General features: G+C 42.4%; 4 protein-coding genes and 1 long non-coding RNA gene across 7 annotated transcripts; 4 read left to right on the top strand and 1 right to left on the bottom strand.

The window, feature by feature from the left end:
* Positions 1-9,556: 9,556 nt before the first annotated feature.
* Positions 9,557-50,455, top strand: sh2b1 (SH2B adaptor protein 1). Its single transcript, XM_047037546.1, has 10 exons — positions 9,557-9,853; positions 10,756-12,928; positions 13,821-13,922; positions 36,971-37,062; positions 37,250-37,326; positions 37,477-37,623; positions 37,812-38,023; positions 42,171-42,345; positions 49,367-49,457; positions 50,332-50,455. The coding sequence occupies exons 2-10, from the start codon at positions 11,198-11,200 to the stop codon at positions 50,351-50,353; spliced, it is 2,649 nt and encodes an 882-aa protein (XP_046893502.1). The 5' UTR covers positions 9,557-9,853; positions 10,756-11,197; the 3' UTR covers positions 50,354-50,455.
* Positions 50,456-66,643: 16,188 nt separating this feature from the next.
* Positions 66,644-137,056, top strand: LOC124480054 (major vault protein). The gene is made up of 17 exons (XM_047039098.1): positions 66,644-66,743; positions 82,333-82,499; positions 82,844-83,039; positions 83,730-83,853; positions 84,025-84,156; positions 91,996-92,090; positions 92,559-92,795; positions 92,916-93,041; positions 102,307-102,525; positions 102,713-102,948; positions 121,535-121,732; positions 123,758-123,902; positions 130,925-131,136; positions 133,226-133,342; positions 133,639-133,765; positions 133,914-134,102; positions 134,984-137,056. The coding sequence occupies exons 2-17, from the start codon at positions 82,333-82,335 to the stop codon at positions 135,101-135,103; spliced, it is 2,640 nt and encodes an 879-aa protein (XP_046895054.1). The 5' UTR covers positions 66,644-66,743; the 3' UTR covers positions 135,104-137,056.
* A 30,603-nt stretch (positions 137,057-167,659) lies between these two features.
* LOC124479781 lies at positions 167,660-168,358 on the bottom strand. 2 transcript variants are annotated; one of them, XR_006957463.1, is made up of 3 exons: positions 168,180-168,358; positions 167,896-167,962; positions 167,660-167,688 (listed from the first exon to the last, which is right to left on the bottom strand). It is a non-coding gene; the product is annotated as an uncharacterized LOC124479781 (long non-coding RNA). The 2 variants fall into 2 exon arrangements; XR_006957462.1 differs by having other exon boundaries at positions 167,660-167,962.
* Positions 168,359-210,223: 41,865 nt separating this feature from the next.
* On the top strand, positions 210,224-213,597 carry si:ch211-198p11.6. 2 transcript variants are annotated; one of them, XM_047038607.1, is made up of 4 exons: positions 210,224-210,305; positions 212,303-212,413; positions 212,611-212,748; positions 213,003-213,597. In XM_047038607.1, the coding sequence occupies exons 1-4, from the start codon at positions 210,294-210,296 to the stop codon at positions 213,096-213,098; spliced, it is 357 nt and encodes a 118-aa protein (XP_046894563.1). In that variant the 5' UTR covers positions 210,224-210,293; the 3' UTR covers positions 213,099-213,597. The 2 variants fall into 2 exon arrangements, with proteins under 2 accessions (XP_046894563.1, XP_046894562.1); XM_047038606.1 differs by lacking the exon at positions 210,224-210,305 and adding an exon at positions 211,225-211,824.
* Positions 213,598-215,150: 1,553 nt separating this feature from the next.
* Positions 215,151-219,119, top strand: aldoaa (aldolase a, fructose-bisphosphate, a). The gene is made up of 8 exons (XM_047038924.1): positions 215,151-215,275; positions 215,948-216,066; positions 216,521-216,787; positions 216,905-217,065; positions 217,436-217,519; positions 217,734-217,908; positions 218,066-218,265; positions 218,563-219,119. The coding sequence occupies exons 2-8, from the start codon at positions 215,955-215,957 to the stop codon at positions 218,656-218,658; spliced, it is 1,095 nt and encodes a 364-aa protein (XP_046894880.1). The 5' UTR covers positions 215,151-215,275; positions 215,948-215,954; the 3' UTR covers positions 218,659-219,119.
* The last annotated feature ends 64,593 nt before the right edge of the window (positions 219,120-283,712 follow it).

A 283,712-nucleotide genomic window follows, 5' to 3' on the forward strand; every position in this document is an offset into this window, starting at 1 on the left:
TCAGTCGTTGTTGCCCATAACACGCTAGCATTCTGCTAACGAATGCTGATTGTTTAGTGAAGGGCTGACTACGACCAGAGATCCCGCTTGATGGCATCCGAAGCAGAACCAGAATGTCAGAGCATTAGCAACATTAGCAACAACATTAGCAAGCCAAAACTCTTTCTAGCGTGTATTGACTAACCTGTCAGCTGTATTGTCGATGCCTCGAGAGAAAAGTGGAAGTAACCAGAGCTTGCCGTCAAGCAGTAGCTCTGGTCATACAATGTGTATGACGTCAATTACATTTTCAAAGGCTTTTTAGAACGGAAAGGCGACATATCTAACACCCAGCGGTGTGTAATTTTTTGCCTCCCCTTTTGAATTCAGAATTAAAATTACTAGACAAAAAATGATATCCTGAGAAAATTGGATTTTGAGGGTTACCGCTCCATAGACCTCCATTCATTCTGCATTCGACCGTTAGCGCCTTCATATGGAACTTGAGTGGAACTGCAACCAGTTCAGAACCCGGAAGTTTCCCGAGAGTGGGAGTTCTCCCTTTATTAGACATTCTCTGGCGTGACCACTAACGCTAGTCCAAAGAAATGCTAACGCAGCAGGACTAGCTAGCTAGCACAGACTGCAGATCACTAAGGTTTACATCAGTTACACTTAATGCCTATTGAACAAGTCAAACCCCACAACTAAATGAATCTTGCCACACCCTTGCACCTAGCATTGTTGTATATAAACTAATTATTATTATATTAGCATTTAGCAGACTATAGGTTGACAGACAATGACTGTCCCACTTTCTCAGACAAGCTGTCCCACATTACCTGAAAATGCTGCCTGAGTGAGAGAGGGGATCATGTTATGTTTGAAATTGTGTAGCTTTTATAATATTGTGTACTCCCATTTCATTCCAACATGAAAATGTTCCTAAGCCCTAAAACGATTTACAAAAACACCACTGGGGCGAGTTAAGAGTTATTTTGTAAGTCTACTGGAGCCTATACCAAAAAGTGTCCCACATTACCTGAAATCACCCTACGTAAAATTGAAAGCTAATTCGTTTGGAATTTCTAGGCTATACTTGATGTTATGTTGATGTTCAGCCTACTCAATTGAACAACTTCAGAAGGACAAGACAGGCACCATGTTATCCTTATTTATGTGGCTTGTCACTGCCTGAAGTGCCTACATATCTATCTATTCTTCTTATGAACCCGGTTGAACTTTAAACAAGTACCGGTTGGCTACACACCTCATGCCGGGCTTATACAGATGTGTGTATTGGTACTTTGAAAGGTTTGAATTATTATATCCACATATCAACGTGTAATTATTAAATCCACTGCAACAATAGGACAAAGGAACACCAACAAAATGTTAATAGCCTACAAACAGTAAGCATACTACTGTAGTATAACTGTAACAGGCTAGTGGCAATTCTAGAGGCGATTCTAGGTTTTAAAACTGGTCGTAGCACTCTCTATCTAACCACTCGTTCAGGTGCTTTCTCGAGTGTTTGAAACCAATTACCGCACACGTTGTTCTCGAACCACTTTTCTTCATGTTGTACATTTTATATATCCTCTTTGTCACTGCGATATCAGTGCTTTGTCAGCACAAGGGAGCTAGCTAGCAAGACAAACCCAAAACACTGAACCTCTGGTCTTTAGTTAGCATGTGGTGCAATATTTTCTGTCTCACTTTCTTTGCTGTGTGATCAATTATACCTTTTGCACTAAATCTGGAATGGAGAGTGGTGCCCATGTTAAGACAATTTTCTTGCTGGAGCACCACCAGATCCTGATAGTCTGTGTATGGCCTGTTGTTCTTTGCTAGGATGTATGCTGTTTGAAACAGTGAGGCTGTCTTCTCTGCTTCATCCTCCACCTGTTTTTGTGAGGTAACATCAATTGTGTTTTTTGTTTTCACTGTATTTTCTGCTCCATTGGTGATTGCCATTGCGGCTGTACAAAACTTTAGTCTGCAACCATTCGTGTGAGAGAGACATGCCCGTCTCTTTAAACACTCAAAGGGATTTGACAGTTTGGCACGTACGACACCCAAGAAAATCACCTTTGACAACTAGCCAAGGGTTAGCTTTTTAAAACTGACTGTGTTGCTTTTCTGTCCAAATGTGTGGGTGGCATCTGCTCGCTGTCTCTCCTCTCTCTGTTCCTTCATCCTCAGCTTCTCCTCTTTCTGTCTCTCCTCTCTCTGTTCATTCATCCTCAGCTTCTCCTCTCTCTGTCTCTCCTCTCTCTGTTCCTTCATCCTCAGCCTGTCTTCTCTCGGTCTCTCCTTCTCTGTTCCTTCATCCTCAGCTTCTCCTCTCTCGGTCTCTCCTCTCTCTATCTCCCTCCTCTCTATATCCCCTAAGATAACCATTTTGACACAGCAAGCTATGTAAGGGGGATGAGTTCATTACTGTATCGGTCCTTTCAGGGCAAAGGAAGACCCGTCCACTTTGCCTCGGGGTGCTGTTTGCCATGTCGGGTCTTATTTTCCCGATAACCGGCATTCTTTTCATTATCCCGCCTATTACACGGCTACTTGCCAAAACGAAAAAATTATTTAACACAGTATGTCTTTTACAAATTATTTGTTACCATTCGTAGTGTTGATCAGCAGAGAAATAGTTTGCCAAAGACTTTGAACTTCAGATCAGCTGACGTCGCTAAGCAACGGAATACGCTGTGGTTGAAAAGTTAGCAGACTACTTGTGGAGTGCTACGAAAGACGTGAATCCGAGGCAAAAAGGCCACTTCCCTTGACAGCGGTCAATTATGCATAGCAACGGTCAAATATAGAAAAATAGTTGACCACATTGGAAGCTCCATTCAAGTGAATGGATAAACGCTATTTAGAGGTGGATAAACGCCATTTAGAGGTGGATAAAAGCAATTTCGGCAATATTGAGGTGGATAAACGCTATTTCTGATTTTTGGGAGGTGCGTAAACGGCATTTACGTGCGTTTAGCCCCAACTACATCCCTGAATGTAATGCATTGCAGATGCGCACACCGCAAGATGGGTATCTCGGTCAGCAGGGAGCTGAAGAAGAGCGGATACTGACGTCACTGCTGCGCCGCTCAGATTGCTTTTTCGTTTTCAAATTATGGGCAGTACCAGAGAATGGCTGTTTATCAATCCGAAGAACGCTGAGAACGCAAGTACAATCTTTTGGTCTTGCAAGTCCACAAGGACTTCTGGGAAATCAGAAGCGTTCTCACTGGCCAAGTCACCATTCGATGCATCCTCGATAAAAGGGGTGGATCAGGAACATTTCCGGGTATTTTTGGCGTTCTTGGTGACTTGTGTCAGAGCCTGTTTAAGGAGAGCCTTGCCACTCCCTATTAAGCCCCATTGTACCGAATTTGGCTGCAGTTCCACCAGAGTTCCACTGGGATTGATCGCGAGCGAGTGCATGTTGAATGGGAGTCTATGGAGCTAAACAGCTCAATTTGTCTCTTTCGTCTGGTTGTCGTTGAGAAATCTTCGATTTGATTGTAGTTTTTGCATGTTCAACATGGATTATAGGTCGAAAGTTGAATGAACTAGTACTTATGTCCTTTTGATTTCTTATAGGGTGAGTCGTTGTTGCCCATAACACGCTAGCATTCTGTTAATGAATGCTGATTGGTTGGTGAAGGACCGATACGACCAGAGCTCCCGCTTGATGGCATCCGAAGCGGAATCAGAATGTCAGAGCATTAGCAACATAAGCAACAACATTAGCAATCCAAAAATCTTTCTAACTTGTGGATGTGACAGGGAGAACCTGTCAGCTGTGTTGTCGATGCCCTGAGAGAAAAAAGTAAGTGACCAGAGCTTGCCGTAAAGCAGTAGCTCTGGTCGTACGATGTGTATGACTTCAATGACATTTTCAAAGGCTTTTTAGAACAGACAGGCGACTTTAAAACAATCTAACAGCCAGCAGTGTGTATTTTTTTTTACCTCCCCTTTTGAATTCAGAATTCAAATTACTAGTCTCATTTTATCCTAAGAAAAGTGGATTTTGAGGGGTACTGCTCCATAGACCTCCATTCATTCTGCACTCGCTTGTTAGCGCCCTCACATGGAACTTCAATCTGTTCAGAACCTGGAAGTTTCCCGAGAGTGGCAGTTCTCTCTATACTAGACATTCTCTGCTTGCAAAGGACAGCTGACAGGTGATGATCCCGGTCTGCAATTTAACTAGCAAACCATCAGCCCGCGCCCACTGAATCAGTCAAGTTCTTATTATGTCTGCATTAGTTTTTTTCTTTAGTCCCTTAGTGCCGATTCAAATTATAATCCATCAACACAGCGACCTTAGCGAACTAAGGACACAGCTTTGACTTTGACCTCAGTAAACAGATACTTAGAAGTCCATGTCTTGTTAAAAACTCTACATTCTGTATCAACCTTTCGTCTTTCATTTTCGAGGGCTAACCAACAGCTAACTCTCCTGTCGGTGAGGTTGCGCAAGCCACATCTGTAAATCGCCTGATCACTAGTCTTTCAGGACTACATATTTACTAGCTCTCAGCACATTAATTATTTTTAATTTTTGATTTACCTCACGCGGGCCGGGTTGGGACAGCCTGTTGGCCGGTTGTGGCCCGCGGGCCGTACAATGTTCAGGTCTGCCATAACTGATTCTCTGGTGCTCAGGTCGTAATTTCAATTACACTGCACTGAGCAGTTAGCCTGATGTTGTCATACTCATAATTCTAGTCAGAATATGAGTCTGAAAACTCTCCGTTGGGCTGTGACTATGGGGCGTGTGTCAACCTAGCTCGTAAAACAAATGCCTCTTTGCTCAATTGGATAGACCTACAACGAATCAGAGCAACGTAATATGTTGTTTGTTGAAAACGAATTCAACCCAAGCGCTCTTTGGTGACGTTGTTGATTACGATACTGTTGATCGTCTGTCCATCATCGTATAAAGCCCGCCCTGACAATTTAATTGGTCCGCCCTGACAATTTAATTGGTCCGCCCAGATCCTGGTTTTCTGTAGTTGTCCCCAATACGAGACCCTACAGACCCAACTTTCCGACCAAATTTTTTGTGGGCGGGACGAAGTTGGGCTGGCAGCCAGGCTACTGAGCAGTGTAGGCCTACAGGAATATCTGGACCACAGCCAATCAAACACAAAGACCCGCCCCATCTCTGATTATTTTAGACCACGATATGATCCAACCATGAGTGTGAGTTCCGTCAAAGAAGAAACAAACGCTTCGTTCCTGGAAAGGTAGCGGATGCGAGGTTAGGTGCACCGTTGCGACCTAGGAACATTTTTTGTCGCACCCTTTCAAATTTTGGTCGCACTCTAGAGCCCTGTAAATGCTTTTTTTTTTTACTGAAACGTTGGTTTGATAATGGCATTGTATTGGTAGATCAGTTATTTAATGAAGATGGTTTACTTTACACTTATGAAGAGTTTCTGGCACATTATAAGATTCCTGTAACACCAGGGGACTATGCTACAGTTTTTGGTGCAATATCTTCGAAAGTTTGTATGCTGTTTAGACAGGGGAAAATAATAGACATTCAACACTGGTCCCCACCTACTATAGTTAACTCTTATGTAGGTCATATTTGTTTCTCTTTTAACTCACGTAATAAATTTATAAGAGAGTTACTTAAAGGGACTCTGTATCTTTGCCTTATATTTATTCGTATTGGAATCGTTTAACAAACAATATTATTTGGAAACATTTTACACTAAAGATTTACCCAGTGAAACATTATTTTCTTAAATTTAAAAGTGACATTGATTATAGATGTACCTTTTGTGACAGTCACCCTGAAACTGTGGTTCATTTGTTTTGGCACTGCCCGTTTCTGAAAACATTTTGGCAGAATGTTTGTGATTTTATTTCAGTAAATATTGATGACCAATTTCTTTTGACGTGGAAACACTTAGTATTCTGTCTTTTAGAAGACTGTAGAGACAATCGTGATCAGGTTTATTTGATAAATGTTATTATATTAATGGCAAAATTCTATATTCACAAATGTAAGTTTTCATGTAAAAAGCCTTGTTTTAAGACAGAAATTGAGCATTATTTTGTTTCAATAAGATTCTCAATGAAGCAAAAAGCTGTGATAACCATGAGGACCTGTAAACTTTTCAATATATTTTTTTAAAATTCTACATCAAGCACCCCCTAGTGTACGTTTGTTGTCATACCTCTGTAATATGTGTATTCGAAGATATGTAATAATTGTGTTAATAATAATAAATACAGAAATAAAAATAATAATAAAAAACACTATACCATAAAAAAACAAAAACAAAAAGCAAGCTCTGGTTACTTCCACTTTTCTCTCGAGGCATCGACAACACAGCTGACAGGTTAGGCTCTTCCTATCACATGCTAGAAAGAGGTTTGGCTTGCTAATGTTGTTGCTAATGTTGCTAATGCTCTGACATTCTGGTTCTGCTTCGGATGCCATCAAGCGGGATCTCTGGTCGTAGTCAGTCCTTCACTAACCAATCAGCATTCGTTAGCAGAATGCTAGCGTGTTATGGGCAACAACGACTTACCCTGTGAGAAATCGAAAGGACATAAGTACTCGTTCATTCAACGTTTGACCTGTAATCCATGTTGAACATGCAAAAACTACAGTCAAATCTGAGATTTATCAACGACAATCAGGCGAAAGAGACACATTTAGTCGTTTAGCTCTATTGACTCCCATTCATTTTGCACTCGACCGCGATCACTCCCAGTGGAACTCTGGTGGAACTGCAACAGAATTCGGTACAATGGGGCTTGGAGCAAGCCCCCATCCCTCGCCCCTCGGCTTGAAGCAACGGCCCCGGTGGATGTAGGTGGTATTGCATGTACGTTTAGGTTTCCGACTCTTCCGGTCGTTTTTATTCTATTAACTCCATTCAACATTTACAAAACCATCTCCCCCAATAATTTTTGTTTGATTCTCGAACCTGGATCATAGTACTAGTTTTTTCATAGAATAATTTTTCCAGATTTTTGCTAAATTTGAAACCAATCCGAAACGGGGTAAACTAGCAACCCATTTATTTGCTTAGTCAATGAAAGTTGCCTGCAAATGTGCTCGCGAATACTAACAGGGCACAAGCACAAAAGTTCACATTGGCCGATAGCCGATTGATGAGCTCTCGGAGCTAGGGAAAAAAAGAGCCACTGTTTAAAGCTAGACAGGAAGACACGGAAGTGGAAAGATGGCCACGTCCAGTCTCGCGCTCTCGCTTGCCTCACTGCGCCACTGAGCACTTTTCATAGAAATGAATGGGGACGCCATCTTGGAAGACAAAAGTAGCTTACTCTAGTTATATTAACTCTATGTCTTGGAGTGGCAAGGCTCTCCTTAAACAGGATCTAGCAGTAGCCTACTTTGCTTGCAGACCACGAAAAAGCAATGTCCGCTCTGTTTTCTCTTTGATTATGGCATAAAATATGTAGTCTTGAAGAAGAAAATGCAAATGAAAATAGAATGATTGATTACTAATTTTATTTATGAGTCCAACAATGCACCCACATTCTTAAAATGAAAAAGCATTTCTGCAAATGCATTTTAATTGTCTAATTTTACATTTCAAATTGAATTTTGGTATCTATTTGCTGGGGCGTTTTCTGAAAATTAAATCTCAAATGCCTATTTATTTTTCATTTCAATTAAGTGGGAGTCAGGTGGCTGAGCGGTGAGGGAGTCGGGCTAGTAATCTAAAGGTCGCCAGTTCGATTCCTGGCCACACCATGACGTTGTGTCCTTGGGCAAGGCACTTCACCCTACTTGCCTCGGGGGGAATGTCCCTGTACTTACTGTAAGTCGCTCTGGATAAGAGCGTCTGCTAAATGACTAAATGTAAATGTAAGTGAAAGATTGAGCACTCTTGAAGAAGAAAATTAAAATGCAAATAGGATGATTGATTACTAATTTAATTTATGAGTCAAATAATGCAGCCACATTCTTAAAATGAAAAAGCATTTCTGCAAATGCATGTAAATTTTGGTAAAAAAAAAAATCCATAGCCCCCCCCCCCCCCCCCCCCCCCCCCTCTTTTTCACAAACTCAAATTTGGTCACTCTATATGAACAGCACGCAAAATAGGACTTTGACGTATGTATGGCACACGAAATACAAGTGTACACCCAGGGCCGTAACTACCATTGAGGACACCGAGGTCGTGTCCTCGGTATTTTTTTTCGTATTTCTGTTTTTTTTTTTTGCTTAAATCGTGGTATATAAACTCAAAATAAAGTACACGTGAAACTGACTGCAGGACGATGATCTTGGTATCCCACAAACCGTAACGTGATTTTATACTTGAAGAGCCGAGTAGCTCAAGAGTTTGGACATATGTGCTGCGCGTCATCAACAAAACGTACTGTCGTTATGGTAACCACCAAACACAAGTCGGACGCTGATGTTACCGCCATAGACATACCGCTACTGTTAGTGAATAGCCTATGTTAGTTACAGTCACTGGAAGAGGAGCGCAGCAAACTAAACATGTAGGTTAAGAGAAGTTTAAGTGGCAGATGGCTGTGAGAAGAAAGATTCATTTTCATGTGGAAATATTGTATTGCAGCAGCGTACTACTCAGATAAGGAAACATCAAATCAAAGTTTGGTTAACTCCGTCAGTACCGGTTGTCAATCAATTTCCACCGGTTGAATCAACATTCATTTTGCGATTGATATGATATGTCATTGATGTGATTGATTGAAAATGAAATTCAGTGGCAATTGGGAAATATCAAACTGACTCGCTATCGCTCGGTCGATACGTTCCAGCCTCAGTTTGATATTTCCCGGCATGACCGAACGGTCGAGGTTAGTAAGTAGTTTATTATATGGCAATTTTAGATTCTTTTCATTTTGTAAACGAAAATAAATGGTACCTTTAGGCTAATTGTAGCTAGCTCTTAAGTCTTCTCACGGTGTGTTTCATGTGTTGCCAAGCAACTCATTACTTTTGATAGAAAGCGGACAACATGGTTCTGCTAAAATGGCTTTAATTTCATCACAAAATAACGACACAAGTGATTCAAAGAGTCTGGTCTTCATCCTCACTTTCGATGACAAAGCTTTTCAGCATCATCTGGATAGTAAAACTCAGCAGCTGACTCGTCGATATCGCTCATTTTGAAGCTGACGTCAGAGGGCAATACGGATCCGTATTGACCGGCGAGGAGGGCAACACGCTGGGGTGACTACCCGTTATCCAATCAAAACGCTCGTACCGTCGTTGCCATATAATAATAATTTAAAAAAAATTATGGTAACTTGCCCTTACTTCATGAGTCCCATAAAGGTCCTTCAAAAAGCCTCAGAATGCCCCATGTTTACCTCAAAATTTCAAAAGCTCCACACCGCCCCATATTCAAATGTCATAATGATGATGTTTTTGCTCCTTAAGACTCAATAAGAGAAAATGGCCATATTTAAATAATGTAATTTAAAAAAATTCCGGGGGAGCATGCCCCCGAACCCGCCTAGAAGTTCTGACTCATGACCTCAGTATTTTTTGGGGCCTGCGTACGGCCCTGTGTACACCTGTCTCATAGATACGCAGAAGTATGAGACTGGTTACAACTGACATTTCGAGACCCAAAGAATGGCCACACGGGTACGCCGTAGACCCGGTCAGCAATTCCAAGTCTTTATCCTGGTCTATTGGGGCTAGCTGAGGAGACCGGAGACACATTCCGATTTTATCGCGAGAAAAAATGGGAACGAAGGACTAGGACAGGAGGCAGCAATATTCATATTTCAGGAACAACAACAACCGTTATAAAATGATGATTATAATGTAACTAAATGATAATCCAGTTATAACGCAATCGATGGATTGAAAATACTGGATTCTGAAATACAGGTAAAACATTCAAAATTACACATTGTCAATGCAACATTGCCAGTACGCTGTTTTATTAATAGCTGGTTACACAGGCTAGCTAACGTTAGCTAGCGAACAAACTATGGGTTGCTTGCAAATTATGGTAATTAGCAATGTATTGATCCTAAATCGTTAGCTAGCCAATGTACCGCTAGTTAGGTTTTTAGCTGGCTGTTTATAGTGCAGCCGATAACTCTGAATTATGATTATACCTGAGTAAAATGATGAAAGCTATTAATGCAGTTTATTAGTTGTACTGGTTAGCTAGTTTTTCTAGCTAATGTTAGCCTCTAGATTACGATATTATAAGGAAGGCGAGTGTTTTGGTAACGTCTAAGGTAAGGGCATCAGCGTACTGTAGAGCAACGTTAGCAATAAAGCTTGTAATATCACACACTCTCCGGTCAGTTATCAAGCTTTTTTAACTAACCAACTAGCTAGCTATCAAACTGCTTGATAGCTAGCATTCCCCTATGACTATGCGTAGTGCTAGTGCCTGAGTTGGCTATCGAGATACGCAGATAACCTGGCCTAGATTAAGCCTTCAAAATATGCATCGACAATATAGTTAGCTAGCACTAGAGAGCGTCCCACTTTCCTAACAAGCCAACTCAGCAATGATCAGCCTCTTTTCAATTAGCTTTAGCATTCATACTAACTAGCTTGCTGCGTGATACAATTATACAGATGCTATGATAACATTATAGGTAACTGACAAGAAAAGTGTCAGGTTTGCCAAAAATGTAGTACTGGTTGAATTGTAGACTGCCATTTAACTGCTATTTAATTAACGACACCGAACTGATTAGTGTGCCACATTTTCTGCTCCTATTTCTAACTGTAGTTGTAATGTGTGGTAATTATTTTGATTTGCTTTACAGGCTGTGATCATGTCATCTCTTGGATGTTAATGAAGAGGAGGCGCACCTTTTCTGTTATACATATTTACCCTTGTCCTCCCTTTCTCCTTCCCACTTGCATTTTCTAATGTTCAAGACATAAGATTTTGTGACTGTATGAAAATATGTAGCTCAGAGTTTAGTACTACTTTTATATTTGTAGTCCCTTTTTTCCACCAGCACTCATGGGTGTTTGGTGCACAAGCCTTTATTTCTGTAGATTTTAAATGCGTCAGAGGTTACTCTGTGCCAAGCCTACTGGATTTCAGGAGTTCACTCCTATTTTTTAATTAGTTGACCGATGTGTTTATCCCTGTTTTCCCTTACCCAGGCGTGCAATTACTCCTGGTTCCCTTTCTAACCCCTCCGTGGTCAATCATCAGCCTCTTAGCTAGCTAAACACAGGTACTATCTATCTAGGAGAATGAACGGCTCTCTTTTGACCCCACCTAGCCCACGGCCAGCAAACTCATCTCCCTTGCCCCCCTACCCCTCTCCTCCATCTCCCTCCTTGCTGCCTCTCTCTCTACGGCCACCGCAACTACCTCTTCTTGTCACCTCCCCAACCCAGCCTCATCCCTCCTCCCTGTCGGACACACCCACACCATCCCCCTCACCCTGTTTAAGCTGGACAGAGTTCTGTGAACTGCACGCCCGTGTTGCAGCCGGGGACTTTGCCCGCCACTTCCGGGCTTTTCTGTTGGAGAACCCACACTACTCCCCAGATTCTGCTGCAGCCTTCTGCCGCCGATTCACTGACCGCTTCATCCGCCACTTCCAGAGTGAGCTTGAGGGAATGGTGCCTCCAAGTACTGCCACTGACAGAGAAGATACAGGGAGCTGGGCCCCCCAGTCTGATGCCACTTCATTGGAAGAGGATGCTGCCTCGCCACCACCGGTGTCTGAGGGAGTAATTCTCCCCACTGCTCCCATCAACCCAGTGCAAGCCCCGCCCAAGCACACGCCCACCCGTCTGGTGTTGGAGTACCGAGAAGGGGACAGGTTTCAAGACTCTTACGCTCACACACAGATCCTCCCCCCTTCCTCCTCCTCCTCCTGCTCCTCCTCAGTGGGAGGGCATAATGGAAGGCTGAATGACAGGGGCGCCACAGTCAGGTCCTTCCCTGCCGTAGTCCCAGGCAACGGAGAGGCAAGGGCTGAGGAGGAGGGAGACAGCTGGGTGGGGGTAGTGGCTGTTGGGGAAGAGGCAGAGATAGTGGATGGTGAGTTGGAGCCAACAGAGGCTTGCTTGGACAATACAGACCATCCTCTCCAAACTGCCACATCCACCACCATGGCTCCTCCTCAAGGCTCGGGTTCCAGGAGCACCTGCGCACCCTCGTCAGGGGGAGGCAACCCCTCCAAAACCAAACTCAAGAAGCGCTTCTCATTACGGAGTGTGGGGCGCAGTGTGCGAGGCAGTGTTAGGGGTATCCTGCACTGGCGTAGCTCATCTAGTGACTCACCTCAAAGTCAGTCTCCACTGCCATCAAGCTACAGCTACACTATGGGCGTGCAGGATGCTGCCAAGAGGAACTCTGGTACTCAGCCCCCAATGCCAACCTCATCCATGCCTGTGTCTCTGTCGTTACCACTCTCCCTCCCCCACTCCTCATCCTCCTCCCTTCCTCCCTCATCCTCCAGCAGCGCCACCTCCCTTTCTCTGTCCGAAGCAGCACGTGACCGGCGCAGGAGCAATGGTGAGGGAGGTGGGGATAAAGAGAAGTGGAGCCTCCGGCTGGACAAGCTGCGACTGTCGCGCTCGCCGCCCCCAGTCCTATCGTCCGCCCCAGCATCTGCTGTGGTTTCACCCACGTCCTCCCTGCCTCCCAGTAGTGCTGTCGCCTCTGCCGGACATCCAAGGAAAGCTGGCCGCCTGGTACGGGAAGGCGGTGTGACTGTCTGCTCATCTATGGATGAGTTCGCTGGGAGCCACACCTTCTCAGGGTTCTCCTTCGGCTTGCTCCACCACAGCACGGACAGTAACAACGCTGTCTCCACCGTTGGGCCTCCACAGCAGACGCTTGCCACCGGGGGCACTATGAGCTGGAGGGGCGGCCGCTGGCACAAGTGTCGGCTGGTCCTCAGAGAAAGAGACAAAGATGGTGGGGAGCGGGGAGAGGAGTACTACCTGGAGTTCTTCATTCCACCAAAAGTAAGTTGAACCTGTTCCTACTCATCGATTTTCGTTAGGACCAGACAGTTTTGGTGTTGCATTCATCTGCCTTGCTATCCTCTATATATATATATATATGTCTCTCAATATTGTGAAAAGAAAAAGAACATTGTCTATGCTTAGACTCACCTAATGCCTTTCAATGCAGGGTAAGTACAGTCCAGGAGAGTATTGAACGTTACGGAGTAACTGAAGTATGAGAAGTATAAGTCTCTGAAATTAAAGGCTGGGTTGTTTTTACTCAGTCCCATTCACGTTTCTGAATCCAGATAAGCAAGCCAACACACTTTAGTCTGTTCTGTCTGGCTTAAGTTTATGAGTAGGGTGGGATTTAAAAACGAATATATATTTAAATGCCAGATGAACAAGATTGGTGTAGTGGCATACTCGACACTGTATGATTTGTATTTGAATTGTCAGTGAAGATCTGTTAATATAAATGTGAAAAAATAGATAGCACTACTTTCCTGGAGTCAAGATGAGTTGATGCCTGTTTGGGACACAAAATTAAGTAAAACTGATAATGGACATTTTTTAAGGAAACTCTTTTTGCCAAATGGATGTGCAAAAAAGTAAATAAATCATGGTGTCTCACATTTATTAGTATTACACTGGCTGCTAAGTGGTGTTAGATGGAGAAGATCATACCATGTAATTTTATTTCATTAATTTTGTTAGAGCTAGAGAGTTTGTCTGACCTACAACTTTTTCTTAAGCTATCAACTGCAATGTGTGAATTTGAACAAAGTGGTTAGTGCATAGAATGTGTTGATAGTAGAGTGTTTACAGATGATCTTATGAAGACATTCTAAATATACATTTGACCGGTGTCTGGTGGTCATTCTTGACCTTTTTTGTGCCCACTTCCTAGTCCTCCAAGCCCAGGCTGACAGTCCAATGCTGCTCCATGGTAGACGTGAGAAGCACCACTGCTCTGGAGGTGCCTGACAAGGAGAACACCTTTCTCCTACAGGTCAGGCATCATGCTTTTCTACCCTTATCTTTCGTCTGCCACTCCCTCCTACTCTCTTTCTTTTTAAAATTTGTGTTCTTCTAAACAAAATGTCTTTAGTCCTCCCAAGTAAAAAAAACAAACAAAAAAAGGACAACCAAGTAGATTGCTGAAATTACACTTAAATTGTGTTAAATTGAAACCGCTTAATTTATACTTACTGTACTGACTGAGTTATATCTGAGATGTGCTTGAATACATTATAAATATATTTTACATGTATTTTTGATTACTTTTGTCTCCCTGTAGCAGCCACCGTTAATGTAATAACTGCCAATAATGTAATACATTTTCCATTCGTAATGTAATAAAGGTTGATCATGTAATAACTTATCAATAATGTAATAACATTTCTGAACCAATAACGTAATAACTTTTTGCCCATTAGGTAATAAGTTCTTACACTATTGGCTGGCTATTACATTATTGGCCGTGATAATAAAAAAGTATAGAAATTGTAATAATTGGAGCCGGTAATGTAAAACTACACATATCACTGCATGTTTACATTTGATCAAGTGTCAGACTTCCATAACACTTATCGTTACTGTTGCTTCTTTAAAATAGCTGCTAAAAACCTGACCAATTCTGACTCCTGAATCTTAGTCCTAACTCTGAGAAAACACACCCACTCTCTCTCTCCCTCTCTCTCTTTTTCTCTCTCTTGCTCTCTCTTTGAATTAAGACTGTGTATTTGTTTGTAGACTTAACACCAGCCTTGCCTTTTACTCCTTAACCATTTGAGTACTAAATTAAATATGAGCACACATGTTTGTAAACACAGACAATTACTCTTATGTTGTGTAATATGAAATCTATGCCTCTTTGAAAAGGCTCTTCTCAAATAAAAAACACAACGTTTCTTTCCATGAAAGTGTATTTAAATAACTAATTGATCAATGTAAGCAAATTGAATTGTCATCCTCACTGAGGGCGTAAAGTTGCCTATTCCACCACAGTCGAACAAGAGCAGCAGACTGGATCCTTGATCTCTGTGCTACAGGGACATTCAATTCCCCCTTCAGTGCCTTGAGTATCACATCATAGGTTTCATCTGACATAGCTCTCTGTCAATGTCCTGCACATACCCAAATGATACAGGACAGGATTAAGATTCTTTGCAAAATTCTCATTGTTACAGCTCTGACATATGAAGTGGGGTTAAATAGTAAGCCACATCCTTTATCACTACTGAAGTGCTGCAGTGTCAAACCCTGGTCCTGAAAAACTACAGAAGGTACATGCACCCTTGTCAAATCAGACGTGAGTTTTATGGATTTAAAGAGATATCACGTTTGTATGGAATTGATGTGTACTGATTGGAAAGTGGCACCAAGCATTCTACAACCACATTATTTCCTTCTATAAACTCTAAACTGAGGACATTACATAATGGAAAGGTAATTAGTGATCAATTTTAATGTGTGATAAGGACGACATAAGTTTGCAAACAACTGACGAAAGCCTATGGTCATAGTCACAGGATAACCTGTCAATCAATTGCCTAGTGGTCAGTTATGAGTACTGCAAAATTAAATAGACATTTTCAAGAATGAACTGTGTTTGCAAATGTGTGCTCATACTTCATTTGGTACTCAAATGTTAAGAAGTAGAAGGCCAGGTTGGAGATAAGTCTACAAACAAAGTCTTAATTTAAAGAGAGAAAGAAAGAGAGTGTGTCTGTGTTGTGTGTGTTTTCTCAGAGTTAGGACTATGGTTCAGGAGTCAGGATTGGTCAGGTTTTTGAGCAGCTATTTGGAAGAAGCAACAGTAAGGGTAAGTGTTATGGAAGTCTGACACTTAATATAACTTTAATACAGTGATATAAGTATATTGTTACATTACCAGCTCCAATCATAACAATAAAAACAGCCAATAATGTAATAGCCAGCCAATAATGTAAGGACATATTACATCATGGGCAAAAAGTAATTACGTTATTGGTTCAGACATTTTATTAAATTATTGGTTCAGACATTTTATTAAATTGTTGGTAAGTTATTACGTTATCGAACTTTATTACATTAAGATAGGAAAATGTATTACATTATTGGCAGTCATTAATTTAATGGTAGTTATTACAATATTGGCTGCAACAGTCCCAAAATGGTAAAAACAAAATAGGGTTCCTGTGGTAGGAAGGTTCCTCCGGTATAAATAAACAAAACATCATTTGACACAGTAGTTAGAGTGGTGTAGTGGATACGGCTGGTTGTATACCAGTGAGAGGGTTGTGTGTTTTGTCTCAGGTTCCTCCAATTCTGGGTTTTTCCTGCATTTAGGAATTTTTGGCGCCCCCAAAAGAGGTTTTAGCGACCGCCAAGATAAATCACCAACACCAAAATTATAAGAACAAATTTAAGAGCATTCACAAATCCTCCCCAAATGTGTTTTTAATAGCAACTGTACAACAAGCAGAACTTGAACTTAAATACGTTTTTGACTTCCAGCAGTCAACTCCCCTCCCATCCACAGCCGCTATATTTTACACATGCAACTACATTTTTAACCAAGCTGCAATGTTTTGACTGTGCCTGAACGATTCACTCCCCTATGAAGCTAGCTCCCAAAAAGCCCATTCTGAGCACCTGCCAACTGTTCTTTTTTATTATAATAATAATAATTTAAAAAAGAGCAATATAATATTATTAATACAACTTACACCTTGAAACATGCATACAAGAGCAATTGACAATTGTTTTGACAAGAAAATTAATGCAACTTTAACCTTATGTACTTAGTATGTGCCACACAAAAGGAACATGCTGAATGAATGCCAAAGTTTGTTCTCTGGGATCTCAGAATGTATCATGCTGCCAATAAACCATCGAGTGTTTTCCGATTTCATGCTTTTTCTTCCACACTGTTGACTGCATTGTAAGGTAGTGTGTGCAAGAGTGACATCAGATCACATACTTTGAGATGACTTCTCTCTGTATTACCAGAGAATGTCTAATAGGGGAGAACTCTAGTTCAATATGAGGGCGCTAACAGGCAAGTGCAGAATGAATGGAGGTCTATGGAGCCATACCCCTCAAAATCCACTTTTCTCAGGATATAATTTTTTGTCTAGTAATTTGAATGTTGAATTCAAAAGGGGAGGAACAAATACACACTGCTAGGTGTTAGCCTTTTTTTAATCTTAAAAAGCCTTTTAAAATGTCAATGACGTCATACACATCGTACGACCAGAGATACTGCTTTACGGCAAGCTCTGGTCACTTCCTTTTTTCTCTCGAGGCATCGACAACACAGCTGATAGGTTAGGCTCTCCCTGTCAATACACATGCAAGAAAGAGTTTTGGCTTGCTAATGTGCAAGCATGTAATGCTCTGACATTCTGGTTCCGCTTCGGATGCCATCAAGTGGGATCTCTGGTCGTAGTCAGTCCTTCACTAACCAATCAGGTGCTTGTTCATTGCAGTTGTGTTCCCCCCTTACAAGAAATTGCTTTAGAACATATATTGCACATTGCACATCGTAGCTATTGCAACAAAAGGTTAAATGAAGCGAAGTAGCGTGTGAAGCAATTACATTCTTCTTTGTTTAGTTTAAAGGGGGTTGGCATGCCATTCAACTGAATATAGTCATTTTATTCGTCAAACGTTGTATGTTTGTGCACCAGTGATTTGATTTAAGTAACATTACTTATTTCTCAAGACTTAAGTCAACGTTACATTATATTACTTAGTCTCAATAGCGGTATCGATAAGCTTGGACCTTATTGATATTCGGGTTTTGAGAAATTTGGAACCGGGTCCTTACAGAACCGGTTCTCGATACCCATCCCTAGTTCTGGAGGAACTTTAAATATCGGTGAAATTCTATACTTCAAGTAAGCGATGTTAACGATTAATGACTAATCAATGAATTGCTGTTAAGAATTTAACCAGTAAAAAATGTATCAACCGACAAAGTCTGCCTTGTTAGACTAGAAATGGCAGTCATTGCGCCCCAGTGTTTCCAATATATTCATCATCGCCGCTGCTTCAGAATTGTATGACATGCCATGAAGTTGCGACTACACTCCATGGAACTCAAATGAACGGGCTTCTGCTCTATCTCCACTTGAGAGGATGAGCAACTGGAACCTTGACAAGACATCAAATATGACAACCAAATAAATAACAGCGCAAGTACTGTAAAGCACTTTGTACTCGCTCCGTCAGGCAGTGACAAACAGGGCAGAGGATAGCTATGGCTAGTAATAAGCTACATTACCGAAGAACTATAAAAAACGTAGATTTAACTAGCTAACGTTGAGTTAGATACATTTAACAATTTAAATTAACTTTTGCTATGTATTATTTATTGATGTTCATGGCCAACTAATTATTCTTATTTCTTATATAGTAAAATAATGTTCCAGCTAGCACTTACTCTAGCAAGCTACAGTGGTACTACTACTACTACTACTACTACAAAAAATGGGAATCAGATGGCTGAGCGGTGAGGGAGTCGGGCTAGTAATCAGAAGGTTGCCGGATCGATTCCCCGCCGTGCCAAATGACATTGTGTCCTTGGCAAGGCACTTCACCCTACTTGCCTCGGGGGGAATGTCCCTGTACTAACTGTAAGTCGCTCTGGATAAGAGCTTCTGCTAAATGACTAAATGTAAATGTAGTTAGCAAACTTTTATACTGTTAGTTTAAATGTTTGTACTTCATTGTTTGAATCAAGGTTTATCATAATGCAGGGCTCAACGTTAAACTGTTTTGCCACTGGCCCCACTGAGCCAGTGGGTTTGAAACGTACTGGCCCCAAGACCATTTTTCCTGGCCCCCCCTCCAAAAGTTGTAATTTTTCATTTTTACAACAAAACCAAAGACTTATTCGTTATGTTATTATTTTAACATGTTTAACCATTTATTAAACACATCCTGGATATAAAAAGAACAAAAACTAAATCACATTTCTAGTGATAAAAAGTTAATAGTCAGCAAAACAATTGAGTTTTAACCTCAAACATGACGTGCTCTCTCCCCTGCTGACAGCCATCTCTGCACAACTCTGGCTGAAACTGTGAAACCTCTAGTCCCTCAATGCTATATATAAAAGCTTTCATAGCATTTCATCAGTATGATACTGAGTATGCAAGTCGACACCATTCTTCTGCTGCAGTTCAATAGCCCAGGGGAACGAGGCGAAAGGCTGTCCCGTCTTAATTATGTGATATGCCGTTGTTATAAGTCGTGCAATAACACGATGGGCTTGGATTGTCAACCAGCCGCTTAGCTGTCACGCAAACCAGGTGCTGTCTGCTATCAGCATGACTGGTCAGGGATTTTTTTTGAAAATTGTCGGTGCCTGTGTAAAAAAATCCACTTTTGTCTGCTTTAGACGGGAACCTACCACAGACGACATAGTTCATCTTAGTTACATAAAAAAAGTTGCTTCCGTTTGAGCTCGTAGCTCTCCTTCACTTCAGTGTCTCGCACCAGTTGTCAAAATGTATTGAGATTAGAGAATTACAATTTGACAACCACTCGTCACTCACTACTCAACTCTTGATTGGCCAACTTTGCGCCCACAAACTGCGAAGTTATTTATGCATTTAGCAGATAGCAAAACATGCAGGAAGTTTTACAATGCAATTTTTTTTCAATCATTGCTTTGCAGTGGCCCGATCGGGACAGTGAGTTGCTAGTTTAATTGTCCCGACGTTACTTTTTACTGGCCCCGGACCATCGTTATTGTCGAGCCCTGTAATGAATGTGCTGCAATATGTTGTACAACTGAGAAAATTAGTACATTTTCTATTGTTGTCCTTAATGATGAGTCAATTATTGATTGTTAAAATGTTCATCTTTCGGTGAAGGAAAATGCACAACATTTGCAATCCTACTTAAAGTATATTAATATGTGGTCACTAATACTTTTAGTGAATTATTAATATTAATACATGAAACTACAGAGTACACTGTAATCTGATTTTTGTAAAAGTTGTATATATTTACCGATGATACACTTAAAATATGTTAAGCAGAAAAGAACAAACAGCAAATCCAGATACTTAACTTGAAGCCAGAAGAAACTTGGTTTGAAATAGTGAAAATGTATATATGATATCAAACTTGAAAGTGTCTTATTAAGCATCCACAACAATCTGAGTAAAAACAAACATTCTAAACTATTAAAAAACCTAGTTCAAAACCAGCTCATTTTTCAGTTTAGACCATTTCTCAAGACTGTGTAGGCATGTCTGATAATGCTTTGATTGGCATCTCGACAGCTCCACCTATGTCAAACAATCTCTCATAGCAACAGTCACACCCATAATGTCTATATTACTCCTGAGTAAAATAGATAGATAGTGCAATGGAGATAGATGCCACTCTCAAAGCTAGCACAATGAATACAATGCAAAATGATGGTTAGCTAGTGCCATATTGTTATTATAATTATCTTTGACTTGAGGTTTTGTTGCAGTTGCGCTTGTTGGAGGTGTGACAACTGACATGGATTGTTTCATTATTGGTTTGCAATAATAATAATAATAATAAAAAAAAAAAAAATAATAATAAATACCCTAGCATAACCCCGCCCAATTCAAACCCACTATCAGGAACCATAAACAACGTCCGTGTAGGAGTTTTCATCATTACACTTCTATTATTAGCTTTTTTTCCTGATTCCTTTTCAGTGGTGAACAATACCTCCACAGTTTCTGTAAGAAAATAATTGATATAAGGATGTGCCCTTGATAGACGAAACTGACACTTTCTACTAGGGCTGTCCCCATTTAGTCGACTAGTCGATTTTCTGGTCGATATGCTTTTGGTCGACTACGATTCTTTTAGTCGAGCGGCCATATGGCAGTGTGAGATCTCATTCCCCCTTGTGTCATAATTGTTGAATTAACAAAATGTTCAACAGAAATTGTAGATTATATTATTTAAAACAAATAAACCAACTCTAAAAATATATAATTTAAAAGAAAAGGTGTTACTGTTTTCCCTTTCGTTAATCTGTGCTTTGTTTTGGTTTTGGTATTTTGCACACGGCACGAGCACAATTGGTTGCAGAACAACAAACTGCCATAGCCTACTTTGTCGGTGTTATTAGTCAAAATGGCAAAGAAATCTGTGGTAGGCTATGGCAGCATTTAATTAAAGTACATTTACAAAGTACCGGGTGACTCGAAAAACGTTGAATGCAAACTCTGCTAACAACGGTTAATTTTTCATAATTCGACGTCGAATAGGATGTAGCCTACCACCTGAAAAACATAAGTTGGTCTAGCCCTACTTCGCTCATGCTAACGCAATGGGTTGAAGAATGAAAATGCCTATTATAAGAATCACATCAAAATCAAATGACATTATCTTCTCCGGCCAAGACAACAAAATCTTTCTCTGTTCGCATGCAGCAAGTTTTCAGGCAGTGATATACACTCTGATGATTTGCATGTTAAACAAACACATTTTTTATTTGTAGTACATTGTAAGACATACTAAATACCATCGGCATTCGGTTACAACAGGACTGGTGATACGAGTCTTATTATTAATAGGCTATTAGCGGCTGAATCTGCCATGTCCAGCAGCCATTGAGTCAGATCGCAAAAATGTTTGTACGTTTTACATTTTTTTAATTTTTTGCGTTTCAAAGTTCGATTAGTCGATTTTCAGACGTTTTAGTCGAGTTTTGGTCAACCAAAGAAAATCTTAGTCGGGGACAGCCCTATGTCATACGCATCCATTGTCCTAGCAACGCGTCATGGTTACGGTTAACAAGTTAGCTAAATAGCAAGAGCTAACCTAGAGAGCCATCCTATCAACCAACGTAGAATAAACCCAGATTCTAACCTACCTAAACATTTATTCAATAGAAACTCAAAGGTAGCAGGCAGACGACTTTATAGCTTTAATAATGCGTGTGTTTAGCAGCTACAGTGACAACATATATTAAAAAGGCTCTCCCTAATAAACATGAATAGACAACACCAGACAACTGTGGTTTTGCTTTTTCTGGCAGTCAATCATCAGTATAGCGCCTGTTAGGGATGCACGATAATATCTGCACGTCATCGGTATCGGCAGATAAAAGCTTCAAAACTTAATTATCGGCATCTGCAGATATGAAACTTTCTGCCGATGTACCTGGCCGATACGGTGACGTGCAAATTATGCGCACGCGAAGCAAATGTTTAATTAAGCAATAAGCCCGTCGCGTTGTGCCCAACAACTCCCCTTACCTGTTCTAAAATCAGCGCAAAACATGGACTTGCAGGCCTTAATTCTTTTCTAAAACTGTTACTACAAATATTTGATATGGTTTCATAAATAAAAAAAATCAAATTTGAGAAGTAAAATAGTTTAACAATAAACCATCATTCTTCCGCCACTACAAAGTATAGTTCCTACATAAATCGTTGCCACGAAACAAATTGAAAACAGTGGACGCCCCATATCGTCTTTATAGTGCCGGCTTCATTCCTTGCCTTTGCTAACGCTTCGATTTCAGTCTCTGTCTTCTCTGCATGCCTGGTCTTTTTAAACTCTTTCTCCTCCATTCTGTCAATAGTCTCCCACCACTCGTCAAACGTCAGCACACCCAGCGAATCAAAATACACAACAAATGTTGCCATTCTCTTTACTCTTTACGACTAGGTTCGCCTGCTACCGTGTAACTTTGTAACGTCTTTTTTTTTATTTATTTTTTTATATTCGATGCGCAGTATTATGGATTTTTATGTTATGAGGACAACTTGAAAGGTTATGCTGGATTTTACAACGGCATGGAACGCGATATAGCCAATCAGAATCAAGGATTGGAACAATCAGTTTTAGAAGTTACTATGAGCGCCAACAACATGATTCAACATGTCGGCTGTGTGGCAGGACTTCACAGTATCAAAGGATGATGACAAAAAGGCTATTTGCGGAGTTTGTAAAGTGTCAGTGATGCGATATATTTTAAGTTTACAGAGTTACAGCTGCATTTCTGTGCTTATGTGTCAAGAATGTGTCATTGTCAACAACACAGTTTTAAGGAAACTGTAGTTGTTCAAGTTCATGGAGGTACTGTTCAAGTATGAAAATTGTGAAGTGAAAATATAAATAAATCTGCCATATTTGAAATCATTTCAATAGTTTTCATGAGTGAATGTCTATTTTCTAAAATGATACAAATCAAGTTTTTAATGTCCCGTATCTACAGCAAGTACCCCATCATAATAACAGATTAATTCTAGTACAGGAGACACTTTTCAATAATTAAAAAGCAGAGCTGTATATATCGGCATATCGAATATCGGCTAAAATTCAATATCTTGCATCCCTAGCGCCTGTATGTTTTCTTTTCAGGCGCTCGTGCATAGCGCAAGTGCTGCTTTGGTATGCCATTGCAACTTTGCACAGTGTACAAACCACCTTATTGTTTGATGATAGCGTTAAGTCGAAGTATTCCCATACTTTTGAAGCCTCAGGTATTTGGGGACTCGGGTTTCGGAACCAAGTCAGACTCTGCTGCAGCTGCCATGATATTTGAGCGTTGACTGGAGCCGACCAATGACTTGAGCCAACAACGACTGACGTCATGCAAGCACCAACTACGACCAACGAGTCGAAGAGCAGACGAGGAACCGGGTGGCGACGGGGAGGTGGAGGGTCGCGCACTTGATAGCATGGGCAAACTACACAGGGAGAGATTCGTATTTAAAAGGCACGGGATCATGTGACAGCGTTAATTGATAGACGGGAGCGCAACTCGAAGTGAACCCAAATGAAAGCCCGACATAGGAACAGAGGAAGGAGAGTGCTCTTAGCGGGAGGAGTGAGTAGTTGACATCATCGAGTATGCCCGAGTGCAGGGATCGGTCTTGCCTGACTGAACTTGCGCTATGCTTCATCAGAAATAGGGCTGTACAAAATTTTGGGCCGTCTATCAGCAGTGATTGTTAGAAAAGATATCGGGACGATAGCACGGACATGCACTTCACAGCTGAAGTAGTTCTAATTAATAAATAGTGGGTATGTTGAATGCTTAGCCTATCAAGATCAAATGAAGCAGACAATGTACATGCTTCCGAGAGGCCCCTTAATCAATAGGCTAAGGCTACTGACCATTTACAATAAATTGTTACGTAAATTATTAATTGGCAGCATTTATGCCATTTAGAACATACTTTATGACTGTAAGGTGTCATTAAGTAGCCTAACTTTATATTTTTTAGGGGAAATAGGACAAAAATACGTGCAATATTACATTAGCTCTTCGGGGGGGGGGGGGGGGGGGGGGGGGGGGGGGGGGGGGGGGGGGGGGGGGGGGGGGGTTCGGACAGACCTGCCCCCACTGCTAAAAAAAATCCTAGAGGAAAAACTGGACTTCTGTTATGAACTGAATGTTTAGATGTTTGAAATTTAAACCGACGCACAGACCTAGTTGGCTTTAGAAGGCTGTCACAAACAAGGTGTCAATCGATAGGGCAGAGTGTAGCAGCCATCTTGACACTCCAATGAGCGATAATGCGTGAGACACTGCAAAAATTGAATTGGCAAAGGCAGAATGACAAAACAAGATCGTGGCTATGTGCGGAAGTAATACATTGTTTTGGACAAACTACTTGACATGGTTAGATAGTTTGGACCTTTGGGAATGTAACCAGTCCATTTTTGTTGGGATGTTGTGCATACCTGGACCACGCTGATCCTTTTAGGGTGAGTAAAATTGTTTGCATTGTTGTTTACAGATTTATGACTGGACAAAGACGTTAGTAAAACTTGCTGTTGCGACTTGATCTTGAAATGGTTTTCTCAAGCACAAGAATCGTAGCTTTCCAGCGATGTATGGCATGTGTAGCGGTCTAAAAAATATATTTGTTAGAATTTAGAGCGTAGTAACTGGGGGAGGAGGGGGCAGGCGGGCCCGGACCATAAAAAGGAATTTGTTCACTTCAGTTTCCGATTCCATTTTTGTTCATTTTTTGCAGGAGCTAATATCGGAAACTACTAATGCTTCTACCAGCAGAACCAGATGGAACACCATTAATAAAAAATGGTCAATGCTTACTCACAGCACCATGGTTTGAGCCACCGGTTTCCCAAACTGTAACTGAATTGCTCATAACATCACATAGTCGGGGTCACCAAAACTGTAGGGGATTTAATATTGGCCAGCAACCAAAACTATTCCGCTATGGTTTAAAGGAAGAGGGGAAACTTAACAGTGTATTAACATAATTCAGTCAAGACAATCACGTATTAGATTTGAGCATTTATTGTTACATGACATGGACATGTAGATTTACTTTGGCGGAGTGGATGATCTAAGGGAAGCACTCCCTGCCTCCTTGATGCAACACATACATGACAGATGAGGCAGGGAACAATAGAGATATAATCCCCCAAACACACGCCACCACTCCGCCATGCAGACTATGTGTAGAGCGGAGCGCCACTGCTCCTGAGCCACAGGAGGACCCCCTGACATCCCACTACGTACGTACTAGTGGCAAAAACAAGCGTTTTCTGGATGCGGGGGTCATGCTAACATTAACGATGACTAAGACTATGTGTGCATATCCATCGCGTTACATACCATCTGATGTGCGGTTTACCGAGCCGTCCCACGCGCACATCCCGTCCAGACCCGGTGCTGGACGGAAGGTGAACCTGCGACAAGCCAAATACACCGACCATCTCCCCGGTACCCTTCTCATCCGACATCGGGTAGATAGCTACCTCCAGAGAGCTGCCCCTCTTTGCGCCCGTCAGCGAACCCATCAGGATGTACACAAAGACAGCATGTACGCCGGAACACGAAGATATGCTTCTCTAGTGAGAATGACTAGTGTCAGCAGAGCACCTGCTGTTCCCTGGCCGGTATTCAGGGTGTCTCCGCAGATATCTTGACTCGGACGCTGGATTCTGATCGATTGCTACCAAATCAGAGCACGTCTGCGGATCACCAGTGCTGAGCCAAGATCTACAGAGACATTCTACAATGCTTGTGATCCGGTAACCTCTCATCCATACAGGGCAGAGTTACAGCTGTCTATAGAGACCCATTCCTCTAGCGCCCGTCGGCAACCCCAAAGATGTACGTGAGGCGCATGTTGTACCATCAGTGTTCCTATGTGAGAATGAGATAAACAAATGTGTCGGCAGAGCACCCGCCATTCCCTGGAGTCCAGGGCATCTCTAGAGATATCTCGATTCAGACACTATGGATTATGATTGATAGCTACCAGATCAGAGCACGTCTGCGGATCACCACGCCTAAACCGAGATCTAAAGAGATATTCTACTGTTGTGGGTTAACAAGCCGACCCAGTCGCCATCTGTAATGCAGGCTCGTGTATTGACACACTGCGATTAGTCCTTTGACCACATGGCCGCAAGCTCGTTCACGTCAAGCTCATAGATCTCTGGACTCCTACGATGTCCAGGGCATTGGGGCGTACATGGCGCTCGTAAGCCGAGGACGACCAGTCCCCATCATTCCAGCGTGGCTAGGCACTTGAAGATGCCCAGGTGGCAGCCCCAATCCGGAAGCTTTGCGATGTATACCAATCCTGGGACAGCCCACAGCGAATCGTTGAGCGAACCAGGATTTCGTCATGGCCTTGCCGGCATCAGTGACAACAGGGACTCGGAAGGCGGGACTCGGAAGGCGTCACCCCGGGCGACACGGCGTGACATAGGAGAGTGGACAAAACGCAGTTAGATCGAGAAATCACAATAGAGGCACCTTGCAAAGTATCAGGTTGGAATGTTCAGGACACTAAACGTTCACTGCACAATAGTGGTGAATTCCCCACACCGTGAAACATTAAAAGGTTGTGAAAACACTGACTCGAGTGTTATCGCGGTATAGGGCCCCAGTACCCTTGATCAGTCGGACACCAGTAATTTGAAGAGCATAGCCCTATGACAAGCAATGTCACGGAAGGCTCACATAAGTGGCCCTCGACCAACATAACCCTCAGTGGCCTATGTGCAAGATGGGTAGATGATAGTAGACGTAATCTTGATCCGAATTCTGCTCTCTTGGCCCGTTCAGCAGCTTGCTGTGGGCTCCAAACACCTTAATTGAACACCCCAACCAGTGTGTAACACGTCTGCGCTGTGCGCTCATTGCCCCTGCTTAGACCACAAAGTTGCATCCTTCATCCATCAGTGTGGATTGAAAAACGTCCTCATGTATTCGCCGGCAGACAACATAGGCCTACATGTGCACCGCGCACTCACCCCGGCCTAAGGTCTAGCACCGTCCGAGAAATGGCGGCATGCTTGCCTATCGGAACTCCTGAAATGAACAAGACAGTGCGCCACACCGTCTCTATAGCCTGAAAGAATGCGGTGCGCAATGAGATTCCCACACTCTGGTCTGCAAGTGAGCAGTCTGACTAGATTGATATGCACAGACCTCCTTATGATGTGGACCTTGCTTCGATATTATAACAGTAAACTTTTTCCTAAGCAATAACAAGCATCACGATGGAATGCAATTCATGTAAAGCCGTGAGATATGTCTCAAGAGCCAGGAAGTAACCCCGTGGCCACAAGGCCTTGTCCGGAGAGCTCGATAACCCCCACCAACCTAAAGAGGCGCAGGACGACTCCATGGAATCGTGATAAAATACCCGAAGCCGCGCCAAAGGCCGCACAGCCCACCCAGAACGTATATCCGACCGCACCAGTCGTGTACACCATCATGAAAACTAGCACGGGTTGAGAAGTCCAACAGACGGGACACGAACTCTGGGGCACGATGCATGCATAGAAGCGGTGCCCGAGCGGCCACCACGACGCAGAGGACACGCTCCGAGGGTAACGACGCCCGCATGAAACGCTATCAGGAAATGCCGAGACACCTAGAGGCAGCGCGGGTGGAGATCACGGAACATCTTGACAATCGTCCAGCAGGTGCACGATGCCGACTGGTGCTCATTACCAGGATCCAACATGGAGCCACCGACAGCATGTCGATGTGTGCGGGCCGCTGCGGCGGCCGATACCACCGAGAGTAGGCTACAGCTGCCGCCCACTGACGCCAATTAGGTGCCACTGAGAGGCATGCAGCAGAATGCGCGGACCACCGGTCGTTGACCTGCAGGCAGCCTGAGAAATAGCTGTCTACTTGAGATGTGAATGCCAGAGTTAAATCCAGTCCCTCAGAACAGAGACGGGAGGGACCGTTGCAATCGTTTGGTTTCTCGTAACTGATAACCTATGTACTCGCGGTGAATCTAAATATTGGCACTCGGAATAAAGCGTCTGCTAAATGACCAATGTACCGCAGTCACATTAACACTGATGATGTCAGTCATCCCAACCTGCAGAGACCCATTTCCGGGTGGCGGCTTCTCCCACCGGGAACTCCCGGGAGACGTGGAATGTCTGTATCGGAGTATATTGAGTACTATTGGATTCAGACACCTAAAATGATGGTTCGACTACAGTTTGTAAATTGAAATGTACAGTATATATGTTTTACCTCCCAAAAAATCCCAGACCTTATACAATGTATTTATGTATTATTTTCAGCACTACCACTAGTAACACTAAATCAACACTTGGTCCAAGGGTTCTTCCCAAACTACCTCAGAAAGGTGGGGTTAATCTCATTCAGTTTTTATATCAAATACAATTCAATATAGTAGTGCATTTGTACACGCGGTGAATCTGAATATTGGCTTCTCCCGCCCGGAACTCCCGGGAGACTTGGAATGTCTGTCTTGACAGTTTCAAAGCATGTATGCAGATAGACGTACCTTCATGCGATGGTGCAACAGTACCCATCGACCCACTAGCCTATAGCCACAGCGTAGGGGCACTCTGACGGCCCATCACACGTCAAATACACCCGCAACGATTTGCATAGCCACACTCCGCAAACTTAGATGCGTGAGTCCAATTATCCCCACGCTCCCACAGCATGAGTACGGTGGGGCCCACAGCTTGCTAGCTTGTTCCTTCCGGCAAGTACCTAGCATGACACTCGTAGCTAGCAACGCTAGACGCTGGTGTTTACCGTTACGGTACCCTCTTGCCAGAGGCCCATATGTTTTGCCACACCAGCGTAGTGCATAGAGCTTGATAACCGTATGTCTATTGGACGTTCATTTGAAATGTCCGAAGTCACTCATCCGAGATGGTAGTCTACGCTGTGGGCCCACACACGACGATAGACAGATACTGTGACGCTACTCAACTGGTTAACCGATAATATAGGGATACCATATTTCACCTTAGTATGTATTTGACGTTTGAAGTAATTTGGCTGCCTTAACATCTGCCCGGAGACAGCAGACGAATTTAGCGTCTCTGGCTAACTGCTCAATACACTTTCTATTGATCAGTGCGCACCCCTGAAATAAAGAAAATTACAATGAACAATATTGGCAAGCTGTTACGTAAGCACCGGCTAATACATTCCCGAAATCCGAGTATTCCGTTGCACAGCGTATACTACTGAATGCCATGGCAATCAAGCAATACAATCGATTTAAAGAGCCGCAGATACACAACCCTCTCATTCGGGTTCGCCATTCCTGATTACCAGCCGGTGGTGTCCTAAGACACGGTACCACGTCATTCCTCCCCTGAAGTCAATGCGAAGTCGAAGGCCACGGGAGCGCCTCCGAAGCAGTAACGGGGATCGGCGGATCCACCACTGTCGTCGACCCCTCCTCCAGCGCAACGACCCGAGCACTCGTTTCCGCCAGAGACCTCGACGTCCAGAGGGGCCAACAGCACCGGGTATTCCTCCCTGGACCAGAGCATTCTCAGCGGGCACCGTTCGGGAAGAGAAGGAAGAAGAAAGGAGCGGCCTTGCAGCACTCCACAAACGTGCAGTTCATCATGATTACACTCAAGGAAAGAGACACGACCAAGACATAGTAGAGTCCAGGATGCGTTGAACCGCCAATCCTGGTAGTAGGCGATCTTTGAGCCGACGCGAGTTACGCCGGGCCTGGCTACCTGCATCGTCGCAACCGCTGTCGGGGTGGTTGTCAGAGGCTGCGAATCCAGGCGAATGCCCGAAACCTCCCGCAAACACCCCCAACAACAACAGGCCACCCCCGGATCGCAAGAGCCGGACACAGCAACACAGGCGAAAGCAACAACCGACAACGCAGGAATACAAACACATTGGCATGGGTGTGGTAGTGGGAGGAGTAAGGAAGGTGGAGTAAGACGCCTTACGTCCCCGATCACTGACTGACGCGCGCTGCCCGATTGCCCTGCCAGAACTAGCTGCACTTATTTAAGACAATACAATGGAAATTGCAGGTAAATCATAGCAAAAATTTTCAAAATAAGGTTAAATGAAATAGATATTATTTGAACATTGCAAATGAATGCAATCAATAACAAGGCACAAAATGAAGGTTGACTTGTACCTACTCTACCTTGATTATTGTTAACCAGAGAGAGAAAGCAAGAAGTGAGGAAGGAGTAGGACAAGCCAGAGCTGATGTGATGCCCTCAAGAGATGAAGAATCCAAAGAACAATGCTTTACAATTCCCTTTATACACAAGAACAACCAAATTAGACCACATCTTGACCCTTGATTATCAACATATGACTAGCAATGCCACAGTAAGTTACGCAATGAGGTTTGAAACCTATCAAGCAGAGACTCCGTCCAGAAACTACAGATTTGAGAATATGAGAGGTGGGAGTAGGGTGACACCCAGCCTTACAGTTCTAAAAAACATTAGCCCTTGATAGCAGTCTGTCGCTGGTCTGGCCTCCAATTCTTGCCTCCAACTCGATGTTGTGACTAGATCAAAAATAATTAATTAATGTTGGTCACATATTTCTTTCACCAAGACAATTATGAATGCTTGTGTCAGTGAATTTTTCATATATGCTATATCTTCACCATCTTGTACGTTCAGAAGAGTCCACGTTGCCAGGTTGCTAGGCTTGAGCTGAACTATGGCAGCTGTTGGAGGTTGTTGGTCGGGCCTGTGAATACTCTGTTATGATTTTAATAAAATATTTAAAACCATCAATCAGCATGTCTTTATCAGTGTAATATTAACCTGTTTTTGGTCCTGTCGCGCCCGCAAGTCAGAAACGCTGCCCCTCCCTCCCTCAGTTACGACGCACTAAATTCTAACAAATATTTGTCTTAGACTGCTACACATGATACATAATTGGAAAGCTACGATTCTTGTGCCTCCATTGAAATAAACCATTTCAATATCAAGTCGCAACAGCAAATACAGTCAATGTCTTTGTCCGGTGACCAATATATAAACAAAGCCAAGGCAAAAAGTTGTACTCACCCTAAAAGGTTCATTTTGGTCCAGGTATGCAAACAACCCATCGAAACTTGATCTGCTTACATTCCCATGAGGTAAAATGGAATTTAAATATTATACAAGGCCGGAATTCCACACCGACACAAAAAAATGCCATCTGGACCGAAATTACAAATTCCAGTAAGTGTAACATTGCATGGCTGCTTAATCTAATGATTTTGTGTTCACTCAACTGAAAAAGTGAGATCCTTCTCTCAAAAATACTTTCTGCTCATCTCCTTGGCCTATGTCTTCGTCTTGCTCGGATTACTGCTGCCATTTCACCAAGAGGCATATGCGAGGATACCCGTATCCTGGTTTACACATGCTTTTAAGACACGCAGAATTTAAAGGAAGTACAGGAGTAGCCTCATGACACCCAGGCAGACAAAGGTGCATGTAGTTCAAAGCTGTGTTTCTCAACTTGTGGGTCCTGACTAGGGATGGGGATAAATATTTTTTTATCAATATCAATACAATTTTCGAGACTGCCTAACGATCCGAGTCTTTATCGATACCACTATCGATACTTTTCTGGGGTAAGCTTGAGCTAACCACCATCTAAATGAATGATTTTGGCAAATGTTAAACATATAGCAGCACCCACACAACCCACGCCACACTTTATGTAAACAAGATTACTGAACAACATTTACAACAATAACTTAAGTAAAACAGATGTCAAATAGAAGAAGGGGAACGTGTTGCTCTCAGGAGGAGGCTGGATAAAAGGATGGATCCTGGCTCTGGCTTAATCTACAATTGTCCACTACAGATGTACTATCCACAACCTGGATGAGTAACTAGTATAAATGACTGTGATTGGTTGGTTGACAAAAAGTGACATTGACAAGCCGTCATTGTTCAAGACTTTATGAAAACAAAAGGCACCTGATATAGCTAAATGACCAACTAACCACCCCCCAAACCTTCCTTTTCCCATCCCTATTTTGTTCTGTCTGTGTTATTGTTTAACAAGATGTCTAAGCAGCCCACAGAGCCATGCTCCTGGTGACTATGTTTTGAATGATCAGCAGCGGGGCGGGGGAGGCTAGTCTTAACTCACACAATGACTGTGCTTGTAAAAATCTGGTTCCCTCACACATCAAATTTTAGGGGCATATGTGAGTGAAATAGTTGCACTGTAGAACCCTGGCTCTTTTTATTGAGGCTTATTATTGTCAACGATGGATACTTGCTACGAAGTTGGGGCGCGCTGACTGCGCTCATCATGCATATCTTGGGTGGAGGAGGAGGATTGGCCGGCAGCTGGAGTTGGCACCTTTGCTTCTCAAAGACAGTCGAATGTATTTTACTTTTAGCTGACGCACAACGTTGAGGAGTAGTGTTCCCCCCCTTACAAGAAATGATCTTCGAACGTATATTACACGTCGCTTCGTCCTTATCTTTGGCTTTATTAAAATGTAGCCAAGCCTTTGATCGCTTAGTACAGGGGTGGCTAACCAATCCAGCATAAACAGCCCACACAAACGCACCATAGCAAAGAGCCGCACATGCACGCCTGCACTACAATAGCGGCTTACAGATCTAATGACAGTCATAATACAAAGCATAACAGTTTTTCTACGACCGCACAGTGCCTTGCGCCATTGGGGGCCTCGCGCCTGCCTGGTTTGCAATCACCAAAAAAAAATCTACTTTCAATATTTTTTTATTCCTGTTCTTGACTCGATGTGCTTTAAAATGAAATTCCTGTTTGTCTAAAAATCTAATGTATTTTTTTCGTTCATGATTTACGTTACACCACAGGACGTTGGTGCACGCCTACGGGCGTTAGAGCAGCTGAATATTGGTTTTAAAAGCAAATTTGCTTCTAAATAACTAAACAGAATTTTCGTATTTTCCGTACTATGCTTATGTAACAGACGTGGTATTGCAAGTTCCGTCAGAGGTATATGGGCCACTGTCCGCTCCGAACGGGAGTCGAACTCACCACCTCTGACTTCCCAAGCGCCACCACTACCAACTACGCCAACGAAAAGCTAGCAATTTGTTGACGCGGGTGGCCTGTTACATACTAGAGGTGGTGAGTTTGACTCCCGTTCGGAGCGGACAGTGGCCCGTATACCTCTGACGGAACTTGCAATACCACGTCTGTTACACTGGTGCCGTGACCCGGATCACTAGGTTAGCATCAGCTAGCTGGCCGGAGTAAGTTTGAGGGGTAAATGTAGCCGGTGTGTGGTGAAACTCACTCCTCAAGTATGTAACAGGCCACCCGCGTCAATGAATTGCTAGCTTTTCGTTGGCGTAGTTGGTAGTGGTGGCGCTTGGGAAGTCAGAGGTGGTGAGTTCGACTCCCATTCGGAGCGGACAGTGGCCCGTATTCCTCTGACGGAACTTGCAATACCATGTCTGTTACACTTAGTTTCATTTCAATTCGCTGCAAACCAGAGGACCAATCAGAGTGAGGGGGCTGGGACGCGAAGAGAGCAAGCAAAACCTGCGGTGTCATTTTGTATTTGTAACATATTGGCTGACATGCATTGCACGCGTTTTTCTCTCCTTCATTGCTGACTTTTTTTTTGCCTTAGGCGCTAGGGATTTGTCATAGGCGCTTGGGAAAACGACTTTGGCGCACGCCAAAATTTTCTCTATGCAGGAAAAACCCTGCCTTCTAAACACCAAGAGCTCTGGATTTTCTTGGTGGTTGGTGACAATTTGAAGAGAGCGTGTCTCTTGAGTGCTGGTTGTGGTTGCAAGCGAGCAACTGGTGAGAGTGTTTATAATTTACGTTTCCAAACTTAGTTGTGAAGTTTTTAGCACAGACCTTACCTTACTCTGCCTTTGCATTGTTTGCAAAATGATATGGGGTCATGCCAAGGCAAAAGGCATTAACCTCCATTTCATCGCTCACTTGGTTGTTGATCAATGGGGTTAAATGCTGCTAAATACAATGTTTGGGACTATAGGTCGCAAATGACACGCTTTACCTTCTTCGATTAGACTACAATGGAAGTCTATGGAAGTGTCCCAACTCTCTTTTTATATGGCTCTGTGTCTACCTAGCTTTGACTACCAAGCCTTTTAATCCGTGGCATGCATACATAGTCTATAATGTCCCAGAATTTTTTGAAAATATTAACTATAACTAGATACATGTTTCTAAACTATTTGTTCTAGTTCTATCAGAGTGAAAGTTGCTAGTTGTCTAATATTAACTGTTTAGTCAGTGGCGTTTTTAGACATAAAACTGTACTGGGGCACAGGCCCCTATATTATATTGCGCACAATGCACTATTAGGCTATAGAAACTCCCCTCGCTTAACCCACTATGTAACAGTAAGCAAGATTGATAATAAAAATTAAAGATTAAAAATAAAAATTAATTGATAATTTAATATCAGCCTAAACTGTACAACAGAACGTTATATCGAATTCAACCAACACAATCGCTACCAAGACGAACACAGTCTAGTACTGTACTGAAGTAGTACAATTTACCGGGGCAGCTTCTCCATACAGGGCTATATCGCATTTTGCCTTGTTACTGACAATGATCGCTACCACTGAGATTTTCATGAATGAGGGATTTTCCCCTATATAAATGTCAAGCTTATTTAAGTTTTTGGGGGCATATTTTCAGTTAGCAGATGGTACTATTTGAATCGCGATTCCATCTGAGATAGCTACTGCTGGTAACGTTGTTGTTAAAATAAGATTCAAAGGGGGTTCTTTATTAATGAATGAATGCAATATGATTAGGCTATATGCCTGAAAATATCACGAGAAGGGAAAAACTTAAAATGACGTGTAAGTCATAGAGATTAGGTCTATTTTTACACCGGTCTGCCAAATGTATTCCTTTTGATTCAATTGAGGCTGCTGATCACCATTCCCTCTTGCAGGGGAAATGAGAAAACAACTATTCCATTCTAGCCTACTCTTCACTCTTGAGTTGTAAATGACCAGAAAAAAATCTACTTTTAAATCTATGTCATCTTTATAAATAACAAGTAGGCTATGCATTTTTTATGTAAAATATACAGAAATATCAGTTGTAAAAATGTCATTTAAATACGGATCCCTCTGGAACCGAAGCAAGCAAGCACACCCTACAATTTCCCCAGAAATTGTACCCTCTCTAGTTATTATTATTATACATCTTCTTCTGCCATGGGAGTCTATGGCAGCCCCTAGAACCGTAGTTTCAGAAGTTGTGAAATTTGGCACACTCTTTGGGGCCAGTCCCCTCATCAATGTCACCAAGTTTTTTGTCTCCACTTCAAACCGTCTAGCGCCACCAATGGGTCAAAGTTGGAGATGTGTTTACACATGTTACTTTTGACCCACTTGTCTCATTTTCGAAAATGAGGTATTGTTGTATTCCCTGAATCAAGACGAGTCCAAGACTATGACGTCATACCCAGTTATATAGATTTTCCTCCATTTCGAATGTTGAGGAAAAGCATTTTTTTAACTACTCCTACAATTTCTGTCGAATCTTCTTCAAAATTGCCACAGGATTGCCACACTATGGATTTCTGATTTTCGAAATCGTTTGTTAGTTACAGCCAATCAAATTGATGTGGCCGCCATTTTGATAAAGGGAATATTAAGTATTTTTCGCTACCCCTCCTATAAAGTTGGCACAGGCACTCTTCAGACCAAGCCTCACAAAAGACATCACATGTTTTTTTGATTTTCTAAACCTTTTGACTGGAACAGCCAATCAAAGTTGTCAACCAAACCACCATAAAAGAAGTGAGGTCATATCTCAGCACCTCTTTACTGCATTGACACCAAACTTTGTATAAGGACGAGGGACCCTGTTCTAAAGAGGTCCAATAGGTCATGCCATTTCACCTCTAGGTGGCAAAAATTTGCAGACTGCTATGACTTTTCAGCTTTCTATCTCCTATGTCTGAAACTGCAGAATTTTTTGATAGTTGAATGGTTTTAATAGCTGAAGTATTGAAGGCGCTTAAGGGTGTCACGGAAGAAATAGAAGAAGTTGAATAAAGATTCAAAGAATAATACTTAGAATGCTGAAGCAGTATTCCAACAATAAACCAGTTTTTTGTATTTTTTCCTCCCCTTGCCCAATAAGAATCGATAAGACAATCAATAAGGAATCAAATTGATAAGCAGAAATTGATAAGAAATCGGAATTGTTAAACTCTTATCTCATCCCTAATCCTCACACAAACTATCAAAATTATCTTAGATTTTCAAAACGGTTTGATCGGTAAAGCCAATCAAAATCCGGCAAACAGGAAGTTGGGTCGTATCTCAGCAAATCTTTGGTGAATCAAAGCTGCATTTACTCAGAACCCTGTTCTGAGGATGTCTAAAATGTTTTTCGTTCATGTTACCTGCTTTACTGGCTTGGACACCTCATTGCTGCTTGCAACTATATTTGACCATGATTTATTTTTTATGTTAGGGGAAGCTGAGCTTACCTTACAGTCTTAAAGAAATTGCCACTGGTTGATAATATCAAACTATGTATTTATAGACCAACTGCAGTCTAAACACAATATGTGTGACATACTATAGGCTATAAAAAAGTTACATTTTGCTGAATGATTGAAGGGCTAGACAACAAACATTCTAATGAAATAATTACAGACTAACAACACAGAAATGAAAGACGCCATCTAATGATCTTGACGTGTCAGGAACAATGTCCCTGTCTGAAGACTTGGAGGTAATTTGACCCCCTGTCGACGAGTAGGGTAAACCAGTTTAGCACTTCTAGTGTTGATCATGTTTTCTGTTTGTCAGTTGGAAGGGCCGGCGCAGTACGTGATTGAGACGCGAGATGCTGTTCAGATGAGGGCATGGCTGAGTGACATCAGGAACGGCATCTGCCTGAGGTGAGCATGGAGACTAGACCCAGTCTGGGCACTAGACCCAGTCTGGAGATTAGACCCAGCCTGGAGACTAGACCAAACCTGCTGACCAGACCCAGCCTCACTGCCCATGCTGTGACATCCGAAAGGACTAGATCCAAATCAGACAGACTAGGACCATCTTGCTAAAATCCCTTTCTTTTCTCTACAGTGAACAGGATGAAGGTGTATGGGGGGGGCAGATGGACATCAGTGCAACGCCTGAGTTTGGGGACCGCCTCTCCCAAGGTGTGTATTGACACTAGAATCCCAGTAATGCTGTAGGATTGACAACTGCCCACCAAACACAACAAATCTCCCATGAAGGGCCTCTACTCACATTGACAGAATCTAATACTTGTCATGTATTTCCTCTCATCTGCTTGCGTCACGGTGCAGTGTGTTACGGAGGTGTCGGTGGCTCCTCCCCCTTGAAGGACCCTCTCCCACCAGAGTTACCGCCCCGAGCCCCTCTCGATGAATCAGAGAGCCGCGGTGGCGGGGCAAGTCTAGGTACACCTTTTGCAGAGACACCAGATGCCACAGGTGAGTACTACTGCTCGTTTTTTGTGTGGAGGGGTGGGTTAGGGTTTGATTTTCTATTTTCAAAAGAGGGCCTGACATAAAGAACTTTGAGTTTGAGAGCCACTGACAAAACCATTGAGCTGGCCAAAGAGCTAGGATGAGTTAGCATGAAGAGCAAAGGGGTTAATCAGCAGCTTCCTCCTCCTCAGGCTCCTTCCTGTTCTCCGACGAGGCTGTGGCCGAGGCCGTGGAGCACCCTCTGAGTGAGTGCCAGTGGTTCCACGGTACACTGTCTCGCCTCAAGGCAGCGCAGCTGGTGCTGGCAGGGGGCACGGCTAGCCACGGTGTGTTCCTGGTGCGACAGAGCGAGACACGGCGCGGTGAATACGTGCTCACCTTCAACTTCCAGGGCAAAGCCAAGGTGAGTGCAATAAAGAGTGCATGCATGGAAGGCATTTTTGTGGCGGAAAAACCTCCTCAGGTGTGTGTCGGCTTGACATCCAGCTTGCTTTTGGAAAACTATGTAGTAGATGATCAATTCTTCATACGAGTGGCAATTTCAACCCAGTGAAACCAAACATATACTATCACACATATCGCAGACAATTTAAAGAGAGGTGGGAGTACTTCTTTACTGAGTGTAAAGAGAAGCCTGTGAGTCTTTGCCATGAGACCATCTCCGTTTTCAAAGAATAGGAACTAGAGAGAGGCATGAAAATATGTTGATTTGAGCCAAATCTCAAAGTGATGGAGCTTTTAAGGCAGATGAAAAAGGCCCAAAAACTGTATGCCAAATGTTTGCAACATTGAATGCACTGACAATTGACAAGCATTTGCAAGTATCTTGCTAGAAATACCATGGCCAGTTTTTTAGGGTAGGATGTGGACCAAATTGTATATGAAAAGGTTGTATGGGACATGCGACAAAATAATCATAAATATATATATATACATACACCGTGTTCCAAATTATTATGCAAATTGGATTTCAGTGTCATAAACATGTCATAAACATTTATTTTGTTTTTCAATTACACTCATGGATGGTATTGTGTCTCGGGGCTCTTTGGAGCACTGAAATCAATCTCAGACACCTGTGCTAATTAGTTTGCCAGGTGAGTCCAATTTAAAGGTCACATGACAGGCTGTTTTTGGATGCTTTTATATAAGCCTTAGTGGTCCCCTAATACTGTATCTGAAGTCTCTTTCCCAAAATTCAACCTGGTGCATAATTACAGCCACTACGAGCAGTCCCACAATGAGCTTTCCTCAAGACGTTCTGTTTCTGTGTCTGTAGCTTTAAATGCTCATGAGGAGGAGAGAGGCGGCACCATGCGCTAAGGTTTACAGTGGATGTATCGCATGGCTCATAGCCCTGTTGCTGTAAGATGCCTAAAATTTGCAGTTTCTCATCTGATCACCCTGGTTTGCAGAGGTGCACACTCATAGTAATTTCAATGAGGGGAAAGGCGGATATCGCGCGCGCCATAACACCAACTGCAGAATGGTTATCCAAATAACAAAGAAGTGTACAACACTCGCCGTTACAGCATGTGTATTCACACAAATACTTGATGCTAGCTACCTTTACATGAGCGACAGTAACTCAGCTGTTAGCTGCAGAGCTAATGTTGCAGCCACATTCTAAGAGTAGGAAGCTCGGTAACCATAAAGCAACACAATTATATAGCGTTAGTTAATTTACTTGTCCGAGGTTTGTAGCTGGACCAAGGAAAGTTAGTACTGATCCAGAATTTTTTTTCAGCTAGGGCAACTTTGTGTTAGCTCAAGTTGAGGAAACAGTCGTGGCTGAAATGTTTGGCGCAGACATACAAAACTTTGGGAAGTTGTGTCGGCGCATTTCCAGAGAAAATAAAATTGAGACACTGGGTCTTCAGAGGCTCGGATGAAGGAACTGTAAAATACTTTTGTTTTCCTTTGTACATCCAAACTGAGCAAATGTAATGCTTTGTTCGTTTGCAAACCATGATGTCTCTCAAGGATAAAAACACTTGCATGGTCGTAGCTCAGTTTCTGTCAAAGCAGAGAGAGGGGAGGTGACGTCACAATAGGGGATACGTTACAATAGGGGATTTTCAAAACCGAGTTTTTGAGCTTTCATTTTCTCAAAGGCGGAGAAAATACCCAGGACTTGGTTTACACCTATGCAAATTTCTAGCCACTGGGGGACCAAAGGCAGGCTAGGGGAACTCATTTGAATGTTAAATAACCTGCTAAAGTGAAGTTTTCATGTTATGTGACCTTAAAAGAAAACTACTAAAGATGGACGTTCCACATTATTAAGCAGGCCACAAGTTTCAAGCAATATGGGAAAGAAAAAAGATCCCTCTGCTGCCGAAAGTGTCAAATGCATTGGACAAGGTATGAAAACATTCAATTTAATTTAGGGACATGATTTAGTGTACATTTATGAACATTAAATGTAAATGCACCCAATTATAGCCAAAAGGCTAGTTTCCGTTGGCAGTCCCCCTGCCAGAGTGAAACAAAGGCTATTCAAACCAAAAAAAGGCGTTAAGTTAAAATATATCAAACATAAAGTCCCGATACACAAGCCCCACTTGGTCCTTAACCATGGGTAGAAGGGAAAGAACAATGGGTATACAAACAAGTGGTAAAAAAGAATTCTACTGCAAAAAAATAATTCTACTGTTTACCCACTAATGATCAAATGTTTTGTTAATTATCAACCATGTTTTGAGATTTCTTTTAAAGCAGTTGAATGAAGTTGATTCTGTAATGTTTTGTGGGAGATGGTTTCATTCCCGGGCTGACCTAACTGAGAAAACTGACTGTCCAAATACACTTAAAAAAAGGGTTGCCTCTTGAGTAGCACTGGTTTATGCTGTTCTAAACTTGACTAGGCTGCATGGTGGTGGGGGGGGGCAGGTTAAACTGGATTTTGAACATTAAACAGCAGTTCTTAAATGTGATCAGGTTGTCCCAACTTAAAAGTCACAAACAAAAAAGTAACAAAAAATTAAGGGTGATCATCTTACTGTGAAGAGATTTGTGGTTGATTCAGAGGACAGACAGGTATGTGCAGATAAAGGCATAAAGAGGAATGTTTCTGCTAGACAAATTCATCGGATTAAGAGAGCAGCGGCTAAAATGCCATAACAAAGCAGCAAACAGGTATTTGAAGTCCCGCGAACTTCAAGGTGTAGGATTCTACAGAGGCTTGCAGTTGTGCATAAACCTACTATTCGGCCACCGCTAACCAATGTTCACAAGCAGAAACGGTTGCAGTGGGCCCAGAAATACATGAAGACTAACAGTCTTGTTTACTGATGAGTGCCTTGCAACCCTGGATGGTCCAGATGGATGGAGTAGTGGATGGTTCATGGATGGCCACCATGTCCCATAAGGCTGCAACGTCAGCAAGGAGGTGGTGGAGTTATGTTTTGGGCCAGAATCATGGGGAGAGAGCTGATAGGCCCCTTTAGGGTCCCTTAAGGTGTGAAAATGACCTTGGCAAAGTATACATAGTTTCTGACTGACCACTTTCTTCCATGGTACAAAAGGAAGAACTGTGCCTCTTCATGCATGACAATGCACCATGTCATGCTGCAAAGAATACCTCTGTGTCATTGGCTGCTATGGGCATGAAAGAAGAGAAGGAGAAGGTGTGGCCACCATCCTCCCCTGACATCAACCCTATTGAGAACCTCAACTGACCTCAACCCTATTGAGAACCTCAACTGACCTCAACCCTATTGAGAACCTTTGGAGCATCCTCAAGCAAAAGATCTATGAGGGTGGGAGGCAGTTCGCATCAAAACAGGAGCTCTGGGAGGCTATTCTGACATCCCGCAAAGAAATTCAACAGAAACTCTCCAAAAACTCACAAGTTCAATGGATGCGTTCAATGGGTCCTATGTTAACGTGTAACTTGCCCTATTAAGATGTTTTTTGATTGAAATAGCTTTTGATTTCCCTAAGTATGACCTCCTAATGCTGCCAATTCAACAAATGACCATTTTCAGTTCCTTACAACCTATGTTCTGAAACTCTGTTGTGCATAATAATTTGGAACAGTTCATTTTTAGTTTTTCTATTTTTGAAAAAAATACTGTTATCATTGGGAGTTTTGTTCAATAAAATTTGAATTATACCCGGCCTAATGGATGATGACTTAATACTCACTGTCTTTTGCATCGACTATTTAGGAAAATCAGAGAAATGTATCATATATCAGTCGCTCTGGATAAGAGTGTCTGCTAAATGACTAAATGTAAATTTGCATAATAATTTGGAATGTGGTGTATATAACCCCTTGACATGATTATCATTTCCCAGTGTGGCCTTTGGTGAACTAGAGTTTGACATCCCTGCTTTAAGTCCTTTTGCAATGTTAACAAGTAGGGGTGGGGGAAAAAATCTATTCGAATTGAATCGCGATTCACAAATGAGAATCGAAATTCGTGAATCGAAAAATCGTGAATCTATTTTTAAACAAATAGTGACCCCAAGAATCAAATCGTGAGGTACCAAAAGATTCCCATCCCTATTAACAAGCATTTGACCGTTCCTCTGCTTCTTTACAGCACCTGCGACTGTCCCTGAATGAGGACGGCCAGTGTCGTGTGCAGCACCTGTGGTTCCAGTCCATTTTTGACATGCTGGAGCACTTCCGCGTACACCCCATCCCCCTGGAGTCTGGGGGTGCCTCCGACGTCACACTCATCAGCTTTGTGGGTGCCACCGCTGTCAGGCAACCAGGTACCCCCCCCCGCACTAGATTCCATATTCTTCATATTGTTTTATGAAGACAGGATGAAAGCGGAGTCACACGATCGCATGCCTGTATCACCCCCCCCTCCCCAACCCCATGAAGAAAATCACATTTAGCCTTCTGTCCAACCCCTGACTGGCCTGTCCCTATACTGAGTCTTTAGTTTTGTCCCACAGACTGTATATATCAGTGGTGGCTGTTGACTTAAAAAAACTGACCCACTGCGTCATATTATTTTACAGTAGTTGGCTACTTATCTCTACTTTCTTATATTTAAGGCATGTTAAGGTATTATGTTCAAATGTTGCACTAATCCAACTAGCAACCTAATGCAAATGTAATATACAACTCAGGTAAGGTAATGCACACAAATTTAATCCCCATCTTCTATAAGGAAAAAACATATAATTAGGGCTGCAACACGCGATTATTTTGATAGTCGACTAATCTAACGTTTATTAGAACGATTAATCGAATAATCGTCGAGACATTGTCATTCACCATTTAATTAATTGTATAAACAAGTAATTGACTGACTGATGTAGCATTCTGCCTAATATCTCCTTTTGTATGTAATGAAAATGGAACATTGATTCCCACACAGAAGAAGTGTAGTAGTAGCCTGGTCCTAACCAGACTCTCGTACATTGCATTTGTGCATTTGGATCGAGTCTGGGCTCGATCCATTGACAAGCGTTAACTTCCTTGAAGGCGGGTACTCTGTTGACGTTTAAAACTATTGGATCTGCCCTGAGCCACTCTGGATCTGGCATTACCGATCGCTAGCGTTCGCCTTAGCCAACTCCTTCCCCACTAATGGAGCTAGCTGGAAAATCAAACAAACCCCGTGGGGATGAAAGATTGTTCTTGCTCCGGTTTTAACTTCTGGACATTCGGCAGCGTTGCCACATTGGACTGAAAGGGTTCGCTCACATCTTTCTCCGTCGCCATTATGTAACTACAACTCAAACTAGCGCACGACATCAACGTCGTTCTCAGCCACTCCCTCTGTTCACTGATTGGACAGGTAAAAAGTTTACCGGAGACATCTGACCAATATACCTCATGCCCAGACGCAGTACAGTAGCACAATGAAAATTGAGCGGAAGTACTTGCAGAACCAGGCTTGTGTAGTAGTTAGCTAGCCCTACGATTTACCGGGGCTAGGTCTGAATGTTGGGAAGAGGCCCCGGGGAAGACCCAGCACACGCTGGAGGGACTATGTCTCTTGGCTGGCCTGGGAACACCTCGGGGTCCCCCAGGAAGAACTGGTGGAAGTGGCCGGGGAGAGGTAAGTCTGAGCCTCCCTGCTTTGGTTGCTGCCCCTGCGACCCGACCCCCGGATAAGCGATAGATAACGACGAGGTCTGAATGTAGGAGTTAAACGGAACACAGCTGCCAGCTGTAGGTATATGCAGGTAGCAACGCTAGTGCTAAACAAGTATTTAGCTGGTCAGCTCGATGTTGCCGGGTGAGTAGGGCTTGTGAAACTGCTCACCAAAAGAATGAATGGGAACCAAGTAGCCTCCACTTTCCCAGACTTTTAGTTACGGTACTAATGCTGAGGGCTAGCTGAAATCGCTGTCTTACTAGAACCCGTATCTATGCATCGTTGCTAACGTGTGATGACATTGTAACGTTAGCACTGAGTTCCCTTTGTGCACACAAGGCACTTTTTGCCAAACTTAATTCAAGCCTAAACCATCAAATGTAACGTTTGCGCGAATACAAGCAACTCAATCGGTACCACGTTTTTTTAGGGGTGGGAAAATAAATAATTATAATTATATATGAGAGAGAACAATAGTTGTACTCACCTTATATGATGCATGTTAAGATAACCAAAAGTCCCGACTCCTATGATTTGTCCTAACTTTTCCCCCCTATACGGCGCCCCTGCACACAGTACTGTATAATCGCTGTCTTTGGACATATAGGCCTATGCAAGAGGAAAATACGAGAGGACACATACAACTAGCCCGTTTTTATCAACTGGTGTCGCTAATGGCTATCCTGGCTAGTTGTATGTGTCCTCTTGTGTCGGGATGTTTCCGCTTTAAATGCTCCAACATGCATGTTGAACTCCCATGAAAGGCGAGTTCCGCCCTGCATGTAAACACACGACAGCATTTTTTTACATCAATTTTTTATTTATTTTATAAATCCCAAATGATCAAATATCATAGGCCTATTACAAAGGATATAAATACGTAATATTTGTGGAGTTGGTCATCCAGTGTTGATCCTTTCCTTTGCTTCCTAATCTTAACTGTGGAATGGCTGTGTCAACAAGTGATTCCCTCCCACCCCATAGTCTCTTGCTGCTGAAATTGATTAAGCTTGATAAAACTATATTTCGGAGCAGGTTAATGTAATTAGACAGTCTACTGTCTAATAGCGAATGTAATATGCACATATTTTTGTCCTATTTCCCCTAAATAAGGTAAGCCTACTTTAAGACACCCCTTCCACTCATAAAGTATGTTCTAAATGGCATAAATGCTGCACGTGTACACTGTCTGCTTAATTTGATGTTGACATATAGGCTAAGCATTCTGTAACAAATAATAACAATAAACCCACTATTAATTACATGATCTTAATGCAGTGTAACTACTTGCATAATAATGCACCTAAAATACAAACGTGAGCAAGGGCGTTCAGTAATCGCTATCGAATCAACAGCCACGTGCAATTTAGCTAGCAGGTGAAGAATACAAACAACGAAAATCACCAGTTAACTTGTTATTAGTTATACGAATTCTCAAGGACGCACAGTGGCGCGCGTGCCTGCTCGCGGTGTGAACCACGTGTCCGTGCTATTCTCCATCATGCACTCTAACAATCACCGCTTTTCGGCCTTTTGTACAGCCATATTTCTGATACCGTGGCAGCAGAAATGTTCCCTCTGCAAAACAAAAAAAATCTACATTGAGGAAACACTGGACACTTACCCCTTAATGCTATGAAATGTTGGCTGCAATACACATTGAGAAAGTTGTGGTTGCTGTTTTGCTACCTTGCATAGAAGGTTTGCTGTAAGTGGCGCAAGACCGCATCTTCAAGTTCAAGTCTTTTATTTGTCAGGTACACAGAACAACACAAGGTTAGACTGGGCACAAAAATTATTAAGACAAGACAACGCAAGCACCTGGCATAACATAACATTAGTGCTGTCAGTTAAACGCTTATTAACGGCGTTAACGCAAACCTAAATTAACGGCGTCAATTTTTTTATCGCGCGATTAACGCTCTTTTTGACCTAGCAAACTTTGTAGTTTTTTCACATTCTGTTGCAACAACCACTGACGTTAGAAAAACTACAATACCGCACTGGATCTAGCTAGACCGGAAACAAAACAACAGGCACGCCACACACACTTGTTTGGGCTTGCGAGCCGGCTAAAGAGTAGTAGCAAAGCCCATTTACGGATATTAGACATTCTCTGGTAGTAGGCTAACGTTACGTTTTGAGTTGATTGCCAGCACCAGACGCCGAAATGGCTGCCAATAAGATTCTGAATGGAAAGTTTACTTTTAAAAGGTTGCCAAATGGTTCCATTGACGAGACCAAAGTGATCAGTGTGTTCTGTCGTTGTGAACTGAGCTATTATCGCAGCACGTCGTGGAGTCTAAAATACCATTTTGATGGCCAAGCACACAGCTGATGCAAATTCTCCGCCCGCTTGTCAAAGCCAGGCGATTGCAATGTTGTTTTCAATTTAAAAAAAACATTTGCACGAAGCAATCCGAACTACTTTTCCATGTTGATAAGAGCATTAACATTTGAAAAAATAATGGATGAAAAATAAATCAAGGGACATTTAGAATAGATAAAAATGTGTGATTAATTGCGATTAATCGCAAGTTAACTATTACATTAATGCGATTAATCGCGATTAAATATTTTAATCGTTTGACAGCTCTACATAACATATAAGTACACGGAACATAATTTACATCTATGCTGAGCTTAAATAAGTGAAACTTCCTAAATATACAGATAGCAATAAATAATCGACTATACTAACCCTAATACTACAACTTCCTAAATTAGAGATAACAATAAATAGTACACTATACTAACCCTAAATGCACATAAAACCTGTTTCAACCCTATGTCTTCGGGGTGAATGAGCGTTCGTAACATCGGTACAGTTCTGACAACTCTTCGCGCTTAAAAGATATATTTTCTAACTACCTTACTGTCAGTAAAATCATATCAAAATTACATGTGTCATTTAACACTGGGCAACCATTACCCTGAGGGCATATGAATGTTGAAGGTATCTTCGCTGACAGTCTTTGCTGACTGTGGCTAGCTAGTTAAAACACACGCGTTGTTGCATTGTGTGACATCCTGACGCCCTGACGTTTCTGACTGTGGCTAGCTAGTTAGCTACCGTAAGCTTCATTTTTTGCCACAAAAACGTAAATTATGGCTAAACAGTAAGAACGGAACGATTGCGCAAATACAAGCAACGCAATTGTGACCAAGACTTACATTTTGGCACCGAAATGGAGCAAACATTTAGTGAAGAGTTAGGGTGGGAAAATAAATAATAAATACAAATATATATGACAGAGAATATAGGTTAAGCCTTGCCAAAGACAAGCACACCCAATTAAACATAGCGTAACTATCACAACTTGGTTGACAGTCAAATCATCGTTTTACGTTTTTCAGGTGGTAGGCTACATCATATTCGACGTCGAACTATGAAAAATAAACCGTTATTGGCATAGTTTGCATTCAACGTTTTTCGAGTCACCCGGTACTATCTTTAGCTAGACTATGCTTTAGCTAGGTTAGCGCCACAGTCTATGGTTAGCACATGCATTCATTATGTTAGCAACTGGTAGCAATGTAACACACAGTCCGCAGACGCAGGTACCCCCGCGACTACTTCACTCAGAGCAGCTGTCAATCATGAAGTCTCACCCCCTTTTTATATCGTCAAATTAGGGCTGTTCCCACTCAGTCGGCTAGTCGATTTTCTGGTCGATATGCTCTTGGTCAACTAAGATTTTTTAGTCGAGCTGCCATATGGCAGTGTGAGATCTGATTCCCGCTTGTGTCATCATTGCTGAATTAACGAAATGTTCTACAGAAACTGTAGATTATATTATTTAAGACAAATAAAGCAACTGTAAAAATATGTATTTAAAAGAAAAGGTGTTACTGTTTTCCCTTTCGTTAATCTGCGCTTTGTTTTGGTTTGGTATTTTGCACACGGCACATTGGCTGCCGAACGACAAACTCTGCCATAGCCTACTTTGTCGGTGTTATTAGTCAAAATGGCAAAGAAATCTGTGGTATGGCAGCATTTCATTACATAAACATAGTACCGGGTGACTCGAAAAACATTAAATGCAAACTCTGCCAACAACGGTTTATTTTTCATAGTTTGACGTCGAATATGATGTAGCCTACCACCTGAAAAACTTAAGTTGGCCTAGCCCTACTTTGCTCATGCTAACGCGCTGGGTTGAAAAATGAAAATGCCTATTTAAAGAATCACATCCAAATCGAATGACATTATCTTGTCCGGCCAAGACAACAAAATCTTTCTCTGTTGCACCGTTCCCCACTCAGCTTCTACGTAAGTTTGCATGCTGCAAGTTTTCATCAGGCAGTGATAAGTCCACTCTGATGATTTGCATGTTAAACAAACAATATTTTTTATTTGTAGTACATTGTAAGAGATACTAAATACCATCGGCATTCAGTTACAACAGGACTGGTGATATGAGTCTTATTATTAGTAGGCTATTAGCGGCTGAATCTGCGATGTCCAGCAGCCATTGAGTCAGATCGGGAAAATATTTGTACTTTTTGTAAAAAAATATAAAAATAAATTTGATTAGTCGAGTTTCAGACGTTTTAGTCGAGTCTTGGTCGAGCAAAGAAAATCTTAGTCGGGGACAGCCCTACATCAAATAACTACCGTATTTTTCGGAAATAAAGCCGCGGCTTGTACCCTAATTTTACTGTTTTCTAGCGGTTAAACGGCTTATATTTCGAAGTGGTTTATAGCCTGGCTTTAGAACAACAAAGTGGCTTTGTCCCATGATCTCTACAGACCGTGCAGCTAAGTTAATGCTCAACACTTGAACAGGGGTTTATTAACTGAAAGAGGAATTATTTCTACTGTGTCGTCTCAGTTACACTATCAGGGCTTGGAAATACAGTGACTTGCTAAAGTAGGCAAATGGCTAGTAGAACATAACATTTCATAATAATTTCAGTAAATCAAACAGCTGCAAGACCCAGTGAAATATTATGTACAGCTAGCAAACTAACGTCACATTCTTGTGGGGTGCGGCTTATAGAAAACGCGGCTTATTTTCAGAACAATACAGTAATTTAAAACAAAATTTGCAGAAACATTTGCACTTGAACAGACATCAGCGTGATAAGAACAACCTAAAATGAAATCTGTGTAAAAACAATATTTTGACGTGCACTTTTGTTTGGTTCATGTCCCATCCAGTAACATGGAGGGGGCGGAACTTGTGGCCTATATTGTAGCCAGCCACCATAGGGTGATAGAGATGCTTTGGCTTCACTTTTGGGGAGCTGTCATGCCATCCATCTATATATACAGTCTATGGTTTGTCATTAGAAATGCCAGACTGGCCAAATCTGATAAGGCTAAGTGAAATGGAATGTGAGCCAAGCTACCAATTCTTCCTCACCATCCTTCTAACATGTCCCCCTATTATATTTTCCTTCCTGTCATATATTAATATTCCTTCTTCGATTTCTGTATTCCTGCCACCAGTTCTCTACATCATTATGTTCCCATCTCCCTCAATCCCTCCTTCCCTACACACCCTTCACCAATTTATCATAAAGGATATTTATTTTACAAACATCATGCAAACCTGCACCTGACCTCTCCTTTTGTTTGTTTGCATTGCCCCTCCCAGACCGTGCGCTGTCGAGAACTCTGACTAGCTGTTGTTGTTATTGTGTTGTTGTTTTCCTCGGGTCATTCTTTGCAGGCCGGGACAGGGCAGGCAGCCGGCCCACAGTCTGTGATGTCATCACCACGCGCCACCCTGACTCTCCATCAACCCCCATCTCTGACTGTGTGTAAGTGAGACCGGACATTGCGGTGACCAAAAGAGAAAGAGAGAGTGAGAGAGCAGGAGTATGTGTGAGAGATTTGATAGAAACAGGTTGTGAGATGTTGGCAAAAGGAAGAGGATGAAAAAGGACATGGGAGGGGGGGGGGGGGGGGGCTACAAATTTTGCAAAAGTGCGGAGCATGCTGTGTAGTTAGTCAAAAGGAAATGCATAGAGAATCCACTTCTGCCAGGTAGGACATAGTAAAGCATGAGAGGCTGGAGGCTGCTAGCTGCAGAGGGCATGTGAATCAGTGTAGAAAGAGGCAGTAGTAGGATCAGGCGTTAGAAAGCTTAGGAAGATGTCGACTATTCACTGTTGGCACTTCCACAAAAGGTTATACTCAGGACTGCTTATACTGTACATCGTAATTTATGATCTGTATATGTATGTCTTTAACGATTAGTCAGAGAGCTATAGACTGAACATGTGGCGTTTTTAATTGATGTCACCCTCCAGTAAATGTACAACTGGCATGTTTTAATTAATTATTGAATAATTGAATTGTGAATTCATATTGAACAAGACATCCTGACTTCATTGGTCTGTCCTTGGTATTAAAGCCCAGGGGGTGTGTGTGTTTGAGGGAACAGTGTTTTGAGTTGTGTGTGTGAGTGAGCGTGCATGCTCTGACCGATTCCATGACTCACATGGACCTGTCACATTGGACGTTTCAGCCGAATGACAGCACTCACACTCCCTCTCTCCCTCTTCACCTCTAACTTATTGGCAACTCCTTCCATCCTTACCTCCTTCCCTCTTCCCCACCCTTTTATTCACATCTTCTTTTTTATCATTTTCCCTCTTTTCTTTCTCTCTTGCTGAACTCTACTCCCTGCAGACTTGACCAGCAGACCCCGTAGCCCTCCTCAGCTTCCTCCTCCACCCCTGCCTCCCGGTCGGCCCCCACCCCCCACACCACCTCAGGAGCGAGGGAGTGACACAGAGCTAGGAGCTGGTGGAGCAGGTGTGACAACAACAGCAGTAGGAGGTGCAGGAGTAGAGGACTGGGAAGAGAGAGAGTCATCCCTCCGCCAACTGGAAGGTGTGGAGAGTGAAGAGAGGGAAGGTGGGAGGGCAAGAGCCATTGATAACCAGTACTCTTTCTTCTGAAAAAGGAGAAAAGGAGAGAAAGCGATGGGGGTGAGATGTGATTTGCAAAAGGGAGGGTGAAGGAAATGGAGGTCATAGCCATTCATAGGCATAGATCATAGCCATTCATAACCAATATTTGTGTTTTGTTGAGAAGAGGGAAATGAGGTACTAATACTATTAAAGGCAGGTTAGGCAATGTTGTTGAGAAGCACTTTTTGTCATATTTGCTAAAATAAACTCATCAACTCAACATACCAATAGATCTAAAGGTTTGACAGTAAAATTAAATCAATCCGATATCTGTGGGCGTCGCAGGACTGTAATAAACATGACCAATCATTAAGGTCTGACCGGCACTAATTATTGGACGGCATTGGTACATGTGTTTTGGAGAAGTGGCTTTGAAAGAAGGGATGGGACATTTTAGTTTGAATCCTTCCAAGCTCGAGCTAAAATGACTAGGTTCGCGAAACCTGCCTATCCTTTCTTTAAAACAAGCATTCTGGGAGATACAGAAAGCTGGAGAGCAGGCGTGAGAAAAAGAGAGGGAGAGCGGAGCGAGGGGGCACCTTAGAACACTAAAAAAGGTACACTAATCTTAAGCGAGAGACGCTTCTTGTCGGTACATTTCATGGTACGCTCTTTTGTAGACTTTTAAATACATTTACGGATGATGGTAGACGGGGCTAGGCCTAAGCCAGCAGTGCATTACCTCATCTCAGTTGTGCAGAGACTGACAGTTTATTGGCCAAGAGCAGATTTCAAGTAGTGGCCAACCATATACTTTCAGAGTGGCAAAGACTAGACTAGAACAGGCAGGAAATATATACCTCAATCACACTTGTGTCAATCTTTTTCTGTCTCTTTCTCTCTCTCCACTTTCTGTTTTTCTTATATGGTTGAAAAAAGGTTGGATGGAGAGCCTATGTGTTTGAGAGAGAAAAATAGTTTATTACTGATGATGATATTGTTATGAATAAGAATGATTATGGAAATAGTAATGGTGGTCAAAATAATAGTATTTTTTTTTTATATATATACTTTTTATTTTTATGTTTACTCCATGTATGCCTAACACTTGATCCCCTCCCATCCATGTTATTCAGTTTAAATTTCTTTGTGCCTTTTTTATAAAGCTAAAGCCTCACTCTCAAATCTATCCTTGACCTCATGCTGTCTTTTTATCCTGGACATTTCATTTTAAAAGTGCAGAAAAAGAAGAAAAAATTATCTTAAACGTAAAAATACCCTTTTCTATTTGTGCCTTTCTGTGTCTGTCATTACCTCCTGTCAAATTCCTTCTACCTGTGCCTCGGTTTGTCGCCACAGTTGTCTTTTGTCATGTTTGCCATTCAGTCCAGTGCCTGTCCTTCTTCTGTGCATCCGCCCTTCTTAATGTCTCCCCACTCCTCCTTGCTCAGAGCCATGCATTTCACTTTTACGCACCTTTCCCTAGAAATACATGTTGGTCCATTTCTTATTTTTGAACTATCTTTGTGTGCCTTTCTCTGTCTCTTTCTCTCGTTGCTGGGACCGTGTGTTCAGGGTGGGCAGTGTTGTCCACCCTGTGTGGTTAGTTTCAGGTACTACATTGAATTTAATGATGATAATGATATAATATAATATACTGAAACACGTTGGACTCCTGTGCACTTTCTTTCATTGTGATACTGTTGAAATTGTTTCTGCATGCACCGGGGATGCAAAAAATTATGAAAATTATTAGTCAAAAACGAACATCATGATTAATGCATTTATGCACATTTGATTTTGCGATTTGCCTTTTTCTTCAGGAGCTAACCGTTTTTTACACGTTGCCATAATCTTGCAAAGTAGCACATATAATATCATTTTGTATAGCCTATCGATCATATTACAATACAAAGGATGAATATTCAAAATGGGCCAGATGAACGAGAGGGAAAGACGCATCTAATTGCTGTAGGCATGGGAATGATGTGAACAACACCTCTGTCAAAAAAAAGTAAAAACAAGACACAGATAAGGACTCTTTATTAGGGGTGTAACAATAAATTGTGGTACGATACATTGCGGTGCAGAAATGTAGCAATATGTTGTTCACGGATGTATATAGCAAGGGATAGGATGTAGCAATATGTTGTTGCACGGATCCACCTTACGATACAACGCAAGTATTCCTGCTGAAGACGTCTCCAAGAAGCACTGAACTAAAGAGGCTGCCATAACTAACAAGGGCCAAACCCACTAACACTACCACTCCAGCAATCCCTACTGCACTGAACACAGCTGTGTGCCCTCCACTCGCGGCCACAATCCCAACCTTGGAACACAGTTTCTGTTGTAACAGTGGTTTTGGAAATAGATCCTGGACGAGCCCCCATTTGTTACGAATCCCTGGAGGGCAGTAGCGGACTGGCCATCGGGAGCACCGGGAGAATTCCCGATGGGCCGGAGGGCCGCTTGCCTTATAATTTTTTTTACTACTAATAAAAATTTCAGCAACACGGTTGGCCGGCCCCCCTTTTCCCCAGGACGGTTGGTCTAGACTATTCCAAATGAACGTCTATGCAGCCCTTAGTGCCGCTTATACAGCGACACTGACAGATCGAAAGCTAGCTAGTAGAGACAATATAAAGATGGAAAACCAGGCTAAGAAACCTAAACGTAATTACCTTATGCGACAAACGCTTTAGTATGGCTTCAAAATGTACAGTGCCCTCCACAATTATTGGCACCCCTTTAAGATGTGGTCGTGGATTTCTAAAAATTCTCCTTAAAAAAACACACTACATAGAACCCAAATGCAAAAAAAGAGAAAAATCCAACCTTTCATTTAAGTACATTATTGGTGGTAAAAAAATAATCACACATTTAGAAAGAAAAAAAAACTTGAAATCATGTGTCCCACAATTATTGGCACCCCTGATGTTAATACTTTGTACAACCCCCTTTTGCCAAGAAGACAGCACTTAATCTCCTCCTAAAACATTTCACAATATTGGAGAACACAGAGAGAGGGCTCTTTGACCATTCTTCTTTGCACAATCTTTCTAGATCATCCAGTGTCCTGGGACCTCTCTTATACACTCTCTACTTTAGCTCGCCCAACAGGTTTTCGATTGGGTTGAGGTCTGGGGACTGAGATGGCCATGGGAGGACCTTGAGTTTGTTACTGCTGAACCATTTTTGTGTAGATTTTACCACGTTTTGGATCATTATCCTGCTGAAAGACCCAATGACAACCCATCTTCAGCTTTCTGGCAGAGGCCATCAGGTTTTTATTTAAAATGTCCTGGTAGTTCAAAGCGTTTAAAAATGCCATGCACAGGTACTTTGATGCAATTCTGTGACAGTGAGCTTAGGACCTTTTTATTCTTCTCTTACCATCCTCCTCATTGTGCGTTGTGGCAAGATAAACTTGGGACCTTTTCCAGGCATGTTTGTCACTGTTCCAGTTGTTTTTAACTTCTGAATGATTCCTCTGACTGTAGTACGGGCAAGTTAAGGCGAGTGGCTATTTTCTTGTAGCCATTGCCTGACTTATGAAGGTCGACACACATCTGCCTTACTTGAATGGTATGTTCTGCTGTATACCAACACGCACCAGGTTGAGCTTCAACAACGACAAGCCCTGGTTCTCAGCAGAGCTCAGAAGGTTGAGGTCAGAGAAGGAGGAAGCTTTAAGGAGTGGGGATAGAAACAGATTCAAGGAGTCGAAGAACAGGTTTAGCAAGGCGGTGAGAGATGCTAAACGACTGTACTCTGAGAAACTGAAGCGTCAGTTCTCTGCTAACGACTCTGCTTCTGTCTGGAGAGGGCTCAGGCAGATCACCAACTACAAGCCCAGAGCCCCCCACTCCACCAACGACTCCCGTCTGGCCAATAACCTGAACAAGTTCTACAGCAGATTTGAAAGACAGTTGGACAGTCCTGAACTACCCCTTCCCATCCATGAGGCCTCACCCCTCCCCCCCTCTACAGTGACGACTCTCTCCATTCAAGAGGGTGAAGTTAACATACTTTTCGAGAGGCAGAACCCCCGCAAAGCAGCTGGGCCGGACTCTGCCTCTCCTGCCACCATCAAGCACTGCGCTGACCAGCTGTCTCCTGTGTTTACCAACATCTTTAACACCTCCCTGGAGACATGCCATGTGCCAGCCTGTCTCAAGTCCTTCACCATCATCCCTGTGCCCAAAAAGCCAAGGCCAACAGGACTTAATGACTACAGACCCGTCGCCCTGACCTCTGTGGAAGCTAACTTAAGCTAGGTACCGTTTCGGAAAAATAACTTGTGTTGTGGGGACCGTTGGAAATATTTAGAACTCACGCAGCTAAATGTTGAAGTTCTGTCTTCTAATGTCATGTAAAACATCATTTTTGTTGTTCAGTGACACACAAATTAACACACAAACATAGGTACTTAACATCCAGAAGTTGAAATAAAATCCTGAAATATTGCACATTCTTAAAGTTGTTAAATATCAGAATTTTGGGGGGGTGGGGGGTTCAAAATATCTAGATACTTATCAGGCCGGGGTTTTCAGGCACAGACGCGGACAGCAGGTCAGGTGTAACAAAAATTGTTTATTCCAATTAACAAAGGGGTACTCCACGGTAGGATGGTTTAGTCCAACAAAAGGTAATCCACAAACAAAAGTACAATCCAAAACGAAATAAGCATCCCCTTCGGAGTAGAGGCACACAACTAATAAATGCACGGAAAGCGTACTTACAACAAACTTCATGACAGAGTGAAGAGGGAAGGACACCCAGTGCTTAAATAGGAAGTGTTGACCGCAGGTGGAGCCCAGTGTAGAAGAAGGTTAGTGCTAGGTGCTCTAGGGTGAGTGTCGCCCTCTAGAGGGCTGGCGCCCGTGCGCAGATGTGATAGGTGCTCTAGGGTGAGTGTCGCCCTCTAGAGGGCTGGCGCCCGTGCGCGGACATGACAGTACTAGGGCTGTCCCCGACTAAGAACACTTCTGAAAATTGAAAAATCTAAATTTGAAACTTTTTTCTTTTATAAAGCCCCTTGCACATTTGTGAAATTTTCGTATGTGTTTTTTGTAATAGTCAGCCTCAAAATTCGGTGGATCTGAATTGTCAAAAAACTCTCAAAATGCTGGCTATGGATGTGAAAACGCAGAAAATCGAACCCGATCCAAACTTTTTTTTGACGGACGAAAGTTTCTGAGGCAGTGTGAAAGCGTGATTGACATAACGTGAGGTCGTATTATTTTTTTTTACGTGTGAACATTTCTGACATGAATTTCGGACTCAGTGTACAAAGGCCTGAAATATCACAATGTTTTTCATCAAGCCATTTTGTGTGATGTTTTACCTCACTGTTTTAAGAGATAATCTGAAATAAATACATACGTAAGAAGGGAGATTGACAATAGACAAACATAAATGTATGTACATTTTCCTGATCTGACTCAATGTAGCTGATGGACATTCCAGATTCGGCCACTCTAAAATTTGCTATTACTAATATTTGTGTCACCAGTTGTTACCAAATGCCGATATAAAAAAAAAAAAGCCTGATTGGTTATTATTTATTATCTCTTACAATGTAGCCTACTACAAATTACAAATATTAACATGCAAATCGTCAGGGCGCGCTGATCACTGCCTGAAAAAGTGCAGCATGCGAAATTAGGTAGAAGAGTGGGGAACGGTGCAACAGAGAAAGATTTTGTTGTTTTGGCCGGACAAGATAATGTCATTCGATTTGGATGTGATATCTTTAACCTAGATTATTCAAATTGTAAACTTCTATTTAGGGAATAAACCTGCAATCTTGCTTCATGTCTTTGATTATACACACGTAACCAGGACCGCGTTTGTGCAATGGGCAGGAGGGGCTGCTGACCCGGGCCCCGGCCACTAGGGGGCCCCGGCATGGGAGAAAGATTTTTTTTTTTTACATATACATTTACCCACCCGTAGTGAAGTCCACGTTCTCTTAGCGTCACGTGTCGTTGCCGGTATCAAAAGGTGCGTTCGACATGACCCGACTTCATGCGGCGCCGCAGGCGGCTGACTTGAAAAAGTGCATTCTGGTTAGACTTTTTGTCCGACTTGAGACGGTGCCGAGGACACGTCACTGTGACGTCGCCATCAAAGTACCGTGAGATCGATTCGAGAACTGCCGGCTGTGTAGCCGAGCCATATATAACTAGAGACAGCTACTTCTGTCTTCCAAGATGGCGTCCCCATTCATTTCTATGAAAAGTGCTCAGTGGCGCAGTGAGGCAAGCGAGAGCTCCTAACGGACTGCGCCATCTTTCCAGACCGACTCGTCCGGTCTTGCGCAGAAGCTTGTTCCTAGCTCCGAAACTCGTGCATGCTCGCAACTAGCTGTATACGTCATACTTTGCGACAACCAGTCGCGAGCTTGTGAGCTGGAGCTAAGGCATTGCAGAAAACTGTCAGAATATGGTACAAGTCCGATCAAGAAGCAGATAGCCTACATGTGAACTTTATGAAAATCAATACTATTAGTACTGTAGTATTATAAGTGCAGGGCCTATACGTTGTTCTTTTTGCTTCGTGTTTATAGTTTAACTGCTTATGTATTGTGTCGGATAAATTAACTGTAAACCTGAATATCTGGCTCCGTCGTTGTTCTAGCTTTGCAAAGCAAATTAAGCCTATACTTTTGTTACTATTATATTGATGATGAGTTGTTTACTATTACTAGCTTATTGTTAATGCCATTGTTGTGGTGTTAACTGACTTAGAGTTCTAACAATATAACGACCATAACAATATTGACGTTATCAAACATGATTTATTCATCTTTGTCTTTGCCTCAGAATAACATGTCAACAATATATAATGACGCCGTAACATGCCACCATATTATAACTAATTATATTAGGCTATAATTACGTTTGTCATGCCATGAGCATAATAGCGTTCATTACAAAATGGTTAAATCTGCTTTAAAATAACTGAAATTAACTCTACAAACAACCATTATGTAGGCCTATGTGCAACCATTTGTGAAACGTGCTACAATAAAGGCAGGCAGCTGTATCAAATCCTTTCTCCTAGTTCTCATTCAGCTCAGGAAAATCCAATAGGGTCCAATTGCAGTGCTCCCTCCTCAGGCCCCTCTAAACCGGAACTCTCTCCTCAGGCCCCTGAAGCCGGAACTCTCTCCTCAGGCCCCTTTTTTCATGTGTATCCGAGGTATTAGCGCCACCGCTGGTCGGAGGATACTGTAGGCTATTTATATTAATTGGCTAACTTACATTGAACTTCGGTTTTAGCGCAAGTCATTAGTGTTTAACATAGCGGAAATTAGCATTGCGGCTAGCGTTACGTATTGCTAACATTACGAACATGATCACTGTTCTGCCACTGGCAGCATAGAAAATAGGTTTGGAAATTTCGCGCCATCTAGTGGTTATTGTATAATATCACATTTTTTCCGTTGGTCATTTGCAGCAGCTACAGCTGGCTCGTGTTATTGTTTATTGTTTCCAGGGCAACAAGAGCCGGCTCTGAAATAATTCATTTTTTAACGTTGATAATACAAACAACACTACTCTCTTAATCTGAAATCAATATCTATCCTTGTATTTATGTTAAATGTTGCTTCATCAAGTACAACCTCAATCAAGATGTGTAATAATAGTACTACACGTATATTCCATATTCCAATAACGTAGGATTTCGGCACAGTGTTCATGGGAAACTTAGGCTACTGCAGGGGGATAAATTATCAATAACCATGCCGAGAAAATAGCCTTATGTATCGTTCATGAAATGCCTCATGTATCACCGGCCAAACTGGCTAGCGAGTTTTTATTATGAAAATGAAATTTAGCCCGCATTTGGCGGGTCGGCGGGTGTTAATTTAGAACCATGTACGTAACGCTAGCCGCAATGCTAGCTAATTTCCGCTATGTTAAACACTATTGACTTATGCTAAAAAGGCGCTAATACCTCGAATACACATGAAAAAAGGGGCCTGAGGAGAGAGTTCCGGCTTCAGGGGCCTGAGGAGAGAGTTCCGGTTAAGAGGGGCCTGAGGAGGGAGCACTGCATTTGGACCCTTCTCGGAAAATCAGCGATTTGTTGATGCTCCCTTTTGTGCTCGTTCATTGTTCGTATCCGCAAGCACGTTTCCAGGCAACTTTTCTTGACGTAAGCAAATAAATGGGCTGCTAGTTTACCCATTTCGGATTGGTATCAATCTTAGCCAAAATCAGGAAAAATTATTCTATGAAAAAGCTTGTAGTATGAGCCAGGTTCGAGAATCGAACAAAAATTATTGGGGGAGATAGTTTTAGATATGCTGACTGGAGTTAATAGAATAAAAACGACCGGACAAGTCGGGTAGAAAATCGGAAATGCAATACCACCTACATCCACCGGGGCTGTTGCCTAAAGCCGAGAGTCGAGGGGTGGGGGCTTGAGCCGAGCGCATTTTCTCAAGAGCAACTGCACGGGTTCAAGTGACGACACAGCTATTTCATGATTGGCCAGACTCACACACGACAACTTTGACGCGTGTTTTGTAATATTCAGACGCCTTCAGTTTCGCCAAAGCTCAAATCCGGACCAAACAGTTGAATTGAATAAAAAATTATTGGAAGAAAGGGTTTTACTCCGCCTCTTCACTAACGGAAAGATTACGTTTCATAATAAATAGAGTAAAGTAAGCAAACAGCGCTTAATCGGCCATGACTGACGTCAACGCAGCAAAGCACGAAGAGCTGAAATGTTTTCAAGTCCTCCCCGACTGCAAGCGGCCACTCTCACCGGTCGTTTCATGCAGCCGCAGTCCATGTCGAACGCACCTAATGGCTTCCCATGAAGGTCATGTCGAACGAGTTTGACCTGCTTCGCCAAATTGACTTCAACGATTTGATTCGTGACTTTGCCTTCAAAAAATGTAGACGAGTGGACTTAAACTAGTCCCACACTGATTATGTAGCCTATGTTCTTTTCAGTATGAGGTCACAGCCTGATAATTAAATTGTTCAATCCAGTTGTTTGTAAATATGTGTTCGCTGGGCTGTGTGCAGGGTCGGACTGGGACTGAAAAACAGCCCGGGACTTTGAAACACAGACCGGCCCGCCCCTAACCCCCCCCCCCCCCCCCCCCCCCCCCCTCCACTTTCTCCCTCACTTTCCTTTTCCATACTTGTTTCTGCATCTGCTATTTGATGTTGCAAAAGAACAATAATCAGTTAACTATATTCAATAATGACAATCAATTCAACAAACTAATTTCCATATAATAACCCTGTTAACAGACTGACTCTTGTGTACAGTTTTAGTTTTGAACCTGTCATAGTCTTACCACTGGACCCTGTCACCACAGCAGCCTCCATCTCTTTCCCTGTGTCAAAATCAAGACAATTGCATTTGAGCCACAGCACATGTATTATTTGAAGCAAAAAAACATGTGCATATTTAGATGAGTGCCTATTTCTTTTGGCCATTTCTATTACTTCATTAAAAATGTATAGCCTATATATTGGCTAACAGTAATATCAAATGTATAATGATGTACGAAAAATTAAAACAGACCATCACAGATGCCATTTCAAAAAAGGTACAGCAACGTCTCTATTTCCTGAGAAAAATGGTAGGTAGTGTAGTGGTATGGTTTGGGAATCTGAATCTGGCTAATAAGAACAGGCTTGATTGGCTTGTCAGAGTGGCCGGTAAAGTCATTGGGGTAAACCAAGTCCAGCTCTCTGAGCTTTATGTTAGGCAGGTCGCAAGGAAGATGCAGGCCATATTGGCTTGTACTGACCATCCCCTGAAGGGGACGTTTGAGCTCTTGCCTTCGAGGAAGAAGAAGAAGGTATAGAGCTCCCACACACAGAACAAAACGATTTGGGGACTCTTTTGTTAGTTTTGCTATTGGGAAGCTAAATATGCATAAATGAATGGCATTCATGGACGGAACTATGAACTTATTCTGGGTTTTCAACATTAAGTGATTCTTGTACTGTATTATACTGTATTGTGTGTTGTCGGGTATGCTGTTTATGTAGTATTTTATGATGGATTGTATGTATTTTGGTTCCTGTCTACAAACAAATGTCCCCTAATGGAATCAATAAAATTGACTTGATTAACTAGGAAGAGAGATCATATTTCTTCCATTATTAGCTTCTCTCAACTGCCTCCCTGTAAATACAGAATCAAATTCAAAATCCTTCATCTCACCTACAACCATAATGGTCGAACTCCATCATAACTTGCTTATAAGCTTATAAGGCTGGATGTCCCCCTGTCCCCATCTCTCACTGTAAAATCTATAGTTGCTGGACGTAGTCTCTGCTTGATGGGTCTCACACCTCATTGTGTAACTTAGTGTCACATTGCTAAGTCATGTGTTGATAAGTAAGGGTCAAAATGTGGTGTGATTGGTTGTTCTTGTGCATAAAGGGAATTGTGAAGCATTGTTCTGTGTATTCTTCATCTCCTGAGACCTTCTCCTCAGTCTGGCTTGTCTTACTCCTTCTTCCTCACCTCTTACTCTCTCTGGTTTACAATAATCAAGGTAGAGTAGGTAAGATTTAAAACTGTCGCTTTGTAACATGTTTACCTTGTAATTGATTTCATTCATTTGCAATGTTCTTAAATGTATAACTAATTTCACCTTGCTTTGACCATTCTTGCACAGATTTAACCCATTGTCAAATAACTACAATTTCCATTGGTATTGACATAATTTGGTTAATGTTAACACACTATTCAGTTTCCCCTCTTCCATTAAACCATAGGGGAAGTTTTTGCTGTTTGGCAAATATTAAACACCCTACAAACGCATAGTACTTTATTACCCGACTGGAACGCTGCACTCCCAGAATATTTGATATATTATAAAAATTGTTAAAAATGCAGTTGTCTGGACAGATAATATTGTTTAAAGTGTGAAAACTGTGTGAAATCTTATTAATAGAGGATGATTATCCTTAAATAACCATACAGATTTTTTTTTATAAACAACTGTAGTTCTTATCCTCAATATAGTATGATCAGTTCAGGTGTGTGAATCAAGATTAATATGAATTTAATCTGGATATTATGACTACAAATGTGTGTCCCGGAGACGCCTATTCTTCCTGAGGAGACTGAAGAAGTTTGCGATGGACTCAGTCATCCTCACTAACTTTTACAGATGCACTATAATGAGCATACTGACTGGTTGCATCAGTGTGGTATGGCCTATATAGTGTAGTCCATTCTTCTGAGTTGCTCAACCTTCTATCAGACACCTGCACTTTATAGATCTATAATAAATACGTTGATTTTGTCTTGAACTTGTAATTGGTGATTCACTTCATTGACTTGGTACTTTCACAGCAATTGGGTACTATCTAATATGTCTTCAGTCTTAACCCTGTAAGTTTGTCTGCATTTGTGAATTTAATGGTATAGAATAATGTGTTAAAGCTTTATATTATGAGCAATATCAATAGGCTAGTGTCCAACTTTTGTATCAGGTTATAACAGTCTGCTGGTTTTGTTAGTGTTGGTGCACACACAAAAATTTAAACCTTTACTGTCGGTTTGAAGTTGTTTAATTTGCTATCTTGCACTTCTACACCAGTGCTAAACAGAGACGTGTAGTCAGAAGGCAAAATTATAAATAAAAACTCCCATTAGCAATAGGCTACATTCATTAGTAACTCATTAGCACCACCAAGTTAGCAAACACATATAAACTCAATACAATTACACTACACTGTTGCCACATGTTTGGAAATAACAAAATACAAGCAATATAACAAATGTAATGAATGCTAACTTTACAAGCATAAAACAAACTGTATTGTGGTCACGTAAACTTTTCTAGGTTGTGGTTCAGTGCAAGCACGGTTTCTTTGGTAGGCTATAATTGTTAAATCCTACTTGAGAAAGGACACTGTTCACAGCTGTCAATAGGAAATTACCATTACCTGAATTACTTGTAGTGATTGGGAGGTTATTCCTGTTCTGATGATGGCATAAACCCTGTTAAGATTGTTGGCTCTATGTGCAATGTCTGGGTTTCCTCTCCCTCGTTTCTGTTTCTGTGTCTTTGTTTCTGTTGCAGGATGGCAGGCAGGTAGAGGAGCTGTGATTGCTGCTAGAGCACACCTGTGATCTGTGCCTCGGTCTTTAATAAGCTGTGCCCTAACAAGCTGGGTCTCTCCATTACTAGTAGGAACATCACTGTTTGCTTTTTAGTTTGTAATGATTCTCTACACACTCTACATTTACATTTATTCATGTAGCAGACGCTTTTATCCAAAGCGACTTCCAAGAGAGAGCTTTACAAAGTGCATAAGTCACTGATAATAACAACAAGATAGCCCCAAAGCATTGTGGGTAGCCAAAACAAGAAGCACACATTGTGAACAACCACAAAATAAGTGCCAAAGGGAAGAACCATAAGAGCATGTAGTTAAACAAGTTACAATTAAACAACATGAATCTCTAAGTGCAAGTGTACCTGTAGAAAAAAAAGCAAGCAACAGTAAAAAAATAAAATAAAAATAAGATGCTCTACACTTGCACTGATCCCACATCCACTCCCTACACTACTGATTTACATGACCCTGACATGCAACCGTTTCTTTGTAAGCACTTTTTATTGAATAAATACAGTGTTATCCTTATTTCACTTCCTGAAGTCCCTAAGTATGCATCTAATCTTCCTGTGAACCCGGTTATTACATCTTTAAAGCAAGTACTGGTTGGCTACACACCTCATGCTGGTCTTATACAGATGTGTGTATTGGCACTTTGAAAGGTTTGAATTATTATTATCCACATATCAATGTATAATTGTTAAATCCACTGCAACAATAGGACAAAGGAACACCAACAAAATGTGAATAGCCTACAAACAATGAGAATACTACAGGCTAGAAGCAATTCTAGGTTTTAAAACTGGGGGTGCAAACACATGCTCAAAATTAATACTAGATCTTAAAATGTATAATTAATAATTACAGTACAACAAACCATGATAGAATGTACAACTCTATCACTTTAACGTGTTCTAAAAACGTTTCTTTTTTTTTAATTACATTTGAAAATTTAATGTTTTCATCCCAACATTAGGGGTTAAAAATATGGAGGATTATAGGGGCCAAAACTAAATAAATAAATACTTGGATAAATAAATAATTATATAACACAAAGCTTAAATAAATGACACAAAATATATAAATGTTACATGTATTTGTGTGTATTTATATATATATGTTTACGTTTTCATGTGTTTCATTCATTTATACTTACATTTACTTATTTATACTTACATGTATTTATTTATACTTACATTTATGTATTTATACTTACATTTATCCACGGTGAAACTTCCTGCAGCAAAATAAATCTGTCGTCCCCTCGTCACCAAGTCAGGGGGCGGGTCAAAGCCTCTGATTGGTGAATGAACAGTATTACACACCAGGCAGGCTCAACCAGTCGATCAAGCTCTCTTCAAGCTACAGGGATCCTCTATCGCCTCACTCTACAGCTGCTAGGGGTGTGCGACACTGCACGATGTGGTATAGATCCGATACCAAGGAGTAAATACAGGGCCAGTATTGCTAATACCGATACTTTGGCCTTAGAAAAGCAGTGGAGGGGCAAAGTGAGTTTGAGCGAAGTTAGACGGTGTTTGCACAACCACTATGATGTAAAGGGAGTTGTGTACTCAGTGTGGAATGAAACTTAAGTATCGATCTTATCACGCTATCAATCAGGCTATTGATACCAACGTTGGTATCGATAGTTGCCGGGTTTCCCAACCCGGCCACTGTCGGTCTTAAGATCGATATGCCCACCCCTATGCTGTATCATCTCGCTGAGGATCGTGAACACATTTTCATTGATGTCTGTCTCAGTTAGGGCCAATATCATTCCTATAATTTCAGCGAAGCTCTCAATATGATGTAAAAAAAAAGTGAACTGGCAGGTGCCTCCATCTCTTCAGCTTCCGCCAACATTTCGACCACTGTAGCATTCAATATTTCATTCATTGAATCCGCACAAGGTGCTGCCACCTTGGAATAGTCAAAAGCAGTCGATTCAAGTTGAACCACCAATCAGAGGCTTTGACCCGCCCCCTGACTTGGTGACGGGGGGACAACAGATTTATTTTGCTGCAGGAAGTTTCACCGTGGATAAATGTAAGTATAAATACATAAATGTAAGTATAAATAAATAAATGTAAGTATAAATAAATAAATGTAAGTATAAATGAATAAATGTAAGTATAAATGAATAAATGTAAACACATGAAAACGTAAACATATATATATATACACACAAATACATGTAACATTTATATATTTTGTGTCATTTATTTAAGCTTTGTGTTATATAATTATTTATTTGTCCAAGTATTTATTTATTTAGTTTTGGCCCCTATAATCCTCCATATAAAAAAGCACTCCCTGCACCTGCGGTAAAATCCTTTATGCTACAGGCTGTGTGCACAGTTGGCTACTAGTTCTCAATAAATACATTTTAACTTATGAAACATGTAGCCTTATGGACGACTTGATTTTACTCAATAACGTATGAAAACTAGATAAAAGTCAGTGACTGCGGCGACGTAGCTACTTAGTAGGTGTGTTGTTTGGCGACAACGTCTGTCTCACAAGGCTTAGAGGCAACGTATTTATCTCAGACGTACTTAGTAGGCATAAGGTTTTTTTTATACTTTTGAACATGCGTCGCCGTGACGTCGCCACCGGTAGACGTTCCTTACATGGCGTCGCCGTCAAGTCGCCGCCAGTCTCTCGTTTGCAGTCCCAGGGTCGGACTGGGACTGAAAAACAGCCCAGGACTTTGAAACACAGACCGCCCCCCCCCCCCCCATCCACTTTCTCCCTTACTTTCTTTTTCCATACTTTTCTCTGTTTCTGCCTCTGCTATTTGATTTATTGAAGAACAATAATCAGTTAACTATATTCAATAATGACAATCAATTCAACAAACTAATTTCCATATAATATCCCTGTTAACAGACTGACTATTGTGTACAGTTTTAGTGCTGCACCTGTTATAGTCTCTCCACTGGACCCTGTCACCACAGCAGCCTCCATCTCTTTCCCTGTGTCACCTGTGCCTGGACAGAACAAAAAATCATGACATTTGCATTTGAGCCAAATAGCACATTTATTATTTAAAGCCAAAAAACATGTTGTGCATATTTAGACGAGTGCCTTTTTCTCTTGGCCATTTATTTTACTTCATTTAAAATGTATAGCCTATATATTGGCTAACAGTAATACCAAATGTATAATGTTTTTAGAAAAATTAAAACAACATGGTTTGGAATTATATTTGAATTTTCTAAATGTCAAAATTACAGCAGCTTACAGCTACTTGCACCTGGCGCCTCTGGTACGGCATCTTCGGGATGCAAACTCTCCGTCTTTTGACGGCGTAAACATGTATTCTATATTCTACATTGTGCAGCATTTGCTTGATGTGCCCGTTGTTTTTATCCTTTTCTTTTTTCCTCTCCATTTTTTTGCTAAAGAAACAACGATGTTAGCTAAAATAGCTCCAACGAATTGGCTGTACCCGGAAGACGATTGATTTTTGACCAATCGTGATCTGTAAAATGGACTGTGCACCGTTGGAGTTTACACGGGGAAAATGCCCACCCCCACCCTTTGGATTTTGGATCGCTGAAGTTAAACAGTTGAATGGTATTAAGGCCGTCCTCAAAGTGAGCGTAAACTATTAGGATTTATTTCTTGAATAGTGTCGTGGCCGTAGCGGCCGTTTGTTTGACCGGCCGTTCGGGAAATCTCCCGAGTCTCCCGATGTCCAGTCCGACCCTAGTCCTATTCAAACATCCACATGGTCTGGCGGCGACGTATGGTTAGGCTGCTCCTTATCCATCTCCTGGTAAGCCTAGGAATGTCCCTTTCCGCACCCCATACTCAGAGCCGTTTTCAACTCCTCCCCGACTGCAAGCGGCCACTCTCGCCGGTCGTTTCATGCAGCCATAGTCCATGTCGAACGGACCTATTGTTCTGTAAAGCACGTGATGTACAACCCGTCTTCCGGAAAACTGCCTAGCATTTTACAGGCAGGCACGCCCCCAAACACACAATTAGTTTGTGATACCTATGTATCGCAGGTAGCAGTGAAATCCAGGAGGCAAGGAATCAAGACATTTAATTCAAGGTAAGATTACTTTAGCGTACTTCAAGTGAAAAGGCTCTATGCCTACATTGTTCTGCTCTCATAGCACAATTATCAAATTAAACAAATCAACACTTCATAGTCAAGGCTCAGTATGTGGTAGGAGTGCATGTGTGTTAAAAAAAGTGTGCAAGAACAGCCCATGACGCACCTTTCAAACTTATTTGCATTTCGAATGAACTCATTCTGTAGGCCAAGGGATGTGATTACACTTGAGTTATGCTTCTGTGCTCTCTAGCATAAACATTATTTAAAAATTATTGGCTTTGTGAAATATTTAGGCAGATATGTAAATAGGTAGGTGAAAGCAACTTTGAAAACCATTGCTGTTCTTCAAGCTACAGTAGGCAGCAAAGTATGGCCTCAGAAGATCATTTACTCATTTATGGAGCCACACCCAGACTAAATGCTCATACAGCCTGGAATTTCACAACACGGATATTTTCCATGCTTTTGTCTCTCACAAGTGCAAACTGCCGATAATGCAGTCAGTGATGTTGGTGAGACACGTACACAGAGATTCCAGGAACTGTAGATTGATAGTGCGCAGTGCCTGTGATGAAGTAGGTGGAACACACACACAGATTCCTGGAATAAAAAATAAGGCACAGTGCCCATAATGCAGTTAATGAGTAAGATGTCAGAGACACGCACAGATTTCTTGAATGATTGATAGATAGTGCAGTGCCTGTGATGCAGTGGAAGATGACAGTTGTTCTCAGTGGCTTTGGTACTAATCACAATTGAAATTCTCAAAAGTACCTTTTTAACCTCAGCATCATCTAGTCACTTATGCACATCATAAAAGTAGGGCTGTCAAACGATTAAATCGCGATTAATCGCATTAATGTCATAGTTAACTCGCGATTAATCACACATTTTCATCTATTCTAAATGTCCCTTGATTTCTTTTCGTCCAATTCTTTTTCCTCATTTTAATGCTCTTATCAACATGGATAGGGGATTGGATTGCTTGGTGCAAATGTTTATTTTATTTTATTGAAAACAACATTGCAATCTCCTGGCTTTGACGAGGGTCAAAGAATTCGCATCAGCTGTGTGCTTGGCCATCAAGTTGTATTTCAGACTGGACATGCTGTGATGATAGCTCAGTTCACAATTACAAAACACACGGATCACTTTGGTCTTGTCAATGGATTTGGGAACTTTTTAAAATTAAACTTTCCATTCAGAATCTTATTGGCATCCATTTCGGCGTCTTGTGCTCGCCATCCACTCAAAACGTAACGTTAGCCTACTACTCTTAAGCCGGCTTGCAAGCCCAAACAAGTGTGTGCGTAGGGCTGCACAATTAATCAAATTTTAATCATGATCACGATTGCGGCTTCCCACGATCAAATTCACGTGATCGAGCGATATTTAAAATGTGTCATTCCGTTAATAGAACGCTCCGTATCAGTTATTTTTTGCAAAGCCAATCTAGCTGTCCGTAAACCAATAGGTGCGTTCGTCATCGGTTGCGGCTTCATGAAATGACCAGCGAGAGTTGCCGCTTGCAATCGGGGAGGAGTTATAAACGGCTCTGTAAAGTCGGAAAATTTGTCATTTAATGTATTGGGCTATGATAAACTCTCTCCAATCTGTAGGCTGCAGCTGGCTGCGGCGCTGCATGGAGTTGAATACACCTATTATCTGATCACGAGATGTTCCCTGCACCACACAGCTTAGGCCCTGTCCTCACTAAAGCCCAAGTAAATTTAAAAACGCATACATATGTCTGCGTTTGCACCTCCAGTCCACACTAATACGGCGTATTCGGACACTGAAAACTGAACTTTTCGAATACTCTCCCCTAGCATAGAGTTACTATAACTAGAGTAAGCTACTTTTGTCTTCCAAGATGGCGTCCCCATTCATTTCTATGAAAAGTGCTCAGTGGCACAGTGAGGCAAGCGAGAGCGCGAGACTGGACGCAGCCATCTTTCCACTTCCGTGTCTTCCTGTCTAGCTTTAAACAGTGGCTCTTTTTTCCCTAGCTCCGAGAGCTCATGTAAATCGGCTATCGGCCAATGTGAACTTTTGTGCTCGTGCCCTGTTAGTATCCGCCAGCACATTTGTAGGCAACTTTCATTGACTAAGCAAATAAATGGGTTGCTAGTTTACCCATTTCGGATTGGTTTCAAACTAAGTAAAAATCTGGAAAAATTATTGTATAAAAAACCTAGTAGTATGAGCCAAGTTTGAGAATCAAACAAAAATTATTGGGGGAGATAGTTTTGTAAATGTTGAATGGAGTTAATAGAAAAAAACGACCGGAAGAGTCGGAAACCTAACCGTACATGCAATACCACCTACATCCACCGGGGCCGTTGCTTCAAGCCGAGGGGCGAGGGGTGGGGGCTTGTCCCCTAGCCGGAGACATTTGAAAACGCCGGGTTCGCGTAGTAGTGTGGACGGGGTCCACGGAGCTTTTCAGATACGATGACGTTCAGTTGCTATGGCATTGGGTGTAGCTTTCGCTCTATAGCTATAATGTCAAGATGAACATAGAAGGTGAAAGAAATATGCTGCTCCATCTCTATAATTTATTTACCAGTTTAGTTAGTGTACTAAGTATCACATAATAGATACGCGTTACTCCTACGCAGAAGGCGAGTGTTGTACCCGGTGTGCCTGAACAAGGCAGAGTTTAAACCTAACATAGTGTCGATTCTGGGTGAGACCTGGCTGAGCTGGTGGGAAAAAACACCAAATAGTATTGCCAGAGGAGTATGTAAACAGGGCACCGTGGCGTGAGGGAGGGGCAGGAGTGGCGTAATCATGACAACGATTGTCATGTACCCGTGTTAGTGTGGACGGCAAACATTTGGAAAACGATATGAAAACGCTTGTGTGGATGGAGATTGTTTTTTATTGATTGTAGATTTTGAGTTTTATTCACATCCACTCTGCAGGTACAATGCATTGTGACAATCAAATTTGATTAAGTTAAAATCAACAAATAATTGTGATAATTAAACGTGATCTCAATATCGATCAAAATAATTGTGATTATCATTTTGGCCATAATCGTGCAGCCTTAGTGTGCGGCGTGCCTGTTGTTTTGTTTCCGGTCTAGCTAGATCCGCTGTGGTGTTGTAGTTTTTCTAACGTCGGTAGTTGTTGCAACAGCATGTGAAAAAAAATACAATGTTTGCTAGGCCAAAAAGAACGTTAATCGCGCGATAAAAAAAATGTATGCAGTTAAAATGGGTTAGCGTTAACGCCGTTAATAACGCGTTAAACTGACAGCACTGCATAAAAGCAATTTCTCATTCATTTAAACATATTGCCCATTCTCTGGTATACTCATGCAGATGATTACGTAGCCAACAATTGTCTGCTGTTTCCTACATTTTTAGTTAATCCTATTTTTATTGCTTCCTACAGGTACACCTGCACTTAGAGATTAATGTTGTGTAATTTTAACTTGTTTAACTACATGCTCTTATGGTTTCTTCCCTTTAGCACTATTTTTTGGTTGATCACAATATGTACTTCTTGTTTTTGACTACCCGCAATGCTGTGGGGCTATCTTGTTGTTATTATCAGTGACCTATGCACTTTGTGAAGCTCTCTCTTGGAAGTCGCTTTGGATAAAAGCGTCTGCTAAATGAATAAATGTAAATGTACATTATTAATAGCTAATGTCATGTTGATCAAAATGTATAATATATGTTCTCTGTAAAATGTTCTTACCCCCACAAACATCTAGTTCATGTACAACGGTTGAGCCAGCTGTCATAATTGTAGGCCTAATTTACTAAACAGTTCTGCGTAAGGGGTGTTTGCTTAACATTAGAATTTTTTATTTTGTGCTATGCATTGCTGTAAAATAGTCTTGCATTTTCTGTATCACATTGACTTAAGACACCGACAACTGACGAGGAGGCAGTTTAATCAGTGTATCTGTTTTTCAATGTGTTTTTTTGGATTCTCAGTAAAAAAAACTGATAGTTTTTGGATTCTCCCAAAAAATGACAATAATAATCAGACCCTCCAGGAATTTGCAATGTTGCGATCGCACCGATTCACACAATTCCCAGCGAATTCAGCGCGCCTCGGAGAGGGCGTTCCACGTAGACGAGGGCGTTCCCATGTGTCCGTTTTTTGGAAAACGGAGAACCCTTAATCAGCCTGACAATAAGCCTGCCCCGGACCACGCTAGTTTTGAAGCATAAATTACTATAGTAATTAGGGCTGCAACAACGAATCGCTTAAATCGCTTAAAATCCATTATTAAAAGCGTTGGCAACAAATTTTATTATCGAGAAACCGTCTTTGTGTGGAACTTCTGTAGTAAAGAACATGAAAGGACCATCAAAAGAGTACAACGGAGGGGAATCAGGATTTTCTCACTGGGGGTAGATGCAGTGTACCACCTCTACCAACCCTGAAGGATAGACGGGAGACGGCTACAGTGAAACTGCTGAAAAGCATGCTTGAGGAAAGCCACCCTCTGCATGACCTCATTCCACCAACAAGGACTAGGGCCACAGGGTGGATTCTAAGAATTAACTCGGCATCCCGATTTGCGAATTTCATGAAAAAAAATTTGGCCATTAGGGCCGGCCCAAGCCTTTATGGGGCCTTAAGCAGAATTGATTTCGGGGCCCCTCGGTGACGCCAATACAATTGATTACTACATACAATTTATTTTTAATGCTTGATTATTTGCACACTATTAATCTAATGCACTAATTTCATGTGCTCTTACATTTACATTCATTCATTTAGCAGACGCTTTTATCCAAAGCGACTTCCAAGAGAGAGCTTTACAAAGTGCATAGGTCACTGATAATAACAACAAGATAGCCCCAAAGCATTGCAGGTAGCCAAAAACAAAAGTACACATTGTGAACAACCAAAAATAAGTGCTAAAGGGGAGAAACCATAAGAGCATGTAGTTAAGTAAATTACAATTACACGACATGAATCTCTAAGTGCAAGTGTACCTGTAGGAAAGCAATAAAAATAGGATTAAATATAATACAACAGTTTAAATCAGCTACCACTAACCAACAAGAGCAACAGTCTAAGCAAGAGTCATTGTGATCCTTGAGGAAACTAGCGTTGGGTTCAACAAACCATTCCTAAGTACCGTTGTACTCCCGGAACAAGTGCGTCTTGAGCCTTCTCTTGAAGGTGGAGAGACAGTCTGTGTCTCTGATGGAGGTGGGGAGGTGATTCCACCACTGGGGGGCCAGGCAGGAGAAGAGCTTGTGTTGGGACCGGGCGGTCTTGAGCGGTGGGACCACCAGGCGGTTGTCTGAAGAAGACCGTAGGTGGCGGGTGGGGGTGTAAGGCTGCAGGAGAGACTTGATGTAGTCGGGTGCAGTCCCGTTCACTGCTCGGAAGGTCAGTACCAGGGTCTTGAATCTGATGCGGGCCGTTATGGGTAGCCAGTGGAGGGAGATGAGGAGCGGGGTAACGTGGGAGCGTCTGGGTAGATTGTAGACCAGGCGGGCCGCTGCGTTCTGAATCCTCCGAAGAGGGCGGGTTGCGCATGCTGGTAGACCGGCGAGCAGCGAGTTGCAGTAGTCCAACTTGGAGAGGACTATTGCTTGGACAAGCAGCTGGGTGGAGTGCTCAGACAGGTATCTCCTGATCTTCCCGATGTTGTAGAGGGTGAATCTACACGACCGGGAGACCGCAGCAATGTGGGCCGTGAGGGAGAGCTCGTCATCCATGGTAACCCCAAGGTTCCTGGCAGAGGATAAGGGGGTCACCGTCGCAGATCCCAGGGTGATTGAGAGGTCGTGGGAGATGGAGGGTTTGGCCGGGATGATGAGAAGTTCCGTTTTGGCAAGGTTCAGCTGGAGGTGGCGCTCGGTCATCCAGGCGGAGATGTCTGCGAGGCAGGCCTCAATCCTAGCTGAGATCCCCGGATCGGTCGGGGGGAACGACAGGTACAGCTGCGTGTCATCAGCGTAGCAGTGGTAGGAGAAGCCATGGGAGGTGATGATTGGTCCAAGTGAGGTGGTGTACAGAGAGAAGAGGAGGGGTCCAAGGACGGAGCCCTGTGGGACACCAGTGGAGAGCTGGCGAGGGTCTGACACTTTGCCTCCCCAGGAGACCTGGTATGATCTTCCCGACAGGTAGGATGAGATCCACTGGAGTGCAGTGCCAGTGATCCCCATCTCAGAAAGTCTGGAGAGCAGGATCTGGTGGTTAACCGTATCAAACGCCGCAGAAAGGTCCAGCAGAATGATGACGGATGACCTCGAAGCCGCTCTGGCAGACTGGAGGGCAGTGGTGACTGAAAGGAGGGCAGTCTCTGTGGAGTGTCCGGTCTTGAAGCCCGATTGGTTGGGGTCAAGCAGGTTGTTCTGAGAAAGAAAGTTAGACAGTTGGTTAGATACAGCACGTTCAATTGTTTTAGAGAAGAAGGGTAACAGTGATACCGGTCTGTAGTTCTGGAGGACGGCAGGGTTAAGGGAGGGTTTTTTGAGTAGAGGGGTAACTCTGGCCTGTTTGAAGGCAGAGGGGAAGGTGCCAGAGGTAAGAGAGGAGTTTAGAACATGGAGCAGAAAAGTTATGATCAAGGGGGAGATGGTTTGAAAGAGAGGGGAGGGGACAGGATCAAGGGGACAGGAGGTGGGGCGATGAGAGAGAATGAGGTCAGAGAGCTCTGCCTCGGACAGGGGAGAGAAAGAGTTTAGACATTTAGTTGGGTCAGTCATGGAGGGTGAGGGGGTAGGAAAGGTGGGTTTAGGGAACCGACTGCTAATGTCGGCGACTTTTTTCTCAAAGAAGGAGGAGAAGTCGTCTGCTGTCAGGATGGAGGGAGGGGGTGGGGGAGGTGGGTTAAGAAGGTTGGAGAAGGTAGAGAAAGGTTTGTGGGGGTTTGAAGCAGAGTTAATTATGTTAAGAAAGTAGAGGGTTTTAGCACCAGTTATGTGAGAAGAGAAGGATTTAAGGAGGGAGTGATACTTATCAAGGTCCAGATCGTCTTTGGACTTGCGCCATCTCTTCTCAGCTGCTCGAAGGGTGGACCGTTCTTCACGAATAACATCCGTAAGCCACGGGCAGGAGGGAAAAGATCGTGCAGGCTTTGTTGACAGGGGACAGAGAGAGTCAAGTGATGTAGTTAAAGTGGTTAACAAGGTGTCGGTGGCAGTGTTAGTGGGGTGGGACGAGAACTCGTCAATGGCCTCTTGTGGGCCCTCTGATGGCCAAAGGGGCCCTAAGCAGCCGCTTAGTTCGCTTATGTCTTGGACCAGCTCTGTCGGCCATACTGCAGTGTTTCCGCTATGTTGGCCCACCACGGCAACATTTCTGCAGTATCAGAAATAGGGCTGTACAAAATTTTAGGCCGTCTATCAGCAGTGATTGTTAGAAAGCATATCAGATGATAGCACGGACACGCGCTTCACAGCGCAGTTGAGATTGCATGTGTGCATCCTTGAGAACTGTAGAACTAAGATGAGAACTAAGTCGTATAACTTATGTTGTCAGTTAATTTAAGCCTGTTTTCGTATTAGTCTATAGTTCTTGCTAATTTAAATTAAGTTAACTGGTGATTTTCATTGTTTGTAGGCTATTCTTCCCCTGCTAGCGAAATTGCACATGTCGATTCAATAGTGATTGCTGCCCTTGTTCACGTTTGTATTTTAGGTGCATTATTATGCTGAAGTAGTTTTAATTAATAAATAGTGGGTATATCGTTATTATTAGCTACTAGAATGCTTAGCCTATCAAGATCAAATGAAGCAGACAGTGTACAAGCTTCCGAGTGGCCCCTTAATTGATAGTCTAGGCTACTGACCATTTACAATAAGTTATTAAGTCAATTATTCATTGGCAGCATTTATGCCATTTAGAACATACTATATGACTGTAGGGTGTCATTAAGTTGCCTAACTTTATTTCTTTCGGGGAAATAAGACAAAAATATGTGCAATTTTACATGAGCTATTAGACTGTTACATTAACCTGCTCCAAAATATAGGGTTAGGGTTCACACTTTGTTTCGGCCGGGGAGGGGGGGGGGGGGGGTCGGACAGACCTGCCCCCACTGCAAAAAAAAAAATCCTAGAGGAAACACTGTACTGTATGTATATGTATGTGCGAACTTGAACAATTATTTACGAGCACGGTGCGCGAGTGACGGGCTGTTATCAATACACAAAACAACATTGCGATGAAGTGAAGCACCATTGATTTCACATGGAAAGCAAGCGACGGAGTCGCGACTAACATCTCATAATGACGCGTGAGCGACGATTCGCTACCAATGGGCCAGAGCCACATAAAAAGAGAGTTATGACACTCTTGATCTCGCCAACACATGATCACTTGGTTTAAGTAGCTCGCAAAAAAAAACCCACTGCTGTCAACCTGTTTGGTTTTCAATAGAACAGACAGTAGCAGCATCTTCCAAATGATGATGTGTCTTTGGGCAAGGCACTTCACCCTCCTTGCCTCGGGGGGAATGTCCCTGTACTTACTGTAAGTCGCTCTGGATAAGAGCGTCTGCTAAATGACTAAATGTAAATGTAAATGTAATGTAAATAAATAGAGAAATACATACATAAATAAATATGGCTATGAAATAAACTCTGAAATAAAATAAAGATGGCAATAAATAGATAAATATAGCTTTATATAATTATATAGCTGAATCCATTTACCAACATCAATAAATAAATAAATGTATTTATTTCAAAATGACGTTTTTGTAAAGATAACATTTATTTATTTCATTGGACTTTTATTTCCTAATGCCACGTGTATTTATTTTTGAGACATTTACACACCACATTTATTTCCACATATATTTCCACACCACATTTATCTCCACACCACATTTATTTCTGTGCTGTATTTGTTTCCGATCTCACATGCAAACGAGAGGAGCGTGGTTATCTTCAGACCAACGCAGCTGCACACAATATCGAAGGCAGATAGGGACACCTAGATTCGGTAGATAATGGAAGACATTAGCCATGTCAGAGATCGCATACTGGCCTTATAGATCAAATTGATCAGCATGGCTTGTCAGGATATATTATTTTGGCACACATAGTAGATTTTGTAGAGGTACTTGGGCGGATAAGTGCTCTACAGAACATAGATATTGAAGTCTTAAATAGTTTGAGACTCATCGAGCACTGTTCGTGTGCAAGATGTACAGGTAGTGGGGGGGTGATTAGTGCCAGGTAATGTTAGCTAACACAGCAAGCAACCGTCGCTACGCCTAAAGGCTGAAATATGCTTCTGCGTCTCCATTTACGGATGGGCGGGCGCACGGATACGCACGGATACGGACGGATAGACTGCGTTTATGGTTCTCCGTAGGCTGTGGGTGCTGAAAACAATTCACCGCCAGAAGAGTAGGTGGAGCAACGGTTTTTTGTGAGACGTAGTCGAGTGTTTATTTACCTAGGTTACCGAGAAGTCTGAGAAAATTTACAAATTAGCCGTTTCATCAATAAAATATGCACATTTTCAGCAACTGCACTGCCCATTTCTCGTCACAGTTTGCCTAGTCCTACTTCGCTCATGCTTACGTGCTGGGTTGAAAAATGAATATTTATTAACTATAAGAATCACAACCAAATCGAATGACATTATTTTCTCCGGCCAAGACAACAAAATATAATATTTCTCTGTTGCACCGTTCCCCACTCAGCTTCTATGTAAGTTCGCACGCTGCAAGTTTTCAGGCAGTGATAAGCGCGCTCTGATGATTTGCATGTTAAACAAACAATATTTTTTATTTGTAGTACATTGTAAGAGATACTAAATACCATCGGCATTTGGTTACAACAGGACTGGTGATACGAGTCTTATTATTAGTAGGCTATTAGCGGCTGAATCTGCCATGTCCAGCAGCCATTGAGTCGGATCGCAAAAATGTCTGGGGTTTTTTTTGTGTGAAAAAAAAAAGCTTTTCAAATTTCGATTAGTCGATTTTCAGACGTTTTAGTCGAGTCTTGGTCGACCAAAGAAAATCTTAGTCGGGGACAGCCCAGTGTTTCCCACACATAGACTAATTACTGGCAGTGCGCCACAGAATCAACACCGGCCGCCACATATTGCGTTTCGTCTAATTTTTTTATCTGAAGATAACCATGCCCCTCTCGTTTGCATGTGAGATCGGAAATAAATACAGCACACAAATAAAATTCCACAAATAAAATGTGGAAATAAATGTGGTGTGGAAATAAATGTGGTGCGTAAAAGTCTCTAAAAATAAATAAATGTGGCATTAGGAAATAAAAGTCCCATGAAATAAATAAATGTCTGTACAAAAACGTAATTTTGAAATCAATAAATGTATTTATTTATTGATGTCGGTAAATGGATTTAGCTATATAATTATATAAAGCTATATTTATCTATTTTTGCCATATTTTTTTTTCCAGAGTTTATTTCATAGCCATATTTATTTATGTATGTATTTATCTATTTATTTACCTGTTTATTTATTTAATTTTGACTAACTCAGCGTTCCATAATATCTCGATTTACTGACATTTCCGGTATATTAACACATAATATCAATTGGTTACTGGTGTGTTGTATTATGTATATGCCTGATAATCTATTAACATTTATGTGTTACATTAAAGGTCACACGACATGCCGTTTTTGGATGCTTATATATAGGAATTAGTGGTCCCCTAATACTTTATCTGAAGTCTCTTTCCAGAAATTCAGCCTTGGTGCAGAATTATAGCCACTATGAGTAGTCCCACAATGAGCTTTCCTCAGAACGCGCTGTTTCTGTGTCTGTAGCTTTAAATGCTAGATGAAGAAGAGAGGCGGCACCATAAGCTTATGTTTACAGTGGATGTATTGCAATGACTCGTAGACCCGTTGCTGTAAGATACCTCGAATTTGCCCATTCTCATCTGATAACCCTGGTTTGCAGAGCTGCACACTCAAGTCATTTCAATGTGGGGAAAGACGGATATTGCATATATATATCGCTTATTCATATCCCTTCTCCCAAGTTTGTTGGATAAAAATCTTTTAGGAGCACATGTACTCCTTGGTGAAAACATTAGCGTATAGCCCTGACTAGGCTACAGCTGCATCCCATGTAGCAAATTTAATAGCAAATGGATGTGAGATGATCGCATCTGAAGACATATTAGATAATACCCAATTGCTCTGAAAGTGCCAAGTCAATGAAAGGAATAGTTAGGATGAGTTCAAGACAAATCAATGTATTTATTACACATATGTGACGTGTATGTTACACTCAAGGTGAGTATCACAGAAGACTGGACAATGAATGCAGGAAATCAAGAGAATATATGGTTTCTCAATATGGGAGGATACAAAACGATTAACATAGCCTTTGGCAGGCACTGAAAAAGGACACTGTATGCTAGATAGATTTTGTTTAGGTCTTTCGATAGGGCTTCTAGAAATTACTTTGTCGCTTTGTCAGAAATATAAATATCAAGCATTGCACAGCCAGTCGGTAAACAAGTTAAGAACGCTTTATTGCATGCGCCCGCAAGGAGACAAAACAACACATGCCATTGTGCTTACAAAAGGATGTTGGAACCCGGCTCTCGAAGGACCATTGTGTCAGAAATATTAATCTATCAAGCATTGCCCAGCCAGTCGGTGAACAAGTTAAGAAAGCTTTATTGCTTGCGGCCGCAAGGAGACAAAACATTACACGCCATTGTGCTTACAAGTTTGTCTGCTAGCATGTTGTGTTGCTAGCTATTTAAACAGCCCTGCTCTTTTCAGTCATTGGCTAAGACAAAGGCATGCAAATGAACCATGGCTCTTCTTCATTGGCTCCCTTGCATAGACCTGGTGCGCGTGTGTGCGTGCGTGTTTACAACATCAACCCTGATTGAAACACAACAACAGGATCTCCTTATATCGTTAAAGCTCCTTCACAAAGGTGTCAAGCAGATGGTCTCCAGACCTTGCACCACATCTTAGTCCTTGTCACACAGTATCTCCTTAAAATAACCAAAACCCCCCTCTTCTTAAGGCCGATTTATACTTCTGCGTCTCCGTTAACGGACAGACGCACGCACGGAGTCGGACGGAGTCGGACGGACTGGTTGAATTTATACTACTCCGACGGCTCTGCGTGCTGAAAGGAATTCACTGCCAGAACAGTAGATAGCGCTGCACTGCAATGCTAGCTAGGTTATCGAAAAGTCGGAGCAAATTTACAAATGAGCCGTTTCATCAATAAAACAAGCACATTTTCAGCAACTACACTGCCCATTTCTCGTCACATTTTAATTCAGATGCTGATTTACATGTACTGTTTAGCTGAAATAAGAGTTGTAAAAACTTACAACAATGGCGGTCAAAGGATTCTGTTTTCTTGTTGGTCACGGCAACCCCGCCCCCACCCCTGACGCAATCGGTTCTTAATACGGACCAATCACAGCCAAGGGGTATCCGTAAAATGACGCACGGACAGATGGATAGTCAGGAAAATCAGGAGGTGCACGCAGAGCTCTGCGAAGGGCTCGGAGAGGACACGCAGAGGGCGTTTCTTGACGGAGAGGGCGGCCCCCGTGTGCGTGTGCATAAAAACGCAGAAGTATAAATCGGCCTTTAGTCCTCAGTCCCAAGATAAGGGTCTTGTATGTTTACCGAGAATTCAGAGTTGGGGGTAGGCCTCTCTTTGCACCAGGGAATACTGAACACAGAATCATTCTTATACAGTATAACAGTTACATCTTCAATTTTTCCAACAGCTTCTTCTATTTTGCTCATTCAAAGTTGCATGGCATTATTCACTTTGGCAAAATTGTGATTTCTGACGTACATCAGCGACACAGGCCTTTTTCTAGTCACACCTTAGAAAAACCCAATTTATGGCTATGGAGGCATATTAAAAGAATAATAACAGTTTATCAATGATACAAGAATCATAATAAATAGATAGGCATATTTCTCTCCCGGACATAATCAAGGGTTATGTGCTCATGAGCTTAATATTGCAAGGTATGAATCAAACATTGTTTATTATATTCAGAACATTTCAAACAGTATAGAAATAATTAAGTAATCGCTATCTTTAATTGTTGTTAACTGATCAATGGTTTAAGGACAGACCTCTTCACATCAAAGTTGAAATGCTCCAAACAGTAATTATAATTTGACAGTATGTTTAACAACAAAACTATCCAGCTATGCTATAGCTATACGAATAAATTAATCGGCCATGTGTAGCCTACAGAGTACAGTAGCGGCTACTGTTCTGTTGGCCGCAGCCTGTCTAAAGATCTAGAAATTGCCTCTAGAGGTGAATAGCGAATGCGAAGTGAGATGAGCGGTTACATGAGTAAATTCAGACAAGTAACATTTTTCAAATAGGTTAAAAGAAATATTAAAGTCATTCATTGTTGTAATTACATGTTAACGTGTTAAAGTATCTTAAAATTACAAATGGAGGCTTTGACTGCATCCCTGTTGTTATGGTTACTTATTTCAGACACTTCATACAGGCTTCTACTATGTAGCCAGCACAATAATTTAGAACAATGAACAGACAGTTTTGCTGGAACTACTTAGTAGGTGTCCATTATCACCTGATAATGGACACCCCTGCTGCCAATCAGAATCGAGTATTCACCCAGACCATGGTATACAAGGAGTTGTGAGGCAGAGTGCTGCATCGGTCAGTCAATAACTTGTTAATACAGTTAATTAAATAGTGAATGACATGGGCGAATGTCTCTTGACAATTAGTCGATTAATCGTTCTATTAATTGTGAGATTTATCAATTATTTACATTTATTCATTTAGCAGAGGCTTTTTTTCCAAAGCGACTTCCAAGAGAGAGCTTTACAAAGTGCATAGGTCACTGATAACAACAACAAGATAGCCCCAAAAACATTGCAGGTAGCCAAAACATGAAGCAAATATTGTGAACAACCAAAATAAGGGCAAATGGAAGAACCATAAGAGCACTCTGCAAGTGTACCTGTAGAAAAGCAAGCAACAGTAAAAATAAAAATAAAAATCACAGCAAGTACAACAATCAGTTACCACTAACCAACAAGAGCAACACGTCTCTCAATAAGAGACATTGTGATCCTGGAGGAAACATCAGGTCCAGCCAATCATTCCTAAGTACCGTTGGACTCCCGGAACAAGTGTGTCTTGAGCCTTTTCTTGAAGGCGGGGAGACAGTCAGTGTCTCTGATGGAGGTGGGGAATTGATTCCACCGTTGGGGGGCCAGACAGGAGAAGAGCTTGTGTTGGGACCAGGCGGTCTTGAGCGGTGGGACCACTAGGTGGTTGTCTGAAGAAGACCGTACATTTACATTTAGTCATTTAGCAGACGCTCTTATCCAGAGCGACTTACAGTATGTACAGGGACATTCCCCCCGAGGCAAGGAGGGTGAAGTGCCTTGCCCAAGGACACAACGTCATTTGGCACGGTGGGAAATCGATCCGGCAACCTTCTGATTACTATCCCAACTCCCTCACCGCTCAGCCATCTGACTCCGATAGGTGTCGGTTGGTGGTGTAAGGCTGCAGGAGAGACTTGATGTAGTCGGGTGCAGTCCCATTCACTGCTCGGAAGGTCAGTACCAGGGTCTTGAATCTGATGCGAGCCCTGATGGGTAGCCAGTGGAGGGAGATGGGTAGATTGTAGACCAGGCGGGCCGCTGCGTTCTGAATCCTCTGAAGAGGGCGGGTTGCGCATGCTGGGAGACCGGCAAGCAGCGAGTTGCAGTAATCCAACTCGGAGAGGACGAGTGCTTGGACTAGCAGCTGGGTGGAATGCTCAGACAGGTATCTCCTGATCTTCCGGATGTTGTAGAGGGTGAATCTACACGACCGGGAGACTGCAGCAATATGGGCAGTGAGGGATAGCTCGTCATCCATGGTAACCCCAAAGTTCCTGGCAGAGGATGAAAGGGTCACCGTCGCAGATCCCATGGTGATTGAGAGATCGTGGGAGATGGAGGGTTTGGCCGGTATGATGAGAAGTTCTGTTTTGGCGAGGTTCAGCTGGAGGTGGTGCTTGGTCATCCAGGTGGAGATATCTGTGATGCAGGCCTCAATATTAGCTGAGATCCCCGGATCGGTCGGGGGGGAACGACAGGTACAGCTGCCTGTCATCAGCGTAGCAGTGGTAGGAGAAGCCATGGGAGGTAATGATTGGTCCAAGTGAGGTGGTGTACAGAGAGAAGAGGAGGGGTCCAAGGACGGAGCCCTGTGGGACACCAGTGGAGAGCTGGCGAGGGCCTGACACTTTGCCTCCCCAGAAGACCTGGTAGGATCTTCACGACAGGTAGGATGAGATCCACTGGAGTGCAGTGCCAGTGATTCCCATCTCAGAAAGTTTGGATAGCAGGATATGATGGATAACCGTATCAAACTCTGCAGAAAGGTCCAGCAGAATGATGACGGATGACCTTGAAGCCGCTCTGGCAGACTGGAAGGCAGTGGTGACTGACAGGAGGGCAGTCTCTGTGAAGTGGCCAGTCTTGAAGCCCGATTGGTTGGGGTCAAGCAGGTTGTTCTGAGAGAGAACAAATAATCGTTTGTTGCAGCCCTACTGTATAATCATTATAAATTCACTGGTCATGGTTAATCCTCTCTTCTTCGGCCCCCCAGATGGCATCCAAGACGTTTGGAAGCAGAGGGGTAGAAGTTCAGAGTTTGGTGGATGTGTCAATCATCCGTATCCCACCCCACCACTACATCCATGTGTTGGATCAGAACACAAATATTGCTCGAGTGGAGACTGGACCGCTCACCTACATCCGCCAGGACAATGAGAGGTTAGTGGTTGAAGGCATGGTAATATCTTGGTTACTTTCAACTTTATTATGGTGTAGATACTTATCTTTTCAAAGTGATTATCGTAACATTCAATTAATAAAGAATTGTATCTGTGTGTAATTTATTAATGAGGTTTGTGCAAAACTATCACTCAGTATAAGGTCCTGACATTTATTTTGGAATTGAATACATACAGTATATATCCACATTCCCTTCATGACAGGGTTACTGAACATACTCCTCTTTAACCCTGTCTGAATGAAAAAAAGAAAGAAAAGAACACAAACACATTTCTGTTTATGTCGATGGCTCTGACTGCATCATGATCTACATGACTCTGCAGGGTACTGTTTTCTCCTGTGCGCATGACAATGGTCCCTCCACGGCACTACTGCGTGATCATCAACCCTGTTGCCCGCGACGACAATGGTCAGGTGCTCTTTGACCAATCTGGACAGGCCAAACTTCGCCATGCCGATCTGGAGATCCGCCTTACCCAGGACCCTTTCCCTCTCTATCCAGGGGAAGAGATTCAACAGGTGCCACAGTACACTCACAGTCAAGGGGTTTCCAGCCTATGGTGTTCAAGTATAAATGTTCAATACATCACTATGCAGTGGATAGGTGTTGTGGATAGGGTATGCTAGTTTCAATGAAGGAAATAAATAGATGAGGAATATTAAACATTTCACTGTTCAAATTTTTGAAGATTCAAATTTGAATTAAAATACACTAACAGCTGTTAACATCTTGCTTATTGAGCTCAACAGTTTGCAATCTACTGAATTACATTTATGGCTTGTTGTGTTATTTGACTTAAACTAAGTTACCTTGAAACTCTTGGCACTCAGTTGGCCCTTTTTAGCTGTGGTAGCAAATAGGCTCATTTGGGCCAGTTATTCAATTTGAATGTTCCACTATAGTTTAGATTTGACAGTTTTCATTCAAATTAGGCTAATCTAAAAGCATCTTTAAATGATAGTCCACATTTCCTCATACTGTATCTCATAGACAATGAAAATCCGGTTTGAATATTGAATTTTCCCTCCCTAATACATACAATACAGTACATACAGAACACTACATTGCTTTTTTCCTCTCGCTCTCGTTCACACTCCCTCTACCTACACCTCCTCTACCTCCCATCTCTCCTTTTACCTCCACCTCTACCACTGCCTCTACCTCAACCTCTCCTTCTTCCTTTCTATCTCTGCCTCTGTCTTTCATAGGACGTGACAGCACTGCAGATTGTGTATCCAGACACCGCGCTGCGTCTACAGGCACTGCTGGACTTTGAGGAAGAAGAAGGAGAGAAGAGGGTAGCTGGAGATGAATGGCTTTTTGAAGGGCCTGGTAAGCCACCCCTTTTCACACTCTGTCAAAAGCTAACTTGATAAGGACATAAAACATCTTAATTATTACTCTTGTCACAGTTTATATTCTAAAAAAGGACAACATGTTAAATGTTCATTGGAAACATCTGCCAAATTGAAGCTTGTCTGAACCCCCCACCCCTTCTATCAGGGACCTACATTCCCAGGAAGGAGGTGGCAGTGTTAGAGACCATCAAGGCCACAGTCATTCGGGAGAACCAAGCCATCCGCCTGCGCGCCCGCAAGGAAGGCGTGGACAGAGGAGGAGTGCGCAGGGTTACTGGTGAGAGACATTTACTGCAAACCAGGGGCATAAACTGTAAACCTTCCATGCACAAGCTGGCATTCGTGGAAACCAGATTTCGGCACGTGACCAGGCGGTATCCATCATCACCTATATATGTAATATAGGAAGTCTCTTTTGTACCCAATTGCTGTGAAAGTACCAAGTCAATGAAGTTAGTTGCCAAGTACAAGTTTAAGACAAAATCAAAGTATTTACAGGGTTCGTACAAGGTTTTTGAAGTGCTTGAAGTGCTTGAATTTTACTTGTTGACATTTCAGTCCTGGAAAACCCTTGGAAACAGTCATATTAATGACGAGGTACATGAAAAGTGCTTATTTAAAGACGATATATATGAATTTACGAAGTAATTTTTACGTGTAAATTTTTTTCTATAAAACATAAATACAGTCTTTTTGCTCAAAATTAATGCCTCAGCCTATCCCCCCTCCTGCTAATTTAATTAAAGCACCATCCATTTTTTTCTGGCATTCTTTGGTTTGCGTTATAGCATATGATCATACTCTCAATTCCTTTAAGTACTTTCCAAGCACGATAAAAGCCAAAGTAGAAATCAATTAGATTCTGAAGAAGCGCTCTCTGAAGCTGCATTCTTTACGCACACACCCGACTCACACACACATCGAGAGAATAGCCGCTTCTTCTCAGGCAGTGCGTGCTAGTACCATATTGATTAGGCCTACTTGAGGACGAAACTGAACATTTTCTAAATGACAATTTTTGGCAAGTATCCTCGTAAACACAGTCTTAAATGAGTTTCAAAGTCTTAAATGAAGGTGAAGCGTTGGAAGATAAACGGATTTGTGTCAGATCCACGACGTGCGTCAGGTCTTAAAGAGACAGCCGTCTAATAAACCCACTGCTGTCCGTCTCATTAATGTTAATCAAAGAACAAAAGAAAAGAAAATCTGTCGCTGCTTTTGATTGAATAACATTTGTAGCTTAAATAAGGATTAGTTTAAAGTAAATCAAGTATATGTTTGATAAATTACATCTCAGATTGTAGTCCTTGAAAACACCCAAAATAGTGCTTGAAAAGGCCTTGAAACTCTTTATTATACAGTATCTGTACTAACCCTGTATTTATTACAGATCTGTAAGGTGAAGTTATCTGATACGTTCAAGTTGAGGATCTCAGAGGACTGGACAATGAATACAGGAATGAAGGGCAGTAATATAGTAATAGACCAATTATTTGTTTGTAAACAATCGGGATGCGCGCGCAATGTGGCTGCAGACAACCGGGAAAGGATGGCATTTTAAATGGCAAAAGGACCACACGGATAGTACAAATAGTTAGATTTAAAAAGACCAAAAGCGTTGAGGAGGACATACCTTTAGGAGAGAAAGCGATTACCCAATGATCTGTCGCATCAGAATTTTGATTTGGGTCACGAAAGTCTTGAAATTTGAGTGAGAATGTCGCCCGGTACAGACCGCATAGTCGAGCGGCAACCATGTCTTCACGTCATGTCACAAAGTTCATAATTTTACACTTTTACAGTAAATTCTACATTTAAAAAGTCGAGCAGGGCAGCTTTCAAGAGATATGGGAATTCTGCTTTTAGTCAGCTGGTCCGATTATTTTTCTGATTTGTTTAAACTGGCAATCTGAGTGAGACTACATCCCAGTTACACTGTTTTGACGTTAGCCTCAGTCAGACTCGCTCACTGGCAGTGTGCACAATGTTGTATTTCACTCCATTCTACACCAGAAACGTCAGGGAGGACTGCCTAATGTAGATACGAGTCTGGTGAAGATAGCCAGAATCTCGGATTTCTTTAACCTGTCTGTTTCATTCGTCATTTGCCTGAGAAAGCGACCTCCGTTAGCCAGGCTAGTTTTGCCCGATCACTTGGACAGGCTATTTAAGGGTATCGGGGTCAAGTGACTTTTGTGCATAGACAAGTGAATGTAAATGTATTTGTCCAAAGGCCAAGAGCCTCAAAAAGTTAATATCAAGCCCTGCAATCCAGTGGCCAGAGATATATGATGACCCACTCCAAGAGTAATAGAACGGGGAGAAGATCGTCTTTTGCAACCCACATGCGCAGTTGAGCCTGCTTGACAGTTGTGTGACGTAGGGTGATAATTGGTCTATAGTATCACAATGTGGGAGGTTTTACTCTCAAGAAACATTACGGGGTGACATCAACATAGCCTTTGCAAGCACAGACAGAAGGCGCCGTATTCATGGTGCTAGATAGCGTTTATTTAGTCTTTAGATGGTTCATAGAAATGGTAACATTGTGACCTAGTGTCTCAGACATTCCCTAGTCGCATCTTACAAATAACTAACTTATGGCTATGCAGGCATTAGCAACCTTTAGCAAACAGCGTAATGACAGTTTATCAAGGATACTAGCAATCCGAATTCATAGATCCCACATTCTCTCCTGGAGATGACCAAAGGTCATGTTCTCATTAGCTAATATAGCAAGGTATAGATCAAACATTATTTCTCCTATACTGTTTTGAATATAATAAACAAAGTCTTCACTTCCTGGCGCTGTTTCAGTGGCTGCCTGTTGCAGCAGCTCAGTGTGCGTTTTAGTTTTTAAGATGTTATCACTTTTCTTTCTTCTGAAGTTGTTTTTGTTTCGTTTGTTGTTGTTTTCTTTTATATTTTGTTAAGAGATGGCCAAGCAATGGACCGTTACCTTTTGTTTTTTTTTTTGGTGTCTTTTCTGTTGTCTTTTCTGTTACTTTTTTCCCCTTCTTGTAACGGAGAGCAAAGCACAGTGGATTGGTGCCTTTGTTATTTGCACGATCAGCTGATTGCGCTGAGTAAACCTTTACTACTGCCCGGAGCAAAGCCTAAAATCCCCAAAGAACTTCAGAGAAGGTGTTGGGGTTGCAGAACTGGAGCTAAGCTGAAGGCGAAGAGGAGGAAACACAAGCCATCGGTACCGGCGATTTTAATGGGGAATGTGAGGTCTTTGGTTCGGTCGGACAGGGACGTCATACAGAGCGGTAAGAAGGAAGGTGGAGGGATTGCTGTCTATGTGAACGAGAGGTGGTGCAATTCCGACCATGTGTGTGTGAAGGAATGTTTCTGTTGCTCGGACTACATATTTTAGCTAATATAACTTATAATATAGAAGTTCAATACTTCTAGCCGTGGGGATGCATCCGTATTACTTGCCAAGGGAATTCTCATCCGCCATTGTCATCGCTGTGTACGTTCCTCCATCAGCTGACGCTGAGGCAGCAGTGGACATCATCCACTCCACTGTGTCCAAACCGCAGACTCAGTATCCCGATGCATTTTTGGCAGTTACTGGAGACCTTAACCACACCACTCTGGATAAAGTACTGCCAACTCTACACCAGTATGTGAACTGCCCCACATGGAACAATAAAACCCTGGATCTCCTGTATGCTAATGTCACAGATGCATACAGTGCTACTGCCTTTCCCCCCCTTGGTAGGTCGAATCACAACCTGGTCCTGCTGACTCCCAAGTATGTTCCTCTGGTGCAGAGGCAGCCTGTGACCACCAGGACGGTGAGGAGGTGGACACAGGAGGCTAATGATGCACTGCAGGACTGCTTTGAGTCCACAGTATGGTATGCGCTGTGTGGACCACATGGGGAGGACAACAACAGCATGACGGACTGTATCACAGAATATATACGAAATTCTGTAAACACCACTGTACCATCCCGGACTGTTCACTACTTCCCCAATAACAAGCCCCAGTAACAATCACCAGTGACCTGAAAGTGCTTCTTAATAAGACGAAAGCAGCTTTCAGGTCTAGGGACAGGGAGGAGCTAAGGAGAGTTCAGCGCAACCTGAAGGTGAAGCTCAGGGAGTGTAAAGACTCCTATAGGAGGAAGCTGGAGGCAAAACTCCAGAAGAACAATTTGAGGGAGGTGTGGGCCGGCATGAAGGAGATCACAGGCTTCAAGGGGAGAGCGAGACAACCAGGTGGCTCCCTGGATAGGGCCAATGAGCTGAACTGTTTCTCCAACAGGTTTAGCTCACAGCCCTCATCTGTTTCCTCCACACACCACACCTCCCAAACACCTCCGCTGCCTTCCCCCCTGGTGAGCTGCATGGACAGAGAGCCCTCTACATCAAAGGGCTCTTCCACCACTGACGCCATGACCCCCCTCCCCCCCACTCTGTGACGACTGGCCAGGTTCGGAGACAGCTGGAGAGACTCCACCAGCGCAAGGCTGCAGGATCTGACGGCACCAGCCCCAGGGTACTGAAGACCTGCGCCGCCCAGCTGGCTGAGGTCCTGCAACACCTCTTTAACCTGACCCTGAAGCAGGAGGAGGTCCCAGTGCTGTGGAAGACGTTGTGCCTGGTACCAGTTCCTCCATCTGGCCTCAAGGACTACCGACTGGTTGCCCTTACGTCGCATGTGATGAAGGTGCTGGAGAGGCTGGTCTTGGCCCACCTCAGGCCGCTGGTGAGATCTTCCCTGGACCCGCTGCAATTTGTATACCAGCCTCATGTGGGAGTGGACAATGCCCTCATCTACCTGCTGCAACTAGCTCAGTTGCACCTTGATGGAACCAGTGGCTCTGTGAGAATCACTTTCTTTGATTTTTCGAGTCCATTTAATACCATCCAACAACTGCTGCTGAGTGAGAAGCTGCGGGTGGAGGGGGTGGATACGTCCACTCTCTCCTGGATCACTGACTACCTCACAGGCAGACCACAGTTTGTCCGACTAGGCAGTGTGCTGTCTGATACGGTGGTCAGTGGTACTGGAGCTCCACAGGGAACTGTTCTGTCTCTCTTTCTGTTCACCTTATACACCACTGACTTCCAGTATAACTCAAGAGTCCTGCCATCTGCAGAAGTTTTCGTATGACTGTGCAGTGGTTGGGTGTTTAAGGGATTGACGGGAGGAGGAGTACAGGAAAGTAGTGGAGGACCTTGTGGAGTGGGCGGGTAGAAACCACCTGCTCCTGAACGTGGTCAAGACCAGAGAGATGGTGGTTGACTTCAGGAGGAAGACGACGGCTCCACAACCATTGAGAGTTCTGGGAGAGGATGTGGAGTTGGTTAAGGAGTACAAGTACCTGGGTGTGTCCATCGACAACAGACTGAACTGGAAAACCAACATCAATGCTGTCTACAAGAAGGGGATGAGTCGACTCTTTTTCTTGAGGAAACTTCGATCATTTAACGTGTGCAGCAAGATGTTGGAGATGTTCTACCAGGCTGTTGTGGCCAGTGCACTGTACATCGCTGTGGTCTGCTGGGGGAGCAGTATTGGAGCTGGAGACACCAGCCGACTTAACAAACTTATTAGGAAGGCTGGCTCCATCATTGGCTGCAAACTGGACAGTCTGGAAAAGGTGGTGGAGAGAAGGACACTGAAGAAACTATTATCCATTTTGGATAATCCAGACCACCCTCTCCACCACCTACTGCAGGGACAGCGGAGCACGTTCTCCAATAGACTCCTTCAGCTACGCTGTAGGCGTTACAACTAACCAACAAGAGCAACAAATCTCTCAATAAGAGTTGTTGTGATCCTGGAGGAAACATCAGGTCCAGCCAATCATTCCTAAGTACCGTTGGACTCCCGGAACATGTGTGTCTTGAGCCTTTACTTGAAGGTGGGGAGACAGTCAGTGTCTCTGATGGAGGTGGGGAATTGATTCCACCATTGGGGGGCCAGACAGGAGAAGAGCTTGTGTTGGGACCGGGCACTCTTGAGCGGTGGGACCACCAAACGGTTGTCAGAAGAAGACCGTAGGTGGCGGGTGGGGGTGTAAGGCTGGAGCATGGACTTGATGTAGACGGGTGCAGTCCCGTTCACCGCTCGGAAGGTCAGTACCAGGGTCTTGAATCTGATACGGGCCGTGATGGGAAGCCAGTGGAGGGAGATGAGGATGAGGATGAGGGTTGATTGAAGACCAGGCGGGCTGCCGCGTTCTGAATCCTCTGGAGAAGGCTGCATGCTGGGAGACTGGAGAGCAGAAAGTTGCAGTAGTCCAACTTTGACTTTGAGGAGCTTACAACATTTTTGTTGTAATATCATATCAGACGTTAGCAAGGGCACATAAATACGATGTTATAGTAAGACAGACAATGATATCAGCGAGCCCTCAGCATTACTACCGTTGCTGAAAGTCTGGGAAAGTTTAGGCTACTTTTTGCTAGGTACCTACTTCATATTTTTATCTGCTAGACAAGTGGGTTTCCCCTTAGTTCTTTTGGTGAGCAGTCTCACAAACCTTACCAATGATGGTGCACTTTTTACACAGCCAAAGTCCATCCTCACCTTCTCCATCACCATCTGGTACGCTGCTGCCACTGCCAAGGACAAGAGCAGACTGCAGCGTATAATCCGCGCTGCTGAGAAGGTGATTGGCTGCAATCTGCCTACCCTCGAGGACCTGCACACCTCAAGGACCCTGAGACGAGTGCAGGCCGCAAACTTCAGGAGTTTGATGGACGGATGACTGGAGGTGCAGCTGTTTGGCATAAACTATTGTTGCACAATGCTTTAGCGCTTTTGGAGAACATCGCCAATGGGACATTTAAGAGAGCGGGAGTTAAGGAATCGTGCAGATTTCTTGGCCCGCAATGATGACTGGTAAATTGTTATAGATACAAGAGGCATTGTTTTGGATCTCTGTATTGAGTGAGCTGGGCCCTGTGTTGGAATGCCCATCAAAAGTCAAGCAAAATGACTTTAAAAAGTTATCTTCAACTGGGACTTTTCAACAGGAGCTGGCAGACAGGTTGGGGATAAACCAATCCACCCTCAGTTGTGTGATGCCAGAGGTGTGGGATGACATGATCCGCCTGTCCCCATGTACATTAAATTCCTGTACACTGCGGTTGACCAGGCCAACATTAAAGTCGTAATTTGCTGCTGAATTTGCTGTTTCCCAAATGTAATGAGTTCTATCGACTGCATATATGTTACGATAAGGGCACATTCTTTGTCAATCTAAAACATGTTTACTCCATCTATGTTCAGTAACTGATAGCCTGAGGCCTTAAAACAAGATGCTCCTCCGACTCTATTTAGCTGTTTAAGATCTCCATTTCATATTCAGTAAAGTTGATATTTTTCTCTTTTTTTTGTTGCTTTAGCCATTTCTCATTAAGAATCATTCATTCTTCACAATGGGTTAATTGAGATGTTTATTGATAAACCTGATCAAATATGGGCGTTTCAACAACCTTGTAAGGTAAAATATATCAGTTGAGAGGTTGTGGACAACAAGCTTGTTCACGTGCGCAAGTTATTTGGAATCTATGAAGACGAATGTGGGGTATCGGTCGCATACGCAGTGTGCGTACAGTTTTCCAGTTTTTTCCATAGACATTTTTTTACGGATTAATTAACAATGACTTTGATACATTTGATCCCTGGTCTCAGGCATTATCGATCACATAGACAGCTTGTGACCAACAGAAACCCCCAAATGAACTCTTCACTGAAAAGATAACTCTCCTAATCTAAACACCTTTTCCACAATCTCCAAGTTAAAGGTCACATCTGTTCTAAACATTCTCTTGTCTTAACAGAGTCCTTTGTGTTCTCACTTACAACCCCCTCATTAGCTAACACCCTTTTCACAGAATTTGACATTTGACAAAGTTTAACATTAAAACTACAGGCATATATTAAATTGTTCCATCACACTTTGTATTAATAATCCCAAACATGCAGCAGACATTTATTTTGTATTTTGTTTGTCCTAAAGGAGTTATTATACTGATTTGATCTTCCAAATGTTTGCTACAGGGTATGCTCCACACACACAGTACAAACACACGCCTTACACAAACATGAGGGATGAATGGGTGTGTTTGTGTGTGGTTTTCCCCAGGTGAGGAGTGGCAGGTGAGCAAGGTGGGAGCTTATCTACCTGGGGTTCATGAGGAGGTCCTGGACATTGTCAATGCTTTCATCCTCACTGACAAGGTAATCCATCTTTCTGCCCCTGTTGTGGCAGAATTACAACACGTGATATGGGCTCAAATGATTTTAGGATTAAGATTATGTGTTATTCTTACCATAGATAAAATTAGCATTTAAAAGTTTTAATTTTGTGTAGGCCAGCTAGTCTGCCAAAACCAAATATATTCATACTTATGATTCATTTGTGGCACAAAAATGCTTGGACTGGACGAGTGTTTAAATGAGCTGTTAATGGCTTGTCATCGTAAAATTATCACTGTTGTTCATTAAAACTTTTATGTATTTACCCTTTTTTCAACTTGATTAAAAATGTAGTTTAATAATTTAGACATTATTTAGTAAATTATTTTAAATGGTTCCTTATTTATTACTGTAACGTTGGCCATTTCTAGTGCACTGGATATGGGATATTATTCAATATGATACTGAAAGTTAATAACCATCACACGCTCTCTTTTCCATGCCTCTCAGAAAGCGCTGCATGTGCGTGCACTTCGCGCCTTCAGGGATGCGGTTGGTCGAGACCGACGCACAGGGGAGGAGTGGTTGGTGACCATGGCAGACCGGGAGGCACACATTCCCTCTGTGGCTGAGGAGGTAGTAGGTGTGGTTGGCGTGACCACTCTGAGCAGTAGACAGTACTGTGTAATCCTTGACCCAGTCGGACCAGATGGCAAGCCCCAACTGGGGCAGAAGAGGGTTGTCAAGGTGAGACCTTGTGCCCCTCTTCTCAAGACAAGAAGGAACCAAACCGACTATAAAGACAGACATTTATTGTGCGACACCCATCTTCTCATCTTTTTTGCATTCTCTCTTCCTTTGTCTCAGGGTGAACGCTCCTTCTTCCTGCAGCCAGGGGAGCATCTGGAGACAGGCATCCAGGACATCTATGTGCTCTCAGAGGAGGAGGGGCTGGTGTTAAGGGCTGTGGAGGCCTTCAATGACACTGAGAAGGTGAAGAGCGGAGGGGTCTTTTTTTGGTGTGTTGTTGGGTGGTGGTTCTCAACTGGTCTAACCTCAGGACCCACATTTGTCCTTGTTCATTAACCTGTTCTGGAGACTGTTAAATGTGCCTAAAAACGCCTAAACAGCATGCCCAAAGTAAATTGAAAGCTGTTCTTGAACCATTTGGAGTACATGCATGTAAATGGACTCTTTTGAAAGCTGACACTCTGAAGTTATGTTCCTTGTTGTCAGGACCCCTGTCAGTCCTACTGGTGTTGAGTAATAGAAGCTTGAACACAAGGAAAGTGAAAGTTTCTATTTCCGCCTGGATTTTGTTTTGAAAACAGAGGCCTGAAGAGGCCTAGAGGTGGTAGGTATTAGCTGGAAGACAGAATTGGACCACAGGTTGAAGCCTTACCCAATTCAGATCAAAAGTCAAACATAATACCACAATATATTCATATTTGACACATGTTTTTATTAGAGTACATCCAGGCGTTTTCTAAAAGGGCCATTTGGAGACTCCAGAATGACCATTCTAACCAAGGTCAAATTCTTAGGATAAAAAGGTATAATTGTTATCTCTAATGAAAGGTGGTCCTTAGAACTATCATATATAACAGCTAAATCCCTCATTAGTATTACTGAAACACAAAAACTGAAGCATGAACACATTGGAGTGATTTATCTGATTCCCAGGATTGGCACACAAAGAACACTGACATATTGCGCAATCGACTTTTATTTTGAAGGCTCCACAAAACCTGGCATATGGGGTATCGCCATTTACAGCTAGCGCTAAGCTACAAGGATAATTAGCTCTTTTCAGAGGCAATCCAAGCCAGTTAGAAAAAATCGTGTAGAGGGGGCGGGGGGGGGGTGGGCGGGGGGCGGGCTGGACGCACAGACCTAGTTGGCTTTAGAGGACTGTCACCGGGGCATGGAAGCTCCTATTGGCTAAACCAAGGTGTCTATCAACAGGTCAGAGTGTAGCGGCCATTTTAAGATTATCCCCGTGTTTCTACTTGACCCAGATCTCATGCTATGAGCTAAAGTGCGTTGAGAGACAGAATTCTTTTTTTTTACAAAGTAACAATGAAGCAACAAGATCGTGGCTATGTGTGGATATAATTCTTTGTTTGGACAACTACTCGACATGGTTTGATACTTAGGACCCTTGGGAATGTAAGCAGATGAGGTTTTGATGAGTTGTGTGCATACCTGGACATTCCTAAGTAATCGAAGGTAAGTACAACTTTTTTCTCTGGCATTGTTGAATGAACGGTCACCGGACAAAGACGTTGACGCTACTTTCTGTTGCAAGTTGAGCTTGAATTGGTTTATTTTAATGGAAGCACAAGAATCGTAGCTTTCCAACGATGTATAACATGTGTACTAGTCGAAAAAAATTATTTATGATTTTTAATGCGTAATAACTGGGGGAGGAGGGGGCAGTGTTTCGGGCCCACGGGCCCGAAACACTGCCCCTAAACAAACAGCGCTGCAGTTTTGATTGATACTTTGACATTTGTGTTCTAGAATGCGAGCAGCATGGTGTGAGCCTACACACTTTTCAAAATAAAAGCACACCATTGGAATTTCGGTAATTTATAAAAACAAAAGTTAGACTTTTTGACGGAGCCTCTCCACACCACCTTGCATGGTCGTAGGGAATGTACCATAGAGTCCAGTAGAGATAAGACTTAGAATGAAAGAGTATAAAAAATGCAAAAATGCTCTTCAACGTAGGTTGCAGCCCGTGGACATAGAGACAAAACACACACACAAGCATAGACACATTGAACTGACATGAGTCTGCATCGATGACAGACATAATGTGGATGGCTCACTCTCATGCAGTTCCCCAACTGAAGTGTGCCCTCCTTTTATAGACTCCACCCCTGATAAACCACACCTACTGACTGAACTACAGTACTACACATAATTTAATATTTATGCGCAACTCTTGCTGCCATAAAAAAAACAGTAGGTACACAATAAATACTATTCACAAGTAATAAATACTATTTACACTCGATTACAGTTTTGTAAACACCTCATGCCATAACAAAGCATACACAGATTAAAAAAAATTGTATCTGAAATTGTCAGTGAACTTGGCCACCCTTAATAATAATACTAGTGCTGTCAGTTAAATGCGTTATTAACGGCGTTAATGTAAACCCAAATTAACGCCGTCAATTTTTTTTATCGCGCGATTAACGCTCTTTTTGACCTAGCAAACTTTTCAGTTTTTTTCACATTCTTTTGCAACAACCACTGACGTTAGAAAAACTAAAATACCACACCGGATCTAGCTAGACCGGAAACAAAACAACAGGCACGCCACACACTTGTTTGGGCTTGCGAGCCGGCTAAAGAGTTGTAGCAGAGCCCGTTTACGGATATTAGACATTCTCTGGTAGTAGGCTAACGTTACGTTTTAAGTTGATTGCCAGCGCCAGACGCCGAAATGATGCCAATAAGATTCTGAATGGAAAGTTTACTTTTAAAAGGTTGCCAAATGGTTCTATTGACAAGACCAAAGTGATCAGTGTGTTCTGTCGTTGTGAACTGAGCTATCATCGCAGCACGTCGTGGAGTCTAAAATACCATGTTGATGGCCAAGCACACAGCTGATGCGAATTCTCCGCCCGCTCGTCAAAGCCAGGCGATTGCAATGTTGTTTTCAACATTTCAATTTAAAAAAAAACATTTGCACAAAGCAATCCGAACCACTTTTCCATGTTGATAAGAGCATTAAAATTTTAAAAAAGAATGGATGAAAAAGAAATCAAGGGACATTTAGAATAGATAAAAATGTGCGATTAATCGCGAGTTAACTATGACATTAATGCGATTAATCGCGATAAAATATTTTAATCGTTTGACAGCTCTAAATAATAAATTTTATTTTCCAAGGCGCCTTTCTCGGCACTCATGGACACCGTACAGAGGTACAAAAAAACATTAAAAGCAGCAGAAAAATTAGGAATCCAACAACATTAAAAACAACATAAGGAAGCAGTGCAAATGACATTAAGTGGAATAAACAGTAGTAAAAAGATGTGTTTTGAGTTGTGATTTGAAATGGGGGAATGAATCGATATTTCTGAGTTGGGGTGGTAATGAGTTCCAGAGATGGGAAGCAGAGCGGCTGAATGCTCTACTCCCCATGGTGGGGAGACAGGTAGAGGGGACAGACAGGTGTATGGAGGAAGAGGATCTGAGGGAGCGGGAGGTAGTGGGACCCTGGAGGAGATCAGACAAATATGGGGGGGTGAGGTTGTGGATGGCCTTAAACAGGAGGATCTTGAATTGTATGCGAAACGGGACCGGGAGCCAGTGGAGCTGTTGAAGGACAGGAGTCATGTGGTGGCTAAAGGGGTTGCGAGTTATAATGCGGGCAGCTGAATTCTGGACCAGTTGAAGTTTATGGAGAGATTTGTGAGCGAGGCCAAAAAGGAGGGAGTTGCAATAATCTAGACGGGCAGTGACACGACTGTGTACAAGAATGGCGGCAGTGTGGGGGGTAAGGGAGGGGTGGAGATGGTTGATATTTCTCAGATGAAAGTAGGCAGACCGGGTAATGTTATTGATGTGGGGTTGAAAGGATAGTGTGCTGTCAAGGATGACACCCAGACTCTTAACCTTGGGGGATGGTGAAACGGAGGAGTTCTCAATATAAGAGAAAAACTGTCGGTTTTGGATAAAGTGGATTTTGTGCCAATGAGGAGAACCTCGGTTTTATTACTGTTTAATTTGAGGAAGTTTTGGGTTAACCAGATTCTTATTTCAGTGATGCAATCAGTAAGGGAGGTGGGCGGGAAAGTGGATGAGGGTTTAGTAGAAAGGTAGAGCTGGGTGTCATCAGCATAACAGTAAAAGTGAATGTTGAATTTGCGAAAGATATTGCCAAGGAGAAGGAGGTAAATGATGAAGAGTTGGGGCCCCAGGAGAGAAGTGACAGAGGAGGTAGTGGATTTAAAACACTTTAGTTGAATGAACTGAGTGCGGTCAGAGAGGTAAGATGTAATCCAGTCTAATGGAGTGTGGGTGATGCCGATCGAAGATAGTCAAGTCAAGTTGGCAAGTGGATGGCTTTGATTTCCGGATGAGTCCTGTGATATCTGAAAGAGCGTCACATCACCAGCATTTACGTTGCGTCTCGTTTTCGTCACTTGATAGAGGTTCGTTGACGACGATATTTAGTCATAATTTTCGTTGACGAAAGCAACACTAGCTGGAAGGAGGAGAATGAGTCTGTAGATGGGTGGAAGTCTGTTGAGAAGCTGAGCTTAGGGGTTGATCCAAGGTACTGGTGGATGTTATAGATTTTTTCATTGAAGAAGGACATGATGCAGAGTTGCAGAAGGAGGTTGTATACAGCTGAGGGGGAAGAATGTCCTGGGGTTGGGTGATATTGTTAAGTAAGGAGAACAGTGTCTTGGAGTTTCCATTATTGGCAGTGATTATACTTGAGTAGTAGTGGGTATTGGTGCTAGCAATGGAGTCCTTGTAACGTAAGATGTGGTTATTGTACATTTCTTTGTGAATAGTGGGACCAGTTTTCCTGTGAAGACGCTCAAGTTGTCGACCTTTGGTTTTCATGAGACAAAGATCGGGGGTAAACCAAGGGGGGGAGACGGAAAAGGAAACAGGGCAAGGGAATTAAAAATATTCTGTCCTGTGTTGTAGTGAGAGACCAGTTCATCGAGGGTGAGGGATAGATTGTCAGTGTCAGGGAGACAGGAGGAGTGGATACTTGAAGTAAGAGTGGCGGAGATGATGTTTTAGTGATGGATATAGTCTAGGTAACCCGGAAATGCACGATCGCTCTTTACCTGACAATATTTGTTGGTAAGTTCAACTTCACAGAAACACTGCAGTACTTAAAATCGCTAACTTCACACTCAGAGGCGTCCTCCTACGCTTAATAAATCAACTGATGATAGATGTGTTGTGAGTTTGGTGGTGTGTTTAAAATTGAGACAATGCAAAGTTAACAGCCATTTCCCTGTTAACAGCCATTTCCCTGTGACGAAGCAGGTGGAAACTGCTCCTTCCACTCAACTTCGTCACATGGTGGTGGTGTACATTTTTTCACTCAGTGTGAGGGAAGGGGTGAGGATAGAGAGGTAGAGGAGGAGGAGGGGATACGGGGCAGAATGAATGCATAGTAAGGAAGGAAAGAAACTCAAATGTTACAACTTACACTTTTGTTTGGTATGGCCGGTTTTACTGGAACTATTAGAGAATGACATGTATACTCTCTATCAGTGATTCTCAAATGGGGGTACGCGTGCCCCTTAGGGCAGGGGTGTCAAACTTTTTTCACAGAGGACCACATCAGCATTATGGTTGCCCTCAAAGGGCCAGTTGTAACTCTGATGTAACAATGTTTTTGATGTAAAAACATCATTTTTTGCTGTAGCTTTTGTTAACATATTCTGCTGCGATTGCAGTCCGCCTTTTAATTCTTAGACAGAGATCTGCTGTTTTTCTTGGGACCATTCGGTCCGTTGTGGCAACACTGCCGAATATCTATAAACTAAAGCCGGAGCAAGAACAAGTTTTGCTGAGTTTTGTTGGTGGCCATGATGTTGTGGCCCTCCTCCCCACGGGGTTCGGGAACAGTTTGATTTTCCAGCTACGGCAGGTAGCTCTGTTACAGCAGTGGTGAAGGAATTGGTTAAGGTGAACGCTAGCGATTGGTTATGGCAGATCAGAGTGGCTCTGGGCAAATCCAATAGTTTTAAACTAGTACCACCCGCCTACAAGGAAGTTAACGCTTGTCAATGGAGCAAGGCCAGACTCTCTGTACAAATGAAATGTACGAGAGTCTGGTTAGGACCAGGCTAATCCAGGGCCAGGCCCGCCCATAGAAATTGCTGGTCCCCTGAAAAGTCCAGTGAATGGGCCCACCCCAAATAGGGCTTTACTTATATTAACGCATGTGCGTGTGTGCTCTCTCTCTCCTACATAAAACATTATGTTAACCGAGAGAGAGTTACTCAGTGAAAAAAAAAAAAAAAAAATCTGTAGATTTTTTTTCACATAATCTGCGGAATTCCGCTAGCCTTCCTGTTCTTATGTCGGAGCGACCTAAAATGTACCACAACAGTTTGACGCCGAATATTGTCGATTGAGTGTTGACTGACTTTGCAAAAAAAGTATTGATCTATCCTCACAAAGATCGCCTGAAAACTCCCTGGCCTTGTCAATTGCCGTAATTTTGGAAGTGGTGTATAAAGTACCCAAAATCCATACTTGAGTAAAAGTAAAGATACCTTACTGGAAAATGAATCAAGTTAAAGTAAAAGTAACCTTTTAGAATTCTACTTGAGTAAAAGTCTTAAAGTATCTGATCTTTACTGTACTTAAGTATCAAAAGTAATTTTCTGATATAAAATGTACTTAAGTATTGAAAGTAAAAGTACAAGTAAATGCTGTTAAATAAAAAAGCAAAGGGTCAGAATTTTGAGAATTATGACGTTTATTCCAACTAGAATGAGCATACCTATAAACTGGGCCTTATTTGAACACAATTTTAACACAATAGGCAATACTAAAGCCGTGAAAGTAAGAACCCAGTCATTACTTAAAACTGTTTTGTTTTTTTTCTTCAAAAGAAGGTATGCATAAGGCACAACCTGAAAGCAATAACCTGGCGATCTGATACTAACTACTTACTAACCGAGAGTGAGGTCATGCCGGTAAATATCAAACTGAGGCTGGAACGTATCGACCGACCGAGCGATAGCCGTTAACGCAGGTTTTTCTTTTTACCCTGGGAGAATCGCCTGTCGTCCGTCACATGACTTCGACTGCCGACGGTAGCTGAATGATGGAGAGAGGGCTTTTAGATGGGAAGTTCCATTTCAAGAAGTTGCGAGACGGCTCGGTTGACAAAACTAATGCTGTGTGTACTGATTGTCAGGCTGAGTTTCGTTATCACCAGAGTACTTCCAGCCTAAACTATCGCATGCAAGGAAAGCACACAGCTAGCAGCAGCAGCGTTAGCACTGTAGCAGTAGCATAGCAGCCTTCGCTCCTGTAACAAATGGCTGATAACACTCGCATAAGAAGCGAGCAGCTGACTGAGTTCAACAAAATAGAAACTGTCTTGTTCAATATTAAGGTCAATCTGTGGTTGCTTAAGTATCGGAAGTATGTTTGAGTGAAATTTGAAAATTATAGAGCAGGATATCGTAGTAGGCTATGAGACAACATGTCTTAAATGTATTGTATTTCAAATTTTGCAGATGTTTATTATAGCTACAGCAGTATAGTTTGTGAGTGAGTAAAACTCACAATTTAAGTTCATCTGAACTTCTTATATGGACATTATCATCCAGTTAGGCCTATTTTAAGTTTTTAAATACACCCTTTTAATGTTTTGTTTTTTTAATCAGTTATTGGGGTAACATTTTAGCAGATTCAATAGTTTGCGATTAATGGCGATTAATCATGTGAAATCAAGCGATTAATCGCAATTAAATATTTTAATCGCTTGACAGCCCTATAAAAAATACATACTAAGTCATCCATTATTACTAAAGTTATACTACAATAAGTTTAATAAAATGTTTATGTAAACTACATTTTATATTAAATGTTTCTATTTTAAATGTGATGGTAAACTACCTAAATCAGAGAAGAAGAAGAATTTGATTTATGATGAATCACGCCGAGCGGGAAGCCAGTTTCTTTACTGGAAACAAACAGACATTCAAATGAAATCCTGGTTTAAACGTAACAATACTACAGCGGAGAACAGGGAGGATGAAGAATAAAAGAAAGCCAAAATGGAGCCAATAAAATACTGTTATTATCAGGAGGGGTATATTTCGATGGGATTCACAGTAACAAACAGCAATCCTCCCCAGGCATTGTGTTTTTTTTCTGTGGGGAGAAACTAGCTAACAGCTTGATGAAACCAGCACACATCCAGAGACATCTCAGCACCAAACATCAGTGTTATGTTGGTAAGCCACCAGAATCTTTCAGGAGAAAACTTGCTCAGTTTAGATCATCGCAGGAAACAATGCAAAAAGTATCCACAACATCAGCCAAAGCACTGCAGGCATCATATGCAGTGTTACTGCTCGTGGCTAAAGCAAAAAAGCATTGCTATATATATAATTTATTAGGGATGCACCGAATCCAGGATTCAGTTTTGGATTTGGCATAATATTGAGCTTTTTGACGGGGTTCGGTTTCGGCCGAACCTTTATTTTCTTTTTCACCAAACCCAAACCCTATGCTTGCACTACGCGCGCTACGCTGGTCGACATATTGACGCCGCCATTGATTATGGGAAGGTGTTTACGTAGGTGGACAGTTCAATGTAGTAGGCTGAGAGAAAGTGAAAATGGAACTTGTGAGCAGAAAAAGTGTTGTTTGGCAGTACTTTCAGTCAAAAGAAGGCGATTCAAGTCGAGCTACATGTTCAATATCCTGTTTCCGGTCCAATCCCGCCCACGGGACAGAACTGAGCCCCCATCCTGCCCAAGTTACTGCGCATTCACTTCTAAAAATATATTTTTTGACTGCTACACATTCCATACATCATTGGAAAGCTACGATACTCGTGCTTGTATTGCTGTAATCCATTTCAAGATCAAGTTGCAACAGCAAGCACAGTCAATGTCTTTGTCCAGTCACAAATATGTAAACAAAGCAAAAGCAAACGACTCTACTCACCCTAAAAGGTATGCAACAGATCCCAACAAACATGGACTGGTTACATTCCCAAATGTCCAAACTATCTAACCATGTCGAATAGTTCGATATTATATCCAACTTTATATCCAAAAATAGCCAAGAAGTTGTTGCTTCATTCTGCCTTCGCTAATTCAATTGTTGCACTCTCTCACACACTATCACTCATTCAAAGAGATCTGATTCGGCTATTTACGATTGGAGAGTGGAAAGAAGGCCACTACATTCTGCACTTTCGATTGACACCTTGTTCGACCCAATAGGAGCTTCCATGCCCTGTTGACAGCCCTTTAAAGCCAATTAGGTCTGTGCGTCCTGCCCCCTCCCTGCTCTACATCATACTCCCCTTACATACTCACTGAACCAGATCTGCAGCGTGCGCTCTTTATTTATTTCTTTCTTTGAGTTCAATTCTGGCTTTGTCTATCCCCTTTTTTCTTTCTTCCTCTGTCAGAGCATTGCCCATTTGCATCCATGCTTAGTCCACCCCTTAGTTCAATGTATCGCCTTCCGCTTTCCCTACTTCTTTTTCCCTGATTCTCTCTGCCAGCTTGAGGAAGAGGAAGAAGAGGATGAAGATGGACTGGGAGAGCAGAGGGTCATGCCGGTAAAAAAAATCAGGATTAGCCGTCGCCCGGGCGACCGCTGGATGCTGCGAGGCCCAGTTGAGTATGTGCCTCCAGCAACCGTGGAAGTGTTCCTACGGCGACAGGCCATTCCATTGGATGAAAATGAGGGAATCTATGTCAGGGACATTAAGACTGGAAAGGTGAGTGACTTGTGTTTCAAATTTCCTGTTTACATCATTGTTAATTGTCATTGATAAAGTCATTGATAAAGTACCTATGCTGTTAAACATATAGACCATCCACTGATAGTTTGACAGCAGTTCACAGTAGCAATAAGAGTGTGTCATCACCCCCCAGCACGTACATCAAGCTTTTCTTTAATCCCAGGTTCGTGCCGTTATTGGCCACACCTACATGCTGACGCAGGACGAGGAGCTGTGGCCCAAGGAGCTGCCTCAGAATGTGGAGGCCCTGCTGTGCTCCAGCAAGGACCCCCTGGCCGACCGATCGGACCGCCATAAGGTGGAAAACAGGAATGTCAGGGACAAGACCATGGTGGTCTCCTACAGGGTACCCCACAACGCAGCCATACAAGTCTACGATTACCGGGAGAAGAGGGCCAGGTAAGGATGGATATATTCACAAACTTAAACACCATGTCATAAACAAAATGCGTTTTGTAGTTTTACATGAAGGAAAATAATTTAACGAACAATTTAGCTGTTAACTTCAAACAATCACTATTTAACAGTATGTCAGGGTGAGCTCTGCCAGTAATTCCAGGTGAAATATTGTAAATGTTATTATTGAGTTAAACCTACATTATCGGGTTAAGTGTTATTGAATCAAAATATCCTTAATGTAGTCAATTGTGTAATACTCAACTTAAAATTATTATAACTATATACACTGCTCATGAAATTATGGGAAAACGCAATCATCACGTAAATTAAACTTCAGGGATATCAATCTGTCCAGTTAAGAAGCATAAGCAGTTGTGAATCAACGTCAGTTGTTTTGGTGCAAATGAAAGTGACAACAGGTGCACTGGAGAGGCAACAGTTAGACAACCCCCAAAAAGGGACTGGTTTTGCAGGTGGTGGCCACAGACAATTGCTCTCTCCTTATCATTCCTGAATGATTTTCCTCTAGTTTTGAGTGTCCTTGTCACTACTGGTAGCATTAGGTGGTACCTGCAGCCCATCGAGGTGGTCCAGCTGCTCTAGGATGGCACATCCATACTCGCTGTCAAAAGAAGGTTTGCTGTGTCTCCCAGTATAGTCTAAGGGACATGGAGGAAATACCAGGGATTGTATGAGGAGAACTGGACAGGGCTGTAGAAAGGCATCGACTTAGCAGAAGGACCGGTATCTGCTCCAATGAGCGAGGAGCACTGCCAGAGCCCTACAAAATGACCTCCAGCGGGCTACTAGTTTCTTACCAAACAGTCAGAGACATAGTCCATGAGGGTGGAGCTGACATCCTGCAGTAGGAACTGTGTTCACAGCCCAGCACTGTGCAGCTCAATTGGCATGCGCCAGAGAACACTGAAATTGTCAGGTCTGTCATTGGTGCCCCATTCTCTTCATAGATGAGAGCAGGTTCACACTGAGCACATGACAGACGTGAAAGAGTCTGGAGACGCTATGGTGAACGTTATGCTCCCACCAACATCATCCAGCATGACCGGTTTGGCGGTCACACAGACCTCCATGTGGTAGCCAGCTAGACTGCTGGTAGGTACTGGGATGAAATCCTCAGGCCCATCATCAGACCTGATGCTGGTGTAGTGGGCCCTGGGTACCTCAGGTTCAGGACAATGCCCGACCTCATGTGGCCAGAGTGTGTAGGCAGTCCCTAGATGATGAAGGCTTTGATGCCATTGACTGGCCCTCACTTTCTCTTGACCTGACCAATTGAGAACCCCTGGGACATTATGTATTGGTGCATCCAACGCCGCCTAGTAGCAGGTCTAGGAGGAGATCCCGCAGGACATCATCTGCCATCTCATCAGGAGCATGCCCATATGTTATCGGGAGTGTATACAGGCACGTGCGGGGCATACACACGTGGTTTTATGCGTCACGGAGACATGGCTGTGCGAATTGATCCCGGACAATGCGCTACAACTGGCAGGCTTTCAACTTGTCAGAGCTGATCGGGACACGGCCCTCTCCGGCAAAACTAAGGGCGGTGGCATTTGTTTTTACATCAACAGTGGCTGGTTTGTAGATGTGACAGTGATTCTGCAACATTGTTCTCCGGAATCAGAATAATTTTTTATAAACTGTAAACCCGTTCTACCCGCCTCGCGAGTTCGCGTCACTCATTCTCAACAGAGCTCAGAAGGTTGAGGTCGGAGAAGGAGGAAGTATTTAGGAGTGGGGATAGAGACAGTTTCAAGGTGTCGAAGAACAGGTTTAGCAAGGCAGTGAGAGAGGCTAAACGACTGTACTCAGAGAGACTGAGCACCAGTTCTCTGCCAATGACTCTGCTTCTGTCTGGAGAGGGCTCAGGCAGATTACCAACTACAAGCCCTGAGCCCCCCACTCCACTAACGACTCCCGCCTGGCCAACGACCTGAACGATTTTTACTGCAGATTTGGAAGACAATTGGACTGTCCTGAACTACCCCTTCCCACCATGAGGCCTCCCCCTTCTACAGTGACGAATCTCTCCATTCAGGAGGGTGTAGTTAACAGACTTTTCAAGAGGCAGAACCCCTGCAAAGCAGCTGGGCCGGACTCTGTGTCTCCAGCCACCCTCAAGCACTGCACTGACCAGCTGCCTCCAGTGTTCACCAACATCTTCAACATCTCCCTGGAGACATGCCATGTGCCAGCCTGTCTCAAGTCCTCCACCATCATCCCTTTGCCCAAAAAGCCAAGGCCAACAGGACTTAATGACTACAGACCCATCGCCCTCACCTCTTGGGTAATGGAGTCTTTTGAGCGCCTGGTCCTGGCACACCTCAAAGCCATCACGGACCCTCTCCTGAACCCCCTGCAGTTTGCCTACAGAGCTAACACGTCTGTAGACGACGCAGTTAAAATGGCCCTCCACTTCACCCCTCCAGCATCTGGACTCACCGGCATCCAACGCCAGGATCCTCTTTGTGGACTTCAGCCTTTGCCTTCAACACCATCATCCCCGCCCTGCTTCAGGACAAGCTCTCCCAGCTGAACGTTCCCCACTCCACCTGCAGGTGGATCACAGACTTCCTGTCTGACAGGAAGCATTGCGTTAAGCTGGGAACACAAGTCTCTGACTCCCGGTCCATCAGCACCAGATCTCCTCAGGGCTGTGTCCTTTCCCCTCTGCTTATCTCCCTGTACACCAACAGCTGCACCTCCAGTCATCCGTCCGTCAAACTTCTGAAGTTTGCGGACGACACCACCCTCATTGGGCTCATCTCTGGCGGGGATGAGTCTGACTACAGGTGGGAAGCTGACAACCTGAGGCCCACTCATGCTGCTCATTCAAATTCTTATGTATTTTTCATTTTAAATTGTTTTTTATTTCATTTTAAATTGTTTTATTTTATATATTTTTTGTTTAGTTCTTTAAATTAGTTAAACTAATGTACTTTTTTACTTAATTTAAGTAAAAAAGTACCTTTTTTACTTAAATACTTTACCTTTTTCCGTATATGTTTATTGTCTGCACCTTCCTGCCACAGTAAATTCTGTGTTTGTGTAACATACATGGCGAATAAACCAAATTCTGATTCTGATCATAAATAACGAAATGGCCCCAAAAACATTGTGGGTAACCAAAACATGAAGCATACATTATGAAAAGCAAATAAGTGCCAATAGGAAGACACATAAGAGCATGTAGTTAAACAAATAACAAATTAACCCTTTCCTGCCTAAGCCAAACTTCTGAACATTACATATACTGTTGAAATATGATATTCATATTAATTATATTATGAATTTTCATATTCAATCATACACCTTAACTGTTTATACCATATTGAAGAGGAGAACTAGGGGATTTTTATGATGTGAATAAATATATGATTACTTAAACAAATCATCCTTTATCAAGGTGATTCAGGAAGCAATTTTTTACAAAAATCTTCTCCATCCACCATACCTCATCAGACAATAAATTCTCTTAACTCTTAACCACTTTAATTACAAGGAATACTTTGAGTAGGTGGAATATCCACAAATCTGTGGGCTATATAGAACAGAAGACAGATTAGAAATATCATATTTTGATTAAAGGTTATGACCATTATAGTGATTATTGGAAACATGGGGGAAACCGGAATTCCTTTCCCCCAAAAGTAGCTAGCGCTATGGCTGGATACTCCTTTTCGTAACTAAAAAAACTTTCAACTTTCTTCCACAATCGACCAAATTGGCCAGACAAGGCATGTACATTTAGCTTAAAGTGTACATAATCTAGCTAGTTCATGTCGTTTTTCCAAGTTTCACAGAAATCTGCTAAAATCGAGGCTAAACAGTGCTACTACCGTCATAGCTGTCTGTCACGAACAGCCAAGCCGGACATGTAATTCTTTCCTGAAAAAACTCATCACTCCCACAAACAAATTCTTCGTAAGTAAAAAGTTTAGACTTTTAATTGACAATATTGACAACACATTAAGAAACTTGTCTTTACTCATAATATTGTCTCCGATTTCAATTCGAAGCGGTAAATCTAACACTGTAGGCCATCTCCCATGGTATGCGCTCTGCCTCCGCCTCGGAAAACATTAGGTGTGTTCGACTTCATGCAGCGCCGGCGGCGCTGACAGTTGGCTGCAGCCGGCTGCCTTGAAGCTGAGAATGCCATTGGCTTCTTCAAGTCAGCTGGGCTGCAGGCGACGCCGACGCTGCATGAAGTCTAACACACCTAATGGCTGTAGTAATTTGACAAAGAATTTAAGAAACGTTGAGAGGAGCAATTCAGTGAGAGATCCCCTCCTGCAAGGACGGTTGGTGAAACAGAGGTGCAGAACACAGTCCACACAAGTGTTGAAACACAGAAATCTAAATTACACCTTGGGTCAGAGTTGGCGAATGTCATTTCAAGCAGTGGTAGCCACAGGACTGGGGTTGTGTGATCGGCGCAGCATCACAGGACAGCCAGGTAGATGGATGGACAGGAAGGGACCAGGAACTACCTTCCGTCAATGGAGACCGCTGTCCAATTGGCAAGTAAGTCCAACGTTGGCAGACCATCATAGACTGATGTCCACTGGCAACCAGGTCCAACTAGGGCAGGTCCAAAGAAGCTGGTCCACCGGCGACCAGGCAAATGTTGACAGCTCAACACCCCACACCACAGGGGAGGTGTGGAAGGGGTTGTGGAGGGGGAACAGAGAGAAAAGAGCAGGAATTTGAGAATGGAAAGGAGCAACTCGGTAACACTAACAGTAAGGGTGAGGTCCCCACCAGTCACGTGTGAACTAGTGCAGAAGTTTAGCAGACAAAAAGGGGTATTTGATGTAGCCCTAGACAACAAGACAGTGCCAGCCCCCTAAAATCTTTACATGAATCTGTTCCAGGGAAGAGAAACTCTAAATAAAAATGCCCTGTCCCCCTCATCTCCAACTACCAACAGAAACAATAATAGTTACAATCAAGTACAGGTTTACTTTATTTGTAAATTCCAGTTATATGATACATATGGAGACATATAAATGCTTTATTTCTCATAAACACGCACTTCATGTTTGCTTTATTTGCAATTAAGTTTAAAACTAAACATACAAGCACACACACAAACTTAAGCAGCTGTAAAACTGACTAAACAGAAAGGTTTTTAATCTAGCTTTGAATGTTGAAACATTGACAGTCTCCCTAATTGAAACAGTTTTTGTTTGTTCCAGAGAACAGGTGCTCTATCTGAGAATGCCCTGCCCCCAGCATTTCTTTGGTTGATTTTAGGAACCACCAGATAGCCAATATCTTGGGATTTTCCTTACTGGGTAATAGGATGTGAGGATACCAGAGAGGTAAGGTGGTATTAATCCATGGAGAGATTTGTAGGTTAGGAGTAGGACCTTGAAATCAGCTCTGGCTTGGATTGGGAGCCAGTGTAGGGAGGCGAGAGTAGATATTGTGTATAGTAGTTATATGGTCATATTTTCTTGCTGCTGCTTTTGGCACCAGTTGCACATTTTTTATGTAGGTACTTGGGAGACCAAAGAATAATACATTGCAGTAGTCCAATCAGGATGTTGGGATGTCAGTTTCTCAGCATCATCCTTTTAGACTAAATTTCTAATTACCATTACAATTATCAACCTATCATTTCTTTATCAGTGGACAAACGTACAAAACTAGCAGGGGATCAAAAATGTTTTTCCTGACTGTAGGTCGAGGAGAACCAGGACAGAAATAGGGCCTGCGTCCAAGGCCAATGGTAGATGATTGACTACCTTGGCGAGTGCTGTTTTAGGGCTGTGGTGAGGACAAAATCCGGACTGGACGGGTTCATACAACCGATTTGTGGAAAAGTGTTCAGTGAGCTGTTGTACCACAACTTTTTCAAAAATCTTTGAGAGAAATGGCAGATTTGGAATTGATGAGAGATCCGGGATTTTTTTTTTTTTTTTTTAGCATGGGCTAAATAATTGCTTGTTTAAAATCGTCAAATATTATGGGCAATGATGAGCCATTTGTGGTGTGGTTGTAACTCATGGCCTATACTTTAAATGTCTCAGAATTTTGACAACTTTTTAGCATTGCATACAAAATTGGAAACGCAATAACACCAAGATCCACCAGGGCCGTAAAGGAGTCCGTAGCAATTAGCCAAGCATGCACATTTTAAATATTCACAATAAATCTTCTTTTCATCTTACATTCAACTATTTCTCAAATTTGTGTACTGAACATTGTCAAGAGTCTTCACATGAACTTGTGATTGAATCAGAGTATCAGTTCTTTACTGGCAAATGTGTAAAGCATTATTTTAGCTTTAGTGATAAATTAGATTTCCTTTAATTTAATAATTTTTGGAGCTATGAAGTTGCCTTCGCACATGGTAACATTTTGTAGTTTCTTCCTCAGGTTTGGAACAGATCAAGTCCCTAGGTCAATGTGGCCCTTTTTATGGACACATGAAATATGTGCTACAGTTGTATATAAGTAAATGTTAATAATTCTGTAATATATTCCTTATTGCTTATCGCCTTATAGAAAGACATACACACATAGGACCCAGGATCAAGTCAATAGGAGCTCCAGTTCATGAGGAGAAGATGTTTATAGTTTTGGACAAATCTTTGGTTCCTCATGAGAAATAAGGCATAAATACTAGTGCTGTCAAACGCGTTATTAACGGTGTTAACGCCAACCCATTTTAACAGCGTCAATTGTTTTATCGCAAGATTAACGTTCTTTTTGGCCTATCAACCTTGGTAGTTTTTTTCACATGCTGTTGCAACAACTACTGACGTTAGAAAAACTCCACACCAGATCTAGCTAGACCGGAAACAAAACAGGCACGCTGCATACACTTGTTTGGGCTTGCGAGCCGGATAAAGAGTAGTAGGCTAACGTTACGTTTTGAGTGGGTGGCGAGCGCGAGACGTCGAAATAGATGCCAATAAGATTCGGAATGGGACATTTGCTTTTAAAAAGTTGCCAAATGGTTCCATTGACAAGACCAAAGTGATCTGTGTGTTTTGTCGTTGTGAACTGAGCTATCATCGCAGCCTGAAATGTCCAGTCTGAAATACCACTTGATGGCCACGTACACAGCTGTTGCTTCTCCACATTCACAGGTGGTTGGGCCAGTCTTGAAGCCCCATCTCACCAGAGCATCTTTGGATCGTCCCTTTCCCGTTCTGAGGCGGTTGAGCATTTCCATTGAGCCCATGATGTTTCTGAGCCAGGGGGTAGGTTTTCAGTAGGGGGAATTCCATGCCAGTTGGAAGAGGGTCATTTTCAAATTCTCCATCCAGAGTTGGATTCTGGATTCATCCCGAGACTTTGTTAGGGGTTGGACATGGCTGGGAAAGCTTTTTCTCTGACTCTGATCTAGGGCTATGGTGAGGTTTGCTTCTACTGCTTTGAAAGTTTTCTTGAGATGTTACACAAAGATCGTCGGCATAGATTAAACGCTCATTGTTCTGGTCCATTGGCTGGTCGTTGGTGTACATGTTATATAGTAGTGGGGCCAGCATGCCACCTTGAGGTAGGCCATTTCGTTGTCGCCAGCTTGTTATTCAGGACAACAAAGAAGCGCTGTCTTTCAGGAGGGCTCCAATGAGGTCTGTAAGGTGCCAGGTCTTTTGTCATCTCTAAGATCCTTTTTAGGAGGAGATGATGGTTCACAGTAGCAGACAGATCAACAAAGACAGCTCCTGTTACCAGTCCTTTCTGGAATCCATCCTCAATGTGTTGTGAGTTTAAGAAGTTGGCTTGTTGTAGATTTGCCAGGTCGTAATCCAGCTTGTTGAGGGATGATGGCTGGTTCTGCAACAGGGGCAAGCCTGTTGAGAATCAAGCGTTCAAACAGCTTGTAGAGGTGGCATAGCAGAGAGATTGGGCGGAAGCTCTTTGCATGCGCTGGATCTTTGCTTGGTTTGAGAAGAGCAATAATCCTGGTTTTCCTCCAGATCTTTGGGAGGGCTTTTGTCAGCGTGCACTTATTCATCAGCTGGAGGATCCATTTCCTCATTAGAGGTCCAAAATGCTTGATCTCTTCAGTGTAAATGTTATCCAGTCCGATGGCTTTACCGGTTTTAAGGGTGTTGATGCTGATGTTGAGCTCTTCAGGGGAGAACAGCTCAGTCAGTCCCATGGTTTGGGAGCTTTCCTCGATCTACCTTTGGTCTTGGCTGTTTAGTGGTGGATTTCCCATTGTGCAAAAGCTGGTGCGCAACTTGGCAGTGGCCTTATACTGTTATTGAGTTGGGGTTGATGGGTTATTGCAGATTTTTCAGATGAGGCTCCATGCCTTTTTGCGGTTCTTTGCCATATCAGTTGTCTCCAGCGGGTTTTTTCACTTCAGCTGGCAGCATTCTGTAATAGAGGCCATGAGTCTCTCACCTACTTTGGTGGTAGTTTCAGCAAAGGGGTCAGATTAATAGAGCTGTTGGTATTGCTCTAACAGTTTTGTACTTGTGGCGTCAAAGCCCAAGATGTATTGGGTGTGGCAGCCTCTTGGGATGTTCTTGCTTGCTGCTTTGTGCACAAGCTTGGTGAACTTGTCATGATTCCTGGGGTCTGCTGGGAGATGGGCAATCTTCCTATCAAGATCTTCTTGGAAGCCAGGCCAGTTTGCATTTCCAAAGTCGAATCTTCTTTGGAATGGAACTGTGGCTGTGGTTATTGCAGGATTGACTGTAATGCTGATAGGACGGTGTTGGGTCCTTGGCAGTGGCTCCAAGACTAGCTTTTTGCTTAATCCAGTGATCTTGTGGCTGACAAACGCAATATCAGGGCTGTAGCCTGCTGTACATCGTCCGCTGTTGAAGGACTTTGGCTGTTTTGCGTTGTGGATCAGATTAAGATGGCAGTTTTCGGCCCACATTTCTACTGCATCTCCATCTGTGTTGTTGGCATATCCATAATCCATAATGCCCTCCGACAAAAAATTAAAAATGAACGAAAGCGATCAGTTTGAGTTTTACTATCCATATCTAACTTCGGTTTTGGTGTATCAACCTCGTTAAAGCTCGGTCAATATGTTAAAGCCCAGTTTGATAATTACCGGCATGAACTCACTCTCAGTAAGTAGTTAGCCTTCACTAGTCATCCGAGATCAAAAATGCTAGCAACGCCACCAGTGTAATTTTACAACAATTTTACAGCACGAGACAGAAAATTTGAACAACAAATCAAATTGGTTGCCTGCAGAATGGGTCATCAAATATATAATTAATTAGCATCGGCATGAATGTGGTCCGCTTAGACAAAATACACTCAAATTCTGTCAGACCAACGCAAATGTGCTTCAAGGTCAAACGAAAATAGCAAATAAAATAAAAGTTAAACTACAATTCTAAATATCGCAAGAATACGATTTATATGATGGCTTATATACAATACAACAACCAGACATTTAATTGACACATGTAGTACAATAATATAATATAAAAGTATACCGCGGTTGAAACGGTATAGCCAAATCTCTCCCATGTAGACACATTTCTACCGTCGCACAGTATATACCGTCTTATACCATGGTCTGGGTGAATACTCGATTCTGATTGGCTGCAGAGGTGTCCATTATCGGGTGATAACGGACACCTACTGCGTCATTGCAGCAAAACTGTCTTTTCACTGTTCTAAATTATTCCGCTGGCTACACAGGAGCCTGTACAAAATATCTGAAATAAGTAACCATAACAACAGTGACGGAGTCAAAACCTACATTTACAATTTTGAAAGACTTTAACAAGCTAACTTGTATTTACAACAATGAGTGACTTCAATATTTATTTTAACCTATTTGAAAAATGTTTCTTTTCTGAATGTGGTGTGTCAGTGTCATGTAACCGCTCATCTCACATCCCATTCGCTATTCACCTTGCTAGTCAATCTACTTCAGACAGGCTACTGGCAAACACGACAGTGGCAGCAACTCTACACATGGCCGATCATTTTCTTCTTAAAAATCTTGATTTTTGGGGGGGACAATGACATGGCTCGATAGTTGCCTAGTCTTGTTGTTAAACATACTGTCAAATTATAATCACTGTTTGGAGAAAATGTAAACTTTGATGAGGTCATCTCACATCCATTTGCTATTCAACTCGCTCCACAGGCTGCGGCCATACTGTAGCCTAGTACTAGTATATGGCCGATATTGTTCGTGAAAATCTTGATATTGATTTTGGGACAGTGACATGGCTGGTTAGCTAGCAAATCTTATTGTCAAACATACTGTAAAATTATATTTACTGTTTCTCAACCGTACACAGTTATTGCCTCTGAATCTTACTATCCTAACGTTAGCTTTCGGGCTAATTGCTCAGCCAAGGGGAAAGCCGGTGTTGGTTCTATGAGCTGAGCGGACTATAAAATATCAGAGTTGGCTAACGTAAAAAAACATTTGATTTATTTAGCAAAACGCCTGAAAACATGTTTATTAATGTTTGTAAAAAAATTGTTGGCAAGTGACCATGGTATAAGCGGGATAATGCCCTTCGAGGTGTCCAATATCACTTGATAATGGACTCCGCGGAAGCTCCGCGTTGGACGGTTCACGCCTCTGCATCGTCCATTATCAGGTGATATTGGACACCTCATCGGGCATTATCCCTTTCATACCGCCCTGTCCTAGTACAGAATTTTCAAGTCAAATTCCATTGTGACTTCATGTACTGACATAACTGTTTCTCACCGAGTACATTTTTACACCGTTAAACACTTTCCTGCCTGAATAGGCAGACTTTTTCCAATAATATACCTCAACTGTTAATACCATTTTGAAGACAATATGTAGGGCTTTCTAATGATGTGAATATGTATATGATTATGTTAGGCAAATCATCCTTTATCAAGAAGATTTTACGGAGCCATTCTGACAAAAATCTTCTCCGTCTGCATTACTTTTTTAGAAAACCTCATTTTTAACCTATTTCAATACAAGATAGAGGACAGATTAGAAAATGTGCATAATGTTGTTGTGAATTCAGAACACCAGACAGATTTAAGATAGACTATTTTGTTTAAAAGTTATGACCACTGAAGTGATGAGTGGGATAACACTATTTCAAGCTGGCACGATGGCTCTCCATATCTAAAAACGGTTCAACTTTTTTCCACAATCGACCAAATTGGCCAAACAAGGTATGTACATTGAGCTTATAGTGTACATAATGTAGCAAGTTAATTTTTCTTTAAGCAAGTTTCACAGAAATCTGCAAAAATCGAGGCTCAACACTGTCATAGCTGACCGTCACTAACAGCCAAACCGGGGTTACAAAAGGTTCACTGCAGCTGGTGTTACTACGAACAAAGGCTTCGTAACTGATTTTTTTTTACTTTTAGTTGACAATATTCAACACAGACGTTAAGAAACTTGGCTTTACTCTAAATATATTTTCCGTTTTCAATTTGAAGCAGTAAATCTAACACAGTAGGAATTCTCCCACGACATCCACTCGCTCCGCTTTGACTAAAAAATGTTTTCTCAGTCCACTACACATTAGACAAGAACATTTTCGAGCACTTTCAATACAAGATGTTAGACGTTAGAGTTGATATATATACATAATTGTGTGGGCAATGTAGCCTGGCTGCCAGCCCAACTTCTCCCCGCCCACAATTTTTTTTTTTCGGGAAGTTGGGTCTGGAGGGTCTCGTATTGGGGACAACTACAGAAAACCAGAATCGGGACGGACCAATGAAATTGCCAGGGCGGGCTTTATACGATGATGGACAGATGATCAACAGTAACGTAATCAACAACGTCACGAAAGAGCGCTTGGGTTGAATTCGTTTTCAACAAACACGTTGCTCTGATTGGTTGTTGGTCTATCCAATTGAGCGAAGAGGCATTTGTTTTACGAGTTCGGTTGAAACACGCCCCGTAGTCACAGCCCAACGGAGAGTTTTCAGACTCATATTCTGACTAGAATTATGAGTTTGACAACGTCAGGCTATGGGCAATGTAGAACAGCAGACAGATTTGAAATATGATCTTTTGTTTGAAAGTTATGGCCATTCTAGTGACGAGTGCTTAAAACGCCAGCTACGACTGTCATCATAGCTGCCATAGAACGGCGAAACCAGGTCACATAGCTAGCTACGTCTATTGTTCGTTACCTACAAACAAATGCTTCGTAACAAAATTTACTTTTTCTCGATGATATTTACAACAGAGGTTAAGGAACTTGTCTTTAATCAAAAGATTGTCTCCATTTTAAATTTAAAGCAGTATCCAGCTTACTGTAGGACATCTCCCATTGCATCCTCTCTCTACCTTCTTCAGCTAAAGATGGACGACAATTACGATGCATGCATTATTCACGCCTACGGTGTTAATACAGTCTAAAAATACCACTTTGACACACTTCCAAGAAATGATCCGCTGGTTAGATGTAGCATGATCTTATTTACCATAGCTTTTGCAGTTGTACAACAAAGTCACGTTATGTGACGAGATTGAATTTAAAAGTATAAAAAACTCACAAGGGACAACGTCTACATCGGCAATCCTGCACTATGGATTATTATTTTGATGTCATCTTTAAATTAAGTGTCTGAACAGGACTGGTTTTGCCGGCACACATGATAAGTTTCTCCTCCATCTTGAACCTAAAATCTAGATTCTAAGTTAGAAATGTTGACAGTGACCAACGAACGGTTGCTACATTATAAGAAACAAGGAACCGATCCAGAAAAAGCTCTTCACTGTTCCACTGTTCAAACTTTTTTCTGCTTCTACATCTTTCAATTATGAATACTTTTCAGAATGGGTTTTATTCGCCAAGAAACATCACACAGACAAGGAATTTACTGTGGCAGGAAGGTGCACACATTAAACATATAAGAAGCTTAAAAAAGAAGGTTAGAAGTCTAACTAATATTAAGGGGCAAAAAATGTAAAAGGGTTAGAATGAAATAACATATAAAATGGCTATAATACAAATAGGGCAACAGTGCAATATGGCAAGATGTCTTGTGCAGATAAAGTGATAAGTCGTCAAGTCAGTGTGAGTCCTTTGCCTTGTTGAAGAGGCCAGCAGCGGATGGGAAGGAACTGTTTGTGTGGCGTGAGGTTTTGGTCCTGATGGACCGCAGACTTCTGCCGGAGAGGAATGACTGAAACAGAGTGTGTCCAGGGTGGGAAAAGTCGGCGACAATCTTCCTTGCTCGCCTCAGGGTCCTCGAGGTGTGCAGGTCCTCTAGGGTAGGCAGATAGCAGCCGATCCCCTTTTCAGCAGTACCGATGATACGCTGCAGTCTGCTCTTGTCCTTGGCAGTGGCAAATGTGTACCAGATGGTGATGGAGGAGGTGAGGATGGACTCAATGATGGCTGTGTAGAAGTGCACCATCATTGTCTTTTGCAGGTTGAATTTATTCAGCTGCCGTAGGATGTACGTCCTCTGTTGTGCTTTCTTGCTGGGGGAGCTGATGTTCAGTTCCCACTTGAGGTCCTGGGAGAGGATAGTGCCCAGGAAGCGGAAGGACTCCACAGTGTTGACTGGCGAGTCGCACAGGGTGATGGGGGTGACTGTCTGAAGAGCATTGAGCTCTAACATAACGCTTTAACATTTATAAAATTAAATAAGATACCCTTTTCGTCACTCGATTTTCTCCTTTTTCAACCGCAGGAAAATATTGCAATGCATAACAATGACAGATATACTTTTAACACTGTCTCAGCATTTTGGTTTCAAAGCAACACTTTTTTCACCTTCATACTGCTGACATACTTCTGTCTGCTATGATATTGATAACTGGTATGCAATATACTCATCACTATATTTGCTCATTTTTCTAACTTCAATCTTTTTTTCTGTTTCTCAGTCTTTCATTCTTTAATACTTTTAACCTTTTTAATTGTATGAAAACAAATCAGATACTCTTTTCATCAGTTTTTTCCTCAATGTTCAACAGTAAGAAAATATCGCAATGCATAACAATGACATATACTTTAAAAAAAAAATCCTCACCATTTTGTTTTTAAAGCACATACCTCTTTTAAAGAAAATAGTTAAACCTTTTTCACTATTTAAGCCATCAAAACAATTGTTACAACTGCTTTCAGCAAACACGCATATTTTCTTCAGGAAATGTACCTTCCCAGCTATATAATTAATAGGGCTGTCAAGAGATTAAAATATTTAATTGCGATTAATCGCATTATTTCATATGATTAATCGCAATTAATCGCAAAATTATTCAATCTTAAAGTTTTACCCCAATAAATGATTTTTTTTGTGGAAATAACATTAAACGGGAGTTTTATTCACTCACAAACTATACTGCTGTATAATAAACATCCACAAAATTAGACTTATTAGTCATGAACATATATTTGCAACCATTTTCCTAATTGAAAGGGCTAGGGGTAAACTAAGGGCTAGGGGTAAGGGGTAAGGGGGCGTATTGGGATTCGGCCTTATTATGGAATATAAAATACATTTAAGACATGTTGTCTCATAGCCTATTACGATATCCTGCTCCATAATATTCAAATCTCACTCAAACATACTTCATATACTTAAACAACCACAGATTGACCTTAATATTGAACAATACAGTTTATATCTTGTTGAACCCAGTCAGCTGCTAACTTCTTTTGCAAGTGTTGTCTGCCATATATTACCGGAGCGAACGCTGCTGCTGCTGCTACCGCTACCCCTAACACTGCTAATGCTGCTGCTAGCTGTGTGCTTTCCTTGCATGTAATATTTTAGGCTGGAAGTACTCCGATGATAACTAAACTCAGCCTGACAATCAGTAGGCTACACACAGCCTTAGTTTTGTCAACCGAGCCGTCTCAGAACTTTTTGAATGGAACTTCCCATCTAAAATCCCTCTCTCCATCATTCAGCTACCGTCTGCAGCCGAAATCATGTGACGACAGGTGATTCCCAGGGACAAAAATAAACCTGCGTTAACGGCACTTTTCTTTTGTCGCGTTAAAATGAGATTGCATTAACGCGTTAATGACAGCCCCAATAATTAAATTATTGTTATAATTGTCACATATATATACAGTATATATATGTGGAAATTACATATTAGGTATATTTATACACTATATAAATAAATACATTAACTTATTGGGCAGCACGGTGGCTCAGTGGTTAGCACTGTCGCGTCAGAGCAAGAAGGTCTCTGGTTCGAACCCCGCTTGCTCCAGGTCCTTTCTGTGTGGAGTTTACATGACTGTGGGTTTTCCGGGTACTCCGGTTTCATATGTTGGAATGTTGGTGGTGGTCGGAGGGGCCGTAGGTTGATTGGTAGCCACGCTTCTGTCAGTCTGCCCCAGGTCAGCAGCTCTGGCTACAGTATCGGCATACCACCACCGGTTTGACTGTGTCTGAATGAATACTGGACTCTGTAAAGCGACCTTGAGTACTTTGAGTTGTAGAAAGCGCTATATAAGATCAAATAATACATGTACATATTTCAAAATGACGTTTTTGTACAGACGATTATTTATTTCATGGGACTTTTATTTCCTAATGCCACATATATTCTGAACATCACATTTATTTCTGTGCTGTATTTATTTCCAATCCTACATGCAAGCGAGAGGGGCATGGTTATCTTCAGACCAAAGCAGCTGCACAAGATCGAAGGCAGATAGGGACACCTGGATTTGAGAGATGATGGAAGACATAAGTGGTGTCAGAGATGGCATGCTGGCCTTACAAATCAAATTGATCAGCATGGCTTGTCAGGGGACATCATTTTGGCCATCATTAGGTACATAAGTGCTCTACGGAACATAGACATTGATCACAACGTCTTAAATAGTTTGAGACGCATCAAGCACTGTGTTCGTGTGCAAGACGGCAAGTGTAGAAAGCCACCATGGGGCTAAAGAGATTAATTCTTTTTCTGCTGTTTATCAAAGGGTTAAGCGTATTTTGATCTTATTGTCTGGGTTAACAGCGACGATCTAAGTATTAATTTGTAATATGTAATGTCATAAGGGGCTGTAATATTGTGGTAAATAGGGCTATTGCCTCGAGACAACCCAAATTATATGATTAGCCTACATTTGGGTAGTGTGCCCACGGTAACCAGGTGTTTTCGATGAACCCAAAACAAAATGTTGCTTGAATGCCAAGGTAGTTAATAAATAAGTGACTGAAAGGATATTTGATCCATAAGCAGCTCACATTGTAAAGCAGCGGACTAACGATATAATGTGTTTTTGCTCCAGTGCGATCGAATCCCACTTCATGCTAATTGCAAAGGTTTCATTTTCTTAGCCTACAGCAGCAAATATGAGATGCGACCTGAAAATCGCCAGCAAAGTTTGTGAATTTGTGACAAATCTGGTGATAGAGGCAGATGGCAGCTGCTGCTGTTGGGTGAACGCACACCTGTGCTACAGGGAGCTACCTGTATGGGGGGTGACAGGTACCCTTGCACGGCCGAAAAGTGTACAATGTAGACAAGCTTTGCCCACAATGTCTGTGTCGTCTCTGTCTTTTTATCATTGGTTCCCAATGGGAGTGATGGCGGCGACGTAGTACGTGTGGGGACTTACGACCTAGCGCCAAAGTTACCTTTGTAACCTTGCATTAGCTTGTGTGATGTGTAACCCGTAGGCAAAGCACTGCCACCGCTACGTCTTCCTTTAGATGGTATCTTAGCTATAACCGGTCTCAAATTTGCAACTGTAGGGTAAGTGGCTGGCTAACTATCAATGGGGAAATTATAAAAGGACATCATCAGTGTGGCTATTTCAGCTAGCTAGTGTTGGGCTTTATTGGCAGAGACTTGAACAGCCAAAGCCGTTTTGTCACTGACTGGTCATTAAAACGTTAGTTAGTGGTTATAGTGGTTTGATTTAATATTGAAGAATTACATAAATTAAAATATCTGGGAATGGGGACTGTGTACCGTGTTGAATGGGTCTTGGTCTGGAAACTTCTTGGTTAGTTGCAACTTTTAATTTCCAATATTGACAACACGTTTAGAAACTTAAGGATCGCCTCACTTTTCAATTTGAAGCAGTAAATCCAAAGGTATGGGTAATGTCTTGAATGGTCTGGCTTCACTTCCGGTCTCACTAGATGATAATACCGGCATGGCATAATGGTGAGGCTAGATAGTTATAGCTAGCTGCCTAGCGTAGCGGTGGCAGTGATTGCCTTCTTTGTTAGGCGTAGCGACAGTTGCTAGAATTGTTAACATTACCTGGCACTAATCAACCCCCAAACTACCTGTACATCTTGCACATAAACACGGTGCTTGATAAGTCTCAAACTATTTAAGACTTTGTGATCAATGTCTATGTTCTGCACTTACCCGCCCAAGTACCTCTTCAATGTGTGCCAAAATTATGTCCCCTGACAAGCCATGCTGATCAATTTGATCTATAAGGCCAGCATGCCATCTCTGACACCACTTATGTCTTCCATCATCTCTCGAATCCAGGTGTCCCTGTCTGCCTTTGATCTTGTGCAGCTGCTTTGGTCTGAAGATAACCACGCCCCTCTCGCTTGCATGTGGGATTGGAAATAAATACAGCACAGAATTATGTCATCTTGAAGACTGTTGGTTTGAAAAACCATCAGTCAAAATTACATTTGATTTATTGACACATACATTTCGAGGCAATGTGGACAATTACATTTTCTTAATTTTTCATAAGTAAAAAAATTGGAAAGACATCAATTCTATACCTGTGTACTTAATTTGAGGTGAATTGGATTTACGGTTCGAGAGAAGAAGAATTCTTTAGGTTTTCCCAAATGTTCACTGTACAGGAAAATCCATTGTGTGGTGAATTAGACCTACTTTTATCCATCCATCATGTATGAGGAATCACCTACTGCATCACAGGCACTGTACTATCTATCTATAATTCCAGAAATCTGTGTGTGTGTGTATCTCACTGACATAACTGACTGCATCAAGGGCACTGTGCACTCGTGTTAGTAATTTTATACGGATAACCAAAATAGAGTAGAGGCTGGATTTCAAGTATTTCTATTTGTTACAATACAGGGCTGTACAGACAGTGAACGAGTGCAAGATTGCACTCACTGGTCGCTGGTCACTTTACATTGATACATTTCTCACTAGTCACTTTACACACTGTCACCTTCAGTTCATGATTGCACTACTTTACCCCACTTGTCTTAGGTTAGTATAGGTCTTGTCTAAAGGTCAGTTAAGTCTATAAGGTTAGTATAGGTCATTATGTGTTAGAGGTCTAGTATATTGTATATTGCATACTATTTTGTATATTTAGGAGGTTTATTATTTTATTTCTATTCTATTTTAGCTTATCATAGATGTAATCTGTTTTCTTAGTACTTATATGTTGTGTTATGCCAGGTTGCTCGCGTTGTCTTGTCCCAAGACTTTCAGTGCCCAGTCTGACATTGTGTTGTTCTGTGCACCTGACAATAAAAAACTTGAAACTGCAAACATTTCCGTCCATGTCAAAGACTAGGCATGTATGATGATTCACCTTATCTATGGGTTATTCTACAGATGCACCTAATTAATGATCTAGGGCTTGACTGAACACAAATGAAGCCACTTGCAAAACTCCCTCCCAATGTGTGCCCAACTATTTCCTGTCAGGGTGGTGTTTGGCCCAGAGATGGTGATGCTGGGACCAGACGAGCAGTTTACAGTGCTGTCCCTGTCGGGGGATAAGCCCAAGAGGGCTAACGTCATCAAGACCATCTGTCTGCTCCTGGGGCCTGACTTCTTCACTGACATCATCACCATAGAGACAGCAGACCATGCCCGCCTACAGCTGCAGCTCTCATATAACTGGTAACAGAGTGTTAATCAATGGTAACAGAGGGACAGCGTGTGTTTAGTCTATGTTAATGTGTGTATATTGTAATGTTTAATGTGTAAATACTATATCACTATGTGTATATTTTATATGACCACTTCTAACATCTGTGAACAACACCAGTATATTTTGTAAACCAAGAAAGAGCTAGAGGAGAGGGGGAGCAGAACGCCCAGATTTTGGGAGCCACCTGGTTGTAGAAGGCTATGGACAGGACATGTAGGGCAGGATTCAGGGGGGGGCTGGGGTGGGCTGCGCCCCCCAGATTTCTGCCGCGCCCCCCCCAAGCTCCTTCTGACTTCAGCCAAAATGGTTACATGTTGAAGCTATGAAAAAGTCTGTTAGTGCTTTCAGTATTGCTTTTTTATTACCAATCTGTTTAAAAGATTCCCCAGTGATTGTCTGGTTGATAATGGGCAACTTAGGTTAGAACTCCGCATCCACGTTTACCGATAAAAGTGAAATCAACCTCGAATCTCTTGCCACTCACTTGTTCTCAAAATTATTGTATATCGGTCTTTTGTGGAGGGCTTTTGACGAATGGTAAAGTGTAGCATTGGTGTTTAATGTTAGACCCTGGAATTTCATACTTCTTTTTCAGTTGTAATCTTTATTTGTTTTCATAGAATATAAACGGGTTAAAGACGTTAACAGTAGTCTTTTTGCTTTGTTAGCCATCGATTGTTCTTTGCGTGGGTGTTTGTACCTACAAAGAAAACCTTTTATCAGGCATCGATTTCTGATCCCCAAACCATCTACTACTGCCTCTGCGACAAGGGATATTAAACTCATACTCCAGAGCAGGCAGAGCTTGCTGGTCCTAGTGGAAGCACTTCCCTGTCTCTCGGTACCAACGTTACCGCTGCTGTGGGTGAAGGCGAGCATGGTTTGAATCCAATGCAGCCTGTTCTGCAAACATTTTCAGCGCGTTTTCATCCAAGGTCCTAGGGCATCGCTCTCAAACTTGGTTAGAATACTCAGTCAAGCTACATGCATATTTCTACTTCCCTTGTCGACAATTTGGAGCCAGAAATGATAGACATCACCTTCATAGACAAGGTTTTTACCAATTGGAAAACGGCGGCGGTTTATTTTACATAGAGCTCAAAAAACTATTTTGCGCTCAAATGAAAGCCCAAAACTTTCGCTCATGCGCTGGGTGCGCTCGCACTGTAAAGGATCCTATCCAGCATCAGATCAAACCCAGGATATGTCCTGGGTCTGGGTTAAGCCCCAAATGTGTATAACATCTGGCTCCGTGCCTGATTAACACTCGGATCTTTAAGCAGACTCAAAAATAATAAAAAATGGTTAATAAAATAAATTATACAACCCCCTTCCATAATCATGATGCCCCCCCAGTCAAAGCAGGCTGCATCCGGCCCTGAGGACATGGAAGCTCTTATCGGGTCAATTGAGTACAGTGGCCATTTTGACACCAAGATATCAGGAATAGTCACAAGGGAACCACAGTTATGACCAAGTGTACATGAGTGACTGGACGCTTAAGTCTGCAAATTTAGAATGTTGCAAAAAAAGTTAATGGCTGTTTTGGAGGAAATGCTCTACATGGTTGGCTTGTTTTGACCTTTGGGAATGTAACCAGACCATTTTTGTTGGGATGTTTTGCATAATTCGACAACTTCGAGACTTGTTAGGTGAGCAGTTTGCTTTCACTTTGTTTACGTGTTCGTGGTCGAACAAAGACGTTGATTGTGCTGTTGTGACTCAATCCTGAAATGGTTTACATCAGTAGAATCACAAGAATCGTAGCTTTCCAACGATATATGGCATGTGTAGCACTCAAACAATATTTAGTTGTTTAGTACTGAAAAATCAGCCGCCGGGCCGTGGAAGGTTATTAATCACCGTACCAATATAAAAGCTTTAGACCCATCAGCTCACCCAATTAATCTCCTTCCCATGAAAATAGACAACTGTTTAGACAACTGTTTATCTTCTAAATATATGTTGTCCCTTCTTCTTTCAATCTCTTTCAGGCATTTTGATATTAAATCTCGAGAGGATCTGGTGGCGGCTGCAGCTCTTTTCTCTGTGCCAGATTTTGTTGGTGATGCATCCAAAGCAATCGCCTCCCGTGTCAGAGGAGCTGTTGCCTCCGTGCAGTTTGACGACTTCCACAAGGTCTGACAGTTAATAGTTGCCAGTTTAAACAAGTCCTTCTTGACAATTTATTTATGTTGTTTTCTAGGTCTGTCTTTTACGGCAGCGTATTGCTGCCACACCAGAAAAGAAAAAAACGGATCAGTATCACATTATAACGTGATATGTTTCTTGTTATAACAACATGTGTATCACATTATAACAAGTTATTTTCATGTTACAACGTGCTGCAAACGTGGACGTTATAACAAAATAACAACTTGAAATAACATGAATAGTTTAGTGTTATAATGAGAAGGGCTGGGAGGTAGATCCCTTCCCCCAGTATCCTGTTGTGAACTGTGCACTAGTTATAGGCACTTAATTGGCCTTTTGCAATGAACTACTATTACCATAGCCCAAAATACGGACGTACCACTGTTGAGATTTCTACGTAATCGCTGTGTACCAGAAGAGTACCTCCCACGCATGGAACAAGAACATGTAAGTACATTTTTACTTAGGCCAGTTCTTGTAAAAACCTGTATTTTATTCCAATGTTACATTGTGCATGGTTAGCAAAAGTTAGCTAGCCAGCCAGCCTGAGTGGCACAGTCCAAAAGTGTAATCTTTTTACACTTCTTTCTTTTCTTGGCGCTTGCTCGATGAGAAAGTCACGCAACGCTATGTAATTAAGTTGAATCAGCTGCATAGTGTTGGTTAGGGTACCGCCATCACCAGAGTGAAAGCCGGTGCTTCATACACACAAATCGCTGAAGGCTGTGTTTGATTTGTTGTTCCCATACAGTTCTTTGCAAAAGTATTGATCCCCCATGGCGTTTTTCTTATTTTGTTGTCTTACAACAATTTATTTTTATTTGGATTTCATACAATGGACATACACAAAATAGTTAAAAAATTGTTGAAGTGAAATGAAAAAAATAACTTGTTTCCAAAAATTCTAAAAAATAAATCACGTAAAAGTGGTGCGTGCATATGTATTCACCCCCTTTGCTATTAAGCCTCTAAATAAGATCTGGTGCAACCAATTACCTTCAGAAGTCACATTATTAGTTAAATAAAGTCCACCTGTGTGCAATCTAAGTGTCACATGATCTCAGTATATATAGACCTGTTCTGAAAGGCCCCAGAGTCTGTAACACCACTAAGCAAGGGGTGCCACTAAGCAAGGGGCACCATGAAGACCAAGGAGCTCTCCAAACAGGTCAGGGACAAAGTTGTGGAGAAGTACAGATCAGGGTTGGGTTATAAAAAAATATCCAAAACTTTGAATATCCCACAGAGCACCATTAAAGCCATTATAAAAAAATTGAAAGAATATGGCACCACAACAAACCTGGCAAGAGAGGGCCGCCCACGGAAACTCACGGACCAAGCAAGGAGGGCATTAATCAGAGAGGCAACAAAGAGACCCAAGATAACCCTGAAGGATCTGCAAAGCTCCACTGCAGAGATTGGAGTATCTGTCCATAGGACCACTATAAGCCATACACTCCACAGAGCTGGGCTTTACGGAAGAGTGGCCAGAAAAAAAGCCATTGCTTAAAGACAAAAAATAAGCAAACACGTTTGGTGTTCGCCAAAGGCATGTGGGAGACTCCCCAAACATATGGAAGAAGGTACTCTGGTCAGATGAGACTAAAATTGAGCTTTTTGGCCATCAAGGAAAACGCTATGTCTGGCGCAAACCCAACACTGCTCATCACCCCGAGAACACCATCCCCACAGTGAAGCATGGTGGTGGCAGCATCATGCTGTGGGGATGTTTTTCATCGGCAGGGACTGGGAAACTGGTCAAAATTTAAGGGATTATGGATGGCGCTAAATACAGGGAAATTCTTCAGGGAAACCTTCAGTCTTCCAAAGGTTTGAGACTGGGACGGAGGTTCACGTTCCAGCAGGACAATGACCCTAAGCATACTGCTAAAGCAACACTTGAGTGGTTTAAGGGGAAACATTTAAATGTATTGGAATGGCCTAGTCAAAGCCCATACCTCAATCCAATTGAGAATCTGTGGTATGACTTAAAGATTGTACACAAGTGGAACCCATCCCCCCCCCAAAAAAATATCCCAGTGTCTAGATGTGCCAAGGTTATAGATACATACCCCAAGAGACTTGCAGCTGTAATTGCTGCAAAAGGTGGCTCTACAAAGTATTGACTTCGGGGGGGGGGGGGGGGGGTCAATAGTAATGCACGCTCAAGTTTTTAGTTTTTTTGTCTTATTTCTTGTTTGTTTCACAATAAAAAATATTTTGCATCTTCAAAGTGGTAGGCATGTTGTGTACATTAAATGATACAACCCCCCCCCAAAATCCATTTTAATTCCAGGTTAAAAGGCAACAAAATTCTAAGGGGGGTCAATACTTTTGCAAGGCACTGTACGTGACTATTGGGAGTCGCTTTGCATTGCGGATAAATAATAATCATCTAAAGAAGTTACAAAGTGCACAGATAGAAACTCAAGGCTCCAGTACAGTTAATACAGTCAGCCAAACCCTGCCAGAACACCACCTACCACTCTGTCTTTCCTTTCGGTGTGTGTGCATGAGCGTGTGCATAGTGTGGTGGGGGAGGGTGTTCCAGGTGTTCCCAGCTTTGTCTTGAGTTGTAATAATATTGTCTGTCTTCACAGATTGATGCGACGATCATTGACTGTATGGACAATGACTGCATATGGCAATCGAATAGCCGCAAGACGCTTCTGTTTGGAGAAACAAGGTGCAACAAAGTGCAAAACAATCAAAAAAACATTCATTGCTTGAAAAATTTAAGAAAAAGATGGGTATCGATGAGAATGATGATAGGAAATCTGATCATGCGGAGGCTTCTGCTTCAAAAGAAGAAAAATTACCCAAAAAACTATAAATGGGCTGAAAAGAAGACCAGAAAAGTTGAGGTGGGTGGATTCATGAAGGTAAACAAGTAAGAAAACACAGAGGTAGGGGAATAAGGACCCTTAAAATACCCAAGGAGTCCAAAAAAGCTGACATGTTACAGTATGCTGAAGACCTTTTCTTCCCAAATGGGCAAAGTACATTTGGAAGATGTGAGACACTCAGTCATGACATATTAGACTATCAAGAGGAAGCTGTATTTGATGAAGATACCACAGTTGGGGAACTATACACAGCACTAGGAATGGGAGTGTTAAGGTTCTACCTGTGTTACTAAGAGCCTGATAGATGACGATGATGGAGGACATGATGGGGAAAAATCAGATGGACACAAATGAATGAGATAAGCAAGTTACTCAAACCGTTGTCATCCTGTCACCAGATTGGAAGTAAGTTGATGTGACTGCATTATTAGATGCAAATGGTGTCTCTGAAGATGTGTGTGCAGTATTTTGGGCAGAGTTTATGGACCACACAGCTGAAAGGGAAGAACTTAGGGTTCCATCACTGTCTCCTAAATGGCAGGAAGAAGAGTGGAAATCAATTGTCCGAATTCTACTTCAGGGATTTCAAAACTATGGATACTTTCCCTGTCATCTTGCCCGTCTTCACAGTGGCACTTATTTTTGGTGAGAATGAAGTGTCAGATGAAATCCTGTTCGAAAGTCTTCTCCTGTACAGAAATCAGTCAGATAGAGATCTGATAACCGCTGCATTAAAGGAAGATTTTTTTGATGAGGACAGGGATGAACCACTTGATCTTTTGGACCGCTTGGATGCAACAACACTTCCAATACAAAGTAATTTGAAAGCCCTCCTTCTAAAAGTAGCGCACAAGCAGTTGATCCAAAAACCAAGATATGCAGCAGATAGTGTTTCATTAGTTGCTAGCCACTTCTTAAAAGAAGCGTTTGTGAGGCCACAAGAAATGTATGAGGATAAAAAGAAGAAAGCTTTTGAAGTTGATGCAAGCATCTCCCAAAACCGTTTCCTGCAACAGTACACCCAAGGACTGTGTGATTGTTGTTTGTTGAATAGGCATGAAGCCAAACCAAAAGTCTTGAAAAGCCATCAATATGCTCCACTTATGCATATAACATATGGCTTTAGTTTGTCAATGTGCCACATAAAATTAGGCCCAGGGTTAATGTATACAGTGAGGGAAAAGATTATTAGATTCCCTTGATTTTGTACGTTTGCCCACTGGCAAAGAAATTATCAGTCTATAATTTTAATGGTAGGTTTATTTGAACAGTGAGAGACAGAATAACAACAACAAAATCCAGAAAAACGCATGTCAAAATTGTTATAAATGGGTCACCGGTTAGGGAGTCGGGCTATTAATCAGAAGGTTGTTGGTTCGATTCCTGGCCATGCAAAATGAGGTTGTGTCTGTACTTACTGTAAGTCGCTCTGGATAAGAACGTCTGCTAAATGACTAAATGTAAATAAATTGATTTGCATTGAAGTGAGTGAAATTTGTATATGACCCCTCTCAATCAGAAAGATTTCTGGCTCCCAGCAGTCTTTTATACAGTTAACAAGCTGAGATTTGGAGCACTCCCTTTAAGAGTGTCCACCTGGTGCAGCCAGAACAACCTAGAGCTCAATGCTCTCAAGACAGTGGAGATGGTTGTGGACTTCAGGAAGAACGCAGCCCCACTCACCCCCATCACCCTGTGTGACTCCCCAGTCAACACTGTGGAGTCCTTCCGCTTCCTGGGCACTATCCTCTCCCAGGACCTCAAGTGGGAACTGAACATCAGCTCCCTCACCAAGAAAGCACAACAGAGGATGTACTTCCTGCGGCAGCTGAAGAAATTCAACCTGCCAAAGTCGATGATGGTGCACTTCTACACAGCCATCATTGAGTCCATCCTCACCTCCTCCATCACCATCTGGTACGCTGCTGCCACTGCCAAGGACAAGAGCAGGCTGTAGCGTATCATCCGCTCTGCGGAGAAGGTGATTGGCTGCAATCTGCCTTCCCTCGAGGACCTGCACACCTCGAGGACCCTGAGGTGAGCGAAGAAGATTGTGGCCGACTCCTCCCACCCTGGACACTCCTTGTTTCAGTCACTCCCCTCCGGCAGAAGGCTGCGGTCCATCAGGACCAAAACCTCACGCCACACAACCAGTTTCTTCCCTTCCGCTGTTGGCCTCCTCAACAAGGCCAAGAGTTCACACTGACTGTAGCGACCACAAGAATGTCGCTGAGAGGCTAAGTAAGGGAGATTCACTTGAGTGACGTGCTGCCATCAATTTCAATGTCCGCTCTGGAAGTTACGTTCTTCTGTTTATTTATAGGCAGATACATATATTTCTTGAACAGGACAGCAGATAGAAAAGTGCAAGTGCTTCTGTGCAAAGTAGCGATATAAAAAAATACATGCAATTCTTCCAGTAAGCGTTTTAGTTAATCCAAAATTCCAATAGTCAGCATATTGAGCGGTCAACAAAAAAAGTGCTCTCCCTACTCACCCCCTTGCCATACTACCACAGGTGCCCAGGTGCATATATTAATTCACTAATTCCTATGCCAATACCCACGTGACTTGCATACACACCCACCAGATACCAAAATAAAAGCACCAAAGCACAGACCAATTCAACCATGGCATATGGCTGCTATACTGACTTTAATGACTTCATGTCTTAAAACAATTGCATTTGCACTACTCACAATTCGTGTAATATTTGTATTTTAGACTGTATTTTATACTGTAAATTGGCAACTTATATTTCATTTTATGGCAACTTATATTTTATTTTATTGTATATTTTATTTTAATTGTATTCCACTTAGTATTGCTAGTTTATGTATCCTTAGTATAGTTAGACCATATATCTACATTTAAGATTCCTATATGTTTATTGTATGCACCTTCCTGCCAAAGCAAATTCCTTGTCTGTGCAAACTTTCATGGCGAATAAATCCCATTTCTGATTCTAATCTCATTTCGTTCCCTGTATTAAAACATTTGTCCACAGAAGCAATCAATCAATCAGATTCTAATCTCTACACCATGGCCAAGACCAAAGGGCTGTCCAAGGATGTCAGGGACAAGATTGTAGACCTACACAAGGCTTTAATAGGCTACAAGACCATCGCCAAGCAGCATGGTGAGAAGGTGACAACAGATGGTGCGATTATTCGCAAATGGAAGAAACACAAAAGACCTGTAGATCTCCCTTGGTCTGGGGCTCCATGCATCTCACCTTGTGGAGTTGCAATGATCATCAGAACGGGAACGGGAGGAATCAGGCCAGAACTACACGGGAGGATCTTGTGAATAATCTCAAGGCAGCTGGGACCATGGTCACCAAGAAAACAATTGGTAACACACTACGCTGTGAAGGACTGAAATCCTGCAGCGTCCGCAAGGCCCCCCTGCTCAAAAAAGCACATGTACAGGCCCATCTGAAGTTTGCTAATGAACATCTGAATGGTGAACTGGGTGAAAGTGTTGTGGTCAGATGAGACCAAAATCGAGCTCTCTGGCATCAACTCAACTCGCGAACGCACATACCATACGTGTTTGGAGGAGGACAACAGGACAGGACAAGTCTCCAGACCATAATCCCATAGAAAATCTGTGGAGTGAGCTGAAGGTTTCAGTTGCCAAACATCAGCCTCGAAACCTTAATGACTTGGGGAAGATCTGCAAAGAGGAGTGGGACAAAATCCCTCCTAAGATGTGTGCAAACCTGGTGGCCAACTACAAGAAATGTCTGACCTCTGTGATGGCCAACAAGGGTTTTGTCCCCAAGTACTAAATCATCAATCATGTTTCGCAGAATCAATTTATTACAATTTTGATGTGTTTTTCTGGATTGTATTGTTGTTTTTCTGTCTCTCATTGTTCAAATAAACCAACCATAAAAATTATAGACTGAATTTCTAGAATTTCTTTGTCTGTGGGCAAATTTCCAAAATCAGCAGGGGATCGAATAATTATTTCCCTCACTGTATGCGTCTCCTTCGGGGATTTCTTTGTCTTTGCTCAACACCACAGGGTTCTAGAAACTTCAGCTTTTTTATTTTCTGGTGTTGCAGCAATACGCTGTCATAGAGAAAGACTAAGTTATTGGCTGTCTAAAAAAAATTCCATTCCAAAAAATACATTCTGCTCCCATGTACACAGAATTCTAACCGCATCATCTGCTCGGCGGTATTCGGCTTCGATGACAAACTGACTGTACGCTCCAGTTTCCGCTTCAGCCAGAACGGTCTAGTGATCAGCAGTGTGGACATTCAGTCAGTAGAGCCCGTGGACCAGCGGACCCGTGATGCCCTGCAGAAGAGTGTCCAGCTGGCCATTGAGATCACTACCAACTCTCAGGAGGCAGCTGCACGGTCAGACAGTCATATATCTTTAGCTTTGGTGGTTTGCTCTATCTGTATTATTTTATTTTATTTGTCTCCTCTGTGCACTACAGCTTAGTTTTGATGCAACTGTTTCAACTAGGCTATGTGAGGCTCCTACATACAGTATCATGGGAAAATGTGTCCAAACTTTTGACTGGTACTGTACATACATACTAACTCTTGCACTTTCACGCTTTGTAATTTGAAGAGTAAATAAGCAGCAACAAATGTATGTTGTATGCTTTTTAATCGATGCAATCTTCGATAGTAAGTATGCATATTTTATTTTTATATACATACAGACATATCAGTTGAAAAATGTAAGTACACTTATGAAAACTTTTGTCCTTCTCTAAATGTTTGGATGTTTGATATTAGTTTAAAGGTCACATGACATGAAAACTTCACTTTAAGAGGTTATTTAACATTAATATGTTAAATAGTTCCCCTAGCCTGCCTTTGGTCCCCAGTGGCTAGAATTTTCGATAGATGTAAACCAAGCCCTGGGTGTTCTTCTCCGCCTTTGAGAAAATGAAGGCTCAAACGCTCTGTTTGAAAAGCTGCTTCTTGTGACGTCACACGTAGCTAGGCTACCGCCCTTCTCTCTACTTTGCCCGCCCAGATAATCTGGCCCGCCCATGGAAAACTAAGCTAAGATCGTGCAAAGGCAAGTCCGATATCGGTTTTTCCTGGAGAGACATCATGGCTAGCAAATGGACAGTTGCTCAGTGTTTGGATGTACAAATCAAAACAAAAGTATTTTTGAAATTCCTTCATCCAAGCCTCTGCACAACCAGTATCTTAATTTTATTTTCACTGGAAATGCGCCGACACAACTTTCCAAAGTTCTGTATGTCTGCGCCAAACATTTCAGCCACTACTGTTTCCTCTACTTGAGCCAACACAAAGCTGCCCTTGCTGAAATTAAATTCTGGCTCATTACTAACTCTCCTTGGTCAAGCTACAAACCTTGGACAAGTAAGTTAACTAACGCTATATAATTTTGTTGCTTTACTGTATATGGTTACCTAGCTTGCTACCCTTAGAATGTGGCAGTAACATTAGCTCTGCAGCTAACAGCTGAGTTACTGTTGCTAATGTAAAGGTAGATGGCATCATGTCTGTGTGTGAATACAAACGCTGTAACGCCAGTGATGTACACTTCTTTGTTATTTGGATAACCGTTATGCTGTTGGTGTTATGGCGCATGCGATATCCGCCTTTCCCCTCATTGAAATTATGAGTGTGCACCTCTGCAAACCAGGGTGATCAGATGAGAATGGGCAAATTCGAAGCATCTTACAGCAACGGGGCTACGAGCCAGCTGAGTTACTGTTGCTAATATAAAGGTAAAAGGCATCAAGTGTGTGTGTGAATACAACGCTGTCACACGAGTGTTGTACACTTCTTTGTTATTTGGATAACCGTTCTGCGCTTGGTGTTATGGCTCGCGATATCTGCCTTTCTCCTCATTGAAATGACTATGAGTGTGCACCTCTTCAAACCAGGGTGATCAGATGAGAATGGGAAAATTCGAGGCATCTTACAGCAACGGGTGCTACGAGCCATTGCAATACATCCGTTGTAAACATTAGCGCATGTTGCCGCCCCTCTCCTCCTCATTAGCATTTAAAGCTACAGACACAGAAACAGCGTGTTTTGAGGAAAGCTCATTGAGGGACTGCTCGTTGTGGCTGTAATTATGCACCAAGGCTGAATTTCGGGGAAAGATACTTCAGATACAGTAATAGGGAACCGCTAAGACCTATATAAAAGCATCCAAAAACAGCATATCATGTGACCTTTAATTTATAGGTTTGGAGGTGATATGGTAAAGAAACCCATTGCAGCGGCCGCAAGCACACCTCGCAATTTCTGGGGAAATTGTATCCTCTCTAGTTCTCCCTATTATTTCAAACATTTGGCATTCTATCTTAATAGTTATTTGATATTCTCTATAAATTATAATTCCTCAGATTTACAATGTAAGAGCTACAACATCAGGCCTGAAAAGGCTGTGTAATCAAGTAATTTTAACTAATAAATCAGTAACTGGAGGTGTTTTCATGGACTGCAGCCACGAGGCGGAGCGTTTGGAGCAGGAGGCGCGGGGCCGCCTGGAGAGACAGAAGATCACGGACCAGGCCGAGGCTGAGAAAGCCAGGAAGGAGTTGCTAGAGTTGGAAGCCCTCAGGTGACCAAGAACAGGAGGATAGGCTTACTAATGTCATGGCCTGCAAGCGATGATCTTATAGACGTGCCACTGCACAACTGGAACTATCACTGTCAGCGTAGATTAGCATCAAAACATGACAGCTTGTCAAACAGTATTGTATAACACAGTGTGTGCGTTCGGTTAGTATAAACGTCATATATTATACGTATGTTATGTATGTTAGTGCTACCAAAACTATCCAGGCTGACAAGATGTTCCTGTAATATTTGTACTACTTGACATTGAGTGCTGACTTGTGGTTCTCTAAAATGCAGTGCAGCGGTGGAGAGCACTGGGGCAGCGAAGGCTGAGGCCCAGTCAAGAGCCGAGGCCGCTCGTATCCAGGGAGAAGCAGCCGTCAGCGAAGCCAAACTGAAGGCAGAAGCTCAACGTATTGAGGCTGTACGTAATATACCACTCCTGAGTGTGTGTGTGTGTGTTTATCATCATTCATCTGTATGGATGCTTCTGTTTGTGTGCTCTACAACACAGTGCTGTGTGTTGTAAAGGTGTGTAGCGTTTTCACATCTACTGATGTGTGTATGTGTAGGAGGCGGAGCTGCTGCGGCTGGCTAAGGCGCGTGAGCAGGAGTTGCAGTATAAGAAGGAGACAGACCGCTTGGATATGGAACGGCAGCAGAAAATAGCAGAGATTGAAAGCCTCCGTTTCAAACAGCTGGTGGAGAGCATAGGAAGAGACACACTCAAGGACATGGCCAGAGCAGGGCCAGAGCTACAGGTGACACATGTTAAACAACCATCAGTAAAGCACAATACCAATTACAAATATAGCACCAATGGCGGATTCCTCCTCCAGATTGTGGGCCATTTCAAAATGTACATGGTAGAGAAATGTATCCCACAGATATATACTTTTCAAGGCATTTAGATCAATGGGCAATTTAAAGTTCATTTTTGTTCTTGTTACAAATGATCATTGTACAGAAAAATACATCACACGGACATGAGTTCTTGAGAATTTTTTATTTACCATGAGCAATGAGACATGCATACCAACTTTATTTATTTTTTGGCCTGATGGATTGGGTCAAAATCCCATCATTTAGAAAATGACAACCTCGAGGCGTGGTCTGTAGCGCCACCTATGCTCTTATCAGGCCCATGCTTTCTTATAAGTGTAAGTCTAACCTTTAGTATCTGTGCCAAAGCTGAAGAAAAACCTGTGTTTGGTTGATTCAACTTTATGGTTCTGGAGTAGAATACTTTCTGTTTCAGCAGTGGCATTAACTGTGGCCATACTCTCCAGAATGTCTTATTAACAGACAGACAGGACACTCTTGCCAGAAAGCCTCAAACTCACGCAAGTGTCTCAATTGTGTTTGAGAGTGGATATGTAAAGCATTATTTTAGTGTTAGCGGAATCTTAATAATAATTATAATAAAACTAACAATAAACTGAGGAGGAATCCTCAGTTATTTATTAGGAATCCTAATAAAACTAAAAATAACAATAGCTTTCCTCCTGATGGAGGAATCCTAAATATTGTGGTAACCTTGATGTTATTACTTAAAGCATTATAAAGAAACTGAACCCTAACATTGCTAGACTGTCATGGCTGAAGAGAAGACTCTCCTCTTTCCCTTCTCTCCTTCCACCAGGTCAAACTCCTGCAATCACTGGGACTCCAGTCCACGCTGATCACAGATGGCTCCTCCCCCATAAACCTCTTCACCACAGCCAATGGCTTGCTGGGAGCTCTGCAGGGCCAAGGCAAGTAAGGGGAGAAGAACAAGGAAAGGAGGAGAAGAAGAAAAGCCGGATGAATAGATTCAAAGGATTCAAAACCAACTCCCACATCATCTCCTAAAGTTTTGTTTTTGTGTTTTCTCATGTGAACAGACATGATAGGTACTCTGTCTAGATTGTAATTAATAAAGGGGTTCATGCTTCTTCAGTGTACCCTAAATATCTGATATTAACAGGCTAGAACTTTAATACATGCCACTTTAATTTCCAATATAAACACAATAAGTGTGTAAGTGATCATTGCATCTGTGCTAGTTCAAGGATTAAAGGTTATATTTGGTCTCCAGGGGCCGGTTTTTCAAAAATCTAATCTGATTGGATTATGGCTATCGGATTGGATCAAATCTTGAAAATTTGTATTTCAAAAGAAAAAAAGGATTCAGAAATTGGATTGGATCACGTAATTTAATCTTGTTGATCCGGATCAAACCTTGAGTTTGGGTTTTTAAAAACTTTTTGGTAGGATCGGGATCAATTTGATCTAAAAAATCAGGATTAAACTGATCCCAGCAGGAGGGTGGTTTCATGGAGGATTTTAGGTAACTGAACTTGGTTAGTTAAATAATACAAGATTTATATCATGCATTTTACAGTATTTATATTTAATTATAAATATTTCGGCCCCATAAAATAATCCCCCAAACAGCTGTCAATATTGAACTCAAATAATAAATTCTGTCTTTGTTTATTAAACATTAACCACACTGACACAATCATCAGTCATGGACTTATCAAAAATAGTGTCTAACAATTGCATCTCTTATTGGTCGTCCAGTCGGGCCCTCATTCTGACAGAATGCCGGAGGTTGGTCAGTGTCTCCAATGGGCTCAGGTGCAGGGATGTCATCACAGAGAGGGACTTTGCACCTGGTCGCGATGTTGTGTAGTACAATGCAAGCAAGTATTATGTTGCATGCTTTCTGTGGTTCCACTCTCAAGTAGTTAAGGCATGCAAAGCATCTGTTCAGAACTCCAATTAAGCGCTCAATGGTTCATCTTGTTTTGCAATGAGCAGTGTTGAAGCGTGCCTGCTCGGGCGTGTGTTTAGCCAGAAAAGGGGTCATCAGCCATGGTAGAAGAGGGTAGGCACTGTCTCCTAATATGATACCATTCGGTCGGTTGGTTTGGAGCTCTCTATATAGAGCGCTCTCCCTCAGGATGCGCGCATCATGGACAGACCCAGGCCACTTCACAACACAGTTTGTGATGAGCTCAGCGTTGCCCACAAGTTGAACATTGATGCATTGTCTCCCCTTTTGGTTTACAAACTCCCACTCATTCTCATGAGGTGCTTGTATGTGCACATGGGTGCAGTCGATTGATCCAATAATATTGGGCATATTCCCCAAAAGAAAATAATTCTGCTTGGCCTGGTCATCCTTCGGAAAAAAAACAAAGAAGGCCCATGAGGGTAAATCTCTGTGGGATTTTGGGGGTGACATAAAATAAAGGATCTTGCTTGAAAGCGATTTGCAGCCTAGAACTAGGAGTCTAGGACTGCAAAACCTTTAATTAAGATTATACCCAAGTTTAGGTATCTTAATCCATGATGTTCATCATACATATCTCTTGACTACTGACTATTACCATAGAACGTCTGCTGCAGAAACCCATATTAATTACTCTAACCCATACTGTCACAGTAAGTAAATCTAAAATGTTATGATGATTTGACAAATTCATTAATCAGGCTGGCCAATGCAGTTGAAACAGTTTTCAGAACATCACAAACAGTTGATTATTCCACAACAATGTATGAGTGGACTGCCTGTTTCCAAGACATGGACAATGGTCAAGTTCAAGTCTTTTATTAGATTCTGTCAAATAAAATACTTTTATTGGAGGGGGGATGTTTATATTGTTTGTTTGCTGTTCCGTTCAGTCCTATTTTCTGTTCAAATAAAGCATATTGGAGTGACCCCTCACTATTCTACCTGTTGTTCTTTACATAGCTAAATTGTGATAGTCCCATTTAGACCACAGGTAATCCAGATTTTGTAATCCTGAAAAATTAGAATCCAGATCAGAGTAATCCAATCCCACATTGCTTTGAAAAACCAGCATAAAAATCAAATGGATTACGTGATCCTGGATAGCAGAAAAAGAGATTTCCAAATCTGGATCAGTTTGATCCAGATTAAAACTTTTGAAAAACCGGCCCCTGATTACTGGGACGCACTGGAATTTATAATGATGTGAAGGGTGCATTCATAGTTACCAGGCATTCCTCCTTCAGGTCGCATTCCTCCGTACTTTGGCTGGACTGATGCGTATGAGTTAATTGGTGTGAAGGAGTAGTCTTGGTGTGCTGTATTCCTCCCGAACTTCAGTTAAATCTAACTCCATTGCGTGTCAGTAACAACGTCCCTGTCTGCAGACTCTAGCCGTGCTATAAGTAGGGAAAGCTGCTTGGCGCTTTTAGTCTTAATAGTCAGCCCACCCTTCCCAGAAAGCCTTGGATGTGTGTGCGTGTTCCCAAGCTCGTGCCTGGATGTGTCAGTGAGAATTTGTGCAATAAGTACAATAAGACAGATGGACTTTATGATAGTGTTAGTGGCAGTTGGGAGTTCTGGGCCTTGTTGATGAGGCCAGCTGCAGACGGAAAGAAACGATTCTTATGGCGTGTGGTTTTGGTCCTAATGGACCCTAGCCTCTAGGGCTGTAGTCAACCAAAGAAATGCTTAGTCGACCAAAGTCTTGTCCTGCCCAACGATCAGTCGACTAAAAAAAGAAAAAAAAAAGAGACGCGATGTTTTGCATTTTGATTGACCATTTATTATTTATTTGTCCGTTACCACTGACAGCCGCTTCTCTGGTGGAATGTTGTAAGTGTCCGCGACTTCAGTGAGTCGCGCAGCGACATTTTCTCCCGTGTGCGCTTCATCCATCTGCTCTGTTTCTAACACAACGCTATTCATTTTCCAGTCTGCATCGATAAAATGGGCCGTAACTGTCATGTATGCCTCCATTCTAAGCGAAGACCACAAATCAGTTGTGAGGCTTACAGCCTCGGAGGATTGGAGTAGCTGGTTTACATTTACTTTAAGTCCATCAAACCGCGAACGTAGCGCACGCATGACAGTATCCCGTGCTGGCACAGTATATCTTGGCTCGACGATTTTAAACATGTTCTTAATGCCCTCTCCTTCCACTGTGTTGACTGGCCTCATATCTTGGGCGATGTAATGCACAATCCCCTTAGTGATGTCCTCCTTTGTCTTTGCCGACAGAGGATGGACCAACTCCAGTTGCGTCTGGGTGCTTCCTGACGCCTGTGGCATGGCCTGGGGATGCGCCTAGTACATAACCAAAACAATATATAAACTTTAAGACATTAGACATAGCAAGCTCAGCTGTATGACACGTGTATAAATCGCTTACCGCTTTTAGGTGATAGGCCATATTGGTCGTTGAGCTATGGTAAATTAGCTTTAGGCCGCATAGCTTGCACTCCACAGTCTTGTCGTCTTTTTTTGTAAAATGCAGCCAGACAAAAGATTTAGATTTCTTGGACATTTTGTCGACTAAAGACAAAACACGTAGCGTTCTAACTGAATGAATACAGCAAAACTACCCATATTCCTTAGGCTACTGAGCGCGAAGCAGCGGTGCAGCCAGCCACGTGCGGTTCCCGAGTGTTCTACGTGGTGCGCTAAACTGTGGCGCTGTTACGAAATAGCCTAAATTAAAGCATTTAAAGTTGGGGATAAAACATAAGCTAATTATATTTTGAATACAGTAATATATAACTGCTTATAAAGGAATAAATATCAAAGAGTAAATCAATGAAAATGTCTTTATTGGTAAAAAAAAAAAAAATAATCCAACTGGTCGACCAATGAGAATGTCAGTCGACCAAGACGAAATCGACCGATTAGTCGACTAAACGACTAAAGTTGACAGCCCTACTAGCCTCCTGTCGGAGGGGAGGGGCTGGAACAGTGTGTGTCCAGGGTGGGAGGAGTCAACCACAATCTTACTTGCTCGCCTCAGGGACTTTGAGGTGTGTAGGTCCTCGAGAGATGGCAGATTGCAGCCGATCACCTTCTCAGTATTGCGGATGACACACTGCAGTCTGCTCTTGTCCTTGGCAGTGGCAGCAGTGTACCAGAGGGTGATGGAGGAGGTGAGGATGGACTCAATGAAGGCTGTATAGAAGTGCACCATCATTGTCTTTGGCAGGTTGAATTTCTTCAGCTGCCGCAGGAGCATCCTCTGTTCTTGGTGAAGGAGCTGATGTTCAGTTCCCACTTGAGGTCCTGAGAGAGGATAGTGCCCAGGAAGCGGAATAACTCCACAGTGTAGACTGGGAAGTCGCACAGGGTGATGGGGCTGAGTGGGGCTTGGTTTTTCTTGAAGTCCACAACCATCTCCACTGTCTTGAGAGCATTTAGCTCCTGGCTGCACCAGGTTGTGAGCTTCCCATCTGTTGTCAGACTCATCCGCGCCAGATATGAGCACAATGAGGTTGGTGTCATCCATGTGGTATGTTGTGCTCTGTCTCGTGTTGGATGACTCAGGGAATGCGAGGCAGAACATGAACTGGATCAGGTTCAGGAAGGCCGAAGTTCTCGCTCAGCTAAAAACCATGCCTCTCAACGTGGTCCTTCAGAGTTGAATCACAATACTTTCAATACATGCAGCAGGTGTGCATCAGCCAATGGAAGTCTTCACACAGCACACGCTTGTGCCTTTCCCAGAACTGCAAGTGTTCCCCTCTGAGAACAAACATGAGCATGTTGGCAAATACCTCACGTACTGCGGGGCCAAATGCAACGGTTGCAGCCTCTTCCATAACAGAATTGACCTCCTCTTCATTGTCAACAACCCCATGCACGATGCAGGATGCTAAAAATGTTTCCATGACACTATTACCAATAAATCACAGGTGGTGGAAGCTTGTTGGCCCAGGAACGTGGCACAGTAGGATGCGAAGATAGTATAGCTTAGCAGTATGAGGGTTGCATGTAATCATAGGGAGTCGTCCAACTGTGTCAGCCATTCGGTCATCCTGATAACTCAATCTTTTCTTACACAACTGAAACCTTTCACAAGTAGGTGAAGTGTTGAAATATTTCTGGATAAACAAGATGTCGCATGTCTGGATGTTGAGTCATGGCATCAAAAAACGCAGTGAGAGTGGTTGCAGTGGGTCCAGAGTCCACCAGGTTCTGGACATCGCCTTGGTCATCGAAGGTTATCACCTCCTCATCTTCCAGATGAATTACCAGCATCTTCACTGGTGGTTGCTTGCGTTGAATGGGGAAGTAGTAGAATCGCCAGGATCCCTCAGATGCAGAGATATACCGGCTTAGATCATATTGTGTCACTTCATCATGAACCAATGCCTCTTGAGTCTCATCATTGGGCATGTCCACCTCGAACAGGCACTGATCTGGTCCCTTTTTTAGGTTTCACACTGGTGACACTACTGGTATTTCGAGGTTGCTGTGAGCATTGTACTGGAGTAGAATTAATGGAAGCACCAGGGGTCTCATTTATAAAGCTTGCGTACGCACAAAACGGGGCTGAAAATGTGCGTACGCCACTTTCCACGCAAAGGGTGTGATTTATAAAAAACTAACTTGACGGGAGGATGTGCGGCCCTCCACGCAAACTCTGACCCTCCCGTAGGCCTATGCACATTTTGGAAACAGTTGGAATTGGCGACGCAGATGACCCTACTGTAGTCAGACTGCCAGGGATTTTGCTAGGAATTCTGTGCCCCCTAAAAGAATATTAGTGTGGGCCCCCGCCCCCCGACTTTTCATCGCCAAAGATCAATTTTACACCACTTTTTCTTAGACTGTATTATGTTTTCTTGATTTTTTCTGTTTCTCTATGTTCTTGACAGTGCCTGATGCAATGCACACAATTTGTTAATTTTCTTCAATCAATCACTCAGACTCACTGGGTATTATTATGTAAAACTCAAGCACCTGGTGCAACACACCCGAGCACTGCTTTTGTACACATTTATGTTTATGTTAAATGGCACAACTGATGAAGAACTAACATACCTAGTCTTGGCATTAACATAAAAAATCTAAATTGGCTTATAAATGCCATAACTCTAGAGAAACAGCTTCACGTTATTATTGTATGAGGATATCAAGATGTAAGATTAGCCCCAGCTTAACATTAAGAAGACTAATGTCAATAGGCTACAATAGCAGTTTAGTTTTAGTTAACACAAGAATGGAAAATTGTGTCCTACAGTACTGCTACTGGACTTTTTTGACAGCGTATTATAATGTTTGGCGAATTATAACCTTACTAATCTTTTCTGTGGATGATATTTAGTGGATAATTTTGTAATGTCAGCCTTGTCAGTGGATTATTTTACACTGCTGACCACACGTAACGTATGGAGGATTATAGGGGCCAAAACTAAATAAATAAATACTTGGATAAATAAATAATTATATAACACAAAGCTTAAATAAATGACACAAAATATAAATGTTACATGTATTTGTGTGTATATATATATATGTTTACGTTTTCATGTGTTTACATTTATTCATTTATACTTACATTTATTCATTTATACTTACATTTATTTATTTATTTATTTATACTTACATTTATTTATTTATACTTACATTTATGTATTTATACTTACATTTATCCACGGTGAAACTTCCTGCAGCAAAATAAATCTGTCGTCCCCCCGTCACCAAGTCAGGGGGCGGGTCAAAGCCTCTGATTGGTGGTTCAACTTGAATCGACTGCTTTTGACTATTCCAAGGTGGCAGCACATGTTACATGTAACATTTATATCTTTGTGTCATTTATTTAAGCTTTGTGTTATATAATTATTTATTTATCCAAGTATTAATTTATTTAGTTTTGGCCCCTATAATCCTCCATAGCTAAGCGCTAGCTCCTGACATTAGTCATTCCAACATGGTGACGTTGGACGCGGCGAGCTATGCTATGTCTCGTGAACTACAGGACGCCTGTGCAGCTATCTTAACACTCTCACCTTTCTTCTGAAAAGAAATCGCTGATATTCTGGGCTCCTGATGTGCTCTTGGCCTCTCTTTTCTTCCTCTCCTCTCTTTTTTGGCGTCCCGATTTACATTTCTGTTTTGGCATTGTCAGTTCTCTATTGATAACTGGCTGGCTGCTGCTGCTGTTTGTGAGCAATAACGTTACGCGCACATTTTCTAAAGAGGAGCAAACAATGGACCCAATTTTTTTTTTTAAAGGGTGTTAATGCTCGGAAAATAGAAACATTAATTTTTTCCCAATTTTGCTTGATTTTGTGGCTTTGTTTTAACTCTGATGCATTAGTGCATGGCCTACATAATAGGCTACTGGGGTTTTTGTGGGGCCCCCCTGGGCTGTGGGCCCCTAGAATTATCATCACTTTTCACCCCTAAACTATGGCCCTGCAGACTGCAGAAATTGAATGTGGGAAAAACAGTACTCGTAATATTTATATATTTTGTTTTCCTCACACACGTTTTTTTCATTCAATTTCATGATTATCATGAAGATTACTAGCCTGGCTCTGCCCTCCTACGTACTTCCGCTCAATTTGGATTTTGCTTCTGTACTAGGTCTGGGAGTTTGACTTTGCAGTCTGTTTTCAGAAACACATTTTTTGTAGATCCAATCAGCGAACAGAGGGAGTGGCTGAGAACGATGACGTTAATGTCGTGCACTAGTTTGAGTAGTTCAGTAATGGCGGCGGAGAAAGATGCGAGCGAAGCTATTCTGCGGTTGTGGCAACGCTGCCGAATATCCATAAGTTAAAGCCGGAGCAAGAACATTCCTTGCTGAGTTTTGTTGGTGGCCCTCCTCCCCACAGGGTTTGGGAAAAGTTTGATTTTCCAGCTACGGCAGCTAGCTCCGTTACAGTAGTGGTGAAGGAGTTGGCTAAGGCGAACGCTTGTGATGTAACTTGGTTATGGCAGATCAGAGTGGTTCTGGGCAGATCCAATAGTTTTAAACTTCAACAGAGGACCCGCCTTCAAGGAAGTTAACACTTGTCAATGGAGTGATCCCAGACCCTCTGTACAAATGAAATGTACGAAGGTCTGGTTAGGACCAGGCTAGAAGATTACATCCAGCAGTGTTATTTGCTGAGTGATACTTGTTCCATAAACACCTTGTACAATCCAACTCAAATTTTAAATAAAAATTCTGCGCTTCCTTACAATCAGATCCAGTCCACTACAGGAGTGCAGGAGGGAGAGATTCCCCAACTGCATGGAATACAGAATAACATCACATATCCTACCTTTAGATAACTGCAGAACAAAGTGTATAACTAAATATATTTCTTTAATACTGTGCAAATATCCTCATATGGCAAAAACTGGAAATACAGTCGTTAAGCTCCCGTGCAATCCCTACACTCTACGTCCTCGTTAACATTCCAGACTTTAATAGACTACTGTTCATAACAAAAAGCTTTTATTTGCAAATTGTATCCGACTCCGGGTATTGTATGGCTCAGTTGACGCCACTCGCACAGTTTTTTTTATTGGTGATCCACCAGACACCAAATAATGTGGTTTTCGGGCCTCCGCCAATAGGCTAACAGTGTCTGGGCATTTTCGTTTTTTTGGTCGCCATGATTCACCATGAAGAACAATTGCATGCCAGGGTCATGAGATACTAGATTAGCATTCATGAGGTGCTTTGGATTGACCATTTATGGTTAAAAATGGGCGTGTAACATGCTGATTCATGTACGCACAGTTGTGGGTAATCTGTGATTTATAAAGGGAACGTTTCATACAGGTGTCTGAATTTTTGTGTGCGTACGCCATTTTAAGGCTTTTGGCCGTACATACACTTTTAGTAAGAATCCTACGCACGGTTTTATAAATGAGACCCCAGGTGCTGTTTCTTCATTTCTCCTTTAGAGAGGGTAGGAGTTTTCAGAAAAGCTTGTCTCCTCTCGTAGGGGTTTTTGAAAGTATTTTGTACACATCCGGTCTGCCATACAGGGGTGTAGTGGAAATTTTGGTCATATGCATAGATGTATGTGTATGAAATCTATAATCTTCTATGTTCATTGGTAAGAGACAGGAAGGGAAAATAATTAAGTTGAGTTCAAAGGAATGTGAGGTGCTGATGGCTCTGTGGGCAGCTTGCCCTGGGGGATGGGTGAAGCATCTTATATGGCCTTCTGTCCTCTGGTTACTGTAAGGGGTCAATGAGACAGTTGCTCTGAACTTTGGCTAGAAGGACTGTGTCCTGTTTCATTGTTTGTGTTAATTAAAAGTATTGTTTGAAGATGGTCACACAAAGGACAGTTGACAATTTGACTGGTCAACCCCTGTGGCTTTATTATCTACTGCTCTGGAGAGAGCTGTGACATCAAAGAACTTTGGGACGCACCGGAGATGTATTGTTTCAAACTGTCACTAAGTTGAGTTAGCCAATCACAGAGTTTGCTACATTGATTGATTGACCTTATAAAATGCCATTTGATCTTAAGTTTATATAAGGCAGTGCATGTGTGATGGTTGGTATCACTCCTGCGAACGACTTGTGTGGATGACACCTCCTTCGCTGAGATTGATCAGCAAAGCTTTGTTTATGTAATTGTATAGTCTAATAAATTGTATTAAAACCATATCCCTTGACTATTCAGATCTACACAGTGCCACTCGAATTCTTCCTTAACAGGGGCTGGCATTATTCCATGCTCCACATGGGCCGTGTATCATGTGTGATGTGACGATGCAATGCAGTTCTGGATTTGTGTCTTTGTTAGGAATCTTGGAAGAGACCACACGGTCATGGCTCACGGCCTCTGTTGAGGTTCATGGTTTCTATCGAGCTACCATGGTCAGGAGCATGTGAATATGGGGAAGGTGGCGCTTTTGCGTTTGTTTCACCATCACAAAGACCACGTGCCCCAAGATATCATGTTTCATGAACACTCCCATGATGATGTCTCGTCTTTGATTGGCTGGCTGACCCTCAAAAAGTGATTGTGTTTTCTGGCTACTTGGGGTTGCAGGTGAACCTCTTAACGATCCTTTGGAATGCTAAGTACTAAACTAAGCGATGCACCAAATTATTTTATATTAGTACACATGGCATATCTCGTTGGAAAGCTACGATTCTTGTGATTCTATTGATGTATACAATTTCTAGATTGAGTTGCAACAGCAGGTACAATCAACATCTTTGCCCTGCCACCAACATGTCAACAAATAGAAAGAAAACAGAGACTCACCTATTGAGCCCCACAGTGGTCCAGTTTTTAAAAAATGGTCTGGTTACATTCTCAAAGGTCCAAATGATCAAGTAAGATATTTAGTCCAAAACACAGTATGACATCCATAAATACTTATGGACTTGTTACATTATTCAATTGCATTGTTTATGCAGAGCAGTCAAACATCGGTTAAGATAATGCAGTATTCAATCATTTTTAATAGCTAACCTACCTCCTGGCCTAAACAATACTATGGTGCATCTTAACCATAGGCAATATTTGCGGTTTCTAATTTGAAGCTAAAACAACCTTTATTATTCCTCAAATTACTCAAGACAACTCCTTTGCAACTAAAATCACATAATTAACCCATAAAACCTTAGATCTTCTAACGTCTTTCCCTGTCCCAGGCTAGATTGTATTAAGATTAACCTGCCATCTGTCCCACTATAAACAATTAACCAAACCCTCTTTTCTTCAGTTCAGCATTTATCTGGTGTGACCCCATGTTACGTGTTCCACCCTGTTTGTCCGCTGGACTGAACCCCAACGATTCTTGCACCGTCTCGCGTCCAGCAAACAGCACCAGTGGCACACCCTCGTCCCAGTCTTTCTGGGCATCCGCGCAATATTTGCGCAGCATCGCCTTGAGGATCTGGTGCCAGCCGAGGCACCAGATCCTGTCTCTCCGGGTGGTATGCACTTGATATGTTGTGGGATATGGACAGCGTCTGTAACACTTTTGCGAACAACAGAGATAGGAAATGTGTTCACTGATCTGGTTACACTTTAGGTAGACCGAAGGTAGAAAGAGCTTTGACCACAGCCCTGGCAGTGGTTGTCCGAAGAGGAATAGCCTCTGGATATCTAGTGGCACTGCACATCACAGTTAGTAAAAACTGATTTCCAGCTTTGGTTTGAGGCAATGGGTCGACACAGTCTACTATTACTCTATCGAATGGCTCCCCGATCACAGGTATGGGGTAGAGAGGAGCCCGAGGTATCATCTGGTTAGGCTTCCCCATCAACTGACAAGTTTTGCAATATCTAGCTATGTCGGATTTCATACTTGGCCAAAAGAAATGCCGCAGAAGACTATCATACGTTTTCGTTATCCCCAAGTGACCTGACAAATCCTGATCATGGGCCAGAGACAACACCTGTTGCCTCAAGTCTCAAGTCTTTTATTTGTCAGGTACACAGAACAACACAAGGTCAGACTGGGCACTGTAATTCTTAAGACAAGACAAGACAAGCACTTGGCATAACATAACGTACACAGAACATAATTAACATCTTTGCTGAGTTTAAATAAGTGAAACTTCCTAAATATACAGATAGCAATAAATAATCCACTATACTAACCCTAATACTAAAACTTCCTAAATATACAGATAACAATAAATAATACGCTATACTAACCCTAAATGCACATAGGATCTATTCAACCTATAACCTATTCTAACCTAGGTGTAGTACAGTACAATAGTGCAAAATTACAGATAGTGCAACATTACAGATAGTGCAACCAGCAGCTGAGAGTGACAGTGTGTAAGTAACTAAGAGGACAATTTACATTTACATGTATTCATTCAGCAGACGCTTTTATCCAAAGCAACTTCCAAGAGAGAGCTTTACAAAGTGCATAGGTCTCTGATAATAACAACAAGATAGCCCTAAAGCATTGCGGGTAGCCAAAACAAGCACACATTGTGAACAACCAAAAAATAAGTGTCAATGGGAAAAACCATAAGAGCATGTAGTTAAGCAAGTTACAATTTAAACAACATGAATCTGTAAGTGCAAGTGTACCCGTAGAAAAACAAGCAACAGTAAAATAAAAATATAAGATTAACTAAAATAGAATACAACAGTTTAAATCAGCTACCACTAACCAACAAGAGCAACAAGTCTATAAGCAAGAGTCATTGTGATCCTTGAGGAAACTAGCATCGGGTTCAGCAAACCATTCCTAAGTACTCCCTGAACAAGTGCGTCTTGAGCCTTCTCTTGAAGGAGGAGAGACAGTCTGTGTCTCTGATGGAGGTGGGGAGTTGATTCCACCACTGGTGGGCCAGGCAGGAGAAGAGCTTGTGTTGAGACCGGGCAGTCTTGAGCGGTGGGACCACCATGCTCCTCCTCCTGCCGCCTCCTATAGTCCACAATCATCTCCTTGGTCTTGCTGATGTTGAGAGAGAGGTCCTGACACCATGATGTCAGGGTGTCAACTTCCTCTCTGTAGGCTGACTCGTCACTGTCAGAGATGAGGCCCACGTTGGTTGTGTCGTCAGCAAACTTTTCGGAGCTCTCGTCGGCGCAGCCATCTCTAGGCGCACCCTGTATCTGTGTTTATTGCCAATAAACTAAATCATAGCACATTCTACCTATGCTCTTTAGCAAGCTAAACTAGTTTACATGCCTACAGTCTAGGTTTTTTCGCATCTAGCTGGTCTTGCATTCCTTGCAAATCAGCGTTAATAAAAAGCAGATGAGCTAGAGTCTACATAACATTGACTCAACGGGCATGGCTGATGTTTGTCTATACCGTAGCTTTAGCGTAGAAGATCCCTGTGCAGTTCGACCCTCAATTACACATTTGCTCAAACCATTTCACCAAGGACAATGTAAAGCTGGATTTGCTTTGAAGCTGTTGCTGAGAAGAGGGGCGTTCCAATCTTAGTTATGTTCATCACAACCGCAAAGCCGTAGGACGATTTTGTCGGTAAAGTTATTAGCAATGCTAACGTATCCTGTATCTAGCACCTGCCTTTCTCCAGTTCTTTCAAATAGATCATCTAGACCAGCGGTTCTCAAAGTGGAGGCCCTTTCGGGGTCGCAAAAGGTTTTCTGGGGGTCAATAAAAATGTTCGGAGGCGAGATGATTCCTGCCGGACAATTCAAATATGGGAAATACAATTCCCATGTTTCCTGCCTTGATATCTTTGCCGTCCAATCACCGATTTTATTTCTGAAAACTGCCAGATACTCATGACAACTTAGCTCAAAGCATATATCATTGGTTAAGGGGTTACTGGGAGGGGGAAATAAATGTATCGTCAGCAACGGCAGCCATTGTTTTCCAAGGCGGAGCCAGAGCGGATACCATGGGAGATTGCCTACAGTAGATTTACAGCTTCGAAATCGGAGACGATATTATGAGTAAAGACAAATTTCTTAATGTGTTGTCAATATTGTCAATTAAAAGTCTAAACTTTTTACTTACAAAGAATTTGTTTGTGGGAGTGACGCGAGTTTTTTAGGAAATAATTACGTGTCCGACAGGACAGGCAGCTAAGACGGTAGTAGTAGCACTGTTAAGCCTCGATTTGAGCAGATTTCTAGAAAACTTGGAAAAACAACACTTGCCAGATTATGTACACTGTAAGGTAAATGCACATGCCTTGTTTGGCCAATTCGGTCGATTGTGGAAGAAACTCAAACGTTTTTTAGTTATCGAGAGGAGTATCCAGCCATAGCGCTAGCTACTTTTGGGGGAGGAGAATTCCGGTTTCCCCTATGTCTCCACTAGTCACTAGAATGGTCATAACTTTTAATCAAAATATGATATTTCTAATCTGTCTTCTGTTCTTCATTTCCCACATATTTGCGGATATTCCACCTACTCAAAGTATTTCTCCATCTTGTAAATGAAGTGGTTAAAAATGAATTAAGTTGTCTGATGAGGTATGGTGGATGGAGAAGTTTATGTAAAAAACGGCTGCCTGAAATCACCTTGATAAAATATTATTTTCCTTAAGTAATCATATATTTATTCATATCATAAAAATCCCTTAGTTCTCCTCTTCAATATGGTACAAACAGTTAAGGTGTATGATTTAATATGAAAATTCATAAAATATTAATATGAATCATATTTCAAAAGCATATGGAATGTTGGCTTAGGCAGTAAAGGGTTTTAAATAGGTTAGGCAGTTTAGTGCCATCTAATGGCCATTTTAGAATAATTATCTTTTTTGCGTTGGTCATTTGCAGCAGCTACAGCTGGCTTCGTTTCCACGGCAACAGGAGCCGTTAGGCTGTGGTATACCGTGACTGAGTTAGGGTCGGAGGACAGGTCATTTCGGGGGTTGTTAGCATACACATTTAACAGAAAATGGACAGATGGCTGCTAAGAACGTCAGAGAAAAGCTCGGAAGAGCAATCCACCAGTGCCTCTGAACCATCCACGAGTGCCTCTGAACCATCCACCAGTGCCTCTGTTCCGCGATCTTCAGGTGGGACAGGCATTTATGATGCAGGGGACCCCGGTGAGAAAAAAAAGCATCGCAAATTTCTAAAGGAATACATTCAATTCGGATTCACGTGCCATGTTAAAAATCCGGTGGAGCATCCACAATGTGTGCTTTGCGGCGACGTTCTGGCACACGAAAGTTTAAAACCTGTTAAAATGAAAAGACATTTAGAAACTCGACACCCAGATCATGCCCAGAAACCCATTCAGTTCTTTCAAAGAAAAGAAACGGCACTGCTTGGGCAAAAGTCTGCAATGCATGGGCAAGCAACTGTGCCCACCAAAGCCCTCGCAGCATCCTATGAGGTGGCCCACCTGGTAGCAAAATCTCTGAAGCCACACACAATTGCTGAGAGTCTACTCCTCCCTGCAGCAATTGCAATGGTGAGTGCAATGCACGGCGAAAAGGTTGCGAATGCATTGAAGACCATCCCGCTCTCCAATAACACCATGTCCAGGCGCATTTACGACATCGCCCACGATATGAAATGTCAAATGCTTGAGCGAGTACAAAACAGCAGATTTTCTTTGCAGCTGGACGAGTCCACAGACATGGTTGGTGTCGCACACCTGATGGTGTGTATTCGTTACAGTCACGAGGGAAAACTCCACGAGGATATGCTGTTCTGTGCTCCATTAGAAGGACGGTGTACTGGTGATGACATTTTCAATTGTCTAAAAAGTTGGATGGAGGACGCAGGATTGTGTTGGGAAAAATGCATAAGCATATGCACTGATGGAGCCGGAGCTATGATGGGGAAAAATAAAGGACTTAAAGCAAAGGTTTTCACTGTTGCACCACACATCAGGTTTACCCACTGCCTTATCCACAGGGAAGCCTTGGCAGCGAAATCACTGGAACCAGAGCTGGAGGATGTTCTCCAAACAGCAGTCAAAATAGTCAATCACATCAAGTCACGCCCCCTAAACACCAGACTCTTTGCCATTCTATGCCAAGAGATGGGAGCTACTCACGAATCACTTCTGTTCCATTCAGAGGTTAGGTGGCTTTTGAGAGGAAAGGTTCTTACACGCCTATTCGAGCTGAGAGATGAGGTGCACACCTTTCTCTACAACACACACTCCACTTTTGCGCATCATCTTGCCGACTCAACATGGATCGCATGTCTTGCATACCTGTCGGGTATATTTGACAAATTAAACTCACTAAATATATCACTGCAAGGCCCCAACAGTAACATCCTATCCCTGTCAGACAAAGTCAATGCTTTCATGAAAAAGCTGGAGCGTTGGGCAGCCCGTATCGAGAATGGCGATTTCGAAATGTTCTCAGACCTACATGAATTTTTGGAAGAGAATGCCATTAATGTCACTTCACTTAAATGCTCAATAATCAGTCACCTCCACCAGCTCCTGCAAAAATTCCACCAATACTTTCCCGCAGAGAATGTGGAAAAATATGACTGGATACGTCAGCCATTCAGCAGCTGCGCTTCAAGCGAAGTAGACTCTGAGCTCGAAGATGCGTTGCTTGAGCTCTCCAGTGATCGGACGTTGCAGATGTCGTTTGCATCCAAGACACTGGATGAGTTTTGGCTTTCAGTTGCACAGGAGTACCCCGCACTGTCTGCGGCCGCTATGGCCATTCTTACACACTTTGGGTCGACATATCTGTGCGAAAAGACATTCTCGTCCCTAGTGTACTTAAAAAACAAGTACAGATGTCGGCTGAGCAGCGTGGAGGAAAATCTCCGAGTCGCCGTGTGCGGCATCAGCCCAAGAATGAATGTCTTATGTTCCAAAAAGCAGGCCCACCCTTCACATTAATGTAAAAAAAAAAATACAAACGACAACATGCTGTGATAAGACTGGAAGTCCCAAGCTATAAATACCCTCAATACATTAAGATCGGATGCATGCTCTTGGCTTTAATTTTATTTTTATAAATGTTTTGAGGTTTGTCGCTTATGCGTCTTGTTCAGGCCTGTCGTGTGTAAGTTCTTGTTTTAAATAAACTAGTCACCTTGTAATTTTTCCTTTGATACAATTGTTTCTTGTTTGATTATTTTCCTTTCAGTTTGTACAATTGTGGGAACATGCAATAAGCCGGTTTTAAAATGAGAAAAAAAAAATAGGGGGTCGCCAGACGTCACCACAGAATTTTGGGGGGTCGCCAGGGGAAAAGTTTGAGAACCGCTGATCTAGACAGACGTTAGCAATAGTCTAGAGTCTAGACTATTGCTAACGCCACACATAGACTTTTCAGCAACTGCGGCTTAGCTGTTGGCTTAGCTGACTGTCCTCGGTGAAATGGTTCGAGCAAATGTGTTATTGAGGTTCGAACTGCACAGATATTCTCATATAGACAAACATGACACAGCCCATTGAGTGTTTGGGTCCTTAAGAAGACTCTGAAAAGTGTCAGCATTCCCTGTACAGTCTGGAACACTGCATTTATTCCCATAGTCCATTTTCAATATGCTAGAAAAACCTTCTTTGTAATTCTGTGGAAGTACATAGAGCAGCGCGCAGCAAATTTTGGGGCGTGACAAAGGTACAGACCAGAGCCAAAAACGTGGAGCCCCGTTGAGACGCCACAGCAGGGAGATTTTTCAGGAACTAATGTTTCACAGCTACATTTTTTAATTGGGAGATTTACATAGGAAAGAGGTGTCAATGGACTTTGAGGTTCACTGTATGTCCATTTTACCCACTGAACTGTCGTTATTCAACTGTGACAAGGTTCTGCAATCAATCGCCCCTTTAACCTTTAATAAACCCTTCTAACCCTTCCTCAACACTCTTCTAATACCTTTCCTTAAACAAAAATAAAATTACACTTATGAGCTCCCACAAAATACACAGCTTAAAAAAATTACCCAAACAACTGACAAAATGCTAATTGACTCCATGTCAATGGATATTGAAGTGCACGTGGTCTTAAAAATCAGAGATACCAGGGCTCCAGACTGCGACCAAATGGTCGCATTTTGCAAGACTTTTTTTTTTTGAGACATTTTTTATAAGTACTTGTGGATGTGCAACCTACAAATTTGGAATGCATTTGATGTACACAACGTCAGCACACATTAGCAACGACGCATAGATACGACGTTCTAGTAAGACAGCGATATCAGCAGCCCTCAGCATTAGTACTGTAGCTAAAAGTCTAGGAAAGTTGAGGCTACTTTTCGCTAGGTACCTATAAACCTAGTTAAAAGTCTTGGAAAATGTAGGCTATTTTTCGCTACGTGCCTACGAACATGTCTTTATCTGCCAGACAAGTGGGTTCCCCTTCATTCTTTGGGTGAGCTGTCTCACGAGCCTTTCTTACCCGGCGTCATGGAGCCGAGCAGCTAAATACTTATTTAGCACTACCGTTGTAAGCTACTGGATCTCAGCCTGTGTTTGCGCTGTTGCTCAGCAGGCGATTCTAGGATCAGACTATTAGGGGTACAGCCCCCAATGACAATGTGACATGAATACAGTACAGTGCCTTGCAAAAGTGCAAAACCCCCTTGCTATTAGATCCCTAATTTCACTGGATAACAATTTACATGTATTCATTTAGCAGACGCTTTTATCCAAAGTGACTTCCAAGAGAGAGCTTTACAAAGTGCATAGGTTACTGATAATAACAACAAGATAGCCGCAAGCATTGGGGGTAGCCAAAACAAGAAGTACACATTGTGAACAACCAAAAAATAAGTGCCAAAGGGAAGAACCATAAGAGCATGTAGTTAAGCAAGTTACAATTTAAACAACATGAATCACTAAGTGCAAGTGTACCTGTAGAAAAGCAAGCAACAGAAAAAAAAAAAAAAAAAAAAGGTTAAACTAAATAGAATATTTTGCAGCCAATACAACAGTTTAAATCAGTTACCACTAACCAACAAGAGCAACAAGAGTCATTGTGATCCTTGAGAAAACTAGCATGGGTTCAGCAAACCATTCCTGATGTAGTGAGGTCAGCAAGACCACACGGAGCCAACATCTTGCCACACCTGAAGAGTGATTCAATCACATCAGACAAACCTAATCAGCCTTTGTGACACCCACAGTATGCTGATTACCCACCAAATGCCGATGCAAAGGAACCATAGAAATGGGGGGGGGGACCTCCCCAATCTCAGCCCTCCTGCTAGCTTGCAAGCTTCAAAGGGCCTGCTTGAGACAACACGTCTCCAGAAACCATTTGCATCCGTTTTGGCGGCAGTTGAACAAAGAACATACCTTAATCAGTACTTTTGAGGAAAGTTCTTCAGATTTCACCTTTACCACGAGAGTACAAGGTGGAGAATTATGAGAGGGATATTTGTGTCATGTTTGTTACTTTGTTTTAATGTTGTGTTCACTGAAATCTTGATTCTAGTAACTAATCCTTCTTCCTGAAAGATAACCATGTCATTCTTGGTATCTACACAAAGCTCTCATAATAAAACAACCATTAAACTATATTTTGTAACTGTACCAAGATGTCCAGAACAATATTTGAATGATCTTTTGAACCAGCCAGAGACCAGATCACACCTTTGGTAGGTGTGAAGGAAGGAGGGGAGAGTTGACAACCCAGCTTCCCCCAATCAACGTCTGACCCAGACAGGTCCTCCCTCGAACTCTGAACTGTATAAATATCTGAGATGACCATTAATCTCAGACTCCAGCGAAACCAACCATGGCATGAACGCCATCGGGATTGGCGTTCCCAAGCTTCTCCTGAGATCGCGACACTATCTGGACGTTTCAACAGAAGAACCCAAAACGCAACTATCATTGCGACTTGACTGAGATCCCGCAGATTCAGCCACACGACCTTGCAGCGCAGCCGTGCTTTCACTTCCGATTCTTCAAATGGACCTTTGGCGCAAACCGCCCTCAACCTCATTGATCAACCCCTGATCAAACGTAACTATGGCTAACGCTCTTTCCTCCCAGACATGGCATTGGCGTGAGCTCTGTTTATGATTTGTAAGGATGTAATCATTGATTTACCATTTCTGTCTTTCTTTAAGTTAGTCCATTTCATTCTGTTCATTGAAAACAAGCGAAGCAGGTTCAGGCAGGGGGACGCGAGACCTAGCGCGACTAGCAATCGTCATCACGCGTCAGGCACACCCTTCTAATAGGGCAGGGTATATAGCAGGGAATCCCAGTCCTGCAGGGCTAGTGCGACACAAACACTCTCGGTCTCCTGCGGATTCTCCTACGGTATAGCCATGTCCGATCGCTCCGAGTCCGATATGGAAGGTACGGAAGGTGTAGGCGCCGGCTCGGGGGAAGAAGTCGAGGTATTCCCTGCGGCTGGAAATTCTAAACTGCGACGGAGTGGTCGACTGGCGGGGCGTCAACCCGTCCCGCTCGACGATTGGCCTCTACCTCGTCTCTTGGCCGGGTTTTACGAAAAAGGATGCACTCCTCCGATCGGGCTGTCGCACGAAGAGCTTTACCTCCGCTTCGTGGATCTGTGCGAGGAGGAGACGGAGGTTCCAGTTCCTCGCAAGGCAACGAGGAAGAGCAAGTGGGGTCCAGCTGCGGAGGCAAGTTCGGCTGCACATTCTCGGGCGGGATCCTCGGCCGGCCCGGTCGACTTGCAGTCTGGCCTCGTGCTTAAGGCACTCGTCGACCTTCGGGGCACGCTAGCCTCGATGGATGCACGCCTGCTTTCCCTCGAGGGAGCCAGGGCCCTGGGCGCGGCTCTTCCATCCCCGCCGAGGATCCGGCCGGCTGCGCATGCCATCCGGCCCTCCTTCACCCTGGCCAGCGCGTTGCCCGTGGCGGCCGCGGGCGCCTCCTTCCTCCCTCCTTCGGCAGCCCTCCCCGATGGCCTCCGGGAGAGCATTTTGGCAGGTAAAGACGTGAATCTCGTTAAGATCTTGTTGTGTAGGCCCGAATCTTTAGGGAGTCGGGTCGTGGAATGCGGCGATGTGGCAGTGGTCTTGAGGGACGCCGATCCCAGGCTCACCAAGATGTTGACTCTGGCGGAATTCGTTGTGGCATTCGGTGTTTTCCGCGATGTCATCTGCGAGGAGTTCCCCGAGAGGCGTATGGAACTCGACACCTACCTGGCCGTCATCGCCGACCTCGCGCTGTCATACGGGGGCGGCCTGTTTTATGAATATCACCGGGGCTTTTCCGCTAAAGCCGCCCTGTACGTCCGTCGTTTCAATCAGCGTCTGGACTGGTCGGTGCTGGACCTGGAGCTGGTCAGTCGCACCTTCTCTGGGCTTCGCCCGTTATGCTGTGCAGTGTGCGGGTCCTTCACCCATTCTACCGGGCTCTGTCCGCACAGGGTGGCGGCCAAGGTGGGTGGGTCCGCGCCCGCCGAGCAAGGCGGTTCCGGTGGTGCGGGGCGGCGTCCGGGAAAGCACCTCCGTGGTAAACACGACCCACGTACCATATCAATAGATAAAGCTTAGGGGCACTGTCTGCGCCAAGCTACACTCGTCTAGATATGCATGGCGCAGACCCTATTTACATAGAGGATTGCACCTCCATGCGGTGCGGTGGTACGGGGACACACAGTGCTACGCAGCTCACGGTCACTCAGTACGATAGATAAAGCTTAGGAGCACTGTCTGCTCTGAGCTACACTCGTGAAGGTACTCATGGCTAGATGAGGCTTAGGGGCACTGTCTGCTCTGAGCTACACTCGTGAAGGTACTCATGGCTAGATAAAGCTTAGGGGCACTGTCTGCCCTGAGCCACACTTGAGTAGGTCAATCATGAAGCTTAGGAGCACTGTTTGCTCTGAGCTACACTCGTAGATTAAGCATGGCTAGATAGAGTTTAGGGGCACTGTTTGCTCTGAGCTACACTTTATCATGTCAAACATGCACAACATGCTGCTCGTTCACAGGTAAGGCTTAGGAGCACTGTCTGCTCCGAGCTACGCATGTACAGGATAACATGGATAGATAAAGCTTAAGGGCACTGTTGCTCTGAGCCACGCTTACTCCAGGTAGCATAGCACTTTCACTCACTCGCGTCACTCACACACACACAGATTAGGCTCGGGACGCGTCTGCAGAGCGCACCTGTGAGGGTAAGTATGGCGAACACCAGTCACTCTAGCACTTCAGTGGTTGCACATACACACAGCAGTCTCGTACGTTCATCTCGTCTGGTGTGTGGTTTGTGTTGGGGAATGCTGTTGCTGCTCTCTGCCCGGATGTCGAGACGGTGTCTCAGGGAGACGGTGTCTCCGTTGGTGCGGCAGGGAGCCGCTGCGAGCACAACCATACGCCAAACCAAATATTACAATGATGTATTGTATCATGTGGAATAAAGTATCTGTAACAAAACTACCAGTCCTCCTGCCTGAAACAAGCGAAGCAGGTTCAGGCAGGGGGACGCGAGACCTAGCGCGACTAGCAATCGTCATCACGCGTCAGGCACACCCTTCTAATAGGGCGGGGTATATAGCAGGGAATCCCAGTCCCGCAGGGCTAGTGCGACACAAACACTCTTGGTCTCCTGCGGCCTCGCCTCCCCGGCCTCCTCCCTTTTGTCTGGTTTTCTTTTTCTTCTTTCTCAGGGGGAATGCTGTTGCTGCTCTCTGCCCGGATGTCGAGACGGTGTCTCAGGGAGATGGTGTCTCCGTTGGGTGCGGCAGGGAGCCGCTGCGAGCACAACCATACGCCAAACCAAATATTACAATGATGTATTGTATCATGTGGAATAAAGTATCTGTAACGAAACTACCAGTCCTCCTGCCTGAACCAATAACTCATATCAAACCCATAATCTAACTTGTTCATAAGATCTGTTTACCTTACTTGAATAAATTCATTGTAAAGATATTTTGACGTGCGTGTTCACTGATGCTACGATTGGCTCTACACTTAGAACGAATTCATTCCTAAAGATGAGACTGATTATTACATGTTAAATATAGGATTCCCTAATGTCCTAAACCAATATTAGGGTGGTGCCCCGAACTTTATGATAAATTAAGTATTTCTATTTTAACACGACGAGACCCCGCTACACTAGGTACCGTTGTACTCCCGGAACAAGTGCGTCTTGAGCCTTCTCTTGAAGGTGGAGAGACTGTCTCTGATGGAGGTGGGGAGTTGATTCCACCACTGGGGAATCAATTAATTCATGTATGTATTATTATGCAAAATATTGAATGAATGAAATAACTAAGGATGTCCCATTCTTCAGGAACTATCAGCATCAAATGAAAATAAACAATAATTTTTATTTTATTTATTATTATAATTTTTTGGCTGCTGAGATGAAATTTGGGTGTGCTTGAGCACCCCTAAAAAGGGTCTAAAATCGCCACTGGTAGGAGGACTGATTGATAAGTGCATCATAAATTTAAGGCATTTAGCTAAGACTTGCATGTACAGTACGTAATGTTACATTAGATGTGTATTTAAACTCAAGCTTGTGTGGTGCGTGGCTGTATATCCAGGGCTCTAGAGTGCGACCAAAATTTGTACGGGTGCAACTAAAATTGTTCCTAGGTCGACCGGTGCACCTAACCTCCTCGCATCCGCTGCCTCTCAAGGAACGAAGCGTTTGTTTCTTCTTTGACGGAACTCACACTCATGGTTGGATCATACTGTGATCTAAACCATAGACATAGTAAAGAGTAAACGCCGCATCGACCGCTACTGCTTACTGGCGCTGACGAGCCGTGGGGCCGCCATCTTGGAAAGGTCCACCGCTCCACTCAGTGTAATCTGTTTGGCTGGGGCAATGAGCTGTCAGCGCATTTAATTAATCATACCGAACTGATTTTCATACAGTTTGCTTTGCTGCAAAGGTCATACATGTAGCTATGATACAGGACATGGTTATTATTTTCACAAAATACAACCAATAGTATGGTTATCTTACTTGTAAAAAGTAATGCCCTGAGCCCTGTTTTCGATTATCCGTCGATTTGAGCAGGAATATGCTGCACAGTGCTGGCACCTTGTTTATTCTGATGCTAAGCAACTATTAACTTGACCTTTCCAAGATGGCGGCCGCATTTCTTGCGCCCAGCAGCCAAATATTATGTCTATGGTCTAAACGAGTGTTTCCCAAACTTTTTTTCCTGGGGACCCATATTTTAAAAGTCACAAGCCTTCGCGACTCAAGCCAATAGACATTATTCGTAAATCACAATATAAATTGATTTGACCATTAATGAGGATATTTTATTGCTATTTTATAAATGATATTTTATTGTTATTTCAGAACTTGTAGGCCTTCTGCCATTGTAAATAATCTATGTCAGTTCAGAGTGATCACATCTCTTTGAACAATTAAACCAGAAATATTTAAAGAAGGTATTAACAATAAGTGCCTATTTGGACATTAAATATAGGCTATTAAAAAACATTTCCATGTCTTCTTCTTTTCAACATAAGATTACAAATGATACAAACATGTTGTACCAATTCGACATTAGCCTACTAATGAGATAGGTGGGCCTGTCTGCGTTTTTGTAGTGTGTTCCAGTCCGGGGTGCATGAGGAGAGCGCTACACGCATATCAGGCGCAGCATTCAGTCTGTTTCTGTGTCTTGTCTTCATTTTTGTGAGCACAGAAAATCCCAATTCACACATGTATGTGGTAGTGAAAGGAATAAGCATAGACATGCTGGCCCTACTAAGGACAGGATATTCTGACGATATGCTTATCCAGAATGACGATAAGGTCACAGATCCATGGCGTCTTTGCAGAGTGCGATCGCAGCTGAGCTGCAACAACTCGGTTTCTTCTGCAGGACTAAGAGTCAACTCAAGCAAAGCCTCAGGACTCTCAAACTCGAAGGGATTTTGGATACACCTTTTGTCATGCAGAATGGCATACCTCTCTGTTGGAAAATAGCGTTCAAAGTTCTCAATGAGCGCAACGAGATGAGTTTGAATGAGCGCAGATAGGTGTTTCAGTTGTGTGGCCGCAACATCGTGTTCTTCTACGTGCTTCAACACAGTAGGAAACATGTAGTGACTTGGGTCTGGCCTTCTGAGTCGTGCAAGTCACAGCTTCAAGGACTTTTGGAAAGCCTGAAAAAAATTCCAATTTAGGAAAACATTGTCGTTGCGTCCCTGTAATTTCGAGTTCAGGTCGTTAAGGGATGATTAAATATCGGCCAAATAAGACAAATTGAGAAGCCAATCATCATTGAATAATTCGGCAAGAGTGGACTTTTTCTGGATGAGGAACGCTTGCCTTTGGACAACCAGCGTACTTCAGTGTGAAACAGTAAGTGTGTGTGTTCTGCTCCCATGTCAGTGCACAGTTGATCAAACAGCCGGTTGTTAAGTGCACTGGCCTTAATGAAGTTTACAACGCGAATGACTTCGCTCAGTGTTTTGTCGAAGGCGGGGGGGGTATGCCCTTGCATGTGTAACGGGTGTGCAACAGTTCTCGTGTTAATATATAGAAGTGCACATCCGTTAACGGCGTAATCGTCTGCGTTGTGTTCTGGGGGGGTGTGAATGTTGGATGAATGGAAGGATGGGAGACTGGACCACAAAGGAGGCTGGCTTTCTCTCATTTATTCGCTTCTGTATGAGCCAAAGAAACCAACGTGTCAATAGTATAAACGGTCGTAGTCGGGACCAACATTCCCTCCTCCGCTCAGACAGTAAAAAGCCTTCTGACGACGTATAAAATAATATGAAAATAAATAGAATAACATACTAGATGCACTTCACTGCATATACACAAACATAACCAGCATCGATAATATAAAGAACATAAAACATTCATACCTGTATGAGCCAAAGAAACCAACGTGTCAATAGTATAAACGGTCGTAGTCGGGACCAACATTCCCTCCTAGCAAACAAATAAAGAGGAAACACTGTAATACCCGGACGCACATGTACACAACAAAAACTCTCAAAAAGTGCATTTACTAAGTGCTAGCTAACAAAACAGCGCTGTAACATGTTCACACACTTAATTCACAACACACTTAGTTACACATTAAACATTTTCATTGTACACAAAACGACCTATATGCTAAAATATGACGAGAAACACAACAACATACCTCCGCTCAGACAGTAAAAAGCCTTCTGAGCTTTGGCGCCACACACACGTCACAAAACACGGACTTCTCTTAAAGCTACAGTACAGGTACAAAAACACATCAACAAAGGAACAGGTTACCAAATGTACCTAAACATATACTGGTACATTTAAATCAGCATTGGTGACATTTCAACACAACTAAAAAAACGCTGTTTCACCCTGGTTACATACACCCCTCCTGAAATTCACCAACATCCTGATTTAAGGATGTCTTCACAGGCGTACAAAAAGTCTAGCACTGACACAACCTGGCACAAATGAACAATGGACCTTGTCCACATAGTCAACTTGAAAGCTACCTTAACACAAGGTTCAGGAAAGAAAGAGGTTGATCAAATCTCTAGATTCCCCTTAGTTTGATGTGACGCCTCGTACGTCACACAGCATTTGGCCCAAAATACATAGTCCATAGACATTTGCAGGTTTATAAAACCTCATAGTTGGCCCCTTTTGAAAATGTATCACATAAGCACTTTCAACACTTAGTCACGCCCAACTTTTAAAACAGCTGGGAACGGCCGTCCATAAAAAACTTGGACCTTTCAAACAATGGTTTCTGAACCATAGATTCTATCAATCTGTTCACTGATTTCACCAATCTTCCAGCACGTGTTCTGACAATGCCATCATCCTCAGCGTGTGCATGAGAGTCAGTGCAACCTGAGGTGTCAGCATGCTGGGCTGGCCTTGTGTCTCTGTGTGGAGCGACTGAGATGGATGGACAGTCATTGATAACAGCAGCAGGACAGAGTGCTGGACTAGGCTGAGCATGCTCTTCTGCAACAGCCAACTCGGACTCAGGTGAGTCGTCAAGTGATGAGATTGAGAGCTCCTCTTCATCTCTGGAATCTGACACGTCCTGGGCATGTTCACCCTGAGTCAATTCTCCAGACACTGAAGCCATTTCATCATCATCAGAGACGCGATCTTCCTTATCAGACTCCTCTTCAGCCCACGACTGATCAGTTGCATCAGCAGACTCGGCTTGGTCCAATCCAGGGAGAGGCAAGAAGTTCACTTCCAGTAAGAGATTCCTGTGCACAACTCTTGTGTGTCCCACGGCATCCTGTATTTTGTAGACATGGATACTTGGATTCACTCCAACCACTGTGTACACTCCATCTTCCCATTTGTCGGCTAACTTCCTCTTTCCTCGTCCCCCTTTATTTGACACCAACACACGATCTCCCACTGACAGGAAGGTGCCCTTGGCTCGTTTGTTGTATTGTCGGGTCTGGTGCTGCTGCTCAGAGGAAGTATGTTTCTGAGCGATCTCCATAGCACTTTTCAAGCAAGAAAGCAGGGATTTTGCATATGTGTCGTAGTCAGCAACTTCAGGGTCGTCCAGAACCCGCCTGAACATGACGTCCACCGGCAGCCTAGGGACACGCCCAAACATGAGGAAGAATGGAGCGTAACCCGTCGTCTCGTGGACGGTGGCGTTGTATGCGAACGTGAGGGTCTGGACTTGTTGTGGCCATTGCTGTTTTTCTTTTAGGGGAAGGGCTCGGAGCATGTTGCCCAAGGTGCGGTTGAATCGCTCGGTACCCCCATTGCCCATCGGATGGTAAGCTGTCGTGTGGGATTTTGCAACACCAGCCAAACGGAGGAGCTCCGCAATCAGGTTGCTCTCGAAATTGGCGCCCTGGTCGGAATGTATCCTCGCCGGGAAACCATAAACACAGAACACATTATCCCAAAGCTTCCTTGCGACCTGCTTTGCCGTTTGATCGGCACAAGGGAAGGCATGAGCGAGTTTGGTGTAGTGGTCGGTGACCACCAAAACATCAACGGACCGCTGCTTGCTGTCTTCGGCAGTCCAGAAATCCATGCACACTAACTCCATTGGAGCTGAGCTCTTGATGCTCTCCAGAGGAGCGCGAGCAGCTGGTTCCGGTGACTTCCCAAACACACATCTCTGACAGCATTTTACATGTGCCCTCACATCCTTTTCCATATCAGGCCAATAGAAACGCTGTCTTGCAAGCGAAAGAGTACGATCCTGGCCCTGATGACCTGCCAGATCATGGATGCCGGACAGTGCTTTGTCCTTTAGACTCTGAGGCAACACATATTGGGATCGTCGCTGCTTGGAAACTGGATCTCTTGAGACCCGATACAGAACTCCATCATGGACTTCCAGCCTTTCCCATTGCTTCAACAATCTGAGGACCTTCGAGTCAGCACCATGCCTTTCTCGCCTAGACGGTCGTCACCTGGCAGAAACAAAGGGCAACACCCTGGAGATAACTGGATCTTGCTCTTGAGCCAGCTGTAGCTCCTGGGCAGAGAACATGGGCAGTGCATCTTGACCACTTGAGCGTTGTTGGACTTTTTGTGTCAAGAAGAGTGCCCTGGACTCTGCCGTGTCATTCCAGGCACAGTGGGCCTGACAGAGAGCTCTGATCTCGGCTGTGTCGTACCCCGTCCTGGGTAGTGGATGGTTTTCCAGTCTGAGGGTTTGAGACTGGCAGCTGAGCCTGAAAACATCCTGCACAGAATCCCCTTCCACCTCATCGGCTTCCTGAGTCAGAGTGGAATATGGCTCCTTGAGCAGCCTCTGGCCAATGGTTCTCGCAAAGGGATCGCGACTCAAGGCATCTGCCACCACATTTTTCTTCCCAGGTAAGTGTTTGAGATCAAAGGTGTACGACGCCAGCTTAGACACCCAGCGGATCTCACATGCGTCTAGCTTCGGCTTTGTTAGAAGGTAAGTAAGTGGATTATTATCAGTCCAAATGGTGAAGCTATGACCCTTCAGCCAGTGACTAAACTTTTCACACACACTCCACTTCAGGGCCATGAACTCCAGCCTGTGAGCTGGATATTTCCGCTGTGATGCGCTGAGGGTCTTGCTCGCAAAAGCAATCGGTCTGGCCTTGGATTCTCCTCGGGGCACTTGGGAGAGTACCGCACCAAGTCCATCCAAAGACGCATCTGTTGACAAGATAAATGGTTCATCGAAGTCCGGATGAGCCAGCATGACGCAGTCCAACAGCCTGGCCTTCATGTGCTCAAAAGCGCTCACACATTCCTCTGTCCAATCCGCAGCAGTGAGTTTACGGTAGGCCGATTGGGGCTTTCTACCCTTAGCTGACTTCCCTCGCCTCTTCTGACCAGCTGTAAGTGCGAACAGCGGCTTTGCAGTGGAAGACAGGTTGGGGATAAAGTGTTGATAGTAGAACACCATGCCGAGGAATGATCTGAGTCTTCGAACAGAAGGCGTGCATCCATCTGTATCCATGAGGTCTTGTACCTGCATGCTGTTGATTACTTCCACCTTGGCTGGATCGACGGACACACCCCCACCGTTGATGATGTGGCCAAGGAACCGGACTTACTTCTGCAGAAGGTGGCACTTTTTAGGAGCCAGTTTCAGGTTGTTCGCCCGCAACCTCTGAAACACTGCTTCGAGTCTGGACAGAGCCTCTTCCTCCGTTGGGGCAAAGACAAGAAGTCATCAAGATAACACAGAAGCTTTGTGAAGTTCATGTCCCCAAAGATACCAGTCATCACCCTCATGAAGGAAGCAGGGCTATTACACAGACCTTGTGGCATGCGGTTGTATTCATGCAGCCCGAGAGGAGTCGTGAAAGCTGTGTACTTCTTGTCGTCTTCATGCATCGGAATGTTGAAGAAGCCAGAGGTGAGGTCCATTGTGCTAAAGAAGCAGTTGCCACCAAGGGCAGCGAGACAGTCTGACTGGTGAGGCAGGGGATGTGCATCCTTTATGGTTCTGACATTCAACCACCTGAAGTCATTGCAAACCCGCAACCCACCATCCTTTTTCCACACCATCACCAAAGGAGACGCATATTCGCTTGTGGACTTTCTGATGATCCCCTTTTCCTCCATATCAGTGAGAGCCTGCCTCAACTTCTGATAGTGGGCTGGAGGGACTCTCCTGTATGGTAGGCGAAACGGGCGATCGTCAGTGAGACGGATGCGGTGTGCGTAACCCTTGACCTCACCGCAGTCAAGCGAGTGCTTGGAGAAGATGTCTTGATAGTCAGTTATCAGTTGCTTGAGCTGGGACCTACAAGCTTCGCTAACCTGACATGAGGCTACATCGACGTCGCTTAGACCCAACTCTGACAGACTTTTGCCGGACTGGGATGAAAGACTAGCACCGGAAGAAGCATCATGCTGTCGTTTCTCAGTGTCAGGTTGCTCTTTCTCCGAAGCTGCCTGTGAGCCCTGGAAAACATCAAGATCCTCGACTGCCAAGCACGGGAACACATCAGCCAACTTGCAATTCCTCTTCAGTGTAATCGCTTTGTCAGATGGGTTCACAACAGTCATTGGCACCCATCTATCACCCCAGAGAGGTGTGACAAGACGACCCACTAGGACACCTCGTGGCATGGCTTTTGAGTTGGTCTGCTCCACGACAACAGTGCTGCCAGGTGACATAGGCGACTTAGCAGGGAGTCTGCCCCAAACCAAGTGTTCATGCTTGGGTAGGAGGGTCACAGCCTGGGTGAGCTTAACCGTTCCTATCTTTTCAGGGACTGCGCTCCCCTTCCAGCGCTCGACATTTGTGAACATGGACAAGAAGTGACCGATCTCGGGGTCAGATTGATGGTCATGAAAAGATGCAAGATCCCAGTACTCGTCACCACCTTTCAGGACATGAGTGACATATTTGATGATATTCGAGCCCAATATGAGATCATCCTGCTGGCCAGACACAACCAAAGTGGATACAATACATGGAACACCATACAGCTGCATCTCCAAGTCATAAAAGCCCTCAGGCTGGGTCTTCAGACCACCACAACCAATCAAGACAATGTTCTCTTCGGGGTACCGCTTCTCTGGCAAAACATCAGCACATCTGAGCTTCTCTACTGCTTCCTCACTGATGCTACATACCATAGAGCCAGAGTCCCACATGCCTTTAAGCTGCACACTGTGGTTGACGAGGACTGGAGCATAAAACAGCTCTCCGAAAGCTTTGATTCTCTGGGTAGCTTGAATGGCTATTTTTGTACCCTTAGGTGCATTGGCACAGCTCTCTTCATATAACTGAGCTAGGTCACAGGTTTCAGAAGGGGTTCCATTTACGTAACCCACACCGGGCCCCTCAAGGTGTGGGTTTAACAGTTTAACTGCTGAGACTGGCCACCAGCGCTATCATCAGGCTGAGAGCGGCGCTGGTTAGGCTGCTGGTTGTGGTTACCAGCACGGCCATTGTGCTGAAAGCGGTGCTGGTTCGTCCGTTGAGGACAGTCCCTCTTCCAGTGACCGGGACACAAGCACTGTAAACACAGGTTCTCGTGATTACAGTGTGACAAAGTGGAATGATTAGGAGCCCCACAGACCCTGCACACTCTCTGGGAAGAGCGTGGCATGGCAGCTTGGGTGCCGGGGTTGGAAGGCACTTGGGTATGCACTGTGACCAGCCGGTCCAACAGGTTTACCAAACTCTTCATGCAATCATTGTCGACACCAGCAGTGGTCAAAGGGGCTGGAGGCTGTCTCGGTGGAGCAGCAGTGTTCAAGAGAGGTGCCTCTTCAAGTATAGGTACGTGGCACGAATTAGCTCTGTGCTCTACAACACTAGGCTTTAGTGGTCTTGCAGCTGCAGATCTTGATTTCTTATCCTGCATGTGCTCATCGAGCCTATCTTGAATTTCACAGGCCGACCATTTGTCAGCAGACTTGAACTTGAAAACACTGTAGAGAGACTGGTCTGGGCAGTGTTTGATAAACATCATGCTGACCTCATGGCCCGGGTCATCAATGCTACGACCCTGCCTTTTCAAGCACTCGTCAGCTACATCCACCGTTTTATTTAGCCTAACCCAATACTCTATAGCATCTTCACCTGGTGTGGGCAGCGTGTTATAGAAATCTGACAGGGGCATGCTTGAGTATGATAGTTCACTGAAATGTTGTTTCAGAGTATCAAAAATCACATGTGGATTTGTAGCGTGATCGATAGATGTGTTACGCAGCTTTACTCTCACCACATCTCCTGCTTTGCCCATAAGCTTTGCCAGGATCTCTTGGGATTGCTCGTGAACTGGGATGGCACGTCTCTTTAAATACAGGGTCATGAGATTTTCCCACTCGTGAACTGTAAATTTATCTGAGCCATCACCCCTGAATAAGGGAGGCTCCTTTGCGGCTGATTGCAGCACTACACTGACATTAGGCAGTGTTGTCTCTGTTGGCAGAGGAATACTTGTGCTGTTTGTGCTCCTATCAGCCTGTAGCTGAGCTGTAATGGACTCACCCAGCTTTTCAGCTAACTGTGTAATGAGCGAACCTAAGTCTGGGTTCTGATTGAAGTGGCTCGGCATGGCACGGTCTACATACCGAGTTGAGGTCAACTGGGGGGTGCCCAACGCCGTGACTCCAGGCCCTGGTGTTCTGGTTTCTGAGGGCTGATTCAAAAATCCCCTCCCCACACCAAACTGGCACTCAAAAGAAACGCGCTCAGCATCATCACCCCCACTACCCAGTGAGTATGTTCTGCCCTCTGCCATATTAAATGCCACCTTATCAACACAATGGAAGAAAAAAAACTGTTCAATGAAATCACAATGGATAAATTGGGAGCACGAAATGACAGTACTAAAAGAGCATATCAATTGGCAAACATATATACAGCATCAAATCAGTACTTTACATTTCACAATTGACGAACGTGCTGTAACTGCCCTTTTTTTTTTTTTTTTTTTTTTTTTTTTTTTTAGCACTCAATCAGTTCACTGAGATGGTACAAAAAGTCCACAATGTGCAAACACCTACTTCGTTCAGCATCGACACATGTGGATAGGCCTATATAAAAAAATAAATTGTCCATTCAAAATAAAATAAAACCCTGAGCACTCTCCACGGAAATACCTCAGTACCACAAAGGGCCAGTGGTAGCAGCTTCCTCGGCGAACGAGGTGATGTCGTCCTTTAAACCAATCCTTGAAAGGTCACGGCACCAATGTAACGGGTGTGCAACAGTTCTCGTGTTAATATATAGAAGTGCACATCCGTTAACGGCGTAATTGTCTGCGTTGTGTTCTGGGGGGGTGTGAATGTTGGATGAATGGAAGGATGGGAGACTGGACCACAAAGGAGGCTGGCTTTCTCTCATTTATTCGCTTCTGTATGAGCCAAAGAAACCAACGTGTCAATAGTATAAACGGTCGTAGTCGGGACCAACATTCCCTCCTCCGCTCAGACAGTAAAAAGCCTTCTGACGACGTATAAAATAATATGAAAATAAATAGAATAACATACTAGATGCACTTCACTGCATATACACAAACATAACCAGCATCGATAATATAAAGAACATAAAACATTCATACCTGTATGAGCCAAAGAAACCAACGTGTCAATAGTATAAACGGTCGTAGTCGGGACCAACATTCCCTCCTAGCAAACAAATAAAGAGGAAACACTGTAATACCCGGACGCACATGTACACAACAAAAACTCTCAAAAAGTGCATTTACTAAGTGCTAGCTAACAAAACAGCGCTGTAACATGTTCACACACTTAATTCACAACACACTTAGTTACACATTAAACATTTTCATTGTACACAAAACGACCTATATGCTAAAATATGACGAGAAACACAACAACATACCTCCGCTCAGACAGTAAAAAGCCTTCTGAGCTTTGGCGCCACACACACGTCACAAAACACGGACTTCTCTTAAAGCTACAGTACAGGTACAAAAACACATCAACAAAGGAACAGGTTACCAAATGTACCTAAACATATACTGGTACATTTAAATCAGCATTGGTGACATTTCAACACAACTAAAAAAACGCTGTTTCACCCTGGTTACACATGCCAATGCCTGGTGGCGTATGAAACAATGATTCCATGTAGTTTCCTTGCCTGCTGCCTCCTTTATTCGTGTTACAACTCCGCTATTCCTGCCTGTCATATGTGCAGCCCCATCGCTCGTTACGCATTCACAATTGCCCCAGTCAAGTCCACACTTAACCACATAGTCGTTCAGGACACAAAATATCTGTTCTCCTGTGGTTCCAGTAGGAATATTCAAGCAACACAACAAGTCCTCCATAAATTCATTTTCCCATATCTGACATAAACCAGCATGGTGGCACAATCCGAGACGTCAGTGCTCTCATCAAGCTGTATAGAAAAACATCCTGCTGTCTTCAGTCGGATAACAAGCTGCTCTTCCAGGTACAGCGCAAACAATGTAAATTGCGGCAGGCAAAATTAATTTCTCAGCAACAGTGTGTGGCTGTTTCTCAATGGCCACACGGTAGGCAACCATGTAAGAGGCAAGTTGGGCTTTGTCATTTAATGTGACAAATTTCTGTTTGCAGATAATTTAATCTCCTATGCCTTTCTTTGAAAGAAATCTAACGGTTTGTCCACTAAATCGGGGTGCACTGTTTTTTAAATGTCTCTTAAGTTTAGATGGTTTCAGATTCTTGTTCGCTAGTTTTTCGCTGCAGATGACACACATTGGCCTTGCATCCTGGCTAGGACCAGTACAATTTACAAAGCCATGATTCCAAAAATAGTCTTTGTCCAGCCTTGCTGTTGCCGCCATTTTTCTTTTCTTTGCAGCAGGCTCAGATCCTTGCGCAACAACTGCATTAATGCAAGCCTCACTTTCACATACACCCTCTGTATTTTCAATGCTAACACTCGTCGCAGCTTCATAGCGGATTGGCTCCTGACTTTCCTCGCATTCCTGAAGTGCACCGACCTTTGCTGATATATCATCATTACACTTCTTTTTGGACAACCAAGAAAGCATTTCTCAACTTATTTAAACCTAGCTGCAGGCACACTCGTTATGGGCAGGCAGATACGATTCGCTGACTCTTTACTAGCTCCCTCATGTGTCCGAAAGGTAGGTTGCACTATATTGCAGAGTTCATTGCAGTAGGAGCTAAATCCCTGAGCCGTCCATATGGCCGTCCATAGACTGACGGCGATGGCTGCTGATCTTTGCATGGACGGACTGACGGCAATACTGTTCAGAGTGCCGTCCCTGATTAGCAGGGACGTTCGTCGCTAGGGGGAGCATAGATCATGGACGGCGATGCTGTTCAGAGTTTCGTCCCTGATTAGCAGGGACGTCCAGCGACAGAGGGAGCATACAGCATGGACGGTGATGGACGGCAATACTGTAGCAGGGATGTCCGTTGCTAGAGGGAGCATAGTACTATGGACGGCGATGGACATCGATGCTGTTCAGAGTACCGTCCCTGATTAGCATGGACGGCGCTAGCACTTGAATGGTTGAAAAGGACGGCCATGTTTAGCAGGCTGTTGAGCTAAACCAGAACTGTCGAAGGCTACCATAGCATGTAGCTAGCTACAGCAACTTAGAATGACTCAATAACTTTTGTCACATTATTTTGTATGAATTTTTTAAGTGTACGATAAATATTTACGCCTTTATTTATTATTTGTTTTACATTATATATTATACAATATAGACTTGAAAAACAATATATTATGGCTAGGGTTTGCCTAGATATAGGCTACATATATGTTGTGTGTTTTATGGGTGGATTTGGAGCCGCCAGTCAGTCGCTCTAATTTTGTGCACGAACCACTAGAGCAGAGACAAATCTAAACGTTGCAATAATATGCTATGCGACAAGTCAAGTTTTGAAAATATGCATTTAGTCTTGCAGCACCAGCAAAATCATTAGTATTAGTCGTTTTTGACTATGGATCCGGCAACATGTTATCTTACATGGTAAAGTTAGCATTGAGCCACAAGGTCTACAGTTATTAAAACATCATAAATTGACATGGCTGTTCAATTATGATAGTGTAGCATCCAAAGTGTAAGGCCTGAATATCTCGTAGCATTAGACAAAAAGTGATCTGGTAACTCTTGGAGCTCATAACCATCTACGTTTATTTTCTTTCTCCACACTTCTCCACTCCGTCGCTCTCTCCACACATCATCAACATGCTACCGGCCTTAGCAACAACATAGGAGTGTCGATCAGGTCATCATATATCTCTGTCCACTGGATTACAGGGCTTGACATTAACTTTTTGAGGCAGTTGTCCTTTGGAAAAGTACGTTGATGTTTCACTTGTCACTGCACAAAAGTCACTTGACCCCGATATCTTAAAATAGCCTGACCAAGTGATCGGGCAAAACCTAGCCTGGCTAACGAATGAAACAGGCTCGGTAAAAAAAATCCAATATGCTGGCTATCTTCAACAGGCTCGTATCTACAAAACTCAATCCTCCCTGACGTTTCTGGTGCTCCAACACACCTGATTCAAATGAATGGGTCGTTATCTAGCTCTGTAAAAGCCTGGTAACGAACATGCATTTGAATCAGGTTGTTGTAACAAGCATTGTTTTCCTGTTTCTCTTTATTCTTGGGTTTCATGTGACGTCACACAGTGTTCGTGGCGCCATTTTAAGGACGGAAAAGATCTAACTGCTGTGCCGTCTAACTGCTGTGCTGTGGGCTGTGATAACAGCAAAATACAAAAAGGCCTACATAAATGTAGCTTTTACAATTTACCAAAAAACACCGAACGTCGTAAGAAATGGATTGCAGTTATCAAGTGGGATCAATGGACTCCTACAGAACACTCCAGACTCTGTAGTGAGCACTTTATTTCGGGTAGGTAGCTAGCTACTGCAGGTGCCCCAGCCGTTTTCGTAAACTAGAGCTAGCTCCCGACGCTCGTTAGAAATTGTACGAAAATGTTGATATAATACAAATTTAAAAAAGTAATTACTTCCAAGTAGGTAATGTGTTGTTTGTCTCATTCTACCACTGCAGGTAAGAAAAGTGATAATCCCTTGAGCCCCGATTACGTGCCGAGCCTGTTTGCCTACCTGTCACCTGAGCAGCGCCAACGAAAAATAAATAGCTTCACGAAGTTTGAGCAAACACAGGCTTTAAAGAGGAAGAGATCTAGTAACCAAGATGTTGCCAGTAATGCAAGGACGCATAATGACAAAGACAATTACTACAGTGACAGTCTTCCAGAGAACGGGCAGAGTGGGGAACACACTACTCTAAAGACCCCATCCATACTGAGAGCAGTGGAGCATGTTCTCATGAAGCCTGCCAAGCAACTGTCAAGAAATTGAAAGACAAGTGTACCAGATTGAGGGCAGAGGTCTATCAGCTTCAGGACAGGTAAAGCAAGTTATCTTTTCAGCAGGCGGTCTTTAAGGGTAATGATGACATGGTGCAAGACTTAACTGGACTTCCATTCTATGCCAAAATTATGGTTGTATTCACCTTTCTGTCAGGATCCCTAAAGGGGGGGGGGGCAGGGCTGTCTCCTTTTCAGTGTTTTTTAATGACTCTAATGAGAATGAGATTGAATTTACCACTGCACTTCTTAATTTATATATTTCTTGTGTCAAAGTCTACTGTAAGCCGAATTTGTAATAGTACACTAAGTGTAATGTACAGCATGTTGTCTTCATTCATAATATGGCCCAGTAAAGAGCAGATTCAAATCAGTTTACCCATGTGTTTCAAAAGCAGTAGTTACAGAAATTGTACTTCCATAATAGATTGCTTTGACATTTTCATTGAGAAGCCTAAGAACATGAGAGCCCCAGCACAAACCTATTCGCAGTATAAGCATCATAATACTGTGAAATATTTGATATCAATAACTCCACAGGGAGTCATATCGTTTGTCTTTACTGGTTGGGGGGGGCGAACAAGTGATAAGCACATAACACAAAACTGCGGATACCTGGAAAATCTGTCACTTGGTGATGTGGTCCTAGCAGATCGTGGGTTTACCATTGGAGATGCTGTGGGCTTGTACAGTGCTCAACTCAAAATACCTGCCTTCACTAGAGGGAAACCGCAACTGCACCCATGTGAACTTGAGTCTACGAGAGGACTTGCAGCTGTTGGTATCCATGTGGAGCGCGTCATTGGTCTCGTGAGGAACAAGTACACAATCTTACAAAGCACAATACCCATCTCTCTCTGCAAGACTACAACTCCAGGAGAGCTTCCATCTGTTGACAAAATGGTCAGAGTCTGCTGTGCTTTGTGCAACATTTGCCCATCTGTTGTGCCTTCAGAATATAAATTTCTTTTAAGTAACATTGTGTTCTCAGTATCTAAATGTATGACTAAATGTAAATGACTAAAGGTAAATATTCCCACTATAAACTGTTTGTTTTTATGCAAGTCTTCAGAATAGAAACATTTTTAAGTAACATTGTGTTCTCAGTATCTAAATGTATGACTAAATGTAAAAGACCAAAGGTAAAAATATTCCCACTACTGTTTGTTTTTATGCAAGTCTTCAGAATAGATTTTTTTTTGTAACACTGTGTTCTCAGTGACTAAATGTAAATGACTAAAGGTAAATATTGCCACTATAAACTGTTTGTTTTTATGCAAGTCAGTAGATTATTTGAAATAAAAACAGTAAAATAAATTTCTCTTGTTCATCTTTAATTAATAATAATGAAATCATAACAATGGAGGTTTTGACAGTTCTGCAAAAACAAAATATAAAAAGTGGAACTCAAAATAAAGCAAAAAAATAACATAACCAAATGCACAACAGTTTATTTCATAGCTCAATAAAGAAAAGAAAACAAACATGTATCAATGATGATAATGTATTTTGCCTAAAAAAAACTAGGCCATAAATATGCATTTGTCTGTTGCTGCTCTTTAAATGCTCTTGAGCGTACATTTTTTAATAAAGAAATAAAGCATTACTACACTTTTTTTCTGCATTTCACATATCTGTCTTTGGTACCCTGCTCAATTTAAGGCAAGACCTGGGAAAGTGCTTCCGCATACACTGTCCAGACGTGCAGTTGATGTCATCTGTGTCACCATGTTTACCACAGTAGCATCCAAGTTCAGGTGGATGTTCTGTGGTTGCCGTGCCTGTGGGAGTATGCTGTGGTGCTGTATACCATTTCCCCAGCAGTTCTGGTCTCCGATCTTGATTAATTCAACCACTTTGAGGTAGGCATTGTGGAAGAAAACAGGATCATACTGGATCCGCTGGAGGAAAAACTCCTGCGGGGTCCATATCATATGATCACAGTAACTCACTGCGGCAACATGCATTTGAGCTTGCACTTGGTACATGAACTTGTGGCCAGTCTTCAGTGCCATTGTCCCATCCTCTCCTATGCCTAAACAGAACGATGGATCCTCGCAGCTTTTAGTGAGTGAGCAGTCCCTGCTGTTGTATGGGCATTTGATCTCCAGAACGCCATCAGCGTGACAAGTGCATGTTACCATGCCATCAGGTGATGCTCACATCCAGGGGAGGTCTGGGTTGATGATAAACCCTGAAGCTTTAACCTGGAAGTATATACAGTATATTGATAAATTGTACATGGATATTGATAGGCATACATAAATTAATTAATCTTTGAATTGCTGATAGACCTAGAATTCTTGGTGATCTTGCATCACAGCTCGATAGTTTTCCCTTGCTTTTTCTTCATTCACTTGACCCCATCTGACAAAAATGTAAATACAAACTGTTTATTAAAATGTTTTTGTCTGAAGGAGATTTCCTGCCTATCAACATTTACCTAAAGGTGTTGCACTCTGCCATAAAAGCCTTTGCTTATAATTGACTTTTATTGACTGGCCAAACAAGTTACATGTCAAGTCACTACACAAATCAAACCTTAACGTTAAATTGTGCTTTACTCTGTACCTTGTTGCCTCGGTGGAAAGCTGAGATGAGCGTGGATAGCATATCCTTTTGATCAAAGACACAGGTCTGTTTGCTTTGGCTGCCTCGCTGAATACTGATGCTGTGACTCTTCCTGCCCTCTGATCAAACCAAACCCTACTTCTACTTTGTTCCCTGGTCTCCTCCTCAACTACCAAACACTGGAAAAATGTCTCTTAGTTAGTTTGTTAATTAGCTGGCTATTTACTGAAATAGTTAGCAATGATTTTCAACTGAATTGACATTAACACCAACCTGTTGCTGTGTCAGTTGTAGGTTTTCAAAGGCTTTGGTACTCTCAACAAGTAGTGTGGGCATGTCCATCTCTAGGCAGGTGCTTTAATATAGGGTTGAATGAGGAGTGGGCAAGTCCAGCAGCATCGCCTTTGGTGTGTACCTTCAGTTGTGGAAGATGTATTCGGATATCAAACTATATATATTTCAAACTTTGTTGAAAATAGATACAATCGACAATAGATATATGCTTACCCTAAATTTGCTGATTACCGACGGGGAGATATCTTTGAAGCACTCACCAAACGATGTTGTGAATTGTGAGGAAAATTCCAGAAGCCTAGTCGAACTCCGTTGTGCATGCTCAGACAATTGTCGCTGGTCCCTCTTGCTCGGCCAACATAATTTTTTTTTGTGCAATGCTAAAAGTTTGGTGAACACAATTATGGATGTTCTCTTGATGAACATTTTGTAGTTCAGTAATGAAAATCATGCAATCATTGACCAAACATATTTTTCTTTTTTGACACAACCATTATGTTGAGCAAACATGTATTTCCTCATTTGTACAACTGTTAGCATCGAAAAATTGTTACAGTGTACTTCAGCATACTTTCAGCTAGAGACACCATTCAACCTTTAAAGGGGCGATTGATCGCAAAACCCATTTTACCGTGTCATAGTTGAATAACGACAGTTCGGTGGGTAAAATGAACATACAATGAATATCAAAGTCCACTGACACCTCTTTCCTATGCAAATCTCAAAAAGAAAAAATTAAGCTGTAAAACGCTAGCTTTTCAACAAAGCCACCGGTGTGACGTAGGACAGGGGACCGCCCTTTTTGGCTCTGGTCTGTATCCTTGTCACGCCCCAAAATTTACATCCAGACCCGCCCGAGGTAGCGTCTATCTCCGATACTAGTTTAGCTGCGCGCTGCTCTGTGTAGACTACTTTTAAGGAATTACAAAGAAGAACGTTTTGAATTATAACAAGGATATTGAAAATGGACCACGGTCGTAAATGCTGTGTTCCAGGCTGTACAGGGAAGGCTAACACTCACAGTCTTCCCAAGGACCTAAACATTCGACAGGCATGGCTGCTGTTGTCTATGAGAAGATCCCGGCGAAGTTCGACACTCAATCATTCATTTGCTCTGAACATTTCACCCAAGACAGTTTTGACAACCTTGGACAATTTCAAGCAGGATTTGCTAGGAAGCTGAACCTGGAAAGAGGTGCTGTTCCGACCGTATGCTCATTGCAACCGCATAAGGACAGTATGATGTTGTGCTAACAGTTATTAGCAATGCTAACATGTCCTGTATATAGCATCCCAGGTAGAATAAATAGAAAAAATAGCCAGAAAACGAACAGCAGTCTGGCTTATTGCTAACGCCTGTCTAGATGATCTATTTGAAAGAACTGGAGAAAGGCAGGTGCTACATACAGGATATGTTAGCATTGCTAGTAACTGTTACTAGTAACACCCAGACTGTAGTTATGTAAACTAGTTTAGCTTGCTAACGCAAGAGCATAGGTAGAATGTGTGATAATATAGCCTAGTTTAATGGTAATGGGGCTAACGTTGTTTCATGTTCCTGACTGTGTTTCATTCAAATAAATAACTTATGTTTTGTAAATCTACAATTCACGATGCATGTTTGTCCAGATCTTTGTCATGTTATTTTTCAGCAAGATATCTAGAGCTAGCTAACTGAAGCCGAGTAGAATCACGATATGGTTTGGTTGCTAAGCTGTAGCCTAACGTTCTACCCTCCTAAGTCAATCCAGTTTGCTTCAACAACAGAAGTGGAAACAAGTAATGTTATCATTTCAAATGATATGTAGTCAATCTGTTGAAAACAGTGTTGTGTAGATTTATTTGCACGTTTTTTTTTAAGTCTCCACCTTTGGTATTTCAGTAAGTGCTGCTGTTGGCCGTGTTGCGTTTTTGCTCCCCAGCTTCACTCGTTGAAAACCAACCAATCAGCGCGTAGCTTATCTAAATATTAATGAGCATACCATAGAAGGAGAAAAGCTAGTGTTTTTTCCCAGGAACATTTCAGAGGATCTATCAGGGGGCATAGAACAGCACCCGGGGCATTTTCAAGCCAACCAATGTTACATACCCTATTCGGAGACCTTAAGGAACAGTGTGAAATACCCCAAAACCCCAGTCAATCGCCCCTTTAAAATGTTCAGAAGACATTCAGCTATTCCCAAATGATTCAGCTTTTTCAAATATTCAGCCAATTTTGAATTGTGACAGTTTCAAATACATGAACATTTAGGTCCTTCTTGATTTTTATGATTTTCTTCTGTTTTCTGCCTTCATCTTGCTCCAGGTCCTTTCAAAAATACCTTGCACAGCAGTATCTTCCAACTGCAAGTAGTTTTGCATTTTTCTTCTCTTTTCTGTACTTTTCTTAAAATTTCTGGCTGCAGGTCCTTTGTAACATACATTTCAAGCCTTTAAAAACTCCAGCAAATAATTTTCTGCAACATTTTCACATTTTTATGCATTGTTTCTCTTCTGTCTGATTTTTTTCACTTTTTGTTTTGCATTTTTCTCCTCATTTCTGTAGTTTTATGCCTTCGTCCAGCTCCAGCCCCTATTTAAAAGACCTTTCGGGTACATTTCTCATAATCGAGCTAGCGCAATGGCTCTCCATAACTAAAAACGGTTCGACTTTTTTTCCCACAAATTGATTAAATTGTCCAAACAAGGTATGTACATTGAGCTTAAAGTGTACATAATCTAGTTGGATCGTTTTAGCAAGTTTTACAGAAATCTGCAAAAATTGAGGCTCGACTGTCATAGCTGACCGTCACGAACAGCCAAACTGGGGCTGGGGTAATTGTTTGCTGCAGCTGGCGTTAATCCTACGATCAAAAGCTTCTTAACTGGAAAGTTTTTACTTCTAATTGACGATATTGAACACAGATGTAAAGTAACTTGTCTTTACTCTAAATATCTTTGTTTTCAATTCGAAGTAGTAGATCTAGCTTATGTAGGAAATCTTCCATTACATCCTCTCTCTAGCTTCACGCCTTCGGTTATTATTCAAGCCTACGGTGTTAATACATACCACTTTGACACACTTTTAAGAAATGATCCGCTGGTTAGAAGCAGCATGATCTTGTTATTTACGTATAAAAAACTCACCAGGGACAACGACAACCCTGCACTATGAATTATTATTTCGATGTCATCTTAAATCAAGTGTCTGAACAGGACTGGGTGTGCAGTTACGCATGATTAGTTTCTCCTCCGTCTTGAACCTGAAACCTAGATTCTAGGTTAGAAATGTTGCCAGTCTGTTGCTAATGACCAACGGTTGCTACCTTTTTCCAGCAAGTTCAAGTCATTCCAGTGTTGTCCTTTTACCTTCAAATTCGTTCAACCCAGACTTCAGCAACTGGAGCCGAGTGCACCAGCTGGGCGTACGCCTGGACGTACGCTACGTCCGACGTAGAATTGAAAGTTACGACTAGTACACCAGTTAGACTTAAGCCCTTTATGTGCTGCACTACATAGACAACGTTGTGTCAAAATGTTCGTCTTGGTCCCAATTGAGTTTGTTGTATTTTTATTTACGTTCCGTTGCATGGTCTAAGTTTAAATTACGTTTTTGTGGCAATAAGTGAAGCTAACGGTGGCTAACTTGCTAGCCACAGACACGGACGTTGCCAATGTCACTACGTCACGAAAACACGCGTGACTACTTGTAGCAGAACATTAGTTAAGCAGCTTGTTAACTTATGGGTCGGAGATACCCAGCTAACACATGACGTTGCGGCAACGTTGACAGTAAGTGCTCAGTTGGTAACCCGCGACGATACCTTCTGGCAACGTTGTGGCAACGTCGTACCTTGGTCGGCTATGGAGTTAGATTAGTTTCATAATTCAGTTTCATGATTCAAACAAATTTAACAGGATCCAAACAAACGTAACACGATTCATACTAACATAACACGATTCAAACAAACGTAACACGATTCAAACAAACGTAACACGATTCACAAATGTATTTCGTGATTCACAATTGTAACGCGATTCACAAATAAATGACCCTATTACATTCGTTTGCAACCTGACAAACACAAGTTACAAATCCTTGCATTCGTTGGTGTGAATCCTTGCATTCGTTCGTGTGGATTTTTGGAACTTTCCTGACGCGCTTTGATCCACAAATGCATTTTTTCTAAAAGATATCCTCAGCAGCCTATCAGATCGTCTCTTCCAATTTTAGCCAATCACATTAACGTGTCTATGTGGACTTCAACAACCTGCCATAATGACGGACATCGTCTCCTTCAGATCATGAGCAATGTCGTCTGGTAGCATGTAGGTGAAATATTGCTTGTTAATCTTATTAAACCGATGATCATACCTGATTAAATATTGTTGAGAATGGCAGGATTCATGTTTAGTCATTTTCCGTGTTTCCTAGACTAACGCAGAGCCCATCTACCCATATTAGACATTTTCCGGTGATTGGCTAAAATTGGAAGAGACGATCTGATAGGCTGCTGAGGATATCTTTTAGAAAAAATGCATTTGTGGATCAAAGCGCGTCAGGAAAGTTCCAAAAATCCACACGAACGAATGCAAGGATTCACACCAACGAATGCAGGGATTTGTAACTTGTGTTTGTCAGGTTGCAAACGAATGTAATAGGGTCATTTATTTGTGAATCGCGTTACATTTGTGAATCACGAAATAAATTTGTGAATCGTGTTACGTTTGTTTGGATCGTGTTAAGTTTGTTTGAATCGTGTTGCGTTTGTTTGTTTGAATTATGAAACTAATCTAACTCCATAGTCGGCTGGTTACGTTATTTTGTGACCTGTGGACAACGCTGCCGCAACGTTGTACCTTGGTCGGCCGGTTACGTAATTTTTTGGTCCCATGGACAACGTTGCCGCGACGTTGCACCTTGGTCGGCTGGTTACCTTATTTTTAGACCTGTGGACAACGTTGCCGCGACGTCGTACCTTGGTCGGCTGGTTACGTTATTGTTTGGTCCCATGGACAACGTTGCCGCGATGTTGTACCTTGGTCGATTGGTTACGTTATTTTTGGTCCCGTGGACAACGTTGCCGCGACGTTGTACTGTGTTCGGTTGGATGTTATTTTTGGTCCAGTGGACAACGTTGCCGTGACGTTGTACCTTGGTTGGCTGGATACATTATTTTGGTACCATTAAGTTGCTGTTAAGTCGCTCTTTGGTCGCAGGACGCAGGATCTCGAGTGCAATATAGAGGTTTATCCAGAGATGGAGAGATCACACTGGACTGCTCTCAGTTCTGACACTAGTTTAGCTATAGTCTACATGAATTCCAATCACACACATTATTAAATGTTGCACCCAGCACAAGGGCTGGGCGGTATGACGGTATATACCGTGCAACGGTAGAAATGTGTCTACCGGGAGAGATTTGGCTATACCGTTTCAACCGCGGTATACTTTATACTATATTTTTGTATTACACGTGTCAATTAACTGTCTGGTTTTTGCATTGTATATAAGCCATCATCAGCCATCGCGTTCTTGCGATATTTAGATTTGTAGTTTAACTTCTATTTGATTTGCTATTTTCGTTTGACCTGAAGCACATTTGCGTTGGTCTGACGGAATTTTTGATGTGGAGTGTATTTTGTCTAAGCGGACTGCATCCATGCCAATGCTAATTACTTATATATTTGATGTCCCATTCTGCAGGTAACCAATTCGATTTGTTGTTCAAGTTTAATGTCTCGCGCTGTAAAATTCTCGTTGTAAAATTACACTGGTGGCGTTGCTAGCATTCTTGATCTAGGACAGGGGTAGGCAACCCAAAATGTTGAAAGAGCCATATTGGACCAAAAAAACAAAAAACTATTCTGTCAGGAGCCGCAAACAAATTGAAACCCTAATATAAGCCTTATAATGAAGGCAACACATGCTCTAAGTGTCAATATTAGCTATATTAGCCTATTATCAAAATGATAAGTAGGCTACAAATACATAATAAACATTCATTAAAAAAGCGAGCTAGCTTCCGTTACCTAGCAACCTAGCATAACACTCGTAGCAATGCTACTTCCTGCTAGTGTTACTTGTTAGCCTCCTCATTGTAAAATTTGAAGCCATATGATAAAGTTTGCATAGTCGATAAGATAGATAGGTACTTTATTAACCCCCGAACGCAAATTATTGTGTCCAGGTAGACAGATAGCTAGAAAGCTCACGCAGTCCAGAAAATCTTTAATCGATAAGTTGGATATTGTAGCCACAGTACAGTTTGAGTCTTTTGTTTTTAACTCAATTGTTGTCTCATGTGACAGTTGTTTTTGTCTGTAATAAATCAATAATAGTGTGATGATGTACGGTATGGTTATTTTGTACCATTTCTTAATTGAATTTACAGAACAATTACTATACCGTGATATATACCGTAACCGTGATATAAAATTACTCACACCGTGATAGAAGATTTTGGCCATATCGCCCACCACTACCCAGCCCGTATAAATGTAGACAATGCACGTAGCCTAATTCATGTGCTGCTCAGCCCCAGCATGTCATTGGTAATCAATTTTCTCATATGCAGAAACATAGCTTTAATTTAAAAAAAGACTGAATTTGGAATATAATTTAGTCTTTCATTCTTTACTATAAACATGTACAAAAGCAATCAATGTGTGATGTGTAACATGATTGAGCAAACATTCTTTGTATAGCACACCAAAGCTGTATGACAAACAATACAAATTTGTGCTCAAATAATTTTGTAATACAAAATTGTTAAATGTGACCGAAAGGTATGCGACTCTTAAGAGTATCATTTCCAAAGACAAGTCATCACAGAATATTACAATTCTTCCTTAGCAAACCTGCCCTTCAGTCTGCCCCTGAGCAACAACTTTGCGCATGCCCATTTCAACGCATCGCTGAAATTGAAGTTTCAGAAGAGATTTTGCAGGGGTTCAACCGCATTGGATTTCAACTGGAAATTAGCTACTTCAAAGGTGAGGCTTCTTTACAGAAATTGTTTTAAATATATAAACATATTTTCAGAAATTGATGGGGCATTCTATAACGTATAGGTTGAAATTGAGGCTATTTAGACTGTTAATGTGCTATCAGATTCACATTGTTTACGTTAGGATGTCGCTAGCTACAGTAGAGGTTAAACCCTCCAGAGGTTTATGTTGAAATACTGATTATACATGTTATAATACTTTAATACATGTTGTTAAAGTTTAGTGTCTCCCAAATATCCCAGAAGAATCAGTGAAAATAAACGTTCAGAACTGTTAGAAAACCTTGTCCTAAAATAGTTATTTAGCCCTGAATTTTCAAAGACTGGAGCTAGAGCGTGGCTAGCTCCAAAGCAATGGTGTCTATAAAAGTGTCATGTCACTAATTCTTCCAAATTGTACATTACATCTGTTTTGGATACGTTTATTTGTTTTAACCTTTAGATGCGTGAGTTCTAAATATTTCCGACGTTTCCACCAGAGTGAGTTATTTTTCCAAAACGGAAGCTAGGTAGCTTTAATCTTCCTTTACCTAGCAACCTAGCATAATCCTCGTACCAATGTTACTACTTGCTAGTGTTACTTGTTAGCATACTAATTGTAAATTTTGAAGCCATACTATAGCGTTTGTCATATAGTTTTTGTCTATCGAAAAATAGTCGGTTGGAATGTTCAGAATCACACATGTGCGACGCTACGCTGTGGGGCCCTGCCTTCAAACGATCACATGTGCGATATGCTACTCCTTTCATATCAATATACTAATACTATGTACGTAGGCTAAACTACATTCCACTTTCATTTCTGTACAGGTTATCCTACCACCGTCACACGGCCTAGCACTGTGTCCCTAGGAAATTATGGTAAAGTAATGAATGGCCGTTTATAACATTGAAAATAATTGTATGAGCCATGGCAAAGGCTATGTTTTGAAGCAAAAGCATGACTTTAAACTTTTGAATCACCAGATACCATACCCCTAGGTGTCAACTCTGGTCTGGTGGAGGAGAACCCATAGGGGGCCCAGGAAAACAGCTGGCAGCCAGGCAAGTGCAAATATAAGACACTATATAAAATACTTAAAAGCTTCTCAATAGCATTGCCAACTCATTGTAAGGCATACATAAGTTGTTCCGATCGTGGCGTGGGGATACATATTTGTCAAAACAACAAATGTTGTCATACTAATGCTTTGTATACAACCATTCAAGGTAACATTTGTTATTTACATCAATGTTACAGCTAATCTAGACGAACCACAGTGTATGCCAATCATGCTAACTCTTGTAAGCTTGTTTTACTGGTCTTTAATGACAGACACATTACAGGTTATGCACCAGAAGATGGAGACATAGGAGGAGAACCAACGAGAGGTTCTCCTATTCAGGCGACTACAGGACAGACACTGAAGAGGTGCCAGTGATGGACCTACGGGTGGCCTAAACACAGTCTGAACTACAAGACCGTGAAGAGCGCCTTAAGGTGCTTTAGTTCCGAAAGAGAGTGGTAGGTGTTACGAAATGCCATGAACTATGGCTTACACGCAGCGTTCAACGCTCAAATTGATGCTAACGATAAGTTCATGTTCTAATTGCAGATGCTGTGATGAAGTGGAAGACGGGACTGGGAGAGAAGGCTGTGGAGCTCCTCATAGCGGACACACTCAAACACGCCCCGGCAGCCCATTCAAAACAAGCCAGGTGAATGAATCATGATTGCAGCTTCCATATCCAACCTTTCACATGGCTATGTGACAAAAAACGAGAATCCCGTTATCTTTTTTTGATGAAGTATATTGTTCTAGATGTGATTTTTTTATGACTTGTATAGCCCCTTTCGCACGTGCAATTATGTTGATAGGACAATAACTTATTTTGTGCTTCATTGTCAGGGCCACAGACAGGATCTGTAGCGGAGACTGGCAGAAGATTTTCATTCACTGTTTGGCACTTTGTTTGAAATAAAAAAGACTGAATGTTGCATGGAAATGCTGCCTTATTTATGCTTGAGTTAGGCTACACATCACACATAATCCTCCTAAAGTTGGCTACCATGTAGCCTATTATACAAGAACAAGTAGCATTTTGGGCATAAGCAGTAGAATTGAGAAATGTAGGTTAGTTAATTGACGTTGCAGTTACGGACTAGCCTGGCTCTGCCCTCCTACATACTTCCGCTCAATTTAGATTTCGCTTCTGCACTAGGTCTGGGAGTTTGGCTTTGAAGTCGGTTTTCTTCAGAAAAAATTTTTTGTAAGTCCAATCAGCGAACAGAGGGAGTGGCTGAGAACGATGACGTTAATGTCGTGCACTAGTTTGAGTAGTTCAGTAATGGCGGCGGAGAAAGATGCGACCGAAGCTATTCTGCGGTTGTGGCAACGCTGCCGAATATCCATAAGTTATAGCCGGTGCAAGAACATTGCTAACTGAGATTTGTTGTTGGCCATGATGTCGTGGCCCTCCTCCCCACGGGGTTATGGAAAAGTTCCATTTTTTCCAGCTACGGCAGCTAGCTCCGTTACAGCAGTGGTGAAGGAGTTGGCTAAGGTGAACGCTAGCGATTGGTCATGGCAGATCAGAGTGGCTCTGGGCAGATCCAATAGTTTTAAACTTCAACAGTACCCGCCTTCAAGGAAGTTAACGCTTGTCAATAGAGCGATCCCAGACCCTCTGTACAAATGAAATGTACAAGGGTCTGGTTAGGACCAGGCTAGTTACGGACTGGCAACGTCACAAAATTACGTTGCTAGGAGCTCCTTTAGAGCATAGAAGTAAAGGAAAAAAAAACTTTTTTGAAAACTCATGTTTTTATTGGTATTTTTTCATGTCCATTACAATGGACGCCAGGACTAAATGAGCGTAAAATGCCATGAAAACTTAGTTTTACATAGGCCATGTTTTTAAGATGGGAATCATGTAACAGTGGAACCTCCAAACACAATTAAGTTGATTATTATCTTATTATCTTATCGTATTGTTATACTTTTAATATTGTAAGCTAATAACAGATCACACAACTATTAAACAAATGGAAAATAACAAAAATACATCTCCCGGATTTTCCCATATATTCTCTCATTTGCGATGAGCAGCCTTAAAACAGTTTCGGTGTGGCACAAAGCAAAGGTGGATGTTGCATTTGTCACAGAATACACGTGTTTTTCCTGTGCAGTATGGCCTCTTGCACCTGGTGGCCTCTGTCTTCTCATCATAATTTGGCATGTGGTCAACCATATCATACTGCACTTCAGGTAGAGGTCTTGCATCTTGAACTCGTGGTCTGTGGGCATGTGGTTGTGGCTCTGGAGACATACTGGGCCTTTCACGTTTTGATGCCACTGGTTTATGGACACTCACCAGACACCGGGCCACATTCATCTTGAAATGGAGGAGATCCAGGGTGTCTTTTGTCTGGAGATTGGCCCTCTTGGCATCCAGCCTGTACTCCAGCCAACTGTTGACGACAGCCAAATCACAAGCGTGTGATCATTCTCAGGGTCCACTTTCTTGACCGAATTTCTGTGCGGTACAGACTGACAAGTTGATGAAGTAGGTCAACACCTCCCATCGCTTCATTGTACAGCTTGACCACCTCTGGAAGGGACACCTTCAAAAATCTTTTCTGCTTTTTATCCCACCGCTGCACCTCATCCATCCTGCTAACACCAACAAATTTGGAGGCCATGACAACTGATCTGCTGTCAAACCATTTGACCAGTGCGACCTTACCATCACGGCTTACAGCTTCATCGCAGCTTCCTCGTGGCATTTTTGTCATCACTTTGTCGGACTGTAGAGGAGGGTTGGACAAGCGACAGATCCTTGCTGTTCCAGCGGCATGAATTTTCCTCTCAGCCAGCAGTTCCAGAATATTGTATGACGTGAAATAATTGTCAAAATACAATTTGTGGTTGGCCTCTGTGATGCGCTGGCAGAGATGGTACACCACTCCAGCTCCAAGTCTTAGCTGCGTCTTCAACTGCTTTGACACTTCCATTGTAGCCCCTTGATGCAGCAGGAAGTCATAGGCCATGCCACTTTTCTCACACAGGAAGTATAATTTCACCCCCCAAGGGTATGGCTTGCCTTTAACATACTGCTTGACGGAGAGAGCTCCACGAAATGGCACCATTTGTTCGTCAACACAAAGGTTTTCCTCTTGTGGAAGCTCCAAGCATCTCCTGCGCAGGGCATCAAAGAGAGGACGTACCTTATAAAACACGTCATTGTTCTCTGCTGGCCTCTCCAAATTGTTAACCAAATGCAAATGTGACCGAAGCTGGAAGAATCTGTCACGGATCATAGTGTTACGAAAAATACCAATGTCCATCCCGGCTCCCCAGTACATGGAGACTCTTGGCATTTTCATCACGCCCATAGCAAGGTGGAGACATTTACATTACATTACATTTACATTTATGCATTTAGCAGACGCTTTTATCCAAAGCGACTTCCAAGAGAGAGCTTTACAAAAGAGCATAGGTCACTGATCATAACAACGAGGTAGTCCCAAACATTGCAAGCAGCCAAAACATGAAGCATACATTGTGGAAAACTAAACAAGTGCCAAGGAGACCAATGAGGGTTCTGAGTTCTCCTGAACTGGTGGGTTTGAAACCTAGTGTGCCACTTTGCATTGCATAGATGTTGGTGCTGTCAGACCAAATCAGATCGAAGAGTTCATCTGGTACATACGGTTTGAAGTATTCGTATGGGCTCATGGGATGTCGGTCATAAATGAGATGATTCTCAAAGGAAGTATCAATGATTGTGGTGAATGGCCTATGGCGCCACTTTATCTCAACCTTCCTGGTTACTGTAATCTGCTCATGGACATCTTCCTTTGTTCACAGTAATCTCTTCCTGATCCTCTGCCACTACACTTTCTTCTATCTCAACCTCAGCTGCCATCTCAAGTTCCTCAAGGATGCATGGAACCTCTTCACTGTCACTATTCTCTCTCCCTCGTCCTATCCAATAACAAAACAATTCGATTTATAACTATTTTTCCATAGTCATACAACTTTGTACTATACTCTCAACATCTACACTTACCCTCTATCTCATTCCTGCTCTTATTTTCCTCATTTCCTGAATCCAAGCAGTCAAGATCAGATAACTTTCCATTTACAAGGTGATCTAGGAAGTCTGTGACTTTATACTCTAAAAGCACATGTGATAAAATGGGTTATATACCTAATATACATATATATATATACAATATAAATCAATTGTGAAGTCACAGTTTAGCTATGAAATGCTTATAGGTATTTTTTTCTTTGCATGTAGACACTGACTAAATGTGTGCTGGCTAATATCTCTTGACTCCCGATGTCCATTGGGATGGACATTAAACTTTTAAAAAATCCTGTAACTTAATTAAATTGAATATTGTCAAAATAACTTGAAATATTAACACTTGAAATGGTTAAAATTATGCTGAGAGAAAATGTATTAGGCTAGCATGAACATGAATTAATTTTTTTAATGAAATATAGGCACTTACTCCTCCCGTCTCTCGAGCTTCAGAGCCATGCTTGTCTTGATTGATGTCTGAAGCACTCTCAGATCAAGTCAAAGGTCATTGCACCATTGTGATTGGATAATAAGGAACCAATTAATGATAAGCATCATTCAAATAATGAAATCACCGATTTTCTATTGGTTTAGACCCAGAAATATGCAATGTCCATTCCAATGGACGCCAGGTCTGATCTATTTTCGGAAACAAGTCTGCGGCTGGGGCGTTAGCATCATGACATTAGCCTCTGTTGCCCGGGCGACACATACAACAGTGGTCTGTGATACATCTGTTTTAAATTGTTAAAATAAACATTACTCACAACTGAATCTTCGTTTTTGGATTTATTATACATTACAAGTTAAAAATGTGTAATGCCACTATCAAAGAGGCCATGGTGATAACTCTGTACTCATTTACTGCACTGCTGGTAACCTACTAGTAGTACTGTAGATCTACTTTCGAAAACATTATCAACAATTTCACAGAGGAGTTAGCTCTAGCTGTTACCCCGGCACATCTCTGCGGTCCAGATATTCCTGTAGGCCTACAGAGCCTTAGAATTCTATGGCTCTGGGCCTACACTGCTCCGTCCTGTGTGATTGAAATTACGACCTGAGCACCAGAGAATCATTTATGGCAGACCTGGGCATTGTACGGCCCGCGGGCCACCGTCTGTCCCAATCCGGCCCGCGTAAGGTAAATCAAAAATTAAAATAAATGTGTTGAGCGGTAGTAAATATGTAGTCCTGAAAGACTAGTGATCAGGAAATTTACATATGTGTGCTTGCGCAACCTCACCGACAGGGGAATTAGCTGTTGGTTAGCCCTCGAAAATGAAAAACGAAAGGTTGATACAGAATGTAGAGGTTTTAACAAGACATGGACTTCTAAGTATCCGTTTACTGGGGTCAAAGTCAAAGCTGTGTTCTTAGTTTTGGAGAACAGGTCGCTGTGTTGAAGGATTACAATTTGACTCGGCACTAAGGGACTAAAGAAAAAAACTAACGGACATAATAAGAACTTGACTGATTCAGTGGGCGCGGGCTTATGGTTTGCTAGTTAAATTGCATACCCGGATCATCACCTGTCAGCTGTCCTTCGCACATCAATTTAACTAGGTGGATAAGCGGCATATCCTCCTCAGACATTCAGCCAGATATCGATGTACTTGTTCAAGCCCACTGGATTCCTCTCACTGAACAAAATGAACTGAGAAAAACGTATTTCTTTTTGTATAAAGTTGATCAATTGCATATCTTTAACATAGCCTACTGCAAAACTTTTCAGTGTTTGTGAAGATTAACTAGTTGAAAATAAAATGAAACACTGATGTAATGATTATTTTAGTTGTTACTGTTACTTCGATAGTCTTTTCCTAGTTGACCAACATGTAAAATATTTATATAAATGTTTACAGAATATTCTTATTCTTCTGATAACCAGTAGCAGCTAATCAAAATATATACTTTACTGCTTTTTAAAATGGGGGAAAATGAATAGTGAGCAGAATTAAGTTCAAGTTATTGTTGGGTCACTCCAACATATTTCTGGTTTCTCATGTGGCACCTTGTCAAAATTAATTGCCTACCCCTGAGTTACGGAGCTTGGCCATGGAGCTAACCCATGGAGCTAACCCTTGGAGCTAGGATTTTGATGCTATGGAGAGTGTGGCAAACTTGGTTTAGCCAAGGCCAAAGGGCAAGAAAGCCAAATTACAGGTGTTGGCCATCTGAAGGGTATGCAACAGCAAGGGGGAACCGCTATAAGACTTTGAGCCATAAAATGTTAGGTCTCAATTCAGGGAAGCACTTTTAAACAGTAGCACTTTCTATTTTGAAATGTTTTATTTTGCTTGTAATGTTTTAGTTTGGCAGCTCAGTGAAGCACTTAAAAAGATGTATATTTTTATATACAGTTTGATTGTGCTTCAAATAAAACCAATATTTACCTACACCTTATTCTTGTTTAAGATAATTTACATAATATATATGAATGTATATGGAGCGTGATAAAAAGGTGACCTTGAAATTGTGGCGACGCAAGGAAAAATTAAAATTTTGTGCTGGTGCACCTAAATAAAAAAGTTAGGCGCACCAGTGCAACCAAGGGAAAAAGTTAGGCTGGAGCCCTGTGTATATCATTTGTAAAAATGTCAGTAAAAAAACTGACCCATATGCAACCGACGCAAGTACACCCCACAATTTCCCCAGAAATTGTACCCTCTCTAGTTGCATTAATAATTGCATTGCAGGTCGATTTGTAAGGTGTCTTTATTTTTTTACCTGACTTTTTCAGTTCCTCCAGGCATCTTTTCGTCCGTCCATTTTATTATTTTCGCATCATCTTCATCTTGCTAACTCCCTTCCACAACAATAAATGACGGTTTAGGGTTGTCTCGATGGCAACAACCTTGGTACACGCACTTGTGTTTGAGAAAGAGAGCAACTGCAAACGGCACTTTTTAATGCACAGTCTGATCATGCGTTTATTTAAATTAAAACCTAGTGTAGCTTCACATAGTAGCAGTCACATAGTAGTTAACAAACTTAACACATATAGTATTTGGTGTGTGACAAAAACAAAAGAGAAAGCAGGCGATCTGCTGGTCCAATATATGAGCGGGCAGAGCGGCCTATCGGGAATTCTACTTTTAATCTTTTAATCCATCTTTTAAAAAGTCACAGTATAAAAAGCAAAATGAAAATTCAAAGTACAATATTTGTGTCCAAGATGCAGTGGACTACAAGTATAAAACAGCAGACAATACTCAAGTAGGCCTACTTATTATAGCCTAATTAAAAACTTATCATTACAGTCCACAAATGACCCATGATCACTCATCTTTTTTGTAAAGCTTAAGGCAACAGTTGTTATACTTTGCAGCTAACATTTCACAAGCATGTGAGAGTAGGTGGATTTTATAGTGCTGCTTAATCATATAAATGATTGATCTCCCAACTGGCACTGTATTATTGACTGTTGTAACGTAAAACAGCAACCATCAAACAAGAGTTTGATTATATATTAAGCTGTTCTTGTCTTTACTAAAATCAAAACTAATCAAAGGACTGAGTGCTCTTGCAAATGAAGCGATTTGACTTTTGGCTAATGTAATAGACTCACAGTCTACACAGACATACATTACATTCATTACCAATGTAAATATAAGTTAAACGTGTGTTTAAACTTCACCTGGGGAAACTGCAGTGCCACCGCACCGCAGCAGACTAGCTGAGCCAGCTCTGCACGTTTGATGCAGGGGGCTATTTTAGGGGCAGGGGGCTAAGAATACGTTTAATATAAATAATTTAATTGTTCACTTTTGGTAAATGTATTGTTCAGTTCAATGTTTTGAGAAGCTTGTGGACACAGTGGCAGTTTATTTTTGCAAATACAGCTTTTGGATCACCAAAGTTAGGGGGGCAGCTGGGGGGAAAGGCTCTGGAGTGGGGGGGGCAGCTGCCCCATGTTTAAAACAAAATAAACTAGAGAGGGTACAATTTATGGGGAAATTGTAGGGTGTGCTCGCTTGCAAGTGGGTCTGTCCCCTTAAGTTTTTTCCCATGTAGTGATATTTTCAAGCATTTAGCCTACTAAAGAACCCCCTTTGAAACAACCCCCATTGAAACAAGCTACTGTAACAACTTTGTCACCGGCAGTATTTCAGATGGAATCGCGATTCAAACAGTAGGCTACCATCTGCTAACTGCCCCCAAAAACGTAAATAAGCTTTACATCTATTTATGGAGAAATGGCTAATTCAAAAGAAGTTTGCTATGAGCAAGCTAGTTGCGGCGACTAGCCAAACTTCACTGACTGAGGGGATTGTTTGAAAGGGCCGGAAATTAGAACGTTTCTTTTGACATAAAGTTTAGGCTGTGACTCTGAAGCCAGCGACGCACCACACAAGCTTGAGTTTAAACTTTACATACATTCTTTATTGTGACATTACTTACTGTACATGCAAGTCTTGATTTGCTTAAATGTACGTGTATGATGCTGCTAGTAGACATACACCACGGCACGATACTCGCTGTGCAACAGCACATCAATCCATGCGTTGCTAACGTGTGGTGACGTAGTTAGCACTGAGTACCCTTCGTTGACTAAAGGCACATTGCCACAAAAACATTGTAACCTCCTATACCGTGCAACGGAACGTAAATAAAAATACAAGCAACGCAATCGAGACTAAGACGAACATTTTGGCACAGGCATATTGACTGATCCTTAGGGGGGCGAAAATAAACAATAATAATAACTAAAAAAAGGCTTTTCCTGCGAAACTGCAGTGAAAATGCTGAAAACCTGAATGGGGATAGCTGAAAAGCTAAAAGATGAAAATAGTCAAAATGTTGTAGAAAGTTATAAGCTGAAGCTTCAAAGCGTCAGAATGGTATTTTTGAAAGGGGCTGGAGCCGGACAAAGGCATAAAACTACAGAAAAGAGAAGAAAAATGCAAAAAGATAAATAATTCAGAAGAATTAGTAGAAAGTCATTTGCTCAGGTTTCAAAAGGCCTGAAATGTATGTGACATTTAGCAGACGCTCTTATCCAGAGCGACTTACAGTAAGTACAGGGACATTTCCCCGAGGCAAGTAGGGTGAAGTGCCTTGCCCAAGGACACAACATAATTTGTCTCGGCCGGGAATCGAACTGGCGACCTTCAGATTACTAGCCCGTGTCCCTAACCGCTCAGCCACCTGACTCCCATGTTAGAAAGGACCTGCAGCAAGATGAAGGCAGAGAAGTACAGAAAAGAGAAGAAAAATGCTAAAGTACTGGCAGTTGGAAGGTACTGCTGTAAAAGATATTTTAAAGGACCTGGAGCAAGATGAAGGCAGAAAACAGAAGAAAAATGCAAAACAAAAAGGAGAAAAATTCAGAAAGTTGAGCTGCAGGACAATGTGAAAATGTAGCAGAAAACCAGTTGCTGAAGTCTGGGTTGAACGAATTTGAAGGTATAAGGACAACACTGAAATGACTTGAACTTGCTGGAAAAAAGGCAGAATTGAATCCTAGCGGTTTAAAGAAGGCGATGGAAGATTATGTTCATATTTTGAATTATTTTTCAATCCTTAAAAAATGAAGTCACCTAAAGATGCAAAATAAGTTGAGAAAAGGGAAAAATTAGCAGAAATGTAGTTGCTAGAGCTCTTTTCAGAGCTGGAAAGTACTTGTGGAACTGAATAAGCACTGAAAAACAAACATGTAAAAAAGAACAGTGCAATTAGGGCTGGGCGATAAATCGATAAAAATAACTATCGAAGTAATGACTTCCCTCAATAAAGATATCGTAACATTAATTCATTTTCAATAATAACGATAGAGAATAACAGCAGTCCATTTAATTTCTGTGATGCAGCAGGAAGTTGCGGAGAAATGGTAGCCTACGTTCACTAAAATATACTGACGCGGATTAATATTAGTCTTATTGCCGAAAACAGTGGCAGCGATAGCCATGGCGAGGGAGCAACTTCCAATAAAGAAATTATTGATAAAAAGGGTTTGTCTTCTTCAGTTATTTGGAAGTTGTTTGAATTTTTGAAATCCGACAAAGAGCAGCAATGTTCGGTGCAAATTGGTGTAGTAAACAAACACGTGGCTACCAAGTCTGGTAATACGACAAACTGCAAATGTGGACTTCTTGTTGATCTCGACCTACGATCTTGGTTAACAAACGTTTTAACAAATCTCTGCTTACAAAGGTGTTGGTAGATCTGTCGAAAGTCCATACTTGTTTTTTTATATAATATAACAACACGTAGGAAAATCCCAAATCAAACACAACGAATCTGGAGCAGACGCCATGTTGTCAACATCTCCAAGGCAGCCGCTTGCTAGGTCCTTTTTTTTGCAGATTTCTTAGAACATCTCTGGACATATAAGAACAGCGTTTTGGTCCAATTATAACACTAATATATAAGAAACCTTTTTTACCACCTGAAGCAAAATCACTCGTTGGAACATGCTGAAAGTGTGAGTTTGCGCCAAGGTATTGATAAGTAGAATATTGATAAAAAGCAAGGTTTTAAAAAGCTTAAAGCCATATGGCAGGTTAACCACCACTGTCGATTAATGGGTACATAAAGCACTCAAGATATGTATAATATTCAAGAAATCTCCAAATTATGTCTCAAAATGGTGTTTAAGACTAGTTTTTGTCACTTGTTGTGTTAGCATATAAGGGCAATTCGATGATGACGTCACGTTGGGGAGTCGTGGAGCTGAGTAGCCTCAGTCTAGTACTAGAACTATGGTGAATGACCGGGATGAAGAAGAGGTGGCAAGAACCACTAATGTATATGATGGCCCGCAGCCGGCCGTTAAAGCCAAATCAATGATTCATGTATCATTTATTAAATGATTCATTTATTAAACTGTTCATTGTACCAAGGAGAATTAGTGGAGAGTTGATGAAGTGTCCTCCTGGTAAGTTGCTATCATTTAGCAACGCAGCAACCGCCTCTGGACCACGAACAGCAGTGCACATAAATAATTTATTTTTACTGTCAGTGAATAGCACCGAGTGGAAGTCAACGTTATCTTTATATCTAGTGATCATTCAGGGCCTGACATTACTTTTTGAGGCACTACACTAGCCTACATTTACGTTTCACTTTTCTATGCACAAAAGTAACGTACGGGTAAACAATGTGCCTTTGACCAACGAAAATGAGCTGTAATATTATACAAATGATAACAATTAAGGTGTTATAAAAAAACTGTATTTGTAACATTAAACATTTACACAATTTTGCAGAATGAAACACTTTCTATTATGTACTGAAGCGTCGTCCCAATATCTCTTATCGCTTGTTACTTGAAAGAGGAATTATTTACTCCGTCCTATCAGTTACATTATCAGGGCTTGGAAATACTGTGTATTGCTAAAGTAGGCAAATGGCTAATAGTAGAACATAACATTTGATAATACTTTCAGTCAATCAAACAGCTGCAAGATCCAGTGAAATGTTGTATACAGCTAGAAAAATAACGTTAGCTACTGTAGCATCGCCAACGACATTGGTTAACTCAACTTCGGTAGGCATTCCTCAGTATTTGCAAGCTGGCCTGTGCATGTAACATGCCATTTTATTTTGTTTGAGTTTAAACTTGTCCAGTGGGGCAAGTACAATCTTTTCCACTTGCCCTACAAATCCACTTGTCACGGCAAATCATGTCGTTGTAGTTCAGATAAGTAGACTACCGGGTAAATGTAGCTCTATCTATATCTAGAAGACAGCCCATAGCTAGCCTATAGCTAGCATGATAACTTGCCAGTCCCACCTGTAAAATCCCCCCAAGATCATCAAAAATTAAATATTTTCCCCGACGTTGGATACACTTTTCCAATTAGATGTCCCACGTTTTGATGGTACTAGCAGGGCCCGTTTTAGACATGCTCTGGTACCAGCGTAGTGTTTTTGTAATCGATTTCAATGGTCTCAAAGCAGACTTTTGTCTGTTGTCTCCCCAACGTGACGTCATGCAATGCATTGTGGGGGAAAGAAAAATCATTGCAAAAGATAGCTACTTTTTCGTATTATATTGCGTTTTGTGACACCCAACAACATCAAATACAATGGATAACAGTTTAAATGTTTATTACCAACAAGCAAATAGCGCAAATTCGTTGGAAAATGTACCTGCCATATGGACTTTAAGTTACTTGACCCCAGGTACGTGCTAGCCTGGTCCTAACCAGACCCTCGTACATTTCATTTGTACAGAGGGTCTGGGATCTCTCCATTGACAAATGTTAACTTCCTTGAAGGCGGGTCCTCTGTTGAAGTTTAAAACTATTGGATCCGCCCAGAGCCACTCTGATTTGCCATAACCAATCACAAGCGTTCGCCTTAGCCAACTCCTTCACCACTACTGTAACGGAGCTAGCTGCCGTAGCTGGAAAATCAAACTTTTCCCAAACCCCGTGGGGAGGAGGGCCACAACATCATGGCCACCAACAAAACTCAGCAAGGAATGTTCTTGCTCCGGCTTTAACCTATGGATATTCGGGCAGCGTTGCCACAACCACAGAATAGTTTCGCTCGCATCTTTCTCCGCCGCCATTACTGAACTACTCAAACTAGTGCACGACATTAACGTCATCGTTCTCAGCCACTCCCTCTGTTCGCTGATTGGACCTACAAAAAATGTGTTTCTAGAAACCGACTTCAGAGCCGAGCTCCCAGACCTAGTACAGAAGCAAAATTCAAATTGAGCGGAAGTAAGTAGGAGGGCAGAGCCAGGCTAGGTACGTGCTCCATGGCCGCAAACATTTCTCTCACACCGCTCTGCCTAAAACTTATGCTGAGTGTAGGGAAAAAGTTGGGAGTAGGGAGTCAGGTGGCTGAGTGGTTAGGGAATTGGGCTAGTAATCTGAAGGTCGCCAGTTCGATTCCCGTCTGAGCCAAAATGACGTTGTGTCCTTTGGCAAGGCACTTTGACTACAGGGCGTGTTTCAAACGAGCCTGGAAAACAAATACCTCTTCGCTCAATTGGATAGATCTACAACCAATCAGAGCAACAGAGTATGTGACGTATGTTAAGCACCGCATAGTTGTTGTCAACAGAACTAAACTACAAGCAGACTTGAAGAATGAATACAAACGATTTTTGCCGGTGTTGTAAAATTAATTTAAGGGTAGGGAGAGTACTTGTTCACACGGTCAACCTTTTTGAGCGAAACAATAAAGGGCAATGCATATACGAAGTTCTCCGTTTAGGATTACAACTCCATCGGGGCCAGCTGATAGATTAATCTTTTACCGAATCCCGTAGGAAGGACGGCAAAAACATATTTTCCATCGACAAATGCCTTGATTGCGTCTCTCTGTTCCTCTTTCAAAATAAATGCGCTGTCGATGTCTTCTAAAACAGACTCGATGGCAGTATCATAACATCCCAGATCTCCAGCGGTAGCCATGTTTGTTCAAAACGAATTCAACTTAAGCGCTCTTTTGTGACGTGGGTGATTATGTTACTGTTGATCATCTGTCCATCATCGTATAAAGCCCGCCCTGGCAATTTAATTGGTTCGCCCAGATTCTGGTTTTCTGTAGTTGGTCCCCAATACGAGACCCTCCAGACCCAACTTCCCGACCAAATTCCTTGGGGGGCGGGGAGAAGTTGGGCTGGCAGCCAGGCTAACTTCACCCTACTTGTGTCAGGGGAATGTCCCTGTACTTACAGTAAGTCGCTCTGGATAAGAGTGTCTACTAAATAACTAAATGTAAGTTGAGGAGGAGACTTATTTGGCTACTACTACAGATCTGTGGTCTATCGTTTAATTATCGTTATCAAATGTAAATATAAATATCTATATCGATAATTGTTTACCCATATCGCCCAGCCCTATGAACAATACAGTGTAAAGAAGTTCAACTGTTAAACAAATATATATTTAAAGAAGCCAATATGACCATTGGTATGTACTCTGATATTATAAGTAAAGGAATAAATGAAAGCGTGGATATATATCAACTCTAACATGGCCTGTATCTTGTATTGTTAAAGTGCTCGAAAATTAGCTCTGTTAATGTATGGTGGACTGAGAAAACATATTTGTTAGTCAAAGCGGAGCGAGCGGATGTCATGGGAGAATTCATACTGTGTTAGATTTACTGCTTCAAATTGAAAACGGAGAAGATATTTAGAGTAAAGACAAATTACTTAAGGCTCTGGATGTTGTAGGGCTGTCTTGGTTGACACGACTCTGCAACATCGCGTGGACACCGGGGACAGTGCCTCTGGACTGGCAGACCGGGGTGGTGGTTCCCCTCTTTAAAAAGGGGGACCGGAGGGTGTGCTCCAACTTTAGGGGGAAAAACGTCATTTTCCCTGGGAAGGTGTATTCAGGGGTCCTGGAGAGGAGAGTCCGTCGGATTGTCGAACCTCGGATTCAGGAGGAGCAATGTGGTTTTCGTCCTGGCCGTGGAACAGTGGACCAGCTCTCTACCCTCCGCGGAGTCCTGGAGGGTACATGGGAGTTCGCCCAACCAGTCTACACATGTTTTGTGGACTAGGAAAAGGCTTCGACCGTGTCCCTCGGGGGCTCATGTGGGGGGTGCTCCGAGAGTATGGGGTACCGGATTCCCTGATTGGGGCTGTCCGGTCCCTGTAAGACCGGTGCCAGAGTTTGGTCCGCATTGCCGGTAGTAAGTCGAACTTGTTTCCGGAGAGGGTTGGACTCCGCCAGGACTGCCCTATGTCACCGATTCTGTTCATTACCTATATGGACAGAATTTCTAGGCGCAGCCAGGGTGTCGAGGGGGTCCGGTTTGGTGACCTCAGGATCGGGTCGCTGCTTTTTACGGATGATGTGGTCCTGTTGGCTTCATCTGGCCCCGACCTTCAGCTCTCACTGGAGCGGTTCGGAACTGAATGTGAAGCAGCTGGGATGCGAATCAGCACCTCCAAATCTGAGGCCATGGTTATTGACCGGAAAAGGGTGGAATGCCATCTCCGGGTCGGGGAGGAGATCTTGACCCAAGCGGAGGAATTCAAGTAAATCGGGGTCTTGTTTACGAGTGAGGGAAGAATGGAGCGCGAGGTCAACAGGCGGATCGGTGCGGCGTCCGCAGTGATGCGGGCTCTGCATCGGTCCGTCGTGGTGAAGAAGGATTTGAGTCGAAAGGCGAAGCTCTCTATTTACCAGTCGATCTACGTTCCTAACCTCACCTATGGTCACAAACTATGGGTAGTGACCGAAAAACGAGATCGCGAATACAAGCGGCCGAAATGAGCTTTCTCCGCAGGGTGTCTGGGCTCTCCCTTAGAGATAGGGTGAGAAGCTCGGTCATCCGGGAGGGGCTCAGAGTAGAACCGCTGCTCCTCCGCGTCGAGAGGAGCCAGCTGAGGTGGCTTGGGCATCTGATTAGGATGCCTCCTAGACACCTCCCTGGTGAGGTGTTCCGGGCACGTCCCACTGGGAAGAGGCCCTGGGGAAGACCCAGGACACGCTGGAGGGACTATGTCTCTCGGCTGGTCTGGGAACGCCTCAGGGTCCCCCAGGAAGAGCTGGTGGAAGTGGCCGGGGAGAGGGAAGTCTGGGCCTCCCTGCTTAGGTCGCTGCCCCCGCGACCCGACCCCCGGACAAGAGGCAGATGACGACGACGACAAATTACTTATCATCTGTGTTCAATATCGTCAATTAAAAGTAAAAACTTTCCAGTTATGAAGCGTTTGTTCGTAGCAGTGGCGAAAATCTGCTATTAACTTTGGGGGGGACAATTATATTACATTTTCTCAAGAGCAATTTCTGAGGGGGACACCAAAATGATTGCTGTAATACAGCCTACATTGTAATATGTTAAATGTATATTGAGGAACCATAATTAATACTCCTGGATAATTTATAGTTAGTAATTGAAGGGTTGTCTCAACTTGTTCAAATGTAGTTATAGTAGTTTTTTTTATCAGTCAAGTATGAATGCAGGTGTACAGTATTTACAACCAGCAATACCAAGAAAGGCCAGTACTGTACACTGTGTATGGGTGCAGTTTATGTAATTACAATGGGCATGGTGCAATCTCATCTAAAATAATCTCAATTCAACCATTATAAAGTTGGGGGAAATCGCGACCATTTCTCTTGAAGTGTCAACACTTTGTTGGCAAGAGTCTGCAGTTCTATACATTGTGGGTGTGGCTGATATGGTTCTGTGCCACCACTGAGGTGACTAGACAGTACTGTGCCACTGTTTCCTGCTAGCTAAAAGGTTGACCCCCGGTCCTGCCATGGCTGTGACAGCGTGTGTGGGCTCATCTGAAGTCTCTCCCTGGCTCTTTCCCTTTCACCACCCTCACTGACTCACAGTATGTCTCCTAGAAAAGACATAAGGTGCTTGCCATCCTCCTAACTACCTGTACCCAATACTACACAATTAATCACAACAACAATACCATTGCCTCAAACTAATGCTGGTTCAGTCACCAGTTTAAGTGAAGAGTGGGGGTATCCATGGCATTGTCCAATTATGTCCCTATTTTACAAGTCTAAAGAATGTTGCCAAACAAGAGACTCAACAAACTTACCCAAGACCCCGTCTCTGCCAGTGTGTTCCTGCCTACCTGCAGCTCTATTGTCTGTTTGTCATCTGGTGCCTCCTCTGCCTAATGGCATCATTATGAAACATTCAATTACCACATTTCAAATCACTTTTATGAAAATTGTATTTGAGATTAGGCTACTAGGGTTCTTTCTTTGCGTTCTGGTGTCCTGAAATGCTCTGATGTCCGTCTTTCTTTTTTCTGCAATTTTTCTACCATGCTGGCAGCACACACAATGTGCAGGTTATTTACAGTAGGAGATGGGCTTCTATCATTTATTACCCTTCTTCTAGAATAGGCTATGATCTACCAGGTTGCTAGACAGTTAGGAAAGGTGTTGACAAGGATTGACAGCTGTATGAGTTCAGCCCTTTACACAACACAAACTGCAACCTTTTGTCATATTAATATAATTCATGTTTTGGTTTTATATTGGTTGGCTTCCCAGAATAGCTGAATTTGCAGAGCTAGTGAGCCCCAATTCTGTTTGTGTGGTATTTGCCATCATCTTTCCCAGCTAACACATGACGTTGCGGCAACGTTGCCAGTAAGTGCTCAGTTGGTAACCCGCGACGTTACCTTCTGGCAACGTTGTGGCAACGTCGTAGCAACGTTATAAAGGGAATGTTGCCAGTTGGTCCCATGGGCAACGTTGCCGCGACGTCGTACCTTGGTCGGCTGGTTACGTTATTTTTAGACCCGTGGGCATCGTTGCCGCAACGTCGTACCTTGGTCGGCTGGTTACGTTATTTTTTGGTCCCATGGACAACGTTGCCGCAACGTCGTACCTTGGTCGGCTGGTAACGTCATCTTTAGGTCCATGGGCAACGTTGCCGTGACGTTGTACCTTGGTCGGCTGGTTACGCTATTTTTTGGTCCCATGGACAACGTTGCCGCGACGTCGTACCTTGGTCGGCTGTTAACGTCATTTTTAGGTCCGTGGGCAACGTTGCCGCAACGTTGTACCTTGGTCGGCTGGTTACGTTATTTTTTGGTCCCGTGGACAACGTTGCCGCGACGTTGTACCTTGGTCGGCTGGTTACCTTATTTTTAGACCCGTGGACAACGTTGCTGCGACGTCGTCCCTTGGTCGGCTGGTTACGTTATTTTTGTCGCAGGACAACGGATCTTGAGTGCAATATAGTGGTTTATATATATAAATGTAGACAATGCATGTAATTCATGTGCTGCTCAGCCCCAGCATGTCATTGGTCATCAATTTTCTCATATGCAGACACATAGCTTTAATTTAAAAAAAGACAGAATGTGGAATATAATTTAGTCTTTCATTCTTTACTATAAACATGTACAAAAACAATCAATGTGTGATGAGTAACATGATTAAGCAAACATTATTTGTATAGCACACCAAAGCTGTATGACACACAATGCAAATTTGTGCTCCAATAGTTTTGTAATACAAAATTGTTAAATGTGACCAAAAGGTAAGCGACTCTTAAGAGTTTCATTTTCAAAGACAAGTCATCACAGAATATTACGATTCTTCCTTAGCAAACCTGCCCCTCAGTCTGCCCCTGAGCAACAACTTTGCGCATGCCCATTTCAACGCATAGCTGAAACTGGGATCCCTAAACAGATTTTGCCGGGGCCGCACCGTCTTTCACACAATGGATTTTACCTGGAAATAAGTTACTTCAAAGGTGAGTTTCTTTACAGACATACTTTTAAATATATAAACATATTTTCAGAAATTGGATGGGGCATATAGGTTTGAAATTGATTTGTTTATAGCGTTATATCAGATTCACATTGTTTACGTTAGGATTTCGCTAGCTAGGTTAAACCCTCCAGAAAGTTATTTTGAAATACTGAAAATGCATACATGTTATCAAAGTTTAGCGTCTCACAAATCACCCTCAAAAGAATCAGTGAAAATAAACGTTCAGAACTGTTAGAAAACCTTGTCCCAAAATAGTTTATTTAGCTAGCCCTGAATTTTCAAAGACGCTAGCGCGTGGCTGATCAGGTTCACAGTCGGTCATGGCATGCACAGCAATGGCGTCTGTAAAAGTATCATGTCACAAATTCTTCCAATTTGTACATGACATCTGTTTTTGGATACGTTTATTTGTTTTAACCTTTAGATGCGTGAGTTCTAAATATTTAGAACTTTATTTAGAGACACTTTCACCAGAGTACGTGAGTTATTTTCCCAAAACAGAAACTATGTAGCTTTAATTAGCTTCCGTTACCTAGCAACCTAAGATAATACCAAGCCCCCACCCCTCGCCCCTTGGCTTGAAGCAACGGCCCCGGTGGATGTAGGTGGTATTGCATGTACGGCTAGGTTTCCGACTCTTCCGGTCGTTTTTATTCTATTAACTCCATTCAACATTTACAAAACTATCTCCCCCAATAATTTTTGTTTGATTCTCGAACCCGGCTCATACTACTAGCTTTTTCATAGAATAATTTTTCCAGATTTTTGCTAAATTTGAAACCAATCCGAAATGGGTAAACTAGCAACCCATTTATTTGCTTAGTCAATGAAAGTTGCCTGCAAATGTGCTCGCGAATACTAACAGGGCACGAGCACAAGAGTTCACATTGGCCGATAGCCGATTTACATGAGCTCTCGGAGCTAGGGAAAAAAAGAGCCACTGTTTAAAGCTAGACAGGAAGACACGGAAGTGGAAAGATGGCCGCGTCCAGTCTCGCGCTCTCGCTTGCCTCACTGCGCCACTGAGCACTTTTCATAGAAATGAATGGGGACGCCATCTTGGAAGACAAAAGTAGCTTACTCTAGTTATATTAACTCTATGGATAATACTCGTACCAATGCTACTTGCTAGTGTTACTTGTTAGCCTACTAATTGTACATTTTGAAGCCATACTGTAGTGTTTATCATATAGTTTTTGCCCATCGGAAAATAGTTGGTTGGAATGTTCAGAATCACACGAGCGATGCTACGCTGTGGGGCCCTGCTTTCGAACGATCACATATGTGCGATGCTACTCCAATATCAATATACTAATAGAATGTACGTAAACTACATTCCACTTTCATTTCTGTACAGGTGATCCGACCACCATCACAAGCACTGTGTCCCTTGGAAATTATGGTAAAGTAATGAATAACCGTTTATAACAGTGACAATAATTGTGTGAGTCATGGCAACCCTAAAGGCTATGCTTTGAAGCAAAAGTATGACTTAAAACGTTTGCATCACCAGATGCCATACCTCTAGGTGTCAACTCTGGTCTGGTGGAGGAGAACCCATAGGGGGCCCCGGAAAACAGCTGGCAGCCAGGCAAGTGCAAATATAAGACACTCAAAAAAATACTCAAACCATTGCCATTGTAAGGCATACCTAATTGTAAGGCATACTTAAGTTGTTCTGATCGTGGGGGGAAACATTTGTCAAAACAACAAATGTTGTCTTACTAATGCTTTGTATACCCCATTCAGCTGTACCATCTTGGGCAAAGACCAATCAAGGTAACATTTGTTATGTACATCAATGTTACAGCTAATCTAGAAGAACCACAGTGTATGCCAATCATGCAAACTCTTGTAAACTTGTTTTACTTGTCTTTAATTACAGACACATTACAGGTTATGCTCCGAAAGATGGAGACATTGGAAGAGAACCAGTGAGAGGCTCTCCTGTTCAGGCGACCACAGGGCAGACACACTGAAGAGGTGCCAGTGATGGACCTACAGGTGGCCCAAACACAGGCTGAACTCCAAGACCTTGAGGAGCGCCTTAAGGTGCTGGAGTTGCGAAAGAGAATGGTAAGTGTTTGGAGATCCCATAAACTATGGCTTACACGCATTCAACGTTTCACATTGGTGCTGACAATAAGTTCATGACTTCTAATTCCAGACGCTGTGATGAAGTAGAAGACGGGACTGGGAGAGAAAGCTGTGGAGCTCCGCATAGAGGAAACACTCAAACACACCCCGGAAGCCCATTCAAAACAAGCCAGGTGAATGAATCATGATTGCAGCTTCCATATCCAATCTTTCACATGGCTATGACACAAATCTAGAATCACATAATATTTTAATTGATGATGTATATTATTTTAGATGTGATTTTTTTAATGACTTGTATAGCCCCTTTTCACACGTGTGATTATGTTGAATTGAACACTAACTTATTTTGTGCTTCCTTGTCAGGGCCAACAGACAGGACTCGTAGCGGGGACTGGAAGAAGATTTTAATTCATTTTTTGCACTTTGTTTGTTTGGCACTTTTGTTTTGCAGTGTCACTTTTTATCACGTATGTATATATTTTGGCCATTTTCGTTTTTATTTTAAATGTTACATGCATACTTTGTGCATTGTCATTTTAGCAGACGCTCTTATCCAGAGCAACTTACATAGTAAGTACAGGGTAATTCCCTGGAGGAAAGTAAGGTGAAGTGCCTTGCCCAAGGACACATCATTTGGCAACCTTCTGATTTAATAGCCTGATTCCCTAACCGCTCAGCCATCTGACTCCCCTTTAGTATAGGTAGATCACATATTTAGGATTCCTATATGTTGAATGTATTTACCTTCCTGCTAAAGTAAATTCCTTGTCTGTGCAAACTTTCATGGCGATTAAAACACTTTCTGATTCTGAAATGCTGCCTCGTTTATGATTTAGCTTGAGTCAGGCTACACATCCCACAAACATATTCCTCCTAACGTTGGCTATCTATTATACCAAAACAAGTAGCGTTCTGGGCAAATGAGGTCTGCATATGAAATACAGGTTACTTCATAATTAAGTAAATTATTAACGTTGCAGTTACGGACTAGCAACGTCACAAAATGACATTGCTAGGAGGTCGCGGTTACAGACTGGCAACGTCCCAAAACAACGTTGCTAGGAGGTCGCGGTTACGGACTGGCAACATCAGAAAATTACGTTGCTAGGAGGTTGCGGTTACCGACTGGCAACGTCCCAAAACAACGTTGTAAGGAGGTCGCGGTTACCGACTGGCAACGTCGGAAAATAACGTTGCCACGACGTCGCGGTTACTGACTGGCAACGTCGGAAAATAACTTTGCCACGACGTCGCAGTTAGACTGGCAACGTCACAAGATTAGCGTAAGGGGTCCTATTATCGTCCACCTAGGTTAGTTCTCGACGCTCGTTAGCAATATTACTAAAATGTCGTTATAATACAAATTTAAAACGTTATGTCACAACATTGTACTTTAATATATAGATACACACCTATATTATAACATTCCGGTTTTGAAATTCAATCAGGATATGCCTAGAAATGTTACTTTACTGATTTTAGCAGTTAGCCAGGGGGTCCCATTATCGTCCACCCAATCACTTTCAATGGAGAAATGTCAGTTTGAAGCTGCGGAAGGCAGGTGCTACACATACGGTTTGAGAGCGTATTTACATACTAAAATCTCAAAGTAAGAAGCTGTAATTTGGTGTGCAGCAATATAAGATGTGTACATAACGATGAGTTACTTTCTTTCATTGCTCCTGCATATCTTCTTAAGAAATTAACGGAAGAAACGGTTGTGGACGATAATGGGGACCCAAACGTTGGAGATTAAGAGTGGATGATAATAGGGCCCTTTACACTACGTTGCGGCAAACTACTGGCTCCCCATAGATGCACGGTCCCGCAACGTCGCGGCAACGTATGTTTGGTCATCGCGTGACGTTGCGACAAGTAACGGTGCGTTCACACTGCAGCGGGCGGGCAGAGCGGGGCGTCGGCTTCCAATTCATTTTCAATGTAACCAGGCGTTAACGCCCGCGTAGGGCATTGTGGGAAGGCGAGCGGGGCGTCGACGCTCGCGTAGGGTATTGTGGGAAGGCGAGCGGGGCGGCGAAAGTTGGATTTTCTGAACTTTATGTAAATGACGAGCGTGAAAACGCCAGCGATGGCCAATCGGGTTGGTTTCTTGTAACGTAGCAACTGTTGGTCATAGTAAACATTTCTAGGTTTGACAATTTCAAGATGGAAGATCAACTCATCGTATGTGTGTCTTCATACCCAGTATTGTATGATACGTATATGTTCGATTACAGAGACAAACAAAAAAAATGATGCCTGGCGCAGGGTTGCTGAGGTTGTCGGCGTCCCTGGTGTGTTGTATTTTGTACTTTAATTCAGTTTCTTCACATTACGTAACTTTCTTCTGTGCTAGCTGCATAGTCTAGCTAGCTCACCCGGCATACGATTGACATTCAACGCTGAAATGCTGGCTGGCAGCCACTCGCTATCCATACAGTGAATGTGTAGTGGCAAGTCATAATCTAGCGATTGATTTGCAGACATTTCGAGTAATATAATAAAAGGTTACACATGTCAACGTTTATGTCTGATGCATCTTTTTTCCAGCCGGAACAAGACCCGTTCCATAGAGTGCAGGTGGGATTTAATCTTTCACTCGGCCTAAAAAAAGTGTGGAAAAAGATAACCTATTGTGTGCTGTAGATAAGATCATGTCAGATCTAGAATGCGTGTCGGATTTTTGCTTAATGTGTGTAAAAGTTGTATTTTGTCCGCACATTTGCCATGACATTATACGAACTACAACAGTGATTTAAGAGAACTACAGCTCTGAATGAATCTGTCTGACACGCCCCCGAGCGTGGTGCACTTTGGGAAGGCCGGCGGTGCTGAGCGGTAAAAAAAAGTCTGCAGTGTGAACGCACCGTAAAGTTAAGAAAATCCAACTTTCGCCGCCCCGCTCGCCTTCCCACAATACCCTACGCGAGCGTCGACGCCCCGCTCGCCTTCCCACAATGCCCTACGCGGGCGTCAACGCCTGGTTACATTGAAAATGAATTGGAAGCCGACGCCCCGCTCTGCCCACCCCGCTGCAGTGTGAACGCACCGTAAGGGCAACGTAAATGTGTTAGCTCGGTTGCTATCGCCAATTTACTCCAGATCGGCACACAGGTGCTTCAAAGTCCCTAGAAACGATTTAGCTTTTGCAACGAGACAATTTCAGATAATTATGACAATGGTAGAATATAGTATAGTTCAGTATCGCTAACCATGGCAAATGGATTTCGAACTACAATATCCGTGCTGATCTTGGATTAAATTGACGATAGCAAAGTTTCCATCTTTTGACGACGCCAAATGGAATAGGTGCTAGCTAATGTTTGCTCCATCGGTTTCTTTGCTAGCTATGCAAATGCAGCTAGCTTAGTGTGTGTGAACCCTGCCAACATAGTGAAACCGCTATGGTGCGATAACTGGATTAATTTCACGTTAGCTAGGCCTACCTGCATTTCAGATTAGTGATGGGAAGTTCGGTTCTTTTTACTGATTCGGTTCTTTGAATCTCGTTCAGTAAAATGAACGAATCTTTTTTCGAGTCATTTGTTCATTTCAGGGGGGGGGGGGGGGGGGGGGGGGGGTTGGGGGCTATACGTCCACTGCAAAGGACGTATAGCCCCTATTAGTGATGGGAAGTTCGGTTCTTTTTACTGATTCGGTTCTTTGAATCTCGTTCAGTAAAATGAACGAATCTTTTTTCGAGTCATTTGTTCATTTCAGGAGGGGGGGGGGGGGGGGTGGTTGGGGGCTATACGTCCACTGCAAAGGACGTATAGCCCCTATACGTCCACTGTAGGTTAGTGCATGACATGTGCACCAGCAAATACTATTTCAAAATAAACTCCTGCATTAAAATAATGTATCATGAGTTTGTATGATTTGGTCATGTATTATCACACTAGCATTTAATTATCACGTCAAACAATTACACTGCACTAAACTGTAAGTGTAAATGTAAAGTGAAAATAACAAAACCAGTCAGTATGATGACTTGAGCGAATATCATTCATTCACGTCTTACTAAAACAGCGGCCACGCGAAAGGGAATAAGGAAACTGTTTCCTCTACAAAAAAATACAATGCGGGTCACGTGAAAAAAGGATCCAAAGACTCGTAGAAAGACCGAGTCGGTGAAGGAACTAATCATTCGTTTCCTCTAGCTACAGAGCCTATGCAGGTCACGTGAAAAATGATCCAAAGACTCGTAGAAAGACCGAGTCGGGAAAGGAACTAATCATTCGTTTCCTCTAGCTACAGAGCCTATGCAGGTCACGTGAAAAATGATCCAAAGACTCGTAGAAAGACCGAGTCGGGAAAGGAACGAATCGTTCGTTTCCTCTTGCTACAGCCTATACAGGTCACGTGAAAAATGATCCAAAGACTCGTAGAAAGACCGAGTCGGGAAAGGAACGAATCGTTCGTTTCCTCTAGCTACAGAGCCTATGCAGGTCACGTGAAAAATGATCCAAAGACTCGTAGAAAGACCGAGTCGGGAAATGAACGAATCACTCGTTGAGAGGACTCGTTACTCCCGAGTCCTTATAAGGATTCGTTCAAAATGAACGAATCGTTCACGAACGACACATCACTATTTCAGATACACTCAAGTCAGATAAGGAACAACACTGGGTTGCACCAGCTATGCGTACATTCAAACGTAGCCTAGTTTGAACGTATCTACTAATTTAGGTCGGAGTTTACGCGCTACTAATATTTAAGCGTTGCACCAACTTAAAAAGTTCCAACGTAGTCATAAATTACAACTTACATTTTACACCTAGCCCTTAGAGGGTGTAAAGTCCTCCGTAAAATAACGGTTGGAATGGCGCATCGTTTTGAAAGGTGGGATCATTTGGAGGACGAGGAGGAGATGATAATAATGCCTGTTTTGCGTCGGCAACATGTTCTTCGCGATAGGTTACACCCCTTAGACATATATGACGACTTTGATTTATACTCGCGCTTTCGTTTTCCAAGAGCGAAGATACAGACAATTACCGATCTGCTAGCTGCAGGCTTGCAGCACGACTCCGACAGAAACGGGGCCCTAAGTCCGTCCTTACAAGTGTGCCTGGCATTACGCTATTTCGCTACGGGCTCATTTCAAAACTTGGTTGGGGATTCAATTCAAGTGCATAAATCTACAGTTTGTAGAGCAATTAGAAAAGTCGCACTATCATTGTGTAAGCGCTTGAACGATTATGTAAAGTTTCCAACTCAACCTGAGCCACAAAACACGACCCGTCAGAAACTCCATCAGATAGCCGGTTTCCCTGACATACTTGGCTGTGTAGATGGCACCCACATCAGAATTAAGGGACCCAAAGACAACGAGAATGACTTTGTGAACAGGAAGGGATACCACTCGATCAACACACAGATTGTATGTGATGCTGACCTTTTAATTACAAATACAGTGATAAAATGGCCAGGGGCAAGCAATCTAGCCTTTAGAGAGATTTTGAGGCTGGACGATACTCCGGGAGGTTGCTAGGAGATTCAGGGTATCCCTTGAGAAAATGGCTTATGACCCCATACCTAAACCCAGCAAGTGTCAGTGAGCAGTGCTACAATTCAGCACACACCAAGACCAGAAATGTGGTAGAGCGGTGCATAGGTGTTCTGAAGAACCGATGGGCCTGTTTGCACAGAGGTATCCAGCTATATTTTATTCTAACTTCATTGCCTACTTAATTTTAAGCACTGCAGGCTCTGGATCCTCACATAGCCTTTTATGTCCCCAAATGAATACCTACATGCCTTCCTTTTGTCATAGGCATCTTGATGGAGCCTCACAGAGCTGCCGCTGTAGCTGGTGCCTGCATTGTCCTACACAACATGGCAATGATGTGGAAAGTACCACTGGTGGAGGAAAGAAATGCAGATGATAGGGGTGACATAGACATTCCCTTCGGCGAGGACAACCTACCAACTGAGGCTACCACTGTCCGGACCTATCTTACTACATCCTACTTTGGATGAGCTGCTAATAAATAACCTCCCAGGGGCATGAACAAAAACTGTATATTGCAATACATTTATTAGGTATAGGCCTACTGCAAAACAAGAACACGATAGCTAAAAAATAATTATCCAAATATTTGAAATAAGAAACTGCACAAATAAATAATAATTATCAATAAAAAAATATAATAGAAATGGTAAAATATTATTATTTATCCATTTATTCTGCCCCAATTAGAGTTGTCTGAATGCTATGGCTCATTTGAAAGTGTGATGACGTATCCCTTTGTTTTAAGATCTTCTTTTAGTGTTAATATTTCTATGTTCAATTTGATCTTTTCAAGCTCAATTTTTTATGTTTCTGCTTGTATCTTTTCTGTTTCCTGTTTGAGCTTTTCAATTTCCGCTTTAAAGAGTTGACATCTCAGTGTGTCAATATTTTCCACTGTGCAAGGAGTAGGAGGCCTTCTGTTGCCTTTAGCACGCTTGGCTGCTGGTGGTAGGTGGGTGTTGGAGCCATCCTGAGGTGTCTCAAGCAGACATGTTTCTGCAGGTGGGGAGAGGGGTTGTTCGGCTGTATGAGGGGGAGGTGGTGCTGGTGTTGGTGCGAGGGCTGTTGCTGGGAGAGATTTTGGAGAAACTGGTGCCGGAGCATCTTCTGCTGTTCCACTCTCAACCCCACATGAAATCCCAATTACTGAGGGGGAGTCCTCACCAACAATGTCCAATACAAGAGATGAATATGGTCCCATGTCTGGCTTTGGTCCACCTCCTGTTGGGACATTTCGTGGAAAGTCCTCAACGGCTTGCATCTTTAAATCACTCCACTTCTTTCTAACTTTCTTGACATCCCTGTGCTCCACTCCTTTCGAATTGATGGTGTCTGTGATGTCCTCCCATATTTGTTGTTTCACTTTATTTGTTACAAAGGTGTTAAATGTGGATTCTAATGGTCCTTTGTTTAATTTATATTTTGAAAGCAGGATGAGGATTTCTTCATGGGTGAAGTTTTTCTTTCTTGGCCTACGGTCAGACATTGCCAAATTCCTGAAACAGCACAAACTAATGTGTCAACAGCATTAAACTGTTATTAAACTAGATTAACTAAGGTAACTTGACTAACGTAACATTTTGACGGTAACATTATATTGTTGAAGAGCAAATATAACCCCATTTTGGATTAGATAGCTAACTTTAAACAATTCTAATTGATAGTAACAGTTTGCCAGTGTAGGCCATCATTATGTTTTTGTTATAATGTTACAATTTCGCCTGCCCAGTAATAGAATACAGTACTGTAACTACAGCAGGCTACTACTAGTACAGCTTGTTACAACTGTAACTAGTTAGCTGTTGCAGCCGTTATGAACCCTGGCCTGATTTCTTAAGAGTTGACGGTTTCACTGATCACCACTCGTCTTCACTGTGTTGCACTAGCTGTTTACATGAAGAAGAAGGTAGTACTCTAGTTATCACCTTACAATTTTTCCTAGTTGACGTAGTCTAGATACCTTTTTTTTTGTTGTTTCGTGATTATCGTTTTGCCGTTAGCCTCTTGTAGATGCGTAACGCTAGCTAAGTGTTCAAACTGATAGATGGGCACGAGAGACATGTTTGAAGTGCACGTTCTTGCCTACAAAAACTATCACGGTCACATTAAAAACAACAGTAAACACAATGAATGACAACACAAGTACTTTATTTCGGAGATGATCATTGCATAAATGAAAGAGTGCCTACCACAGATGTACGTTAAGTTACATCGTTAGCTTGTACTAAGTTAGCTGAGTAGCTAGTCTATGAAACCCACCTAGCGTTATCATTTGTCAGCTGTTTTCATAATATTTGTTGACAACACGGTACTAAAACACGTACGCACAGCTGGTGCAACAGGCTGCAGAACTGCATATAGCTTCTCTCTGACTCTAATTCAAACAGCTGGTGATGTTACTTAGCTAGCTACATAGTGACCAATGTGGGGAAAGTGAATGAATGTTTTATTGTATTGAGTGGTAGAAATAAATTGTCAAACTAATCCTTTCTTATGACTACTTACTGGACATCAGACACAAACAAATACTGTCCGATTTTCACACATGCACCTGCATCACTCCTGAAGGCTGGGGCTGAGGATCAAACCATTGTGGGACCAAGGGCGGGGTTTACAATCATTTAAAACTTTAAAAAGCGCCATTGTGTCCATAATCAGAAAAGCGCTTTCATTGCATATTATTAATGTTATTGAAATTACATAGTTATGTTTACAGTGATTTATTAAGGGGGACAAATCATATTTTTCCCAGGATTGGGTTCTCAGAGTAAATCACCATTGACACTGACCAAAAGTTCTCGTTACCTCTCTTTCTGGAACGGAAAACCCAGAGTTTGCCTCATTTTAGGGTTGCCCATCTCAGGGTTTCACTAAACCCGTTTTCTGGAATACCCCCCAGATCTTGCTGGATTTGTCTCTCTGAGCTACCCGTCTGTTTCTATAGTAACTCAATATTGATTGTACCAATGTAGCTGGACCCCTCTGCAGGCTAGCAACTCATTGTCTTTGGAATTGAACAAGTACCTACTTGGCTGTGTTAGAGATAACTAACTAGATGCCTTGCCTTTACGGTATTCACCTGCTAAAGATAGTGTAAATTCAGCCACGTAACGCGTTAACTATCTTGCTAGTGTGTATAAAGCTTCCATTCAGATGGGCTGCTACTGTTTTGCTAGCTACAGAAGCTAGAGCTATACATTGTCCAAATGTGTTCCAAATGTTAGCTAACAAGTTAAATTACGCAATACCTTTATTAACTGTAATTTAAATTGGACAGCTAACCCAAGGAAACCTATATGTTTGGTTAACTAGCTAGCCACAACCAACAAAGGAAGACCACAGAGATGAGAAACTACCAAATTATATCTGGGAATAGAGGAAGTAGTTGGCACTGATAACTGGAGATGACTCAGGCGGGAATAGTGGTACGTTTTAACATATTTCCTAAGTCTTTGTCTTATCGTACTAGTAAAAAAAATTGTTTCATTAGCGTTACATGTCCACGTTGCATATTGCATTTAATCTGCTCCTGCATAAATTCAGTTGAATTGCAGGACAAGTTATCCTTACTTCACAACATGAGAAATGGTTGAAATGCGTGAGAATTACGAGGTTTTGAGTGAGAGCGTGAGATATGGCTGAAATGCGTGAGTCAGAGAGCCCTGAGTTAGATTGACGCCTGGCCCGTAGCCAGCCTAGTGGAAGGGGGGCAGTTTATCCCATCATTTTGTCTTTAATTATGATTTTTGTGCTGACAAATTCTGGATCTTTGGCAGTGAGCCAAAGCGAACTACCCGAAACCCTCCTTGTCCACGGGCCTGGATGCATTGTTAAGTTACTATCTGGCAAGCAAATGGCTGGCTCATCCCCTCAACTGTCTTTCTTCTTGTCATCCAACTGTAGGTATTGCCCATATGGGGTCTGGCACTTCCTCTTCCTGCCGTGCTTCTGATAGCTGTTGGCCTTTACATGATCTTACTCGCAATGGTGCTATGGTTTCGTCATTGCCTTAAGGTATCTGCTACAGAACAGTCCGTCAGTCATCATTGTTTTAATAATTACTAGGCACAAAATTATGAATTATACACACCATATCATTATGAAAATAAGTATCATATTGTGACTTAATAATCAGCTCCAAATGATAATAAAGGAAAAAGGCTCAAGAAAATGGTTGAATGGAGATTGACAGAATTGTGTCTTGCCCTCAGGATCACTGCTGCTCAGAGTGTGGAGAGTGCTGTCCAAATATTGCACCTTTTGAATACTGCATTGCATGTGCAGAATCTTGTGACTGTCGTTTTCCATCACTTCGCTCCTTTCTTGATCAAATGTGCCCATCTCCTTCTGTGAGTATGCCAGTGAGTCAGTCATTCAGTATAGACTAGATTTATTGATCCAAAAACAAGACTGTTATGTTATTGTAGTAGTTCCAATTGTTTTTAAACTTGGGAAACACAAATAAATATTTGTATCAGCTGCTTTGTAGCTATACTAAGTAATAACTTAGCTAGTACTTATTATTAAGTCAAATACAATAATATAGTAAAATATACTTATTTTTAATAATTGCATGCACTAAGTTCTATCATTCTTTCTGTAGTCTCTACAGTGGCCTGCATGGGACTGTGCCTGCACCTGCCAGGCTCCGGAGTGTGAGTCATGCAATTGCCTCTGCTTTGAGATCAAGGTCAGGTAGACCAAGTCCAAGCATTGCATAGAACTGAAAGACAGTGTGTGATTTTATTTGGGCCTCAGACAAAGTGGTGGACTACCATCCACCCAAAATTGTTGTTTTGTGTAGTCAGTAAATGTGTAAAGCAACTGTATGATATCCATAAGAGTGCCATGGATGTGTCACTGGGAAACCAACCATGTGAAGTCAGTTCAAGTACTATATGCATGAAGTGTCAATGCTTCACTCCACAAGTTCTTGAAAAGCGTGCTGCATGTTTCATACAAGTCGTAATTAGCTTTTGCCTTATTTAAACATTCTACATTTGAGATTACTATATATTCAGATGTCACCCAGTTCAAATTTTATATGACAATACTAGGTGTGCTTTGCACATCTGAGTCTGATCATTTAAATGTATTTTTCTTAACATTTGTATGTTGAAAGGATTTTGTGGTACTGTGAAAATGAAATGAAAACAGGACTAAAATGTGTTTTTAAGGTTTTCTGAAATAAAAAGAGAATGGCATTTAAACTGTTGTTTTGTTCTTAAACATGATGAGATTTCTATGCAGTATTCCTTGGAGCTTTTGTGATTTTTGCCACATGTTGACCATCTCAAATTTGGACCACTTTAAACCAAGACACAATGACAGTGGATTTCTGGTTTTAATGTACAGGAGAACAATCCTTTGACCCTAAAACGAGAGGTCCAGACAATGACAAACACATGACAGAGCATAAGGGATAGCTGGAAGAAAACATGATTTCTGCCAAACAAGCTGTCAATACAAGTAGTGTAGAGAGATAAAAATATTTTATCAGACAAAAATATACAGTGTGCAGGACCAAACCTTCCACATTAAGAAACATTTAAAAAAAAATGTATAAATGTACTGCATTAAAATATGTAAAGTACATAGTAAACATGTCCCCCAACAGTTTAGTTCTTCCCTTGATCAGTCAGTGACCAGACTACCCCTTAGCAGCACAAAGTCAGCTTTACTATTGAATCGTAGGGAGCCAGGTGGCTGAGCGGTTAGGGAGTTGGGCTAGTAATCTGAAGGTTGCCAGTTCGATTCCCGGCCGTGTCCAAATGACGATGTGTCCTTGGGCAAGGCACTTCACCCTACTTGCCTCGGGGGCAATGTCCCTGTACTTACTGTAAGTCGCTCTGGATAAGAGCGTCTGCTAAATGACTAAATGTAAATGTAAATGAATCAACGCACACCCGGAGACCCTACTGGCCCCAATAATAAATAAATGTCTCAGAAAAAATTGTCAATTTCCCTGAGCACAGCCAGGATGTGAATTACATAACATTGGTCGGACTGCGGCAGAAAATGGTCAAAGACTAATCAATAGCCTACTGTTTCAATTAGTAAGTGTGAATTTATGGTGAATACATGCTGTGGCTGGTAATTGACATGTGGCTAAAGAGAGACTATTCCTTGACTGAGACTCTGACCCCTGAAAGCCTGTAAAACAATGCAATTCTGAACCTTCTGCTGTATTTTCTATATGCACTAATGTATGTTGCGGAGGGAGAACACAACAGTTATATAGCCTGCGTACCAACAGGCCTAGAACGTGCCCCCGGGGCCAACAGTAGGCTACCGTTTGAGGGAATTGAACCCTGAACCTTCTTGCTTTGAGGCAACAGTGCAAATCACCTTGCCATCTTTACATTTTATGTGTAAAATTTTTGGTTCCACTTTTTCTAATCAGTTCAGTCGTGAGACAGTCTACTCAGATGCAGTGCTCGTAAAAACCTTTCAGATGAGACTTGAGCACGTAAAGGGTGCGCATGCTGCATGAGACTTGAGCACGTAAAGGGTGCGCATACTGCATGTGAGATCCGTCACGTACAGCCCATCTAGTTACTCCAAAAATCACGCCCTCTTTCTCAGCCGTCAGCCAAAAAGACACGCCTTGTAAATGCAGACAATCCAACCACTGTTCACCAAAAAAGCATCGTCTATTTTTATTGGAAGAAGCAATTGGTCAATCTGACTCAAACAGCTTTTGATTGGTGGTTTATCTTGAGATCAGTTTCAGGAAAAGACGAATTATTCGTCACGGGCACTCCCTGTCACTTCACACGATTAAGCAGTACTGAACATCCTTCATCATTGCTTGGTGTTGCAACAGAAAGCAGCTTTTTTCTATCACAAATTGGTTTATATTGCGCAGAACATTTGGTAAGTCATTAAACTGTGCATAAATATGATTAGCCATGCAAATGTCTGTTTTCTACTTGTAAGGATTATGTAACCGTCCACATATAAAACATTTTTGTAATTTGTAGTGGTGGCTGTGTCTATCTGCTACTCCTAGTGCAATACAAGGTCATTTGGATGCAAGGACAGACGCGGAAGTACCTTTCTGTCAGGACTTCGTCAATCGATCACTTTAATGGTGGCGTTGTAGCGTATATAAATTAAAACTGTATAGTAAATTAATGTTAAAAAAAAACACTTTGGCCTTACTAAACTAAATCTACGAATATAACATTTTGTATACGCCCACATAAGTCAAAAAGCATAGCCTACTCACGACGGTATGCCAAATATGGCCACGATATAACTGGCTGTTGATACTTCATGTTTGAAAATAAATACGTGCAGTAGGCCACTCGGTCTAGCAGACCAAGGTTATCATAAGCGGACAGAAAACGATTGCAGTCGCCTTATCCGAATTTTAATGGTCTGACAAATGCATTAATATTAGTTTCAAATTAATAATTTTGTAGCACAATCAACTGGTTTAATGACACTGCACCATCGATTTCTCGCTCTCTGTCTCTCTGTCTCTCTGTCTCTCTCTCTCTCTCTCTCTCTCTCTCTCTCTCTCTCTCTCTCTCTCTCTCTCAGAATCAGGATGCCACACGCCTACCCATTCCTCACTCCCGAGCAGAAAAAGGAGCTCAGTGACATCGCTCAGAGAATTGTTGCACCTGGAAAGGGAATCCTTGCAGCTGATGAGTCCACAGGTACTGTCAGAGACACTCACCCATCACATAATCTCACCATTAACCTAGAACTGTGTCTTAAATTATCTAACTCAGTCTGGGGGACGTTATAACAGGACTGTTAACTTCCCCTAAAGAATAACACAAATACGCACTGAGACGGAGTTAAGTTTTCTGTTGAGTTAAGAGCTGTTATACAGAGTTAAATACCAGCCAATCAGAAACAGCAGCATGACCACCCTTATATATTTGTAGGCAAAAGACCAATTAAATTAGTGCTGTTCTTACATGAGCATTGACATATCATTCCACACTCCTGTGACCATGGTCACAGACACATCTCAATCATGCTTAGGAAGTGAAACCTCATTCTGCCATAACATGTAGTCTACAGTAAGGTGACACCAGTAGACATGCCAGTGTGGATCTCTTACATGTTAACTTCTTTCCCTCCCGTGCGCCTCCTCCTGTTCAGGCAGCGTCGCTAAGCGCTTTCAGAGCATCAATGCCGAAAACACAGAGGAAAACCGTCGCCTCTACCGCCAGCTTCTCTTCACCGCTGATGACCGTGTGGCACCCTGCATCGGCGGAGTAATTTTCTTCCACGAGACTCTCTACCAGAAAACCGATGAGGGCAAGCAGTTCCCCCAGCTGATCAAGGACAGGGGCATGGTGGTGGGCATCAAGGTGGATAAGGGTGTGGTGCCCCTGGCTGGCACCAACGGAGAGACCACCACGCAGGGTGAGAATTGGAGACCCCAAGGCCCCCATCTCACTTGACCCTTAAAGGAATGGGCATTAATAACAAGCACACAGTAGCCATGGCTTTCAATATTTTAATTTTCTGTCTTTCCCTCAGGTTTGGATGGGCTGTATGAGCGCTGTGCTCAGTACAAGAAGGACGGAGCTGACTTTGCAAAGTGGCGCTGTGTGCTGAAGATCACCCCCACTACTCCTTCTAACCTGGCCATCATTGAGAATGCCAATGTCCTGGCCCGCTATGCCAGCATCTGCCAGATGGTGAAATTAACATCGCAAACAAATCCACACACATGCAAAAACATAAAAATAAAAATATACATGCGTAAATATGTAAACATTTACAAACAACCTCACCAATGTGTGGACTTTTTCTTCGTTTTAAAATATTTTCAATTGAATATTTATTGCTAAAGAAAGTCAACCCATGGCTACATTATAATATATAAGCAAGTTTATGATGTTCTGATGTCCTGCTTAATACCGGTAGTGGCAGCACTATCTATATTACACAGTTAACCACAATGTTAACTGGCGCAATTGATATGCTGGACACGGCCCTGTTTAAGTGAAGTTCTATTGTATGTTGTCATGACACTGGTTGCCATGCTCTTCTCTCCTACCAACCTAGCATGGCATCGTTCCCATTGTTGAGCCTGAGATCCTTCCAGACGGTGACCATGACCTGAAGCGCTGTCAGTATGTGACAGAGAAGGTGAGTTACTGCTTTGGCAGAGAAAGATGAGATAGAGATCCATAAAGAGGTGTCAATCAGACTATTGTACATAGCCATGGAGGAAGTTCTGGTTATTTGGTCCTAAAGTTTAAAGCCAATTTCGTTATAAGACTTACTAGAAAGTCGCAATTGAAAGTTTAATATAGTCTTATGCTCTCTCCGTCTGCTTTTCTTTCGTTTCACTCCCTCCTAGGTCCTGGCTGCGGTGTACAAGGCTCTGTCGGACCACCACGTCTACCTGGAGGGTACTCTGCTGAAGCCCAACATGGTGACCGCAGGACACTCCTGTCCCCAGAAATACAGCTCCCAGGAGATTGCCATGGCCACTGTCACTGCCTTGCGCCGCACCGTGCCTCCTGCTGTGCCCGGTAATTCCACATTTACAGAAGGCGCTCATTAGATATACTGTATGCATGAACAAAGATACATACTGCATTCGTACAGATTTATTTATTTTGTTATTTGCACCCTCCCTTCCTTGTCGTCAACTTACCTTCACCCCCTGTTCCTTCCTGTCCCCCCTAGGCATCACCTTCCTGTCTGGAGGCCAGAGCGAGGAGGAGGCCACCATCAACCTGAACGCCATGAACCAGTGTTCCCTACACCGGCCCTGGGCCATCACCTTCTCCTATGGCCGCGCCCTGCAGGCCTCTGCCCTCAAGGCCTGGGGAGGCAAAAAGGAGAATGGCAAAGCTTGCCAGGAGGAGTTCATCAAGAGAGCCATGGTAAAGAATGAGGGAGGGGTGGAAGCAGTAATAGAGGGATGAATGCATGTATTGTGAGATCAAGAGAGGAAGTCGAAGATGGAAAGATGGATGGAATGAGGAAGTGGATCAATGAGTTGATGGAGGACAGATAGATGTAACCCAATTGTGTATGTGTGTATATTATCAGCTGCTGATGTACAAATACTTGTTATCCTCAAGTTCTAAGACAGACCCATACTTGCCTTTTATCTCTCTCCTCTACTCTCTTCCCCTTGTTCATCTTTATCTCTGTTGCATCCTTTCACTGTTTTACAGAACAACAGCCAGGCGTGTGTTGGCAAGTATCTTTCCACTGGAGACAAGGGAGCCGCCGGTGGAGAGTCTCTCTATGTGGCTAACCACGCCTACTAAGTGTTAACACACCCCTCTTCCCCCACCCTTGCAGCCAGTAGGGTTCTGCTTAAACACCCCTGATATGGGTCTATTACTGTCATCCTTCTGTCTTTCTGACAACACCCCACCTTTCCTTTTCAGGTCAACTTTTGTAGTTGTAATGTCACCGTTATGTTGTTATGTAAGACAGTTACATGTGTTGTGAACATTTTTACTAGAGCACATAAGGCCCACCTTCAAGAGAGAAGACCATCCACTATTCCTTGATGTTAAGCCCCTCCCTCAGTGTGTTGTACTCTTATATTCAGTCCCCCATCCTGCCTCTCTGATCCCCTGTGATTCTGTGATGTAATCTTGGATGATTCTTTATACATGTGCCTTCATCTCTTTACTGAAACAACTCCTGGAGGAAGACCTTGTAGAGAATAATACTGTTGTTTAATACACTGGAAACAGAATTAAATAATCCTATTCACTAATTGCCTTGTAGTCCATTAAATAAGATGTGTGTTTTTCAAATAGTATTTTTACATTCACTATACTGAGGTACAGGGATATAATGAAACCGCAATCTAAACATTTCTTGTTTCGCCATGCTATCCACTATGGGTGGACTATGCATGGTCTATGGTTGGTCCATGCGTGCAGTGCTAGACAAGATGATGCAGTGTTTCCCACAGATTAGAAAGCAATTTGTGGCGAGGGGGGGGGGGGGGTTGTTCGTTACCCAGATTTTTTAATTTTATTAAATATATATGTAGTAGCTGTTGGATGCTGTCCTCCTCTCCTACTCTTTCTTAAATGCCTAACGACTCTATCTCTTTCTCTCCCTGACCCTGTCTTTATGCTTGAGCAGTACTGGCTGAAGCCTGACAATATTGTAACCAATTTCTGCATATTTGCATGTAGCAACGCTAGTGCTAAATAACTATGGAAAGCCAACAGGGTCATATGTACGCGTAATTTAAACACGTATTTTTTGAGTCCAGAACCTGGCAGATCAGCTCCAGTTTGCCTACATGAAGAGTAGAAGTCTAGATGATGCTCCCCTTACATTGCTGCATCATGTACTGCCCCCATCTGGAAAAACTCAAAGGATTGTGTTTGTGGAAATCTCTAGTGCCTTTAACAGAATGTAACCACATCTGTTGGGAATACAACTACTAAACATGAGTAAATCCTTGATTCATACTGCAGATAATTAAATTCCTAACACACACAGGGTTTTGTCTTCTCCCTGGACAAAATACTTATGCAATGTTCGTATTCTGTGATTCATTTCATTATTTTATTCTATGCTTTATTATACATACATATCATAGTTATCTGAGGAAATATAACTTCAACTCAAATCTGTTATACTTTACTTGTGTGATGTGGGATGGATGGGGCTTTGGAGGATCCACCACTTCTTTCTCTTCTGCTGCTGGTGGTGAACCTTTATAGTGGATGGATGGCCTGCATGAAGATGCTTCATTTGGTGTGGATGGGCATGCTAGATGATGTTTTGTATTGGACATGACTCAAAAAATTGACCAAAACATTGACCGTGTCAGTGGATCAGATCATCTTTCATATACAGTGCCCTCCAAAAGTATTGGAACAGTGAGGCGAATTCCTTTATTTTTGCTGTAGACTGAAAACATTTGGGCTTGACATCAAATAATGAACGTGAGACCAGAGATCAACGTTTCAGCTTTTATTTCCAGGTATTTACATCAGGATCTGATGCACAACTAAGAAAATATCACATTTTGTTTGAATCCACCCATTTGTCATGTGAGCAAAAGTATTGGAACAGATATACTTAAAACATATTTAAGTGAATAAGACTTAATATTTAGTTGCAAATCCTTTGCTTTCAATAACTGCAGCAAGTCTGTGACCCATTGACGTCACCAAACTTTTGCATTCTTCCTTTTTGATGCTTTCCCAGGCTTTCACTGCAGCCTCTTTCAGTTGTTGTTTGTTTTGTGGGGTTCCTCCCTTCAGTCTCCTCTTAAGCAGGTAAAATGCATGCTCTATAGGGTTTAAGTCTGGAGATTGACTTGGCCAGTCTAATACCTTCCATTTCTTGCCCCTGATGAACTCCTTTGTTGTTTTGGCAGTGTGTTTTGGGTCGTTATCTTGCTGCATGATGAAGGCTCTGCCAATCAGTTTGGTTGCATCTTTCCTTAAATTGGCAGACAAAATGTTTCTGTAGACTTCCGAGTTCATTTTGCTGCTGCCATCATGTGTTACATCCTCAATGAAGATTAATGAGCCCGTCCTAGAAGAAGCCATGCAAGCCCAAGCCATGACATTACCTCCACCGTGTTTCACAGATGAGCTTGTGTGTTTGGGATCATGAGCAGTTCCTTTCTTTCTCCAAACTTTAGCCTTTCCATCACTTTGGTAAAAGTTAATCTTTGTCTCATCAGTCCATAAAACTTTGTCCCAGAATTTTTGAGGTTCATCTCTGTACTTTTTGGCAAATTCCAGCCTGGCCTTCCTATTCTTCTTGCTAATGAGTGGTTTGCATCTTCTGGTGTAGCCCTTGTACTTTTGTTCATGAAGTCTTCTGCGAACAGTAGATAGTGATACCTTCACTCCTGCCATCTGGAGGTTGTTGCTGATCTCACTAACAGTTGTTTTAGGGTCTTTCTTTACAGCTCTCACAATGTTTCTGTCATCAACTGCTGATGTTTTCCTTGGTCTACCTGTTCGACGTCTGTTACTTAGTACACCAGTAGTTTTCTTCTTCTTCAGGACATTCCAAATGGTTGTACTGGCTATGGCCAATGTTTCTGCAATGGCTCTGATTGATTTTCCATCTTCTCTAAGACTCACAATTGCTTGTTTTTCACCCAAAGACAGCGCTCCGGTTTTCATGTTGTTTTCACCTCTGAATACAGTCTGCATAGACAAAACCTATCTTACCCAATCTGAACCTGAGTGTAGACATTCAGTGGTATTTATTGATTGAATAATGTATGTAATAGGACACACCTGGGCAACAAAACACACCTGTCAGTCATATGTTCCAATACTTTTGCTCACGTGACAAATGGGTGGGTTCGAACAAAAAGGTGATATTTTCTAATTTGTGCATCAGATCCTGATGTAAATACCTGGAAATAAAAGCTGAAACGTTGATCTCTGGTTTCACATTCATCGTTTGATGTCAAGCCCAAATGTTTTCAGTCTACAGCAAAAATAAAGGAATTGGCCTCACTGTTCCAATACTTTTGGAGGGCACTGTACCTGTAATTACTGCACATGCCAGTGTGCAAGCTTTCATTAGCCATACTATAAACCTACTAATTTCAGTGTAATTTTGGCAAACCACTACTGTACAATTATTACAAGTTTCTCATTTTGACACACGATAACGCTCACCACACCAGTTGCCAGTTCACACACACTTTCACCAACAAGATACAACCGTGTCCTATAACAACGTTTGCGTGAGTTTTGGCGTGTTTACAGTAGCCTATTATTGGCCGGCAAGGCTGTGATTGGAATACGGGACTGGAGCTGTCCACGACGGGACCAATCAAAATCAGCCATAATTCGGGATGTCCCGGACAATTCGGGACGGTTGGCAACCCTATGGACACCGGTAGCTAAGTTTGAAATCTCCTGAATCGCGACGTAGGCTTCTTCCTGTCATTGCACAGTGTTTTTTTTTTGCGTTTCACGGCAGAGTTGGATTGCTGGAACTGGTGAGAGACATTAACTTGATTGTGCCAGTTGGGTTACAGAAGAAGACGGACCAGGGGTGACAAGCAGGTTTTTGTACCTATTCGTTCTTTCAGTTGAGTGCCACCGTCGGCTCATTTGTCTTGCACGAGTAAATTGTTGTGTGCGCGCAGTTTTGAGTTTTACTGTTTTAGTTTTTGTGCATTGGGGCATACAACGAGTGGAAGATATTGATGCAGAAGATGCGGACGGGGTTCAACCGCTTCATAATACTTCACAGGCCATGCTGCGGTTTACTGGACATTTCCCGCCTATATTTCTGGGGGACGGGAAAGAAGATTTTCTTCACTGGTGCAAACGGTTTGAAGTGACTGTGGAGGCTGGTATGGATTTTGATAATGATAAACTAGCTAAACTTTTGCTCACTTGCCTTGGTGGTACGGCTTTTAGTTATTGGGACAGTTTGCCTAGTGATAGAAAGAAAAGACTACAGACTGGTGAAAGAGAAGTTGAAAGGACCTTTTGGCCAAACAATCTACCTCTCCACTTTTCAGAGCTATGTGAATGCTCGTACACGTTTGCCTGGGGAGGCTCTCCAAGTTTTAGCTGCTGACATTAGCCGCTTAGGGGATTAGGCTTTGCCCACATCATTTTTTGTTTTCACATGAGATGAATGCAAGAAACAGAGAAAAATTCAGGCGATTTATTGCGAATTGAACAGTATCTTCAGCTTCATATACATGAACAAGGCATGAACACATTGCATGCTGCTCTTGCCATGGCTCTAGAGATTGAACAGGGGCATCAGGCCAGCAAGATTCTGATGCCTTCACACACGCAACTGTGGTCATCACCAACAGCAGGAGTTTTCCCTGCATCCACTGTTAAGGTTCCTCCACAAAGTTCACCTGCCTCCTCCTGTGCTCTGGCAGCTGCAATTCCTTCGGCGGTTAACTTAGCGACATCCGGGGATGTCAGTACACTGCAGAGGACCTTGGAGAGTTTGTCGGACAGAGTGGATCAGCTTCAGCTCGAGGTCAGTAGGCAGAGGTATGCTAATAGTCGTCCTTCTCCAGAACGCCAGCGGCGTAGTTTTACTCCGGAGGGCGCACGAGGCCGTACATTTAAGCGACACAAGTATGACAGACATGCATATGAAGCGAATGACCGACGTGGATCTGATCACCGGGACAGTAGTGGTGATAGGACCTATAGGGGTTCACACCGACGTGAGGATTATCATTCGTTTGGGGGCTACTCAATGAAACGGCAGAGTCACCACTCACCAAGCCCGGGCCATGTACGCTTTCAGTCCCTTTCACGTGCTTACCAGACCCAGGAAAACTACAAGTAGTTGACAAGTAGGGCCACTTGCCAGCTGCCGATGATAGGCCCCATGGTAACAGCGATCTAAAACAAGTAATTCTGAATGCTGATGTTATGACTCAATATGTGCCACTAGTCATTGAAAGCACCTTAGGCCACGTTTACACATAGCCGGGTATTTACAGAAACAAATATTTCTGCCCCTCCGTTTTCTAAAATAACGTCGTACACACAAGTACGTTTTCTAAAATGTTTCTGTTTACATGAACCCGCATATACGCCCCCGAGCGCCATCATAACTATGCCAAACCTGTAGGCGTCAGTGTAATGTGAAGGATAAAGCCATGCAAACCAATCACAATTTTCAAAATCAACAACTACGAATAACACGACCGACTTCCTTTACCTTTCAGGCGCGAGGTTCATTTGTTTGAATGATTCACAAATGCGATGCACAAATGTATTTTGTGATTCAGAAATGTAACGCAATTCACAAATAAATGACCCTTATGCTAGTTGTGTTCGACTTCATGCACCACCAGCGGTGCCGACAGCCGGCTGCGTTGAAGCTGAGAAAGCAATTGGCTGCTTCAAGTCAGCCGGGCTGCAGGCGACGCCGGCGCTGCATGAAGTCAAACGCACATGTTACTATAAACAAGACGCTCTCATGACGTGATGCTTTTTTAGTCCCATACTGTGATAACGTAGTGTCCATTAAATGAGGATTCAATCCAGGTGATCATGTTCAGTATTTAATATAAGAACTCACAGAGGTTGTAGATGACAGACATCGCTCAGGTTGGGTCTCTGCTTAATCTACTGTCAAGGTCTTGACCTTCAGGGTTAACTGCACCTTCTGATGGCGTGGGGTGGTATTACAATAGTATCTATATGAACCAGATGATCACGATACCACACATACTGTGAGCTTTGAGAAATTAAAACTCTGTTTAAGCTAGTGCACACGCAAACACAAAAACAGAGTTTTCAGAAATCTCCACTTTGGCCGGAGTTTTTAGAAATGATCGTTTTCCGTGATAAAACCTCCGTTTTAGTGTAAATGAAAGGCCACACCGCATGAAAATATATGCGTTTTTCTTCCGTGTAAACGGGGCCTTTGTTGTTGTGGTGGTTTGCAGTGTTGTGTGACCTGCCCGAGTTCACCGGGGCCTTGGGGGTAGTCTCTTAGTTGGGGGGCATATCGAAGCTTGCTGGGGCCTTTAGTAGTCTTACCTTATCCGGCATAACTGGTAGTAGCCGCATGAATTGTAATACTTATGTAACCCATAATAAAGACTGAACCTTTTCCAAAGTCCGTGGTGCAGCTTCGCTTTGTATGCATTCTCCTTTCTGAAATAATCTGGCAACATTCTAGGTTTATTACAATATGATGGTGAGACAGTGCTGAATTTTGATTTAAAATTTGAGTTGATTGTAAGGGGCTTATGGAACAATTATCACTCAGTACAAGCTAAATAATACTGCTGGATAAAATATTCATGATAATTAAGAAATCGAGTGAAAAAAACGTGTGTGAGGAAAACAAAATATACAAATATTAAGAGTAATCATTTACTTTCTGCAGTCTGACTACAGTACGGTCATCCGCGTCGCCAATTCCAACTGTTTCCAAAATGTGCGTAGGCCTACTCTGAGGGTCAGAGTCTGCGTGGAGGACCGCACATCCTCCCGTCAAGGTTGTTTTTTATAAATCACAACCTTTGCGTGGAAAGTGGCAAACGCACATTTTCAGCCCCGTTTTGTGCGTACGCAAGCTTTATAAATGAGACCCCAGGTCTCTTCAGCCGATCCAAGAACATGTGAAGCTTCTCAAGAGCAGGTTTGGCTCCCACAAAGTTAGTGCCCTGATCAGACCACAGCTTACTGGGATGCCCTCTTATCGAAGTGAATCTGTGAAAGGCCAGCATGAAACCCTCTGATGACTGGTCACTAACTACATCAGTGGTTATTGCCCTCGAAGCCATCAGACGACAATCCCCCAGACCTTGAGGTTGACTCTCTTCTTAACCTCATCTCTTACCTCGTAAGGGCCAAACAGGTCCACAGTTGTGAACTCAAATGGTGCAGCTGGGCCTGTCCGCTCAGGTGGAAGGTCAATCATGATCTGCTGACAATGTTTTGCTTGGGCCTTTCTGCAGACCACACAGCTGTCCACAATCTTCTTGGCAAGCCTTCTACCTTTTATTACCCAGGCCTTCCTCCTCAGCTTGAGAATGGTTCCTGCTATTCGGTCATGGTTCTCTTTGTGGGCTTCTCGTGCCAGCATCGTAGACACCCATGCCTCACATGGTAGAAGTGGCACTGCAGTCTTGTCTTCATTGAACGTTTGCATTCTGCCTCCACAAACAAAGAGTCCAGTATTCACATCTTTGTAAACAGTTAGTCTGCTTAGAGTAGTATCTGGGAAAGTTACACCCTCTTGAGCTCCGAGAAAGAGATCCCTCAGTGCGTCTTGACGTTCTCCCACCATCAGCACAGCTTGCTTGACCTTGTCTTTAAGTGCCTTTGCCTCCCACTTTGGTCCTCTGCGTTTTTCCTCCAGGTGAGAAAACACAGGCAGTCTTGCGATTTCTCACATAGCCAGTTGTGCGATACAGCCAGCTGGTTTATCCCCCATGTTGACTCTTGTAATGGCATATTCATCCATCTTCTTATCCTCACTGTCCCTCCAGACAAATCTATGAAGATGCATTTCCTGCTGCTCCAACCACACTGGATTGTAAATCTTCTTGATGTCTCCTAGAGCTGTGTACACACCTCTTCTTAATCTCAAAAGGCCAGCTCTGATTGGGTTGAGAATATCTGGCCCCTTCAGCAGAATATCATTCATGCTAAACCCTCTGAACTTCTGACTGCCTACTATCTAGAGGCAGTAGACTACTATCTGTAGTAGGTGAAAGTTAGTGTGTGAGTAGGTCTGGGTTGGCGCCCTCGACCTAGGCCACAATCAGTCCGAGTCTCTCTATGCAGATAGTGTTGGCAAGGAGACGTCCTTGGTCATGACCCGGGTAGAGACCAAGCCACAGATGTTGATGGTGGGGGAGTGGGAAGGGAAGAGCAAGATGGTCTCGCTTCAGCGCTCTCCAGGGGAGTTGTTTTCCAGCAACGGCCTTGGCCAAGGCCTGAGCTGGTTACGGGGTCTAAAGTGGATAAGATTGGTGTAGATGTTTAGACGAGTAGACGCGACTCAATTTTCACGTCCACCCTTCAGGAAGGCCTCCAGATCCTCGAACCTTCTTTGCTGAGCCGCGAACTTATCCCTGTTGTACTCCCTATTCTGCTGTAAGTTCACAGTCAGTGCTCCAACGGCTCTGCCCACCGTCTCAATCGGGTCGGGCAGCCTATGGGGGCTTTTGATGGCTGCAGCCGTTTCCTTGACTTTCCGATATACAAGCCAACCGCCTAATCCACACAGCAGAAAGCCTGTAATCATGGTTCCGAAAATAAGATGATGTCTTCAACAAATAAGAAGATGTCTTCAACATCCTCAACGGAAAGCGCCGCTAGACAAACGACACACCAATTGTCCCACGCGTCCATCGTGTAGCCAGCTGCAAACGTCCCGTCCGGACATTTGGGTTCCCCCGAACCCAAGCTTCTCTTCGAGAAGATGGTGTCAATTGCATTGAGAGACCAGCTAATTAATTCCATGCTTCCAGTTTCGGAGAGTGATGGTGAGAGAGTATCTTGAGACAGACAAGACAGAGCGAAGCAGGGAAGGTCAGGGAGGGGAGGATAGAAAAATGCGACCGCCTTCGTCGAGAGCCAAGAGGGAAACCCTCCAGAATGTGGCCTCCACAGCATTTCTGTTGTAGGGAAGTGATGCAGGTTCCTCAGTCCATGGATATCTAGCGTCCCAGTGTGGAGTCGTCACATTAGCATCTCCCTTCAGATGAGGCCTCCCCTAATGATTTCCAGTTCCCTCTCCTCCGCCAAGGTCATCTCTTATCCTCCTGGTTGGCAGTTTCCACACCGACACCCTCCACATCTTGGTTCACAGGCTGCTCCAATGCTGTCCCATTGCCACCAGTCCAAGAACTCCCGTTGGGTTGCACCTGTAGCAGCTCTAACTTTAGCCATGTTTTCCTCCCGCATCTGGGTTGTTGGGCTGACAATCTCCTCGTATTTCACTGCGGCTGTTCTCATGGAGCGAGTAAAGTGGGCCTTGGATTCATGTGCTGCCGCCTCTATCTTCTCAAACAAGGAGGGGTGTGCTATGCCTACTGTTTTCCCTAATGGACTTTCGCATAAGACAAGGTCTCGGACAACTCTCACCCTTTGTGGTGCTAATGGCTAATGAGAAGTTCCACCTCTTTTGGTCTCCTTATATCCGCTAGTTCTACCTCTGGGAAGAATTTATGTAGCTCCTCTGCTTCGACCTCTTTGTGCACCTTGGCAATATCATCCAGGCCATAGCAGACAAGTTCATGAGCTGTTTCCGTTCTTTTAGGCGTCCTGACTTACATTTACATTTATGCATTTAGCAGATGCTTTTATCCAAAACGACTTCCAAGAAAGAGCTTTACAAAAGAGCATAGGTCACTGATCATAACAACGAGGTAGTCCCAAACATTACAAGCAGCCAAAATATGAAGCATACATTGTGAAAAACTAAACAAGTGCCAAAGGGAAGACCCATAAGAGCATGCAGTTATACAAGTTACAAATTAAAACAACATGAACCCCAAAAAGTGCAAGACTGTACCTGTAGAGGAACAATCAACAGTAAAATATTTCACAGCGAGTACAAGAGTTCAAGAGTTAACTTTGTTATAACTAACCTACAAGAGCAACAAGTCTCTCAATAAGAGTCATTGTGATCCTGGAGGAAACTAACATCAGGTCCGGCCAAGCATTCCTAAGTGCCGTTGTACTCCCAGAACAAGTGCGTCTTGAGCCTTTTCTTGAAGGTGGGGAGACAGTCAGTGTCCCTGATGGTTCCACCATTGGGGGGCCAGGCAGGAGAAGAGCTTGTGTTGGGACCGGGCAGTCTTGAGCGGTGGGACCACCAGGCGGTTGTCTGAAGAAGACCGTAGGTGATGGGTGGGGGTGCAAGTAGTAAATTACGTTGTGTCCTTGGGCAAGGCACTTCACCCTACTTGCCTCGGGGGAATGTCCATTTACTGTAAGTCGCTATGGATGCGACATGACTAAATGTAAATGTAACAAGGGGCTCACAGACAGGCCCCCCACCACACTGACTCTGGGACCCCTGTACACAATGCACTGCAGTTCTGATTCTGAATAGAGGAACATGCTGAAGAATAATGTAAGAGATCCATGTTGTACAATAAAGCCTTTATTTTGTTCCCCTTTATTGGTTATCCTGTAAATGAAGGTGCACAAAAAATAAGATTTTTAGTTTAGTTACAATTACACACAATTAGTTACAAAGCTCACAAATACTTTAGTCAAAGCTTTACTTTACAGGGTTAGACTTACATTCAGCTGCCGTTTAAGCATTTTTACCTCCAATTCCATCTTCATTGAGCTCAAGTGGAGGTTGTGAATTTTGGCACGCAAGTAGTGCTTTTATAGCATGCGCACATCTTCACAGTCACACTGGAAAAAAGACAAACCATTCATAATTTTGTTCAATGTGGTGGTCAGATGCCAACTAAACTCAGATATACACAATGTGAGGGTATTTAATGAGAACTCACCTCCCCACCCCCAGTTCCCAAAGTGAGAGGGGCCAGGCTCCAGCAGATCAGGCCCTGCTCCAACACACCTGATTCAAATGAATGGTCGTTAACAAGTTTCTGCAGAGCTGGATAACGACCCATTCATTTGAATCAGGTGTGTTGGAGCAGGGAAATATCTAAAACATGCAGGACAGGGGGTCCCGAGGACAAGGGTTGGGAACCACTGGTCTAAACTAACCTCCTGTTAGCGAATTAGGAATTATTAGGAACTGTGGGAAAGTGCCTTCGGTTTTAAAAGACACATACATAGAACATGTTTAGAATCGTTACACTCATGATGCAGCAATATCAACTTACATCAGTGGGCTCCTCTCCCCTGACCAACACATTGGGAGGTGGCTGCAGGAGTGTGATTGAACCTCCGGCCACTGCAAAATGTGACTATGGTTAACCAAATGACTAATTATGAAGGAAACTCATAGAATGAAGTGCACCTACCTTGGACATACGGATTCTCTCCTGCTACCACCTCTCCAGAGGAGCTGCTCCCAGCTATGCCCTGCATAATTGGCCTACCCCTGTTATTGGCCAGGGCCAGCTCCTCAGCAGGGGTTAGATCGGGACCTCGGGGTCCTCCCCCAGTCTTCAGCATATCTGCCCTTTTCTTGTTTGCTAAAATATGAAGGATATGACACTGACAAGCTGTTCAGTACATTACCATGGCACATATTGTATTGACTCACCAGCCTGAATGATGTTCTTATGTTTTACTTTGACTTGCCCCCAAGTCCTTTTAGTGGCGGGCTTGCAACTACATGGGGTTTGAGAGCACTCATAATTATATGAAAGTGTTATTAGTACACCATACCATATAATTATTGTTGAAAATGATTAAAGTGGACTCATGATACGTAGAGAATCTAACACAATTTCTTTTCACTGCTTCAATTGATTGAATTTCTGATTATGAATAATATATAGCCTACATACATCCTGTGATCCGCCCATACACAGATTTGCACATGCATATTCAAACTCCTACTGTAGGAGCCAAATTACAGGAAAATGCTTTGTTAATATTTTGGCATTTGAATATTTAATTTACAATGTTTAATTTGGTTAAGAATTTATTCTGAATGAATATCGGACAGTTAGTGATGTAAAGTCTGTAATTAATGCTAAATGTTGATGGCAAATTGCTATTGGATAATGTAGATCCTGTGCTGCACATGTGACGTAAGTGATTTTGAGAATGAGAATATGACTAGATTAGAGAGACGTGTGTAGCTGTGGAAGCATACAGCTTTTGACCATCATCCGTCAACGAATATTGAAGTTTGCAATTATTATTTTAGTTTGACATTGTGATTCTGTTCTTTGATGAAGAAGAAGACAATAAAAGACATCAAAAGGCAGTCATCTGGGTCTTGTGAGTAGTAACTGTGGATCAAGAGCCACTATAGAAATTGCAAGCTAGCCACGGATGAGTCAGAACAACCTTTCATCCAGCGCACATGGATAAGTGTCAAAATTAACAACTAAAATGTAAACCCGAAATGTTGTCACTACATTAAAGTCAAAAGCTCGCTAAATTTGAAAGCTGACTAAAGTGAATTAGTTTGGTTAAGGTGAAGGACTGCAAAGAGCTAGGAAAAGTTCGCCCATTGAAGCTAATGGAAGCTAACAAAGAAGCTAAGTGGATGACTCAGCAAGCATTGGAGTCAGTTAGCCACGCGGTTATCAAGAATGCAGTGATTTCGTTAAGATGAGTTAAGTGAAAGTGCTTATCAAAACGGGATTTTATGTGGATTCAACTTGGACGTGACTGAGCAGAGAATAGATTGAATATTCTCATAAACACCAGAAGAGGTACATTATCACAATTGACTGCAAAATCAAACGAAATTGAGCTACTTTTGAACAGTGAAGAATTGCTTACTGTATATGACATTCAAAAGGAATTTAAAGTGTACAAGAACCAATATGAAGAGTTTATTGAGTGCAATTGTGCAGTAGTATCATGTCTCAATGATAAAGAAAAAGAGGTTGACCAGCAATTTTGGTTTCAATCAAAGACTGAACTATGCTTACAGTTTATGGCTAAAGTTAAAAGGTGGATTGAAGCGAAGACGTGATGAAGAGGTAACACATTGGGACAGTGTGTCTAGGGTGTCAAAAGTGCCTCTGCAGCCCGCGTAAAAGAAGAAGCCAATAGAGCTGCTCTGATGGCACAGGCAGCAGCTTTGCAAGAAAAACAAGCATTAGAATGTAAGGAGGCTGAAATTAAAGCTGCAGAGGAAAGATTAGAAATGGACACAGCTCTTGCAGTTTCAACTGCTAAAATGAAAGTGTATGAGGAGTGTGAAGAACTTCGATCCCAGACGGGTAGAAAATAACCTTTATTGCTGTTGGGCAGTGTTAAACGTGGGCCAGGACATGGTGACTTACAGGGTTTGCTATCCACCAGACCGAAGAAACCATCATATAGTCCGACTACTAACCTGGCTTGGGCTTCTGGAGCAGGTTGTGGACAGACTGATTTTCCACCACCTATCCCTAACCAACCTAGACCTGTGCCTCAACCTGATGATGGAGCAAGACAGATGTACGACTTGATGCCACGTCAGACAGACATTACAGAGCTGTTGGCAAGGAACCAACAGCTGTTTCGCTTACCAACAAGAGATGTACCAGTGTTTCAGGGAGACCCACTGGAGTTCAGATCCTTTATAAGAGCTTTCATACATGCCATTGATTCCCGTGCTGAGAGCAATGCTGATAAACTATACTTCTTGGAGCAGTACCCCAGAGGCGAGGCTCGTGATCTTGTGAGAAGCTGTCAGCATATGCCTGACCATCATGGATATGAAAAGGCTTTGAGATTACTGCAAGAAAAGTATTGAAATGAGTTGAAGGTGGCTACTGCGTTGATTGAAAAGGCTTTTAAGTGGCCACAAATAAAATCTGAAGACACAAAGGCGCTAAATGCTTTCTCAGTTTTCCTTGTGAGTTGTCGTAATGTAATGGAAGACATTGAATATATGGAAGAAATGGACAACCCCACAAATATGAGGGCCATCATTTCGAAATTGCCATTCAGAATAAGGGAGCGATGGAGAGTTCATGCATACGATATCCAGGAGAAGCAAAGTAGAAGAGTCAGGTTTGCAGAGCTGGTAAACTTTGTTGAACGGCAAGCAAAGATCAGGTCTGATCCTCTCTTTGGAGATCTTGACCTGTCAGTGAATGAAAATAAAACCACAAAGAAGAGTCAACAAGGAAGCAAGTACAGGAAAGAGGGGAGGCAAGGAAGTAGCTTTGCTACTAAAGTGGAACAAGTTGAAGATAGTGATGATCAAGGAGAGTCATCCAAGTCAAAGACTGATGTGTCATTCAAATGTTCCTTTACAAAACCATGCATATTTTGTGAAAGGAACCACACACTGCAAGAATGTCATCAAATTAGAGAGCAGCCACACAAAGACAGAGTGACATTCTTGAAGAAAAATTGGCTCTGCTTTGGTTGCTTATTTAAAGGCCACCTGAGCAGGGAACGTAAAAAGTCATGTGAGATTTGTTCTCTGAAGCATCCCAGTATGCTACATTTCTCAAGCCAGGAGAAAAGTGCAAAGGAGAAGCCAAGTGAAATTGAGGTCAGCAAAAGCAGTACAGCCAGTGCACCAACAGGTGTCTATCAAGAGACAAGTGCCTGTACTGGGGCTGGAGACAGTTGTGTCAGAGCCTGTTTAAGGAGAGCCTGCCCACTCCCTATTAAGCCCCATTGTAACGAATTTTGTTGCAGTTCCACCAGAGTTCCACTGAGAGTGATCGCGGTCGAGTGCAAAATGAATGGGAGTCTATGGAGCTAAACGGCTAAATTTGTCTCTTTCGCCTGATTGTTGTTGATAAATCTCAGATTTGATTATAGTTTTTGCATGTTCAACATGGATTACAGGTCAAAAGTTGAATGAACGAGTACTTACGTCCTTTCGATTTCTTACAGGGTAAGTCGTTGTTGCCCATAACACGCTAGCATTCTGCTAACGAATGTTGATTGGTTAGTGAAGGACTGGCTACGACCAGAGATCCCGCTTGATGGCATCCGAAGCAGAACCAGAATGTCAGAGCATTAGCAACATTAGCAACAACATTAGCAAGCCAAAACTCTTTCTAGCATGTGTATTGACAGGGAGAGCCTAACCTGTCAGCTGTGTTGTCGATGCCTCGAGAGTACAGTGGAAGTAACCAGAGCTTGCCGTCAAGCAGTAGCTCTGTTCGTACGATGTGTATGACGTCAATGTCATTTTCAAAGGCTCTTTTGAACCGAAAGGCAACTTTAAAAAAAATCTAACACCCAGTGGTGTGTATTTTTTTTGCTTCCCCTTTCGATTTCAGAATTCAAATTACTAGACAAAAAATTATATCCTGAGAAAAGTGGATTTTGAGGGGCATAGCTCCATAGACCTCCATTCATTCTGCACTCGACCGTTAGCGCCCTCATATGGAACTTGAGTGGAACTGCAAGCAGTTCAGAACCCGGAAGTTTCCTGAGAGTGGGAGTTCTCTCTTTATTAGACATTCTCTGGTTGTGTGCTTGCCATCGTGCCGGTTAGAATTAAATCCAAAAGGAGTGATGAAGCCGTGGAAGTCTACGCTTTCATGGACCCAGGCAGCTCCGCGTCATTCTGTACTGAAGCTCTAGCAAGGCAACTGAAGGTTCAAGGAAAACTAACTGAGCTTTCGTTGAGCACCATCAATGCTAGAAGGCGAGTAGAGAGCTATATCCTCACCGATTTGGAAGTTAGCGGTATAGAAGACAACAACTTCATTGCTCTATCGAAAGTCTTTACTCAGAAAAGGATTCCTGTATCCAGAGAGAATGTACCACTACAGAAGGAGGTTGAGAAATGGCCATACCTCAGTGAAGTAAGACTGCCTCACATTGATGCAGATGTGGAACTTCTCATTGGAACCAAAGAATACAGCATCTTGGAGCCATGGAAAGTGATTCCAAGCAAGGACGATGGACCATATGCTGTTAAGACAGCACTTGGATGGATTTTGAACGGACCGCTTAGAGAGGCAGACACCAGAGTTAATGACAGCACACAACCATCTGCTGCTGTGAATAGAATTGCCATTGACAGTGTGGAAGAGTTGCTCATCCAACAATATAATCACGACTTCCCTGAACACAACTGCGATGACAAACCTGAAATGTCACAAGAGGATCACTACTTCATGGAGGCTGTGAATATGTCTGCTCATCTTAAGGATGGAAATTACTACTTAAATCTTCCCATGAAAAAGTTGGATGTTCAAATGCCAGAGCAAAATGGTGAAGAATCCTACGTTCCATGAAGAGTATGTTACATTCATGAATGACATGTTGAACAAAGGATATGCCACTGAAGTGTCGGAGACAAAGCTGAACCGCCAGGATGGTAAAGTGTGGTATATTCCCCACCATGGGGTATACCACCCACAAAAGAAAAGGCTCCGCGTAGTATTTGACTGTGCGGCCAGCTATCAAGGAGTCTCACTTAACAGTGAGCTTCTACAAGGACCGGATTTGACCAACTTGCTTGTTGGAGTGTTGTCTCGCTTCAGGCAAGAACCAGTTGCTATGATTGCTGATGTGGAAGCAATGTATTATCAAGTGAGAGTTCCTGAAGATGACACAGACCTACTGTGCTTCCTATGGTGGCCAGCAGGAGACCTAAGCCAGAACATCGCAGAATACAAGATGGTTGTTCACCTTTTCGGTGCGACTTCTTCTCCAAGTTGTGCAAATTATGCACTCCGAAGAACAGCAGAGGAGAACCGTATCAAGTCGTCACCTGAGGCTGTGGACACAGTTCTGAAGAACTTTTACGTAGACGACTGTTTAAATCAGTTGCAAGTGAAGCGCAAGCAGTCGAACTGTGCAAAGATCTCACAGCACTATGTGCAAGTGGAGGATTCCACCTGACAAAATGAACAAGTAACAGCCGTGCCTTACTTGCCTCTGTTCCGGACTGTGAGAAAGCCAAGAATGACTTGGACTTCTCATGACGTGCTACCAATGGAAAGAGCATTGGGTGTGCTATGGTGCACAGAATCAGATTCACTCAAGTTCAAGATCAACGTCAAAAACAAGCCCATCACAAGACGAGGAATTCTCTCAGTCACATGGATCAAATGGATCTCATTAACTCGACATTCTGGACCGACAGCACAACTGTGTTGAAATACATAGCGAATGAACAGCTTCGCTTTAAAACCTTCGTTGCTAATCGCATTGCTGTCGTCAGAGAGTCGACTAAGCTTGAGCAATGGAAATATGTCAATACTTCAATTAATCCCGCTGATTGTGCTTCCAGAGGGCTTATGCCGACCAAGTTCATGAAGAATTTGAGCTGGTTTCATGGTCCAGCGTTTCTCAAAGAACCAGAATTTCAATGGCCAGGCAGACTTGATGATGCAATGGTTAATGAAGACAATGACAATGAGGTGAGACACACAGCCACAGTTAATCTTACAGACGCATCTGAAGATGTACATGCTGTGAACAAGCTGTTGAACCACTACTCCAGTTGGTACCGGGTGAAAAGAGCTGTGACGTGGATTCTCAAACTTAAAGATCTCCTTCTACAACGTTGCAGGAGAAAGACAGAAGATTCACAGACAAGTCAAAAGATAAAACAAACAATAGTCAATAAGAACAAACAAGGTGACAAATTGACGAAGACAAAGACTGTCCTCACAGTGGAGGACTTGACAACAGCAGAAATGGAGATTATCAAGTTCTGCCAAGGTGAAACGTTTCAAGAAAAAATCTGCCTGCTTAAGAAAGGCATTGGTGTGAAGAAAACTAGTCACTTGAGGAAACTTGATCCAATCATTGAGAACGGAGTACTGAGAGTTGGAGGTCGTCTCTCTGCTGCTGCAATGCCGGAGCATGTAAAGCATCCAGCTATCATCCCAAAGGACTTGCATGTCACCATGTTGATTTTGCAAGATATTCATGAGAAGATTGGGCACAGTGGAAGATTCTACATGCTCTCACAAGTGCGCCAGAGATATTGGATTCCCTCAGCTAACTCAGTGGTGAGGAAGTTTCTGTCAAAGTGTGTGATTTGCAGAAAAGTCAAAGGTCAACCCCTTGGACAGAAAATGGCAGATTTACCAAAAGACAGACTTCTCCCTGACAAACCACCTTTTACAAATGTTGGGGTCGATTACTTTGGGCCTTTTGATGTGAAGCTAGGCCGTAGCACTGTAAAGAGGTATGGTGCATTATTCACCTGTCTTACCCCAAGGGCAGTGCACATTGAAATATCGCACACATTGGACACTGATTCATGTCTAAATGCAATCAGACGCTTTGTGTGCAGAAGAGGACAGGTATCCGTTATGCGCTCAGATAACGGTACCAACCTAGTTGCTGCTGAGCGTGAGCTGCGTAAAGCCATCCAGCAATGGAACCAGTCAAAGATCCAAGATTCACTCATGCAGACACTTATGTGTGAAGTGGAATCAATACCAAACAACAGGCCACTGACTACAGCAACTGATGATCCTATGGATCTAGAAGCATTAACTCCTAACCATTTGCTACTCATGAAGAAACAGACAGTTTTGCCCCCTGGACTGTTCAACAAGGAAGACTCATATGCTCGCCGACGATGGAAGCAAGTGCAATATCTTGCTGACTTGTTTTGGAAGCGGTGGGTGCATGAGTACCTACCCATGCTTCAGGAGCGGCAAAAGTGGACTCAGATAAAGAAGAACTTGGCCGCTGGGGACATTGTTATGATTATTGATGATTCAGCACCACGGAGTTCGTGGGTGTTGGGACGAGTTCTCCAGGTCATGCCTGACGCCAAAGGACTTGTAAGGCGTGTCCTCATCAAAACGAAGACTAATACTTTGGAAAGACCCGTGGACAAACTTTGCTTGGTTTGTGAAATGGACACTTGAGTGATTGTAAAAAAAAAAAAAAAAAAAATTAAAGTGTGAATATTGTACTGTATAGATCTTTGTTTATTATGTATACAATCATTTGTGATATTGCTTAGTTGGTATATTTGCTGCATCTAATGTTGATTGACAAGTGATACCTAATGTTTTGAGTTGGATTTATTTGGCTCTTTATTGATAAGTGAGTAATTGTCAGTCTGCATGCCTTCCAATTAGGGGCTGGAAATGTAGGAGCCAAATTACAGGAAAATGCTTTGTTAATATTTTGGCATTTGAATATTTAATTTACAATGTTTAATTTGGTTAAGAATTTATTCTGAATGAATATCGGACAGTTAGTGATGTAAAGTCTGTAATTAATGCTAAATGTTGATGGCAAATTGCTATTGGATAATGAAGATCCTGTGCTACACATGTGACGTAAGTGATTTTGAGAATGAAAATATGACTAGATTAGAGAGACGTGTGTAGCTGTGGAAGCATACAGCTTTTGACCATCATCCGTCAACGAATATTGAAGTTTGCAATTATTATTTTAGTTTGACATTGTGATTCTGTTCTTTGATGAAGAAGAAGACAATAAAAGACATCAAAAGGCAGTCATCTGGGTCTTGTGAGTAGTAACTGTGGATCAAGAGCCACTATAGAAATTGCAAGCTAGCCACGGATGAGTCAGAACAACCTTTCATGCAGCGCACATGGATAAGTGTCAAAATTAACAACTAAAATGTAAACCCGAAATGTTGTCACTACACCTACTTCTATATAATCATCTACACATTCATGTATATGCACATATATAGTACATGTTAAATAAGCGCTTTCAGTAGCCTACATACATCCTCATAAGTGTCTATGAATTCGTATCAATGAGATACTCTTTGACCTTGGTTTTATCTAGGCCAACTTATTCTGTAACGGTGCGTTCACACTGCAGACTTTTTTACCGCTCAGCACCGCCGGCCTTCCCACAGTGCCCCACGCTCGGGGGCATGTCAGACAGATTCATTCAGAGCTGTAGTTCTCTTAAATCACTGTTGTAGTTTGTATAATGTCATGGCAAATGTGGGGGCAAAATACAACTTTTACACACATTAAGCAAAAATCCGACACGCATTCTAGATCTGACATGATCTTATCTACAGCACACAATAGGTTATCTTTTTCCACACTTTTTTTTAGGCCGAGTGAAAGATTAAATGCCACCTGCACTCTATGGAACGGGTCTTGTTCCGGCTGGAAAAAAAGATGCATCAGACATAAACGTTGACATGTGTAACCTTTTATTATATTACTCGAAATGTTTGCAAATCAATCGCTAGATTATGACTTGCCACTACACATTCACTGTATGGATAGCGAGTGGCTCCCAGCCAGCATTTCAGCGTTGAATGTCAATCGTGTGCCGGGTGAGCTAGCTAGACTATGCAGCTAGCACAGAAGAAAGTTACGTAATGTGAAGAAACTGAATTAAAGTACAAAATACAACACACCAGGGACGCCGACAACCTCAGCAACCCTGCGCCAGGCATCATTTTTTTTTTTTATGTCTCTGTAATCGAACATAGACGTATCATACAATACTGGGTATGAAGACACACATACGATGAGTTGCTCTTCCATCTTGAAATTGTCAAACCTAGAAATGTTTATCATGACCAACAGTTGCTACGTTACAAGAAACAAGAAACCAACCCAATTGGCCATCGCTGGCGTTTTCACGCTCGTCATTTACATAAAGTTCAGAAAATCCAACTTTCGCCGCCCCGCTTGCCTTCCCACAATACCCTACGCGAGCGTCGACGCCCCGCTCGCCTTCCCACAATGCCCTACGCGGGCGTCAACGCCTGGTTACATTGAAAATGAATTGGAAGCCGACGCCCCGCTCTGCCCGCCCCGCTGCAGTGTGAACGCACCGTAAGAGTTGAGACAATTATTTTCGCTACCAAGATCTCATTCGATGATTTATTTCCATAAAGCCTACTGCCAGCTAGCCTGGCTGCCAGCCCAACGTCTCCCCGCCCACAAAAAAATGTGGTCGGGAAGTTGGGTCTGGAGGGTCTTGTATTGGGGACAACTACAGAGAACCAGAATCGGGACGGACCAATGAAATTGCCAGGGCGGGCTTTATACGATGATGGACAGATGATCAACAGTAACGTAATCAACAACGTCATGAAAGAGCGCTTGGGTTGAATTCGTTTTCAACAAACAACATAATACATTGCTCTGATTGGTTGTAGGTCTATCCAATTGAGCGAAGAGGCATTTGTTTTACGAGTTCGGTTGAAACACGCCCCGTAGTCACAGCCCAACGGAGAGTTTTTAGACTCATATTCTGACTAGAATTATGAGTATGACAACGTCAGGCTAACTGCCAGCAGGCACATTTAAAGAAATGTGATCTGATTGGGGTAATGAGGCACTTAGAGCCTATACATTTTCCCAAAACATATGCATTTAGTTTATCGGCAATTTTTTGCTAAGCTGCCTGTCTTGCTCTATGGAGGACCAAACCTGCCAAAATCAAAAATAAATGAATAAAAAAATAAATGTATAAATAAATGTACTTATACATAAAAAAATGTAAATATATAAAAATAAATGTATTAAAAAATATTAATTACGTATTTATTTATTTACATGGCCATTTATTTCTGTATTTATTTATTTTTGTATTTATTTATTTCTGTGTACATTTATTTCTGTATTTATTTATTTATGTGTACATTTATTTCTGTATTTCCTTGTCCTTAAGCTAATGAGGTAAGCTGTCAATCAATGTATGTCACGGTGTCACCTTAACCCCATTGGTTGATTGGTATCAGAGTGCGAAGATGGACTTTCCATGCCTGGGGTTGCTATGAATACCTTAGTAAACAAAAGACTGCACACACGCAACAGATAGCCAGAGATTTGATAGTTTTGGCTAGCTAACCTTGCTAAAAAAGTGCTAGTCAAGATGTTTTACTTTTTTGCGTTGAGGCTCTGGATACCAATTTGTACCATTTAGCTGCATGCAGAGTCATAAAAAGAAAGAGTTGCATCAATTGATTGGCTTTACGTTCATGGTACTGCACTGTAGGATAGTTAGAACTAGAGCGAGCTAGCATGAGTTTCAAACACAGCAGCATCGTCGTTGTGGAACAGTTGTACTGCATTGTATGAAGGAGCTGTGCCAAGGTAAGAATGTGTAAGTTCTTGGCTCATTTTCTGGCATCTAGTACATTTAATATTTCAGTATCTTAAAGTGCCGAGATTTTTTGATGCTAGCTAGAAATGTAGAAGCCAGAACGTAGCAAAAACAATGTGCTACGAAGTGAGTGATGACCTGTTTATGTAATGTTAAGTGTAGCTTGCTAATTTAGTGCACTATTTATGTTTATTGAGAAACTAATGCCTACAAACAAGTTTGTGTGAGAGGAAAGCTGTATTTAATAATTAATTCATAAAGGTGGTCGCTTATTTGCACCAAAGTCTGGTAGTTAGTACGGTAAGAAATTGGATTATATTATACAGTATCAAGGAACCATCAAAGAACAGAGTACAACATGGTTAATCTATTCATAAAGTGAATGTTTACTAAGCAAACTATGAGTTAGAAACCATTGTAACATTCAGTCCATCATGAGTTAGAGACCATTGTAACATTCAGTCCATCATGTGATTATCATTAGAGCTTACTGTCTGTTTATGTGTGTGTGTGTGTTGTGGTTATGGCCCTTGCAGTCTGGCATTGCTACTGAGGTTGATGTGAGCTGAAAAGGAGGCCCAGTGCCTTGGAGGTGGATGTCAGACCACTGGACGAACGAGCGCTGGATGGGAGACCACTAGTTGAAGGAGCGCTGGATGGGAGAACACTGGATGAGAGAGAGCTGGAAGGGGGACCACTGGATGAGGGAAAATGTGATGGAGTGGGCTGTCTTATATTTGAACCACAGTATTTTTGTCATTACTATGCTTTTAATTGTGGTCGTTATTGAGTTATATTGAGTTTGCTCCTGTTGACTTTAGCAAACCACCTCTTTCTCTCACTATCAGCTGGGAAGCTGTAGCCTACATCACGACTCCCTATTTGGAGCATGCAATACATCCAAGATGCTTGGTGCAAGACCAAGACAGCGCAGTGTAGACAAAAGTGTTACCTTTATTGTGACACTCTTTTCATAGCAGAGACTAAAGTAACGTGTACATATTTGAATAGTCATGTTGACTATCATAGTTGTACTGTAGCCTTTCACAACCAAGTCCTTGAGGTTTAATCATTGTGCACTACACATGCTTAAAATGTTATTAAACTGTTTCCTATTTCTATCATTACATGGTCATAATCACCTTGTGTGCTGTCAGTTATTGATGATTCAATAAAAAGGAATAAGTAGGGCAAGATTAAATAAAGATGCAGAACATACTACTTGTTTGTAAGTTACATTTAATGACAACACATGAAGGGTATGAAGAGATTCTTAAATTGGAGTACAGCTCTGGTTGCATCTATATGGCTGTTGATTTGCCTGATAGACTTGCTGTTGATAATGACAAAAATGCAGAACACGCCACTACAAATGCACTCCATAAACTATGACTAAATTGTGTCGGTCAAACTGCAGAGTATTACAGTATAACTATGCTAACCTGCTAGGGAAGTTTACCGGCTACCTGCCTAATGTTACAACATTGGATTAAAATTATTAGAGCTACGTTTTACTCATTTACACGAGTTCCTTAGTTTAACCCGTATGACAGATCGTTGCTAGCTAGAGCTAAATTCATCTGAATTTGTGGTTGCCGTGTACGCGATAAGTAGGCTACACTTCAAAATATCCACATATCATCTGACCAGATATCAATAGTTTGATCAGCTGCCTTTAGTAGCTCCAATATCCGTCTGGACATGTTTACTGTGACTTTACGTCTCTAATCTATCTGGTCTTGCTATGGCATGATGCTTGGCTGAACGTCCTGCCCTGATCCCGCCCTGATCCCGCCCCTATCCCGCCCCCTAATTAGCTTAAGGATGAAGAAATACAGAAATAAATGTACACAGAAATAAATAAATACAGAAATAAATGTACACAGAAATAAATAAATACAGAAATAAATACAGACAGAAATAAATTATGTAGAAAACAAAAGACTATAGTAAAATAATTGTAAAATTATTTCTATGTATGCAATATATTTATTGATAGATTTATTTCTGTCTGTATTTATTTCTGTATTTATTTATTTCTGTGTACATTTATTTCTGTATTTCTTCATCCTTAAGCTAATTAGGGGGCGGGATAGGGGCGGGATCAGGGCGGGATCAGGGCAGGACGTTCAGCCAAGCATCATGCCATAGCAAGACCAGATAGATTAGAGACGTAAAGTCACAGTAAACATGTCCAGACGGATATTGGAGCTACTAAAGGCAGCTGATCAAACTATTGATATCTGGTCAGATGATATGTGGATATTTTGAAGTGTAGCCTACTTATCGCGTACACGGCAACCACAAATTCAGATGAATTTAGCTCTAGCTAGCAACGATCTGTCATACGGGTTAAACTAAGGAACTCGTGTAAATGAGTAAAACGTAGCTCTAATAATTTTAATCCAATGTTGTAACATTAGGCAGGTAGCCGGTAAACTTCCCTAGCAGGTTAGCATAGTTATACTGTAATACTCTGCAGTTTGACCGACACAATTTAGTCATAGTTTATGGAGTGCATTTGTAGTGGCGTGTTCTGCATTTTTGTCATTATCAACAGCAAGTCTATCAGGCAAATCAACAGCCATATAGATGCAACCAGAGCTGTACTCCAATTTAAGAATCTCTTCATACCCTTCATGTGTTGTCATTAAATGTAACTTACAAACAAGTAGTATGTTCTGCATCTTTATTTAATCTTGCCCTACTTATTCCTTTTTATTGAATCATCAATAACTGACAGCACACAAGGTGATTATGACCATGTAATGATAGAAATAGGAAACAGTTTAATAACATTTTAAGCATGTGTAGTGCACAATGATTAAACCTCAAGGACTTGGTTGTGAAAGGCTACAGTACAACTATGATAGTCAACATGACTATTCAAATATGTACACGTTACTTTAGTCTCTGCTATGAAAAGAGTGTCACAATAAAGGTAACACTTTTGTCTACACTGCGCTGTCTTGGTCTTGCACCAAGCATCTTGGATGTATTGCATGCTCCAAATAGGGAGTCGTGATGTAGGCTACAGCTTCCCAGCTGATAGTGAGAGAAAGAGGTGGTTTGCTAAAGTCAACAGGAGCAAACTCAATATAACTCAATAACGACCACAATTAAAAGCATAGTAATGACAAAAATACTGTGGTTCAAATATAAGACAGCCCACTCCATCACATTTTCCCTCATCCAGTGGTCCCCCTTCCAGCTCTCTCTCATCCAGTGTTCTCCCATCCAGCGCTCCTTCAACTAGTGGTCTCCCATCCAGCGCTCGTTCGTCCAGTGGTCTGACATCCACCTCCAAGGCACTGGGCCTCCTTTTCAGCTCACATCAACCTCAGTAGCAATGCCAGACTGCAAGGGCCATAACCACAACACACACACACACATAAACAGACAGTAAGCTCTAATGATAATCACATGATGGACTGAATGTTACAATGGTCTCTAACTCATGATGGACTGAATGTTACAATGGTTTCTAACTCATAGTTTGCTTAGTAAACATTCACTTTATGAATAGATTAACCATGTTGTACTCTGTTCTTTGATGGTTCCTTGATACTGTATAATATAATCCAATTTCTTACCGTACTAACTACCAGACTTTGGTGCAAATAAGCGACCACCTTTATGAATTAATTATTAAATACAGCTTTCCTCTCACACAAACTTGTTTGTAGGCATTAGTTTCTCAATAAACATAAATAGTGCACTAAATTAGCAAGCTACACTTAACATTACATAAACAGGTCATCACTCACTTCGTAGCACATTGTTTTTGCTACGTTCTGGCTTCTACATTTCTAGCTAGCATCAAAAAATCTCGGCACTTTAAGATACTGAAATATTAAATGTACTAGATGCCAGAAAATGAGCCAAGAACTTACACATTCTTACCTTGGCACAGCTCCTTCATACAATGCAGTACAACTGTTCCACAACGACGATGCTGCTGTGTTTGAAACTCATGCTAGCTCGCTCTAGTTCTAACTATCCTACAGTGCAGTACCATGAACGTAAAGCCAATCAATTGATGCAACTCTTTCTTTTTATGACTCTGCATGCAGCTAAATGGTACAAATTGGTATCCAGAGCCTCAACGCAAAAAAGTAAAACATCTTGACTAGCACTTTTTTAGCAAGGTTAGCTAGCCAAAACTATCAAATCTCTGGCTATCTGTTGCGTGTGTGCAGTCTTTTGTTTACTAAGGTATTCATAGCAACCCCAGGCATGGAAAGTCCATCTTCGCACTCTGATACCAATCAACCAATGGGGTTAAGGTGACACCGTGACATACATTGATTGACAGCTTACCTCATTAGCTTAAGGACAAGGAAATACAGAAATAAATGTACACATAAATAAATAAATACAGAAATAAATGTACACAGAAATAAATAAATACAAAAATAAATAAATACAGAAATAAATGGCCATGTAAATAAATAAATACGTAATTAATATTTTTTCATACATTTATTTTTATATATTTACATTTTTTTATGTATAAGTACATTTATTTATACCTTTATTTATTTATTCATTTATTTTTGATTTTGGCAGGTTTGGTCCTCCATATTGCTCTGGCAGCAGTGGTGGTGTTTGACTTAGCCCTAATTATGTGTTTATAGTCTTCGTAGATACTTAATATTATAGTTTGTTCCGATGGCGAGAATGTCACTGCTCTCTCTAACGTCGGTCTTTTCCGCCATGGTACCGTTAGAAAATCACATGTGTTTGAGTAAAAGCTCAAGCAACTAAAAGCTTCAAGGAGTGAAAGACTGGGTGCATTAACCAGAAAGAAGAACAAAATCAGGCAATTAATGGAAAATGTTTGCAACGTGGTACTAGTAAAATGGAAATTGGAATTAGAGTTTTTTACACTATGCAAAGATGTGGATGATTGGAATGACACAGTTCAAGCTTTTATTTCCACTAAAGATAGTGAAGGGATGGATAAAGATAAAGTGGAATGGTATGTACCCAAAGCAGCTGCTTTACAGGAATTCATTAATGAAGTGACAAGTTGGGTGAATAAAGCCCCCGTCAGCTTATTGCAGTTTTTTTGTGTTTTGGCCACTAGAGGTCCTCATGCCCGGCTTGCTCAGCTCTGATTGTTGTTATTAGGTTCACCTGGGCCTAGCCTGGTCCTAACCTGACCCTTGTACATTTCATTTGTACAGAGGGTCTGGGATCTCTCGATTGACAAACGTTAACTTCCTTGAAGGCGGGTCCTCTGTTGAAGTTTAAAACTATTGGATCCGCCCAGAGCCACTCTGATTTGCCATAACCAATCGCAAGCGTTTGCCTTAGCCAACTCCTTCACCACTAATGTAACAGAGCTAGCTGCCGTAGCTGGAAAATCAAACTTTTCCCGAACCCCGTGGGGAGGAGGGCCACAACATCATGGCCACCAACAAAACTCAGCAAGGAATGTTCTTGCTCCGGCTTTAACCTATATTCGGTAGCGTTGCCACAACCGCAGAATAGTTTTGCTTGCATCTTTCTCCGCCGCCATTACTGAACTACTCAAACAAGTGCACGACATTAACGTCATCGTTCTCAGCCACTCGCTCTGTTCGCTGATTGGACCTACAAAAAAATTGTTTCTGGAAACCGACATCCCAGACCTAGTACAGGAGCAAAATCCTAATTGAGTGGAAGTACGTAGGAGGGCAGAGCCAGGCTAACCTGGGCCTAGTACTGTTAGGTGTATTTAGGGGACCTTGCTTGTTGTTTAGGTCTTTCTGATGCCGGTTGCCTATGCAAGTTCTGAGTTTTGTGGTGGTTGGAGTGCAACTTTTTGTTATTCTTACTTTTGCTGAGCCAATTAAAACCTTCAGCCTCTCCAATACTGTGTGCGTGTCACTTTTGGGTTCACCTTTCTCCAGTGGCTCAAGAAGTGTGAGTGGAACCCTCCCTCGAAATCCATGTTCGAGTTCCGGCGCTTACAGCCCCAGCATCCATCCCGTCGAAAAGCTTACAAGGTTCAAAAAGCTCCTCACAAGTCTCTCAGTCTTCTGTTGCCTCTGTAAAAGTAAAAGGGCTGAATTGTTGGCACAAGCTTCCAGGCTGACACAGAAACAAGCTCTGGAACAGGAGGAAGCTATTCTAACAGCCAAGAAGGAACAGCTTGAAACGGAAATGGCAGCAAACGCTGCAAAACTGTTGGTTGTTGAAGGATATGAGGATACACATGTTGTTTTACACCATTCAGGAGATAGGATGAATGAATATCTGGAAAGTGGATTTAATGGCACGTATGATGAAATGAAAGATGTTTACCCAAGGCAAAGCACTGCTTGCGAGAACAACCATGGCACCAGGGGCCCGTTCGTCGTAAGGGTTGAAGCTGTCCCTTTAGCTCGTTAACATTAGCGAGCTAACTGAGAACCGCAAATATCGGTTCGTCGACGGCTGATCCGCATCCAAATCATGTGGTTAATTTCAATCAGGCTAAACTTATCAGGGCAAGTGCACGAGCACGTCCTACTTCAAAAGGCAGGAAAGGTTGATCACCAAAACCGTGATTTTCTAACGGTATGATGTCCGAAAAGACGAAAAAGAGAGCGGTGATATTTTCGCCATCTGCGAACTATTATAATTAGTTTCTACGAAGACAATAAGCATATTATCATGGCTAAGTCAAACACCGCTGCCAGAGCAAGACAGGCAGCTTGGCAAAAAAAATTGCCGATAAACTAAATGCGTATTTTGTTAAAATGTATAGGCTCATCTTTAGTGCCTTATTACCCCAATCAATCAGATCACATTTCTTTAAATGTGCATGCTGGCAGTAGGCTTAATGGAAATTTATCATCGAATGAGATCTTGCTAGCGAAAACAATGATATCAACTCTTTCAGAATAAGTATAAAAACAAGGCCAAAGAGTATTTAATTGATACAAATTCATAGACACTTATGAGGATATATGTAGGCCTACTGAAAGTGCTTATATAATGTACTAGGGTGATCAGGTAAAATGGGCCACTTAAATCGTTTGGGACAATAATAAGCTACAATACCATGCATTTTCCATGTGTTTTTATGATGACTAAATACTGTTTTTTATAATTTTTTGTTGAAATGATGTAATAAAATTATTTAGGCCCTACAGTTCTTGAAACATCAGCTGTGCCAACTTTTTTTGCACAAGCAGTTTCAGGTAAAATGGACCAGCTGTTCAGGTAAAATGGGCCAGTGAAACTGCAAAGGGAAATAGTAATTTATCAATTTTAATTTTAAAACACAGTTGCTTATACAGCCACATAACATTTAAACTGCATTAAACAAACATATTCATATGTGCCATAATAAAAAAATATATCCTGAAGCCCAGACTCGTCACAGTTCTATGTGACAGTGTGCCCTCAATACCCAGCTCGACCAAAAGGCTCTCATACTGGTTAAACCACTGGCTAACCACCTCTTTGTTGAGTCCAGCAGCCTGTGCTGCAGACAGGACCTCTGGCTTGCTCATCCCAAGCTCTGGGTTGCGCTTTAGAAAGTTCTTAAACCAGTAATATCCCGCCCTCCCTGCTGTCTTGGAGAAACCAGATATGTTGTTCTTGGCTGCAAAATCAAAGGCCCCTTGCTGGACATCACGTTTTGTGAAGGGAAACCCCCTCTGTGCCACTGTATTGAGGGTGGCAGCAAGCTCCCTTTCCGCCTCCTGTGGAAGGTAGGGCTTCCACCCTGACACATGTTCACTGCCAGTCACCTTTCCACTGATGCGTCTTTGCAGTGTGGATCGCGGCACACTCCATGCTCTTGATAAGAGGTGCACACTCACTGTAATTCCTTTCTTCTCTCCCTCCATGTATTCATCTAAGGCCCCCTTCATCCTCTCCTCTTTCCACAGATTGTAATTGTTTGGCCTTCCTTTCCATCCCTGTTTTATCTTTGTATCCTTTCCTCTCTGGTCCTTGCTCCTCCTCTCTTTTCTCTCTCTTTCCTTCTCCCTCTCTCCTCCTCTCCTCTCGCTTCCTTCTCGTTCGCCATACTCACTGTACATAAAATATCTACTACCATTATTACTGTTGGGGGGGTCATGGTGTGACACACCCTCACACACACACTCTCCAACACATGTGTATGTGTGTTTGTGAGGGACACCGATGATGGCCCATTTCACCTCAGTGGGTTAAGGTAAATTGGACCACCAAGAAAAACATCACTTTTTCAAAAAATATGGTAATATACCAAACTAACAACAGTATTTGTGATTGATGCCATCAAGACAGATATTATGCATAGTTTTTTTATGCGCAAAAAAATAGATTTATCATCCTTATAATAGTTTAGTTAGATTTGGTATGCCAGGCTACTTACCATGCAGCTTTCTGGTGCAGGCTTGTTTGAATTATTGGCCCGCCCACCATAGCAACCATAAAGCAATCAAATCCCCTGTTACTTGTCAGGGCTGGGACCCCCAAACCTTAAATGGCCCATTTTACTTGATGGCCCATTTTACCTGATATCACCCTATATATGTGTATATGCATGTAGGCCTATGTGTAAATCCCTCTTTGATTTCATTGACTGGGACATGGCCAGGGAATATGATGAATTGATTCATCAGCTGGTTAAGCGCCAAGTAGCCTACACTTTTCTTACAGCAACGCATGCTGTGGCTTTGCCGATGTTTTCTGCTTCGCTTATACTGTATAAACATGTATCCTACCTGACGCGAAAAACCTCAAGGCTATGCAGAGAGTCTGAAGCACAGTAAAAGTTTCAAGTAGCTTTATTGTCCATTTCTTCACGTCAGACATAAAAAGGAATCGATATGACGTTTCCCACTCTCCTACAGTGAAAAATAAAAAGCACAGGCACAACAGATAAGACATTTCTTAAAACATAGCGTTACATATTCACATACAGCAGCGTAAGCTCATAAAGCATCAAACTTGCTGCGGCGTGTGATATTTGCAATGTAGCCCATGGCCCGAGAAGGTCTTGCAAATAAATTAGTCCTGAATCGGCTGAATCGATATCGCTCAAGCAAGAACTCATCCGTGTGAAATAAAGGATCTTGGCGATCGCGAAGAACTCTATAGACCAATTATCACCTTACGTCACACAACTGTCAAGCAGGCTCAATTGCGCATGTGGGTTGCACATCGCAACCGTTCTCCCGTTCGGCCATTGTACTGTAATGTATTATAAATTATTTAGTAACCGCGACGTCGTCGCAACTTTATTTTCCGACATTGCCAGTCGGTAACCGCAACCTGCTAGCAACGTTGTTTTGTGACGTTGCCAGTCCGTAACCGCAACGTCGAGGCAACGTCATTTTCCGACGTGCCCAGTCGGTAACCGGGACCTCCTAGCAACGTTGTTTAGTGACGTTGCCAGTTCGTAACCGCGACCTCCTAGCAACGTAATTTTGTGACGTTGCTAGTCCGTAACTGCGACGTTAATAATTTACTTTATTATTAAGTAACCTATATTTCATATGTAGACCTCATTTGCCCAGAAGGCTACTTGTTTTGGTATAATAGATAACCAACGTTAGGAGGAATATGTGTAATGTGTAGCCTGACTCAAGCTAAATCATGAACGAGGCAGCATTTCAGAATCAGAAAGTGTTTTAATCGCCATGAAAGTTTACACAGACAAGGAATTTACTTTGGCAGGAAGGTATATACACTGAAAAAAAGGAAACTGGCTGGTTATTGAATTTACAAAACTTTAACATGTAATTTGAACAATATTGTTTCATGTTTCAAAGGTTAACGTGATTAAATCATGTACGATTTGCATAAAATTCAACAACTCAACAGTTGTTAGATTCAGTCGTGTTATGATAACGTGATAAAATCTAGCCAAACTGATGTTGCACTCTATGGACTCGTGAGATCACGAGATACCGCGAGAACACAAGCCATCTGCCCGGGAAAAACAACGGCAGTTAGAGAAGACGTCAAATGAGAAGATGAAGTCTGTGTGCTGAGTTCATTTTGAAAAGGTAAGATTAAATCTGTTTTTATGCATCGAAATACTAACGAAACGACATACCTAAAGTAATCAGCAGCTTGTTCATCATATGCAGCAATATTTGGCTTTTAACATTTTTATCAGCCTTTTAATGTCATGTTGGCTAACGTGCTGGTGTTAGCCTAGCTAGCTCTAGCTAGTTAGCTGGCATTTAATCACGGTGTTCTCAGTACCATTTGCTGCCCGTCGACTCGTGCACATAGTTTTAGTTTCACATTTTGCATCTGGCTGTCATGCCGATTGCCGATTATATTTCAGTTTTTTCGTCTTAAGTGGCTAATCGTAGGCACAAATGTCATGTGCGGCGTGAGGTAAATTACAGTCGATGCGTTTCTAAAGCCCCGGTAAAAAAAATGCATATGATTTGTAGTTTCACATACAAGTTTTTTTAAGTTGAGTTCTGTTTCCTTACATGCTCAAGTTGTCTGTTGTATAATGCTTTCATTGCTCTAGTTTATCTGTATTGTCCTTAAATCATGGTGATCTCACATGTGCAATGCGCCATTGTTCTGCACACGCGTGCCTGTGCGGAGGGTGCAGACATGAAAATGGATCAGGGCAACTAACGTTCGCACTGTTCATATGGTTAAAAATATAACATATTTTATTGTATAGTTTATTTTAATCTAATTCCACTTAATATTGCTAGTTATGGACCCTTAGTATAGGTAGTCCTCATATTAAAATTGTTGATTCCTATGTGTTAAATGTTTGCACCTTACTGCCAAAGCAAATTCCTTTTCCGTGCAAACTTTCATGGCAAATAAAACCCATTCTGATTAATGGGAAGTCTTTGTTTTGGTTCACCTCAATGATTCTAAATATTTTCTTTCTTATAGGATCCTATTTGAACAACAAATTCAATCAAATACTTTGGTAAGTGACATTTATTTGATTTTGTGTTGCTGTTAAAACCCCAAATACGCATTTTAAAATGTATACTCCCCAAAATGATTGAAAGTTACAGATAGAAAAATGTTGTATGTTTTTTTCTCATTTGTTTATACATGAAAATGGACCTACTCCCACAGACATTGCCATTTAAACAACCTTTAACAGTATCAGAAACAGATGTCATCTTGGATGTGTCATTTGATCTCAGATGTAATAAGCAACATACGAAGGACAGACCCATGATCTTAAATAATAAGAAAAATTGCTGTCAGTAATGTTGAGCTCGATATACTTTTTGTTACAGGGCTGGGTGGTTGGAATGTGGAGATGTAAGGGGTGTCCAGCAACTCTGTCAAGTAGGCACAAGCTTTTGCATCACTATAAGTTAAAGCATCCACATTTTGGACGTGGTTCTCGCTTTCCATGTACGTACCTGCTCTGTCCATGCACATTTAAGACGTGGAATGCCCTTATTGTCCACCAGAGTAAAATCCACTCAACAGAAGCCACTCACAAGGAGGAAGCGATATTCAGTTGTCACCTTTGTGCTGGTAGTGATTTAGCATCAGAAAGGGATTATTTTGCTCATATATACACACATCTCAAAAGAAATGAGACAGTCATTTGTATGTTTGTAGGCTGTGCAGTGTTTCCCACAGATTAGAAAACTATATGTGGCGGGGGGGGGGGGGGGGGGGGGGTTCGAAATAATTCACAAAATCAACAACAACAAACAAATAATTTCTGCATATGCAGGTAGCGACGCTGCATACAGGGTGCTAAATAACTATTTAACTGGTCGGCTCCATGACGCCGGGTAAGTAGCTAGCTCTTGAAACTTCTCACCAAAAGAACGAAGGGGAACCTTCGATTAAGACATGTCCGTCGGTACCTAGCGAAAAGTAGCCTCAACTTTCCTAGACCTTTAGCTACGGCACTAATGCTGAAGGCTCGCTGATGTAGCTGTCGGTCTCACTAGAACGGCGTATGCATTGTTGCTAACGTGTGCTGACGTAGTGACTGTGTGTGTATGTGAGAAAGACTCGTGCGTGAAAGAGACGGAGGGAGAGCAGGGAAAGGAAATGCAGCTGAACGAATACGCTGCGTGTTTTTACCTAAATAGCGATAAAAAAAATGTTTTACGAAACGCAATGTGTGGCGGCCGGTGTTGATTCTGTGGCGCACCGCCACAAATTAGTCTATGTGTGGGAAACACTGCTGTGATTTTAAATCAAACATTTATTGTACGTTTAAATCACACAAAAACCGAAAACACTGCCATCATACATTTGTTGATTTTAAACCTGGAGTAGTTTGTACTACTTGGATATCATCTGTGAATGAACTGGAGACAAATAGTCAGGAGTGTGTAGAACAGTCAGATACTGCCATTCCTTCAAATAGTTGTCATATTGAGGACTCACAGAAGGTCATAGAGCAAAGATTTGCAGCTGCTTTGCTGAACTTGGAGCATTTGGTCCATGTGCCATGCTCAGCTGTCGATGTTTTTTTAGGGGAACTCTATCATTTGATTGGTGCACCTGTTTCGTCATCTTGTGACATTGTAAGGGAAATATTTCATCAGCGAAACATCCCTGTCAATGAACTTATAATTAGAGAAACTGTTAATGCAATTTGTTTTGGTAATCCTGTGCAAAGGTCCATACAAAAAGGTGGCCCTCTAAGTACCGCATATCTGCGTCAGAAGTATTACAAGGAGAACTTCAGTGTTGTAGAGCCAGTTGAATACATTCTTGAGGCAAAAAACAAACGCAGTTTCCAATATGTCCCAATATTGAAGTCCTTACAGCAGCTGTTAAGTAGAGGGGATATCATTGATGCAATTGTTGAGGGCCATCAAAGACAGGAGAGCACATATTCTGGCGTGTCATTTAAGTACAGGTCCTCAAGAGATGGTTCCCTATTTAAAGAAAATAGTTTCTTCTCTGGAGAAAAGCCAAGAATCATCTTAACTTTTTATGTGGATGACTTTGAAACTTGTAACCCCCTTGGCACCTCACGGAAAAAACACAAGCTTTGTGCGGTATATTGGGTATTGGCTAACTTGCCTCCTGGGTGTCATTCTTCGTTATCATCGATCTACTTGTCAGTTTTGTGCAAATCCGATGATGTTAAAACCTATGGTTATGATAAAGTCTTTGAACCTCTCCTACAAGATCTGAAAACTCTGGAGGAGCTGGGTGTTTATGTCCCGCTGTTAGGTGAGTCAGTTAAAGGTACTGTATTCAGTGTAGTGGCTGACAACCTGGGAGCGCACGGAGTTGCAGGATTTTTGGAGAGTTTTTCGGTGGAACACTGTTGCAGATTTTGCACAGGAAAAAACATTGATTTTCAGATGCATTCTGTTGCATCTGGTGCGTTCAGTCTGAGAACAAAGGAGCTTCATCAAGCCCATGTCAAACAGGCCCAAGATACAGGTACACATTGTTGTGGGGTGAAAAAAGAATGCTTCTTCACAAAACACCTGTCTCATTTTCATGTAATCTTTGGCTATCCGCCTGATCTTGCCCACAATGTTTTAGAGGGTATAATCCCAGTCGAACTAGCTCAATGTTTAACGGTGCTTATATCCAGAAAGCTTTTCACATTAGGTGACCTGAACAATGCCATTCTGAAGTTTCCCTACAAATGGGTTGACAAGACTAACAAACCTCATGTAGTGTCACAAAGTTTTTCCAGCAGAAAAACGGTGGGGGGAAATGCTCATGAAAACTGGAGCCTGCTCCGGTTTTTACCTTTTTTGGTTGGATCACTTGTACCCGAAGATGAGCCTGCGTGGCTTGTTCTCATGGACCTGAAGGACATCACAGAGCTTGTTGTTGCCCCTGTGCATAGTGATGACTCGCTTGCATTTTTAGAAGGTAAAATCGTAGAGCACCGGCAAAGATACAAAGAGTTGTTCCCTGACACCAGGCTGCGACCAAAACACCATTATTTGGAACACTACCCTCAGATGATTAGGCTGTTTGGTCCAGTTGTCAACCAGTGGACAATGCGCTTTGAGGCTAAGCATAGTTTTTTCAAGCAGGTTATCAGACACACAAGCTGTTTCAAGAATGTGCCCCTCTCATTAGCCTCGAAGCATCAGATGATGATTGCTTACCATCTGAGCTCTCCATGTCTGAGCAAGTCTGACCTAGAGGTCTCAGCTGTATCCACTGTACCAGTAGACTTACTCAAAGAGGAGATAGCACAAGCCATCAGGCAAAAGTTCCCTGACACACCTGAGGTTCACCTCGCACAGTGTGTGACAACTAAGGGCATAACCTATAGGAAGGGAATGATACTGGCCCACAGAGCAGCAGGCGGATTGCCTGAATTTAGTGAAATTGACCAAATCTGTATTTTACAAGAGAGTGTATTTTACATTGTGAAAGAGCTCAGTGGTTGGTACAGAGAGCATTATAGAGCCTTTGAACTCAGCCAACCACACATCAGTACATTCACTTTTGTGGCACCCAGTGAACTCAGTGATACTTATCCACTTGTTGAGTACAAGATTGGATCAGTCCGCATGGTGACTTTAAAAAGGCATATAGAAATACAAGGTGAGCTGGCAACGGAGTTGGAGGGGTATGATGATTTGCTTTTGTCTACGTTGGTAAATAAGGTTGTGTTCTTAATATTTCTGACGGTCCCCACAGCGCAGGCTTTTTTTTTCCTAAACTTGGTTGAAAATGTAGATTTTTTATACTACAATATTTATCTAATGCAATACTTGTTCTAACCTACTATATTTGTTAATTGTATCACAGGGTGTCCGCAGATCCTAAACATGTCTGAATATTTTGTGTGTGTGTTTGCAGAGTAAACGGCTGTGAAGATGGGGACTCCTGTGATCCTTAAGATCCACTTGACTGATAACAGCTGTCAGAGGTTGACTCTCCCCCATGGACTCCCAGTATCTATTGATGAACTTCTAGAGAATGTGAAGAAACAGTGTGGACTTCAGGACAATTTTAGACTTCAGTTTATGGATTCCTTGTTCGGAAATGAGTTCCTTAACCTCACCTCAATGTCAGAAGTACAAGACAGAGGTACTCTTAAAGTAATTGACATGTCAAGACCCACCACTATGCAGCATGATGATGAGAGGTCTACTGTTCTCAATCCAGCCTTAAATCCACAAGCATTCAGTCCTTCCTGGGACTCTTCGTCCCTTTCAGGTGGATCTGTAGATACAGATATACTGTCATTGAATGAGTCAACAAGCTCACGGTCCACTTGGCCTGCTGTCTTTCATGTGCCCAAGTTCTCCTACGATTCAGAAATAAAACTTCAGCAGGCAAGTTTAGCTTATATTGAAAATGGCACAGTACTTATTCCAGATCCTAAGTTGAAGTCGGCCATTCTTGACAGTTTGGTGCAGGAAATTGTGCAGTATAAAGTCTATGTCACTGATAAGGAGATGGAACAGGTAGCCCAGAGTCTCATCAAGACACATCCATGTTTAACTGAGAAGGGGTCCTCTTCTGGATGTGGTGGATGGAAGACCAGTTTAAAATACAAACTATCCAACTACCGCACACAATTGAGAAAGCTAGGTTGCCCAGAAGTGACAGTGAACTCTTTAAAAAACAAGCCTGCTGGTAAGCGCAGTGCAGCCTTTGGTGTCAAAAAGGCAAAGAGAGCGGAGGTGAATTTTTGCCCAACATATCCATCAGCAGAAACTGAGGAAAGTCTGGAGGCCATGCAGAAAGCTCTACTCTTGGATGTAAAAAAAAGAGACAACAGAGAGGTTGTGAAACTCAAGATGGAAAAGACTTTTGCACACAGAAGACATGAAGTTGTTCGTGATGCACCAATGGTGGAGGATTTCATGGCAAGTTGGCCTGCTCTGTTTGATGTCAGTGAGGTAAGGCTTATCTCATGCTGGTTTTTTTATCTTTGGTTTACTGTTGATATAAGTAAGGTCTTGGATACAGTGGCAAACTGCCAACATGCCTGATTGTATATTATCCGTCTGTGCTTTATCACCCATGACTGTCCTGGTCTACTGTATGTGTGATGGCTTTATCCCTGATGATTACCATTTTAACCTAATTCCTTTGTGCTTATTATCTGTTTTCAGATCAACGCTGAATTCAAGAGAATCACCACTGTCCCACTTCAATCCAAGTTTCTGTCTCAGCTTGACCTCCACTCTGACAAGCTGATGAAGCTGTTCAAAAAGAGAGGAGGACAGCTAGGGGAAAAACTCAAAACAATCAATGCACAAATGGCTGATGTAAGTAGGCAGTGTACACCAGTAGTTGACTTCAAAATGAAGCAAGTGCTAAACTAAGAAGCTAATAAAAAAAATATTTCAGTGTGATGATATAGATGCCGGACGAGAGTGTATCATCAAGGGAATCTGTATCTACATGGGTGAAGATCCAGAAAACCTTGTGAAGCAATATGTGGTATGTGTTGTGTGCTTACAACTCCATTTTTGTTCTCCTGATTGATCACTTGGGCTGAAATGATTCATAGAAAATATATTGATTTATTATTTTGATAATCTATTATTATAAAAAGATAATCTAAATAATTATAAAATTACCTGTTTAATAGCATTTTACAATCAATATTTAAAGGTCCTGTGGCATGAAAACTTCACTTTATGAGGTTTTTTGACATTAATATGAGTTCCCCTACCGAAGCATGGCAGTTTGCCCCGCCTCTCTCCTCCACCATTAGCATTTAAAGCTACAGACACAGAAACGGCACGTCCTGAGGAAAGCTCATTGTGGGACTGCTCGTAGTGGCTGTAATTCTGCTCCAAGGCTGAATTTCGGGAAAGAGACTACAGATACAGTATTAGGGGACCACTAAGGCCTGTCTAAAAGCATCCAAAACAGCATGTCATGGGACCTTTAACAAATCTGAAACATGACTTTAAACTGGCTAGTTGTGATGGGTATGTGATTATTTTCAATGTGTTTTCTTTATAAGTCATTGACTATTTAACATTTGTCACATTATTTAAATAAACAAGAAAACATCCCAAGTTTAATTGGTTAAATTAATTGTAATTACAACACTAGATATCTTCCCACACTCAACTACTGCTCTGTCAAAAAAAAATTGTCTCTGTGATTTAATGGTTATTAATTTGTTTCTCGATTGGTCTCATTTACTGGCCCTTTTTTTTACAGGGCATGGGTGAAGACGCCATCAACGAGGCCATGGAAGACACCACTATGGGAATTTATGTTCTGAAAGAACATGCTTGTGATGAACCAGAGAACATCGGCATTGTCCTTGAAGGCATCAAGGTGTTGCAAGAACTGGACAATGTAGCATTAGCGGTTGCAATGCTTTTTGGACTAATGTATGCCCTGAACTTCAGCTACCCTGCTGACCTTCGTTATACCTTTGAGGTCATTCAAAAAATTCTGATGGAACTCGATGGAGAGAAACTTTCGAACAAAGCACTTGTTCTAAAAAATAGGCTCTTACAGTAAAAGGGTCAGAGAGACTTCCATCAGCCAAACGGTGTAGTTGTTCCTAAAACCATTGTTTAGGCTAGTTTTGTTTGTTTGAATTATCTTGACAGGATTTGCATATCTTTTTTTTCTTTCTAGAAAACTGGCTCTCCTAATGGCATCTTTGGTACTGCTATACCAGATGAACCGCTTTTTCCAATTTTAAGAGAACATTGTTCTCTTTGTGTTTATTCCTCAGGAAAAACCTGAAGTTACCCTTTAAGCTTCTTCTTCTTCTGTATTCTAAATTGTAATACACACTGAGTACAAAACTCTGACTGCCTTTTTTGTCAATGCAAATCATTTCAACATACAACTGTATTTACACACACACACACGCAATAAGGAACCGATGGATACAATACATTTGGATAGAGCTAACTTACAAATCATGTTAGATTTAAAGACCCCACTCGGGTACCAGGGACATGATGCAATTGCCTTAAAGTTACATAATACCTTTACATTATACTAGCTTTAAGAAATCGAGTTGCTGTTACACTCTAAAATCAGGTATCCTGGACATGATGAAATAACTTAACATTACACAATATATTCATATTACTGTAATGTAAAAATACTATGTTAATTAAGACAATTTTAATAGACAGTCTAAAGTGAATAAAACGTGTTGGTTTGACAATAAATAAGTAATAAAGAGAGAGAGAAAAGGTGTGTCCGTTAGCCACATTCTGATCATGTGGGACCGATGTACACATTAAAATCAAGTAAATTCAAAATACTTTTTTTTTCAGTGTACTAGCCTGACGTTGTCATACTTTGACTACAGGGCGTGTTTCAAACGAGCCTGGAAAACAAATGCCTCTTCGCTCAATTGGATAGATCTACAACCAATCAGAGCAACAAAGTATGTGACGTATGTTAAGCACCGCATAGTTGTTGTCAACAGAACTAAACTACAAGCAGACTTGAAGTATGCTTGAAGAATGAATACAAACGATTTTTGCCGGTGTTGTAAAATTAATTAAAGGGTAGGGAGAGTACTTGTTCACACGGTCAACCTTTTTGAGCGAAACAATAAAGGGCAATGCATATACGAACAAGTTCTCCGTTCAGGATTACAACTCCATCGGGGCCAGCTGATAAATTAAACTTTTACCGAATCCCGAAGGAAGGACGGCAAAAACATATTTTCCATTGACAAATGCCTTGATTGCGTCTCTCTGTTCCTCTTTCAAAATTAATGCGCTCCCGATGTCTTCTAAAACAGACTCGATGGCAGAATCATAACATCCCAGATCCCCAGCGGTAGCCATGTTTGTTCAAAACGAATTCAACTTAAACTCTCTTGTGACGTGGGTGATTACGTTACTGGTTGATCATCTGTCCATCATCCTATAAAGCCCGCCCGGCAATTTAATTGGTTCGCCCAGATTCTGGTTTTCTGTAGTTGGTCCCCAATACGAGACCCTCCAGACCCAACTTCCCGAACAATTTTTTTTTTGGGCGGGGAGAAGTTGGGCTGGCAGCCAGGCTAGGTATATACATTCAACATATAGGAATCTTAAAGATGTGGTCTACCTATACTAAAGGGGAGTCAGATGGCTGAGCAGTTAGGGAATCAGGCTATTAAATCAGAAGGTTCCCAAATGATGTGTCCTTGGGCAAGGCACTTCACCTTACTTTCCTCCAGGGAATGTCTGTAAGTAAGTACAGTGTCTGCTAAAATGACAATGCACAAAATATGCATGTAACATTTAAAATAAAAACTAAAATGGGCAAAATATATACATACATACGTGATAAAAAGTGCCACTGCAAAACAAACACTGCAAAGAAAAAACACGGCAAAACAAACACTGCAAAGAAAAAACACGGCAAAACAAACACTGCAAAACAAAAGTGCCAAACAAACAAAGTGCAAAAAATGAATTAAAATCTTGTCCCAGTCAGTCCCCGCTACAAGTTCTGTCTGTTGGCCCTGACAATGAAGCACAAAATAAGTTAGTGTCCTATCAACGTGCACACGTGAAAGGGGCTACACAAGTCATAAAAAAACACATCTAAAACAACATACATCTTCAGAAAGATATGTGATTCTAGTTTGTCACATAGCCATGTGACAGGTTGGATATGGAAGCTGCAATCATTAGTCATTCACCTGGCTTGTTTTAAATGGGCTGCCGGGGCATGCTTAAGCATGTCCCCTATTAGGAGCTCTACAGCCTTCTCCCCCAGTCCGTACAGCCACTTCATCACAGCATCTGCAATTATAAGTTCTGAACTTGTTGTCAGCACCAATTTGAACATTGAAAGCTGTTGCCAGCCAGGTAAGATACATATTTTCTATTATTTTTTGCAATTCTAATATGACAATGATTTGAAAGTGTTAGAATTATTTGTCAGATACGGAAATTAATGCATGGATTTCATCAATAACCAACCAATATTAGCTAGCCAACTAGCTACATTACAGGTAGTTAACTACTGTGGGCCTACTTCACCACTAGCAAATCTAATCGGAATTCAAGTTGGTAATGGACGTGATAGTTATTTGCCTGTGATCTAATTACTTTTACGTAGCTTGTGGTTATGGGATATGTGATGATCCTTTTTAGAACCGAGTGGTTAGACTCACGTTTAATTGTTGAACTCAGGGCTGTGCCGAGGAGTGGCAGCTTCCCCTTCTTTCCCCGGAGGCTGTAGCTGCTCCACACCTCATTGGTGGCCAATGCCCGCATTACCCTCCTGGCGCACTCTCCAGGGCTGGACCCACCGATGAGGCTCAAATGGTGGATCTAGGATATCAACCAGAATCAACAAGGTAGGTACAATATTACAAGACATTTCCGAATTGTTTACTAGAATTAAAATGATGTTGCACGCTGCGTGTAAGTCATAGTTCCTGGCATCTCCAAACACCTACCACTTTCTTTCGGAACTCCAGCACTGTTAGGCACTCCTCAAGGTCTTGGAGTTCCGCCAAAGTTTGTGACACCCCAAGGTCAAGCACTGTCCAGGTGATCTTTTTAACAAGATCACCTGTAACGTGTCTACTCAAGGACGTGTAAAATGATTTTACATGATTGGCATACACTGTGATTCTTCTAGATTAGCTGTGACATTTATATATTTAACAAATGTTACCTTGAATTTTCTGAAATTGGGTTTCCCAAGATGGTACAGCTGAATGGGGTATAAAAGCATTAGTATGACAACATGTTGTTTGACAAATATGTTTCACGATCAGAACAACTTAGATATGCCTTTTAATGAGTTGGCAATGCTATTGAAAAGCTTTTAGTATTTTTTAGACTTATATTTGAACTTGCCGGGCTGCCAGGTGTTTTCTCGGGCCACCAATGGGTTCTCCTCCACCACTCCAGACATCACTCCTGGGTATATGGCATCTAGTGATGCAAAGGTTCATGCTTTTGCTTCAAAACATAGCCTTTAGGGTTGCCATGGCTCATACGATTATACGGTCATTCATCAACTTACCATTGTTTAACAGGGACACGCCAGGCCGTGTGACGGTGGTAGGATAATCTATAGAGAAATGAAAGTGTAATGTAGTTTATGTACAAAGTATTAGCATATTGATAGTACAACTGTGTTACATTTTGTAATTACTGTTGATTATTGAGATTCTGGAATAACCTACGATGGGATGTTGCTGGTTGTGGTGGAATACACCGTGGTGGAGTAGATAAGGTTATCTCTGCACAGTTTAAGATGAGTGAGAATTGTGATGAAATTATGGCATTTATACTAATACGGTCTGACAAACATTTAAAAAAAGATCCAACCTTTATGGGTCTTCTGGTTGCCCACCATGGAAAAAATAATAGCGGCTGGAAACTTAGTGTTTTTTTGTAGCTGTCTTGTAGTAAAATAACAAATGTACCTTTAATTTTCTTTTTCTTCTCCATGAGAGATGGCAGCTCCTCATCTAAACAGAACGCAAATGATGAAACACTTTGTTGCACAGGCCCATTATTTAATTTGTAAATTAAAGTAAAACAAACTTACTTATTAACATAGATGTTTTAGTGCTACACACTTATGTACCACAAAATACAACACGCGGTGGTTCTGACATACCTCCACTACTGTCCACAAATTTGTGCGGGCGTTTGGGTGGAGCTTCATCCTCTGTTTCAAGGTTGGAATTGTTTTCTGCCTTTTTGCTCCACCGCAAAGCTCTCTCAAAGTCATCTACGTACGAAATGATAATAGCAAATAGGTTCCTTCAACATAAGACTAACATTTAGTCGTGAACGTTTTCAGAGATTTGAATATATATTCTAGTGTTCTGTTTTGTTTGTGAGTACATTGCCTGTTATCATTTATCTGTAGTTGAAAACACCCGCACCTTCCTGGCGATCCACGATGCCACATCGGGCATTTCATTATTTTTTGCCCTCTTGGTATGTTGAGCCGGGGGCCAATAACTGTATGTCTCCTGAAATAAAAACTAATAAACTTAATCCAAAAACAGATGTCATACACAATTTGGAAGAATTAGTGACATGATACTCTTACAGATTTAAAGTACACGTACCCCATTTTTGTTAAAAGTCCAGGATTGGGCCACAATCCCAACCAGCCCTTCATCGGAAAACTCCACAACAGCATACATCCTGTTATAAGAGGCAAGTAAAGCTATTACAGTAAATTGGTATGCATCGGTGCATCGGTGTAAACCAGCGGTGGGCAATTCATTTTTACAAGGGGCCACATGAGAACCTGAAATGTGTTGGAGGGCAACATCAACAATAAATTGAATTTAATTAACTAACCCTAACCCTTTATGTCCCACAATGGGGAATTTCGGGATAACTATTGCAATGGAAGAACTGTAATATTCTAAACACATTTAACACTTATTACAACATTTTTGTAGGACAAATTGGTTGAACTGTTGCCTAACAAAAGGCCCCTCATCATACCAGGTGTACATTTGCATTTTGTGTCATAGGCTACATCTTTGTTGTGCTATAGGGCCTTAAAAGAATGTTTGCTTTACCATGTTACACATCACCAATTAATTGCTTTTGTACATGTTTATAGTAAAGAATGAAAGACTACATTATATTCCAAATGCAGTAAGTATTTTGTTTATTAAAGCTACGTTTCTACATAGGAGAAAATGCTGCGGGTGAGTTTCACATGAATTAGCCTATGCATTGCTATTATGGAAGTCACTTTGCGCATTGAATTGCCATTAGACAAAGGCACTTCCATTTGAATAAAGAATCGAAAAAACCATGTCAATATGAAATGCAATGCAGCAACCGTTCATTCAAATTGTTATTCAAAATAATACAAACTGAATTGCGGATAGCATTGTCATTTGCACATTGAATTGCCATTTGACAACTGTTTTTCCATTTGAATTGCGGCTTACATTATCTCGAGAGTAATTGCACGGGTTCAAGTGACGACACAGCTATTTCATGATTGGCCAAACTCACACACGACAACTTTGACACGTGTTTTGTAATATTCAGACACATTTAGTTTCGCCAACGCTCAAAAAAGTCTAATTGAATAAAAAATGTGTTGAAGAAAAAGTTTTAGTCAGCCTCTTCACTAACGGAAAAACTATGTTTAATTATAAATAGAGTAAAGTAAGCAAACAGCGCTTGATCGGCCATGACTGACATCAACGCAGCAAACCACGAGAAGCTGGAATGTCCGACTTCACAGAGCCGTTTTCAACTCCTCCCCGACTGCAAGCGGCTACTCTCGCCGGTCGTTTCATGCAGCCGCAGTCCATGTCGAACGCACCTAATGTCAACGCTACAATGCTGGATGTTACGATAGGAAATCCAGAGCCAACAATGCCATCTGACCTGAATGTTCTTAAACTCTACCAATTATTGTCATTTTACTATACTGTTCATTTTGAACATACATCCGTGTGTTTATCTGGAAAGATTACTGTATATTTTATTGATTTGTATTTCCATTGTAAGTTTGGTCTTAAAGGGGCGATTGATTGCAAAACCGATTTTACCTTGTCACAGTTGAAAAATGACAGTTTGGTGTGCGAAATAGACATACAGTGAACCTCAAAGTCCATTGACGCCTCTTTCCTATGCAAATCTCACAATTTGTAATTGCTGCTGTGAAACATAGGTCTAAAAAAAATCCCCCAGTGTGACGTCCCAACAGGGCTGCACCTCTTTTGGCTCTTTGTCACACCCCAACATTTACCTACAGACTAGCCCACCTGTGTTCTGGCCAAGGAACATAAATGGAGGTCGCGTAGACCTCAGACACTAGTTTATCTGCGCGCTGCTCTGTGTTGCCTACTTCCACGGGTATTGAAAGAAGAACGTTTTCAAAGTTTTTCTAAGGGTATTGAAAATGGACCACGAGCGTAAATGCAGTGTATATAATAATATCTTAAACAGGCTCTGCTACAGCTTGCGGTTGTGATGAACATAAGGTCGGAACGCACCTCTTTTCAGCAACATCTTCATAGCAAATCCTGCTTTACATTGTCCCAGGTTTTCAAATCCGTCCTTGGTAAAATGGTTTGTGCAAATATGTAGAGCAGTGGTTCCCAAACCTGTCCTCAGGAACCACCTGTCCTGCATGTTTTAGATGTTGACCTGATTCAAATGAATGGGTCGTTATCTAGCTCTGTAGAAGCTTTGTAACGAACATGCATTTGAATCAGGTGTGTTGGAGCAGGGAAACATCTAAAACATGCAGGACAGGTGGTCCCTGAGGACAGGTTTGGGAACCACTGGTGTAGAGGGTCGAACTGCACAGGGATGTTCTGCTACGGTATAGACAAACATCAGCCATGCCCATCTAGTCAATGTTAGCTAGACTCTAGCTCATCTTTTTATTTACAGCTTTTATTAACGCTGATTTACAAGGAATGCTATATAGCGAAAACATCTACTGTAGGCATGTAAACTAGTTTAGTTTGCTGACGCAAGAGCATAAGTAGAATATGTGATTTAGCCTAGTTAATTGGCAATGGGGCTAACGTTATTTCATGTTCATGACTGTTTCATTCAAATAAATAACCCGTGTTGTCATGTAAATCTATAATTCAAGATGCATGTTTGTCCAGATCTATTTTTCAGCAAGATAGCTAGAGCTAACTGAAGCTGAGTTGAATCACGATAGTTTGTTTGCTAAGCTGTAGTGCTAACGTTACCCACCTAAGGCGATCCTGTTTGCTTCGATAACAGAAGTGGAAACAACTAACATAATCATTTGAAATGATATCTAGTCAATCTGTTGAAAACAGTGTTGTGTAGACACAATAGATTTAATGGTATGTTTTTATTTCAAGTCTCCACCTTCGTTGTCTCAGTGAGTGCTGTGGCCGTGTTGAGTCTTTGCTCCGCAGCTTCACTCGTTGTAAACCAACCAATCAGTGCGCAGCTCCTATAACCTATTCTAACCTAAGTGGAGTACAGTACAATAGTGCAAATTTGCAGATCAGTGACTAAGTCAATGACCATACAGGAGCCTGGTGGCGAGGTACAGTGAGGTACAGTAGTGCAATGTTACTGATAGTGCAACCAGTAGCTGAAAGTAACAGTGTATAAGTGACTAGTGTGTAGTAAATCAATGTCCATATCAGTATCCATTCAGAAGCCTGATGCCCCTTGGGTAGAAGCTGTTGTCCAGTCTGCGTGTCCGCGACCGGATGCTGCGGTAACGCCTGCCAGAAGGCAACGGGGTAAAGAGACTGAAGGATGGGTGGGAACAGTCTCTTAGAATCCTGCCGGCTTTCCTTAGGCAACGTGTGTGGTAGGTGTCCTGTAGGGCTGGGAGCTTCCTGCCGATGATGAACTCAGCAGAACGGACCACACTTCGTAGGGCCTTGCGGTCCCTGTCTGTGCCAATAGTATAAACCTGCAGAGCCGGAGACCCCGGAGGCCCCGGAGAGCCGGAGAGCTGCAGTTTCAGGACCGCAGTTCTAGGACCCTGACAGCGCCACCTAACGATATTTGAATGGTTTGCGAAGCACCTAACGATATTTGAACGGTTTGCAAAGATATTTGAATGGTTTGCGATGGTTTGCGAGAGGCAAGAAACAACGATGTCACAAGATCGCAACAAGATATTTTAATGGTTTGCGCAGATATGAAAATATGTTCGAATAATAAATATTGGATAATTAAAGAAATTAAAATCACAAAAATAAAAAACAAATGTACATATTTCATAGATGTCAAGATCCAGTATAATTTGATAAAGTGAAGTAAGCAAATTAAGGAACATAAAATAGTCGTAAAAATAAAACATAAAAAATAATAAAGAAAAGGTGGAAAATATATCAATGTGGACAGGTGTGATGCCTGGAGTGACTTTAAAACGTTTTCTGGGACTACAGAGAACCAATGTACTGTAACGGTGGCAACCCCAGGTAGTGAATGTTCGGGCGCCAGGCAGGGCCGGAATCCTGCCAATTAACTATGGGTGTGTGACCGCCGTCAGCAATTAAGGAAAATAAAACGAATGGAATGTAAATAAGGAGAACAGCTCAGAAACTCAATGCAAATGTACGTGGTACTCTTTACTAAACAACAAACACACAATCAATCAATTATAATTCCCGATTTTGGACCCACGTCGAAACAAAAACATTAACAACTTAAACGCCTGTATCCACGACACTCAAATCCCGATAATAAAACAAACAAACGATGCAGTGAAACAGTCTGGGGGTGTAAGGGTGCATGTGTGTGGCTGTGGGTGCGTTTATGGGGTGGCGGAGCGGCTTGAGAGTCGCACAGTAGTCGAGCAAGGTGTTACTCCAGTCTCCACTCACGGACACTCGTTAGACGCCACGGACCTGCCTTGGTTCTCCGGCGGTTCTCGTTCACGTTCACCATTTGGTTCTCCGGCGGTTCTCGTTCACGTTCACCATTTGGTTCTCCGTGTCGCGTCGGGTGGACTCCACCGGACCACGGACTCCAGCACTTTGGGTCGGTGAACAACCGTCGCGATTTTGATATCCTGCTTTACTGGGTAACCGGATAACTCCTCCAGGCTCCGTCTGTGTCCGTTTGTCTCTCTCTGGCCAGTCATTCGGAGCACCCTCATATGCGCAGGGACACTCCCACGTTTACGTGATTGGCAAACGAGTTCCTGACATCATAACGTTAAAGCTGCGGCATTAATTAGGCACTCTGCCACAGTACACCCTGCAACATGAGCCTTTAAGGTTTTGGGGCTCATGCAGATACTCTTTGCTTTGATGGGCTTAACTTCACTAAAGTTCCAAAGTCAACAAAGCATTATGTCCTGAGAACATCAGAAATAACAAGCTCCTGGAGACCTAATACAAACAACTGGCCCTGTCTTCTGTGAACTGTTCAACTGGTCCTTGGAGGAACACACAGTTCTAGCTCTGTGGGAGACCTCTGCCATCTGCCTTGTTCCAAAGAAGAGCAGACCCAAACTTCCCAATGACTTACGACCTGTAGCTCTTACATCAGTGGTGATGAAGAGTTTTGATTGTCTGATACTTTTGCAACTACAAGAGACAGTCCAGAACCTGGCAGATCAACTCCAGTTTGCCTACATGAAGAGTAGAAGTCTAGATGATGCTGCCCTTACATTGCTGCATCATGCACTCCCATTTTGAAAACGAAAAGCACATGCTAGGCTTGTGTTTGTGGAATATCTCTAGTGCCTTTAACTGAAACTAATCACATCTGCTGGGTATACAACTTCCTCAACATGAGTTAATCCTTGATTCATACTGCAGATAATTAAATTCCTAACACACACACAGGGTTCTGTCTTCTCCCCGGTCAAAATACTTATTCAATGTACATATTCTCTGATTCATTTCAGAATTTTATACTATACTCTTTTATACATAAATATCAAAAGTTATCTGACGAAATATAAGTAATCAGTTATACTTTATTTTATTTCATCATCACGTTTTCTTTGTGTGATGTGGGATGGATGGGGCTGCAGAGGATCCACCGCTTCCTTCTCTTCTGCTGCTGGTGGTGAACCTCTATGGTGGATGGGCTGCATGAGGATGCTTCCTTTGGTGTGGATGGACATGCTAGGATGAACTGTTTTGTATTGAACATGACTCAAAACATTGACCATGTCAGTGGATCAGATCATCTTTCTTATACCTGTAAATACTGCACATGCCTATGAGTTCTGGAAAATTGAAGTTATATTCTATTCTATTTGCTACGGCTTTTGCAGTCACTCAATCTCAACCACAAATGTGTAATGTTGGAGAAGCAAGACACAAGGACGGCTCTCAGAGCAGATTCAAGATATACATTGTTTATTTTATTTTAAAACCATCTATCGACCTCCATCACCCCTCCACATCGACCTCCATACAACTTCATTCTTCAATGACAGACGCAAGAAAAACAAATATAAAAAACATTATGGATTTTTAACTTTTCCTGACCCTTCAATATTCAAACCCCAGATTGTGAAGTCGGTAACAGCACTGCTTAGTAGTTGAATGGGCTCCCTTCTGTGCGCAATTGTTTTGATATCCCCCTATCAAACTCTTCCACTTCACTGAAATAGTACAGACAATATTACTTCTAGGTAAGCATAAATATCAGTTACACTAACAAAGTAGTGTACATTAATCAGCATTAGTTAAGTGGTTGATAATAAAGGTATTAATAGTAAATGATAAAGTTGTATGGCATTGTGCAGAAAATGTACCTTCTCTACTTACCTCTGATGATAAGCTGGTCCAGATATGAATACCTTTTCTGCATCCTGCAGCGACAGATTCTTCTGAATACTCTGTATGTGATGGCCAACAGAAATTATATGGTTAATTTTTAAACAATTAATATACACCGTTATGCCAATACAGAACCTCAAACCATTATACATAGGTCCGTACATAGGTAGCAACATGATAGGCAGTTTGTTTATATAGTCTTTGAAAGTGCAGGAGCAGGAACATGTACAAGTACTTTACATGGCTAGGCCTACCTCTGGAAATAGAACACCAAGGATGAACTGCACTTCATCTGTGAACTTCAGTTTGGTTGGTGTCTGGTTCAGCACTGCCTTCAGATAGGTAATAAGGGTGTCCTGTAGTTCCTCACTGTTGAGGTAGACAGGCACCTTGAAAGAGGTCTTCAGAGGAAACCAAGACGAAGGCTTTCCATTGAATACACCCTATGGGCACATCAATGTACAAAATCATACATTTTGTAGGAATTGGAATGAGTGTGTTGTGTGGTAGTTGGTAGTCATTGAACAACTGACATTAAATACATACATAAATGCATACATTAAAGAGAGGCAATAAATGAGCTGCATAGTGAAATGATAGATCTGTTGATGTTCCTTTGATGAGAAAATGTGAACATTGTCAAAGTACCACCAAATTCTGCTCAGCTAGCTTGGACTGTACGATGAAGTCCACCAGTCTGTTTCCCTCTGCAGTGCGGTCAGTGACAGCTTTTAGTATAGTGGTCGATCCTCAGTGATGCCACTAAGTCTCGCCGCTCTGTACACTGGGTCAAGTTGTCCCTGGAGCAAACGCCTGGCCTCATCAGTCCAGAAGGCAAACCTCTCGCCATACCTTTCAAAAATTAATATGATTAATAGAAAGTATTGCATCTGAAAAAGCTAAGGCATTATTGCACAATTGACATGAGTGAATCTGCCATGTAGAGTACTTGTTAGTGATTGTTTATCTATAGATTGTTTATCATATACAAGAATAAAAGAACAAATATATATCATTATAAAAGGATATTTTGGCATAAATAGTCTAATTTACAGTTCATCCGTGATGGTGCACATAAGTCTGCAGTGGCTGCTACATGTACAGTAGGTGTCACGTGTACATTTAAAAGTTTGATTGTAAAATTAGAGAAACAAATACACTGATCAGAGCAATGTAATTAAAAAAATTAACAGGTAGATGTTTACAACCACTGAGACATAAGGCAATAGGAACATAGCCAAAACATTCTTGTAGAGGCTATAGAAACATATTGAAAACATACTATTACAGTCTGTAGGAACGTAGCCCCCCCCAAAAAAATACTATAGGATAATTGCTTAAATGTAATTTGCCATCTGAACTTGGCATACAGTATGGCTGTGTCTACTACTGCGCACTTTACAAAGTACACTGCAATACAGTGCACTGCAAAACAGTGCACTTACATATTCAGTGCACTCCGTCGCTGATAAGTGCTGTCTCAAATGGAACTCTTACGTTAAACACTTGGTGGAAGAGACGGACGCAAATCTACTCGTGACACCCGCAAAACTTGCCAAAATGAACGCGCTTCTCCACTCAAGTGGAAAAAGCTGCCGAAAGGGCTCCTCTTTATCGGCTACGTAACCAAGATGGCGCCCGTTTAGGGCGAGTAATGTCCATCGTTGTACACTGTTTTTTTGGACCGTTTGCAGTGCGCCATCCGGGTACTTTTAGTGCACTGAATTCTAATCGTTTTGTGAGTGAAGCGCCCTAAGCATTGAAAGTCAGTGCTCGAAGTGGACAAGTGCGTGGTAGTAGACACAGCTTAGGTCTTATCTGTGGACCAAAAAATTTCTCTGTACTCAGCATCACCGAAGCCAGACTCATGCATTGTGTACTACGAGTCTAAAAAGAGCATCTCTCTCAGGAGGGGCCTCATGATCTATAATGGGGTAATGGGTAAAGAGTTGAGTTGAGAAGTATTTATGACAGGGAGGAAGGATGGATTTTACTTGGTTTGGAATCAAAAACAAATAAACTGTTGACAGTTATAGTGGTCAAGTTATGGAACAGCAGTCCAAGAAATATATATCTGAATAAGTATATGTAAATGATAGAGAAATTTAAAAAATCTGAAATATATTAATATTTATAACTGCACACAATTATTAAAATACACTATAACACACTACAACACTACTTAATAACCACTACAGTTATAGACATTTATGTAGTATACTGTGGTAACAGTAACATTCCCTTACACAGAGAATGAAGTGTTCTGGCCCGTTTGCAGTGGTCCATGCCGGAAAGACTAAGAAGTCTTTCATGTCAACATCCTCCTAAATGAATGAAACAACATATTGTCATTATGCAGATCTATATTTTGGTGAAGCCATACCGGTTTTGTTATTTAATATGCACTCACTGGAAAGTTGACCGTCATGTTGGTTTGTGTATGCTTCCAAGTAGGAACAACATACATGTCCTCTACATAAATGTATTTGCCCTAATAGAAAACAGCAAATTTGAAAATACAAAATATAACACAATATAGTAACAACAATACTATGATTAATTTAGGCTTTAGTTTTCTGTATATACATTACATACGTGTTGCTGAGCCACTTCATGAATCAATTTCATGCAAGCATTCCCAATCTGCAAGAAAAAATCAATTAAAACTCAAACTGAAAAATGAATACAAACATGGATGTTCCCTTCCTCATGTTTCGTACACTACTCACAGTAGAATCCACGTCTCTTCGCAGCCCTAGACTCCAGAATTCTTCACGTGTAAGACGTGTTGGACCTTCTTTAACAATAATTTCCAAAGCAGGACTTCCTGTGTCCAACACGTAATCGAGCTGGAAATAACAGCTTTTAGTAATAAGAGTGTATACCATGTCAAATAAGAAATATTTGTACTTATTCTCATACCAGCTGGTCCTGGATGAGTCCAGTCTGTTTCCTAAGGCTTCATTGTTGCTGAATCGCCAAGGGCCGCTGTCTGGGGCACGCCAAGGGCCGCTGTCTGGGGCACGCCAAGGGCCGCTCTCTGGGGCACGCCAAGGGCCGCTGTCTGGGGCACGCCAAGGGCCGCTGTCTGGGGCACGCCAAGGGACGCTGTCTGGGGCACGCCAAGGGCCGCTGTCTGGGGCACGCCAAGGGCTGCTGTCTGGGGCACGCCAAGGGACGCTGTCTGGGGCACGCCAAGGGCCGCTGTCTGGGGTACGCCAAGGGCCGCTGTCTGGGGCACGCCAAGTGCCGCTGTCTGGGGCACGCCAAGGGCAGCTGTCTGGGGCACGCCAAGCGACGCTGTCTGGGGCACGCTAAGGGCCGCTGTCTGGGGCACGCCAAGGGACGCTGTCTGGGGTACGCCAAGGGACGCTGTCTGGGGTACGCCAAGGGACGCTGTCTGGGGCACTGCTTCTGGCAAAATTAAAGTAAAAATACACAATGAAGCTCACCAGTCATACATGTAAGTGCATGCTGCTAAAATATCATGCGAAAAAACGGTATGCTATGAAGCGCCTAACATACATAAAACAAAATAAAAAGTATGACAGGACAAGAACAACATGAGGAGTAGTCGTGTACTATACGTCCATTCCCCCCCATTACTCACCACTTTGTACATCGGTGTTCATTGGATCAGGTTGATCCGTGGTGGATGTCTCTGAGGATACTGGATTTACAGAAAATATTAATAGATATCTCAACAATATAGTGAATTTTATTATAGAATTGAATAGCAAAACTGTTTTTAAAAAGTTACCCAGAACTGCCTGGCTGTTGCTGTTCATTGCTACCTCCGTTTCAAAAACCTTTTTTATGTGTCCACTCGTTGTTTGTTTTGGAGGATGTTGTAATTGTGGATGATATTTCTCATGAGAAACAGAAGGGTTGATGGTAAAGTCAAAAAGTAATTATTTTTTTTCATTCTTGCAAACAGCTGTTCTGCTACTTGACTGTTGACCTTTCCGGCAAGTTGTGGGACCAGGGCCAGCTTCCTCAGAGCAATTGCGGGCCTCCTTTGTGTTATCCTCATGGAAACGGTCATAGAGAGCATAATGCTCTGCTGAACCCGTTATTGGATGGCCATCACGGTCTGGGACCAGTTTCTTGCATTTCAGCCAAGGTAGTGACACCTTCAGGTTTCCATCTTAGGCTTGGGTTATGTTCTCTGGAATTGGGGCCATTAACCGTCCTTCAAATGGATTGAAAGGCAGAGTTTGTCTGAGATTCATGTGTGTTGCTAGTCAGAATCAGAATCAGAAGTATTTTATTTGCCATGAATGTTTGCACAAACAAGGAATTTACTTTGGCAGGGAGGTGCATACATTAAACATATAGGAATATTGAAACTTAAATATGTAGACTAACTATACAAAAGGAGCAAAGTCTAGCTAATACTAAGGGGGGTCTAGCTAATACTAAGGGGAATAAAAAGTAAGATATAATATAAGTAGCCCTAATTTACAATCTAACCTAAATATACAGATAGTGCAAACGATACAATAGTGCAAATTGAAATGTGCAGGGTGTCATGTGCAGATTGTGATTTAAAGTCAGTATGAGTCCTTGGCCTTGTTAAAGAGGCCAACAGCGGATGGGAAGAAACTGTTCTTGTGGTGTGAGGTTTTGGTCTTGATGGACCGCAGCCTTCTGCCGGAGGGGAGTAGCTGGAACAGGGAGTGTCCAGGGTGGGAGGGGTCGGCCACAATCTTCCTCGCTCGCCTCAGGGACCTCGAGGTGTGCAGATCCTCGAGGGAAGGCAGATTGCAGCCGATCACCTTCTCAGCAGTGCGGATGATACGCGGCAGTCTGCTCTTGTCCTTGGCAGCAGCGTACCAGATGGTGATAGAAGAAGTGAGGATGGACTCAATGATGGCTGTGTAGAAGTGCACCATCATTGTCTTTGGAAGGTTGAATTTCTTCAGCTGCCGTAGGAAGTACATCCTCTGTTGTGCTTTTTTGGTGAGGGAGCTGATGTTCAGTTCCCACTTGAGGTCCTGGGAGAGGATGGTGCCCAGGAAGCAGAAGGACTCCACAGTGTTGACTGGGGAGTCACTCAGGGTGATGGGGGTGAGTGGGGCTGTGTTCTTCCTGAAGTCCACAACCATCTCCACTGTCTTAAGAGCATTGAGCTCTAAGTTGTTCTGGCTACACCAGGTCACCAGGTTGTCGGCTTCCCACCTGTAGTCAGACTCGTCCGCGTCAGAGATGAGCCCAATGAGGGTAGTGTCATCCGCAAACTTCAAGAGTTTGACAGACGGATGACTTGAGGTGCAGCTGTTGGTGTACAGGGAGAAGAGCAGAGGAGAAAGGACGCAGCCCTGAGGAGATCCGGTGCTGATGGACCGGGAGTCAGAGACTTGTGTTCCCAGCTTAACGCACTGCGTCCTGTCAGACAGGAAGTCTGTGATCCACCTGCAGGTGGAGTCGGGCACGTTCAGCTGGGAAAGCTTGTCCTGGAGAAAGGCGGGGATGATGGTGTTGAAGGCAGAGCTGAAGTCCACAAACAGGATCCTGGCGTAGGATGCCGGGGAGTCCAGATGCTGTAGGGTGAAGTGGAGGGCCATGTTAACGGCATCATCCACCGACCTGTTGGCTCTGTAGGCAAACTGCAGTGGGTCCAGGAAGGGGTCTGTGATGGATTTGAGGTGTGCCAGCACAAGGCGCTCAAAAGACTTCATTACCACAGAGGTCAGGGCGACGGGTCTGTAGTCATTGAGTCCTGTTGGCCTTGGCTTTTTGGGCACAGGGATGATGGTGGAGGACTTGAGACAGGCTGGCACATGGCATGTCTCCAGGGAAGTGTTAAAGATGTTTGTAAACACAGGAGACAGCTGGTTAGCGCAGTGACCATGTGACCATTTGTCCATGTGCAAAGTCATATATCACAATATTTGGCATGTGTTTCCAAGAAAGAAGCATGTCTGCAAACTCACATGGGCTTTCAGCTCGAATGTTACACTTAATACTGTATACAATTCCACACGGGCACATAATCACAGCCCAACCGCCTGAGATGAAAAGAGACAAAAGAAACATATTGTAGATAGACAACCTCTGTTTATCCTACATAATAGATTTTCATCCTTAGTCAATATGAAGGCACATTTCAGGTAATCCAAAACTAACAACTTTTGGAAGTGATTCCACCACAGGTAAAACCATTCTTAATAACAGTAGCTCCCACATACACTATGTGAAATGTAGATTACCTGAGGCCGCCCAAATCTTCTGAAAAACCTTGTTGTACGTTTGGCGTGACTTCATTTCATTGGAATCCAATCCAAGGAATCTAATCCACACTCCCTACATATTGTCCTTACCACTTGAACCTATCACATATAAAAGAAAAGGTTTGAGGAGCTGTATGTTCATGGAAATTAATTACCTGTAAATTACTAATAAAAACAGAATTATAATAAATACTGTTTTTACCTTCTGCTTGTAAAGTTCCTCTCTCAGCCGGTCTTCTGAGACTGTTATTTCACGGACCTCGGCTGGTTTTGATGGACAGACTTTTTCAAATTCTGTGTTAAGGACATGGTTTGAGACGCGTGTATTTTTCCCTATCCACGGTGACCAAAAGTTGTATGATGGTGGTACTGTAAATGGATTGTTTAGGGAACATTTGGAAACCACAAGAAATATGTAAATATGCTGTAAATTGAAGTTAAGTAATGGTTAAATTATTGGATCTATTTTAGCTAAAATTCCACAATTCTGCTGTCATTGAAAACGGTCCAACATGTTAACTCATTTCTAATTACTAATTGCATTACTTGCGAAAAATCCTCGACTGATCCTTTCCATCAATAGTGCCTCACAAAAACCTTCGATATTTTTGTAAATGTGCTGACTTTATCTAAGACACCTAGTTACAGTAGTTGGGCTTGCCAAAATCGCATTATGGTTTCTATATTACAAAACAAATAGTCTAACAGGTTCGTATTGCATAAGTGAATAGATAGCTAATGGCACTAGAATGTTTTTGTTGTTTTAGCTAACTTAAATATGTTGAACAATACTTAATTCACATACTTCGCGCTACTGTTTCATTAAACAAATAAACAAAAAGTAACAATTTACAGTTCGTTTTGAGGCAAACTATTAAAAGCTAACAAATGATTGTGTGTAGCTACAATAGCTAGCTAGTGCCCAAACTACTGAATGCTAGCTAGCTAGCTCTTATCAAGTAGTTTGTTTGACGTTGAAAACCACTCCGGTGTCGTGTGTCGTGAAACGATTTCGACAGCAAAGTTAAAGTTAGCTAGCTAGCTAACATTAACTTTAATGTCCAATTCAAGACACAAGAAATGTTTTATACATAACCATTCGCGATTCACATTTGCTACTTACACTGTGATTATCGGCCATCTGAGCCCTAACCCTACAATATTCACTCCTGCAGGAATATATTGATTATCTTGTTCCGGTCAGATAAAACGAGGGTCCTAGATCTGCGGTCCTGAAACTGCAGCTCTCCGGCTCTCCGGGGTCTCCGGCTCTGCAGGTACTCCCTACTCGTCTGTGCAGCTCCCAAACCACACTGTAATACAACCAGTCAGAATGCTCTTGATAGTACATCTGTAAAAGTTAGTGAGGATGACTGAGTCCATACCAAACTTCTTCAGTCTCCTCAGGAAGAAGAGGCGCTTACGGGCCGCTTTGACCACCTTGTCCGTGTGAACAGACCAGGTGAGGTCATTGCTGATGTTCACCCCGAGGAACTTGAAGCAGCTGACCTTCTCCACTTCCGATCCATTGATGAGTAGGGGTGCATGCTCCTCCTCCTGCCGCCTCCTATAGTCCACAATCATCTCCTTGGTCTTGCTGATGTTAAGAGAGAGGTTATTGTCCTGACACCATGATGTCAGGGTGTCAACCTCCTCTCTGTAGGCTGACTCGTCACTGTCAGAGATGAGGCCCACGATGGTTGTGTCGTCAGCAAACTTAACAAGGAGGTTGGAGCTGTGCGTTGCCACACAGTCGTGAGTGAACAAGGAGAACAGGAGAGGGCTGAGCACACAGCCCTGGGGTGTACCTGTGTTGGTGATCAGTACGGATGTGGGGTCCGATCACCGATTCTCACCACCTGTGGCCTCCCCGTCAGGAAGTGGAAGATCCACTTGCAGAGGGAGGTGCTTAGTCCCAGGTCCACAAGCTTGGAGACCAGTCTGGAGGGGACGATGGTGTTGAATGCAGAGCTGTAGTCAATGAACAGTATCCTCACATATGTATTCCCCTTGTCCAGGTGGGAGAGAGCGGTGTGCATAGTCAGAGCGATGGCATCATCTGTAAACCTATTGGACCGGTATGCAAACTGCATAGGGTCCAGTGTGGGGGGCAGCGAGGAGCAGATGAATGATTTGACTAGCCGCTCGAAGCACTTCATGATGACAGGTCAGTGCTATCGGTCGATAGTCGTTCAGACATGTGACCTTGGTGTTCTTGGGCACAGGGATAATGGTGGTACTCTTGAAGCAGGTGGGGATTACTGACAGGTTAAGGGAGAGGTTGAAGATGTCACTGAAGACCCCTGCCAGCTGGTCAGCGCAGCCCCTGAGGGCCCTACTTGATATGCCGTCTGGGCCAGGTGCCTTGCGAGGGTTGATCTTCTTAAAGCACAGCCTCACCTCGGCTACAGTTAGTGTAGGCACACCAATGGCTTGGCCTTCAGGTAGCTCCACTGCAGGGGGGTCACTGTCCCTCTCAAAGCGAGCGTAAAAGGAGTTCAGCTCGTCTGGCAGTAGGACAGAGGACTGGGTCTCATTGTAGCCTCTCCCTTTGTAGTCAGTAATGGCTTTAAGTCCACTCCACATGCGCCTGGGGTCAGAGCCATGGTAGCTGGACTCCACCTTGGTCCTGTAAGCCCTTTTCGCTGCTTTGATGGCCTTAAGAAGGTCGTATCTGGCCTTCCTGTACTCATCAGGGTCCCCAGAGTTAAAGGCGACAGTGCGGCTCTCAGCTTGGCCCGGTCCGCGGCATCAACCCAGGGCTTCTGATTTGGGAAAGACCGGACAACCTTCTTGGGGACAACGTCATCAATGCAGTGCTGGATGTAGCTGGAGACAGTGTCTGAGATTTGGCGTTAGCAAGGTAACTTCAGGTTCAACCCAGGGTTTTCTGTACTACGACGGTGGATCACTTGTTACCGGGGTAGATCACCATAGTAACACATGCTGAACGCCTAACCTGATCGAGAGCAGGTTAAGTTGGAGATCAGAGATCAACCGGTATAAAAGCCCAGCCCACTAACTCTTTCTTGAGGATAATGCCGTCACCATTCATAGAAGATCCTGTGGAGCTTGGTGAGTTGATAGTGAGAGGTGCGCTCAGAAGAGCCAGAACATTTAGAGACCGACAGAACCCTTTCGCATTCCATCATGAGCATCTTTATGAAATATATAGATTCTTAGCAGAGGGAATTACGTATCTTTGCCAGCTTCTTGAGCCGTATATTGCCAATGCGACACATTGAAACCAATTTGCCAAGGTTTTTTCTTTAATGGCTGTTGCCACCATATTCTGATTAATGGAGTGATGAAAACTAGATGTCCAAAGTGCCCTTTGTAAAAACTTTGGACTCTAATATGTTGACAACATTTTCATTCTGTCTTCATGCAATGTTCGGATTTTTGTTAAAAAAATGTACGCAGATTATATCATATTTTACAACTTAATGCATAATTTGCTCATTTAAACATATATTTACAGGAAACTAGTAATGAAAACAATATTTGACTATTATAGATTGGGGAGGCTCCATGTTGATATGTTGTCCCTATTTACTGGGGTGTCTCTGCCCTTAATCCATTCTGTAGTCCTTGGGTTGCTTTGAGCCATTTCTAATCATTTCCATATCAGAAATGTGTGTTTCTTTCAACCAAAACATTTAAAACCAAAAAGAACAATGTGTATGGTACCATACAATGCTCTTCACAAGTTAAATAAATGATGATTTCAATACTTTCATTGAATATGGATGTTTCACTTTTATAGCATTTTTCAAAAAAGAATAAATAGGACATTGAAAGAAAGAAATTGTGAAAACCCCCACAAAAGACTCAAAATGCACACAAAAAAATAAAAAAATGTATAAAAGACCAAAATAGACAAAAGTTTAACAAATACATCATCATGTGTCTTCCCTTCCCTAGGAACACAGATAAGCAAGCCTTGTTTTTTTTTTTTATTAAAAGCCTCATATTCTATATCGAGCTCCAGGGTTTTTTTTATACAGGAACCTCACATTGTCTGCTCCAGCCTGAAACAAATGAAGAACATTGTACCTTTGCAAGGCACACTTGGAGAAAGTTGAATGTGTTGAATGCGCATTTGACTAATGTGTTTCAAGGTTCATTGTTAATACCTTGTGTCTTTGTCTTGGCCTTGAAGTGTAGGCCCTAGACTCAGGGGGAGGAAGAAGTTCCTATTCCTGCTGAGTTTAACACCATAACAATTTAATCAATTGAGTCATATTTGAAATGAGCCCTTTAAGGACTTGTGTCTCATGTTCAGACCACCATGAGCAAGTCATTAGACACCTCAATCTCAGCCACACATTTATACACTCTCACCATCTGTGTTGCAAGTGTTAAATACAACTCAAAAGTGTACCCCCAAAATGCTCTCTGTGCAGGCAGACAGTTTCCTGATCATCTAGGACCTCTTCTTGAGAAAGTAAATGGCATATTTGATTAATATTCAGCAACCACATACGGCATACATACTGGCATAAGACTATTAGTTTCACTGTTACCTCTCTATGGCACAGTGGGACAGCAGTGGGTGAATAAAACTAGAGAGGGTACAATTTCTGGGGAAATTGTATTTCTGGGGAAATTGTAGGGTGTGCTTGCTTGATCGGTTCACCAGAGAATGTCTAATATGGGGAGAACTCCCACTCTCGGGAAACTTCCGGGTTCTGAACTGGTTGCAGTTCCAGTCTAGTTCCATATTAGGGCGCTAACAGTCGAGTGCAGAATGAATTGAGGTCTATGGAGCTATACCCCTCAAAATCCACTTCTCAGGATAAAAAATGTTGTCTAGTAATTTGAATTCAGAATTTGTAAGGTGAGGCAAAAAAAATTGACGCCGCTGGGGGATAGATATTTTCAAAGTCGCCTTTCTGGTCTAAAAAGCCTTTTAAAATGTCATTGACGTCATACACATTGTACGGCCCGAGATACTGCTTGATGGCAAGCTCTGGTTACTGCCACTTTTCTCTCAAGGCATCGACAACACAGCTGACAGGTTAGGCTCTCCCTGTCAATACACATGCTAGAAAGCGTTTTGGCTTGCTAATGTTGTTGCTAATGTTGCTAATGCTCTGACATTCTGATTCCGTTTCGGATGCCATCAAGCGGGAGCTCTGGTCGCATCAGTCCTTCACTAACCAATCAACATTATCAGAATGCTAGCATTTTATGGGCAACAACGACTCACCCTGTAAGAAATCAAAAGGACATAGGTACTCTTTCATTCAACTTTCGACCTATAATCCATGTTGAACATGCAAAAACTACAATCAAATCGGAGATTTCTCAACAAGAATCAGGCAAAAAAGACAAATTTAGCCGTTTAGCTCCATAGAATCCCATTCAACATGCCCTCGCTCGCGATCACCCCCGGTGGAACTCTGATGGAGCCCCCCCAAATATTTCATTACCCCCCCCCCCCCCCCCCCAAAAAGAAGAAAAAACTAAATTGGTTCATTTCTCTTCCTAAAACCCACTAGAGGACACTGTTTAAAAGGAAATGTTTCTAATATTTCTACACCCTTTGAAACAAGCTACTGTAACAACGTTGTCACTGGCAGTATTTCAGATGGAATTGCGATTCAAACTGTACCGTCTGCTAACTGAAAATAAGCCCCCCAAAACGTAAATAAGTTTGATATTAATTTAGCGGGACATGGCTAATTCAAAAGCAGTTTGCTAGAGGCAAGCTAGCTGCTGTATGCACCTTCCTGCCAAAGCAAATTCCTTGTCTGTGCAAACTTTCATGGCAAATAAATCCCTTTCTGATTCATATCGTCACAACATTTCCCTCTTTCTGTTTTTTTGTGTAAAATTACGGAAAATACTACTATGACGCTTTCTAGCATGGCTGCCGCCAAAAAGACTAGGTGGTCTCACGGGCGACCCTCACTCGCTCAAATTACAAAGACTTTCACAACCTAAATCAAAAATCTGAGATTGCAGTTCCACTCGAAATCGCTTTCTCAACAAAGTCCAATGGTTGGGAATTTTTGGGGGTGGTATTTTTCATTCATAATCCAAGCTCCAACTTGCGTGCGAGAACGTCTCTATCACCTTGTATCCATGCGTTGTTACTAACGTGTGCTGACGTAGTGACGTAGGCTAGCGAGTACCCTTGGTTGACAGAATGCACTTTTTTTACACAAAAACTTTGTAACCTTCTAAACTGTGCAACGGAACGTAAATCCCAATAGAAGCAACGAAATCGTGACCAAGACGAACATTTTGACACTGACGGTGTCTATGTAGTCCAAATATTGACTGATCCTTAGGGGTGGGAAAATAATAATAATAATAAGATATATGTGCAAGATCAAAGGTTGTGCCCTTGCCGAAGGGAAGGCACACCCAATAATAGGTTTTTATCTAGGGGCTTAGCCCCCCCAAAAGTGGGAACCTAGATTCGCCCCTGTACAGTAGGCTATTCTCAGGATTTGCAAGCTATCGAAATGTATCTAAAAATAGACATAACAATGGATTCTGCCACTAAATGAGTGACCTGGCCTTTTTTCTGGACATACCATCCACAACCGATGTGCATTGCTCTTGGTACCAAGAATGCCCCGCGGCAAGCTGAAAAGTTACTAAGATAAGGACATTAGCTTAGTTAAATAAGCGTTGTTTGGAGTTCTATTGTTGTGTTCGTTCTGTTTTGATATGTGTAATGCTATGGTCTATAGTTCAGATAATTTGAGTGTTCACCTTGATTGGGTATGTTGTCTAGTTAGATCCGTATCCAAGTTGTACTGTGGAAGATATTGCGATTTCCTGTGTGCTTACATTATTCACTAATCAATAGAACTAGTCATTGGATACTAGTTAGTATGTTCTCACGTAAGCTTGCTATTAATAAGAGTAGATTGTGTGGGTTAATAGATGTTCGGGATCAGGAGAAAGTACTGGCTAAATGTTCCTTGTCATGACTACAAGGAGAGTTCCAACTATGAACTCTCTAGTCTGAGTGCTCATGTGTGGGGAGCTGTGAATCTCTTTCTCTGAGACTGTTGTAACGTCATTACTGCCTGACTGTCACTATCTATGTTTACGTTCTTGTGCCCTATAAAAGATGGTCCTCCGGCCTTCAGAGCCGAGAGAGACATGATTGAGACCTAAGCCTGGTGTTGTGTTGTCATTTTATTGTCAGAGGTCTGGTTTTCTCTCCCAATCTGCAGATTGATAATACTTATTAAAATCCAGAACTCAACTGAATTTAGTCACTCCGTTTATAAAGAGACGACAAAACACTTTCTTCATCATTGTCCGCTATGACAGTGTGTCTGAGAAAGTAATTAATCATGAGTATTGGTCCGCTCAATGTTAGCCGGCGCAAAGGTAACGTTGTTTGCTTAAAAGTGCGGCTTATACTTTAATTTACAAACACAAAGTGCTTATTCTGGGGGGGTGGAGGGTGGCTTATGGGGGGCCTCAAAATTGTTATTGCCCAGGGCCTCCAATTAGCTAAACCCGCCCCTGCTTAAAACATACATATGCCTGGGTTTCAGAGCTGTTGCCACCAGGGTCTGAAGAAATGCCCCCTTCCACTCCTTCCATCATGGGGCGACCCTGATAGCTGGAGACCCTTACGGAAGGAAAACATATTGCAGTAATTGGAAAATATCATGTGATATATTAGGCAATATATGTCCATAAATGGGATTTAATATTTATATTGTACAATACATTGCAACATATTCAACATGAATATATAATATATGTGTTTATACATCCCAAAACATATGCAATTTTATATCTAACCACCATAATGTATTCCGATTTATATGGGAAAATGTATTGGTAATATATGTAAAGATACAGTGTCACATGGATGTTTAATATATGGTAGAATATATTTTAATTACCAGCAATTCGTTTACCAGCACAACCTCTTATCCAATTGAGCCATTCCAAGATATGGACTTTGCAATGTTCAGTTACTGAACAATAAAATAAGACGTTTCTCCTATGGCAATCATAGTCACATGTGGTCCAAGCTCAAACAGCTCTAATTCAGTCATATTGTCTCATATTAAGGTGAAACTTTGCAGGGTACTTCAGGGGGAAGTCACCTTTAAGCCTATTCCTGACGGGAGAATCCTAATTATATAGAAAGATACATATAAAATATATGTACAGATATGTGTTCAATATATTGTGGAATATATTTTAAATATAGGTAAAATTATATGGAAAAATATTTGAAATATATACTGACAATGATCGCTTCCAACAAACTTCTTTTGAATCAGCCATTTCCCCCTAAATAAATGTCAATCTTACGGTATTTACGTTTTTGGGGGCACATTTAGCCCCCAAAAGTTAGCAGGTGGTACTGTTTGAATCGGGATTCCTTTTGAAATACTGCCATTGACAACCTTATTAAAATACCTTCTAGATGGCTGAGCGGTTAGGGAATCAGGCTATTAATCAGAAGGTTGCCGGTTCGATTCCCAGGCGCAAAAATGAAGCCGTGTCCTTGGGCAACCCAATTCACCCTACTTGCCTTCGGGTATGTCCTTGTACTTACTGTAACTTACTGTAAGTCACTCTGGAAATCGTCTGCTAAATGACTAAATGTAAATATCACCATGTCTGTACATTGTATGGGCATGTTCTTATATATGTACACATGCATTGTACAATACCTCTTTCCATATAATTTTACATATATTTAAAATATATTCTACCATATATGAAGCATACATGTGACACTATATCTTTACATATATTACCCATACATTTTCCTATATAAAAAGACATACATTCTGGGGGTTATTTCTGAATACATAATTGCATATATTTTGGGATATCTAACCACATATATTATGTATTCATGCTCCATATATTGCAATATATGGAAAACGGCAATCATTGCTGTATTCTGCAATATATTGCAATATATTACATGAATA

Source organism: Hypomesus transpacificus, chromosome 17 (assembly GCF_021917145.1).
Source record: "Hypomesus transpacificus isolate Combined female chromosome 17, fHypTra1, whole genome shotgun sequence".
NCBI lineage: Eukaryota > Metazoa > Chordata > Actinopteri > Osmeriformes > Osmeridae > Hypomesus > Hypomesus transpacificus.

What these genes read in the sequence shown, in the direction of transcription:
- sh2b1 (XM_047037546.1), top strand. Translation starts at nt 11,198, where the DNA reads ATGAACGGCTCTCTTTTGACCCCACCTAGCCCACGGCCAGCAAACTCA. An exon ending in AGAGACACCAGATGCCACAG is followed by an intron (nt 37,624 to 37,811) that starts GTGAGTACTACT and finishes CCTCCTCCTCAG; the next exon opens with GCTCCTTCCTGTTCTCCGAC. An exon ending in ACCCCCATCTCTGACTGTGT is followed by an intron (nt 49,458 to 50,331) that starts GTAAGTGAGACC and finishes TACTCCCTGCAG; the next exon opens with ACTTGACCAGCAGACCCCGT.
- aldoaa (XM_047038924.1), top strand. Translation starts at nt 215,955, where the DNA reads ATGCCACACGCCTACCCATTCCTCACTCCCGAGCAGAAAAAGGAGCTC. An exon ending in ATGCCAGCATCTGCCAGATG is followed by an intron (nt 217,066 to 217,435) that starts GTGAAATTAACA and finishes CTACCAACCTAG; the next exon opens with CATGGCATCGTTCCCATTGT. An exon ending in GTCAGTATGTGACAGAGAAG is followed by an intron (nt 217,520 to 217,733) that starts GTGAGTTACTGC and finishes ACTCCCTCCTAG; the next exon opens with GTCCTGGCTGCGGTGTACAA.
- LOC124480054 (XM_047039098.1), top strand. Translation starts at nt 82,333, where the DNA reads ATGGCATCCAAGACGTTTGGAAGCAGAGGGGTAGAAGTTCAGAGTTTG. An exon ending in TACCGGGAGAAGAGGGCCAG is followed by an intron (nt 102,949 to 121,534) that starts GTAAGGATGGAT and finishes ATTTCCTGTCAG; the next exon opens with GGTGGTGTTTGGCCCAGAGA. An exon ending in TCTCAGGAGGCAGCTGCACG is followed by an intron (nt 131,137 to 133,225) that starts GTCAGACAGTCA and finishes CATGGACTGCAG; the next exon opens with CCACGAGGCGGAGCGTTTGG.
- si:ch211-198p11.6 (XM_047038606.1), top strand. Translation starts at nt 211,804, where the DNA reads ATGACTCAGGCGGGAATAGTG. An exon ending in TGACTCAGGCGGGAATAGTG is followed by an intron (nt 211,825 to 212,302) that starts GTACGTTTTAAC and finishes ATCCAACTGTAG; the next exon opens with GTATTGCCCATATGGGGTCT. An exon ending in AAATGTGCCCATCTCCTTCT is followed by an intron (nt 212,749 to 213,002) that starts GTGAGTATGCCA and finishes TTCTTTCTGTAG; the next exon opens with TCTCTACAGTGGCCTGCATG.